Source organism: Rhinoraja longicauda, chromosome 11 (genome assembly GCF_053455715.1).
Source record: "Rhinoraja longicauda isolate Sanriku21f chromosome 11, sRhiLon1.1, whole genome shotgun sequence".
Lineage (NCBI taxonomy): Eukaryota > Metazoa > Chordata > Chondrichthyes > Rajiformes > Arhynchobatidae > Rhinoraja > Rhinoraja longicauda.
The window spans coordinates 17,550,357-17,838,714 of NC_135963.1; the positions used below are offsets into that span (position 1 = coordinate 17,550,357).

Here is a 288,358-nt window from a genome sequence, read left to right on the forward strand (position 1 = left end):
AATTAAAGTTTTCTACAGCTACCTGTTGATCCTGTCTTTGCCCCTTCAGAATTTAACCTTTTCCTCCAAGTTTGGGTCTGAAGAAGGCACCGCACTCAAAATGTCACTTATCCATTCCCTCCACAGATGCGGCACAGTGGCGCAGGAGCGGCACATTGGTGCAACTGGTAGAGATGCTGCCGCACATCGTCAGAGACCCAGGTTCGATCCTGACCTCAGGTGCTGTCTGTGTGAAGTTTGCACATTCTTCCTGTGATTGCATGGGTTTCCTCCGGGTGCTCTGGCTTGCTCCCACATCTCAAAGACGTGCGGGTTTGCAGGGTAATTGGCCTATGCAAAATGACCTCTAATGTGCAGGGAGTGAATGAGAAAGTGGGATAACTTTGGACTAGTGTGAAGGGGTGATTGGTGGTTGGTGTGGACTCAGTGGGCCAAAGGGCCTGTTTCCATGCTGTAACTCTAAACAAAACAAGATGCTGCCTGACCAGTTGAGTTCCTCCAGCACTTGTTTTGCTTTATATTCCTCTATCAGACCACCACTCAGCCTCTTTCACTTTAGTCATTGATCATTTCCACACCCGCTCAACTGAAGCCTCAGTGATGAACCTCTTAGTGACTTAATCTTTTAACTCCCAAACCAGCAGAAGCTTGGGAAATAAATACATAGGGTTTAACAATCAACAAAAAGCACATTGAGGATCAAATAAGCATTACAACGAGACTATTCTTGAATTTGTCAGTTCAATGAGAGGCACCTACCTGATCTTCCTGTGTGTACATCCATATAAAAAAATGAGGAAGCTTGCTTTTCACCATGAACAGAATTGCTATAATGTTTGCATTTCTTCTTCTGAGCATATTAGTACCAAACATGCAGGGGCGTATCTACGGAGAATAGCGCCTATGGCAAGCACTGAAATTGCTCCCCTGTCCAAACATCTGACACCCATCTTTTAGATAACTTTACCATAATATCAGCTCAAAAATACAAGTCAAGCTCGTTAGTTAACCAGAGGCACGATGTTTTTGAGTTTTTCCCTGCACTGTGTTGAACGAGAGAAAAACACGGAGAGAGCTTCGATGGTTCCAAAAAATGTAGAAACTACTCTGTGGCGCCCCCCTTCAAGTGGTGTCCAGGGCACGTGCCATACCTGCCATGCCCTAGATACGCCACTGCAAACATGTTTGTGCTGGAAAAAAATGACACAAAGTACAATGGGTCAGGCAGCATCTCTGGAGAGCATGGAGAAGTGACGTTTCGGGTCGGGACCCTTCTTCAGACTGAACTCCAATGTTTGCGCTGGGTTTGTCTTTCATTAAGGGCTGCTGTACACAGCCGACTTCTATCAATGCTGTACATTGTTGAAATGTATCGACTGAGTCATGCTGACAGCAGGATATGAGTGGGAAAGGAGAAAGGAAAGAAAAGTAAACATTTAGCCACTAAAATGCAATAATGGGTTCTTACTCCGTTATTATAACAACACATATATACTGTATAACCACAACACATAGCTTGTCAAAGATTTGGTTAGAAAACACACATGGCTAACAAACTTTGCTGGACAATGTACATTTCTTCTAAAAAAAAATTAAAAGACATATTATCTGGACATTGATAGACACAAAATGCTAGAGTTACTCAGTGGGTCAGGCAGCATCTCTGGAGAGAAGGAATGGGTGACATTTCGGGTCGAGACCCTTCTACAGACTGAACTATGCATTTACAATGTATCTGTACAATGTATGTGGACAATGCATTTGCTGGGCAGTGGCATGTAAAATACATTTTTTTCTCTCCAGTTGTTAGCTGAATGAGTTTCTATTTAAACTTATTTTCATATTTCAAATACAATAATCAAGGCTGGACTGCTGGATAATTCGATAATAGTTTGATGCTGACCCCGGGTGCTGTCTGTGTGAAGTTTGCACATTCTCCCTGTGACCGTGTGGGCTTCTTCCAGGTGCATTGGTTTCCTCCTATATCTCAAAAGCCCTGCAGTTTTGGAGGTTAATTGGCCTTTGTAAAGTGCCTCTCGTGTGTGTGTGTAAGTGGGTGAGAATGTGGGATAATATAGAACTAATGTGAGCTGATGACCGATGGTCAGCATGGATTTGGTGGGGCCGAATGGCCTGTTGCCATGATGTATCACAAAATAAAACCATTACCATAATACTGTTACCATTGTTTGTGTCTTTATTGTCTCATGACAGCTGAACCTTAAATATTTTTGCACATTCAAATATCTGTTTTTATCTCCAATATCAAATCGCCCATTTCAGTACCTTCATTTTTGCTGTATTCTTCCAACTCCCTTCTCTAATTTCTTGGCTAATTTGTCTATATATTGTTAAATCTCTAACTTCCTGGTTTGATAAACAATCATTCATTTTCACCGTTATCTCTTCTGCCTACCAATTTTTTTCGTTTTTTTGTTGTTGTAATTCTTATAATTCTTGTAATTCAACACAAAATTGTTTTTCTGTTTTAATTCTGTTCAAAACAATCTGAGAATATGTAATGGATACCAATAAGCTTTTAAATCAACCTAAAAATTCTCATTGATTTTCTTTAGGGAATTAAATTAGCCCTTTGTTAAACTTCAGTCTCACACTAATCAGATTGAATCTTACTTATTCTCTAAATAAATAGCAGACCGCCAGATCAGGAAATACATGCACGTCAGACTACAGCTCTGCTTTCAATGCCATTATCCCATTCATGTTAATGTGCAAACTTGGAGTGAGCAGTCACCTCTGTAACTGGATCCTCGACTTCCTGACCAACAGAACACATTCAGTGAGGATAGGCAACAAATCATCCTCTACGATAATCCTTGCAGGGCATAACTAGTGCCCTGTAAAGATGCATTCATATCCCCCTTCTTTACTCCTTGTACACCCACAACTCTGCAGCCAATTACAAATCGAACTTAATTTATAAATTCCACATCGCCGTAGTGTACTGGATATTAATTAATTACAAGATGGAGTACAGGAAGGAGATTGAAAATCTCGTAACCTGGTGCCAAGACAACAACCTTTCCCTGAACGTCAGCAAGACAAAGGAGACTGTGATCGACTTCAGGAAGTGAAACACATACATGGCAGCGCCAACGTAGAGATGCTTAAAAGCTTCAAGTACATTGCAGTAAATATCACCAGCAACTTGTCCTGTACCAGCCATATCAAAGCAATGGCTGAAAGCACACCAACAACTCTACTTCCTTAAAAGGCTTAGGAAGTTTGGCATATCTCCAACAACACTCACCAATTTCTGAAGATTTTATTAGGATGCTTCATAGCATGGTTTGGGAATAGATCCATCCAAGACCACAAATTGCAGAATGGTAGACACGTCCCAGACCACCACGCAAACCAACCTCCCTTCCATTTACACCATCTTCACTTCATGCTGCCTCAGCAAGGCCACCAGCATAATCGAGGTTGAGTCTCACTTGCTCTTCTCCCATCTCCCATCAAGCAAGAGGTACAGGTGTGAAAATGCATATTTGCAGATCAGTGAAAGTTGTTCCCAGCTGTTATCACGCAACTGAACAATCCTATCACCAACTAGAGAGCGGTCCTGACGTACCATCTACCTCATTGGAGCCTATTGCTCTATCTTTAATTGGACTTTAATAAACTTTATCGTGCGGTAAATGTTATTCCCTTTATCCTATATCTGTACACTGAACGGCTTGATTGTAATCATGTATGGTCTTTTCGCTGACTGGATAGCATATAATGAAAAAGAATTTCACTGTACCTCGGTACACATGATAATAAACTAAAATAAATTAAACTAAACTAAACTCAACTAAACTAAACCAAACTAAAATGAAAACCAAACGGATCACTCAGTTGCTGTCTGCGAATCAGGGCATAAGAACAGCATAGTCAGTCCTTCCAAGTCATCAGGAGATTGGTGTCAAAATAGAACGGCCCACATACTAGACAAGCAGCAGCCTGATGTCGTCATAGTCAAAGAATCATCCTATCAAACAGCTTCCCATACTCAACATCATATATTTTACCAGTAACAGGACAGACTGATCAGAGTTAAAGGAAGAGAGGCATAAACATGAAGAAATTCCAAAGGGAGTCCACACTATTGACTCTTGATTCCATGAAGTCTCATGGCTTTGGGTCAAACATAGCTTTGGAAATCACCTGCTTATTTTTGTTTATTATCTCTGTCAGCTGATGAATCAGGACTTGTTCATGTTGAACACAAAGGAAGCATGTACAATGAACATACAATGGGAGGGAAAATTCAAAGGAATTCACTAAGTGTAGCTGAATAGGAGCACCATTGACCAACTGGTTGAGTTCAGAGATATATAGATGCTCAACTGGATATGCAGCTCATGGGAGGATAATCAACCTAAGGGAAAGCTACCGTCAGCCACGTTGCGAGAGCCACAGAACATCAGCTTTAAGCTGGTAAGTGGCTAACTACATTCACACCTCAAAAATGGCAGCGAGTTACCACCTCACATTGGATCAGGCTTGACTATTTCTCCTTGTACCCCTAAATTTGTACTCCTAAATTGAATCCCCCAGTCTCCAAATCTCAGTGGGATTATGAGTGGAGGAGGGAATGTAAAGAGGCTTCATGAGGATATGGACAAGCTACGTGACTGGGCAGAAATATGACAGATGCAATATAATGTGGAAAAGGTTATGCAAGCAGAGTATTTTTAAACAGTGAAAGATTATGCAATGCTAATATTCAGAAAGATGTTGCCGTGCTCACATCACAAAAAGGCAATATGCAGGAGCAGGCAATTAAGAAGGCAAGTGGTACGTTGATTTACATTATGAGCGACAAGGAATAAACATGACTTACTGAAATTATATGTGGTCTTGGTGAGACTTCAGCTGCGAGTCACTAGAATGTGATGCCATTAGAGATGAGCAGACTATACCATAGCCTGAGCCATAACTAACAATCAGAACGAGGAAGAAAGTCAAGGAAAGGCTTTTTGAAGAAAAGCAACATCCTCATTGACTCCTGATCATTTTTGGACCATGACCATTCATTGAAAAAAGGGGTATTGAGAACCTTGAGTCATGCATAGGGAGCACGGACAGGCATTGGACTCGTGGCAGAAGGAGTGGACCACTCTTCCTAAAACTGACCGCCACCTTGTATACCACCTCCTGCTCCATCTGAGAAAGAACCTGTTGTCCAAAAATTGGCCTCATTAACCGTCTCCTTATCAATTTGAGTCATCCTTCATCCTTCATCCCAAAGGATTGCCTTAGAAGATTAGAAGCCAAATGGTTAAACCTTGCCGGTGGGATAGAAATATTTGCTCAAAAACATAATACTAAACATCTACTGTGAAGTCAGAACAGATTTCAAAAAGTAATGTCATTCTTGACGAGATTCTTGGAATTCATTGATTAAAGTGTATAAAGATAATTTAGTGGACGTAATATATTCTGAATGCCAAAAGCTTTCAACTGGTATAGCCCAGTATATACCGAGTAAAACATTTCCACTTCCAATAGACAATGAGAAATAAAAATCAAAGAATGGTTAGCATGTGGAATTTATTTACAGAAGGAGCAACTGCACTGATGAACACGGATAAACTAAAGAAACAAAAGATAAAAGTATATTCTGATCAGGTTAAAAGAAGAAAAAAGCTTTGAGGTTTGTGACCCTCATGACTCAATGTAGTTGAATGGAACACTTTCTGTGCTATAAGCATTATGTGGTAACTGAATTGATATTTAGCCATGGACTATTAATAGCCTGGTATTTAATACTTTTGTTCTCATTGTCAATTGAATGACTCTAATTTCAAAATGGGCAAAGTAATGGGAAATGTATTTGCACAAAGATAAAATGTTGTTCCTAAAAAGGTCAATGCTGATCATTTTGTGTCATTGTCAGTTTCCAAGAATACTAATTCCTGCTAAACAAATGAAAACTTTTGTAAAAGCCTGTTAAGACTCTCTATAGGGACTTTGCTTTACTGCTGTCAATCTTTTATCCTTTTTCTTTATCTATCCCTATGCCAGAGAAATCTTTGAGTTCTTGTGAAACATATTGCATAAAATAGGGAGAGAATGAAGTGAAAACCACTTGAGAATGAAGCAAAGTTAGGCTGGCATTTATTAAATGTTAGTCGCAATGTTGTCAATTAAATCTTGTCCTGTTAATCGGTCTCTGAAAAGTATGATTTATCTCTCTGATCTTAGATATGACATCACTATGGATCAACACAACTGAGTTAATGAGAGAGAAAATTGTGTTAAAAATTCACTCTCTCCCTGTATACACTGTATCCAAAACCTAATGAAAGTATGAAATAGTTCTGCAGTTTTTGGCACATGTGAATCTAAAATAGCTAAACTATTTAGGGCAGCACAGTGGTAAAGTTGCTGCCTTACAACACCAGAGACCCAGGTTCGATCCTGACTACAGGTGCCATCTGTACAGAGTTTGTACATTCTCCCTGTGACCACATGGGTTTTCCCCGGTGCTCTGGTTTCCTCCCACATTCCAAAAACATACAGGTTTGTCGGTTAATTGGCTTCGGTAAAGATTGTAAATTGTCCCGAGTGTGTAGGTTAGTGCTAGTGTACGATGATCACTAGTCGGTGTTAACTCGGTGGGCCGAAGGCCTGCTTCCACGTTGTATTTCTAAACTAAATGAAACAACAAGTTATCCCACTTTTTAAGAAAGGATGGAGAGAGAAAACGGAAAATTATAGACCAGTTAGCCTGACATCAGTGGTGGGGAAGATGCTGGAGTCAATTATAAAAGACGAAATTGCGGTGCATTTGGATAGCAGTAACGGGATCGTTCCGAGTCAGCATGGATTTACGAAGGGGAAATCATGCTTGACTAATCTTCTGGATTTTTTTGTGGATGTAACTAGGAAAATTGACAGGGCAGAGCCGGTGGATGTGGTGTACCTTGACTTTCAGAAAGCCTTCGACAAGGTTCCACATAGGAGATTAGTGGGGAAAATTAGAGCACATGGTATTGGGGGTAGGGTACTGACATGGATAGAAAATTGGTTGACAGACAGAAAGCAAAGAGTGGGGATAAATGGGTCCCTTTCAGAATGGCAGGCAGTGACTAGTGGGGTACCGCAAGGCTCGGTGCTGGGACCGCAGCTATTTACAATATACATTAATGACTTGGATGAAGGGATTAAAAGTACCATTAGCAAATTTGCAGATGACACAAAGCTGCGTGGTAGTGTGAACTGTGAGGGAGATGCTATGAGGTTGCAGGGTAACTTGGACAGGTTGTGTGAGTGGGTGGATGCATGGCAGATGCAGTTTAATGTGGATAAGTGTGAGATTATCTACTTTGGTGGTAGGAATAGGAAGGCAGATTATTATCTGAATGGTATCAAGTTACGAAAAGGGGACGTACAACGAGATCTGGGTGTCCTAGTGCATCAGTCACTGAAAGGAATCATGCAGGTACAGCAGGCAGTGAAGAAAGCCAATGGAATGTTGGCCTTCATAACAAGAGGAGTTGAGTATAGGAGCAAAGAGGTCCTTCTGCAGTTGTACAGGGCCCTAGTGAGACCGCACCTGGAGTACTGTGTGCAGTTTTGGTCTCCAAATTTAAGGAAGGATATTCTTGCTATTGAGGGCGTGCAGCGTAGGTTTACTAGGTTAATTCCAGGAATGGCGGGACTGTCATATGTTGAAAGACTGGAGCGACTAGGCTTGTATACACAGAAATTTAGAAGGATGAGAGGGGATCTTATCGAAACATATAGGATTATTAAGGGGTTGGACATGTTAGAGGCAGGAAACATGGTCCCAATGTTGGGGGAGTCCAGAACCAGGGGCCACAGTTTAAGAATAAGGGGTAGGCCATTTAGAACGGAGATGAGGAAAATGTTTTTCAGTCAGAGAGTTGTAAATCTGTGGAATTCTCTGCCTCAGAAGGCAGTGGAGGCCAATTCTCTGAATGCATTCAAGAGAGAGCTAGATAAATCTCTTAAGGATAGCGGAGTCAGGGGGTATGGGGAGAAGACAAGAACGGGGTACTGATTGAGAATGATCAGCCATGATCACATTGAATGCTGGTGCTGGCTCGAAGGGCCGAATGGCCTACTCCTATTGTCTATTGTCTAACAACTATACTATTTGTTGTACTGGGAAATGGGTCTGCCCAAGTAATTGGGGTTTCAGTGTGAGAGCATTTTGGGAACAGAGATTACAACTCCTTATGGTTTCAGATAGTTGTGGATAAGGATAAGCCTGCACTTCAGGGGAAAGTTTTAAATTGAGGGAAGGCAAATTACAACATGTAGGCAGGAGCTGGAGAGAAAAGACTGGGAGCAGCTGTTATTGGGTAAATCCACATCTGACCTGTGGGAGCAGTCAAAAACCAACTGATCAGAATTCAGCACCAGCAATTTCCAGTGAGGAAGAAAGACAAGAATAACAAGGTTCAGAAACTTAAATGATAAGAGATGTTGCAAATCTAGTCGAGAGCTGTCCAGTGTTCGAACCAGGCAGGGTAGTGATGCTTTTACGATGAATCCATTAACTGGCAACATTGTCTACTGTGAACCTGGTTAAACATGTTCATGTCCTTTATGGTTGCTGATACCTAGGGAACATTGTCACTGGGTCTTGAATAGCATCCTTGCAACACATGACATCAGCTGTCTATCTGGTGTTAAGTTGAATACATCTTATGTGGATACCCTGACTAATAGCATTAAATTAATGACCAACCATCAGGAAAAGGCCTCACAGCCAAAAGAGCAACTTACAAGAAAAATAACATAAACAAATAAGTATAATTACTGATATATGTGTCCATGAACCCTCCAGCAAAGACACAACACAAAAATAATTAAAACAATCTGTTATGCTTGGGATACCTTTTCAAAACATCCAACTAATTGGTCCTAAACCCTTGTCCTTTCCACAGAGACATGCAAATGTTCTGTCTATGAGTATCTTCAATTTCCTTTAAAATGCTTGAATCTGCTGTCACCTCTGTTTGAGGCAGTGGATTCCAAACTGCTGACTCAGAGACTCACTCCAGCATACCAACCGTTGAAATTATGCTGACGTTCCTTGGTCTAGACTTGCCTGACACTGTTAGGAATTCTGTCCAGCTTGTGTTGATCTTAAGAAGCCATTGGAAGGATTTACCAATGGGTCGACTTGGCCTCTATCCATTTTCCAATGGGAAACCACTCAAAGTCGTCATAGCTGACCATGTATGCACACAGAGTAAGTTAACTTGAGTGGATTCCACAAACAACTGTCTGTTTCACACCTTGCTTTTTGAAAATAGCCATGATGATCATGACCAAGAAAGAGACTTGCGTCTTTTTGCCAGCACTAAAACAATTAGCTGCTGTTCTTCAACGCCAGTGTATTCTCTCTGAGTAAGACCAACCGCATGAATTCACACCACAATCATTATTCTTCATTGTTGACTCAGACAGCTCTTCTTTCCAAATCTCCAGTAGCTTTTCACATTTCAAAGGCATAAATGTTTCGGAATATTAGCAGCAGCAATTTGAAATATTTGGAAAGGTAACCATACTTCAGGATTGGAAGACAGGAACTAATTTTTAGCCGTGTGTGGCAGACATAACTGGAAATGAGTTTCTGGTTATTTACCATGTCAGAAATTAATCATTTGAGTCAGAAGATTATGGATTCAAGCACCACTGCAATGCATAATTTGAGTTGAAACTTTGGATAGTAGCTCAGTTGGAAATGCAGTTTCTAGTAGAAGTAAGAACAAACAATCCAACTTTGAGCTGTTTCTTACATTCAACTGGAACAGAGGTGCTCTGTACCTCAACTCAATTTTGTCACTTTGACTCATATCTATTGGTGTCCTTACTTGATAGAGTGTAATGGAGGCAGTGGGACCCAAGCTTTAGATCACAGCCTTCTGAGCTGTGAGAGCTATTGAAATCCATGTTCATAAGTCATAAGAGCAGAATTGGGTAATTTGGCCCATCAGGTCTACTCTACCATTCAATCATGGCTGATCTATCTTTTGCTCTCAACCCCATTTTCCTGCCTTCTCGCCATAATCTTTGACAATAGACAATAGACAATAGAAAATAGGTGCAGGAGTCGGCCATTCGGCCCTTCGAGCCAGCACCGCCATTCAATGTGATCATGGCTGATCATTCACAATCAGTACCCCGTTCCTGCCTTCTCCCCATACCCCCTGACTCCGCTATCCTTAAGAGCTCTATCTAGCTCTCTCTTGAATATATTCAGAGAATTGGCCTCCACTGCCCTCTGAGGCAGAGAATTCCACAGATTCACAACTCTCTGACTAAAAAAGTTTTTCCTCATCTCTGTTCTAAATGGCCTACCCCTTATTCTTAAACTGTGGCCCCTGGTTCTGGACTCCCCCAACATTGGGAACATGTTTCCTGCCTCTAACGTGTCCAACCCCTTAATAATTTTATACATTTCGATAAGATCCCCTCTCATCCTTAGTAATCAAGAAAGAGGCCCCAAGACAAAAGGACAGTTATTTTGGAGCTGTCTAATTAATTAACGAATGAGTGACGATAAATAGAGAATAAATAAAAGATATCCACAATGATTGGCAGGATCCTAGGCAGTACCGAGGAACAGAGAGAACTTAGTATTTATGTCCGTCCCCGAAGGCAGCAATTCAGGTAGATAACGTATTTAGGATTGTACACGGGGTATTTGCTTCCTTTAGCCAGGTCGTAGAATATAAGGAAGAATATAAGACAATAAAATAAAGGGATATGTGCAATGATGTAAAACATTAGTTAGGCTATAGATGACATACTGTGTGCTGTTCTAATTGCCACATTGATTTTTAAAAAAAGACATGAGGAGGTACAGAGGACATTGCAAGGGATGGATTCAGTTATAAGGAGTATTCGGATGGACTGGGTTTTTCCTTGAAGCTGGGAAAACTGACAGAGGACCTAACCTTTGTATAAAAGGTATATAAAGTTATAAAATACTTTGTTGGTAGATAATAAGACATTTTTCTCCATAGCAAAGGGAGTAGTTTAAAGGTAAGGGGTAGAAGCAGAGGGAATTTGGGGAATAATGTCTTCAGTCAGTGAGCAGTTGGAATCTGAAGGAATCTGAAGGAGTGGTGGCGGCAGGTACTCTCACAGCTGTCAATGTATTTTGAGGATCCCTTAAACATGATGGCACAGAAGGCCATGTAACAAGAATTAGAAAATGGCATTAGTTTGATCGGTATTTTATGGGCAGCATGGACACGGAGGGCTCAAGGGTTAATGTCCGTGTTGTTCAAGAGCAGCAGCTGAAAATCTGAAACAAAAGAGAACACTGAACCTGTGAAGAAAGAAAAAACACGGGTTACATGTTTTGTCACAAACAAGGAAAACTGATGATCTGAAAATTTTCAACTTAATATTCAGCTCCAAAGGCTACATATCCAGATGTTGTTCTTCTTACTTTGGACTTCATTGGAACAGTTTAGCAGGTGAAAGACAGAGAGGCTGGAGGGGAAGTGGGGTGGAGAATTAAAGAGACTGGAAGCTCATGGTTATGCTTACAGACTAAGTAAAGATGTACTGCAAAGCTGTCACCCAACCTGTATTTGGTTTCTTTGACAGAGAGGAAACCACATCATGAGCAATACACTAGACGAGAACAAATGCAAGTGGATCGTGTGTTTCATTTGGGAGGACTGTTTTTGAGTCCCTGGATAGTGGGAAGGGATGAATCCAAAAAGACTGGTATTAGACCTCCTGGTGTTGTTTGCAAAGGTGCTGTGACAAAGCAGTGGTTGATGAGATGGAAGAGTAAACCACGTCATTGCAAAGAGCAATGTTTGGAATTTTGACAGAGGAGTGAAGGGGAATTGTATCAGGTTGTGAAATCTCTTTCTTGGTGGTGGAAATTATAGAGGATGATCCATTGACCAAGAAGCTGCTGAAGATGAAGATGACAAGGGGTCTGTCAAAAATAAATTGCAAAGCTTCAAGAGGATTTCTGCACAGAATTCTCTTTCATTCTCACATACAGATCAGGCCCTTGCAACGTTCTGAAGGGACAGGTTGCTATTCCCTCTTTTGGCATTAATGTAGCCAGAGAAGAACTCCCATGTGCTATTGTGTAGGCCTACTGGATAAACAGCCTCAGCTCCAGCCTAAGCTCATCCTTTGAATGGCATGTCCTGAGGTCCAGACAGTCCATAACAACTGACGAATGGTTCAATAAGTTTCCTTATCTAACTTTAGCTAACTTTACTTTAGCTAATTTTGTTTCTATGTTCTGGTTCTGCTACCCCTCCCCCTCCCATTTGGCCCCCACCATCTCCGTGCCTTCCCTCTCAAATTCCTACTCCTTGTTTAAGTTGCCTGAAAACCTACCTCCCTGATGAGGCAGGTCCAAGTTAATATCACTTCATTTTGGCCCCATTTTAATTTTGTCAGATTTCACATGTTAAATAATTTGTAGCTTTGTGTTATGCTTTATGACTTTATTAGCCCTAATTTTATTAGTTAACTGCTTTTCAAGATTTGGCTTAGTTCTTTTCGCTTTACCTATTTATTCTTTCATATTACCTGTTTTCACATTGTGGAATTTTTTTTCTACAAGATCTGTTTCAAAGTTTGAAGATGGACCATCTTTGAGCCATCCACCAAACTGCTCAATTTTCTGCACAATTGCTGTAGCCAGTTCTTTTCCAAAATTGACTTTTTATTTTCAGTCCAGCACCCTCATTTTTGCCCTATCCATATAATCAACTCATGTTATTGCTTTCTCCCATCTGTTCCACGTCCACATCAGCTATCTGCTCCAATACATATCCCAACAACAAATCATTCTAGACAGGAAACAAACTCATATAGTTAACAGACCTGGATGGAATCTGATAACACACACTTCCTCTGTTCCAGTCTGTCAGATGAAAATCAAACACTATTTTGGCCAATTAAAAGTCTCTCAGAACTCTCTATTGGACAAGCCTGTGTCCCATCTCCATTATTTGAAGTCAAGTCAAGTTTATTGTCTTATGCACAAGTTTGCTTGCCTTTAATGCATTTCAAAAAAAGATTCTATTACCCTTTCCATTTTCTAACTCCAAACTTACAGGTTCTGTTTTAACACAATCCCCACATTTTTTTTAGGAATGTGCAAGAATTAGCCCCTTACCCACCGATGATATTTTTCTTTTCTCTCTCTTTCTCTCCTGAAAATGTTAAAGCAAACACTACTACATTTTTGTGTCCAAATTAAAAATCAATTTTCTTGAATGTTTCTGCACTACATCCCTCCACATTTATTAATATTAAAATTCTCCAAATTTCTTTTGATTGCTTTGTGTAATCATATATAAAAAACTTGATTCCTGACTTTTTGAGCTATGGTCACCAATTTTATTGCCAAGTTCCATGCTTTTTTTGTTTCCTCTTGACTCCTCAGTACTAATGAATAAATGATAGTTTCCTATATTGACATTCTTATATATCATCATATATATACAGCCGGAAACAGGCCTTTTCGGCCCTCCAAGTCCGTGCCGCCCAGTGATCCCCGTACATTAACACTATCCTACACCCACTAGGGACAATTTTTACATTTACCCAGCCAATTAACCTACATACCTGTACGTCTTTGGAGTGTGGGAGGAAACCGAAGAAACCGAAGATCTCGGAGAAAACCCACGCAGGTCACGGGGAGAACGTACAAACTCCTTACAGTGCAGCACCCGTAGTCATATATATACCAGAAGGGAACAGGATAATGTACCAGTTATATAATTTATGGAATGATGGAGGCAAAATGGGCAAAATATTGTATGCAGTAACTGGAGCGAAAGTGGATGGAAATAGCAATAGTTCATTCTGTAGCCTCAAGTCATCTTCTCACGTGTTAAATAAGCAAGACATTGTGGTTGTAAGTGCATGATTTAGTATGTTTTTGCAGCAAATATGTGCAAACTCAGAAGCCAAGCACAAGAGAACGTGGTGTTCTGCCATGGCAGGACTTATTAAAGCAGCCATTCTCAATGCTGCAAGTAGATATCCTGATATTAACTGTGGTGGACACCCATCAGAATAGCCACCCAGCTTCTTCTGCACTTGATCAGACCTCATGACATTAGAGGGAGGCATGTGAGGAAGAAAATGAAGGATTTAGGTCAGGTATCCTCAGGAACAAGGAGAGATTTGTTCCATTTGTGCATTAGAGAATACATTGCTGGTTGGCATCACATTTGTACAAACAATGGTCTTTTTGCATTGGTGTGTCACATCTGCAGAAATGTGTAATTTAGTTTTCCCTTGCGCTCTATATAAAATTGGAATTGTTTATCAACTTTCCATCCTCATTCAGATGCGCACCATTTGATAGTATTTCTGGGACAGTAAGTTGAAGCTTCAGCATTATCATTTATGGAAACTGTTACAAAACCCAGAAATGAAAAAGCTAGTATGTTTAGCTTAGTTTAGAGATACAACATGGAAACGCAACCTTTGGCCCACCGTCCATACCAACCATCGATCATCAGTTCTATGTTATCCCACGTTCTCATTCACTCCCTATATACTAAGGGCAATTTATAAAAGCCAATCAACCTACAAACCCATACATCTTTGGGATGTGAGAGGAATCCAGAGCCCCAGAAGGAAACCCACGTAGTCACAAGAAGAAGATGCAAACTCCACATAAGCATGGAATGATTGAAATTGGCCATGTACCTATGCATTATTGTGGAAATAATTCATGTATGTCCCTCAGAGTTGAACACTTGCATTGCTTATTCACCCTGACCTTGAAAGCATGCATCATCAGACTTAGGAACAGCTTCTTCCCCTCTTTTATCAGTCTTCTGAACGGTGTTTCCATAAGCTGAGGTACTGTCCAATTCACCTCTGTCCTATAGCAGCCATTGGACTTTGTCTTGGGAACTATTGTGCTACAATGCTGAGAGCATTCTGTATCTTCCCTTTTGATCTACCTATTGTATTTGAGTATGACTTGATTCTATCTAGAAATAGTATTGTCAGATATGATTTGATAGCATGCAAAACAAAACCTTTCACTTCATCCCAGTACATGTGACAAGAATAAACCTACATATATCCTGATCCATATGTGATTTTTAGTCCAGCAAGCAATTTGATAATCCCAAACCAGTATCTTCCCTTCCCTGTCAGTCACATTATGGTGTAGGGAGTCAGTTTAAAAAGGACAGTTAAAATTCAAGTATTCACTGCAGATGAGTATTTATAATAGAATGTGTTTTAGTGTCTCAAGGTTAAACTGCAAGAATGCACACATCACTGCTTTATCATACTCCAGCAGTCTGTAACAAAGAATTGAACACAATGCCTAGCTACTGATGTTTCCTTTAAATATTTAGAGGATTAGCAAGATATAAAAGCGGAAAAGACAAGTTCATGTGACAATTGTTGGATTGAATAATGTGGTATTACTACTTTGAATAAGCTACTGAAAGAAAAGGCTACTGTAAATGTTCCATCAGCATTACCTCAATCCATCTATCTTGACACAGCTTTTTTTAAATATTCAGTCACACAATGCCTAAACAATATACATTTACCGAAAGAGGCAGATGAATCCATTGTCTCAAACCAATTATTTTTAGAAATGGATAATAGACTTTGAGATTGTCGTAGGTTTTATGCTGCAACGGGCCACAGATCATAATTTAACAATACATTCAGGACCGGAGTCATATATTAAGGAAAGAAGGGCTATAAATGGAGCTGCATACAATTTATTTTTGTATTTGTAGATCTGTTAAATTTCTAGGATAAATTAACTTTTGGTTTGAAAGGAAGACTTACAGGACTTCCAAAACGCACAAGACATGAACAAAAATCAACATATTCACCTAAGGCTTATGCACATTTGTGCGAAATTTCAACTTGGTTTACATAGTAATAAAAAATAAAGCTGACAAAGGGAGCAGGAAAAACAGAAAATTCCTGGCAAGGCCTGAGACTCCATCAGCAGATATTTAATTCAACCATTTCAAGACGCTTTATTCATTTTATTTAATTCCAACTCATTCCTCATGGCACATAAATTAAATAATCACAATGATATATGGATCATATAATAGCATTTGATAATAAAATTGGGGGAGAAGGCAGGAGAATGGGGTTAGGAGGGAAACGTAGATCAGTCATGATTGAATGACAGAGTAGATTTAATGGGCCAAATGGCCTAATTCTGCTCCTCTCGCTTATGACCTTATGACAAGAGGGAGTGTGCAAGAGGCAGTGAGAGGACGGAGGAAACAGAAAATTATAAAAATTTGAAATTAGAGCAGAAATGTTTGATTTATGTAGCAAGCCGATGAATAACTGCTACTTCTTCCTCTTTGCTTGTTTTGTTAATATAAATAAAAATAAACACCATTAAAGGATTTGCTTATCTTTCTTTTTCAGGGCAAACTTGAACAATCTGCAAAGTGTCCTGTATTTTCTATTTTCAGCATATTTAGACTTTGGGACTGAAAGAGAATCCTGATGCCAAGCCAATAACTAATGGTTAAAATATACTGTATCATTCTTATGGCATAACAAATTCGTACAGGAGATTATTAAACAGGGTAGAAGGAGAAAGGGGGCAGCTTTTCAATAAACTCATACGGTTTTTTTTCGGCTTTCCAGCAACTGCTTGTTTTTCAATCAATAGTCCTGTCAAAATTCTAAACTTCCACTTCCTATTTAACAGCAACGACACTTTAGAATGTACTGAATGGAAAAGCACTCAGTTCGTTCCGCTCCCTCTCTAATGCTTATTTATCTGACGAAAACAGACAAAAAAGATTACAATCTTAAAACAAATTAATTGAATCCTAATGCAACAAACCCTATCCTCTGCCCTGCAAGTTGTATGAAGTTCATCCAGCGAACATGAATACCACCCCCCATAAAATTCAGAAGCTCACTACTTCTCCCGTCCGTCCCCGGAAAATGAAATCCGGTATTGAAATTTGAAAGAAAAAGCAGATAATGTATCTGACAAAAAATATATAAACCGCAAGTCTTAAGAGCCGAAGATAGACACAAAGTGCTGGAGTAACTCAGCGGAGCAAAAGACAAAAGGTGCAGGAGTCGGCCATTCGGCCCTTCGAGCCAGCACCACCATTCAATGTGATCATGGCTGATCATTCTCAATCAGTACCCCGTTCCTGCCTTCTCCCCATACCCCCTGACTCTGCTATCCTGAAGAGATCTATCTAGCTCTCTCAGGGACTGGAGGAGACTCACTGTGATGGATGTTTCTTTTTGTTTGGTGTTAGTTTATGATTGTATGTGTTATTGCATTTTTATTGATTATTCTTATTGGTCTTATTGTTCAACTGCGGGTAATGTTTCATTTCACTACACATTTATGTGTATGTGACAAATAAACGACTATTGACTATATTGACTATTGACTTGAATGCATTCAGAGAATTGGCCTCTACTGCCTTCTGAGGCAGAGAATTCCAGGAGCAGGCAGCATTTCTGGAGAGAAGGAACGGACGTTTCGGGTCGAGACCCTTTTGAAGCCTGGTGTCAGGGGAAAGGGAGATACATAGATACCATTGTATAGTAAGGTGTGAAAACAGTCTTCAGCGCCTCCTTGCAGCAGTGACGAGATGTCTACTTCCAGCTCCTTGTATCTTTCACCCAATGTTGCAGCAGAACCCGCGGCCGAAACGTCACAATGGTAAACCGGCAGGCGCAAGTGCGATTGGTCAGAAATTTAAAGCGCCCTGCTTTGATTGGTGTAATTAGCACCGGCAAGTTTGAAATTGCAGCGGACTGCAAGATGCATGTTCACGCTGGAATAAGCTCACAGTTAAAGGAGTGAAAACACATTCTCCTTCATCTTCAATGCGCCAATACTTAATCGGCAAGAAAATATCTGCTGCTTGGGATCTGCTGGTTGCCGAGTAAAGTCGTTCCGGGGCAAATCTGGATACCTACATGAGAACGCGAGAGGCAAGAAGCTAGACACTCACAGTGAGTACAAACTCACGGGCTGCAGGTAAACTGGAAATAAGAGTAAAACCCGAGGATCTACCAAATTCAGGATATTTATTCACAAAATGCTGGAGTAACTCAGCAGGTCAGGCAGCATCTCAGGAGAGAAGGAATGGGCGACGTTTCGGGTCGAGACCCTTCTGACCCGAAACGTCGCCCATTCCTTCTCTCCTGAGATGCTGCCTGACCTGCTGAGTTACTCCAGCATTTTGTGAATAAATACCTTCGATTTGTACCAGCATCTGCAGTTATTTTCTTACACTACCAAATGCAGGAAGTACATTTCTGACGGTAAAATGCAGCCCTGAGATTCTTATCTGCCCATAAAGCTTGGAAATTTTGTCACGCTGTCTTTCACGTTAATTGCTCCATTCCCTTGCTCGCTTTGTCAACCATTTAGTGTGTTAACTTTACTCTAACAACACACTTTAAAAAAATCTTGTCTCTCTTTCTCCGCCACAACCCCCACCGCCCGCCTCCCTTATTGTAATAACATTGTTGTAATAGTTTCTGCTCTTACTAGGTTCAAACTACTCCAATAGTAAATATTACCGGCATAGCGGTGCCTCAAAGCACCCGAGACCCTGGTGCAGTCCTGACATCAGGTGCTTCCTGCGGATTTTGCATGTTCTCCCTGTGACTGCCTGGGTTTCCTCCCACATTTCAAAGAGGTGTGAATTGGTAACGTGATCTTAATTTCTTGTATTACGTTAATTTGATTGTATAGTGTTATTAGAAATCTTACAAAAATAAATGCAATACAATAAATTAAAATTGCATTAAGTTAAATGGCCTCTGTAAGTGCATTGAAGTAAGTGGGTTGGAGCAGGGAGTTGAAGGGAACATGGGGGAAAATAAAACGGGTTGGTGTGGGATTAGTGTTGTTGGTGGTGACTCAGTGGGCCAAAGAGCCTGATTCTGTCTATAACTTTCTATGACTCTGAGGACATCTGGTATCAGTCTGAACTTTAGACTGAGATACAGTGTTGAAACAGGCCCTTCGGCTCACTGAGTCTGCGCTCACCAGAACACCAGCACTATCTTATACAATAGGGGCAAATTACAATGCTTACCAAAGCCAGTTAACCTGCAAACCAGTTCATCTTTGGAATGTGGGAGGAAACTGGAACACCTGGAGCAAACCCACGCGGTCACAGGGAGAATATAGAAACTCCGCACAGACAGCACATGTGGTCAGGATTGCACCCAGATCTTTGGTGTTGCAAGACAGCAAATATGCTACTGCGCTGCCCCTGAAGAAGGGGCTTGACTGGAAATGTCACCTATCTATGTTCTCCAGAGTTGTTGCCTGACCTGCAGAGTTATTCCAGCACTTTGTGTCCATCTGGTAACTAAATTTTATTTCAAATCTCTGCAGCATCTTTCGCTTCTACTTGGTGTAGAATGTTCCCTGATTCTGGTGTGGCGGTCCAGTGCAGTGTTACAGTGGAATACCTCAACCAGGCTGGGCAAGCCACCAAACGCAAAAATAGCCGCAATGCCTCGGTAACACTTGGGCGCAACGAACTTCGAGAGATTCTTCTCCTTGTGCACGATGGGAAGCTGTCACAAAATTTTGTCTTGCGTGAAATCCAGCTATTTACTCGCTTCACTCGGGATGGGAAGGGTACCATCAAATTGATTCCCGAAAATATTCAGATCCTTATTTCAAACTGCCCACCGGACAAACTGAAAATACTTTTGAAAACACTATCCATTAAGTATGCTGCAGATAAAAAGATCAGCAAACCAGTCAGTGACCGAACACGCCTGGTCTCCACACTTCCACGGACCTTTGATACAATTAGTCCCGTGCAGGCCCAGGATGTGGAAAGAGCGAAGCTTCAGATGCAGAGAAATCTGCAGTCACCAACTTCTACGAAAGGATCAAGGAATCAAATGGGTAACAGAGGTCCAAACAAGCAGATCAAGAGATTTCGGACCACCTCATCAGACAACTGCCTGGTATGTAATCTTTTCGCTTTCGTTTTTGCTTCTGGACAAGGTTTGTATCAAAATGCCATTAGGAACATGTAAAGAAGTAGTTACTGGCCTCTGTCCTTTTGGCGTCTTTTAAACTATCTAGGAGCACCCTCAGACCATCCTCTCATGGCAGCATCTATTCATCAGGCACGAATACACCTTAGTGGCTACTTTGTAGAACTCCCCTTTTACAGTGGGCTGCTAAGGTTGAAACTGCTGGTTTAAATGCTGACAGCTGTGAGATGTTATAATGGGTCAAGGGGTAGCACTGCACTGAATTTGACAGTGGCTTCCTAAAAGAAAGCAAAGAGAGATAGTGGAAGTATGAAGGAAGGAACTGCAGATACTGGTTTAAACTGAAGATAGACAGAAAATGCAGGAGTAACTCATCGGGACCGGCAGCTTCTTTGGAGAGAAGGAATGGGTGGCGTATCGGGTCAAAACCCATCTTCAGATAGTGGAAGTTTTTTTTTCAGTCTGGAGACCTGTGACTAATGTGCCTCAGGGATTGGTGCTTGGCCCATTGCTGTTTGTGGTTTATATTGACGATTTGGATGAGAATGTACAAGGCATGATTAGTAAGTTTGCAATTGACACTAAAGTGGGTAGTACTGTAGATAACGATGATAGTTATCAGAAATTACAGCAGGATCTTGACCAGCTGAGCAAGTGGGCTGAGAAATGGTAAAGAGATAGTTTCTTGAATGTGGTGTCACAGGTAGATGAGGTGGACAAGAAGGCTTGTGGTACATTGGCCTTTATCGGTCATGGTGTTGAGTGTAGAATATTGGGTATAGTATAGTCTGAAGAAGGGTCCCGAAACATCTCTTGGAAGAATGTTGTTAGGCTGGAATGATTTCAGAGGCAATTTATGAGAATATTGCCAGGACATGAGGGGCTGCATTATAGGGAGAAGTTGGCTAGGCAAAGACTTTATTCCTTGGCACGCAGAAGGATGAGGGGTGATCTTTAGAGGTGTATTAGATCATGAAGGGAATAGACAGGGTGAACGCACAGTCTTTCACCCCGAGTTGGGGAATCACGAACCAGAGGACATAAGTTTTAGGTGAGGGGAAAAACTTAATAGGAACCTGAGGGACAACTTTTTCCACACAGAGTGGTGGGTACGTGGAATGAGCTGCCAGAGGAGGGGAGACTAGTGTAGAGGCTGCATCTTGTTCAGCATGGGCATGTTGGGCTGAAGGGCCTGTTTCCATGCTATATGATTCAGTCATTCTCGGGGAAACGCCAGTGTAATCCTGTGAACATTGGCCTTTATCGGTCAGGGTATTGAGTATAGAATGCATGATTTATTTTCACTTAAGGTATTGGGGGACTGACAATAATACTTTAGCACCATTTAAAGGAATTCTAGGCCTGCCAATTAGTTTTTTTTAAATGGGTAAAACATTGTACCCATTACTTAATTGCTTTTCCCATGTCATCTGCAAACATGCAAAATTGCTCCAGGAGTAGAATTTGGTCATTAAGATTAAATGTTTTGCCATTTTGAAAAGCAGAATTCTGTTTCCGTCATATTTCTGTTTCTGTCATATTTATCTACAAATTCTAGTAGATAAATATTTTACTTGATGTAAAATTTAAAATAAAACGGACCTCTAATCTTTCCTTGTTTGATGTGGAAGAGCTGAACACTGCTGTTGTAAGGAAAATATTTCATAATTTACCTCTTACAATGGTCCATTTTTTGTCAGCGTAGCATCTCTCTTATCAATGCAAAAAAAATGATGTGTCGATACCTGTATCTTGAGCTTATTAATATTTTCAGTGTGTGTAGAGAAGATGGAGCTAGAAAGGAATGAAAAGACTTTATGATTTTTGTGCACGTTTCTGTTGCAGAGTGCAGTGCTGAAAGTCTCCAAAAAGCCCACTTTGTCACTGCCAATGGGAAGGAAACTCTCCAAAGAACAGTCGCACGTTCTCGCCATGATCCTTAGAGGAAAGAATGTCTTCTTCACTGGAAGTGCTGGTAATGCAGTAGGTGTAGTTAGTATTGAAGAGGCAGATTTTGGAGACTTTACCTTTATAAAAACACTTGACTTGGGGATTATGGTATCTATGTTGGCAAGTCCAAATAAGTGAAAGTAACTTGAGAGTCTGGGCTGTTCAGTGTGAAAGTTATGAATTTATTCAGCGCAAATACGGGCATGGTGGCGCAGCGGTAGAGTTGTTGTCTTACAGCTCTTTCTGTGTCAGAGACCCGGGTTCAATCCTGACTACGGGTGCTGTCTGTATGGATTTTTTACGTTCTCCCTGTGACCACGTGGTTTTCTCCGAGATCTTCAGTCCAGACGTACAGATTTGTAGGTTGATTGGCTTGGTATAAATATAAATTGTCCCTAGTGTGTGTAGGATAGTGTTAGCGTGCGGGGATCGTTAGTCGGTGTGGAATCGGTGGGCTGAAGGGCCCGTTTCCGTGCTGGATCTCTAAACCAACCTAAGCAAAATATTGTCCAATGCATTCATAGGGAAATTTTAGATCAGATTATTCCCCTCTTATTCTCAACTCTTAACTTTTGCTCTAGTTGAATTAGCATTATTCTGAACGAATTCTGTCTCGTGAGGAATTGTGGGGGCTTGGCAGAGAGGCATTTGACTCCTCCTATGTGATTGGAAATTCAGACCAGACTTGTTCTTTCCCCGTGGGCTCTGAGGAAAGTATACAAGAGTAGTTGTAGATGAATCTTGTGGTATATTGTCTCACATTAGAAGTGGCCCTGTTTTCCTCATGACCACATTGATTTCCCTCGGGTGCTGCCATTTTCTCCCTCTTCACAAAGATGTATGCATTGAGACGTTGATCAGTCAGTATAAATTGTCCCTTGTAAGATACAAATAATTTATTAGCCAAGTATGTAAGAACATACAAGAAATCTGATTTGCCATACAGTCATACCAAAAAAGCAGAAAACACACAACTACATAAAAATTAACATAAACATCCACCACAGTGCACTGTGATTGAAGGCAATAACGTATTATCTTCTTCCCTCCTTTCCTCCCGCGGTTGGGGCAGTCGAACCATCTGCAGTCGGGGCGATCCATGCTCCTGCGTCGGGACGATTAAAGCTCGTGTGACCAGGGTGGCCGAAGCTTCTGCGGTTAGAGCTCCTGAAGTTGATCCCTGACAAAGGGATCGCAAGCTCCACGATGTTAAATCTGCAGGCTCCCGTGGTTGGAGCTCCCGAAGTCGATCCCCAGCAAAGGGACCGCCAGATCCATGATGTTAGGCCTCAGTGCGCTCAGAGATACGATACGGAAAAAATTGCATCTCCTTCGAGGAAAGAGATTAAAAAAAGTTTCCTCCACCCACCTCCCACATAATACAAAACTAAAGATACACTAAAACATACATGATTATAGTGAGATTGGGCCTTGGGCAGAATACCAGAACAGAAAAGGTATACCTGCATCCTGTTTCTTGGAACATTTGTTTACTGATGCTTTCCAAAGAATGTGTATGCATTTGTACTTTCCCAACCACAAATCTTTATTTTGCTTCAAGGAACTGGTAAGTCTTTCTTACTGAAGAGGATTGTCGGATCATTGCCACCAAAGAGTACGTACACCACCGCCAGTACTGGAGTGGCTGCCTGTCATATTGGAGGAACAACCCTGCATGCATTTGCAGGTCAGTTGTGTACAACGATGAGTGGCAGAAGATCAGGGCTGGGGGAAATATTATTTGTTGAAGATTTAGCCATTGGACTGCAAATTGTGGGGTGGGGAGGATGCATTAGGATAAATTATTTTAAACAGAAGAGGTCTGGAAACCCCTCTCATCAATGTGGCTTTTTTGTGAATATTTAAAATTTAATGATTTTATTTCACAAAATGCTGGAGTAACTCAGCAGGTCAGGCAGCATCTCAGGAGAGAAGGAATGGGTGACGTTTCGGGTGGAAACCCTTCTTCAGTCTGAGTTACTACAGCATTTTGTGAAATAAATACCTTCGATTTGTACCAGCATCTGCAGTTATTTTCTTACACTAAGATTTAATGATGATCATTAATCTCCTCCCTTATGCATGGTAATTCTTTTTTTGAAATAAGTTAACAATTGTGGTCTTTCCCTATTATATTTCAAAAGTAATAAATGACAGGCCTCTCATTGCATGTCAGAGAAGTAATTAAGATGGAAAGAGTGCAGAGAAGATTTACGAGAATATTGCCAGGACTTGTGGGCCTGAGCTATAGGGAGAGGTTGGGCAGGCTAGGATTTAGGAGGTTGAGGGGTGACCTTGTAAAGGTGTATAAAATCATGAGGGGAAGAGTAAGGTGAATCCACAGAACATGTAACACCTGGAGTATTGTGTGTAGTTTTGGTCTCCAAATTTGAGGACGGACATTCGTGCTATTGAGGGAGTGCAGCGTAGGTTCACGAGGTTAATTCCTGGGATGGCTGGACTGTCATATGTTGAGCGACTGGGCTTGTATACACTGGAATTTAGGATGAGAGGGGATCTTATTGAAACATATAAGATTATTAAGGGATTGGACACGCTAGAGGCAGGAAACATGTTCCTGATGTTGGGGGAGTGCTGAACCATGGGCCACAGTTTAAGAATAAAGGGTAGGCCATTTAGACCGGAGATGAGGAAAACTTTTTCAGTCAGAGAGTTGTGAATCGGTGGAATTTTCTGCCTCAGAAGGCAGTGGAGGCCGATTCTCTAGGTGCTTTCAAGAGAGAGTTAGATAGAGCTCTTAAAGATAGCGGAGTCAAGAGATATGGGAAGGCCAGAACAGGGTACTGATTGTGAATGATCAGCCATGATCACAGTGGATGGTGGTGCTGGCTCGACGGGCCTAATGGCCTACTCCTGCACCTATTGTCTATTATCATATATCATATATCATATATCATATATATACAGCCGGAAACACGCCTTTTCGGCCCTCCAAGTCCGTGCCGCCCAGCGATCCCCGTACATTAACACTATCCTACACCCACTAGGGACAATTTTTACATTTACCCAGCCAATTAACCTACATACCTGTACGTCTTTGGAGTGTGGGAGGAAACCGAAGATCTCGGAGAAAACCCACGCAGGTCACGGGGAGAACGTACAAACTCCTTACAGTGCAGCACCCGTAGTCAGGATCGAACCTGAGTCTCCGGCGCTGCATTCGCTGTAAAGCAGCAACTCTACCGCTGCGCTACCGTGCCGCCATTGTCTATTGTCCATTGTCTATTCTTTTACCTAGAATAAGGATTCAAAAATTGGACTATCTAGCTTTAAGGTGAGAGTGACAAAGATTTACTGGGGACCCATAGGGCAACTTTTTTCACATAGTGTGATGGGTATATGGGACAAACTATCAGAGGAGATAATTGAGACACGTATTATAACTGCATTTAAAAGGTACTTAGACAGGTACATGGATAGGGAATGTTTAGAGGGATAGGGCGACATGGCGGTGCAGCGATAGAGTTGCTGCCTTGCAGCGCCAGAGACCCAGGTTCAATCCTGACCATGGGTGCTGTCCCTACAGAGTTTGTACCTTCTCCCCGTGACCTTTGTCGGTTTTCTCTGGGAGCTCCGGTTTTCTCCCTCGCACTTCAAAGACGTACAGGTTTGTGGGTTAATTGGTTTAATAAAATTGTAAATTGACCCTGGTGTATGTAGGATAATGTTGGTGTGTCGGGATCGCTGGTCAGCGTGGACTCGGTGGGCTGAAGGGCCTGTTTCTGCACTGTATCTCTAAACTAAACTAAAGGGATAATGTAGGCAGATGGGAATAGCTGAGATAGGGTGGCTTGGTTGGCATGGACGGGTTGTGCTGAAAGACCTGATTCTGTGTTGTACGAGTGTTCTATGACAGTGCCAGGATAGCTGGCATGTGATTAATGAAATTTAAGAGTTAGATATAGCTCATAGGCCTAACGACATCAAGGGATATCAAGAGAAAGCAGGAACGGGACACTGAATTTGGATGGTCAACCATATTGAATGGTGGAGCTGGCTTGAAGGGCCGAATGGCCTACTCCTGCATCTATTTTCTATGTTAATGAAAGTATGAAGTGATTATGCTTCAACAAGGAAGAATAGACAGTCATCATAAACAATCTAGTACAATGCTAAAGGAGATGAAGGAAGGATGCTAATCTTTGAATGTGGCTGGACACGATGAGAATCCTGCTTGAAAGCATGAATGATTTTGGTAGACTAATTAAAATGAACTACTTTCACTGAAAAAAGTCAAAACAAAATGACACCAATTTAAGCTAATTGGCAAAAGAACCAAAGCCAGCACGAACATAATGTTTCTTCCACTCTGAACCCTTCACCGGTGTCTAGCAAAGGTAATAAAACAAATCGCACTGCACAGTCTGCATTTGTGCACGTCTTGCCCATCACAAAATTATATATGCTCCTGTATTACTTTTCATGTAAAGCAGAGGCTATAGTAAAGAGGTTGTCTTGCTCCTGCAGGTCCAATTAGCTAAGTATGCTATACCCTTATTGGCCTTCATTACGTTTTTTAACCTCCACACTTTATGATAAATTGTGCTTAATGGAACACGTTTTTGGAACACGACTTTTTCCGTGTCGTATCTCTGTAGGCAGCCTAACATTGTGGAGCTGGCAGCCTCTTACTGAGACCTTGGGAACTCCAATTGCGGGAACCTGCGGACTTAACATCGTGAGCTGGCGATCCCTTTGCCAGGGATCGACCTCGCAGCTCCAACCGCGGGGGCCTGCGGGCTTTAACAACGTGGAGCTCGCTGTCCCTGGTTAGGGACCAGCTTCGGGAGCTCCAAGCTGCAGGAATTTCGACCGCTGGCTGCGGGAGCTTCAATCGCCCCGACTGCGGATGGTTTGACTCCCCCGACCATGGGAGAAAAGGAGAAAAAAAGATAAGACTTTATTGCCTTCCATCACAGTGGGTAATTGGGAGGAGCCGCTGTGGTGGATGTTTATGTCAAATTTTATGTGGTTGTGTGTCGTGTTGCTTTTTTGGTATAACTGTATGGCAGACCAAATTCCTCATATATTGCAAAACATACTTGGCTAATAAATTACGTTTATGATTATGAAGTTTTGGTCTCATTTTTTTCCTTTTAATTAGTTACGTACGGCTAATGAAAGACCTGCCCTATTATGCTCACATTTTACTGATCACCATATTTCATGATAAAGTATTTTTTTGAGGCAATGGGAAATTTTATAAATGCTTCGACAAGCTGGCACAAAAAGAATCCCGATGAATCAAAATGGCAAAAAAATATGAAGGATTGACATATCATATCATATCATATATATACAGCCGGAAACAGGCCTTTTTGGCCCTCCAAGTCCGTGCCGCCCAGCGATCCCCATACATTAACACTATCCTACACCCACTAGGGACAATTTTTACATTTACCCAGCCAATTAACCTACATACCTGTACGTCTTTGGAGTGTGGGAGGAAACCGAAGATCTCGGAGAAAACCCACGCAGGTCACGGGGAGAACGTACAAACTCCTTACAGTGCAGCACCCGTAGTCAGGATCGAACCTGAGTCTCCGGCGCTGCATTCGCTGTAAAGCAGCAACTCTACCGCTACCTCTCATTAACACTCTCAATGGATTCTGTTTAATGCCAACGATCTCAAATATTTCTTGTTTAGATTTCAAAATGGTGCTGCCTTGCCAAAGTAAGAATGGTTTTTACCAATTTGAGATTTGGGTATTGAAAAGACAGCTGTCAATACTTTGCCCAAAGTATTTAAAAATTTTGGATTTATCTTTTCTGCAGGAATTGGATCAGGAAAAGCTCCTCTGCAGCAATGTGTAGAGCTGGCTCAAAGGTCTGGGATCCTCAGCCACTGGCTAAATTGCAGGCACCTTATCATAGATGAAATCTCTATGATAGAAGGAGAATTCTTCGACAAGCTTGAAACTGTGGCCAGGTACGTCATACTGTTAAAATGGAGCTACATCACTCTCTTCATTTTCCATATTTGTCATATCTCGACGGACATAAATAGATAGTGCTCTGTAATGGTTGAGTGAACATGTTTTTCACAGCTGATTTTTAGGAGGTTTGCAAAAATTAATTGGAGCATAAGGCTGATAAATACGGCCACTTTTCTAGTGAGAATTTATCCAATTTTAATTGGATACCTTCTCACTTTCATTGTACTTTCACAATAGCGCTGGAGATCAATTTTGTATATCCATTGTGTGTAGGCAACTAATGTTCCCAATTGCACTTGTTTGCACATCTCCTTGGTCATTCATCCCTGCATGGTACTTATTAAATGTGTAATTTGCTTGCTTTCTGAGTACCATTACGTATTTGTAATGACGCCTGTACTCTTAAACTTGTAAATGTTGCAGGAGTGTCTGCAAGTATAGCTACTGTTGTCCAGGTTAAAATATTCGTTTTTTATCTTGCTTTCTGTACAGTATGTGATGGTGATGCAAATTACCTACAAACATGATTTTTTTTAAAAAACGAATTTGGCATTATCAACCCAAATATGTGGTCAGTTTCCAAATGTACACTGGCAGTTTTAGACAATAGACAATAGGTGCAGGAGTAGGCCATTCGGCCCTTCGAGCCAGCACCGCCATTCAATGTGATCATGGCTGATCATTCTCAATCAGTACCCCGTTCCTGCTTTCTCCCCATACCCCTTGACTCCGCTATCCTTAAGAGCTCTATCCAGCTCTCTCTTGAATGTATTCAGAGAATTGGCCTCCACTGCCCTCTGAGGCAGAGAATTCCACAGATTCACAACTCTCTGACTAAAAAAGTTTTCCTCATCTCTGTTCTAAATGGCCTACCCCTTATTCTTAAACTGTGGCCCCTGGTTCTGGACTCCCCCAACATTGGGAACATGTTTCCTGCCTCTAACATGTCCAACCCCTTAATAATCTTATACGTTTCGATAAGATCCCCTCTCATCCTTCTAAATTCCAGTGTATACAAACCTAGTCGCTCTAGTCTTTCAACATATGACAGTCCCGCCATTCCGGGAATTAACCTAGTAAACCTACGCTGCATGCCCTCAATAGCAAGAATATCCTTCCTCAAATTTGGAGACCAAAACTGCACACAGTACTCCAGGTGCGGTCTCACTAGGGCCCTGTACAACTGCAGAAGGACCTCTTTGCTCCTATACTCAACTCCTCTTGTTATGAATGCCAACATTCCATTGGCTTTCTTCACTGCCTGCTGTACCTGCATGCTTCCTTTCAGTGACTGATGCACTAAGACACCCAGATCATGTTGTACGTCCCCTTTTCCTAACTTGACACCATTCAAATAATAATCTGCCATCCTATTCTTACCACCAAAGTGGATAACCTCACACTTATCCACATTAAACTGCATCTGCCATGCATCCGCCCACTCACACAACCTGTCCAAGTCACCCTGCAACCTCATAGCATCTTCCTCACAGTTCACACTGCCACCTAGCTTTGTATCATCGGCAAATTTGCTAATGGTACTTTTAATCCCTTCATCCAAGTCATTGATGTATATTGTAAATAGCTGCGGTCCCAACACCGAGCCTTGCGGTACCCCACTAGTCACTGCCTGCCATTCTGAAAGGGACCCATTTATCCCCACTCTTTGCTTTCTGTCTGTCAACCAATTTTCTATCCATGTCAGTACCCTACCCCCAATACCATGTGCTCTAATTTTGCCCACTAATCTCCTATGTGGGACCTTGTCGAAGGCTTTCTGAAAGTCGAGGTACACCACATCCACCGGCTCTCCCCTGTCAATTTTCCTAGTTACATCCTCAAAAAATTCCAGTAGATTAGTCAAGCACGATTTCCCCATCGTAAATCCATGCTGACTCGGAACGATCCTGTTACTGCGATCCAAATGCTCCGCAATTTCATCTTTTATAATTGACTCCAGCATCTTCCCCACCACTGATGTCAGACTAACTGGTCTATAATTTCCCGTTTTCTCTCTCCCTCCTTTCTTGAAAAGTGGGATAACATTAGCTACCCTCCAATCCACAGGAACTGACCCGGAATCTATAGAACATTGGAACATAATCACTAATGCGTCCACAATTTCTAGAGCCACCTCCTTAAGCACCCTGGGATGCAGACCATCAGGCCCTGGGGATTTATCAGCCTTGAGTCCCATTAGTCTACCCAAATTTTTTAATCAGCCATGGGTGCCTCTTACTCCCCTTAGAATCTTTCCTCCTCTTTGGGATAAATTGATCCTGCAACTTCTGCATTATTCCCAGGAATACCTGCCATTGCTGCCCCACAGTCTTCCCTGCTAGGGCCTCCTTCCAGTCAATTTTGGCCAATTCCTGCCTCGTGCCTCTGTAATCCCCTTTGCCATACTGTAATACTGACACCTCCGATTTTCCCTTCTCCCTCTCCATTTGTAGAGTAAAACTTATCATATTGTGGTCACTGCCTCCTAATGGCTCATTTACCTCGAGTCCCCTTATCAGGTCAGGTTCATTACATAACACTAACTCCAGAATTGCCTTCTCCCTGGTAGGCTCCACTACAAGCTGTTCTAAGAATCCATCTCGGAGGCACTCCACAAACTCTCTTTCCTGGGGTCCATTACCAACCTGATTTTTCCAGTCTACCTGCATGTTGAAATCTCCCATGACCACCACAGCATTACATTTGGGCACTAACTCAACAAAATCTGATAAGGGTCATATAAATAGTGGTGAATCTGTGGAATTCTTTGCCACAGAAGGCTGTGGAGGCCAAGTCAATGGATATTTTTAAGGCAGAAATGGATAGATTCTTGATTAGTACGGGTGTCAAGGGTTATGGGGAGATGGCAGGAGAATGAGGTTAGGAGGGAGAGATAGATTCGCCATGATTGAATGGCAGAGTAGACTTGATGGGCTGAATGGCTAAATTCTACTCCTATTCCTTATGACCTAAACATTCATTAGAATAGGTTTTGTTCAAAATCAGATCCAAAGGGTCCAATGGGATAGTATTTTGTCAGTGAGATTAGGTTGAGAATCCCAAATCCTCAGCATAAATGTTCATCTCCCCCCAGCTTGTCTGCTGTCAAAACTCCAGCACATGCAATTTACCTCTTCCAGTTTTGATTTCTTGCAATGTCCCCCTCCTTGATGGTTTCCTGCACCACACATTCTAGTTCTGTTTATTCAAATGTCCCTCACCATGCCCTCCACTGTCTACTTCATCAATCATTTTTGTGTTTGATAATGTGCATTGATTCCCAATTCTCTAACATTTCCAATCCAAAATTTTCGATCTTGCGTGACTTTACCCAGCCCAATCCCACCTTTCTCTGTAACCTATAACTCTATTCTACCCTTCAAGCATTCCGACTGGCTTCTGCTCTTTGGTCCGGCGTTGGTAGCTTCAGCCTCCTGGACTGTGACCTCCAAAATTCATTCTGTCTATTTCCCTGAATCCTTTTTTCTCCTTTGCCATTTATTCTGCCTTAATCAGCCCATTAATTTTTCTTTGTATGGTGCCATGTTTTTGCTATTGTCCTTGATTAACTGCATGTCGTTTATATACAAAATTACAATGGACGTGATTATCAATAATTTTATAAATGAATGGCAGATGCTTTTGTGAATACTTGTTGCTAATCGACTATAATTGCTTGTTGCTTAACATGAAGCTGACAGAAACTCAATTTTACTTGCAAACAACAGTGCTGAAAAATCTCGCATGAACGCGATGATCCTGACTTATGATGTGCTGTCAACCACATTTTTTTAATTGATTTTTGTATACCTACATAATTACAATCTATCCAGGTCTCAAAATTCCATGTTAATCTACTCTAATGTTTGTAGATTGCTGTAGTGATGATTAATCTCTCTGTAAAATATTTCAGATGGTTCTCCTATTCCCATGCAATCGCCCAATAACAAACTGTATCAGTGTTCCCCTTTGCTATTGCAGGATTGTTCGAAAATGCAATGAGCCTTTCGGTGGAATCCAGTTGATAGTTTGTGGAGATTTTCTACAGCTTCCTCCTGTGAGCAGGGCCAAAGAAAAGTATAAATTTTGCTTCCAGGTAAGGGGATGAAAAAGTTAAATATTTTTATTTTGGGGAAGCCCAATTTTTTGTTTTGGTGGGTGGGTGGGGGGGGGGGGGGGGGAGTGAAAGAAATTTACCTTTCATGTTTTCTCTCCAGCTCTCAAAATTAAATGTTTAATGTCGGGCATCAGTCACAGTATGTGTCCCTGATGCAAAATGCATAACAGTGCATGAGGAGATTAATCTCCTTGAATAGTTTGGGCCTAAAGTTACCAATGTGCAATGCAAAATAATTATTGCTCCTTTGCAGTTCTATTGAAAATGTGTCATTGACATTGACACACTCTGGTTAACCTTTAACAAGACAATATTTTTAAATTTGTCAAAGCTGTCAATAATTCGCCATCAATTTTCAACTAGACATCAGTTATTACTTTAACCCATTTGGGAGAGGGAGTTGGAGAGGATGGGGTTTGTGGGTTTCTTGTTTATTAAGATCATGAATGAGGTTGGATTGTTGAGTATGGCTACTCACAAACTGGGCCCGTCACAGATAACAATTCAAAAATATTTTGAATATATGTTTTCTATGGGGAGAGAACATGACGAAAAATAGAAGAAATTAATGGATCACAGAGAGTATGAAATAAAGGAGAAAGAAATGTAACAAAATCCAAGATAAATGAGGAAACTGCAACCATAGTAAATTATTTATTTAATACTCGGGGAAGAATTTGGATGAGAGAGTATTCTTAACTGTTTCATTCTTTGGGTGCTTGCATGTCATTGTTCAGTAAAGGAAATGTACCTTATGATTTGTTTAAGGCAAAGAGTTGGAGCAAGTGTATCCAGGTGAACATGGAACTAAAAGAGGTGCGAAGACAAACTGATAAAACATTCATTGCAATGTTGCAGGCTGTACGGCTTGGGAGGCAAGTATTATTTAACGTTATATTGCGATAATGTTGCACAAAAAACTGTCCTTTCATTTTCAGTGAAAAGCTGGTTTTAATGCATATGCGTGCATGTCAGTTTAATTGTCATATGTACCGACAGTGGGGCAATCAAATTCCTGTTGGCAGCACATAACTGGCCTGTTTTCTGATCTGAACTGGGAGAAGGGGATATTTCCTTCCATTGCCTTATTTCTTAGTGATTTGTGAACTTTTTAATTGCATTCTTTGGCTTGTGTTCTATTTGCTGCAAAAGGGGAATCTGCAACCTCATCAAATCAATGGGTCTGTTAATAAATTTGAGAAGCAATTGAGTATCTTTCTGGAGAGATGGAGGAAGAAGGGCAATGGATGCAATTGATCATGACAATCATTCTTTGCAACTAATGTACTTCACCTCCTCCCAAAATTTTCTATTCCTGTAGTTCTTGCTAAAGAATCCAATAAACGTTAACGTAGCATTGTAAGAAATAATGCCACTGAATTTGGCAAAGAAATTAAGTATCTGTTTCTTCCAGTCCAAGTAGAGAACAGCAGGCCATGATTTATTTATGTACATCATTAAAAGAGCAGTACCATGGTCAAATTTAAACTTCAGAAATAAGAGCAGGTGGAAGCAAACAGTCCTTAAACTTCCTCTGACATTCTCGAATACTCTAGCTGACTTTCTAGCCTTGTACCTTCCTATTCAACCCCCACATTCTTTTACTTCCTAAAAATCTACCGACACCAACTTTCAAACAAACAGAATCCACAGCCCTCTTCTGAGCGAAAAACATTTCCTTCATGGATGACAAAGACTAAGACTCTGCATATAGTTTAAATTCTCTGGCCAGAGATGATGATTTCCTGTTGTTATTTAAACCTGCAAATTATAGACCCTGTATAATTGGAAGCAGCTGTAATGGCATTGGATATGCAGAGAACACCCTTGCCTCATTGTCAGAAGGTGTGGGATTAAGAATCACTTTAATTTGTTGATAAAGGAATTACTCAAATTGGAAGTGTAAGAAAATAACTGCAGATGCTGGTACAAATTGAAGGTATTTATTCACAAAATGCTGGAGTAACTCAGCAGGTCAGGCAGCATCTCAGGAGAGAAGGAATGGGTGACGTTTCTGGTCGAGACCCTTCAGACAAATTGGAATGTACTTGCTGGTCACAAATGGTTGTGATAATTTCTTTGAAGAAATAATTATTTTGAAGACAATAGACAATAGACAATAGACAATAGGTGCAGGAGTAGGCCATTCAGCCCTTCGAGCCAGCACCGCCATTCAATGCGATCATGGCTGATCACTCTCAATCAGTACCCCGTTCCTGCCTTCTCTCCATACCCCCTCACTCCGCTATTATTTTTGAAGAAAAATCAAGTATTATGTATTTAGAATTCATTAATAATCTGGTGGTTAAGAGGCCTCCAAGAAAGAGTGCATAATGTGACAGAATTTCTATAAAAATAATGTGATTTTATTTGATTTGAAACAAATCTTAAATCTATACAAACCAAACTACAAGGCATAAATAATGTGCAGATTGTTTGTAGTTTGGGAGTTTGAGCAAAGGCTGTAAGATTTGAGAAGTTTTCCCTCATTCGGAAAGCAACACCAAAACCAAAGAGCTGCAGTTTGGACATTTTAAACGGGAGACTGGGGCTGATAGCGGAGAAAGGCTGCGGTCAGTTTACCAAGGGATGTCACAATCTGTGGGTCCTAAAATGGCCGCAGGACCTCGTGACCAGCCACAATAAGTAAAAACCTTACAACCCAGTCTCTAGGTTTCTGCAAAGCCACGGCCAGAACAATGGATGGGTATTGGCCATGCAGAAACCTGCGAAACCAGGTCGAAGCCCAGACACTGGGGCGCTGACATCAGCATACTCACAATGCCCCAAGCCGACCTAAACCGTTCATCTCGTTAAGGGGGCACAATAGCCCATAGAAAACTACCTGGTAGGTGATGGGAAACCAGTTAAACCCATCACCTCGCAACGAAATACCAATTAACACCGTCTGGCCATCCCCGGTACCCCCGAACATAAGCGCAGATCAGAGAGAGAACTCGTACATATCTTTTTGAACAAAGAGATCCCAAGATCTGGCGGGAGATAGGACGGGTCAGAATAGTATAACTGGCCACGACTTTTGGGTTTGAAACTCAAGAAGAAAACCTGCAAGAAGAAAACATGCAAGAAGAAATACCGCAAGAAGGAAGTCAAACGAATGCAGGAGGAAGAAAAGACAGGCAAGAAGAACGGATGCAAGAGAGAGGAACAGGCACGCAACTCGAGAAGAAATACTGCAAAACGAACAGCCAGTAACCCCAGTAATAGCCCCATGGTGAGCATGTACCCCGATCTTGCATATCCTGGACATAGTTTAGTGTAGAGGGGAGGGTGGTTTGAATAAACGTTGGGTGTGTAAAGAAATATGTGTTGGTCAATTTTGCGATGTGTCGTACGTTCCCCATCTTACAGTCGTGTATATGTCTTGTAGAACTGTGCGTTTTAGAATTCAGAGAAAAAGGTATTCGTGTATATGTCTTGTAGAACTGTGCGTTTTATGATTCATAAGTCAAAAGTATTCATGTGATTCGATATGTGTTTTATAGATATGTCGTATAGAACTGTATAGGTATTCATGGACAATAGTCCCAAGCGCTAAATAAAAGCCTTTTTCATTTAAACCCTGGCTTTCAAATCTGGTCTGGTTGAATTTTTCTGCACTATAAACGCTCCTGCATCTAAGTCCAGTGTCTAGAACCGTAGGGGGTGAGTGGGTCGAACCACTCACGGGGAACCAGTGTGCACGGCCTGGTCAAGGGATTAGAGCAAGGCACGGGGACCTTAGGTCGGGCGATAGCTCAGCGCAGAAAACCCTTACAAGGCTAACATTTAGACAATAAATGCATAGTTTACAACAAATATAAATCACTTCAAGGCACAACAACACAACCTAACAAGAAGTTAAATATGACATGAGATTAAAGAAAAAAATCTTCCAATATGGTTAGAAAGAGTATTGGATTAACCTACCTTTTTTTGCAAAAAAGGACCAAGTCATGGTTGCTCTGTTTGGGGAGGACCAGATGAAAAATGAGAGGATTAACCTGGCTATTGACAATGACTACTTTTGTTGTCGGTGGTGAAAACCTTTCCAATTTTGAGAGATTTTTTTCCACAATGCCCTTGATTTTCATCAGGTGTCCAGAAGAGGTTGCAAACCAATTGATCAACACTGCATCGCGGAAGATAGATCGAGATGGAATTCTAGCTACGCGGCTTTGCACGCATAAAGATGATGTGGAATTCACGAATGAAAAAAGGCTCCAACAATTACCAGGTAACAAGTAAAGGTCCAGTGTTGATTTCTATGATTAGTCAAGCGCATGTCTCTCGTGAATGTCCAAAACCTTTTTCTGGAAACCATCTATTCCAATTAGATTACCCTTTTAAAAAAAAAACCTATTCAACACTATTTGTAGAAACAAGGAACTGCAGATGCTAGTTTACAAAAAAAGGCACAGTACTGGAGTAACTAAGCAGGTCAGGCAGTATCTCTGGAGAACATTGAAAAGTGATGTTTTGGGTCTGGACCCTTCAGTCTGATTGTGTGGGAGGGGAGAAGAAAACTAAGATGAGTGGCAGGACAATGCGTGGCCGGTAATAGGTGAACACAGGCAAGGGGGGAGGATTTGATAGGCAGATGGTTGGACAAAGGCTAGAGATGAAAAACGGGTTTGAGACAAAGATTGAAAAGTTGCAAATTGTGAAGCCAGATGAAGAACAGAGGTGGTGGGAAGAAATGGGTGCGAGACTCCATGTACCCCACCTGGACCCCCCCACAGGGGAGGGGAGGGAGGTGACGAAAGGCAGGTGTGGGGAAGAAAATAGAGGGTTTGCTAGAGGTTACCTAAAATTGGAGAATTTAACGTTCATACTGTTGGCTTGTACGCCAGCCAAGCGGAATATGAGACCCTGTTCCTCCAATTTGCCTGTGGCCTCGCTCTGGCAATGGAGGAGGCACGGGACAGAAAGGTTAGTATGGGAATGGGATGGGGAGTTAAAGTGTTTAGCAGCCAGGAGATCCGGTGGACCCTGGCAGACTGTGCGCAAGTGTTCGGCGAAATGGTTGCAAAGTCTACACTTGGTCTCGCCAATGTACAGGAGGGCACATCAGGAACAGTGGATGCAGTGGAAGAGGTTAAGGGGAGCTGCCTGTGAACCTCTGTCTCTCCTGGAGGTGTCACTTCACCCTAGGTGGAGGTGAGGGAGGAGGAACAGGACAGGTGTTACGTCTCCTGCATTTGCAGGGGAAAGTACCTGGGTCAGGGGTGGTTTTGGTGGGAAGGGAATGAGTGAACCAAGGACTTGTGGAGGGAGCGGTCTCTGCAGAAGGTGGAAAGGGATGGAGATGGGAATATGTGACTGTTGGTAGGTGGTGGATGGTGATGGAAATGTTGGAGGATGATGTAGTGGATACAAAGGCTGGTGGGGTGAAAGGTGAAGACTAGAGGAACTATCCTTGTTCCATCTGTGGGCAGCGAGAACAGAACTATGGGGCACAGGAGACGCAGGTCAGGAATTCATCTTTGAAGGGATTGGGGGGGGGGGGGGGAGGGGCCCACATTTGCAGAGGAAATACAACAAGATAGAGTGGATGTGGAGAGGATGTTTCCCATGGTGGGCGAATCTAGGACCAGCGGGCACAGCCTCGGATAAAAGAACGTACCTTTAAAAATGAGATGAGTGATTTCTTCAGTGGGTGATGAATCTGTGGAATTTGTTGCTACAGACAGCTGTGGAGGCCAAGATATTGAGTTTTTAAAGCAGATATTGATAGGTGCTTGTTTTATAAGGTGTCAAAGGTCACGGGGGGGGGGGAGAGAAGAAGGCAGGAGAATGGGATTGAGAGGGAAATCGAATGGCAGAGCAGACACAATGGACCAAATGGCCTGATTCTCTGTGTCTTATGATCTTATGAAGACATCTCGGATGTCAATAGACAATAGACAATAGGTGCAGGAGTAGGCCATTCAGCCCTTCGAGCCAGCACCGCCATTCAATGCGATCATGGCTGATCACTCTCAATCAGTACCCCGTTCCTGCCTTCTCCCCATACCCCCTCACTCCGCTGTCCTAGAATGGAAAGCCTCATCTTGGGAGCAGATACGGCAAAGACAAAGGAATAGAGAGTAAGGGGTAGCGTTTTTGCAAGGGACAGATTGGGAGGAAGTGTAGTCCAGATAACTGTGGGAGTTGGTGGGTTTGTAGTAAACATAAATCGATACTCTATCCCCTGTGATGGAGACCAAGAGATCGGGGGGGGGGGGGGGGGAGAGAGAGAAGGTGTTGGAGATAGTCCAGGTGAATTTGAGGATGGGGTGAAAGATAGTGGTGAAGTTAATGACATCAACAAGGTCTGTGTGGGTGTAGTGGAGAAAGAGGTATAGGATGGTGCCAGTATATGCCGGGAACAAGGACTGTTTGTTGTAACCAACAAAAAGGCAGGCATAACTGGGGCCTATGAGAGTGCCCATGGCTACACCTTTAACTTGGAGAAAGTGAGAAGAGTCAAAAGAGAAGTTGTTGAGGGAGAGGACAAGTTCCTCCAGGTGGAGCAGAGTGTTAGTAGAGGGAATTATTTGTACTTTGTAGCATTTTCCTTTTCATAAAACAAGTTCACTTTTGGGCACCTCACCGGATCAATAATTTTTCACTTAATGGACCATTATGTTTGTATTTGACAAGGGTTAAATTATTCAGTGAAAATCCAATGTGGGTCCTGACATGTTTTCTCTTGCAGCTGGGTTTGTAAATTTGAAAAGGTTTTTTATGCTCAGGAAACCATTAGCAGTAAAGCTCAGAAAATTTCATCCCTGGATGATTTAACTGTGCGTTGTCCTGTGAACTGAGTTGTGCTCAATATGACGCAAGACTGTTCGGTTTTGTGAGATTTTTTTTATTTCATTCCTCTGGTCAGATTAAGAGACATTGTAAAATTCTGAAACTGTGGATAAGGCATGACTCGAAGTTCCAGTTCTTATTCTGAGGTTCTGGGTAAATTCTTAATGAAATTCAATTGTTTTCAAAATGCAGCCTCCATTTTGTCTTTCACCTTCGAGCGCAGGAATTTCATTGTTAATAAGTAGAGCATTAATTGTTGTCATCAAGTGGTCCCAGTGTGTAAAGCTTCCATTCATTCCTAACCCATAGCTTCAAGGTGGGCTCCACTTCAGTAGCATGATTTATGATTCTCCACTAAATTGGACATATTCAGGCACTCCACGACTTGTGTAACGGTTATGTTCGTGAACTCTTGTGTAAATCAGATTTTATGTAAGCTGGAATTGCCATCCCCGCCCCAAAATAACGCACTGAAAGTGATAACTGGTTCAGCGGCATCTGACTGATGCAACGAGGCTTAAACAGGATGAACATGGAAATTGAGGGTTCTTTAAATTGCCATAAAATGTAAGAAAGAGGCGCAGGAGTTGGCCATCCAGCCCTTCGAGGTAATTCTGACATTCATCAAGATTATAGCTTGTCTTCCATTACAGCATTGTATCTCTTCACTATCCCCTGTCCATTGATTTCCACCCCTCCCCCCCCCCCCCCCCCCCCCCCCCCCCCCCAAATACCCAGAAAATCTATCGCTCTCTTTTGAATGAATTCGACAATTGAGCCTCCACAACCCACTGGCAGAGAATTCCAAAGATTTGTCGGTGTCAGAATCAGGAGACGGATTCTAAATTCTTTGGGTAGAGAAAACATCTTTCTTGCATTCAGCTTGTCATGCTCTATAAGACCACCTCTCATTCTTCTAAACTCCAGAGCTCCCCTGATAAGTGTACCTAATTGCTCTTGTAAAGTATGCCTATTATCCCTGAAAGCAGTCTGGTGAATCTTTGATGCACTCTCATTATGGCAAGATTCTTGGGTTGGGAGAGCAAAACTGTACACAATACTCCAGATGTAGGAGGAAGGAACTACAGATGTTAGTTTACGCAGAAGACGGCCACAAAATGCTGGAGTAACTCAGCAGGTCAGGCAGAATCTCTGGTGAAAAGGAATAAGAGACATTTTGGGTCGAAACCTGAAGTCTGAAGAAGGATTTCGACCCAAAACGTCACCTATTCCTTTTCTCCAGAGATGCTGCCTGATTGAAATCATGCACCAGCATTTTGTGTCTAACTCCAGATGCAGTCTTGCCAATGGCATTGATTTATTACTGTCATGTATACCAAGATTTACTTTTTAGATGATCTTTCAAAATACGGTTTTTCATGGTGCATGATTTCAATTAAGCCATGCATATGTACAACAGGTATTGCGAGAAGAGAAAGGAAAGAGAATGCAGAATAGTGTTACAGCTATAAAGTACAGATAAAATAAGGGCAAGTGCTGTAATGAGGTAGGTTGGGGAATCAGGAATACATGAGTCCTTTCAAGAGTCAGATAACAGTGGGGAAGAAGTTATTCTTGACTCTGGTGCTACATGCCTTAAAGGATTTGCATCTTCTGCCTGAGGACAAAGGAGAGAGAAGGGGATGACAAATATGTGTGTGGTTCTTGATTATGTTGGCTTATTAAATAATTCAATTAAGTTGTTTGGATAAATTCTACCTTGAACAAATCCACTCTTTATTTAACCTGTACCTTTGCTCCTGATAATCCCTGATTGCAATTTCTAATGTTTGTTAAATATTTTGGAGCTTGCTTTAATTGTGCCGATTTAATCTTGTAAGATCTTTCTCTCCCTGCTTTCATTTTATTTATTTCCCTCCTATTCATCCATCGAAGGGCCGAATGGCCTCCTCCTGCACCTATTGTCTATTGTCTATCCTTTGTTTTTAACAAAACTGCTCTCCTAACATTTGCCATAAACATTTCTATGTTTTTAATTAATCATTCAGGGTGCATTTACTTTTTAGATGTTCTTTCAAAATGCCTGTTTTTTTTACCTGAACAATCTCTTCGCTTTATGTTATGTTGCTTTGCCATTTAGCCTGCAATTGACTTTTACTCTATTTGTGCAAGCTCCATTCTTAAATCACTGCCATTATCTTTTTTTCACAACAAGCACTTTTACCTTTTTCTATTTTCTGGTCTCTCCATAATTACTTTTAAACGCTGTTATGCACCAGTTAGGGAGATGTTCCCTCCACTCTTTGTCCTACTTCATTCCTCCGATCCAGGCCTATTTGTTCCTTATCACATTGAAAACGTATTTCTCAAAGACACTCTTCTGCAAATGCCTCGGTATGATGGTTCTTCTCATTTAAATCAGAGTAATCTTTCTCCTAATTGTCTTTTTGCATTTTTTTTTGTCTTTGCAATAAGCTGCTCTAACTTCTGCTTGCTCAAAAAAAGACTCTCAAAGATGTGACAGCCTCTTTGTTCCTCGACAAGAAAATTCAATATTAGAACCATGGGTATGTCCTCCATTTAGTTTAGATAAACAGCACACAAAAAGGCCCTTCAGCCCACCGAGTCTACGCCGACCAGCGATCCCCGCTCACCAACACCACCCTACACATACTAGGGACAATTTGCATTTATACCAAGCAATTAACCTACAAACCTGTGCATCTTTGGAGTGTGGGAGGAAACCGAAGATCTCGGAGAAAACCTATGCAGTCACGGAGGAAACGTACAAACTCCGTACAGCCAGCACCCGTACTCTGGATCAAACCTGGGTCTCTGGTGCTGAAAGAGCTGTAAGGTAGCAACTCTATCACTGCGCCACCGTGCTACCCATTCACTTAAAACACAATTAGGAGGAGAAATAGACGAGACAGCCCCTTGAGTTATAATAAATGGCAGATCTGATCTTGGCATTAGTTCCAATTTCCTATCTCACCCTAAAACTCCCAAAATCAGCCTATTCTAAGCTAGAATGTATTCAATGATGCCCTGACCTCCCCTCTTGGGTAGATAATTCTTCAAATTCATAACCTAAAGGAACTAGTTATTTTTGTCTTGACCATCCAAAATGTATGACCCTCTTTACTGGATTCCCAACAAGGGGAGATATCCTTGCCACGTTTGCCCTATCAAACCCTTGGGACCATGTTTCAACATCATCTCTCGTTCTGAAGTTCAATGACTATAGGCTATAACTGTTCTCCAAGATTTTTTTTCTGTTCCCATATTCCAAGTTCATTCCTGGTTTTGTTTCAGAAATATTTCCATTAGTTCAAGGACTGTCTAATCACACACAACAGTCTGTGCCCTTGAATCAGCAAACTTATTGTTGCTACTATAGATATTGACCTACTAATGTTTAAGGTTTCCTTTTTCATTTTTGCTACTTATTCAATCTGATCCCTGCACTTTTGGAGATCTTGTTAAAGTCAATTTTATTTAAAATGTTATTATTTTCCTCTGATCTCATTGTTCCTTTCTGCTGTTTTTAACTACTGAAATAGCTTAAATGCTCCCCACCAATTCTGTTTGGGTGTAACTGTGGCTTCAATTCTGTTTGGGTGTAACTGTGGTTACTACTTTAGGAGAGTCCTACTTTTATTTTCTCTTGGATCTCTAACTGGAAGTGTTAAGTTACATTTACTATCCATGTCATTGGATTAAGCATTGACCACAACTTCTATTTCTTCTCCTTGCCCTCACTGACGGCATTTGCCTGCCATCATGAAAGCCAAATACATGTTGGGAATCATTTAAAAGTGCTAAAATTACATCTCTACCCCCAACTGTTCAAAGCCCTTTGACGAATAAATCTCCTGTAACTATGTAATTTGTACTTTGCTTTTCCTGTGTGCCTCACTACTTGATTCTCACTTTTCGAGATGCCATAATGGGCTCTGTCCCCTTTGTTGGAGGGGAAGCCATGCTTTCATAAACTGGCTTTGTATTTAGATTACACAATCTGGTGATAACTCCTGAGAGATGTAACAAGAATAATTTTCCTCTTGTGTTGAAAATGTATCCTAAATTCCAAAGATTCTACCTTAATTTTATGTAATTTCTCCTAGTACCATCACCCCTAAGGGTCCAAGTATTATACGTAAATAAATCTGTGGTATATTTTCTTAGCTAATATGACTTTTTGAACAAGTGGTGTTTGGAACACTTCGCAATGTGGTCAAACCAGGGTTTTGTATATTTGTAATTATGTGCTGGAGATTTGTTGTTCTATTGCCCTTTTTCCTGCTGTTCAGCATTTGGGCATTTCAAACTGAGCTTTGACTCTGAAAGATCTACTGCCTTGAGCAATTGTGTTTTCTTGCTGATACATACATATCTGTCTTTACAGGGGAGATGCTCACGTTTCAAGCTGTTGACAACGATCCTATGATGGGAGAAATGTTAAACGCACAATGTCCGGCATGTCAAAAGCTACAATTGAAGAAAGGGGCACAGGTCAGTGGTGTTTCAGAATTGGATCTCGTTAGGTTTTTGTAATCTAATATTTTATCCCTTTTTTTACATTTCCCCTTTTCTCTCAGTCCCATGCTGGTGCTGATTCCTTCCTCTGGCCCTGTGGTCTTAAGACTGCTTAATCAAGCATGTGATTGCTCGGTCCAGAATATCAAATGGATGTTGCTTTCTGCACTGGCTATCACAAATCTCTAGTGAGCAGAGCCACACGTCCATTGTGTTGTATCTCGACCTTTGCAAACACTGAGCATCCAAAGTATTGGTCTTCTGTGTGCTATAGAGTACCCAAAGGAAAATGGATATGTGTGGTTCAAGGTCACAGACTGAGATGGGTGGGGGAGGAGGAGGAGGGCAAGGGCATAAGTTTAGTAGCAGGAGAGGTTGACACCTCAAAGCCTCTGGTCGGAGGTTATTGATGCTGGTATCAGCTGCCAGCAGCTGTACTGGGGAAAAACACAAAGTGCTGGAGTAACTCAGAGGGCCAGGTAGCATCCCTGGAGAACACGAACAGGTGATGTTTTGGGTCGGGCCACTTCTTTAGTTTCCTACTCAACATCACCTACCCACTGAGTTACTCAAGCATTTTGTGTTTTTCTTTTTTGGTAAACAAGCATCTGCAGTTCCTTGGTGAGCACCAGTGTGAGGGATTGAATACCTTGCATAAAAATTACTACCTGAAATGAGTTCCTCATGCCGGACCGGACAGCCTGGGACCTCCACAGACATGTCTCGTGATGAAGCAGGTTTTGTGTGTTGTGAATGTCTGGGCTACCTGCAGATCTCGCTGAAATCTTTGTCCAGGGACACTGCACTGGGCATTCCTGGGTCTTTTCACCATTCAAGCATTGTATGCAAAGAGAACCTGAAAATAAAATGGTGTATTTTACAACTCCGAAGATGAACCTGTTTATTTTCCTTTGCTGAAAACTTGTTTTACAGAGATGTTATTATTGTGAACTTGAACATGGTGCTACACAGATTTTCTCAGACAAAGATTTTATTTAACTTGATGTCTTAGTTCAAAATGCCAGGTGCATCCAGAGGAATATTTTAGGTGTTGGTGTCCAAACTGGGAGACTGTAACAGGCAATAATGTTGTGTGCAGGAATCCCCTGACCCCACACTTTTGTTTTGCAGGTGATGCTGACCAAAAACCTGGATGTACAACGAGGGATGGTAAATGGTGCTCGAGGTGTCGTCATTGGCTTTGAACCTGGAAACAAACGTAGGTGGTCATATACGTGCAATGAAACATGGATGTAAGGTGGCCAAATACGGCTAATTATTTCAGGAGTAGAGGAATGGGAATGTGTTTCTACCTAGCAAAATGGAGCAATAAGAAATTCATAATAGTTTGAAGGAAAAGGGGGCAGGTAGAAGAGAAGTGAAAATTGTTAAACATTGAGAATAGGGAAGATCTGAGGATGAACATATTGTACACACTCTTGAGAATTGTAAAGAGATTTACTTTTATGATCATTTTGTAAATGTCAACACAATTTTGAAGAAATTTTATTTTAGTTTTATTGTCCTCCACTTTCCTGTACATGTTACAACAAGCGCATCATGTGCATATTTAGACATTTTTGTTCTCCATAGTGTTGGGCATATTACATATAACGATCCCACCTTGATAACAAAAATATAATTCATTGAGATTTTTTTCATTCCTTCATAGCAATGCCCCAAGTCCGTTTTATGTGTGGTGTAACAGAGACAATAAAGCCAGAACGGTGGGTGGTGAAAGCCTTGGGCGGAAACTACTTGACAAGACAGCAGCTGCCTCTGAAGCTGGCCTGGGCCATCTCCATTCACAAGAGCCAGGTATGCAATCTCATTTGTTTGAGGGCATTGGCCTGAATTGTATTTGTTTTTTAATTACTCCATTGTCATTACATTGATATTGATAGGTGAAATCTTGTAATCAATTGTGCTTGATAAATCTTCAGTCAATGTGTGGGCACCGATCGGGTAGTTTAATTTCTATTTTACTAATTTATGTAATGTGTTTGTATATTAATTTATTCATTTAAAATCTATTTCAACTGTCTGATTATTGTGGAAGATTCTCCTCCACAGAGCCTGAACCACTTCTAAGGCAAGGGTGTTGCAAATTGAGGCACTTATTTGAGAAGAGACAATACTGGTGTAACTCAATGGGCCAGTAGAACATGGTGAGGTGACATTTTGGGGTCAGGACCCTTCTTCAGCACTTATTTGAGAATGCACTGAGAGCTAATTTGGAATTACGAAGCTTACCAAGATCTAATGATTCAAATAATTTCCTCAAATCCCTTTATTTTGGTGCTGAGATTTGCTGGCATTTCAAAGGTTAAAGCACTAGGCACCAACCCCCATCCACTCCCCAAAACTGAATGTAGAAGAATAGAGCTGGCATTATACAAACTTGTAACTGCTGCTATTTGCATTCTCAGGCTTTTAAAGCTCTCTGCCAAAACCTTTTGACACAGACTCTGACTATTTTTTGGTAGTGTTTTCACGCCTTGCCAATAAAGCTTGCATCTAAGTGAATGAAGATATTAATAAAGAGGAAAGCATTGGCTCCCTGAGCTGTTACTGCAGAGAGATAGTTATTTATTTTTTATTTAGAGATACAGCACGGAAACAGGCCCTTCGGCCCACCGAGTCCGCGCCGCCCAGTGATCCCCGCACATTAACATTACCCTGCACACACTAGGGACAATTTTTACATTTACCCAGTCAATTAACCTACAATGCTTCCACATTGCAATAACTTTATGCAATGGTTGATATGGAATTGATGGTCTGTTTGACATTTTCAATTTTAATATTTCTATTCTATGGGAATTTGCTTTAGTGTGTGCGTGTGTGTCTGTCTATAAGCTGATATAACTGACTAACATTTTATTCTCTCCTTCCCCCTCCTATCTCAGGGTATGACGTTGGACTGTGTGGAAATTTCACTGGCACGAGTGTTTGAAAGTGGTCAGGCATATGTGGCTCTATCTCGTGCACGAAGCCTGGAAGGACTCAGAGTGATGGACTTTGACAGGAAAGTCGTCCATGCCAATCACGACGTGTTGTGCTTTTACAGCAGATTAAAAAAAGAACAGATACTGATGCAGGTGATTGGAATGGGTGGGGTTTTACTTCGGGTCTTGACTACAATCATCTGAATTACATATTCCACTGCAGAAACCAGCAATCTGGGAGAGGACACGAGGAACTGCAGATTCTATTTTTACAAAGAAGGACACAAAGTGCTTGATTAATCCAGTGTGTCAGGCAGCATCTTTAGGTGACATGATTAGGTGACATTTTGGGTAGGAATCCTTCAGAATGATGTGGTGGGGGAAGGAAGGGGAAAGAGGAGGATACTGGAAGAGAGGTGGGGGCAGGACAAAGCCTGGCAAGTAATAGGTTGATACAGGTGTGGGAATTTTTGGTTTGTAGATGATTGGATAAAGGCAAGAGGTGAAAAGACAAAAAGTGCGAGATAAGGAGAAAAGGTTAGAAGTGAAAATTGTGACGCCAAATGCAGGGGGAAGGGAGAAATGGGTGCAAATCCAGATGGGGCACAGGGAAGAGAGGAGGGCAAAGGGTGGATTGTTTGTAGGCTAGTTACCTAAAGTTGAAGAATTCAATGTTCATAGCATTACAATGTAAGCTACCCAAGTGGAATATGAGGTGCTGTTCCTTACGTTTGTGTGTGGTCTCACACTGGTAAATGGAGGATGCCCAGCAGAGGTCAGAATGGGAGTTAAAATGGTTAGTAATTATGAGATCCAGTAGGCCTTGGCAGATTGGATGCAATTATTTGGCAAAATGGTCACCTAGTCTATACTTGGTCTCGTATATTAGGAGATGTATGGCCATGATATCACAGTGATAATGACCAATTTTGGCATTTTATTTGTTATAATTTACAAATTATTCCTGAAACTATGGTTTTGTGAAATCCTGCCATATTTTTCTTACACAACTAATTATTTTTCATGCCTGGAACCACAGGCCATGATTTTAACTCTTTAAAAAAACCCCAATGTCCATCAGCAAGGGGAATGCAAGGTGAAGGCCGAACAATTTTCTGCCATTGCAATCTTTAAACAACAATATCAGTGCAAAGGGAGTGGGAAATGGAGTGGTTCTGTTTTAAATTGATATTTGGTCCTTTTCCAACAATCAAGGAGATTATGATTTCCACATTTTATGATCTGTTACTAGGGTTAGTCACTATTGTTTGGCACTTGTTCAAATCGATCCACCTGATGAATTGAATCCAAACTTTACCTTATACTGTGCTGCCTTTGTGCACAATTGTCTTTCCATTTATACATTATTAAAAAACTACCGATGTGGGTGGTTCTTTCACTTCTATGGCTTCAATTCAAATCTATGCTATTATGCTGTAAGATAATGAATTGTACTGTAGGATAAAGAAAACCACAACCATCCTATCCTGTCTAAAGATTACTGTGTTCAATGTGCTACAAAGGGTTGGCAAGGAACCCAGAGGGAGCCAGTTCACAGGGTCAAATTGCCTAAAGTTTAAATTGGCACAAAGCTGGCTGCCGTAAGAAAGGGAAGAAAGTTTCCAGGCAGGCATTTTGGTTTTGGGGATTAAAATGAAGGCAGCAGAAAGCAGCATTGTGATTAATGTAACTTGATTTTTCTCTTTAGGAATGTTGATTGCTGGATTGCTGTAGACTATTGTGTAATTCTTGGCTTAATGATTGAAGTTTTGAGTATATCAAAAGGATTTTTAGCTGATATGTGGATAAACACTCCAGTGCAGTATTATTGGAGGCTGCTGATTTTGAGGGAAAGATTTAAAAAACTTTGATCCTACTTGTTCAGGTGGGCATTAATGATCTAGCACTGCAATTCAAATGGGGGAGCAGACTTTAAGACATCCAGGCTTGCATTCTGTCTCAGCGGCTTGACCCGATGATACTAACTGATTGCTGTTTGCAATACATTGCTGAATGCAAATAGCTTAAGAGTCAAGCGTGTTTTATTGTCACATGTCTCAGATAGAACAATGAAATTCTTACTTGCTGCAGCACAACAGAATATGTCTGCGTGACTGGTGTTCATTGTACACGAAGCACTAAAGACCTCCTGATAACTTGGTATTATATTAAGTCCTCTCCTTATACACTAATTCAGAAGCTCTTTTATCAATAGTAGAAAGAATCACGAGTTCAAGAATGAACTGTATCAACTGCACTTTATTAGTTCTTGCACATTTCTCAATGATCCTGCAACACGGCTATTTTTTAATGAAGTCTTGAAATGGACAGAACATTAATGAGACTTTGCTTAAATGGTAAAATGTTTAACAGCAAGGCATCTATTAATGTGTTTCTAGTAATTTGGTGATGTATTGAAACTGTGGCTGGTTACATGGTCTTCAACTGAGATGTGATACTTTCTAGAAGATCTGCAATAACGGCTTGCCAGAACATGCCAGCATTTTCATCATTTATTGCTAAAATGTATTTTATTAAATGTTCCTCATTTGTAAATTGTGTTCCAAGGACATTTAAACTTATACATTCCCCTTTGCCTTTGTTTCAGTCCTCATTGGATGGCTATGTTGAAATGGAAGATCAGGAAAACTAAAACAAAAGCAGAATTTCCAATGAAGATCTCTCCTTCATCATTGTCAATTTTAATACTGAATTCCTGTAAATTGTGTTAACTTTATATATCTATTTTAAATAGTTATCTTGACATTATTTTAATATTTGTGGATTGATAATGGGATGAAACTATATGGTACAACAGGAAATCAGTTGTCTTGGAAATAGAAAATTGAAAACAATCTTTTCTAATTCCAAACAATATCCTTCTTTGGGCTCTCAGATTAACCTCTACTAAATAATATAACTACAGTCTGTATGGTAATTAGAAATATCTTTTCACATGAAATGATAATCCTTTTACTGTCCATTTTTTTCGCTCTCCCTGTTGATGGTTTGCCAGTTATTGCTTTATAGCTTTAGAGTTAACCTTATTTGCTAATCTGTATATTTGACCCATCACTTGATTACACCGGTTTGTCCCACTGAATGGCAGTTCTGTTCCTTTGGATACAAACAGCCTTTATTACTTCCCTGCAGATAATTCTGCATTGGGATTGGACTCATCCTCTCTCGGGCATGGCTTATGTTACTTGATGGTTTCAGCAGCACTGTCAATGAATACTCTAAATACTTTGTTTTAATAGTTTTCTGCAGAAAGGAATTACATTAGATTCAAGAACTCAACTTGCAATAAATAAAATTAAATTGGATAAAGACTGAAAGTGTTAAACATTTAATTATGGTACCATATGTATCATAATTCGCCTCCAATGGAACCAAATTTGAGAATGGAAATGCATACAAGATGTCATTGCTTGGCACTTGTTGTGCACAGATGTTGTCATCAGCAATACAGAGAGCACCCACCTCCATTTGACATTAAATGTCCTTGCCTTCATCAAACCTCAACCCCTATCTCAAAGCATCAAATCCCCAATTTTCATTGACCAGAAGCTTAACCAGAAATGTAAATGTTGTGATTGCAAGTGCAAGTCAGAGACTGGGTATTCTTGGGTGAATAAAATATTTTTCTGATGCCCTAGTCTCTCCACTGACAGTCAATAAGGTAACTTTGGTTGTGCTTTCTGCACTAGCCTGGGTGAAGTCAGCTCCAACAACTTTTGAAGAATGGCACCACCCAATAAAAGATCACATAACTGTTAGCCATCATCATCCTGGTTATTTACTCTCTATTATCATGGCTACAGCATATATGTACCATCTGCAAATTTCTGCAAATGCACCCCTCAAACCTTTGACTTTACTATCTAAAAGGATGGTGGAGGCAGAGGTGTAATGATCTACTGGTTCCTCATCCACATTACACAGAAATACAGCAGAATTCCTTTGTTCTTGTGCGGTCTAAATAATGGAATTTCATATTTAACAGAAGTGTCTGGGACTACCCTCAAATGGTAAACTTCCTAAAACTGATCCAATACTTTCTCAAAGTTTATTAGAAATATGCAATCTTTGCCAGAAGCACATGCACTCTGTAAATTAATTAAAAATGTGATTTTTATCTGAGGGCATGAGATTTACTATTTTTATGCATGTTATTTCTTAAGTTTGTTTTTTAATCAGACTAATTTACAAATTGGTTATTTTTCAAACTAAACTCGGGTTCTTGAAGGCTGACTGTTGAGCAGATGTGACCACAGATGTGACAAATTCTTAAATAATGCAACTTGTTTGAATGTCACCAGTTCTATTTTCGCAGTTTCAGGGCATTAATTAAACTACAGGTTTATCACTTATTTCTCCATTTCATAGCAGATACTGTCTGCCATCTGCTGGTCAGAAAAAAAATTGGCACCTGACTAAACATAAGATACAAAGGGCACAAAACACTTCAGCTAAAGAATTGGAATTTGTGAGCTTGTCCAGCATAAAGTTCACGTGCAGAACATGATTGCATGCGTGCACCTGAGGATGAGGAAAACCGTGCCTCTGGACGTCACTTTGAGTGCCCAGTGAAGATCATGCCTATCCCCCACTGTCCCATTGCATTACCTGTTATATTTGTGTGTGGCCTGATGGTACTTGTATATAGAATGATCTGTTTTGATTGGATAGAACATAAACAAAAGCTTTCAACTGTACCTTGTGACAATAATGAAGCAATAATAACCAATTTGATTTAAAAAAAATACTCCTTCCATTTAAATGCTGGAATTGGTTGTTTAGCCCCAGCTGTTCACAATCTAAATCAATTATTCAGATGAGATCAGGTATAACATATCCTCAATGATACAAAGCTAGGTGGCAGAAGGCGGATGCAGCAAGGTTTTGGGGGTGCATAATAAAGCTAAGTTAATGGACAAAGACAAGACTGAGGAATGTAATATGGAAAATGTGAGACCATTCATGTTGGAAAAGAAAGGTGTAATAGTTTTTCAAAAATGTAAGATCAAAAAGTGCTGGTGTTTGCAGGGACTTTGTCCTTGTACACTTTACTGAAAGTTAATATGCCAGTTAACCAGGTGATTGGAACATAAGATAGTATGTTACCTTTTATTGTAAGAATGTAACAGGTAAGGGCGCCTTCCTCTGATTATTTAGACTCCTGGTGAGGCCATATCTGGAATAAGGTGTATAGCTCTTTTCTCCTTTTATAAGGAAGAACATACTTGTGATACAGGAAATGCAGCAGAGTTTCACCATTTTGATTTCTGGGATGGCTAGGAGAGGTTAAGCACACTACTTACTGAATGAAAAGTGAATTTATGAAAACATCCAAGATTCTCAGGGGCTAGGCTGGATCAATACAGGGTTTATGTTTCCTTGGGCTAGGGTATCCAGAAATGTGTCCAAATAAACGTTTGGCCATTTGGAGAAGAGAAGTGAATTTTTTTTTACTAAAAAGGCAAATCCCAGGTAGAAATTAAGGTTCAGTTGCTCAGTATATTCAAGACTGAGTGATAGATTTGTAGATATTAAAGGTGTATGCAATTAGTGCAGGTATGTAGAGATGATTAGGGGTACTTGGCATAGCTGTGTGAATGGGAAATCATGTCTCACAGATACAATAGAGATTTTGTAAGAGGTTAGCAAGAAGATAGGGTGGTGGATATTGTCTATAAGGGCTTTGACAGGGTCCAACAAGATAAGCTGGTCTGGAAGGTTAGATCACTTGGGATCCCGGGTGAGCTAGGTAATTGTATACATAATTGGCTCTCCGGTAGGAAATAGAGGGTCATAGTGGAAGGTTCTTTTTCAGACTGGAGGTGTGCCTCATGAATGGGTCCATTGTTGTTTGTCATCTTTACAAATGATTTGCATGAGAATGTAAAAGCCATGTAATACAAGTCTGTTAATGAAACCTAAATAAGTGATGTAGACAGCAAAAAAGGTTATCAAAGATAACAATGGGAACTTAAACTGCTCTAGGTAAGTGCACCAAGAAATGGCAAATGGTGTTCAATTTAGATAAGTTTGAGGTGTTGCATTTTGTAAAGGCAAACCAGGGTAGGACTTTCACAGTTAATGGTAGGACCTTGGAGTGTTGTAGAACAGAGGGACCAAGGAGTACAAGTATATGGTATCACAGGGAGACAGGATGGTGAAGAAGGCTCGGGAGTTGGTGTATTATTATTGGTGTACAGGTTATTGGCGAGGCTGCACATGTACAATTCTGGTTACTGTGATATAGGAAAGTTGTCATTGTTGGAAAGAGTGCAAAAATGAATTAAGAGACTTGAAGGTCTGAGTTATAGGGACAGGCTAGGTAGAGTTTTATTCCTGGAATTGAAAGAGACTGATGGGTGACCTTAGACCTATATATAATTATGAGGTTTTGATGAGGTGAATGCAGTCTTTTTGAGAAGGAAAGGGAATTAAAAACCAGAGGACATAGATTTAAGGTGAGAGGGGAGCGATTTGAAAGGGACCTCAGTGGCAACTAATTCACGCAGATGGTGGTGTATATATGGAACAAGCTGCCGGAGAATGTACAATAACAACATTTTAAAAGACATTTAGACAGGTGCATAGATAGGAAATGTGTAGCAGAATATACCCAAATGCAGGCAAATAAAACATGCTTGGATAGGCATCTTGATTGGCATGAATGAGGGCCTAAAGGGCCTGTGTTGGTGTTGTATTGTGTGTGTGTTGTGTGTTGGTTGGGGTTGTGTAATTTGCTTATTTTATTGCTTTTATTGTTGGACTGTGGGTGACTAAATTTTGTCCAAAAAACTTGTTTTTTGGATGACAAAGATATCTTGAGATCTCTCTTGAATCTCTATTAGTCTGTGGCTTTGAGGTAGAAGATCAAGTTTAAACCTTATTGAATGGTAAAGTAGGCAAAAACACTGTTTAGGCTGCTTCAAGTGGGAATATTTAACAATGTACCTGCTGCATCTTTTTGTGCAGAAGTATCAAGGTAACCTTTTGCCACGGATCTCTTCAGAACACTTTAACAATACACTTATTCCACTAATTACATCCTTTTCCTGACCTTTACAAAGTTCCTCGATGCCTTTTAATTGCTTCAGCTTTATTATTGTTTGGCTGAAGAAGGGTCCAGACCTGAAATGTGGTCAGCCGTGTCCCCTTGGAGATGCTGCCTGACCCACTGAGTTACTCCAGCCAGCACTTTGTGTCTCTCTTATTGTTTATTTCATTCATCAACATTTAAAGAAGTTGATTTTAGCTTGAATGAAAATAAAGTACGAATATCTATTTTTTCCTCTAATCACCCCCACATATTTTCTCTAAAACGGACCGTTTACATTCAATTTCACGTCTTCGATTCCAGTGGATCCACTGAGTGCCTGGATCTGAATAAAGACACAAGATGTGTAGGAACTGCTGATGCCGGTTTAAAGTGAAGATGGACACAAAATGCTGGAGTAACTCAGTGGGACAGGCAGCATCTCTGGAGGGGAAAGGGTGACGTTTCAGGTCGAGACCCTTCTTCAGAGTTTGATGAAGGGAAGGTTCTCGACCTGAAACGTCATCCATTCCTTCTCTCCAGAGATGCTGCCTGTACCGCTGAGTTACTCCAGCATTTTGTGTCTAAAGACACACGATGCTGGAGTAACTGGTCTAAAGACACACGATGCTGGAGTAACTGGTCTAATGACACACGATGCTGGAGTAACAGGTCTAAAGACACATGATGCTGGAGTAACTGGTCTAATGACACACGATGCTGGAGTAACTGGTCTAATGACACACGATGCTGGAGTAACTGGTCTAATGCCACATGATGCTGGAGTAACAGGTCTAAAGACACATGATGCTGGAGTAACTGGTCTAAAGACACACGATGCTGGAGTAACTGGTCTAAAGACAGGATGCTGGAGTAACTGGTCTAAAGACACACGATGCTGGAGTAACTGGTCTAATGACACACGATGCTGGAGTAACTGGTCTAAAGACACACGATGCTGGAGTAACTGGTCTAAAGACAGGATGCTGGAGTAAGTGGTCTAAAGACACATGATGCTGGAGTAACTGGTCTAATGACACACGATGCTGGAGTAAGTGGTCTAAAGACACATGATGCTGGAGTAAGTGGTCTCATGACACACGATGCTGGAGTAACTGGTCTAAAGACACATGATGCTGGAGTAACTGGTCGAATGCCACATGATGCTGGAGTAACTGGTCTAAAGACACACGATGCTGGAGTAACTGGTCTAAAGACACATGATGCTGGAGTAACTGGTCGAATGCCACATGATGCTGGAGTAACTGGTCTAAAGCCACATGATGCTGGAGTAACTGGTCTAATGCCACATGATGCTGGAGTAACTGGTCTAATGCCACATGATGCTGGAGTAACTGGTCTAATGCCACATGATGCTGGAGTAACTGGTCTGTCGAAACAACCGACAAACGCGGCCCGGCGCGACGCGCAAAGCCTCAGCGGCACCCGTAGACCCCATCGCGCAGGCGCGCCGCGGGGATCCGGCGACTGGGCGGCAAGTTTAAGCAGAGAAGGAACGGGGTGGGAGGGGGGAGTGAGGAGAGGACAGGACAGGAGTGGAGAGAGTGGGGAGAGGAGAGACGTTGGGGGAGAGGGTGACGGTTGGAGAGAAAAGGGAGGGGAGGGGAGGGGAGGGAGTGACGGTGAAGAGAGAGAGAGAGAGAGAGAGAGAGAGAGAGAGAGAGAGAGAGAGGGCAAAGAGGGTGACAGTGACACAGTGCAGTGGGAGGGAGAGTAAACAGGTGAGGGGGGGTGATGGTGAGAGAGGGTGAGAGGGAACGGGAGAGTGAAAGGGTGAGTGGGAGAATAAGAGCGAGGAGGTGATGGTGAGAGAGTGAGAGAAAGGGCAAAGAGTGAGATGACTGGAGGGAAAGAGTGATGGTGAGAGCGAGCGGGAGAGTGTCGGTGAGAGAGAAATACGTTGCATTAGAGAGATAACATTAGGCAAGTTGTGAGAGGGGAGGCTGATCAATCATCTGTCGAGCTGCAGAGGGAGACGGGACACAACTAAGTTGGACAGAGGAGGTGCACACATACTGTTTCAGGCATTCGACAGGTGAAAACGTTCAAATGTTTGAGTAGAACAGGCTGGTGAATATACTGGTCCTTATTTGACACACTATCGTTTAAGAAATGGGACAAGAACAGGAATAGGCCAGGGAATTGATCGAATTGTGGGTTTTAATCTAATGATTCTAATAGAAGTAATGTAGAAGAATGATTTACTGAAAAGTGAGGAGTTAGACTTGGAGGAAAAATATGTAGCAGAATTTATACAGTAAAGAATAACATAACGAGAGAGAAAATAAACTAGCACTAGATAACTTTGAAGAATTAAATTATGCAAAGATTTCAAAGGGCATGATAATTGTTTGGCAAGGTTTTAAGAAATCAACGAAGGCTTATCAGAAAATGTTAACATTATAACAAAAGAATTTAGCCCAAAAGGAGAAGCTGCACAAGTGGAAACTGAAAAATAATTGCAGGTTGATCATTACCATACAGTAAATTGAAGCTATTAAAACAGTTGTAAGGATGATCTATAATGAAATAAAGAAAGGAAGCTAAAGTGCCCCATCATTCGACAATTACGGATTAGGATTTGGAAGAGATAAAGGCATTCATTCTGTTCAAGAATATCATGGAACTTTGATACGGGAAGAAGACAAAGTTTAAAATTGGTTGAATTCTATTGAAATTCCAATTTAAAAAAATGGTGAGTAATGTGGAAGGGATATTGAATTAGTAGATTGTATTCATGTATAGTCTTTTCCTTGACTAGATAGCATACAATCAAAAGCATTTCACTGTACTTCAGTACATATGACAATAATAAACTAAACTAAAGAATATGTATTTGGGGTATGTAATTCAACTGTTGGTTTAATTGGTATTCTAACAGTAATAGCTGAGATGTTTTAGTGAAATATTTGGGAGTTCACTTTTTGAGCTCGAGAGTTGTGGCTTTGTAAAACAGGAGGATGACACATTTAATTTCTGGAGCACTATTAACAAAGTAAAACATCCCAAGATACTACACAGTAATATTATCAAACAAAATTTGACAAAGCTCGAAAGGAGACATTGAGGCAGAACTAGAAATAAAAAAAGGAACTTGTGGAATTCTCTGCCACAGAGGGCAGTGGAAGCCAAATCACTGGATAAATTTAAGAGAGGGTTAGATAGAGCTCTAGGGGCTAGTGGAATCAAGGGATATGGGGAGAAGGCAGGCACGGGTTATTGATTGGGGACGATCAGCTATGATCACAATGAATGGCGGTGCTGGCTCGAAGGGCCGAATGGGCTCCTCCTGCACCTATTTTCTATGTTTCTATGAACTGCAGTTGCTGGATTATAAGAAAAAGGACAAAAGTGTTGGAGTAACTCGGAGGGTCAGGCAGCATTTCTGAAGAACATGGATAGGTGACATTTTGGGTCAGGACCCTTCTTCAGTCTCTCACTTTGACACATTGGGTCAGGTCAGTACCAGTAGGGTAAATGAAAAATCTGCCATTAAATATTCAGAGTTTTAACTATTTCTCTCTGCAGAAGGGAAAGTGAGTGATGAGGCAGATAGGTTTAATTCGGTCTTGGTGGCTGAAGGCATGGCTGCTGTTCATAGAGAAATTAAAATTATCGTGTTCGTGCTTTGAGAATGGAAAGAGACCTCATGACTTTGAGAACTGACAAATTTGCAGCAATATAGGTTAGATTTAAAAAGTAGGTTGTTGCCTGTGGAAGGTTTGATGTCCTAAAGCTGGGAAAGTAGCCACAAATTTTATTTTATCTTTCTATCCATTTCCCTAAATTTCTTTTTTTTTCCATAGAGACGAAGTCTTGCACCAAGTCAGCTTGCTAAGCGAAAGCCAGGAGATTCATCTGACGAAGAGGATGTGGTAATGTAATCTAATGCAAATTGGAAATTCCTGATCTATTAATGACTTTTGTTTGTTCTTACATGTATTTTGAATCTATATTCTTCGGTTGGCTTTGTAAGAGATTTTATTTTACTTAATTGTTGCTGCACCTCAAGTCAATAACATTGTGATTTAACAGTTCAATGTTAGTTTTATAATCCATCAGGTTAATTCAAAAGGTCCATCGCAGCAAATGTAAAACTATAACTATCAGTCTATAAACATCAATGAAATGGTTTGTCAATTGAAATTATTGGTTTTCAAATGAACCATGGCCAAATTCTTTAGTTAACTCAACTTCAGAAGGAAGACTATGTCGTGTAATTGACTGTACTAAAGTTGCAATATAATGGACTTTACATTTAATAATTTCCTGTGTATTAACAGAACTGACTTTAATAGGCCAATGATAGACACAAAAAGCTGGAGTAATTCAGCGGGAAAGGTAGCATCTCTGGAGAGAAGGAATGGGTGACGTTTCGGGTCGAGACCCTTCTTCAGACTGGTTAGGGATAAGGGAAACGAGAGATATAGATGATGATGTGGAGAGATAAAGAGCAATTAATGAAAGAAATGCAAAAAAAGTAACGATGATAAAGAAAACAGGTAATTGTTAGCTGTTTGTAGGGTGAAAATGAGAAGCTGGTGCGACTTGGGTGAGGGAGGGATAGAGAGAGAGGGAACGCCGGAGCTACCTGAAGTGAGAGAAATCAATAGTCATACCACTGGGCTGTAAGCTGCCCAAGCGAAATATGAGATGCTGTTCTTCCAATTTGCGTTTAGCCTCACTCTGACAATGGAGGAGACTGAGGACAGAAAGGTCCATGTAGGAATGGGAAGGTGCCAATGCCTTTTTCTCATCTTCAAATTTCTTTTGTTTTTAGGAATATCTGTATACTGAAACTCTTGTTTGTTTGTTTGTTTGTTCCTGAACCTCAGCCAAAACGGTATATGATAACGCGACAATTTTAGGCCCACCTTACTCACCATTGTCCCTTTGGTGCTTATGGAAGATATTTCATTGAAATTGGTGTTATATTTTTAAAGTTATTCACATTTTAATGTTTAAATCTATCTCTTAAGGAGGGAGGAGGGAGGGAAGTGGAGGGCGGGGGGGTAGGGAGGGAGGGAGGATAAGGGGGGTTTCAGGGGGATGGAGTGGGGGGTAGGTGGTGGGGAGGGAGGGAGGGGAGGGAGGAGGAGGGAGGGGGGGAGGAGGGAGGAGAGCGTGCTGCACCAATGTAGGAGAGGTTTGGGCCCAACGGGTCCACTTGGTCTAGTCATAGATAAAAACCTGAGAACATAGCCAGAATTTCTAGAGTTTTTAGAATTTCTTTCTGAACCTTCAAAATAATCTTAAACATTGAAAATGTTTGATCATAAATTAAGGGGTGATTTCATAAATGAAGATTAAATACAATAGATCGTACAGAGTTTCGGATGTGGACTAATTCTTGTCTCATTTTGCCATCTGATATTTGGGTGACTGGGAACTGAAATTCATTTAATATTAATTCTGTAAATGTTGTGCTGTTTCCTTCTATAATCTCTTGTAGCTTGCTTATAGGAGTGGTTGGGAATTTATTTTGGAGACGTGAGGACACTAAATTAAAGAATCTGCATAAAATCTAAAAATAAGTTAACATTTAAATAAAATAGAATTTACCTTTTTTTACAGAAACCAAAAAGACGAAAGCTTGGATCTGAGCGCAACAACACTGAAAGTTTTATTTCTCCATTCCGGAAACCACTAGCACAGCTAACCAATAGGCCGGTCTGCCTTGACAGCAATCAGCATGTGAGTAAACGATCTTTTAAAAATAATTGATCATGTGGAAGGGACTTGGGAGCTCTGTATCCTGTGATTTAATTGAGTAGAGCAAAACAAGATTGAATTCTGTATTTAAATTGTAGTCGTGGCATACAGTCTGACCCACCTAGTTTTGATAAATGTTTAATTATGGTGTATTGAACCTATTACTTTCTATCCCATTAATAATAATACATGAAAATAGGCAAGCTGCGCTCCAGAATCTTGCTTGCATCCACTTACTATGAATTCTGGAGCAAATAAACAAGGAAAATATTTGATTTGTCCACTAGTCTAGAATTCTGTCGTGCAGACCAGCGATCACCCCGTACATTAACATTATCCTACGCACTCGGGACAATTTACAATTTTTACCGAAGCAAATGCGGTCACGAGGAATACATACAAACTACGTACAGACAGGACCCGTGGTCAGGATCGAACCCGAATTTCTTGTTTTTGAAGTGTACTGATTAATGCATGATGAATCTGCACAAAGTATTGTCCAATCTTCCCATTATGCTACACATGTATACCTTTCTGAAACTAATGAGAGGGGTTCTTATTGAAGCTTGTATGATTTTGAAGAAGCTTGATAACATAGAGGCTCGAAGGCTCTATCTCCTATTATGCGAAATGTAAAACTGCTGGACAAAGGATTGCCAATTTCTCCTCTTGAAGGCTTGGTGAATCTTGGGGACCTATCCTAGATAGTTATGGATGTGGGGTATATAAGTATTTTCAAGGCTGAGATTAATTAATTGTTTCAAGCATCGTGTGGGTCATGCAGGAAAATGGAGTTGGCGTCAATGATTGCATCAGTCGTGGTCTTAATCAATGACTGAGCAGGCTCAAAATGTTTCAAACATCTGTGTGTTTCAAAATAATTGGTATTGATTGTTTTAGTAAGATCAATGCATTGTTTTTTTTTTTTCCTGTCCCCCACAGGAGGCTTTAATTAAAAGTATCCTGGCCAAACCTTTCCGAGTGCCTATTCCAAACTACACGGGTGTGTACAAGTTTGTCTGCCAAATACTGCTCTTTAGAATATTATCAATGACTTCTGGTAGAATAGCTATGTGATAGTGTGACTAGATTAAAACTGAAATATAGCAACTGCTTTGATAGTTAGAACTTTTAGTTAATCTAGCTTTGAATATCTTAACTGAATTGTTTATAATTATGAGTATGCTGATTTGAATTCTGTGGAATTAGCATGTAGCTTTGATAATTATTGCAGTAATTCAAGTCAACAAAATTTAAAGAAAAGCAAAAATCAAACAATTCACTCATTTCTTAATAAATTGTAATTTTGCAATAATTGGCTTGTCTAATACTGTTTATAATGTTATGGTTATAGAACCATATAACACAGAAACAGGCTCTTCATCCCAACTTGCCCATGCCGGGGAAGATGCCTCATCTACACGTCCCATGTGCCCGTGTTGGCCCATATTACTCTAAACCATTCCTATCCACGAATCTGTCCAAATGTATTTTAAATGTTTTTAAGGTATTTTGCCTTGGCTATCTCCTCTGGCAGCTCATTTCGTATACCCACCACCCTCTGTGAATTTTTTTTTTTACTCAATACCCTGACTGAAAGCCGTCTTGAAAGCTGAAAGCTATCTACCTGCGGCACCACTTTCAAAGGATAATTGATCATATAAGATTATTTATATATAAATAATTGAATAATATTAAAATATAAAAGAAACAAATTAACCTCTTCACACTTTACTCTCCATAGCAATGTGTACAGTGGCTTTTCATTTGGTTTTGGCTTTATAATTCATTATAGTTCATTTTATTATTTTAAGCAGAATAATACTGGAGTCTATCAACATGTTGAAATTACAAAAAGATGAGAAGAAACATAAAACCAGTCAATGTAACTTTCTGAAAGGGAAGCCAATCTCAATCACACTAACATCACACAGCTTTTTTGAAGAAATAGTACAAATGTTATGTAAGACTTGTATTTTATAAACATTTGGCAAGGAAACATGACTATGTTGAAAGAATCAATAGATCTGATGTTCTATGTTGATCAGCTTTTGTTTATTATGTATTTCAATGATTTGGACGTTGATTGCAACATATTCTGGGTAACACTCAATCGAGTAAAATACTATGGGATCGAGGGAGAAGTGAGCTGGAGTCCTGTTCAAAGGTTTTGCAAGGAGACTATATATTACCCATTCCAGCCTCGATGGATAGCCTGTGTTTTCTGGTGAATTGTATTCTGGTGAATGCTATTGAGTACGGAATTCCTAGGTTTATCAAGATTTAACAAGAATTAAGGAATGGAGGAGCATGCAATAGATAATGTTTCAATTTGTTTGCTAACTGTCTTTCCTGTTGGTGAAGATTGCATATTTTTCAGATGCTATCAGAGTAGCTTAGGCAAGTAACTGCAATGCTTTTATATATAGTACGCACTGTGCAAATTAACGTTTCACAAATTAAGTAATGTAACCATATAACCATATAACCATATAACAACCACAGCACGGAAACAGGCCCGTTCGGCCCTACCAGTCCACGCCGACCACTCTCTCTGACCTAGTCTCATCTACCTGCTCTCAGACCATAACCCTCCAATCCCCTCTCATCTATTTACCTATCCAATTTACTCTTAAACAATAAAATTGAGCCTGCCTCCACCTCTTCCACCGGAAGCCCATTCCATACAGCCACCACCCTCTGAGTAAAGAAATTACCCCTCATGTTACCCCTAAACTTTTGTCCCTCAATTCTAAAGTTATGTCCCCTTGTTGGAATCTTCCCCACTCTCAAGGGGAAAAGCCTACCCACGTCAACTCTGTCCGTCCCTCTTAAAATTTAAAAAACCTCTATCAAGTCCCCCCTCAACCTTCTACGCTCCAAAGAATAAAGACCCAACCTGTTCAACCTCTCTGTGTAGCTTAAGTGCTGAAACCCAGGCAACATTCTTGTAAATCTCCTCTGTACCCTCTCCATTCTGTCGACATCCTTCCTATAATTTGGCGACCAGAACTGCACACCATACTCCAGATTCGGCCTCACCAATGCCCTGTACAATTTTAACATTACATCCCAACTTCTATACTCGATGCTCTGATTTATAAAGGCAAGATACTCAAAAACAAATGCATGGAATACTTAGTAGATTAGAGAGAGCCAGTGGAAAGAGAAATAATTCACAGTCAACCAACTTACTAGAACTTGATGTGTGATCTCTTAATATGAACATTTACGCAGGTGGTGTTTTGTATTAAGTCTATTAAGAAGTGGATGTCAGTATATTTCTAATAATCCCTGAACTTCACTACCTTCATAATAGTTCACACTTGAAACTTGATCCAAGATTAATGTTCTGTTGTGTCCAATTAACACCACAGTCCTCTTTATCACACTGGAGGGTGAATCTGCTCTGGGTACCATTTGTCAATGTCAGGGGATAAAAGAGCAAAATCCTGGATGTTCTGTACTTCAGCAATGACATGTGAACTCTATAAATAACTAACTCTTGCACACATGCTGCATTTAAGGGTCTCTTGGATTAAAGGCACTGGGGATTAAACGTGCAGGTGCCAGACGATCACTTCATGATCCATATGAAGAAGGTGCTTTGGTTCTCTTTGAACCTCCATCGCTTAGTGCACATGACCAACTAAAGGCTGATAAGTGAGTAAAAATATCAACTTTAAGGCATCACTTTTATTTTGCATTTAAATACCTGCACCAAATTATATGGAAACAAGGAACATAAAATGCTAATATTTTGTTAGATAGGTTTTTAAGTAGAATATACTTATTTGTTCAAAATATCTGATCTCAGTTTACTGTCAGTTAATTTGTGAGTTTAGTAATGAAAAATTTAGATTGGGGCGCACACACAATGAACAGATTTTTGGATAATAATGCATTGTTTTGGCAATTCAGCACAATAGGATTACATCAATTATCTGATTTTAAAAAGATGACATTGATTTTTTAAATGAGAATATGAAAAGAGGAATTTAAATAAAGGAAGGCAAAACATGATCAGATAACAGGCAATGCATTTCAATAGCGATTCATGCATTGAACGTATTTCTGTCATTGGGCGAGCATTAAGATTGCCTTGGAGACTTTTGGAAAATATAAACATCAATAAGCAGGTCATTAGGAAACATATTAAGAATAATCCCCAAAAAACAAAACCAGTAATGAGATGATGTTGGGATAAATTCGTAATAAATCCAGAGAGTAAACAGCATTTTCATGCAAAGGTAATCCGGCATCATTTGTGTGCTTCTGATTTTCAACATTTGTTCTTCTTTAGAGATAAACTTCCAGTACATGTCGTGGTGGATCCTATCTTGACTTCTGTTCTAAGACCACATCAAAGAGAGGTGGGTTTAGTTTTGTGTAAAGCTGTTCATGGAATTTGTGGCTGAGAAAATTATGACAGTTCACTGTGATACCCAATATAAATATTGCATTGCCTAAAGAAATATGGATAATTTCTCAAATCAGGCAAAACAGAATTGTAAGGTTGAACTGACCACCGGCTCTACCTGCTTCTCACCCCCTTCCCGATCTCTGATATTTTGGTGCAATGGTGGTGATGGGTATGGGAGGAGAAATGGTAAATGTTGTGGTGTCTTATTTTAAATTGGCAACTGGCCCAAATCTGGTGTAATGTGGAGCTTCTTCAAATTGAGTCCTTTATCCTAGATGCGCCACTATAGGCAGATGCAGAAAGGTACTTGCTTCTGTGTGGAGAGAGAAGAATAATTGAAGGACCTGCTGAAGGATAATCTTGGTTGTCTTAGAATCTGGTTATAAAATATAGAACAGTACAGCACAGAAAAGGTCCCTTCAGATGAATATATCTGTGCTGAATATGATTCTAAATTAAAATAATAGCTTTTAATTGCATGCAATCCATTCCCTGCATATCTACATCTATATACTAAAACTAGTTTGTTTGTTTGTTTGTTCCTGAACTTCAGCCAAAATGGTACACAACAGCGCGATAATTTTAGGCCCACCTAACTCACCGTCATCCCTTTGGTGCTAATGGAAGAGGTTTCATTGAAATCGGTGTTATATTTTTAAAGTTATTCACACTTTAAAGTTTAAATCTATCTCCTCGGGAGGGAGGATAAGGGGGGTTGAGGGGGATGGAGTGGGGGGGAGGGGGTGGAGGGGAGGGAGTAGAGGGGAGGGAGTAGAGGGGAGGGGGGAGGAGAGGGTGCGGCCCCAATGCAGTTGAGATTTGGGCCCAACGGGTCCACTTGGTCTAGTACCTATCTAAAAGTCGCTTAAACGCCACTATCGTATCTGCTTCCTCCAACATCCCCGGCAGTGCATTCCAGGCACAAACCACTCTGTTTAAAAAAAAAAAACCACAAAAAACTTGCCCTGAACATCTCCTTTAAAATTTGCCCTCCAGCATTTGACAATTTCACCTTGGGGAATAAGATTGACTGTTTACCCTGTCTATGTGCCTCAAAACATTATGGAACATGATACCAAAAACTAGCGCATGTGCCCAATCTTTCCACTTAGATTTAGGTTTATTATTGTCACATGTACTGAGGCACAGTGAAAAGGTTTTGTATGCTATCCAATCAAAGCAGATAATAAGATGTCAGAGCAGAATTGGTCCATCGAGTCTACTCCGCCATTCAATCGTGGCTAATCTATCATCCTCCCAGCTCAATTCTCTTGTCTGACCCCGTAACCTTTGACCCTCTTACAAATCAAGAATCTATCAATCTCCACTTTAAAAATACCCAAAGACTTGGCCTCTACCCGTCTGTGGTAATGAATTCTACTGATTCACCACCCTCTGGAAATAGAAATCCCTCCTCATCGCCTTTCTAAAGGTACGTCCTTGTATTCAGGTCCTAGATCCTCAGGTCTTAAACTGTCTCACTAATGAAAACATGCTGTCCGCGTTTATTTAATGCAGGCCTTTCATTATTTGTGTATCATAATACCATTCTTGAATGCAGTCAAGCCAAACACATGGACAGAAGGTAGAGCAAAGAGAAAAATATCAGAGTGCGTAAGTTTCTCAGCAATGTAACATAACGGTTCCAGAAGCAAAGTCCAATTTCTGCAAAGAGGTAGGTTGGAAAATTGGGTTAGTACCCAAGCTTATGGATGGACTGTTCAGAAGTCTAATAACAGAAGTTAGAAAACAGTTTCTAAGTCTGGTGGTACGCACTATCAAGCTTTAAATCTTCTGCCCGATGGGAACGGAGAGAGAAGGAATGATTGAGATGGGATAGGTTCTCGATTATGTTGGGTATTTTCCTGAAGTGTGGATGGCTTCAGAAGATTGGTTAGACATCAGATGACAAAAAGTTAAAGGGAACCTATCCAGTAAAAAACAACTCAACCATTTAAATCTGCATTCTCTTCTCTTACTCTATAATGTAAAACACATGCTCGGGGTAAGCTTCTCCTAAATTCATGTCAATACAATTTGTGACCTGGTATCAATGGGTCCAGAAAGTATAATGGGAAAGGCGCCATATATTTTCACTCCATATGGTTGAAGGACATGGCTTCTATTAGTAGACACAAAAAGCTGGAGTAACTCAGCAGGACAGGCAGCATGTCTGGAGTGAAGGAATCGGTGATGTTTTGGGTCGAGACCCTTCTTCAGGCCGATAAATGGTCTTGACCCGTAATGTCACCCATTCCTTCTCTCCAGAGATGCTACCTGTCCCGCTGTTACTCCAGCTTTTTGTGTCTATCTTCGGTCTAAACCAGCATCTGCAGTTCCTTCCTACACATGGCTTCTATTTGTGTTTCTAATTAAACATAATTAAGCTATGTTTAAAATCATGAATACATTCTTGTGCCTTTCCATTTGATCTCCCCATTTTTTCTCTACAGTAATCTGGAGGATAACTTTTATTTGTCTTTCAGGGTGTGAAGTTTATGTGGGACTGTGTGACAGGTCGGTGTATCACAGAAGGCTATGGCTGCATAATGGCAGATGAGATGGGATTGGGCAAGACTTTGCAGTGTATTTCCCTAATATGGACCCTCTTGCGACAAAGCCCAGAAGCTAAACCAGAGATTGAGAAAGTCATTGTTGTGACTCCTTCCAGTTTGGTGAAAAACTGGTATAATGAGGTGGAGAAGTGGCTGGCAGGAAGGTTGCAATCTCTGGCCATTGATGGAGGAACCAAGGCAGAGATTGACAAGAAACTGGGTAGGTAAATTAAAATTGGTTTGTAAGATTCTTTTCATTTGCATGGCATGTTGCATGCTCATCTGTGAGTCAGCATGCTTATAATTTTAAATACTTTCACATTGTTCAAACAGATAATCAGAGTTGACATTCATTCGGTACCGAGAGTTTGCTCTCTTGGATGTGAAATATGATGTTTCTGCCAGAATGTTGATGCATGTATTCTGCAATGGGAGGATAGTCTCGAAAATTGAGGTCAAAATGGCTATAATTGAAAATGTTATCTTAAATACCAACTTAATTGCAGGCTTGGCACAATTTCAAGATAAAAATAACAGAACTAAATGTGAAGTTCCTCAGTTACCCCAGGGAATAAATTTCGCCTACCCAGGGGGTAAATTTGTTGATTCTGGATTTGTACATATTGACTGACTGTGTTTGATTCTGGTATACCAGTATCTGTTCATCATTAGTTGTTCATAAATAAGTGAAATAACATTGTTATGTGCTATTATTATTGTTATTTGAACTTAAAATAATAATGTTAAAAAGAGTATTTTAAAATTTCCCCTTTGTCAGTTGCTTTATTATGGTAGAAGTGTAAACTCAAATTACTGAACAAAACAGGGTGGGGGTAAATTTACTTTCGAAAGGTTGCAAAGGGGTAAACGGGACGAAAAAGGTTGGGAACCCCTGGTTTAGAGACTTAGCTTGAGTATTTTAAAAAATATATATACAATGCCCTCCATAATGTTTGGGACAAAGACCCATCATTTATTTATTTGCCTCTGTACTCCACAATTTGAGATTTGTAATATAAAAAATCACATGCGGTTAAAGTGCACATTGTCAGATTTTAATAAAAGCCATTTTTATACAGTTTGGGTTTGCCATGTAGAAATTACAGCAGTGTTTCTACATAGTCCCCTCATTTCAGGGCACCACAATGTTTGGGACACAGCAATGTCATGTAAATGAAAGTAGTCATGTTTAGTATTTTGTCGCATATCCTTTGCATGCAATGATGGCTTGAAGTCTGCGATTCATGGACATCACCAGTTGCTGGGTGTCTTCTCTGGCGATGCTCTGCAAGGCCAGTATTGCAGCCATCTTTAGCTTATGCTTGTTTTGGGGGCTAGTCCAGTTTTCTCTTCAGCATAGAAAAATCATGCTCAATTGGGTTCAGATCAGGTGATTGACTTTGCCACACAAGAATTGACCATTTTTTAGCTTTGAAAAACTCCTTTGTTGCTTCAGCAGTATGGTGGGATCATTGTCTTGCTGTAGAATGAACCGCTGGCCAATGAGTTTTGAGGCATTTTTTTGAACTTGAGCAGATAGGATGTGTCTATACACTTCAGAATTCATGATGCTACTACCATTAGCAGTTGTATCATCAATGAAGATAAGTGAGCCAGTTCCTTCAGCAGCCATACATGCCCAGGCCATAACACTTCCACCACCGTGTTTCACAGATGAGGTGGTATGCTTTGCATCTTGGGCAGTTCCTTCTCTCCTCTTGCCATCACTCTGATATAAATCTTCGTCTCATCTGTCCACAAGACCTTTTTGCAGAACTGTGATTGCTCTTTTAAGTACTTCTAGGCAAACTCTAACCTGGCCATCCTATTTTTGCGGCAAACCAGTGGTTTGCATCTTGCAGTGTAGCCTCTGTATTTCTGTTCATGAAGTCCTCTGCGGGCAGTGGTCATTGACAAATCCACACCTGACTCCTGAAGAGTGTTTCTGATCTGTCGGACAGGTGTTTGGGGATTTTCCTTTATTTTAGAGAGAATTCTTCTGTCATCAGCTGTGGAGGTCTTCCTTGGCCTGCCAGTCCCTTTGCAATTAGTAAGCTCACCAGTGCTCTCTTTCATCTTAATGATGTTCCAAACAGTTGATTTTGGTAAGCCTAAGGTTTGGCTGATGTCTCTAACAGTTTTATTCTTGTTTCTCAGTCTCATAATGGCTTCTTTGACTTTCATTTGCACAACTTTGGTCCTCATGTTGCAAAATGGCAGTAAAAGTTTCCAAAGGTGATGGAAAGATGGAAAGAAAGGGGATACAAACACCTGTGAAGCCATGTGTCCCAAACATTATGGTGCCCTGAAATGGGGGGGGGGACTATGTATAAACACACCTGTAATTTCTACATGGTGAAACCAAAATGTATAAAAATGCCCTTTAATAAAATCTGACAATGTGCACTTTAACCACATGTGATTTTTTTCTATTACAAATCTCAAATTGTGGAGTACAGAGGCAAATAAATAAATGATGGACCTTTGTCCCAAACATTATGGAGGGCACAAAAGATATCAATTTACACTTGGAGGAGTAGGAAAATAATCTAATGCATGCTTCAATGCTGGTCAGCAGCATCTGAGAAAGGAATGCTATTGGTCTTGGCGTTTTTCACATTAAATGTGATATTGGGCCCTAATCTGTATTCTTGTGTGGAAGTTAAAGATCCGATGAATCTTTCTGAAGAGAGCAGGGGAATCTTCCTAATTGTCTGACTGTTATATAATGGTCAAAGGAAAAGAGTGGTCAGAATGACAGTTACCAACCGGAGAACCTGCAGAGATGGTAAGGAGAGAAGCCACTGAGTTAAATACTCCGATGCAAATGTTAAATTTGTGGTGCATGGAGAATCGAGAGCGAGCTACAGGTATTCAGACCTGACGGGGATGGAGTGCAGATATGTACACACTGAGGTTTATGACTGACAACAATGATCAAATATTTGAAGGACATAATATGTTGAAGGCAATTTAGTAATATATCACTTAGTTTTGATAATGCACATGAGTTCACAACCTTCTGTTGTAAATTGTTGCTTTAAATAGAAACTTCTGATACTGAGATTTGTTTCTTTTTTTCTCTCTTTATCCTCCCTACACAGCCACATTTATGAGCCAACATGGGTTACGGATTCCAACTCCAATCCTAATAATTTCTTATGAGACGTTTCGATTACATGCTGAGGTGCTTTGCAAAGGTTCTGTTGGTTTAGTCATCTGTGATGAGGTAGACAGCTTTGTATCTTGGTGTAATGTTCATGCACTTGAACCAGATTGCTATTCTGTGTGACCAACTTGCATCTGTTTCATACTTTGCTTTAAATAACTCTCAATACATTTGCCCGCCATAGCCAGACATAAAACAGCTTTTTTCACGAGCAGTAGCTCTATTCAACAGCCAAAAGTCTGTAGCCTCTTTTTTCTCTGGTACTTTATTTTCACATGTTTAAATTATAATGTTTTATTTTTAATTGCTGTATATTGTGTTTTTATCCCTTTGCGAGCAAAGCACCAGGGCAAATCCCTTGTATGTATACATACTTGGCTAATAACATTTTTATTCATTCATTCATTCAAATCTCCTCTTGAAACAAGATTACAAGATAATTAAAGTGCAGAGCTATTTATTTCTTTAAAATCCATCCATCTACAAAGCACTTTGTTAACATCTCTTCTCCTTCCCTTAGCATTGTTTCATGAATGTTTTCAGAGTTATAGTCTACATTGCTTGATCCGAATATAATTCCACATATTTTGGCCACTGACAGTTACACATAGCATATGCTCTTTTACATTGTGTGAAGCAAAAGCTAATGTTTCAATTAGATCTCATATACTACTGGTTGTGAATAATGTTTTGAATGAAAGATGTGTAGAATGTGTACTTAACATACCAGGAGGGCAGGTGTTTAAGAAAAAAATATATCCAATGGTGTTAAAGGTCCAAGGGATATGATATAATTGAAAATTATATATAACTAATGTACGGATTATCTGGGTACTTTGCAAAATTAATTTAGCAGCCTCTTTGCTGTATATCCGTTCGAAAGAAATATATCACCTTTAACCTGAATTGAATTATAATTTATATATTCTGCAAGTTTTCAAAATTTAAGGCATGTCTTGAATTTTGAAGTGAAAGCTTTCATAAGATATTCTGCCGCTCTTCTTTTATATCATAGGGTCATAGGTTAAAGAATTCAGACAATCAGACGTATCAGGCACTGAACAAACTGAATGCCAGGCGTCGTATATTGATCTCTGGGACTCCAATCCAAAATGATCTGCTTGAATATTTCAGCCTTGTCCATTTTGTTAATGCTGGAATACTTGGTACGTTTCTTTAATATTTGTCTTACGATTTTCACCGGCCTGACTACTTAAAATTCAACCCTTGCAGGCATTTGGCATATCTGCTGACTTCTTCCTATAACTGGTAGTTGGAAATGCATGATTGTTCTCTTTGTAATATTAATTTCCTTATCGTTAACATGGTGAGAGTTAAGAGTTGCAAAGATAATCTAGTATTAAATACTCAGCATTGAGTCTCAGCTTGCACAAAGGTTAATAATTGTTCAAATCTTCACAAGGGACTGTACAAGAATTTAAAAAGAGGTTTGAGTTACCCATCTTGAAGGGCCGTGATGCAGATGCAAATGAAAATGAAAGACTGCGTGGCGAGGAGAAACTGAAAGAATTGATCAGCGTTGTGAATAGGTAAAGCAACATGTATTTAAGACATTGGACCCTTGGCAAGGGAGTTCATGCTGGAAGATCACCTGCATCTTTTTTTTTTCATTTGGCCTCAGAGTGCAAGGCACGGGTAAATTCTATTTTTTATCCGTTCTACCATGTTCAGTGAAGGTGATGGGCAGCACTCGTGGTGAAAACAAATTCCAAACGTTTGTCTAATGGCGATGAGGTGACTGAATGTATCCAGATTTGAATGTTGTGCGTTTGAATGTTGTGAGGTCTTTGACATTTTGCCTGCCATAATTACAACTCTGATATCATATGGTGCAGAGTATTGCAGTAGTTAGTCCTGCTGTCCAGCGACCTGGGTTTGAACCTAACCTTGGTCGATGTCTGTGTTGAGTGACACCTTGGGTTTCCTTTATGTTTCAATTTTCTCCCATATGCCCAAAACATGCTGGTCGGCTATTGTACATTATCCTGAAGTGTATGTAGAGTCATAGAGTGATACAGTGTGGAAACAGGCCCTTTGGCCCAACTTGCCCACATGTCCCAGCTTCACTAGTCCCACCTGCCTGCGCTTGGTCCATATCCCTCCAAACGTCTTATCCATGTACCTGTCTAATGTTTCTTAAATGTTGGGATAGTCCCAGCCTCAACTACCTTCTCTGGCAACTTGTTCCATACACCTACCACCCTGTGTGTGAACAAATTTCCCCTCAGATTCCTATTAAATCTTTTCCCCTTCACCTTGAACCTATGTCCTCTGGTCCTCGATTCCCCTACTCTGGGCAAGAGATTCTGTACATCTACCCAATCTGTTCCTCTCATGATTTTATACACCTCTATATAAGATCACCCCTCATCCTCCTGCGATCTAACGAATAGAGACACAGCCTACTCAACCTCTCCCTATTGCTCAGACCCTCGTCCTGACAACATCCTCATAAATTTTCTCTGAACCTTTTCAAGCTTGACAATATCTTTCCTATAATATGGTAATGGAAGGAAAGAACCAAAAGGGTGTTGATGGATAGATACAACAGAAAATAAGTTGCACAGGTATAAGTAAATAAGAAGAAGGGAGGTGAGACTAATGGGATTGTTCCAAGGAACTGGCAGACCCAGTGGCTAACTGCTTTTCTCCTATATCATTAATGGGTCGCAGTTGAATTTCAGTTTATGTATGAAAAATATGCTGAACCATTACTTTGTACTTTTATATGTACTTAATCTTATTGTATTTACTTGTCATGGTAGAATTCTTTTTGTTGATTAAACAGAATGGCTTCTGTTATTGGCTGCTGTACCCATAACCTGCCCAGAGCTAGCAGAAATAAGATCACAATAAACTGCTGATTTCGAGAACTAAACTAAATTTATTTCAACTTTGTTGCTCAAAATTTCATAATGGATGGTATTTAATTTGATTTTATTAACTAAATCTTCATTTCAGGTGTTTGATTCGAAGAACATCAGATATTCTCTCAAAATACTTGCCAGTGAAGATAGAACAGATTGTCTGCTGCAGGTACTTTGTGTTTTTTAGTTTGTCTGACCTAAATCTTTAAATGGAATAGCTGCCAATGTATGCCGTGTAAGATTATCTCCTCGTTGATTCAGTAGGTCCTTAAATTATGGGAAATCAATAAGATAGCAGGTTAACGAATAGCATGTGGAGGGGAAAAAATGCTTAAACCACAGGGATACAAATAGATATTAAATCTCTGCCTTCGGTTCTGCCGCTCGTTCTCAGTAAAGATATGTTGGTTTTGCAAAGATGCAATCATGGATGGTGGAAAGTCACAACAGGGAAGGAGGCCATTTGGCCCATTGTGTTTACACTGGTAGGAAAAGTTATCTGATCTTCCATCGTGATCCAAAACCCACTGAAAATAAATGTCTAACTTTGATGATGGATTTCTGCCTGCAGCATTCATTTATGTTATCAAATAATATTAGACCTGTTTCTTTTCTGCAGACTCACTCCCCTGCAGTTAGAGTTGTACAAGCTGTTCTTAAAGCAAGCCAAACCAGCATTGGAAGTGGAGCAAGCTCACAATGGGAAGATGAGCTTTTCCTCACTATCTTCGATCACCTCACTAAAAAAGCTTTGTAACCGTGAGTAGTAAGATAATTGGAATTGGAGTCAATACTTTTCTGTTGTTACTATCTCACAAAATAGCAATTTTCATACTCTGGTGCTATACTAATAGGCAAAGCCTCAGTATACTTTACATTGAAGAACAAGGCATGGGAAAAGTCTGCATTAAAAATTGGTGGAATTCAATCAATGAGAGGGATGATAAATATAATGTAAAATTGTACAGAAATCCAGACACAATCTTTTAAAAACAATTAATGATTTAAATCAAAAATGAATAATTCTTTGAGAAAGACTGCTATTTCTGTTTCTCCTTATTTTCTTTTTTTGTCTAGACCCAGCACTAATCTATGAGAAGTGTGTGGAAGGTGAAGGAGGATTTTGGGGAGCACTTGATCTTTTTCCACCAGGATATAGTACGAAATCAGTGGAGCCTCAATTATCTGGTAAAGCCTTATGTTAATATAAGGTTATACTTGAAAATTCCTTATTCAAAATTAGTTTTCCTACTACTAATGCTTTATATTGACCTTGGTGTAAATTACATATGTTCAATTGGGCTCTACTGTCATTCCCACATGTGAGTGGCTGGTTATCACTTATTGTCTGGAAATATCACTAGGTTCAGCTGCTAAACTACATTCGTATAAGCTATCCATGTATTGTATATTTGTTCTATATGGTGTTTACTTTGGACAGCAGCATGCAAACCAATACTTACCAGTTGCATTTCACATTCTTTTAGCCCCCTCCAAGTTATTGACGTATTGTTTGTTATTAATTCCCCACCAAGATGTACTTTGCTAAACTCTTCATATATTTAAACAAATTTATTAAAAGTCCTTTAATTCCTTCAATTTTGTTTGCTCTAGTGTCTCAACTCAGAATCACTGTTGTGAGACGGTCTGCTTAGAGCATATTTGTCAGGTTAAAATTGGATTGACTTTCGGAAGGATGGCTTCACTTAATGAAGGGTTTCAACCTTGGTGCACTCTTTTGAGTCGGACCTGTACTAAACTCCTATACAAAACTGGTTGCAATAATACGCAAACAATTCCTTCTTATTACACCGTGGGAAGCCATTCGGCCCATTTCACCCAGGCTGGATTCAAGCAAAGCTGTAAATTTTGCCAGGATATACTTGATTGTCTGGCTTAAAGGGGCTGTCATAATTACTAGCATTATGTGCCTTTGAAGAAAATTTCCTCAGCTGTCTTTGGCATGGACGTACATCGTGTATTCCACCTTGTTTGTTCTCTGTTTGCACTCACCCTAGTCTACCACTGGCCACAAGGAAAGTTAGTTTAAGCTTTTACCATCAAGCATAAGGAATGATCTTATCTTTGTATCCAAATGAGAATATGATTTTTTTTTTAAATCATAACCCACCTCTGTTTTACTCCAGGCAAAATGCTTATCGTTGACTATATCTTGGCTATGACTCGAAGTACCAGTTCTGATAAGGTGGTTTTAGTATCAAACTACACGCAAACTTTGGATTTGTTTGAGAAGCTCTGCAGAGATAGGAGGTGAGTCAAGGCATTACAAGTAAACACATGATGTTTCAAACAGCTTACAGCAGCTAGATATTATGTAAAATATCTTCAATGAAAGTTTTATGACAATTCTACAAATTATTTTGGAAACAAGTAAAACTATGGATTTGATTATCATGTATCCTAAAATTGATTTGCTACTGTAAAGTAGCAGTCCTACGAGGCTGGTTCCTGAGTTGCTTGTAGCATTCACCTTTGTACTGGTGACCTCTATGTTATGGCCATTACAGGAAGTGGTGGCACTGCACAGCAGCTGCGTCTCACCTGCAGTCCGTTTGACTTTTGTGTTTTTTGTTTTTTGTCTTAATTGTAGTGTTTAGATGTGATGTAGTGTTTTTTGTGGTTGTGTACTGTGTGGGGAAACTAAAATTGTCTCTTCTGAACGGAGACCCGACCTTTTTGTTCTGGGTGGTGTCTCCGTTCCCGCTGCGGCCTACCATCGGCCAAACACTTGGAGCTGGCGGCCTCCAGCTGGGACCACCTGGGCTCTGGTTTGCAGAGCCCGCGGACCGGACTTACCATCTGCGGAGCTGGATGCCTTCGGAGGCTGTGGTGGCACTGCGAGTGCGGCTGCGACTCGCCTTCGGAGGCTCCCGAGGCTTCGGCCGCGGGCTGCGCGGATATCGGAAGCTCGCAGGCCCCTGGGTGGGAGCCGACATCGGGAGCTCCGGCAGCGGCAGCGTCTTCGCCCGCCCCGAATCGCGGGGCTTGGGTCGGCTCGCTGCGGACCTTTCACCGTCCGGCGCAGCCTGGAATAGGCAGCGGGATTTTCTCCGCCCGGCGGGGGCTTCAATGTCGGGAGCCCCGACCACCCCGACGTTAACTCCGGACACGAGCGCCTCACTGGACTGTTTTCACCTGAGACGGGCGGACAGAACAATGGAGAGTGGTAAGAGAAAAGGAGGAGGGCTGGCTGTGTTTGTAAATGATAGATGGTGTAACCTTGGGCACATCACTGTTAAAGAGCAGCTCTGCTGCAGGGACATTTAGCTGTTAGCATGAGGCCTGACTACCGAGGAATTCTCACATGTTGTCGTGATAGCAACATATATTTCCCCCTCTGCTAATGGCGACACGGCCTGTGATATACTGCACTCAGCTGTGAGCAGGTTGCAAACACATCATCCATATGCCCTCTTTCTAATCTCCAGGGACTTCAACCACACACCCCCATCATCCACTCTGCCCACATTCACCCAGTACGTCACCTGCCGCACCAGAGACAACAAAATACTGGACATTTTATGCCAACACCAAGCAGGCATATAACTCAGCACCACCACCACCACCCCCACCCCCCCCCCCCCCCCCCGGGGAGATCTGACCACAACATGGTCCATCTCCAGCCTGTGTACAAACCTCTCGTGCACAGGCAACCCGCACAGTTAGAGGGTGATCCGAGGAGACGGAGGAGGCTCTGAGAGACTGTTTCGAAACAACTGTGTGGGGGAAACTCTATGATCCCCATGGGGAGGACATTGACGGTCTAACCCAGTGCATCACGAACTATATTAACTTCTGTGTGGAGAACACTATACCCAACAGGACTGTACGGTGTTTCTCCAACAACAAACCCTGGGTCAACTCTGACATAAAGGATCTCCTTAAGGAGAAAAAGAGGGCCTTTAAGTTGGGAAATAAGGAGGAGCTGAAGGCTGTGCAAAAGGAGCTGAGAAGGAAGATCAGAGAGGGGAAGAACAGCTACAGGAAGAAGATGGATGACCAGCTGCAGAGGAACAACATCAGTGGAGTCTGGAGAGGCCTCAAAACCATCTCTGGGTACAAGGAACCAGACTCCCGGGCCATGGGGACCAGAAGTGGGTGAACGATCTGAACCTTTTCTTCAACAGGTTCGATCAGTCACCTACCCCTCCCCCAGTCCAGTCACCCCTGCTGCAGCCCCCCCTTGTCTGCTCGTCCAGTACACTGCCCCACCTCCCCTCCCACAGCACTTCGGTCACAGTCACCACCCACTGCTTCTGCTTCTCCTGCCCCAACCCCACCACCCCCACCCCACCCCCACACCCCCTCCTCCTCTCACACTCTTGAGCACCCAGCCCCTGTGCTCCAATCTGTCTTTCTCCACAGACCAGGTGAGAAATGCGCTCAGGAAGATGAATGCGAGGAATGCGGCTGGTCCGGACGGCCTCAGCTCGAGGCTCCTCGAGTCCTGTGCAGACCAGCTGTGTGGAATAGTGGAGCATGTCTTCAATCTGAGCCTGAAACTGGGGAGAGTTCCACAGCTGTGGAAAACATGCATGGTACCGGTACCAAAGACGCAGCACCCGAAGGAACTCAACAGCCACAGGCCGGTGGCACTGACATTACACCTGATGAAGACACTGAAGCGTCTGGTCCTCGCCCATCTCCACCCCCTGGTGAGACCATCAATGGATCCGCTGCAGTTCGCCTACCAGACTAACATCGGGGTGGAGGACACCAACATCTACCTACGGAACAGAGCTCTTTCACACCTGGAGAAGCCGGATAGCACTGTGAGAATCATGTTCTTTGATTTCTCCAGTGCATTCAACACCATCCACCGGGGCTTCTGGGGGGCAAGCTGGAGCGCACAGGAGTGGATCACCACCTCACATCCTGGATTCTGGACTAAACCTCACCAACCGACCACAGTATGTGAGGACAAAGGACCTGGTCTCGGACAGGGTGGTCTGCAGCACAGGGGTTCCGCAGGGAACAGTACTAGCTCCATTCTTGTTCACCCTGTACACTGTGGACTTCAGGCACAGCTCTGCAGACTCCTATCTGCAGAAGTTCTCTGATGACTCTGCCATCGTCGGCCTTACCCCGGGCGACAATGAAGGTCGTACAGAGAACTGATCAAGGAGTTTGTGGACTGGTGCCAGCGGAACTGCCTCGGGATCAACGCGGGGAAAACCAGGGAGATGGTGGTAGATTTCCGCAGGCGCAGCCAGGTCCCCCCAACAACGGTGAACATCCAGGGAATGGACATCGAGAGGGTGGATTCTTACAAGTACCTGGGTGTCTACCTCAACAATAAACTGGACTGGACTGAAAATACCGATGCGCTATACAGAAAGGGCCAGAGCAGACTTTATCTGCTAAGGAGACTCGGGTCCTTTGGAGTGTAGGGGGCACTCCTAAGGACCTTCTACAACACGCTGGTTGCATAGGCCATTTTCTATCGGCCATTGGTCTGCTGGAGCAGCAGCATATCAGCGGTGGACGGGAAGAGACTCGACAAGCTGGTCAGGAAGGCCAGCTCTGTCCTGGGTTGCCCCCTCGACTCAGTGCAGGTGGTGGGAGAGGGGAGGATGATGGCAAAGCTGCTGGACAACGACTCCCACCCCATGCAGGACACTCACTGCACTGAGTAGCTCCTTCAGTGACAGACTCCTTCACCCCAAGTGTGTGAAGGAGAGATATAGGATGTCCTTCCTTCCCGCTGCTGTGAGACTGCACAACCAGCACTGCTCCCAGCAGACGAGTCAACAATAACAGCTAAGAATACACGAAAAACTGATGACAATTTATGTATCTTTTATTTATAATGAATGATCTCTTGCTCTCTTGCTATTCACTTTGTGGCTGTAACACTGTAAATTTCCCCGGTGTGGGACGAATAAAGGAATATATTATTATTATTATTATTATTATTATTTATCAATAGCAACAATGAAACTGCAATCTGAGTGCTAAATTACATTGTAGACACAATGTTGGAGTAACTCAGCAGGACAGGCAGCATCTCTGAAGAGAAGGAATGGGTGACGTTTCAGGTCGAGACCCTTCTTCAGCCTGTCCCGCTGAGTTACTCCAGCATTTTGTGTCAATCATTGGTTTAAATCAGCATCTGCAGTTCCTTCCTACATATTTCTTCGGTAAAATTACATTAGTGACCATGTTTGTTTTGATGTTATGGGATTTGCCCTGAAGTTGAATGAGTGACTGATGGCTGCTGAAGTTGGCAGCAATGTAAAGATACTATTTGAATAATTTGTTTTGAGGGTTGCAATAAACATTGTACAAGTGGTGTGATGTAGAGAGAGCCAAAGATGCATGGATAATGTGAATCTATGCATCTTTTACTTTTTAATCATTGGTTTTATTGCTGCATTTCTTGTTGAATATCAAACATTTACATCCTTGAAAGGACAATATCTTTTAACTTTGTTTCCATCTACCAGATACCTATATGTTAGACTGGATGGCACAATGACAGTAAAAAAGAGGGCCAAGATTGTGGAACGTTTCAATAATCTATCAGTAAGTGACAAATGTATTGATATATATATATGTAGTGATTAGAAATAAGTTTGAGAGATAATTGAACTGCGAGTTATTTAGCTGTGGGTCTAACACATTTCACAAAACCAGAACATCTAAAGTCCTGCAGCATAACTCATGATAGGCTATAGTTAGATATAATTTCCAGCTACCATTTGGAGGGTCCAGCATGAACCATGTGATAAGAAGTGTTGTCACAAAAGCCCAACCTCTTAACTTGCAGTCCAGATTGTCTGAGCCTTGGTTTGATTCATTGCTGGCTGGCTGGATTTACTTTGGGTGTATTCTATTGGTAGTAGAACTGCCGGGAATCGATTGCAGTTTGGACCTGTAGCTGTGCACTGAAAAGGATCTTGTCTGCTGACTTGCCTCCTTCCAGTTACCCCAGAAACTGTCTGTGGTACTTCTCAGTCCAACTCAGTCACCCACAACTAGAGCATATGGCGAAAGATGGCCAGTCAGACCTGAACCTATCTGCACAGACTTCTTGTCTTGATTTCCCTCCCAATGTAATCCAAAATTCTATATGAACTGAGCAGTAAGCACAATGAGCTCTTTGATAATTGCCCAAATGGTATCTCATATTGCAATAAAAAAATCAGGAATTTGAAAGACAGATGAAGAGGCATTAGTGATTCGTGAGTGGAGGAGGTAGAAGTAAGATAGGGTCATTCTTAGGGAGTTGAGAATTTTAAATTGCATCATTTTGATGATAAAGTTCCAGCATTTACCATTGGCCCTTTCAAAAAATATTAGCACTTCATTGTTGTATTTTAACACCAAGATTAAAGTGATTAATCGGATATCTTTTTTGTGTGATGAATTACAATTATTTTTAACTTCTTGACAATACCTGAAGGTTTCCTCTTGATTCCTTTAATCCGTTTAAAATGGTGCAGATAGGAAATATTTAAAGGAATATGGGTCTAAAACATGCAGGTGGGACTAGTGTCAATGGGGCATCGTGGTCGGCATGGGCAAGTTTGGCCGAAGGGCTTGTTTCTGTGCTGTATTACTTTTGTAAATATATATTTGTATATCCATCTCATCAAAGTCATCTCAGACACAATGGAAATTAGACTACTCCATTTTCATAGTGTTTTTCTTGGTAATTGTTATAGTCATTAATTAAATGTAGCAATTTAAACCATACCAGACAATAAATAGCGATAATACTATGACTATATGTTAAATTATATATTAGGCAATTAATTTTGTTATATGTGGTTACATCTTTAATTTTGCTTATTCAAGTTTTTACCTGAAATTTTAATACATCCTGAACAGATCTGATCAGAGCAACTAGCCCTACCCTAGTGCTATTACAGTACATACCTTCATACCCAGAAGGCTATCGTTTTCACTAATCCCACAACTAGGGCAATTGGCTGAAGCCCTGTGCTGTTGAGAAGGTCTTCCAGCCTGGACGGCCTTTCCACAAACTAGGGTATAGTCCTGATTCTCCAACCTACCTCATTGCACATTGGACTTATTTTCTGGAACTGGTACACTACAATGCTGTAGTGGTCATTATACTGTATCTTTCTCTTCATTCTACCTATTGTATTTGAGTTTGGCTTGATTGTATTCATGTGTAATATCTGATTTGATCAGATGACATGCAAAACAATGCTTCTCACTGTACTTTGGTACACGTGGCAATAATAAGCCTAACCCTGCCTTAAACATTTTTTTTCTTGATTATTTTGGAAATCTCTTTATATTTATATAATGATAATTTTATAAATCTTCAAGATGGAGTGGGATTTTGCCTGGGTCTCATTATTTATTTATTTCCTCAGAATCCTGAATTTGTCTTCATGTTGAGCAGTAAAGCTGGCGGATGTGGCTTGAATTTAATTGGTGCAAACCGGTTGATCATGTTTGATCCAGACTGGAATCCAGCTAATGATGAGCAGGCGATGGCTCGTATATGGAGAGATGGACAGAAGAAGACATGCTACATTTACAGGCTTTTGTCGGTAAGGAGCTGATGATTTGTTATAGTTGCAGTTCTGATATTCTTAAAGTTTTAAATTGCTGCATCTAGATAATGAAGTTGTTGGATCAAATTGAAAGCAGTAATCAGACCAAGTCTCAGCAAAATCAGTTGAGGGATCTGAACAGCTGATGATGTATTTGAATAAAGTTCTTTATAATCTTTGTTGCTTTATAAATGACATTTCCAAGACCGCATGTGGGCAGATGAGATTAGAATAATTTGACAGCATGATTAGTCGTGGGCCGAAGGGATTATTCCTGTTCTATGGAACACTGAAAAATCCCAATCCATTTAAACAACATAATCAGAAAACAATAAATGCCAAATCTGGAACTGCAAAGGCATTAGATACAAAACCATGGTTTTTCAGGAGTAATTCAAAGGATTTTTGTGAAATCTATTATTGTTTTGGCGATGGGAAAAAAGTGGGATATGAAACATGTAGCCAATGTTTACATGCTCCACCTACGAAAATGTCTTTAAAATGAACAGTTTTGCATGTTACCATGTAGAATATCCTGGGGTTGCAGTGACATTTACCAAGGCAGTTCTCTCTCTCATTATTTTGCTCATCTCTTCAGGTTTCCATTCATCATTAGCCCCATGTTTGATGATTTAGATTGACTCTTGGTCCTGATTGCCTCGTCTCCTGATTGATAATTTTCCAATGTTCTATAGATTCAGGATCAGTTCCTGTGGATTGGAGGATAGCTAATGTTATCCCACTTTTTAAGAAAGGAGGGAGAGAAAAAACAGGAAATTATAGACCAGTTAGTCTGACATCAGTGGTGGGGAAGATGCTAGAGTCAATTATAAAAGACGAAATTGCGAAGCATTTGGACAGCAGTAACAGGATTGTTCCGAGTCAGCATGGATTTATGAAGGGGAAATCATGCTTGACTAATCTTCTGGAATTTTTTGAGGATGTAACTATGAAAATGGACAGGGGAAAACCGGTGGATGAAGTGTACCTTGACTTTCAGAAAGCCTTCGACAAGGTCCCACATAGCAGATTAGTGTGCAAAATTAGAGCACATGGCATTGGGGGTAGGGTACTGACATGGATAGAAAATTGGCTGGCAGACAGAAAGCAAAGAATGGGGATAAATGGGTCCCTTTCAGAATGGCAGGTAGTGACTAGTGCGGTACCACAAGGCTCGGTGCTGGGACCGCAGCTATTTACAATATACATTAATGACTTCGATGAAGGGATTAAAAGTAACATTAGCAAATTTGCAGATGACACAAAGCTGGGTGGCAGTGTGAACTGTAAGGAAGATGCTATGAGGTTGCAGGATGACTGGGGTACTGATTGAGAATGATCAGCCATGATCACATTGAATGGTGGTGCTGGCTCGAAGGGCCGAATGGCCTACTCCTGCACCTATTGTCTTTTGACTTGGACAGGCTGTGTGAATGGGCGGATGCATGGCAGATGCAGTTTAATGTGGATAACTGTGAGGTGATCCACTTTGGTGGTAAGAATAGGAAGGCAGATTATTATCTGAATGGTGTCAAGTTAGGAAAAGGGGACATACAACGAGATCTGGGTGTCCTAGTGCATCAGTCACTGAAAGGAAGCATGCAGGTACAGCAGGCAGTGACGAAAGCCAATGGAATGTTGGCCTTCATAACAAGAGGTGTTGAGTATAGGAGCAAAGAGGTCCTTCTACAGTTGTACAGGGCCCTTGTGAGACTGCACCTGGAATACTGTGCAGTTTTGGTCTCCAAATTTGAGGAAGGATATTCTTGCTATTGAGGGCGTGCAGCATAGGTTTACTAGGTTAATTCCCGGAATTCCCATATGTTGAAAGACTGGAGCGACTAGGCTTGTATACACTGGAATTTAAAAGGATGAGAGGGGATCTTATTGAAACATATAAGATTATTAAGGGGTTGTACATGTTAGAGGCAGGAAACATGTTCCCAATGTTGGGGGAGTCCAGAACCAGGGGCCACAGTTTAAGGAAAAGGGGTAGGCCATTTAGAACAGAGATGAGGAAAAACTTTTTCAGTCAGAGAGTTGTAAATCTGTGGAATTTTCTGCCTCAGAAGGCAGTGGAGGCCAGTTCTCTGAATGCTTTCAAGAGAGAGTTAGATAGAGCTCTTAAGGATAGCGGAGCTATCCCATTAATATGGGGAGAAGGCAGGAAGGGGGTACTGATTGAGAATGATCAGCCATGATCACATTGAATGGTGGTGCTGGCTCGAAGCGCCTACTCCTGCACCTATTGTCTATTGCTGTCTGTGTTTGAATCATTTTATGTTCTTGCAGTTTATTGCTAAAGGGCTTGGCCCTGCCATCTTATACTTTCCTGGTGTTACAGCTTTAATTCATTGTTATGGCATTAATGTCTTCTTGGAGAGATTTTGTATTTAGCTAAATATTTGGATGGGATGTTATTGAAATAATAGTACCCATAGGTAACAATGTCCTATAATGTTTCAGACAGGAACAATCGAGGAGAAGATTTTCCAGCGCCAAACTCACAAGAAGGCACTAAGTAGCTGTGTAGTTGATGAGGAACAAGATGTTGAACGGCACTTTTCTCTTGGAGAGCTCAAGGACCTCTTTACCCTAAATGAGAGTACAGCAAGTGATACACATGATAGGTAACAATTATAACTAGATCAATTTTGCACCCATTTTTAAGTCTAAGTTCACGGAAGCATGGTGTCTGGAGCTCACTGTGTTGTTGCCATCTCTTCCTTCTGCAGATTGAAATGTCATCGATGTGTGAATGGTCACCAGGTGCGCCCTCCTCCTGAAGACTCGGATTGTACATCGGATCTCTCTCGGTGGAATCACTGTGCAAATAAACGTGGACTGCGAGATACGGTCATTCAATCTGCCTGGGATGCTGCAGTCTCCTTTGTGTTTCATCACCATTCCCATGAGGAGCAGCGTGGAGTTATCTGAGATACCACAATGCTTATGCAAAATTTTGCAAAGACATTAGTTAACAGTACCTGAAGCAGATTATTTGCCTTTATGAAAAGTGACTGGATTCTCAGTTCAATAGTATGCCATCAATGGTGTCTCTGAACTTTGAGGGATCTGAGTAAGGATCAGCTCGCTACCTAGTCCACCGTGACTTCATTTATTTGAATATGACATTCTGCTGCCTTGTACACATGGTTATATATAATTCAACACTGTCCTTTAGAAGTGCTCGATTGGTGTGTAAATTATGACATTTCCTATCTATTGTCATGGGAGTGACAGCACAGCATATTATGCAAAGATATTTTTTATGATCTATTCTGTGAATAGGCAAGGGCTTGCTCAACTATATTTTGCAAAAGGTATTGGAGCGTTGTAAGTTGTGCGGATGAATCAGTACTGCTGAAGTGCTAATACAATATTTCATGTTCAAACTGAGGAATAACTGATTTAAAAATCATAACTTAGTGTATTAATACCATCTTCTCTTATTATCTTTGGTGTACTAAAAGTTTATACAATTTCAAGAATCCTGAGCATCATGGATCTGAGACACATTGTCAGCAAATATTTAAGTACTGCTTTACAATTATAGTTAACTCACCGATCATTGGTATTAACTATTTCCCACTCGATATTCTCTGAAGATGTAATATTGTATGTTTGGCTCCATTCAAACAACCATGTATCTGCTCTCAGCTGAAATACCACTGCTTGCTTAATAAATTACAGCTATAATAAATGGCTAATTTATGGAAGTCACTACTGTAACACCTAATGACTTCTGACCTCATCAACTGACTGCACTTTTAAGTTACCAGAAGAATCCCCTGGATGGAAATTCTCCCTAACCCAGGTTACTGTCCTCCATTAAATGCACAACGTGATCTATAATAGCAGGGACCAAATGTAACTCTATTTTTAAATGTAGCAGATGTACCATACTGAGACGTCAAAAAAAAAATATTTTTTTGTTTGAATGGAAATCATGGCTGAAACCAATTCTGTTTAAATTTGTTTTAAAGTTAGAAGGAACGGTGAATTTCAGAGTTCCTGCACTCTGCGATATATGTGGAATGAACATTGGCTTTTTAGCAAAATGGTAATTCTTTGCCACTGGACTTTATTATGAAACTTTATTACAATACATCATTTAATAATTCGTTGCTTCAAATTACATTATCTTTATAAAACCAGGTAATGTTAAGGCATGAAAAATTAAGTAACTCAAGATCAGATTTGGTACATTAAGATTTACTGTACCATCCTTTAACAAAACAAAATCCTACTTCTAAAAAAATATCACCAAGTACTCTGAAAGCTTGGAGGAAGAAAAAACCCCATAATTGTCTGTTGTCCAAAATATACCTCAAATCGGTTCAATAGTTACTTTGGAGTGACTTGGATTTCATGCCTGTTTTTTTTTAAAACAGTTTTCCAATTAAAAGTAGACAAATAACTTTGGTCATAAAACAAATCCATTTGAATAGGGGTACAGAAAAAATACAATATTGGAAGTATCTACATTACACTGGAATAATTAGCAAGTGCTTGTAATGGGTCAGTAAGAGACTGTACTGTGATTACATGACATTTGTTTTTGAAGAGTTCGATTGCCTCTTTGGTAAGTGCAGGATCTCTGAAGAATAGGTTCTCACTTACGTTCAGTTCTTTCAGCTTTAGCCGGCCAGACCGTTCCAAGTCAGCTTTCGTAAGGAACATTGCAAACTCAAGTAGTCCATCCCCACGAATACAATTAGCACTTAAAACAAAATTATATGCTATGAAATCTGATTTAAATTAAGATAGTACATTAAGTTGTTCATTACAACTGCAATGTATAAAACTGATGCATTGGTAATATTAAACATATTCACGTCAAACAAATTTGCATTTTTTTTCAATGTTATCTATTAGTTGCACTGTAACCATCTTATGATTTTTGCTGATTTTACAACTGTATTGCTACAGTGATGTATTGGATGTCTTCGTATGCCAAAAGGAGGATTTAATCCCCTTGGCCTAGTGAGGTGTATCCCTGGTGAATATGGGAGGCAGAGAGGTGATTGCTGGATCCCTGGCAGATTTTTAAATCTTTGCTGGCCACAGGTTAGGTGTAGAACAACTGGAGGACAGTAAATACGATACCTTTATTTAAGAAGGGCAGCAAGGAGAAGCCAGGTAATTACAGGCTAGTTAATCTAACAATAACAGTAGACAAGTTATTGGATAAAACGAGGGATAGGATTAATATATTCTTGGCAAGTCATGGATTGATCAGAGACATTCAGCATTGGTGAAAAAGCCTATCTGAGCAGTTTTAGTCATAATATGTTCAGTTAATGTAGTCTACAAGGACTTCAATGAAGGCTCATCCAGAGGGTTGAAGATTAAGGGCAAATTGGATATAAAATTATTTTAGTCAGTAGAGAGAGAGAGAGAAGGGTGGAGGGACACTTTTGTGGTTCAAAGCCTGGTAGACCACAAGGATCTGTGCTGGAATCCTTTCCCTTATATACATTAATGAATTCTGTGTGAATGTAAGTGGTATGATTAAAAATGCAGATGACATTAAAATTGGTGCAATATTGATGAGAAGGATAGTCTGGGCCACGGAGAAATATTGATCAGCTGGAAAATTGAACAAAGCAATGGCAGATGGAATATAATCCTAATTAAGAACAACGCAGGGCCCTAGGGTGTAGAGGATCAGAGGTACCTTAGTGTGTTAGTCTAGAGATCCCTAAAGATGGCAGCAGAGGCAAAATGATGCCTAATGCAAACATTCATTAGCCAAGGCATAGAATACAAGAAAATAAAAAATGTAAACTGCAGGTGAAGAAAATCTGAAATAAAGACAAATGTTAAAAAAGAAATGGGACTGGCGGCATCAATGAGAAGAGAAACCTAACATTTCAAGTCCAGAATATTTCATTATCTGGGAAAGAGAAGACAAGCGAGATCTAATAATGACCTGATATTCCTTTCTTCCACCCATCCACTTTCCTTACCTTTGCTACCTGAACTAACATGCTTTCTTGTGGAACCAAGGAAGTACAGATGGAGGTTTAACAAAAGGACACAAAATGGTGGAGTAACTCAGCGGGTCAGTCAGCATGTCTGGAGAACATGGATAGATGATGCTGCAAGTCAGGATCCTTCTTCAGACTGAAGAAGCGTCCCAACCTGAAATGTCACATTTCCATGCCATCTAGAGATGCTGCCTGACCCATTGAGTTACTCCAGCATTGATGTTTTCTTTCCAAGTTCTGATGAAGGATCACAGACCCAAAATGTTAAGTTTATTTTATCACATATGTCGCCTCACCTGTTGAGTGTTTCCAACATTTTCTGTTTTTATCATAGTGCAAGAGGGCAGGTGTAATGACACAACCTTAAAATGTCAGTATGGTGCACAACTGGAATATGTCATGCAGTTCTGATTGGCACACTACAAGGTGGATGTAATTGCTTTGGAGAGCATGCAGAGGAGATTTGACAAGACATTGCTTGGATTGAAATGTTTTATTTGAGGGGTGTGTGCATAGGGCATGTTTGTTTTCCTTTGAACAGAGGGAAAATAGGTATGCTACAGAGGGTACTGATAGCATGAATAGTAGGAATATTTTCATCATTACAGAAGCAACTATAACCAGAGGGCACAGCCTTATGGCAAGGTGCAAAATGTTTATGGGAATCTAAAGGTAGAATTTCTTTCTGAGAGGGAGGTTGCTAGTTTGAACACACAACTTGAGGCTGGTACTCAATTGTATTTTATCATGATACACCAAAATAGAACAATTAAATTCTCACTTCCAGCAGCACAATACAGTTGCAAACACAATACTCAATAGATAATATAAACATTTTTAAAAAGTTCAATAATTTAAAAAAACCAATATATAACCCCAAAAAGTAAAATAAAGCCTTAAGTCCCTAGTGCAACCAAGGCAGTTCATAGTGTTCAATAGCCCAATGGTCGTTGGGGCAGCACAGCATTAAAAAAAGTCCAGTCAAGCACTTGAATTTCGCAGGAACTGCTCCAGTACATCGAACAAGCGGGCTCACCAGACTTTGGATTTTGAATAATGGTGGCGCCTGCATGTGTAATATATACAAAAAGAGTTGCACGTGACAAATAAAGCACTATTGAACTAGTAATTGTCAATCTGGGGAAGCTGGATCTGGAATGAAATTTAAAAAATGATTACCTCACATTCAGGCAGGATATACAAGACAAAGAATCCTCAGTAAAGAGCTTTGCAAGCGACACCAGACCTTTGTTTCCTAATTACAAAAAGAATATGTTATACATTTAAGAATTGTTTCAACTTGTGCCCTTTAGATGATACATTTCTACATTGACGCAAGATATATATAGACTCGGAGAATAGGGAAAATATTGATAAAACGAGGTTATCCCACCAAAAAGTAAACAAAGCTCAATTGCATTTATTGATAGTTAAACATCTCAGTCATTGGGTTGGGAAGGTCTGAGCACTCCACTTCTGGAATGTAAAACCGTTTTCCCCAATAGCCGCCAGAGTAAAATAATGTACCAACCCAATCGATTTGCAGGCAGTGACAAGGATTTGAGGGACTGATTTTGTTTTAGAGCAGTGACAATTTCAGACACTGTTTCTATGTGGTTTTCAAACAGATGGCAGTTATCCAAAGTTAAACCTGTGAACAAGAAAATGAAAGATGTTTAGCTTTAGGCTTATCTTGAGGAATCATATTGCTTTGCAATTCTTGAAATAATTCATATATAAAGGAAAAAGACTTGCACCAATGTGCACCTATCATAATCTCAAGGTATCCCAAACTTTTAAAAGAGAGTATGCAGATAGAAAGGATGGGTTTGGAGAGGTATGGGGTCAAATTGAGGCAAGTGGAACAAGCCCAAAGTGCCAACTTGCTCGGCATGGACATGGATTTGAAATGCCTTACAGGCAGAGAATTTTTTTGAAATATGGGTCAAAGTAGAACATACAAACTACACAGACAGCACCTGAGGTCAGGATCGAACCTAGGTCTCTGGTGATGTGACGCAGCAGCTTTACCAGTTGCACCACCCTTATTCAGTATTCATAATTTCAGATTAGCATGACACTATTCTAAAATGTGTTCACTCGTTACTGATGCTAACATATTCTTTACACGATAAAAATGATACACCATTTTTAGTGAGGAATGTCAATACTATATCATTGCTTTTTCTCACCTTTGAGAGGTGCACTGCGCAGAAGATCTAGAACTTCCTTAAAGCAAACGGCAAGGTTAACATCTTGTATGGTGATCCATTCTAATGAAGGGAGAGAGACTAGGACCAAAATTATACATTATTAGGTTATATTGCTTTACAAATGAAGACAACATTTGACATGGGGTTTTACACTCACAGATCAGCAGAACTGCTCTTTTTGAATGTTTCTGGCAATAAAACAAGAACATACAGTGAGAACCTGGAAATCTGTTTGAGTTTCAAACAATTGATCATACCAGGTACGAGGAGTGTGAGATTAGCAAACTACACGTTCACACGTTTCAATGTCAATGTATAAACAGGGTTACATGCTGTAAAAGAGACTGATTGCTCCAGATAATGTTCTTTTATTTTCTCGGGGACAAATCGCAAATTTGTGATTGTGGTTCAGACACAAGAGTCTTGACCCAAACCATCATCTATGCCGCCTGACCTGATGAGTTACTCCAGCATTGTGTGTTCTAAGCGAATGAGTAATGTTTATTTCACAGTGAGATATACACATTCACTACATGCCGACAATAAAATATTCTTAAAAACACGTTTGACAAACTTCAAAGTATATTACCACGCACATGTAGCTGCATGCAGCAATTTGCCAAGTTCCTCAGGTGGATTAAATGATGCCTTGTGCAGATGTAGGCATTTAAGGACTTTCAATTCCTTTAAAACAGTCAGCAGCATGTCAACCTGTAGCGGCATGTTTGTACAACTCAGACTCAAATTCTCCAGGCAACTACCTGCAGTAACAGAAATTAACAATTAGAAAACATGTCAAAGAGAACATCCAAATCATTGTCTTTCTAATTAGAAGTTAAAGAATTGTTTGATAATGCTCATGGTCCAGTTAACTGAAGTTCTATCACCATTAAAGGAAACGATTATTAAAAAAATTAGGAGCTGGAATTGTTCAGTGCATAAGCGTGCTCCATTTTTCCATGACTGATCTAACCATGACCTGAACTCTACATTTCCACCTTCCTGAAGTATCATTTCCTCCTTTGCTTATCATGAATCTTCTTATCACTGCCTTAAAAATATTCAAAACCCTGTTTCAACCGCCCTTTGATAAAACATTTCAAAGACTCATCACCCTGAAAGATAAAACATTACTACATTTGTTTTAAATGGGAACCACTTCATTTTTCATATAGTCCTCTATTTCTAGATTCTCTCATAAGAGGAAAATCCTCCCTATATCTACTATTAAAGGATCAATTTAGGATTTGAGTGTTTCAATCAAGTCATCATTAACTCTTCTAAACTTCAGAGGGTATAAGCCAAATCTTATTAGTCTTTCTTCAAAATACAACCAGTCCATTCCAGGTCTGTTAATCTCTTCTGCCTTCATCCAATAGAGAGTTTTTTCTCCTTTTCTCCTCTGTAATTGATTACCACCGTATTCTAAATTAATCAAGAGATCAATTTCCTTCCCAGTTGACACTGTTGCTATGTTAGGCAATCTTCTGAACCCCAAATATAATTTCACATGGAGCTTTTGGGACAAACGGAAAGATCATTGTTTTCTACCAACCATTCTGATAACAATATGAAGTAAATGAATACAATGGAAATTTATTACCAACCTCTTATTTCTGGAGTACCCGTCAACAACTTGTTTTCTAATGATTCACTTTGGATTTCCAGCAGGAATCCCAAATGGAATGTTTGAAGGCGAGGGAAGATGCCAATTATGATTTTAATAAGTTTTACCAGGGGAAGGTGTAAGATATCATCTTTTAATACTAGAGTGGAAAGACAACTGCTGCGACAAGAAAGTACGTAGAGCCCCTTAAGGACCAGAAAAATGGCAGGACCCAGGCCTAGAAGAAAAGGAAACAACAAAATGTAGCTATGGAATCCTTTTAAGAGCTTGTAGTATGTATATAAACATAAATGTTATTCTAACATTTTTTTGTAAACCTGTGACTGAATCAACCCCAATCTGTCATAAGCTTACAAGGTTGATTGAGGCCTCCTTACAGATTAATTACTTGACTCATTAGAGGAATGGAGAAGAACAAAAATGTTGATGTCCATTCCTCAAATATACACTAGGTTTATTAAAACAGCAACATTACTTGATGAGATTACATGAAAATAAATATTGCTCTAAATTAAAGTGAAAAATAGACACAATGTTCAAACACTAATTTGATAGCATTTCTAACGAGAGAATAAGTACATAAGCACATGGCAAAACAAATGCTTTTTGTTGGTGAAACTTTCAGTGGTGTTCAAAACTTTAACTAAATACCTGATATTTCTGGAAGCAAGGGTTAGGGACAGAAGGTGATTAAAAAAAAAGTCTTTGGTGTAGTGAATATTGCACTTACAAACCAAAAATTAAAACTTTTATTGGTTTTCTCAGATGCATCATGCACCTAAATAAAGATGCTTAATCAGGTTCAAGTTTTCTGCTTCTCCCATCTGAAACGTAGGATTAACTGCAGTTCCAAATCATGTAATGTTTTTATTTCTTAATAAATCTTGCAAACTAACCATTGTACTCCAAGACCAGTTTCTGGAGGGAAACCCACGAACTGAGCAACTTGGATAGCATCACGGCAGATTTGTAGGACAATGCGACTGACGTAATTTCCAGCACCGACACACTCCTCACATACAGTTCAGGACAAGAAGAAAACGTTGTGTCAGCTTGCTCTTTCCCAGTAAGAGCATCGTCACTCAGTTCTTCTAATAGGCTATCATTGTTTTCATCAGTATCTGATGTATTTTGAACAGATTTTGTTTTACCTTTACCAATCATAAATATATAGTCGTAGATGTCCCCTTGTTTCTCAATCTCTTCAGATAACCTTTGATTTGTCTTTGATTTTTCTTCTGACTTGAAGTTACACACATCAGTGAGTCGTGGCTTCTTACACATTCTATTATTTGCATAGCATGGAGTCAAATCTTCTGATGAACAAGTGCTTGGATGGCAAACATACGATTCATCTAAAGTTCTGCTGTCTGCATTTGTTCCAAATTCACCAAACGCCATACTTGGAGATCCTAGCTCTTCTGAAAAGGCAACTTCTTCCACAATAGCAGAGTTGTGCTTCTGAAAACCATTTGCACATTTATGAGACAGCAGCTTTTCTGAAGTCCTTGTGGCAGCGTGGGGAGACCGTGGCTCTGTAAAGGTCCTGCTGCTAGCTTCATGGGAATAGCTTGCTGTTTCTTCAGAACTGTGATGTTGTTCAGAATACTCCATTTCTTTCATAACCCTGCCAGGTGCAGAATACAACTGCCCATTAATAATCTGCTGTTTGCTACAACAATTGCTTTCACAAGTCTTGTTGGAAAGATAAGTTGGTTCAAACAGATCATGGCTTGAATAAGAATGCGGTTCTGCCGAAACTCTGCCATTGCCTTCCGAAAAAAGCTTCACATCAAAAACAACACTGCGTGCATCACGACTTCTCAATGGATTCTGCATCCTGAGACAGGATTTGCACTTTTTTGGACGAATCTTACGTGTATTACAATTACTAGGCTCAGATACTATTCCAACTTCTCCACACGATATTTCTTCACAGGTTGCATGATATGTGCTGGGAGATATCAGATCATCAGAAGTCATGCCAATAGTTGCAGACTTAACTTTCTTAGCTGCATTGTCGTCAGCAGTGGTGAATCTCCTATCAGCCTCCTGCTGGCAACAATCCAATATATTTTTCTGAACTGTTGGAACCCTTGCTTTAATGTTCATCTTTAATCTATCCTCATTACAACATTCTTTGCACTGAGATTCCTTCTTTCTTACATGCCGAAGTCCTGCACTTGTCCTCAATAGGAGGGCCAATAATTCAGGGTGAGGCTCATTCCAATGTGACAGTGCCACCTCCTTCACAACTCCATGGTGAATGAGACCATGAAGCAACGTTAAGAGCGAATCTTGCAATGTTTGATCCACAGAACGTAGATGTTGAAACACCAGCTTATGCACAGTGCTCGTTAAACGGCTACAAATGGTTGGATTATCAGCCAGTTCTTGCACTCCTTGCAGCTTGTTGCGAATTACAAGTTTGCTAACATGTCGAGAAGCGAGAATTAATGCAGAAGAACGAGAATTATTTAGTTGCCTGTCGCTCAAAATATCCAATGTTCCCCAAAGAACACCATGAAAGAATGTTTGCAAAAACTTTTGCCTCCAGTTAATAGGTTCCTGTAGTAATGAAAGAAAGGCAGGTTAAAACATAGAAGCAATATCACACGGTGACATTTCCAAACTTATCTTATACATTTGTGAGAACCACCTTTAATATTACTTTCTGTATTCTCCACCAGCAACATGTGTAAATGTCCACAACAATCCTATTGAGAAATGCACAACAAAACATCCTTTCATCATCTGCGGGAGAACTAAATTTTTTGTCCACCAAGTGGATCTCAATCAAGGTTTTTACATTCCAAAGAAACAGCTCCAGTCAGCTAACTTTCAAAGCACCAGCACCATGAACACTGGAGCACAAACTATAAGATACAAGAAATCTATATGGACTCAGGTTAATGTTTGCCAATATTAACTTCAGGCCAAGATATACATTACCCAAAAGCAACTTAGTTTGCATCAAATTATTAATAGGTCCATAAGCACACTTTCAAATAAGATCAACTAGCAACAAATCTGGATCATATTTTTAATGTTTCTTTTGACCTGCAAATTTACCATTACACAGTTAGGTGAGGCCCAAGTAAAAAACAAAATTTTTTTTTTTTTAAATATTTAATTCTACAACTTCAAGTAACGTGATTTTGGTCTGATTCATGTAGCCATTTGTGACATCAGTTCAACTGGTCTGTCTTTTTCCCGCTTTTTTTTCCTTCCTCTGCAAGTGGAGGACATGCCCAACCTGACCTCCTGGGTACATCCCCCTTGCTCTGCATTTTGTCCATGTTCTCACTCTCTAACTGCTTCCATTCACTCACTAACCAGAAAACCTTATTTACAAGGTTTCCCTATAGTTGCCCTAGTATTACACTATGAGAGACATTCCCACCACCCCACTCCACCTCCCCCCCCCTCCCCCCCAGCCTAATAAGTTCTACTTGCCTCCTTTCCAGTTCCAACAAAATGTCTTCAACCCAAAATGTTAATTCTGTATTTCTTCCTACAGATGTGGTGTGATCTGCTGAGCGGAATATTTCAGTACTTTCTGTTTTTATTTCCTTTCTGCTTTAAACAATGTTTTGTTTCTTTACATTCTGGCAAAATAATACCCTGCTAGGGATTTTCATCAATAAAACAATTTGTACTGTAGCTGCTTTTAAAAATTTACAACAATAGCAACAATATTAGCTGCGTTGAATGTCCTATATTTGCTTCAAAAATATTAACATTTGTACAGAATTAGCATAAAAATTACAAAAGGGATCCAAGGTGGATAAACTTACTGTCTTAGCTTTAGGATTTGTTCCCATCACATCTTTCCAAATCTGATGCCAAAAAGCTTGAGTAGAAATACCTAGAACACACAGAAAATGAATGCAGTACAAAATATTAACATGGAAAGTTGTAGTATAACCACTAGTCCACAGTGGTTGATTGCAGGGCTAGAGCGCAGCAAAGAACTAGAAACCCAAAACGGAGGGGAAAAGAGTAGAAAACAGACATGCATATGGGTTGACAATATAGAAAATAGAAAGAATATTAGTATTTAATCAATTTTAAACCTTTAGTAGCATCAGAGTTGTACAACATGGAACCACCCACCCATTCCCCCAACCCCCTCTTCCTCACGTAGATTCACATTAAGTTCTCCCCTTCCCACTCTCCCTGTCCCCACCCACCTATATTTCTTCCTCTAGCTTCACAATTCACACCTCTTCTATCCTTATCTTACACTTTTCATCCCTTCATCCTTCTTCAACCTTCTACCTATCAAAAATGTCCCTCGCCCATGCACACACCTCACCACAATCAGTCTGAAGAAGGGTCCCAAACCCAAACGTCACCTATCAAAGTTCTCCAAAGATGCTACCTGACCCGCTGAATTAGTCCAGCGCTTTGTGTCCTTTAAAAAAAAAATGGAAACAGGCTCTTTGGAACAACTAATCCATGCCAACTAAGATGCCTATATATATCCCACATACCTACATTTGAGTCATTTCCCTCTAAACCTTTCCTATCCATGGACCCATCCAAATGCATTTTAAACATTCCAATTGTATCTACCTGAACCATCCTATCAACAACCAGAGAGCAGTCTTGAGCTACTATCTACCTCACTGGAGACCCTCGGACTATCTTTAATCGGACTTTACCTTGCACTAAACATGTTTCCATTTATCATGTATTTGTACACTGTGGATGGCTCGATTGTAATCATGTATAGTCTTTCCGCTAACTTGTTAGCATGCAACAAAAAGTTTTTCACTGTACCTCAGTATACGTCACATTAAACTAAACTAAATCTCTACGACCTCTTCTGGCAGCTATCTCCATATGCACTACACCCTCTGTGCGAACAATTTGCCTGTCAGATCCCCTTTAAATCTACGGTTCTAGTTTTAGGCTCCCCCACCCTGGGAAGGATTCTGAATATCTATCCCTAAGTATACTCCAATTTTGAGAATAATTCAATTATCAAAATTCTACAATTTCCCCAAAGGACGTTTTTTTAAACTTTAACTTTACCTTTCCTTACCGCGACCTCTTCGATCCTCTCCAGGTCATAAATGTTAAGAAATTGCAGTAGTTCTTGAAAGACCACTGCTGGCAAATCTATGTGAGAAATACAAGATTGAAAATGATTATGAATCTATCAAGGAAACAAATACTTCCCTTTTCCATGTGTTCACAGTTTCTTCTCCAGTCTCCCATGGAACTTTTTCAGTCAGAGAGTTGTGAATCTGTGGAATTCTCTGCCTCAGAAGGCAGTGGAGGCCAATTCTCTGAATGCATTCAAGAGAGAGCTGGATAGAGCTCTTAAGGATAGCGGAGTCAGGGGGTATGGGGAGAAGGCAGGAACGGGGTACTGATTGAGAATGATCAGCCATGATCACATTGAATGGCGGTGCTGGCTTGAAGGGCCGAACGGCCTCCTCCTGCACCTATTGTCTATTGATCTGTACTTGGTTCTCTACTGTTGCTAATTCTCATGTTTCTCCTCAGCATCATCCAAAAGCTACAAGTACACTGGCATCATCCACCTTTATCTCCTGCCACCTTCTGTATAAATTGCCAGAAATGTCCAAAAGAGGCAGAAACCGCTTCCAACTAAAGAATGGCAAGACAAAAGCTAATGTTTCCTATCCCCACCACAAAATATATTTCCTAATCACTGGCTACATTTCTCTGCAACAGGGAGAAGTTCAATCTCACATTTCCCACCAAGACGAGGATTCATGTTCATGGCATTGATAAGTGCACCCGACTCCTGGTCTCTCTCAGTCAGCTACCACTGAATCACTCATTCATACTTTTAATACTACTGGACCCAACTATTCCAATAGTCTCTCAATGGTCATATTATATTTTTCTAACCACCAGGAACATAAGCTATTCCAAAAACTTTGGAATCTGTATACTGAAATACTAACATTGATGAAATCCTATCGAGCTGTCACCTCCACTAAATTATACCAATGAACTAAGATTTGCTGACCAAGAGACAAAGTGTGGAATCGAATACCGTTTTGCTGAATATTTGCACTTTGTCTGCCAAGCCCTGTTGGATTTCCCAGTTGCTAATCATTTTATCTCCCCTTCTCATTACTATACTGAGCTTTCTGTCCTGGGCCTCAACCATTGCCATAGTGAAGTCACATGCAAACTGGAGGAACAGCACCTCATATTCTGCTTGGGTAGCCTACCATCAAACAGTATAAACATTGAAGGTAGCTAGTGAACTAGTGAACACACCTCACCCACATGGTTACTCTCTCATCCCTGTGGCCCATCTGGATGCACACCCATTTCTCCTGCCATCACACCCCCACCCTACCCTATCCTCTCCTCTCCATTTCATGACTCTTTTCTTATCTCACAGCCTTTTGTTTTATTTTCACCTCTTGCCTTTGGCCACTCATCTGCCAGTCAAAATCCTCACTTGTATCCATTTATTACTTACCAGGCCCCACCCCGCCTCTTTTCCAGCTTTCTCCCCCTTTCCACAATTAGTCTGAAAAAGGGTCCCAACCCAAAACATCACCTGCATATGGCTCTGGAGATGCTGCCTGATCCAGCACTTCTTTTGTAAACCAGCATTGTGTCAACTTTGATCTTCTCATCTTCATTATTAAATACTTTGATGCTCTCACTCATCATTGTCTCTGTAACACCCTCCACACATAAAATTATATTTATTCCTCAGTTTTGGCCTCAAATAGCATGTGTCAATCTACGACTCTGGCTCGTTTGGATTGTCCTGGGCCCAACACATTGATGCAATCACAAAGAGAGCTCATCAATGCCTCTACTTTCTAAGAAGATTGAGGAAATTCAGTATGTTATCAAATATCTACAGGTCTAAGGTAGAAAGTATTTTGATTGGTTACATCATAAAAGCATATTGACCTGGTTGAACGCCTAGCAACAATGGAGACTACACAGTGGTAGACATTGCCCAGTTGATCGCAGACATTAGAAACATAGAAACATAGAAAATAGGTGCAGGAGTAGGACATTCGGTCCTTCGAGCCCGCACCGCCATTCAATATGATCATGGCTGATCATCCAACTCAGTATCCCATACCTGCCTTCCCTCCATACCTCCTGATCCCTTTAGCCTCAAGGGCCACATCTAACTCCCTCTTAAATATAGCCAATGAACTGGCCTCAACTACCTTCTGTGGCAGAGAATTCCACAGATTCACCACTCTCTGTGTGAAAAAAAACGTTCTCATCTCGGTCCTAAAAGACTTCCCCCTTATCCTTAAACTGTGACCCCTTATTCTGGACTTCCCCAACATCGGGAACAATCTTCCTGCATCTAGCCTGTCCAACCCCTTAAGAATTTTGTAAGTTTCTATAAGATCCCCCCTCAATCTTCTAAATTCCAGCGAGTACAAGCCGAGTCTATCCAGTCTTTCTTCTTATGAAAGTCCTGCCATCCCAGGAATCAATCTGGTGAACCTTCTCTGTACTCCCTCTATGGCAAGAATGTCTTTCCTCAGGTTAGAAGACCAAAACTGTACGCAATACTCCAGGTGTGGTCTCACCAATGCCCTGTACAACTGCAGCAGAACCTCCCTGCTCCTATACTCAAATCCCCCCTCGCTATGAACATACCATTCGCTTTCTTCACTGCCTGCTGCACCTGCATGCCTACTTTCAATGACTGGTGTACCACGACACCCAGGTCTCGTTGCATCTCCCCTTCTCCTAATCGGCCACCATTCAGGTAATAGTCTGCTTTCCTGTTCTTGCCACCAAAGTGGATAACCTCACATTTATCCACGTTATACTGCATCTGCCATGCATTTGCCCACTCACCTAACCAATCCAAGTCACGTTGCAGCCTCCTAGCATCCTCCTCACAGGTGACACTGCCCCCCAGCTTCGTGTCATCCGCAAACTTGGAGATGTTGCATTCAATCCCCTCATCCAAATCATTAATATATATTGTAAATAGCTGGGGTCCCAGCACTGAGCCTTGCGGTACCCCACTAGTCACTGCCTGCCATTCTGAAAAGGACCCGTTTATTCCTACTCTTTGCTTCCTGTCTGCCAGCCAGTTCTCTATCCACATCAATACTGAACCCACAATACGTGTGCTTTAAGTTTGCATACTAATCTCTTAAGTTTGCATACTAATCCCTTATCCTTAAACTGTGACCCCTTGTTCTGGACTTCCCCAACATCGGGAACAATCTTCCTGCATCTAGCCTGTCCAACCCCTTAAGACCTCTCTATCATTGAAGAGATCTATAAAAGGTTCACCTCAAGAAGGCAACCAATATCAAAGACCCACGTCACCCTGGCCATGCTCTCATTTCACTACCAGCATCCAAAATAAAGTACAGGAGCTTGACAACTGTGATGTCCAGGTTCAAAAACAGCTTCGTCTCAGCACACATCAGGTTCTTGACTGCAATACAACACCAACCTCACCAAATATGATCTATGAACCAGGTCTTTGCTTGCACTACAAACTTCAGTTTTGTAGTATTATGGTTACCTAATATTAGTTATTCATTTATTGCATGATGATTATTATATAATTATCTGTGTTATTGAGTTTACGGATCTGTTAAGCTGCAGCAAGTAAGAATTTCACAGTTCCGTTGCTGACAATGACATATGACAATTAAATTATCTTGACACCCCTGACAATAGAAGAGGAAGTTCTCGTCAATGGCGGCAGTGCTTATAACCCTATCGTATTACAAGTTTGTTTTTAATATTGTGATTTAGATTTGAATGTTTCTCGGACCAAAGAAAAAAAGAAAGAATTAAGTCCACTTGCACCCCTTGTACCAAAGAAGTTGCGCGGGCTGCAGTAATTATGTCTCTTACCACATATCCCCTGCTCCAGCCGGGACACGTTCTCGCTGATGGTCCGAGCACAGAAGGTGAATAAAGAGAGCACCTCGCAACTCATCTCGCCAGAGCCACTCGACCCCATCATGTCTGCCTGTAACCGGGGCCGCCACCTTGGTGAGGTCAACGTCAGGCGCTGGGTCCACCACCTCAATTGGTTCCGTCTCTTGACATGGTATTAATTTATAAAAGCGTCGGCAACTAAATACAATGATCGGTGCAAATAAAAGTTATATTATACGGTCATTTGATCTAGCAAAATGATTTCAAAGGAACATTGATTCTCTATTGTTTTTCTACGCTCTAAGTTAGTGTTTGGGGCGGAACCCTTTCCCCGAGACGCTGCCTCTGTGGTGCCGCGTTATGTGCGCGGAGCCGGACAAGATGGCAGCGGCCATGGAGCTCTGGTCTTTCTCCAACAGGGTTATGGCTGTCAGAACCCGCTGCCATCTCCCTCTGGGGCTCGGTGTGGTCTCCAAACACCTACGCACTTTCTCCCTACCCGCTCATTTAAACCGGGCCGGGAAGGGGGAAGATTTGCAGGCGAATCCCTTTTATAACAAGTACCAGAGTCAGATCCAGCAGCTGCGGAGGTGAGAGAAGCATAAGAAAATAACTGCAGATGCTGGTACAAATCGAAGGCATTTATTCACAAAATGCTGGAGTAACTCAGCAGGTCGGGCAGCATCTCGGGAGAGAAGGAATGGGTGACGTTTCGGGTCGAGACCCTTCTTCAGACTGAAGAAGGGTCTCGACCCGAAACGTCACCCATTCCTTCTCTCCCGAGATGCTGCCATCTAGTTAGATAGAGTATTCCGCAACATGCCAAATCTCCTCAAATTTCAAACACAGCATGGAAGAAACCCATTCATTCCATCAAGTCCCTGCTGAGTCTGTCCAAAGATCCTTATCTCAGGGATCATTGCACCAAATCTCTTCTGTATGCTCTCTTAAAATGTTAAATTTGCTAAAATATGGTGCCCAGCCTAAAACTGGTACTCCCAGTTCAAGTTAAATCAGTGTCTGATCAAGATTCATTGTGACTTCCTTTCTCTTATACATTTTGTCTCTACTGATAAATACCATGATCCTGTAAGCTTTTAACTGCTTTCTTAATGTACTGTGCCACATTCAATGATGTATGTATATATACTTCTAACTCTCTTTATTCACATACTCATTTGAGAATTGTGCACTGGTTTGTATTCCCTTTCCTTCTTTCTACTGAAATGTGATACTTGGTTCTTTTTATCAAATTTTCTCCTGGAATGTGATTACGATCTCCAGCACAAGAATGTTGAGACATAAGAAAAATGAGCTGGAGTAGTTCAATCAGCTCCTTGAGTTTGCTCTGCCACTCAATAAAATCATGACTCATATTATACCGATAGCAACAACTTACATTTATATAGTTTATTGCCTCTTTAGAATACTTATGTTACTTTAGTATAATAACATTAGGTTGTTTTCTCACTTTTCCAGTTTTGATAGGTTATTGCATAGGTACACTGAGTTTATGATAGATAAAAGGTTCTTGACCAACTTTTGTTCAAACACTTTCAAGGCATTTTAATTTATCTTTCATTTACAGTCATAGAGCGATACAGTGGGAAAACAAACCTTCGGCCCAACTTACCCACATTTCCCAACATGTCCCAGCTACACTATTCCCACCTGCATGCGTTTGATCCATATCCCTCCAAACCTGTCCTATCCATGTACCTGTCTAACTGTTTCTTAAACGTTGGGATAGTCCCAGCCTCAAATACCTCCTCTGACAGCTTGTTCCATACCCCCACCACCCTTTGTGTGAAAAAGTTACCCCTCAGATTCCTATTAAATCTTTTCCCCTTCACCTTAAACCTATGTCTTTTGGTCCCTGATTCCCTTACTCTGGGGAAGAGACTGTGTGTGTCTATCCAATCTATTCCTCTCATGATTTTATACACCTGAATTTGTGTAGGGAAAGTTTTTTTTATACAGAGGATGGCGAGTGTCTAGAATGCTCTGCCAGGGCTAGTGCTAGAGGCAGATACAATGTTGGCATTTCAGAGGCACATAGATTAGCAGGAATTAGAGGGATATAGATCATGTGCGGGGAGAGGAGATTAGTTTAACCTGACATCATGTTTGGCACGGACATTGTTGTCTGAAGATCCAGTTCCTGTGCTGTGCTGTTCAATATTAAAATGTTTAGACCGCATCCTTTGCTTTTCATGGTGGAATTATCATGAAGGATACTTTACAATAGACAATAGGTGCAGGAGGAGGCCATTCGGCCCTTCGAGCCAGCACCGCCATTCAATGTGATCATGGCTGATCATTCTCAATCAGTACCCCGTTCCTGCCTTCTCCCCATACCCCCTGACTCCGCTATCCTTAAGAGCTCTATCTAGCTCTCTCTTGAATGCATTCAGAGAATTGGCCTCCACTGCCTTCTGAGGCAGAGAATTCCACAGATTCACAACATTAAACCTATGTCCGCTGGTCTTTATCTTTCTAGATACTTTAGTTTATCTATGGTAGGTGCCTTCCAATCTTTAGGCCTTTTACTTCCCATTTTCTTTGTGCAATTAGTTAAATCTTTTTTTAAATTCTAGCACAAAACCAGATGAATATGAGGCCCGTATGACAAAGAAAGAAGAAGTTAAGAGGCAGCCGCTGGGATGTTCAAATCAGGGCGAATTTGTCAAATTTATGGAAGAGAAGGTAAGCATTTGTATGGCAGTATTAACATGCAGGTTTAAGTATGTAGGCTATGGTATTTTGCTGAAATTTTATATGGGTTTGAAGAGGAAATATCTATAGTATTGAGTTGCAAGAATGATTATCAATATTTAGTTCATGTTGAGATTCACTATGAGAAGTCCTGTAGAATATATTTCTCACAGGAGTTCAGAAGAATGAGGTGCTTGGCTTCATTGTAGAATCCAATATCTTCCAATGCCAATCTGTCTTGAGAATCTGAATCACAACAGGCATTATTCCAGTATAAATGGTTGAGCTGTTAGCACTAGGCTGTTAGAACTATTCCCTAATAGTTCCTAACTGCAAATCTTCCTCTGAAATGCTCAGTTGTTGTGTACAAATGATACAGTCTGCAAAGGTAATTTTTAGAATATGTTGTGAGCTAGCCGTGATCTTATTGAATGGCATGACATACTTAAGGGAACAAATTTCTGTTTCTGTTCCTTCTGTTCTATACTGTTGTAGTTTTTTTGGCTTATTATGAGCACTAACCTATAGAAAAAAAAGATTATTTCTCTGCATTTTCTGGGAATTCTCATGACCGGGGCAAGAACTGATGAAATCTATATACTAAAACTCTCGTTTGTATGTTTATTTGTTCCTGAACTACAGCCAAAACGGTACACGATATCATGACAGTTTTAGGCCCACCTTACTCGCCGTCGTCCCTTCGGTGCTAATGGAAGAAGTTTCATTGAAATCGGTGTTATATTTTTCAAGTTATTCATATTTTAAAGTTTAAATCTATCTCCTAGGGAGGGAGGGGGTAGGGAGGAGGAGGAGGGAGGATAAGGGGGGTTGAGGGGGTGGAGTGGGGGGGAAGGGGAAGTGTGGGAGGGGAGGGAAGGGAAGGGGAGGTGGAGGGAGGGGGGAAGGAGGGGGGGAAGAGGGGAGGGGGGAGAGGGGAGGGGGGAGAGGGGAGGGGAGGGGGGAGAGGGGAGGGGAGGGGGGGAGAGGGGAGGGGAGGGGGGGAGAGGAGAGGGGAGGGGAGGGGAGGGGAGGGGAGGGGAGGGGGGAGAGGGGAGGGGGGGAGAGGGGAGAGGGGAGGGGAGGGGGGGCTGCACCAATGCAGGAGAGGTTTGGGCCCAACGGGTTTACTTGGTCTACTCATCTACAAAATCGGTTGGAATCATTGGTTTGGATTTTGCAGTTATAATGTTGTTGACACGCTGAGTGTCCATTGACGTTAAGCTGCAAAACTTTCAACAATTTCTGGAAAGTACAAATGCACAGTCCACTACATAAATCCAAAAATTGCTGTCAGTAATTTCCTTCCCTCCACAGCTTGCCTTGTTTCAGGGTGCGTAAGCTGAAGAGAAAGGGTATTTCTAAACTGCATTTCAAAAATGCACAGAAGCTGGTTCATACCAAAGATAGACACAAAGTGCTGGAGTAACTTCTTGAAGAAGGGTCCTGACCCGAAACGTTAACCATCCTGTTTCTCCAGAGATGCTGCCTGACCTGCTGAGTTACTCCAGCACTTGTGTAGGAAGGAACTGCAGATGCTGGTTTAAACCGAACATAGACACAAAATGCTGGAGTAACTCAGTGGGACAGGCAGCATTTCTGGAGAGAAGGAATGGGTGACATTTCGGGTCGAGACTCCAGCACTTTGAGTCTATCTTTTGTATTTCCAAACCATTCTCAACACTTAAGTAAGAAATCCTGAACATTTTGTTACAGAAGTTGAGAATGAACTTTTGAATGCACATTACAATATGTTTATACTTTTATGATCTCCAAATGTCCTCAAATTTTTTTTAACATTTGATGCTTTTAAAATGTTCATTAGTTTTTAAAATGCATTTATTATTTGAGTTTCTAACTTAATTTCATGTGTTTTTATTTTACACATTCCAAAATACTTATTTTTTTATTTTGCTCACCATGTTGGTATCCATTGCGATTGATTACTAAGCCAAACTGATGACATAATTGCCACCCGAGACCAGGGATCCCCAGAGCTGATGACAAGAACAGTGAACTCCACGCCCAGAGATTGCAAGGGTCATTGTACGCAGCAACCTTTAAGGTCTGGGCTAACTCCACACCTGCACTCCTGTCTGCTAAACCTAGGCCTATGTTTATACCTCTCACTTTCATTATTTGTCTGTCAATTTGAGCCCTCTGGTGGCTTCTTTTTGGATTTTGCATGTTCATTTTTTAAAATCTTTTTTAATAATAGCAAGTTTTTGGTGGGTTTTATGCTCAGCTTCCAGAAACACAGGACCTGATTAAAATTGTGTAGGAAGGAACTGCAGACACTGGTTTAAACAGAAGATAGACATAAAAAGCTGAAGTAACTCAGTGGGTCAGACTGCATCTCTGGAAAAAAGGGATAGTTGACATTTTGGGTCGAGTCAGGGAAAGGGAAACAAGAGATATAGATGGTGATATGAAGCGATAAACAACAAATGAATAAAAGATATGCAAAAAAGTAGCAGGAAGAATCACCGAGGGGGTGCAGTGAGAGAGGATGTTGCAGAACTCGTCGGAGAGAGGAGAACTTCTTCAAAGTAGGCATACCTTGAGATTTTGCAGTGGAGCTTACAGAATGTGTAGGAAGAAACTGCAGATGCTGTTTTAAACCGAAGATAGACACAAAAAGCTAGTGAATCTCAGCGGGTCAGTCAACATCTCCGTAGAAAAGGAATAGGTGACATTTCGGGTCGAGACACTCCCTCAAACTGAGAGTCAGGTTAAGGGTAACCATAGATATAAACAGTGATCTAGCAGGATATAGAACAAACGAATGAAAGATATGCAAAAAGTAGCAGGAGGATTCACAGAGGGGGTGCAGCGAGAGAGGATGTTGCAGAACTACCGTCGGAGAAAGGAGAACTTCTTCAAAGTAGGCATACCTTGAGGAGATTTTGCAGTGATTGGGCTGAGTCAACCACTCTCTGCAACCTTTTGTGTTGCAGTGCACTGGAATTGCTATACTAGACCATGATGCCACAAGTCAGGATAATGTTACCATCATCTCACAGTGGTATCCATTCAAGGCTTTAAAAATGCAATATGGGTTTCATTTATGAAATATATTTTTCAGAATAATGTTGTAATGTTGTATTCCTAGACCTTAAATCCCTTTTGTAGAATGAAAATTGCAAACAAAAGGTATTGGAAATATATCTAAAGTCCAATTAATTAGAATACCATTTGCTTGACTCGATATTTATGGGATCTTTGTAAATGTCTTCAAGACTTGAATGTTTAGTGGGTAAGTGATTCGGGACGGTAGAACCTCAAAATATATAAGGAATTTTTGTTGCATTTTATTTTTATTCAGTCAAAACAACTCGGTGAAAGAGCATCTGGGAACATAAATGGTTTCACTAAAGATAAGGTAGGAAATGTTTGACACACTGTTAAAATGTAGAATTGCAGATCATTGGCAATTGTAAATAAAGCTCGAGGTAATAGCTCAGCTACTACCGCCTTGTTGCTTCAACCATGAGATTAATTCGCACCATTTCAATCTGTTTGCAATTTAAACCATGATTGTTGCAATTTGCCCTTTAAGTAACTCACAACTGTTTTGATTTTGTTGTGAAATTATGCAAGATTTCATTAGTTGGTACGTTGGTGTGCACCTTGGAGTTTTAAAATTGAACTGGATTGCTGCTGTATTGATATTGAAAATGCAATTGTAAGTTTAAACCTCTCAAGCATTTGTATATGCTTGGTAACAATGTGGGGATTTAAATTTTCCTCATTCCATAATGAGTAGAAATGCATTGTTTTCCAAAGCAACACTGAAAAATTCTCTAGGCTCTTTCATAGATTAGTAGATATTTATGTTTAAGTCACAGATAAACAGCTTTCACATGTTTAAGTCACATAAAAACAGCTTTTTTCCACGAGTGATAGTTCTACTCAAAGTCTGCAGTCTCTTTTTTGCTCTGGTTTATTTTCACCCACATGTTTAGACCGTAATGGTGTATCATTATTGTTTTGATGTGTTTATGCTTTATTCTTAATTGTTAACTGCATGTTTGTGTTTTCATTTGTGAGCTTAGTACCAAGGCACATTCCTTGTATATGCACACTTGGCCAATAAACATTCATTCATTCATTCATTCATTCAGATACTACCTAGAAAATTGCAATTAAAAAGTGCCTTGTTAAATTTGAAAATTGATTTTTTGTTGCAGTTAGATTGTTTTTATATTGATTCTTCGTCCTAGATCTCCTTTACCAAATTATTCCAAAACATGTCAGCCCAAATTGCTCTTGATTACTGTGTGTGAATTTTGCTCAACATTTCCAGCTTCAGTAGTATCCTTTATTTTGCCTTTGATGAGCTGATTTGTCTGAGGTTTGTTGTTCTTTTCCTTTGTGCTTCAGGCGCTACAGTCAATAATTAATCTGGATATGGTGAAAGATAAAAATCCAGATGAAATCGCACAGGTGAGTATTTAAGCATGAAATCATTCGTTAAAATTAAAACTGCAATCACTTTCTTGTCTGCCAACCACTAATGAGCATTATTTCTTGTATTATTGAAACAAAAAACTATTTTTTAGCCAACTCCTATTACAGAATTCTGATCCTGGTACAGAATCCTGATGCAAAAGGGATGCATTTTCTAATGATTAAAAAGGATCAATTAATACAATCAATTTCTGTAAATTTAACATGAATGGAATCCAATGGTATCACCGTTTGTGATTTGGTGGGATAAGAATACAAGAAATAGGAGGAAGAGTAGGACATTCAACCCTCCATGCCTGCTCCACCTTTCATTCAGAGCATCTCACCACCATTTTTCTGAACTGTGCTTGTATCTCTCGATTCGTTTAATATCTAGAAATCAATTACTCTTGATTTGAATGAACCACAACTGAGCCTCCAGAGAATTTGAAAAAAGTCAAGAAACTTCTCTTCATTTCTGCCCTAATCAAGGAGTAAGGGGGTCACAATCAGGGGGATTGTTTTCTCTGTAACCAGTCTGCCAAGCTGAGTAAGATATGTATTAGTTTCAATAAGATCTAAATTTCACAGAAGATAAGGCCATCCTACTTGTTCTCTTATCATATGGTAGCACTCCAATCCTGGAACCAGACTAATGAATCTTTGCTGCACTCCCTTGATGCCAAGTGCATCCTTTCTTGGATAATGATACCAAAGATACAGACTGCAAGTGCAGTCTCCCCATGGTCCTACATAATTGCAGTTAGACTTCTTTACTCCTGTATTCAAATCCTCTCTTCATAAAGTCCAGCATACCATTTGCCTTCCAAATCTTTTATTGCACCTGAATGTTGACTGTATAAGCATAAATAGGTTACATTTGAACAGCAATACTGCCCTATCTCTTATCATTTAAAATTAAAACTTTACTTTTTTCTTTGTACAGGATTACCTCAATTTTTTCCACATTATATTTCACCGGTTAACTTTTATCTAATTTAATTATGCTGCAACATCAGCAGTGAATGATCTATTCAGGTTCATCTGAGAGGAATTGCTAGTCAAGAAAATAAAGGTCAATCTAACTTGCCTTTTGATGTTATAATAGTCCTGTGGTACAATAATAATGAATTTGTTAACCAGTTATACACCCTTACATAATTTGAGGGAAAATACTAATGGTGGATAACTTTGAGATTCAAGTTTAATGATCATAATAAAAGACACAAAGTGCTGGAGTAACTCAGCACATAATGCAGCATCACTGGAGAACATAGATAGATGATGTTTTGGGTCGGAGTTTTCATACTGTTGGTATAAACTAATGTGACTCAGAAGTAAGTATTTCCTCCCCCCCCCCCCCCACTATTCTCTTTTTACTTAATGGAATCATTTTTTATTTTTTTTTAAATTTTTAATTGAAAAGCATATGTACAGATAGAAATAAAAGACAAATTTGTTACAAAGTTCTTACATAGCTTCAATTAAAAAAATTTTAAAGAGAGAAAATAAAAATAAAGAAGAATGAAAAAAAAAAAAGTTATAACTATAAAAATTAAAGGGGGTAGAAATGGAATCATTTCTTGATGGCATAATTATGAGGCACTGATCTCATTCTGTGTTCATGTCTCATGGCTTATTCTCACATGCAAACTTAGCTAGTGTGTGTTTTGAGTTGTTTCATGAACAGTGAATTCATTCCTTGGCCTACATCTAACTTCATTATTTTCAGTGAGGATTAGTAGATAGCAATTGTATACTTTCTCACAGTTCAGAGTTAAAATGGCCAATTTAAAACAAATGTTTTCAATTGAGGTGACAGCAAAACTTTCTCTGCCTGTAAAATTTAATTTCTTTTTTTTTCACTTTAATCTTTATTGGTTTTATGCATACACAAATAAAACACGCATATAACAACGAAACGTACAACAGTGCAGTTTAGTTTACAATTAATGATGCAGTATACAGAACTATTTTCTTATTAAAACATTTTCCAATAACTTTATTGTCAATACAATTATACAGTGTTTATGTCTTCATTTCTATACCTAATCCATTTTTCCCATTTTCTGTTAAACGTCTTCTTTCACTCTTAGAGAATATGTAATTTTCTCCATCACAAATATTTCCTGTACTATGTCTAACCATTGTCTAAGTCTGGGTGTGTCTGCTACAAGCCAGTTTCTTGTAATGGCCTTTCTGCCAGCTGTAAGTAGGATTTTAACCAAGTAATGATCTTCCTTCAGCACCACTGTAGTTATATTACTCGGGTATAAAATGGAACACTTCTTGGAGACTATATATCCTAATACCTCCTTTAATACTGAATTCACTCTGTCCCAAAATAGTTCTATTTTTGGGCAACTCCAGAAGATATGTGCATGATTTGCGTCTGTATGGCCACATTGCCTCCAGCATGTTTGTTGCCTTTGAATTTGCTTGCTTTTTATGTTAGGCGTAATAAAGAAACAAATCAAAAATTTCCAATTAAATTCTCTCCATTTTTGTGAATTAGTGGATGTCTGTAGTGTTACACACATATGATGCCATTCTTGTTCTGAGATTGTGATGTTCAATTCCTTTTCAAACTTAAATTTTACATAAAATGTAGTTTTAGCTTGACATTCCATTAAACTATGATAAAGTTTAGAAATAATCCTTGATGTTTTTTGTTGATACGCATTGACTATCACTTCTACCACTGGATTATTTTCTTCTGGTGCCTCCCTTTTCACTTTTTTGTTGTAATATTCTCTCAGTTGGAGGTATCTAAACAAGTCTTGGTTTTGAAGTGCAAATGTGTCCTTCAAATCTTGAAAACTTCTTAGGTCTCCAGTTTCAGTAACATTACAAAATGCAGTCATTCCTTTTCTCATCCACTCTTTAAATGTCAAGTCATACATCCCTGGTTTAAATTCACTATCCAAAGCTATCCATCTTAACACTTTTTGTCCTTTATTCAATTTAAGTTGTCTGGTAAGAGCGAACCAGGTTTCTAAAGTAAATATCGTTATTGGATCGATTATACTCCTGATATGTCCAGGAAACGCTTTTTCTCCCAAGAGTGCTTGGATGTGGAAGTCAGGGATATATGTCTCAATCTCTTTCCACCTAGCTATGTAGCTATCCTCACACCAATTAATTAGTTGTTGAAGTTGGGCTGCATAGAAATATATCCTAAAATTTGGAAGTGCCATTCCACCTTTGTCCTTTGGCAACTGGAGTGTAGTGTACTGGTCTTTTTTCCTCCCCAAATATATCTAGATATTAATTTATCCCATTCTGTGAATTGTTTTAGTGGTACCTCTATTGGCAGAGATTGAAACAAGTACAATGGCCTTGGCAAAATATTTATTTTCACCACATTTATCTTACTACTAAAATCCATTGGGTAGGTGGATCATCTTTCTATATCCTTTCTTATGTTTTGGTTGATGTGATTATAATTGGCCCCATACAACATTGATATATTTTTCGTTATATATATCCCTAGGTATTTGATTGATTTTGAATCCCATTTAATATTATACTTTTGTTTGATTTCTTCTGGAGGAGCACAATTAAATAGGAGGATTTGAGTTTTTGAAATATTCAATTTCTATCCTGCATAGAAATTAAATTTCTCTATGATCCTCATCATCCTTGGAAAGGAGGTGTTTACATCCGTGAGATACATCATTACGTCATCTGCAAAAAGGCCAATTTTATGTTCTCTGTCTCTTATAGTTACTCCCCCCCAGTTCCCTATCTCGACAGATTGCTTGAGCCAATGGTTCAATATATATAGCAAACAGGGTAGGGCCAAGACAACATCCCTGTCTCGTTCCTCTTCCTAACACAAATCTCTCAGTTAAGGACCCATTCACCTTTACTCTTGCAGTAGGTTGCTGGTAAATTGCTTTAATAACTTGAATTGAATCTTCGGTAAAGCCAAATCTTTCTAGTGTTTGATATAAGAATTTCCAATTAACCCTATCGAAAGCCTTTTCCGCATCTAGGCTTATCAGGTCAGCGTGCATACTTTCCTTTTGAATCTTATGTATTATATGTAGGGTTCTTCTAATACTGTCCTGTGTTTGTCTACCTATTATAAAACCAGTCTGGTCTTCATCAATTAAATCTGGCATGAACTTTTCAAATCGTTTGGAGATAATTGGGGATTAATGTTATAATTGCCTCTTTCTACGACGGAGGTGTCTTGCCTTCTTTAATGATCCAGTTAAAGGTTCTCAGAAGAAGTGGGTTCAGCTCATTCCGAAATATTTTATACCATTCTATAGGGAAACCGTTGCTGCCTGGGGCCTTGTTTGTTTTCATCCTACCAATTGTCTTCTCTATCTCCTCCAGTGATATTTCTGCTGTGATTGTTTTATTTTGTGTCTCTCCAATATAGGGCAGATATATTGTACTTAAAAAAAGTTCTCATTGATTCCCCATCCACTGTAGAGGTTTGTGTATATAATTCTTTATAATATTCCTGGAAGATATGTTCTACTTCTTTTGGATCACTCTTCAATTTCTGTGTACAGGGGTCCTTAATTTTGTGTAGTCAGCCTGTGTAGTCGGGTGTTGTCAGCCTGTTGTTTGCGTAGCCTCCGGGCAAGTAATTTAGTGGATTTAGGGCCTAGCTCATAATGTGCCTGTTTTACAAATCTTGCTTTTTTCTCCACCTCTAGACTCAATATTCCATCCATTTGTCCCCTCAAATCTTCTATTTGTTTAAGTTCTCTGGTCCTTATTGTTTTTGTACTTCTGTTCTAAATCCTTCAGATCTAATATCAACTTATTATATGTTTTCATTTTGGCCTTTTTAATATGTGATGCCCTAGCTATTAACCTACCTCGTATTACAGCCTTCAATGAGTCCTATAGTATGGATGGGTCCACCTCCCCATTGTCATTCTCCTCAAGATATCTTTTGATTTCCATTTTAATGTCATTAACAGTTGTTTTATCATTCAGTATTCCAACATTTAATCGCCCCTCTGTGTTTTTCCTTCTACTGTCCATTTGAATTGTTAGGTATATGGCATTATGGTCTGATACATCTGCCACGCCAATTCTGCAATCCGTTACCCTAGAGCAGTCTTCTTTCTGCATTAAAAAATAGTCTTTTTTTTAAAGACTATTTTTTAAGACTAGACTATTTTTAAAAATTTAATGTTTCAAGGCCATTGCACGAGAAAGCATTGATAATCTGCAATATCTTGACCAGGCCGTGTATCTGGTTCCCCTTCTGCCATTTTAACTCTGAAAATTGAATCAATTGTGCAGGTAAGAGTATGCACATTGGACCAATTTATTACAAAGCGTGTGAATGTGTGTTGTCTGAAAAAAGTGTTGGAAAGTTGTGTGTATGTTGGTTTGAATGTTGAAGCAAGATTTTCTGCTCATTTCAAATGTTATTCAAACCTTGAGTTGTCCTTGATTTGCACCATTCACATTTATGTTTTCAGATCTGGAATATGTATTTTGCTTCAAAGAATACAATCTCAGCAGTGATTCCTGTGAGTATGGCTTTGATATAAGGATTAAGGAATAAATAATTAATGTTATCTTTTAAAATTACCATATTTTGTAAAATACTTTTTTTTTTCTTGAAAGGGTGCAAAGTTTGAGCTGATGCACAGCAGGTCACAGAAATGTCCTATGGTGAGTAAACACTGCAGTTCAATTACGGCTTTCAATTTTGCTATAAAATCTTTGAATTTTGCTATAAAATATAGCCAAGTATTTGAATTGTAGAAACATTATTTAACTCGCATATTCAGTTATGGTTTTATTAGAAGTCCTACTTTTTGTTTCTTGTGTTTAATTTGTAAAATTATCCCAAAAGTCAAAGAAATCGATGCCCAACACAAAGACCTGACAATTACATTTAAAGAGCTGGATTTGGCAAGAGAGAAGGAAAAAAACATACATTTGCATCTGAGTAAGAACAAATAAACAATATTTTAAACCAAACTCCATTTTAACGGTTTGGGAGAGTGATATTGGCTGGAAGGGAACAAGAGGGAGAAAAGGGAGTTGGGGGGAGGGGGAGGACTGTATTTTAAATGGGTGTCTGAGACCATATATCAAAGATTTCTTTTGTATCCCCACTACTTGTGCAGTAGTCATTTTAGCAGATTCTCATCTAATATGGGAATGTATTTAAGCCTAAGCAATATTGTGCTTTTTGATATCAACTAATGGAGCAGTTGGTGAGCCTAATTCATATTCAGAAGCAATCCTTTAATCAGGATGCACTTTTCCATTGGTCTCATTATCTAATGTTCTGTGATGCAGCCCATTTTCAAAGGTTTGTTCAGTCTGGGTCTACAGTTTAGTCTTGAACCCCAAACTCCTCGGCCCTTGAGAGCAAAATATGACAAAAAAATATGTAGCAAGGAATTACAGATTTACAGTTTACACTGAAGATGGACACAAAATACTGGAATAACTCGGCGGGTCAGGTAGCATCTCTGGACAAAAGCAATAGGTGACGTGGTTCTCCTGAAATGTCATCTATTCCTTTTCTCCAGAGATGCTGCCTGACCCGCTGAGTTACTCCATCATTGTCGGCTAACTCACAGAAGCAGTCTTGATGGCAAGAGTTGCCCTCTCAAATTATTCAGGCTAATTTTTTTGTGTTGAAATATGTTCCATGCCACAAAATAGATATCTGCTGAATATTTCTAATTTAGTTGCTATTTATAATCAAACTTATCTCGTTCCAGTTCCTTTATGCTTTGCCGAGAGAAATGGGGTACGAGTTCTTTGTGGGTCAGTGGTCTGCAACTGAGCTTCATTTTTCCTCATTAATAAATGTTCAGGTATGTGACTGAATGTTTGAGACACTTCAGAGTATTAAACTGAAGTTAGAGAAAGCATGTTATCATGCGCTGTTAGTGTGTTAACAATCTGTTAATGATAAAGCTTGCTTCCATGTAACATGGTCTATTAATGGTGGTCACAGTCCCCAGCAGCTTCCAAGAGGTGATGAGAGAGACTATAGGATCCAAGAATTTGTTGGCCCATGGTGTAGCTGCTGCCAGTCTCAGCAATGGTGCGCAATCTCCGCGCTGGCCTGGGTAGAGCCCTGAGACCCCGACTCAGCATTGAGCGGCTACCCCGCCCAGCATTAGCCCTCGCAGGCAGCCATTGCATGTTGCCTTTGTAGCTCGCTCCACACATGAGCGATGAAGTGATGAGATCTCTTTAATCGTTCCACTGTTGTAATGGCAGTTTCTATACCATCTTGAAATACCACTTCGATAGCCATTACTTCTCGGGGATGAAATGTAGTTATAGCTTACGCACACGTCGCACCCTGATATGACAAAACGAATCTTCAAAACTTCTTTCTTAATTAATTGGTTTTATTAAAGTAACACAAATCAACGAGTAATTCATCACTTTCCATACTTTATCAACTGTTTCTTCGTCAAACAATATCTTAGAAATCTTATGACAATAACTGAATTAAGCATAAATGGCTCCTACAACTGTTGTGGCAGCAACATTGGGGGGCTGAGTCCTCGACCAGGTTTCTGGCACAGCAGCAAAGCACTTCTCTTCCTTTTATAATGACTCCTTCTAGTGCCGATTACGTGCCCTGCATGAACCTTTTTGCACTTTACCTTGGTTCCTTTTTTCCCCCTCCTTTTGTTGTTTTTTGTTTTCGCCGTGTTTTTTTTATTTTATAGCATCGATATGGAAGTGGCATTCTTAATCTCGTTGTACTTGTACAATGACAATAAAGATATTGTATTGTACTAGCATTGTTACTGCTGGCAATGTATTCTAAAGCTACAAGAGGCACCGGTGTATTTTCTATTCATCTGTGACCTTTCTGTGTATAGATTGTGCTTCTATTGTTCAAGGTGTGAAAAGCCTCTTGGTTCTCTGTCCCATTATTGCCTTTTTGCTTTGCAGTCTTTGGGCGAGAATTCACCAAGCCAGCTTGTAATATATCATTACCCTGATCTTCAGAAGGAAAAGGGCATTGTGCTTCTTACCGCAGAAATTGACACAACCTTTCTGGTAAGATGTATGATTTTTTTTCCTCGGTGTTATTAAATATTTGGAATAAGTCTTTCTCCAACTTAGTGGTTGCTAAGGCAATTCTTTCATGAATTTCTGGTTGTGAGTGGAATTGAAGGTTATCTGGTTAAGACTAGATAGGGATAAAATTGTATAGAACTAATAATCCATGGGGTTTTCATTTGAGTGTGAGGGGAATTATCACATATGCGGTTTTACTATATAATGTGGAGCCTGGCACATGGGTAAATGTGTCTAAAAATGTGAGAATCAGATAGTGAACAATTAATTTGCAGAAAAATTAGGAACTATGGCTATGGGCCATAGAGAGATACAGACAAAATGCTGGAGTAACTCAGCGGGATAGGCAGCATCTCTGGAGAGAAGGAATGGGTGACGTTTCCGGTCCAGACCCTTTTCTCGACTTTAAACGTCACCCATGCCTTTTCTCCAGAGATGCTACCTGTCCCGCTGAGGTACTCCAGCATTTTGTGTCTATCTTCAATGTAAACCAGCATCTGCAGTTCCTTCGTACACATAGAGAGATGCAGCATGGAAACAAGCCCTTCAGTCCTTCAAGGCCGTGGCAACTAAATCCTAGATTAATCCCTTTTAAAAAAATGTTCATTACATTCTCATCAAACACTCCAATTCACCCACACACAGAGGGCAATTTACAGTGATCAGTTAACCAAATAACCCTCACACCTATGGGACGTGGGGGGAGATCTGAGCACCTGAGGGAAACCCAGGTGGTCACAAAAAAGAATGTGCAAAATCTGCACAGACAGCAACTGAGGTCAGGATTGAACCCGGACCTCTGGCACTGTGAGGCAGCCACTCTGTGAGCTGTGCCACTACAGGCATGAATTAATTAATAATCGGAAAGGAACAGAAATGGATTGAGGAAACATTCTTTTAAAACTGTTGAATTGCAGGTGTGTGGCACTCAACATGAATAACAGTGGAAGATAGTCTCATTGCATTGAAATGTACATTGATGAACTCCTGAGGTGCTGTAACTTGCAGGGATATGATGACACCTAGGTGGTGAGATTTGCCTGGCTTCCGTTTACTGGCCAGCATGGGTATGATGGGTTGAATTATATCCCTCTTGACTGTAAACTTCTATTTCTGTGATATTGCACGTGATGTGTTGGTGGAAAAAAGGCCTATTCTTGACCCATATGCATTAGTAATGAGCAGAGTTTTATTATTAAAAAATTGTATTCCTACTTCCATGTACTCGGTACATCTTCATGGTGCTAGTAAACAGATCCTAAGAAATGAGTAAATGTTCTTGCAGTAATCTCCCACAGATGGCGCTGCTGGATACTTTTCAGTCCTATTTAGTATCCAACCTAGTTTTCTTTTTACCCCCCCCCCAAAAAAAAGCTGCAAAGGACTGTCTTTCCAAAATGGGGATCAAATAAAAATAGCCACAAGAGCAACACTTTTGTTTGCAGTTTACTACAGCTGAGATTGGGTAGACTTTATACAAGTTGTGTGGAACAGACAGTATGCAAACTGTGCTGTTATACAGCAAATCAGCGCTTCAAAGAGAAATTGGACTTTGAAGGTAAACTAAAAAAAAATACTGATAAAAGGGATAATGTTGTATTGACATCTTTCTTTCGTATGTCAACTACAACAAACAAAAGTGGCAATTGGTGCTTCACAGTACTGTAGTTGACGCTCTGCTGGGAAAATTTTGTCAGTTCCGTAGAACTACCCAGGGTGGACGACGAGGACGTAAAGCAGCTCCCACCCCATTGACATCTAAATTATACTGTATCTTCAGAAGTTGCAAAGAATGCTATTTTTGAATGCTATACATTTTTTTGCCAATCTAAACAATGGTGTGGTTGGGAAAGAATATAAATGTTAATGTCCTAAGATTTATATTTAATTTATTTATTTTTAATTATGGTGGCATCATTGGCAAAGCAGCATTTATTGCCTCTGGCTGATTTCCCCAGGGAAGTTGATGGTGAGCTGTCTTTGTGATTTTTTAAAAATGTTGCTCCTCCATTGTGGTGAAGAGATTTTAGATCTACCATCACATCATGAGAAAGTGAGCATGAATTATAAATTTTATAAATATCACTCCGTGCCAAAATGTCATCGAGGTCTTGTTGCATGCAGAGCTTCATTTTGTAAGAATATCATCGCCACTAATGTTACAGATGAAGAAAGGTCATTAAAGCAGGTAAAGATGGAATGGCCCAGGCTACTGTCCTGAGAAACTTGTGCAATTATAGCCTGGGTAATATTCAAAGAATGGGAACTACATTATGATGCTTAAATAACACAATTTGCTCAACCTTGTATTTCTGACTTAGAGTGCACAAGACGCACAGTGTCTGGCCAATGAAGCACAGCTATTCTACGCCACAGACTGCCAAAGGACCTTCAATCTGGTGGAGGCATTCAACCATAAACCCAGCGATTTCAAACACATGTCGGTCATTGCCGAGATTGAGCAGCATGGAATTGGAGGCCAGTTGATGAGAGATGGGAGCAAACGGACCTAGACATGTATGAATGGCAAGAAGTTTATTAAATCAACCCAAGCGATCGTTCTTATGGAGCGAAACCATTGACATTTTTGAAAAAAAACATTGCATGTGATATTTTCTGATGGGCGTTTTCTGAGAAACACAGACAAAAACTCGGTTGGAATTTGTTCACCTTGGCTCAAAACTGGCACCCTTTCACTGGAGTAGGTACGGAGTTAATCTTTGATAAGTAAGATATTGCTTGAACAAGATAAAGCATCACTTCACGAGGCAGGGTTTCAGCTGCAGCTGGAGGACTGTTACGATGAGCGAGCCACTGGGTTTTGGGGATTTTTTTTCCCAAAGAGCCAGTGAAATCTTAGATGAGTAAACAATTTGCTACTGCTGATGTTCAGTGGAAATGTAACATTCTAAAACCAAGCCCAAATCACACAGTCTATTTACTGCACAGATGATCTATATCACCCTGTCCGAGGCAACTATTCTGTAATTTGATGCAAAGAAGTCTCAGACAGTAAGTGTAGGTGTGACACTTTTTACCCCATTATCTTCCAGAAGCAAAGCACCTCAATGAGGCAATGCAAGAATGATCTTCCATTCAGCCATTCCATGGCATCATGTGTTAACGTGCTGACTTATACATCCCTCTGTTTTCAGATAAACACAATATATATTCTATTCTCATGTGATGTTTTTAATGTGCATTTAACAATATTTAAACATGCACAAAATCAATGTAGTGGCAACTTTAGTCTTCCCAATAAAGTCCCAAAACTTACCGTTGACTAAGGAGGGGACCGATATTTCTTGACGCAAAAACAACAACAGAGAGATCTTCACGGTTGCAGTTTAGTTAGTCATTTATTGAAGTATAAATACAAACAGATTAGTATATCTCCCGTCGTTTACTTGTTTGATGGCTTGTTTGGTAAGATCTCACTGTCTCACCTCGCAATCTCACTGTCACTCCTTCGTATCCTATTTGAATGGCCCGCTAAACCCTATTAGCTAGCAGGCTCCTGGTGTCACTGAAGCATTACGTCAGTGCTGGGTGAACTATACTCATAATTCTGGTTCCTCCCATGGCTCCTCCCAGTCCATATACGTAAGCCTAGTATTATCTCATGACAACCCCCTGGTGTCCAAAATAATACAGCAGGATACAAAATAATATAATAATATACTAAGATAGCTAATAAACACAAAATTGCTCCTACAATCCATCTTACACTTGCAGTGATATTTAGAATTAAAATTTGTCGTTAGTGGAACACCATTTGACACCTGTTATTAAAGAAGTCTTGGTTGATGCACATTTGTGAAGTAATACAGGGAGATGGCTAAATATCTCATGCCTTGAAACTGAAAGGCAAATGTCACTAGCTGCATTTTTTCTTTGGCTTCAAAGAAAGAGGTCCTGGCCCATGCAATAATTATACTTCTTGTCTTTAAACATCAAAACCTAACAGGATGCATAGAAGTATTATCAAACAAATCTCAGCACCAATTCACTGGAGGAGGTATGGAGGCATCTACTTGATCAAAGGGAGAGATTTTAATGAGGATCTTAAATCAAGAAAGATTGGTAGAATTGGAAGAATTCTTAGAGCTTTTGAAAGATAAATGTGTGGCTCTTGATGGTGGATTGATTAAAATCAATAAAGCGGCCAGTATTGCAGCATAACCAAAATGACTCATTTCCACCTCTAACGTTGCTGACTTGGTGATGCAACAATGTGTGGTTTGAAATCTCTGTGATACTGAGTTTGCAAACAGTCTTGTTCAGTCACACTATGGTTACCTAGGAGAAGGATAGAGCTAGTGACTGCCGAGCAGTCTTTGGGTGTCTGTATTTAGTGGTTTCATGTTTCCAAAAAGAATAAAGCTACAGGTATTGGAAATCCAGAAAATGCTAGAAACATTCAACTGGTTGGGCAATTTTGCTTTCCAATATGTTGTCTGACCTGTAGTTTCCAGTATTATTTTTTATTTCAATTTTCATAATTGTAAATTGAATGTAAATTAGACAGAGGATCAGGTGACACTGCATAGTTTCTAAATGGAGACAAACTAAAATGAACATGATTGCTTGTAAAGATATATAATAAAGACATTTTGGTTAAATATAAATGCATGCAATCTTCCATGTTAGTACTTATATTTGACAACAGATTAAAAATATGTACAATTCATGGTAGATTATATGTGCAGACTAGGATGGTTAACTAAGAGTGACAGCATCTGACCTCTAGCTTGTTTCTCACTTTCTAGCTTTGAAATGCACTGGTATGGAAATGAGAAATGAGCTGACCTGCATCAGTATCTGACCTCCAGCTCAACTTACTTTGCACTGCACAGATACTGAAGCCAATCTACAGACTATAGTTAACCATTGTTCTTCTATGATGATGGTGATGATGCTTTATTATCACATGTACTTAGGATCAGTGAGATTCTTTGATTTTGCATCTATAGTACACAAAAGAGTCGCCACAAAGGCACCGACAAAATTACAAAATGTACTCATCTCTTCATTCTCCAACCCCCCCCCCCCCCCCCCTCCTCTTGCCGGGTCCCCCTTAGTTCTCAGTGGTGCGGCCCGTTCAACATGCCCCAATCTTGGCGCAACTCTGACCTCGCGGCTCCAACCTCAGCCCGACATGCTCTGACATTGCTAAATAGTGATCAGATTCAATATGAATATGTGTAAACTCACAACACTGACTCATTGCTTTTGCCTCGTTGCACTTATTTAGGTATGTTCGTTCACTTTCAGTGTCTCATGAAACCATCATGGAATTTTAATGCAAATATGTTTTTTCTAAATCAAGTTTGTGTTATCTTTGTTAATCTAAAGGGCTGGGAATGAGACATACTACGAACTGGAACTAAATGAATGGTGATTCCTGGGTATTTTTGCAAGCTGTGCTTTTTCGCATATCTGTGAGATACTTTCAGAAATTAACCTGGAACTTTTAGGGGAAAAAGAAACCAACCTGAATATTTTGCAAAGTTCTGAATGATTTTGTATTTAAATTATGGAGGAATTAAAAATCATACCACAATCGAACGAGAAAACTGTTTTATCTTTCAATGTCATTTGCAATAAATTAAATATTGGCATGTAAGATTGGTGACAGACGGCAGTGTGAAAGTCGGTAATACACCAAACTAGTGTATAACGGAAGACCTATGAATTATTTTTCGAGGTTGACTTCACAGAAGGCTTTGTGCAATACTTGAAGATGTTAGAATGGTACATGGCCTTCAGCTTTCACAGTGTTGTCATCCTTCTATGTCAATCTCCTTCATAAATGGCCAATGAAGCAAGCAACTTGGAATGTGGCTGTGCAATCTGTTCATTGCATAAGCAACCACTGTCACTGTGTACACAAGAGTAGCAAAGCTATTCATCAAGCAAAATATGAAACCAATGAAAGCCAACGAAAGACTGCCAAAGGGCGACGGGAGAAATTGCGTGCTGGAATCTTGAGCAAAACACTAAGTGCTGGAGGAACTCAGTGGTTCTGGCAGCATCTGGAGAGGAAATGGACAGCCAACCTGTCGGGTTGGGACCCTTCTCCAGTCTGAAGAAGAAAGCTGGATGGATAATATAGGTGAGTGGGGTTTGATGGGCAGAAGGGTGTGTAAGTGACAAAGGGTAGAGGTGAAATGGCGGAGTAGACTTGATGGGCCGAATGGCCTAATTTTACTCTTATTCCTTATGAAAAGATCAAAGGGTGTCCAATGTGGAGAGGAGGAGGGAAATGTAAAGCCACTGAAGGAAGTGGGTGGAAGGGGACAGAGGAGAGAAAAGGAGGGGGAGGGAATTGGAGTATTCAGGGATGGAATATGAGTGAGCAAAGGGAAAGAAGCAGGGTGATAGGAAGGGGGGGGTTGATGGTGGGAGAAATGGCAGTGCAACATGGTGGGAGTGGGGAGGAAAATGGGGTGTTTATTGATATTGAGGAATCTATAGGCAAATGTTACAACACTTGTTACTTCCTTTTCAAAGCTCATTAATATAAGTAAAACAACTTACATTGTTTTATTCAAATGTATAATGACAATTATTCAGTCAGTTTATTTCTGTGATAAAACTTATTTTCAATAGTATAATCAAACTAGCAAGGGCTGTGTCAAGATGTAACAAAAATTGAAGTTCAAAATATGGAAATTTTTGCTTTTTACAACCGATAAGCAACAGAGTTTGATTCACATGATCCCCCCCCACTCATTCCCCACCATAACTTCTTCAAATATTACAAATATTACAAATATTAAAGTTTTTCCAGCTTTAATTAAATAACTTTTTCCTCCTGATTAAAACTGATGTTGCCTGAGGTTCTTTTGTTCTGAAGGAGAGTGGATCTTATAACAATTCTTACTAATGATTGCTCCTCAAGAAATTTTGAGTGCTAGTATCTATTAAAGCCATGGCAGTTTGGGTTTACACTTATTTTCAATTAATTATAAATTTGTAAGGAGTATTTCAGTTTCAGTAGTCTACCCTGGTGAATATTTAATCAGATGCTTCCTCGATGGTCTACTTCCAGTAAGGCAATAAATCACCTAAAAGAATATGTAGATCATCTTTCCTCCCTTTAGCGATATTACTGTTGTGCTAGCTGCTAAAAGGTAGACAGTAATGGATTTGGAGTGACTTGTCTGTCAGTTATCCGTTCTCTGTCAGAGAAACATCTGTCAAGGAGCTGGGAGAAATGTATAGAAATGCATGAAAACTCATGTCAATTAAAGTCACGTTCATCTTTAGCAACCAGCAAGTGGCCAATCGCCGATGGAAAAATCATGTGTTTTATTATTAGTTAAAAAACCTATTATGAAAGTTTTTCAGTAAAAGACTATTAATGCCAGTTTGCTCTATATTCGTTTTGGCTAACTGCTGGCACTGAAGCCAAGGATGAAAGTGGCTGGTCAAATTAAAAGTCAAAATAATTTGAATACATTATCCTCACATCAGGTTTAAAAGAGTGACAGGTCCATAAAACATTCAAATGTGTTTCATTAGGAAACTCATATCTTGCAAAGATCATTTTAGGTAACATATAGAATTATACAGCACAGAAATGGGCCCTTTGGCCCACGGAATCCATGCAGGCCATTTTATACCTATCTATACTAATTCCGTCAGCACTCCACGTATCGCCTTCTATGTCACAGCATGTCAAGAGTTCATCTAAGTACTTGAACCTCACGTCTCACCTGCTTCCACCACTCCCTCAGATAGTGTGTTCCAGATTTCAAACACACTGGGTGAAAATAAATCCCTCTCAAAACCTCATTAAATCTTCTACCCTTTATCTTAAAGCTATGCCTCCTAGTTATATAATCTCACCGTCTACCCAATCCATATGGCTCAAAAGAGGTTAGCCCCTTGGCCTCATCTGAAGAAAAACAAACCAAGTCTTTCCAGTCTCTCTCTTCTGCTGAAATGCTCCATCCCAGGCAACATCCTGGTGGACCTTAACAACCTGAGGTGCTGTCTTCAAGGATGCTTCGACATGAATACCAAGGCTGTTCCATGCATTATGTATATCCTAGCACTGTTAGTCTCCCCCAAACATACATCATCTCAACATCTCTGAATTAAATTGCATGTGCCATTTCTCTGCCAATTTATCAATATAATTCTCCAGTTGGTGATTGCTCTCCCCTATTTAGATGAGGTATAATTTATATATTTTTGAAGTGTAGATGTTTCCAGATATTTTTGCAAAACAAAAACTACAGTATGGTCTGATGAAAAAAATGTTCACATTTTTAAACCAGTGGGGGGTGCAATTTTTCAAGCTAGAGATTTTTTTTAAAATGCACCGTATTTCCTGAAAGTAACTTATCTAACTTGCATCTTGTTTTTAGGATACAACAGGTACAGTTCTAACTGATCTCTGTGATATGGGCAAGTAAATTTGTACTGGATGCCACCAGGTGGGGGCGCAGTTGACCTCCACTGCATGTGTACAGGTTGTGACAATAATCAACATGTAGCGCCAATTTAATGCTGCTGCCTCAATTTTGAAATTTACCATTTCAGCCTTCTCTGAACCGCTCATAGCTGAATTTGTTCAATATCAGGAAAGACAAAAGACTAAAGAACCAACTTGACTTTAAGGTTTCTGCAAAAAACATTTATTTCTAGACAGTTTGTGGTAGTCCTTTTGGTTTGAATACAGCATAACTAGTATAATGAGCGGGCATGAGTAGGGCAAGCTGCTAGAGTGGTTAAAGGGGTATTTGGCCTTCAGTTCAAACAACTGTCCCATCCATCTGAATTGCAGAAGGTACTTTGGGTGAAATGACTTCGGTTCAATAAAAGCATCATCACTGAACTCTACCAATGTTCTAGCCCCAACTGCAACCTGAGAATAATGCAAGGACCACGTTATCAGTGGCTATCAAGGTTGCCATGAACTTTATAACATTGTGCTTCTTTCCAACTGAAGCTGAAGACTTCTTAATAGTATCCATGGATGCATATTGGGGTGGGAAAATCCATCAAGATTTGAGCCACTATGATAAAACAAAAGTAGCTATTGGCTACTGAAGGTTATCTGTTGACAATATGGCTGATATTCTAGTGGGTCAATATATGTGGGAAGAATGTATACAATGAATCTATGGATGGTGCCACTTGAAATGTTAATGAGCAAACCATTGCCAGGCATGGCCTGAATGACCTCTACAGTGGTCTGCTGGGGAGGTGGCCATATTTGTGGTGGGCTTAATGTTAAGCAACCTTGGTAGATGCGACATGGCATGCGAACTAACAGCAGGAGGAAAGGAGAAAGCAACCCGAATATACCACTACTGTTCATGTTTTTCATGAATAGCTCCTCCCAACAGCAATACCAATAAACTCAACCCCACTTCCCCATTCCCACATCAGACTCTCAGGCTGAGTGTCTCGTTACCACTTCCTTGCCAGGATCATCGATGTCCTTCAAGCTTTGTACAAGGTTGATGATTTACTCTTTTACACCACTTGATATTGCATGAAGCCTGACTGGTAGGCCCACTGATACACCAAGAATTCCCTGGGACTTGCATGGTTAATTTAAAACCTGAGAGTGATAGAGTTATTTGACAACCACTTATTACGACTTAGGGGAGAAATGTCACAAGATAAGTTACACCACTGATTTAATTGAATCAATGATCAGCCTCGAGAGGTGTAATAACTCACTCCGGTTTCTAGTGCTCATGTGCCTGAGCGTGAGCTGATCTCTTTTGTAAGCTCCAGAGAGGATCCAGAGTCTTATTTGAAATTTAGTAATAATATTTCTTCATTTTCAGTCTTTTCTTGCTCTTGTAATCACTTGACTTGTTGGCAACTCTTGGCTAATTGAAAAGAGAAATGCTTGGACTTATAATGACTGGTTGTTAGATGGAGAATGAAGAAATAGCTGCGTGTTTACATCAGGTTTGCATGTGAGGTGGGGGAAATTATGGGAGGACCGGGCTCTGAGCACTAGGAATGCATTTGAATTAGTCACAAAATGCTGGAGTAACTCAGCAGATCAGGCAGCATCTCAGGAGAGAAGGAATGTTTCAATTGTTTCACTATTGCCATTGTGTATGATGCCATGCAGCTGTGCCTTGAGCCCGTGAGTTGCTGCTGTCTCAGGGTTTCATATCACATTGTTCTGTGGTGATGAGGGAAGTGTGTATTGTGCAATGATTTTGAGCCATCTGCCTGTCGTAGTGAAATCATTGGCTGCCTGTACAAGCTGTGAACTGCGTGTGTGAAGAAATGCCAAGTGTGAAGATGAGGTAAAGTATCTGAATTGGGTATGAGTGCTGTTTTTGTGACTGAGAAAGATTAGTAGGCTGTGGTGAAGTGATTGAGAAGTGTGTGAGGAATGAGTGGTGCAGCTGCAGCATTGGGATTTGTAGATTCAGAATTGGCCATAGCATATTCTCCACCCTGATTCTCCGCACTGGTGCCCCTCAGGGTTGTGTGCCGAGTCCCTTGTTCTACTCTCTGTAGACGTGTGACTTTGTGGCCAAGTACAAAACCAGCTTGATCTTTAAGTTTGCCAATGATGTCACTGTAGCTTGTACAGACTGCCAAGGATTTCACTACGACAACGATGAAACAAAGTAAAGGCAAGAGATCAAGACCTAGTGTTGTGGTGTCAGGACAATAACCTAGCCCTGAACGTCAGTAAGACGAAAGAGTTGATTGACCTAAGGAAGCGAGAGGGTGAACACATCCTTGAGGTTAGGAGGCAAGGGAGGAGGTATAGGGACAGGTGTTACATCTCCTGCCCAGAGTTCAATGCCTAGGGAGAGGTGGTTTGGGTGGGTAGGGATGAGTGAACCAAGGAGTTGTGAAGAAGCGGTCTCTGTTGAAGGAGGAAAAGGGTGGAGATGGGAAGGTGTGACGTGGTGGGATCATGTGTCCTTTGTCCTGTCCCATACTATCACATACTCTTTCTCTTAATTCTATTCCATTGGATTATTCCAATGTTGTCCATTAATACTCTTACACTACTCAAATTTGGCACTACAATCTTGCACCATTCTGCTGTTTTGCACTTGTCATTGTATCTATTGTTGTGTTTGTCATTACTGTATGTATACTCTTTTCTCTGTAAGCATCTTGTGAACAGGGAATTTCATTGCATCTTGGTGTATATGAAATAAACTAATCTAATCTGAATTTGATGGCACGTGAGACAGTTGAGATTCTTGTAGCACTGCATCAGGACTGAGTTTGAACCTTGACATTGACCTCCATGGTCATCTCCTCCTATCACCTTTGAAGAGTTTCACATCCTGGCTTCCTGTGACTTGTGCAGTTCTCCCTTTTTCCCTATCTCCAGGATCAAGGCTTCCAATGGAAAGGAAAAACACATAATGAAAGGATCCTAACCCGAAACATCGACTGTCCATTTCCTCCACAGACGTTGCCCGAACTGCTGAGTTCCTCCAGCACTTTGTATTTCGCACAGAATTCCTTCTGCTGTGTTCTGCTATTCTTCAATGTTTACAGGTCACAATCAGTTGTTTAAAGTACCCCCAATAAAGAACTCCTGGCTCCTTTTAAGTAGTATTGTATGCTAAACACTCACTGGTGAGCCATACAATAACTGGACGGGTATAGTTAACACTGAATGCAAGGTGCAATCACATAAACTAGAAGAAATCCATCTGCCCTAGTTAATTGTAGGGTGCGATCTTTGTGTATCCCTTCATGAGCTGTCCAGTTTATCACCTTTATAATTTATTTGCCTGAAGATTTCTTGCGTGCTTGTTACAGATAAAAGGAAATGACCAGAGAGATTTAATGATGTTTTGATTAGTGTTTGCCATTTATATTAATTTATATTACCAGAATTTTCTGTTTTTTGTCTATGTGGACGATAGACAAAAAACAGAAAATTCTGGGAATATAAATTAGGGCAATCAGCATGGCAAGCACTAATCAAAACATCATTAAAGCTCTCTGGTATCTTAACAAGAGGATACAGATACCAGCTCGATGGAGAGAAGGTGAACAGATTCTTTAATGGTAAATATTGAAACTGATTCTTTAATGGTAAATATTGAAACAGATTGCCTGTGGAAACAGTGGGAAATGATAATATCTGCAGAGAATTGTACATCCATAAGACAGACAAAGTGATTGAGGGAAATTAGAAATAAAACAGCAAAGGGCTATATTTCAACTTTCCTGGGCTGAATATCATTCTGGTTTGGCATTTAATACTTAAATCTCCTTTTACGATGAAGAGTTCTCAAAGTGGTCATATGAATCGATCTAGTGATTCACTTTTAGAATTTATTTCCTAAATAAGGCAATGGTTTTAAAAACAACCTTTTAAAAACTTTCAAATCCAAGGATGAAAAGTAAGTAGAAACACAATATGATGCATTGCATTGAAATAATACATTTGGCCTAATGGAAACTTGCCAAATTTCATGCTGTGCAAAAGCCTGCTCCCACTTATCTTCACATGAGCCCAGAAACACTTTCTTCTATTAATTTACGCCTCATGTGCTCAACCTTCTGAGTGAATCAATGCTAATTGCCTCAGTTTATCAAAGAAAGTATTTGTTCTTGGAATATGGATGCCACTGATGAGGCCAGTGTTTGTTGCCCATCCCTAACTACTCACTGAACTGATTGACTTGCTGGGTCATTTCCAATAGCAATTATATGTAAACCATTGCTCTGTATCTGGATCTGCTTGTTGAATAGACCATTTTATGATGCCAGATTTCCTTACTTGGCGGATAGTAGTGAACCAGATGAAGTTTTACAACCATCCAGCAATTTCTTGGTCACTGACTTCTTCCAGTACTTGTTTTATGATTATTAAAGGCTTTTTTAGAATCCAAATATATTCGGTCTATTCCACCATTCTAGTCTATCTCTCCTGTTACGATTTCAGAAGATTCAGTTTGGGGCCAAGCATGTTCTCTTTCCTTTTTATATTCTCCTTTTTTTAATCCTTTCCTTTATGAAACTTTTTTTGCTGTATTTTCTGTTTCTGGATGTTTCTCTATTAAATATTTGATTTAGAATTACATTATCTTTCCTTTGCCTATCATGAAGCTAATTGGCCTCTAATTCTCTGAACTTGTTCTTTCCTCATTTTGTATAAAATAATTGTATTTTATGGTCTACAAAAACCCAAATGCTGTTTATTTCTCCAATTATTTTTTTGTATTTTTATTATGTCCTTGTTACCTTTTTAACTTTTTTACTGTGTATGGATCCATCCATTTAGACCACAAATTTTACTGTTCCTAATTTGCTTTATGAGTTATTTCATGCTACCCATTTTCAGTATATTTATATGCTTTCTTTGATTGCTGCTTCTATTGTCATAATCACCATGTTATTCACAGGTATAACATCAAGATTATCTATGTATATCATAAGCAACTGAGGTCCCAGTGCTGACCCATGCAGAACAACACTGGTCACAGACCTCCAGTCAGAGAACCAGTCTTCAACCTTCAACATTCTGTCCAACATGATCTGACATCCCATGTACTCTGTAATTTGTAATGGCTCTGAGCACAGAAATGCCACTGCATTAACTACTGAAAAGGGTCTCGACCTGAAATGTCATCTGTCCATTTTCTCCAGAGATGCTGCTGCCTGACTTGCTGAGTTACTCCAGCATTTTGTGTCTATATTTCGTAAAAAACATAATCTGCAGTTCCTTGTATGAAGTATAGGTTTGTCATATATATGTTCAAATATTTTCATGGTCTTATCCCCACTTTCTCTTACATTCTCCAGGCCTCCAGTCTTCCGTAAGTTTTACATTATTCCACATATGGCCTCTTGTCTATTGCCTATCACTATAGCCATATCTTCAGTGACAATGTCTTCAAGTAGCTAAGCCTTAAGCATCGGGAATTAGTTTGGAGAGTTTACTTTAGAAATACAGCATGGAAGCCGGCCCTTTGGCCCACCGAGTCCATGCCAATCATCGATCACCGTTTCAAACTAGTTCTATGTTATCTGACTTTCACGTCCACTCCCCGCACATGGGGCAATTTACAGAGGCCCATAACCCTACACACCTTTGGGATATGGGAAAAAATCAAAGCACCCGGTGCAAACCCCACACAGACAGATACCAGAATTGAAGGGGCAAAGAAAAACAATATTGCATCCGAGGTCAGGATCGAACCCGCGTCTCTGCTGCTGTGAGGCAGTAGCTTTGCCAGCTGTGCTGCCCCATTCTTTTCAGTATCATCTTATAACCTTTTTCTTTGACATATTTAATCACATGTGCTTTCTGTGGCTTTGGGGGAAAATGTCTAATTAAGCTCCTGTGGAGCATGTGGGACACTTCACAACGTTATAGGTGCCATATGAAAGCAGGTATTTGCTGTACCGCTGTAAGACTTGCATTTTTGTTTCCATTTTTATCCATATTGACATAGTCAGTTTGGCATTTACCACGTTAGCATGCAATGAGTTTGCAAAAACGTTTGGCAGAAATACATTTGTAATTTCAATGATTATTTGCGGTTCATAGTTTAGCTTAGATGCCAGGGTCACTGCATAATTCATATATCCTCAGGAAAGATTTTACAATTTGATTGTGAATTCATTCAAAGGTTCAAAAGAGCTGTGAATTGGTAAATGTGCAATTCTCAACCCAACACAGGAAGGAAACACATTGCAGCGGGAAGCATTCAAGATAAGCAATTTTAAATCAATGAAACAATCCATCTGAACATCTGGTCACAGTGTAATGCAAGCTATAATTAGTCTCAAATTGTCACAGAACTTTGCGCAAGCTACTGCGGAAACAGGTATTTCGTTATATTTGTATTAATTCTGGCCCTTGGTGCCTCATTGCCTCATTGAGGGTTTGACAGAAGCAGGTGCACAGCGAAGAAGCCTAAAAAATGAAGACTTTGCAGTGAAGCTTTTATTTAGGAGGGTGTCTGCATTGTTAAAGCAACAAATGATTATAACGAGTGGGGCGGCACAGTGGTATTACGGTATAGTTGCTGTCTTACAGCTCCAGCCACCCGGGTTCGAACCTGACCATGGTGCTGTCTGTACGGAGTTTGTGCGTTCACCCTGTGACCTGCATGGGTCACCTCCGGGAGCTCTGGTTTCCTCCCACACTACAAAGACATGCAGATTTGTAGGTTTATTGGCTTCAGCAAGTTGTAAAATTGTCCTTAGTGTGTGTAGGTTAGTGTTAGTGTACAGGGGGATCGCTGGTTGGTGCAGACTCAGTGGGCCGAAGGGCCTGTTTCCACACTGTATCTCTAAAGTAAAGTCTAATTTAGAAGGATGAGAGGAGATCTTATCGAAACATATAAGATTATTAAGGGGTTGGACACGTTAGAGGCAGAAAACATGTTCCCAATGTTGGGGGAGTCCAGAACAAGGGGCCACAGTTTAAGAATAAGGGGTAGGCCATTTAGAACTGAGATGAGGAAAAACCTTTTCAGTCAGAGAGTTGTGAATCTGTGGAATTCTCTTCCTCAGAAGGCAGTGGAGGCCAATTCTCTGAATGCATTCAAGAGAGAGCTAGATAGAGCTCTTAAGGATAGCGGAGTCAGGGGGTATGGGGAGAAGGCAGGAACGGGGTACCGATTGAGAATGATCAGCCATGATCACATTGAATGGCGGTGCTGGCTCGAAGGGCCAAATGGCCTCCTCCTGCACCTATTGTCTATTGTAAAGTATCCTTCATGATAATTCCACCATGAAAAGCAAAGGATGTGGTCTAAACATTTTAACATTGAACAGCACAGCACAGCACAGCACAGGAACTGGATCTTCAGACAACAATGTCCGTGCCAAACATGATGTCAGGTTAAACTAATCTCCTCTCCCCGCACATGATCTATATCCCTCTAATTCCTGCTAATCTATGTGCCTCTGAAATGCCAACATTGTATCTGCCTCTAGCACTAGCCCTGGCAGAGCATTCTAGACACTCACCATCCTCTGTGTAAAAACTTTCCCTACTCAAATTCAGGTGTATAAAATCATGAGAGGAATAGATTGGGTAGACACACACAGTCTCTTCCCCAGAGTAAGGGAATCAAGGACCAGAGGACATAGGTTTAAGGTGAAGGGGAAAAGATTTAATAGGAATCTGAGGGGTAACTTTTTCACACAAAGGGTGGTGGGTGTATGGAACAAGCTGCCAGAGGAGGTAGTTGAGACAGGGACTATCCCAATGTTTAAGAAACAGTTAGACAGGTACATGGATAGGACAGGTTTGGAGGGATATGAAGCAAACACAGGCAGGTGGGACTAGCGTAACTGGGACATGTTGGCCGGTGTGGACATGTTGGGCTGAAGGGCCTGTTTCTACGCTGTATCACTCTATGACTATGACAAATCCTTCAAATTTTGCCTCTCTCACCTTAAAGATATGATCTCTAGTCTTTGGCATTTTCATCCTGGAAAAAGGTTCTGAATGTCTACCCTATCTATGCCTCTCATAATTTTGGATACTTCTATCGGGTCTCCCCTCAGCCTCCGATGCTCCAGAGAAAACAATCCAAGTTTGTTCAGCCTTTCCTCATTCTAAACTAGGTAGCATTCTGATAATAGTAGAAGCAAGGAACTTCAGATGCAGGTTTAAAAAAAAGACACAAAGTGTTGGAGTAACTCAGTGAGTTGGGCAGCATCTCTGGAGAACATGGACTGGTGTCATTAAGGTTGGGACCTCTGAAATGCCACCATCATATCTCCACCACCACCCATGGCAGCGCATTCCAGGCACCCACCATCCTCTGGGTCCTGCCTGTAATATCACCTATCCATGTTCTCTGTGAATGCTGCCTGACCCACTGAGTTACTTCAACACTTTGTTTCTTTATTTAGCATTCTGGTAAAACACTTTTGCTCCCTCTCCAAAGCCCCCCCCATCCTTCCTGACTCTTATAATCAATGACCGACGAAGGCTGGCGTGCCATACGTCGCCTTTGCCATTCTTTCTGCTTGCTTTGCCGCAGTCAGGGATTTTCAAGCCATCTATTCTTAAAATAATATCACTCTATGACTATCAGGAATGTCAACTAAGATCTTAGATCTGGATAGTACGCTTTTTGGAATAGGATATAAGAAAATAACTGCAGATGCTGGTACAAATCGATTTATTCACAAAATGCTGGAGTAACTCAGCAGGTCAGGCAGCATCTCGGGAGAGAAGGAATGGGTGACGTTTCGGGTCGAGACCCTTCTTCAGACCCTTCATTTGGTTGTAAGGGTTTGATGAGCAGTGGGTGAAGAGCCACTCGGAGACTGGAACAGCCTTTAGTAGAAGATAGACAAAAACATGCTGGAGCAACTCAGCGGGTCAGGCAGCATTTCTGGAGGAAAGGATTAGGTGATGGAACCCTTCTCAGACTGAAAGATGGAGAAGGCCACAACAAAACAAAGTCGACAACAGATGATGTTTGGAAGGATGGAGTCCATAATGGCCCATTGCTGATTGGGGAAGATGTGCTGACGATAGGGATGCAAGGATGCGGACAGTGGAACTAGTAGGTCGACTATGGTGAGGGTGTGGGGTGGGTGGGGGGGGGGGAGAGAGACATGGGGGGGGGGGGAGGGAAAGGATTGCAGGAGTTACTTGAAATTAGGGAAATCAATATTCATACTGCTGGGTTGTAAGTTGCCGAAGTGAAATATGAGGTGCTGCTCCTTCAATTTGTTTGTGGCCTCACTCTGACAGTGGATGAGGCCCAGGACAGAAAGGACAGTTTGGGAATGGGAAGCCTTGGTTAGATTTCAATGTAAGCATGTACACAGGGAAGTTCATGCGGAAGGGTCTCCTCAAGAATCAGAATAAGTTTCAAACATATTGAATTCATTAACAAGGAGTGACAGCACATCAGATGTGGCCATGGCAATTTTGGTGAGGCAACGGAACATGAAGCTGCCTGCAACCTTCTGATGCCTTAAGCTTAAATTTGAAACCGGAGGCCCTTCTTGTTGCTTCCATATCACAATTATGCTCGGTATCTTGATTCATAAACATTTTTTGCCCATAGCGAAATTATCTTTCTTACATACAGTCCAGTGCAGTATTCCCATACCCAAGCACATCCTCAATTTGCAAGTGTACTGAAATAGTCTTTGCTTTTCATTGATTTTCATACACTGTCGCCTGTTACATTGCACAGTCACATGCAGTGCATTCATCTATTGTTCCCTGTATCCTTATCTCCTCAGTGTTTCCTGGCTTCAAGTTTTGAAGTGTTTTTGAAAGGTATTAATGTGGATTCTGTTACCTCAACCTTTCATTTCATTCACAGTTCTTTGTTTCTACATCTCATTCGTCTCACTGTGACCTTCAATGTTCCCTGTACATTTGGACAAGCATCCCAAAACAAATCATTGTCATGTCACAACTGATGTCTGAATACAGATGTACTGAATAGATATCTATATTCACATTGAACATTGAGACTGTTCCTGCAATAATTTCATTGTAATCTATCTGTATGGATTCTGCAGTTAGTTTCAAGGACTAATTATGTCAAGTGAGTGTAAACATCACAATTTCCATACAATCAATAGCGGCCTCTTTTGAAACAGATGTGTTGAATTACTAAATATTGCTTTTAATATCAATGAAATATTAGGGGCTCTGTGATATCAATACAGGATATCATAAAATAAATCAAAAATAGTGTTTGCTTGGAAACAAGGAGCTGCAGGGGCTGGTTTACAAAAAAAGACACAAAGTGCTGGAGTACTTCAGTGGGGTCAGGCAGCTTCTCTGGAAAACATGGTTAGGTGATATTTCGAGTTGGGCCCCTTCTTCAGTGTTTGCATGTTGTCATTAATTTCTGTTAACTATATCCCCCGATAAATGGTCTGTCTGTCTCTATCTGTCTTTTTCTATTTCTGTTACCCAGCAGGTGAAAATTAAAATTTATAAATGGAAAAGGAATAGAGCCATAGTACAGCATCTATATACTAAAACTCTCATTTGTTTGTTGGTTTGTTCCTGAACTACATCCAAAACAGTACACGATAGCGCGACAATTTTAGGCCCACCTTACTCACCGTTGTCCCTTTGGTGCTAATGGAAGACGTTTAATTGAAATCAGTGTTATATTTTTAAAGTTTTTCACATTTTAAAGTTTAAATCTATCTCCGAGGGAGGGAGGGGGGAGGGGGATGGAGTGAGGGGGATGGAGGGGGAGGGAAGGGGAGGGGAGGGGGGAGGGTGGGGGGAATTGGGGAGGGGAGAGGGGGGAGAGGGGTGGGGGAGACGAGAGGGTGCTGCACCAATGCAGGAGAGGTTTGGGCCCAACGGGTCCACTTAGTCTAGTAGAAACTAATCCCTTGGCCCAACTCGTCTATGCTAGACATTATGCCAATGTATACTAATCCCACTGCCTGCATTAATTTCATACCCTCTATGTCTTTCTCATTTATGTACCTACCCAGGTGCCTCTGAAATTTTGTTGTTCTTTTTCCAGCCTTGTACAGCATTCAAGCAAATCACGTTTGACTACCCAGATTGGGTTATTTGACAAAGTAACGGAGAAAATTAATGAGACTAGTACCTCAACAATGATGACCCTCCAGGTCTTGTGTCAGGACAATAACCTAGCCCTTAATGTCAGCAAGAAGAATAAATTAATTGCTGACTTAAGAAAGTCAGTGGGTGAACACAACACTGTCCCCATCAGCGGAGGTGCTGCAGAGATGGTTGGCAGCTTCAACTTCTTAGGCATCCATGTCACCAGCGACCCAACTTGATCCCTTCACACTGATGTGGTGATCAAGGATGCCCTTCATTTTATTTACTTCCTTAGGCGTCTGAGAGGATTCGGAATGTACCCTCAGATTTCTACAGACCCTCTATAGGAAGTATTCTGATGGGAGCTGTCTCAGCTTGGTATGGCAATTGCCCTGGTCTAGACTGTCTGACCCTGTGAAAAGTGATGAACACAGCCCAGTCCATCAGAGGCTCGTCACATTCTTCTATCCAGTTGAACTCTAATGGTATATAGTCTCAGGAAGGCCGGCAGAATCATTAAGATTGCCTTTCATCCTGGCTATTCTATTGTGTCCCATTTACTTGTTGTATTTATTGTTGCGATTATCATTACCATTTGTAAACTTTTGGTTTTTGAGCTTCAGGCGAACAAGGAATTGCATTGCACCTTGGCGTGTATGACAACAAGCTCATCTAACAAGGAAGGATGCCTTAACAAAAATCTGTGAATTGATAGATGAGATATATTCTGCATTTTAATGGTATCATCACACATACTGTTCCCCCACAACACTGATTACACTGCATGAGGCATAACGAACGGTGGGTTTTGCTTCCTAAAATGGCAGACATTCCGCTCCGTTGCGTACTGCACTTCAGTATACGCGATTTCGGCGGAGTGGTCTATCTTGCTCTATTATCTTTGATTATCATCCACACTATTTTTCTTAAACTAAAACTAAAGCTAAAGAAACGAGATTCTCTCTATTTGCCCTAGCAATTTAGTAAGCAATAAATTTGGCACTTTACACCATTATGAAGTCATCCAGACCTTGCAAAACAAAGTATAATTTTTTTGGAGTGTTTTACAATGAGATTAGTTTATAAGTGCAAGTGCCTGACATTTTTTTTTAATCTTCAAGAGATTTCCCTTGAAGGAAAATACTCCAGAACAGTGCAGCTTGTGGAGAAGTGCTAGATGACACGCAAAGTCTTATAAGTTCCTCATTAGGCTTTTCATTGGCAGAGTTCCATCCCAAAGTGACTGTCAGTTCCACAAGTGATCGTCAATGGTTTCTGGGCCAGTTATTATTGCAAAATAGATCATTTTAGACTTTTTATATGTTATTTAAATCTTTCATTTGAATAACTAAGTGGACACAATTGTCTTAGAAAAGAATTTGCATGATTGCATTCAAAATAGTAGTCAGTCACTGTGATCTCATCGATGAGCATACAAGGGCAAAATCTGCTATGGACATTTGGAGGGAACGAAACAGTCGCTTAGGGACTGCTCAGTGGCGCAACTGGTAAAGCCGCTGCCTCACCATGCCAGAGACCCAGGTTCAATCCTGACTTCGGGTGCTGTCCGTGAGGAGTTTGCACATTCTCGCTGTGACCGCATGCGTTTCCTCCGGATGCTCCGGATTCCTCCCACATCCTAAAGAAGTGTAGGTTTGTCAGTTAATTGGTCTCTGTAAAGAAAGTTCCTTTAATGTGTAGGCAGTATGATAACTTAGAACTAATCTGAATGCATGATTGAAGATCGGTGCAGACTCAGTGGACTGGAGGGTCTGTTTCTTTACTTCTGTAAATCAATCCCCTTAATGTGTCCCCTTAATTAGGGTAATTTAGGAAGATTCCTCTAAAATTCCCCTTAGTGTGATAACATAGAACTTGTCTGAATGCGTGATTGAAGGTTGCATGCTGTATCTCTAAACTAAACTAAAGCGTTCCATTTGTCACTGTAGTTTCTGACAGATTGATCGGTTTAGCATCTGATTATGTGAGTTGTTCCAAGTGCTGACTACTCCCTACAACAAATGAGAAAACTAGACTTGCAATGGGTGTGGTTCCTGACCTACCATGGCCCTGACATGCCTGTTTGGACACATTGCATTTAAAGTGGATGGAAATAACTTTAATTTTAAGAACAGTTGTTATTTCAAATATAAAATATTTAGGCTGACATACTTAATGAAACAACACGGTTCCTCCTAATTCTTTGACATTCGTTTCCTTTCAACGGAAACGTGCAAAACCAGGAAACAATCCTTTTAAAGATTTTTTTTTTTTCACCCAAGAAAAGAAAGTTCATGAAAAAAAGATCAACAGATGTGAAGAGGGGCTGTCTCAGGATGTGACATCACAGACAGGAAAACAGGAGAGTAACCAAGCCTCTCCTGTCCCGGCACTGTGTAAAATAGCAGAGGCTGCAGAGGGGGAAAGCACCAGACTGTGTGGCTGTGTTTTAAATCGACTTCTTAACAATGTGAATCCCCCACATCTGTACATTCCTACAGCAACCGTGAAGACCTACCTGTGTGCAGCAGAGAGCAACAAAATACTCCTTTAAGTGTTTGAGGGTGAGTTCAAAAAGTTACAATTCTTTTCAGAAACATCTCATGGTGAGCTTTCATTCTCTACTTTTCAAAAAATTAAAACTTTAACAAATAACCTGTGTTCTTTTCCCAACAATTGCTCTGCAGATTGCTGTTCGCTGAACGTCAGCTGCTGGGAATCAACTGTCCAGTGACTTGTGGAATGTAAAGACTGAATGCAAAGGCAGCTGTTTCAGTAAGTTTCCTGACTGCAGTGGAATTTTAACGACTTTTTGTTTTTCCATGCAAAGAGAATAGGGGAAAAATTATAATCGGATTTAAACAATGCCAAGCAGAATACTGTTTCATTCGGGTTTATTTTTAAATTGTGGAACATTTTTCCAGGATAACACAAACTATTAAAATTGGCTTTCCTCCCAAGGGCAACTCATAGACAAAACACACTGGGGAAAATTGAATAGATAGGATGTAGTTTAACATAAAACAATCCCTGACCTTCTATTACAGCTAGGTACTGTGATGATATTGCAAATGCTTTTAAAAATATTTAACAAGTTTCTTGCCAAGGAATTTCACTGCACCCTAAAGAATTGTCGGGAATGACGTGGGAACTGTGGGATGATTACTATGATGGGTTATTGACTGACTGCATCAAATTCAGCTGTGTAGGTTGCAAGGGACCCAGTGTTGCAGTTTTTTGCACGTTGAAAACATCCTGCCTGTTCCTTCTCTTCCAAGATAGACATAAAACGCTACATATTTGATGTAAACTAGCACCTGCAGCACCTTCCAATACGCCTTCTTTCCAAGACCTGGTTCAGGAGATCAGGCCTTTATGTAACAGAGTCAGGGGGTGGGTAAGGCCTTGGATCAGGGCAAGCTCAGGCACAGGCTGGCATGCAGAATTTGGTGCTTGGAAATAGCTGCAAAGCTGGTGAGATCAGTGGCTCATGCAGGTGAGGATCATGAGAAGCCAGGGTTGGGAAGCTTTGCAGGGGGATTGGTCTGGTGTGAGGGAGAAAAGGAATACTAAAGATGTAAATAATTTACGTAGTAAGCCTTGAAGATTGTCACTGAATTTTGTAAGATCACTATATCTCACGAGTACCCAATGTTAGTCCAAATTTCCCTACAATGCTCGGAAAAGCAGGATATGGGATACTCAAAGGGCTGAATGGCATACTCCTGCACCTATTTTCTATGTTTCTATCACGTGTGCCTCTGATATGAAAATACCATTGTGCTCACTAAGGTGTCTCATGACAGGGCCCCACTGAATTTTCTGTGTATTGCAAAATGGCCATGGTCTTGTTCATGCATGAAAAATCATTTAAAATTGTATAATCTTGAAATAAATATCATTATGCCACTGAATCTCTTGACATCTGTCAAGTTGTTGAAGACATAGGGCGGCATGGTTGTGCAGCGGCAAAGTGCTGCTTTACAGCGCCAGAGACCCGGGTTCGATCTTGACTGAAGGTCGTTGAGGGGTTAAGGGGAGAAGGCAGGAGAATGGAGTTGAGAATGAAAGATAAATCGGCCATGAATGAATAGCGGAGTAGACTTGATGGCCCAATTCTGCTCCAACAACTTATTTACTTACATTCACTGAGTTACTCCAGCAGTTTGTGTCTACCTTTAACCATGAGAAATCTTTGTGCTGTGAAAATTAAAAATAGTAAACTTCCAGAATATATTTTGTCTTTATTATGACTATTTGCGGACTGATATTCCTCCCCAAAGGTATCCTTCTAGAGTCCAAGGGCAAATGTGCCAAAACTAAACATTTAAAATCTTTCATAATCACCCATGTCCAAAAAATGCAAAAGTTGAAAATCTGAAATATGAACAAATGATGCTGGAAACACTCAGCAGCTCACAGTGTATCTGTACAAAAAGAAAACTGCTTGTCAGTATGTCCAAGCAACACGGCTGCATATAGAGGGCAAAATATCCTAAGACACACCACAAAAGGTCACATATGTTAGATGCTCTTCAAAAGTTAGCTCGCAGCCAAGGGCATGGCCAAAGAGAAGTCTGAAGAAGGGTTCCGACCCCAAAAAGTTTTTTTTGTTCGGTGATGCTGCCTGACCCACTGAGTTACTCCAGAACTTAGAGTCATTGAGTGATGCAGTGTGAAAGCAGGCCCTTTGGCCCAACCTGCCCACGCTGGCCAACATGTCCCAGCTACGCTAGTCCCACCTGCCCGCATTTGGTCCATATCCCCTCAAACCTGTCCTATCCGTGTACCTGCCTAACTGTTTCTTAGATGTTGGGATAGTCCCTACCTCAACTACTTCCAATGGCAGCTTCTTCCATACACCCACCACACTTTGTGTGAACTTTGTGTCTATCTTCAGATTTGAAGAGATCTTTTAGGGCAGTGGAGGGCAGGAGACCTGGGAAAGAAGGGTGGCACGGTGGCGCAGCGGTAGAGTTGCTGCCTTACAGTGCCAAGCCCGAGTTTTGATCCTGAATGCGAGTTTGTACGTTCTCCCCGTGACCTGTGTGGGTTTTCTCCGGGATCTTCGGTTTCCTCTCACACACCAAAGACGTATAGGTTTGTAGGTTAATTGGCTTGATTTTTTTTTAAATGTCCCTAGTTGTGTGTAGGATAGTGTTAATGTGCGGGGATTGCTGGTGGGTGCGGACTCAGTGGGCCGAAGAGCCTGTTTCTGTGCTTTATCTCTAAACTAAACTAAACTAAAGATGTCCAAAGTGAGTATTAAGGATTATGATGCCTAAAAATGCATGATGAACACCTCCGTGCCTTAGAATTTACTTGTCCTCTTACATGGCAGAAAATCCTGTGAAGTCAGTTTGCTCCTTGTTGACACAAAGTGCTGGAATAACTCAGCGGGACAGGCAGCAACTCTGGAGGGAAGGAATGGGTGACATTTCGATTTGAGACCCTTCTTCAGACTCTTTGCTCCTTGTTGATTTTGATTAATATTTGAGGGAAGATCAAATCACTCAATTTAACATTGTTAATGAAATATAACTGTTAAAACAAATTTTTCTCCAATTCAACTAATCTGTTAGGTCATAGATTATTGACAGTTAATGTACCAGAAAGACTATACGTAAATATATAATTCACACAAGATAATCCTCCTAAGAATGCTCAATCTTCAAACACAGACCACAAAAACAATTTGGTTTATTTTAGAATCAAGGAGCTGCAGATGCTGGTTTACAAAAAAGAGCACCAAGTGCTGGAGTAATTCATTTGTCAGGCAGCAGCTCTGGAGTGCTGCATAGATTGGTGACTTTTTGGGTCGGGACTCTTTATTTTGTTAGATTTAAATCTATTAGGTGTTGTACAGAGAGATTTCCAAACTCTGTTCACTTAAAGCAGATGTGTAGGTTTATATTTTATATTTAATGGATTTATAACTCAAAATCATGATGGCCCTGAGGATTCAAAATACTTTTGTAAAGTTGATTTTGATGCCTTGAGAAGAGCCTTCTGAGACTCTGTCCCAGCCAGTAAGCCCCATGTGGATCAGAGCAGACCAAACTGATAATAATGAGAATGGAGTCATGCTCTGAACACTGCAACTCGGAGAAACCAAGGAACAAAGTGCCAAGAAACTAATGTTCAACAGGCTGAGTTGATCGCCTCTCTGCTGGCACAGAGCGGTGCTGAATATGTGTTCCATAACAGTATCATTGTACTGGGAATAATCAAGGAATTAATTCTACCTGAAGGTGAATGAAGTCGTCACACTGTTGAATGACAGTCATTGCCGCAATTCTGGATGGGCACCATTCAACCCAGAAGTGGTCGTAATTGTTTTCCACTCTGAAAGTAAACTATTTTAAGACACTTTAAACTATTTTAAGGACGGCAAGGGACGCAGCGGTAAAGTTGCTGCCTCACAATGGCAGAGACCCAGGTTCGATCCTGACTACGGGTGCTGTCTTTACGGAATTTGTATGTTCTCCCCGTGGCCGCTTGGGTTTTCTCCTGGTGCTCCGGTTTCCTCCCACACTCCAAAGACATACAGGTTTGTAGGTTAATTTGGCTTAGGTAAAAATTGTAAATTGCCCCTAATGTGTCGGATAGTGCTAGTTTCGGGAATCGCTGGTCGCCGCTGACTCGTTGGGCCGTCGGGCCTGTTTCCGCGCTGTATCTCTAAACTAAACTAAATTAAACTAAACACTCAACGCTGAGGACAATTTCTGGATAGCTATTTCCTTCTTTGGGGGGGTGGGGGGGGGGGGGGGGGGGTGGAGGGGGTCTTTTGACAGTCTTAGAATCAGTTTCTTTGTGTTTACAACATAACCTCAATCCCCTCATTCCTGCATAACTCCAGTAGGGGAGTGTGATTAGTTATCCAACCAATTAGGAAAATATTTCTGATTTTCAAATTGTTTTTACCTTGTGCATGTTCATACTGTGCTTTGTGTCATGGAGAATATGTTGCACTTAGAAGATAGGCAGGGGCTTATTTTTGTTTAAAAAGTGGAGTGAATCGGCTTGCTATACTTTTACACCTGTGACCTGGATCCTGGATCCTTGATGCAGTTCTCCTGTATATGTGTAAGATTAAATTAGAATATTTGTTCAAATCAGCTTCGAGATGAGTGGAAGCCAACAATTCTTATTTATATTGAAAAAGGTTCTCCCCTGAAATTGTTAAATCGCACTCTTCTGAGGGACAACTGGATTCTCTTGTTAGAGCTATTTGATTATTATCTTTGTGTCAGTTCTTGGCCAATATTCTGGCTTTGTAAATATTCAATGGAATGTAAAATGAAGCTACCTCTCTCTCCCTGCGTAAAAACCAAAGGGTGTTGGCTTTGATTCAGCTAGGTTGTTTACAGGCTATGCAAGTGATGTCTTGATTGTAAAGGAACAAGCTCATTTTTTGCGGTAATTATGACTGTGATTTTCAGGATGAAGAGTGGGGTGGGATGTTGAAGGGTGGAGTTCAGTGTAAAAGCAAACTAAAGGATACACATTTTTCATTTTCATGAAGGATAGGGGATTGGATTTTGCTTGCTCTCATGGGACTCATTCCAAAATGTTGTAATGCCTCATTGAATTGAAAATCCTACAACTGCTGATGCTGGAGATCTGAAATAAAAACAAAATTGCTGGGAACTCTCAGCCGGTAAAGCAATGATAGCGGAAAGAGAAACCAAGTTAATGTTAATGTTTCAGGTTGAAACCCCTTCATCAGTGTTTCCATGTCCTTCGTTAATTTGAAGTACAATGGGCCGTGGTACATTCAGTGTGTTTACTTGCTTTTCTCATGTCTTAAATGCTGCAGAATTTGGGGTTTTATTTTTATTTCCCTCAATTATTTGGCTACCTTGAGTTTTCCTGGTTGGTCCATATGATACCCATTTATCATATACACATTATCCCCCTTCGACTGCTGACCTTCTTGTTTCTGTATGATTTTTTTCCCCCTTTAGTTTTCAGTCTTTATGAATTATTTTAACAAAGAATTGAACTATTAGCAACAATCATTATATAGGAGGAACTTTAATGTAAGGTGGATTGACATTTAGTTGGTTCTTTTAATAAAAAAACTCCAATTGACTAATAACTTTCACTTTATTACAGAAAATTTAGTTTGCCACATCAAGCTGTGGAGAATGAACTAAGTGGGCTATCTATGCATCTACCTGCCACGCTATCAGGACCAGTAAATTGCTTTTATGGTGAATTGTTTTTAAGAGGGAAACGTTCCTTTCTATACCTCGTTGAAGATGGCTCTTTGCCTGAAACAAGTCTTCAATAAAGATAGGACATTTCGACCACGGAAGAGGTTCGAGCCAGGAACACAACGGTTTGAGTTGTATAAGAAAGCTCAGGCTTCACTTAAATCTGGTGTTGATCTCAAGACTGTAGTGCAGCTTCCTGCAGGGGAAAACTTCAATGATTGGATTGCAGTGAACACTGTAGACTTCTTCAATCGAATCAACCTCATCTATGGTACTATTTGTGACTTTTGCACAGCAAGGAGCTGTCCCATCATGTCTGGCGGGCTGAAATACGAATACAGGTGGCAGGACGAACACAAGTATAAGCGGCCAACCAAAGTGACTGCTCCACAGTACATGCATTTGCTCATGGACTGGATTGAGACCCTGATCAATGATGAGGAGAACTTCCCCACCAGAGTTGGTAAGATTTCTGACAGTAAAAACTAAGAGTTTGAACACGTTAAAGCTTTAAATTAATATTGGCAGAATCAGATAAGTGCTGAATGTAAATATTTTAAGGCAATTGAAACAGTCATCCGACTTTGCAACTTCAAAGGATGAAAAAATGATGTGCATTGGCCTAAGATTTGGTTGGTGGTTGCCTGTAGTTCAATCAAAAATCAATCTTTAGACACAGATAAAGAATTGCAAATTCTGGCAACAGTTGGTGAGTTTTATTTTGCTTATAAACTTTTTTGAGGCGTAAGGAGCAGAAAATAATGTCAGAAAGTTGTTTCTGGCCTTCTATTAAGCAGCCCAAGTTAAATAAATCTGAATATTTTATTATTGATGTGCTTTAAAATGCATGAAAACATCCAAAACTGTGGAATTGCACATTGGGGGATTTGTGCCGTAACTTTCTGGTGTGCCTATACTTTTTTTCCTTGAGTATTAATTACTTTTTTATAATACTTCTTACTGAAGGAGTGGCACATATTTCAACCATTTATAAATGTAAAACTAATTATTATAACTTTGTAGAATTCACACATGAGGGTACTTTGGAATATTGCACACCAATTTTGGATATCAATCCACTTTCAGGCAGTCTTGAAGTAAATCTGGGATTAAATTGGGGCAGCACATTTACCAGGCAACCTAAATCATTTATTTCAAGGAGAAATGGTGAAGCATGTGGAGAGCATGAAAAAACTCACCAGAAATTCTTAAGGGATGACTGGTAGCCTCTTCCCAAAATGTACATTTTAAAAAGGCTGCATTGTTATCCGGAAAAAAGGGTGTACAAAATCATGAGAGGAATAGATAGGGTAAATGCACAGAGCAGGGGAATCGAGAACCAGAGGACATAGGTTTAAGGTGAGGAGCAAAAGATTTAATAGGAACCAACCTACTCAAAGATTGGTGGGTGCATGTAACGAGCTGCCAGAGAAGGTAGTTGAGGCAGGTACTATCGCGACGTTTAAGAAACATTAAAACAGGTACATGGATAGGATAGTTTTAGAGGGATATGGACCAAATGAGGGCAGGTGGGACAAGTGTAGATGGGGCATGGTGTGGGCAAGTTGGACCAAAGGGCCTGTTTCCACAGTGTATGACTCTGACTATGACTAAAAGCAAAATTGTGGCCAAAAAGAAACATGAGATTCCCCAAAAAAGTTTTAGTTAGATACCAAACTATACTTGTTCCCTGGCGTTTGCTTGACCTTAGGTCCCTATGAACTCTTACAGAACCCAGATGATTGTCCTCAGCAGACCAGCAAGCTGTTATGGACATCTGTTTGATATCTCCAACTTGAAGAGAAGATATTAATGAGCTTATACCTGGAAGCAGTTTGGCTGTCCAACTGCCATGTTGGGCAGGCTAACAGACAAAGTCTTTCCCATTGGCAAAGTCAACTTGAAGCGCAGTCGTGCTGAATAATATTGATTCTACATATGAGATATTAATGTATTCGAATTTTGCTTACACATTAGTTTTAGCTTAGTTTAGAGATACAACGTGAAAACAGGCCCTTCGACCCATTATACTCGCGCTGACCAAGAACCACGAGCTCTATGTTATCTCAGTTTTGCATCCGACACACTAGTGGCAACTTACAGAAGCCAATTAACCTACAAACCTGCACGTGTTTGGAATGTGGGAGGAAACCAGAACACATGGAGTAAAACCCACGCGGTCACAGGGAGAATGTGCAATCTCCATACAGACAGCACCCGTAGTCGGGATCGAACCCCGGTCTCTGGTGTTGTGAGGTAGCAGCTCTACCAGTGCGTCATTGTGATGTCCCACATTCTTTGGACAGAATTGAAGCTTTACCTCTGATTGTTCAAATGCTTAAATCATTCTATGCATTCGTTTCTTGGGTGAAAGAGCGTGTTACCTGAATTGCCTTTGTTTGTTCTATACTTAATGTTTAGATCTAAACTGAACAACTACAAACAAGATCAAATGAAATAATGCAAAACCACTATTGCTAGACTTGCCTCTTATTTTCCAGTAGATCATCTTAACTCTTTCTGTGTGTAAAACTGTGGGTGCAACTTTGCAACCAGAGCACTCGTTAAAAAGGAGACTGCAGATGCTGAATCTGGGGGCAAAAACAAACAGCCAGACAGACTCAGTGAGTCAAGCAGCATTTGTGGACGCAACATGTTGATATTTCATGTGGAGACCTGATGTAGGGTCTTGTCCTGAAACCTTGACCATCTCTTTGCCTTTGTAGATGCTGGTCAACCCACAAAGTTCTCCCAGCAGGTTTTTTTTCCACTCCTTTGAAAGAGTTGCTGCAAAGTAGGCTAGATGCAGGTAATTGGTGAGCTGACTTTATTCTGCTGTGTAAGTATTCCCAGATTTCGTTTAATACTGACCTTTGACAAGCTGATGTCACAAAGCCAGGTGCAGCCCTAAAGCAAATTTCTGGATTGGCTAATAGCCAAGGCTAGAGAAAATAACATAGAAATGCCAGTACAGCAGAATTAACCAGCTGGTTTCCGCAGAATCGCAGAAAAAGGTTGAATGTGAAAAAATTGTTATCTGGAAAATGGCATCGTTAATAGATTTCCAGCATTATCGCACGGTTTAAAATCTTCAGTTTATGCAGAAGTCAAACAATTCAATTTACTTGGTGATGGATTTAGAAAAATAATCTAGAGTTTGATGATAGGAAATAGCTGTACTCATTGTTTGAGGGACCACAGAAATTGCTTGCTGGAACAGAATTTGTTGAGGAAAATGTTAGCTGATTGTTTTTTGAGAGGAAGAGACTGAGTCTCAGATGTTGAGCATCTAGAACTGAGCTATATCAGATTTGTTTTCTGTTGACAGATTTTTAGTAGCTAAAAATCTTATCCCCTAAAAACATTGTCCAACTGTTGATTAAATTCACGGCAGTTTAACAGGGAAACAATTGATCTACGTTTAATCCTGTGAGGATTACCAAACAACAATCAGCCAACTAAGAAGGTTTGAGAACATAATTAAGAAAATAATAAATCTTCTACTTAAAAGAAATGGCCGAAGCAATGGTCTGGCATCATTGGTGGATAAGTTATTGGAAAGACTTGGAGAGACAGGAGATAACCAAAGAAAGTCAATGTGGATAGGAAGTTCAAAAATTCAAAAGTTATAGGAGCAGAATTAGGCCATTCAGCCCAGCATCTACTCCAGCATTCAATCATGGCGATTCTATCTTTCCCTCTCAACCCTCTCAAGGAAGGTGATTGGCTTTCCACTACAGAACGATGTTCCTGAGTTTGTAAGGCAGGCAGTGAAATAGCAGATGGAATTTAATCCAAAGAAATGTGGAGTGGTGCGTTTTGAGAAGATTAATAAGGCTCGGATATATTTAATGAATGGTTGGATCCTAGGAAATACTGAGGAATAAAAGGACATTGATGTCCACGCTCAAAGTTTCCTGAAGACAGCAACACAGATTAGGTGCCGAAATGGGTATGGTGAATACTTAATTAGCCAGGGCATAGAATTTATAAGAATTTATAAGATTGTAGTACAATTAAATAAAGCATTCTTATTTATCTAACTTGCAAATAAAATGGCACTCCTTCTGAGAGAGAATTTAGTTTCAATAGCATGTGCTTTCTGGTGTGATACTGTAAGTGATAGAATTCCAGGAGCCTGGCAGAATTCATTTTCAGTGCCTCATTCCATTATTGCATGACAACCATGAACATTTCCTCTCATAACTAGATTTATAAAGCCACGCCAATCAACATTAGTGACTGTCACAGAGATTTGAACCATTTTTTTGTGTGACTGAAAATGGCATCTGTAATTTTGTTCCAGATGTTCCAGAATTCTGAATTCAGCAAGGAATTAAATAAAATCCAACTCTTGAACCCATTTGAATTTTTTAATTACTAATTTTACCCGTGAAATTTTAATAAATTAGGAAGATTCTGTGATGATACAAACTGAACATTTTTCCTTAGGAGAGCATCTAGATATCCCGAATGGACTTTTTCAGTCAGGGAGTTGTGAATCTGTGGGATTCTCTGCCTCAGAAGGCAGTGGAGGCCAATTCTCTGAATGCATTCAAGAGAGAGCTGGATAGAGCTCTTAAGGATAGCGGAGTCAGGGGGTATGGGGAGAAGGCAGGAACGGGGTACTGATTGAGAATGATCAGCCATGATCACATTGAATGGCGGTGCTGGCTCGAAGGGCCGAATGGCCTCCTCCTGCACCTATTGTCTATTTTGACTTGGCATATTTTGTTGGATTTTAATTCCTTGCTATGTGAGAATTAGTCAAGGGTGCACATTTCAGGATGTATAAAGCTAACACCCAACGTAGGTTTCTCTCTTTGCTTTTATATCTGGTCCTCTTCTGCGAAAGGTCAAGAACTTGTCACTGCTTTTGCAATTTTATTCTTATCCCTTATTGAACCATTTATTAACTTAACTAAACTACACTTAACTATTTGCTCTTTACTGCTACTGACTCACAGATGCTGTTATGTGAACATATCTGATTGCTATCTGATTGCTATCCTTTTTCAAAGCAAATTAATACCCCTGGTATTAATCTAATCATGCAACTTCATTTTTAAAAAAGTCCTAAAGGGTAGGGAACTAACCAAAGCACGGTTTGAGGGATGATGCAAGCTTATCTTGTTTTCTCAGATATAAATTATTAGTGTCCACAGAAGCTATAATTTTATTGAATGCAGATGGGACATCCCAAAGATATGTAGATTTGTAGGTTCATTGGCATCTGTAAATTGTTCCTGATGTGTAGGGAGTGAAAGTCAAAGTGGGATAACATAGAACTAGAATGAACGGGTAATCGATGATTGGCATGGACTCGATGGGCTGTAGAGACCCTGTTTCCATGCTGTATCTTAAAAACAAAAGCTCAGCGGAAGGAGGACTGATCCACAAGCTAATCTCGCTGACAAAATACTATCCCAATGGACCCTTTGGATCTGATTTTGAACAAAACCCATTCTGGCGAATGTTTAGGTCATAAGGTCATAAGGAATAAGAGTAGAATTAGGCCATTCGGCCCATCAAGTCTACTCAGCAATTCAATCATGGCAGATCTATCTCTCCCTCCTAACCCCATTCTCCTGCCTTCTCCCCATAAACTCTGACACCTGTACTAATCAAGAATCTATGTATCTCTGCCTTAAAAATATCGATTGACGACTTCTACAGCTTTCTGTGGCAAAGAATTCCAGATTCACCACCCTCTGACTAAAGAAATGTCTCTTCATCTCCTTCCTAAAAGAACGCCCTTTAATTCTGAGGCTATGACCTCTAGCTCTAGACTCTCCCACTAATGGAAACATCCTCTCCACATCCACTCTATCCAAGCCTTTCACTATTCTGTGTGTTTCAATGAGGCCCCCCCTATCATTCTTCCAAGTACAGACCCAGTGCTCATCATAGGTTAACCTACTTATTCCTGGGATCATTCTTGTAAACCTCCTGTGGACCATCTCCAGTGCCACCACATCCTTCCTCAGATAGAGTGCCTATGGTTCCACAGATATGGTTTAAAGCCTCCCCACTCACTGCAAGGTCACCATTCATTCAAGTTCCCATCTGATACAGAGCTGAAGGCAGGCTTCCAACAATGTGATTGTATTTATTACAGAATAAATTTGCAATTGAAGATTTATTCTGATTCCGTTTCAGTGTTAAAAAATGTTGGCCTGGTGAGCATCTTTCCACATATAGGACGAGCCAAGATCCTCTTTGTTGTTATTAATCCTGTGTAGTCTGTGACTGAAGAGTAAAGTGTAACTTTCCTTGTGATGAAATGGGGATATTCCAGGGTAAAATTAGTACAGAAACCTTCCAAGGACTGAATGATTACACACCACTGTGATTTGTTCATGTTGAGATCATACTATACACATCACTGCGGAAGCAGAACTGATGCACATGGTGCTGACATACATAAAATTCTGACCACTCCACAATATGAATGACCAGTAAATGTGTGAATTTCCTTCACTTTATAGAATGCTTCAGCACATAAATTTGAATCTATGTCCCCAGTTAATGACCTTGAATTATTCATAATAGATATCACTGTTTAGGCCTCTCAGCATTTTTGATAGGCATCAAGTCTCTCTGCCTTCAGCCTTCTGCACTGATGAGTGTTGTTGGGGTACACAGATGATGTTAAGCACAAGGCTTGAGGAGTCCACAGGACATGTTCTTTGTACCTCCATCTAGCCTCTCATACCGATTGCGATCTTCTTTCCCACACCACCACCAATCTCCTGCCCACACTTCACTCGATTGTTGTTATTGCCATTCTTTAATCCCATGACTTCTCTACCCCATCTCCAACCTCTTCTAATCTGATAGACCTGTCATCTCCTTCATCCAATCTTTTCCAGTTCAATCTCCAATACCCCGGTCTCTCCAACCTCCCACCCTCTTCCTCCATTATCCATCTTCTGAAACCCATTTTGGACCTCCAAGCTCCTGCCACCACTCCCCTTCCTAAATAATCTGCAAGCTGATATAAAATGGCTGAGAGGGGGTTTGATGGATGTGCAGCCACAAGCAAGAGAGATTCAGGGGTTTGCGGTGAGGCAAGCCCTGCACAAGGAGATTTGCATCTAAGGAACGTGCTTCCTATTTATGACAGAGTTGATCTGCTGAGTGGCCAGGGATGTAAACCATGTCTCTTCTGAGTCTCTTCCTGGATAATTACAACATATTAACTTCCCTTATCAATACTAATCAGTGCAGTTATGGGAAGTCAATCAGTCAGCAGCAAGAAGAATAAAGCACAATGCAGAAAAAATCTCTGTGCTGTTAACAGGACAGATAACGTCTTGCAACTGGATGGGTGAAGTTCTTGGAGCAGTCAATAGAGTTGATAGCAAGAGATAGAAGTTTCCATAAACAATGCACATTTCACTGGTTCTTGGGTAGGAAAAAAGCAATGGAGCGGCAAAATGTGCAGGAAAATGGTGTTCGCTGAACACCTCCGCTCAGTCCGTCTTAACCAACCTGATTTCCCGGTGGCACAGCATTTCAACTCCCCCTCCCATTCCCAATCTGACCTTTCTGTCCTGGGCCTCATCCATTGTCAGAGTGAAGCCGAGCGCAAATTGGAGGAACAGCACCTCATATTTCGCTTGGGTAGTTTACACCCCAGTGGTATGAACATTTGACTTCTCTAACTTCAGATAGTCCCTGCTTTCCCTCTCTATCCCCTCCTCCTTCCCAGTTCTCCCACTAGTCTTCCTGTCTCCAACTACATTCTATCTTTGTCCCGCCCCCTCCCCTGACATCAGTCTGAAGAAGGGTCTCGACCCGAAACGTCACCCATTCCTTCTCTCCCGAGATGCTGCCTGACCTGCTGAGTTACTCCAGCATTTTGTGTCGACTTTCACTGGTTCTTTATCCATTCCCTCTGTCACTGGCACACAACAACCGTGCTACGTATCTGATGGATACAGTGCAGCCACTCACTTTCTTCAATAACTCTTCATTCTTGTTTCATAAGGGATCCAACTTAAAATAAAACTTTGTTAGAGCAAGTAACCTATATGAGAAGATGATGAGATTCTGTACGTCTCCAGCTTGAAAGTAATATTCTTCTTTTTTTTTTTCCAACAGCAGTGTGTAATGAATTTGCTAGCTATGAAAGAAAATATCTTGTTGAACACTTAGAAATCACTGCAGGCAGTAATATTGAATGGATGCAGAACACATTGTTTCATATTGCTTTCTATGAGTTGGTGATGGACTGTTCATTGGTTTTAACTTATTTAAATACACAACACATCTTTTTCTGGTTAAAATACCTGTAATCCATCCAGGAGAGATTAAATATTTGACTTTCAAGATGGTATTTCAGCAGAATCCAAACTGGTGGAAAATGGACAGAGTAAAGAACTTGAAAATGAAAACCTGCTTGGTCTGTCCTCAGATCTCTGTTCTTGCCAATCCTCTGTATTTCACACTCTTAGTCAGAATCTTAGTAGCTAGTAAAGCTGCTGCCTCACAGCACCAGAGACCTGCGTTCAATCCTGCCCTCGGGTGCTGTCTATGTGGAATTTGCACATTCTCCATGTCACCGCATGGGTTTCCTCCAGGTGCTCCGGTTTCTTCCCACATCCCAAAGACGTGTGGGTTTGTAGGTTAATTGGCTATAGGCTATTAGGTGTGGGTTTGTAGGTTAATTGGCTATTGACTATAGAGATACAGCGTGGGACAGGCCCTTCAGCCCACCAAGTCCGCGCTGACCAGCAATCATCCCAAACACTAGCATTATCCTTCACACTAGAAACAATTTCCAATTAACCTACAAACAAGCCAATTAACCTACAAACCTCTACGTCTTTGGAGTGTGGGAGGAAACTCGAGCATGTGGAAAAAACCCATGTGGTCACAGGGAGAACGTACAAACTCTGTAGATACAGCATCCGTGGTCAGGATCGAACCCGGGTCTCTGGCGCTGTAGGGCAGCAACTCTACCCCTGCACGACTGCGACTATTGGCCTCAACCTAACTTGCCTGCCTCATTGCCATAAACCTTGATTGTATAACCAAAGAAATGGATGTTAGAGAATGGTCTATTTAAAAAAAATCCAAATGCTAATTTAATTTTCCTCTTATATTAGATTTGTTAATGTAAAGAACAAAAAGCACTTATATTTAAGCTGAAGCCATTAATTTGAAAGTATGCATTAAAATTCCCACTTGACAATTAAGGTGTTAATGGATTATCTCTGCCATGCTTTGATTGAGAATTAATAAAATACACACATGCTGTTCAAGATTCAAGATAGCTTTATTTGTCATCCAATATTGGACGAAATTCAGTCACCCACAGTCCAACAATAAAAGCATTAAATAGGCATTAAAATTACACAACCCCAAAAACCCCCAAAACACAGTCCAACAATAAAAGCATTAAATAGGCATTAAAATTACACAACCCCAAAAACACACAAAAAAAGAAACATCCATCAAAGAAACATCCATCACAGTGAGTCTCCTCCAGTCCTCTCCTCACTGTGATGGAAGGCCACAATGTCTTTCCCTTCTCCTGCCGTCTTCTCCCGCAGTCAGGTTGTTGTGGTTGCAGGCCGCGCCGGACGGTCCGCAGCGGCCGGAGCCTAAGGCGAGTCCCAGCCGCTCCCGCAGCCTCCGAAGATGGCCGGCTCTGCCGATGATAAGTCCGATCCGGGGCGGGCGAATACGCTGCTGCTGCCGCTGTTGCTGCACGTCGGGGCGGTCGTGGCCCCCGACATTGAAGCCCCCGCCCAGCAGAATTTCCATGTGAATATCAGTTGTACTATAAATAACCTGAATTCACATTCATAATATTAAGCATATTTAATTTGAGAGTTAAAGCATTTGTAAACGTACAGCTCTCCAAAAGTACAGCTCTCCATCACCTCTATATAAGTGCTTATTTTACAAAGCAGATGATTGACGATTTTATGACATTTTGGCTGAGTGAGGATTTGGTTTCATTGACTTTGCAAAGTGATGTAAAGTGACCAGTGGATATTGTTCATCATCAACTTCTGCTTCTGCCTTCTTGTCACAACACTTATAGCTCTCATTTTGTCCTGAGTATTTCAGATTAATCTTCCAATTCCTATCCCTCTTTAAACCTGACAATTTTCATCTTGTGATGAGATATTTGTCCTGTCAGTCACATACTCTCACCCAGTCTCTTTCAGCTCTTTACTCACACATCAAATTGTCGTGGACTCTCAAAATATCACCTTCTCCTTCAATCTCTCCAGAACATGTCCATTCTTTTGATAAACAAGGTGATTGGTTCTTGAGCAGAGTCATTCACCATGTACCTCCAGTCAGAGCACCAACATTGTTCATTTTAGTTTAGTTTATTGTCACATGTACCGAGGTACAGTGAAAAGCTTTTGTTGTGTGATAACCAGTCAGTAAAAAGACATTACATGATTATAATCGAGCCATCCACAGTGTACAGATTCATGATAAAGGGAATAATGTTTAGTGCAAAATAAAGTCCGATTAAAGATAGTCTGAGGATCTCCAGTGAGATAGATAGTATTTCAGGATTGTTCTCTAGTTACAGATAGGATGGTTCCCTTGCCTGGTAACAGCTGGGAAGAAGCTGGCCCTGAATCTGGAAGAGTGTATTTTCACATTTCTGTACCTCTTGAGGGAGAGGGGAGAAAAGGGAGTGACTGGGGTGAGACTCGTCCTTGATAATGCTAGTGGCCTTGCCAATGCATCGTGAAGTGTAAAATGAGCAAATAAAAGGGAGGTTGGTTTGTGTGATGGCTAGGCTGCGTCCACAATTCTCTGAAATTTCTTGTAGTCGTGGATAGAGCTGTTCCCAAACCATGCTGTGATGCATCCCGATAAAATGCTTTCTATGGTGGTGGTAGAAGTTGGTGAGAGTTGTTGAGGACATGTCGAACTTCCTGAGCCTTCATTGTCTCACTTCTATTCAGTACTTGGGTGAACTGGCATACAAGAAGGAAATGTCAACATAGATCAACACAGCTATTCCCTGCCTACGTGACATGTTCTACTGTGCTTGGTAGAAGCGAAGCCTTGATCCAAAGAGTTCATCAGTAAAAAAGTTAATTCTAACATTTGCTAAGTGAGAATCAACAACTATCCTCTTCATTGGAAGTAACAACCACCAAGATCCTTAAAGCTATTAACATGTTGAGTCCTTAGATGCAGATTGAATGATTGTGACAATGCTACTTTGTTGTATAGAAGGTACATCACATGGTGATTATGTCCAGTAGGATGACAATATGGATACAGAGGGAAGATCATGTCTTGCTTAAAGATTCAATAAAGCTAGTTCTGCTATAATCCAATAGTTGTATTCCTAAGAAACTTTGTGTTGTGAAAAATTGTGTTATAAAATCAATTGTAGCGCAGCGGTAGAGTTGCTGCTTTACAGCGAATGCAGCGCCGGAGACTCAGGTTCGATCCTGACTACGGGTGCTGCACTGTAAGGAGTTTGTACGTTCTCCCCGTGACCTGCGTGGGTTTTCTCCGAGATCTTCGGTTTCCTCCCACACTCCAAAGACGTACAGGTATGTAGGTTAATTGGCTGGGTAAATGTAAAAATTGTCCCTAGTGGGTGTAGGATAGTGTTAATGTACGGGGATCGCTGGGCGGCACGGACTTGGTGGGCCGAAAAGGCCTGTTTCCGGCTGTATATATATGATGATGATGATGATGAATGGTGAAAAGGGAGTTAGGTGCTAGAGAATTTTAGGTTCGGAATAACAAAGTTATTTCTCCCACAGGATTTTGAAAAATAAAAGTATTTTTAAAAGTTATGTTTATTTACTCACCGGGTGGCGCCACCAGCAATGGCTGCCTCGCCAACAGTCTGTCTGTCCTTCTGTTTTTGTTATTTTAAGTATGTTTTAGTGTTCCTTGGTTTGTTTTATGTGGGTAGTTGGGGGAAACTTTTTTCAAACTCTTACCTCGACAGATGCGATTTTTTTTTTCCGTATCATATCTCCGTCCCCACTGCGGCCTAACATCGAGGAGTTGGCGGCCTTTCCTGGAGACCAGCCTGGCGCTTCATGCCGTGGGCACGGCGCGGACTTTAACATCGCGGAGCTTTGCAATCCCTTTGCCAGAGATCGACTGTGGAGAGCTCCAACCGTGGGGCCTGCGGTCTTTGGTAAGAAGAGGCCTACCTGCAACGTCCATGCCACGGAGAGTTTCAACCGTCCCGACGCGGGAGTTTCGATCATCCTGACTGCGGATGGTTCAACAGCCCCGATCGCGGGAGAACAAAGAGGAAGATGTTTGAACTTTATTACCTTCCATCACAGAGGAATGTGGAATCCGCTGTGGTGGATGTTTATGTTAAACTTTATTTTATGTGGCTATGTCTCTTGTTGCTTTTCACTTAGTATGGCTGTATGGTAACTCAAATTTCACTGTATCTTGGTACATGTGACAAATCTTGAAATCTTGATCTATTTTTATTAGTGCAAATAATAAATATTAAAGGCTGCATGTTACTTTGTTTAATAGTATCATTGTACAAGTGTCAATAGAAGCGATTCCTGTCAATGGCCACCTGTGGAAAACTGCTCTTAAGAGACTATTGTGTTAAATTATTACAGGCAGGTTTCTCGGAGACAGTTTATTTACCCTAGGCAGTTTTTTCTAAGGCAGATCTTTTTCATTGCTTGTCTTTTTTCAAAGTAACTTCTAAGTGGTTCTCTATTTCCTGATAGAATAATGCAAAAGGTGTTCCCTATTTCATCGATCGTGTTGTATCCAAATCGAGTTGTGAAAACATGCTGAACTGCCTGAATGATAATTTATAGATGCATGTTAACTTTTTGGATTACATCCAGTAGAACTACGGTGAATGAAGAGAATACTGGTTCATTTGAATTTTAGATTTTTAACATGCCGGAACCAAATTGTGTATCATCTGCGTAACTTGCTGTTATTGGTGACTTGGCCTCAGCTGGCAAATTCTGGGATTTGCCCTGATGGTTTTTCAAAGGCCCACTTAATTGGTTCTCAATGTCTCTGCTGATCAGAGCCAATTAAAACCGATTTTAACCATTTAAATAATATCAAAAGTCAAAGTCAAAGTCAATTTTATTGTCAATCCTCAGCCAGTTTACACAGACAGAAAATCGAAATACCGTTTCCCACAATCCCGAGGAACAAAGTGCATAAAACAAAAGGCACAGCAAACAACAATCAACATAAAATATAAAATATAAAATATAGTCACTTCAAATTTTTTTTAAAAAAGTGTCTGGTGCTGGATGTGCGTGTGTGTGGGGTGTTAAAGTCCAGGTCCCATAGGGGCAGGGGAGAGAGGAGGAAGGGAGGGGAGAGAGTTCAGCATCCTGACAGCCTGGTGGAAAAAACTGTTCTTTAGTCGGGTGGTGCTTGACCTCAGGCTGCGAAACCTTCTCCCTGAAGGCAGGAGGGTGAAGAGGCTGTTGGAGGGGTGGGAGGGGTCACCCACAATGCTCAATGCTTTGCGGGTGAGGCGGGTGGTGTAAAGGACCAGGAGTGTTGGGAGTGAGGCGCCAGTGATCCTCTCAGCAGTGTTCACTATGCGCTGCAGGGTCTTACGGCTGGAGGCTGTGCAGTTTCCGAACCACACAGTGATGCAGCTGCTGAGGATGCTCTCGATGGCACCTCGGTAAAAAGTGTACATGATGGGTGTGGGGGCTCCCGCTCTCTTCAGTTTGCGGAGGAAGTAGAGGCGCTGCTGGGCTTTCTTGGCGATGGACGTGATGTTGTTGCTCCAGGAGAGATCCTCGGTGATGTTCACCCCCAGAAATTTGGTGCTGCTCACCTGCTCCACAGCAGCACCATTGATGGTCAGTGGGTGGGGGTGTTGGGTGTGCGTTCTCCTGAAGTCGACAACAATCTCCTTTGTTTTCTCCACATTCAGGAAGAGATTGTTGTCTGTGCACCACGCGGCCAGCTGGTCCACCTCCTTCCTGTAGTGGGTCTCGTCGTTGTTGCTGATGAGACCCACCACTGTTGTGTCATCCGCAAACTTGACGAAGTGGTTGGAGCTGTAGGTGGGTGTGCAGTCGTGGGTCAGCAAGGTGAAGAGCAGGGGGCTTAGCACACATCCTTGTGGGGCACCCGTACTCAGCGTGATGGTGTCCGATGTGTTGCTGCCGACCCGTACGGACTGGGGTCTGGCAGTGAGGAAGTCCAGCAGCCAGTTGCAGAGAAGGGGGCTGAGGCCCAGATTTGTTAGTTTACAAACCAGCTGCTGGGGGATGATGGTGTTAAATGCTGAGCTAAAGTCTATGAACAGCATCCTAACATATGAGTTTTTAGTGTCCAAGTGGGTGAGGGCTGGGTGTAGAGCAGAGGAGATGGCATCCTCAGTGGACCGCTTAGCTCGATATGCAAACTGAAACGGGTCCAGGGAGGGGGGGAGGTTGGATCTGATCTGCTTCATGACCAGCCTCTCGAAGCACTTCATGATGGTTGAAGTCAGCGCTACAGGGCGGTAGTCGTTGAAGCAGGATGGAGAAGACTTCTTGGGCACAGGTATGATGGTGGTTTCTTTGAAGCACAAGGGAACAACAGCCTGGCTCAGGGAGATGTTGAAGATGTCTGTGAGGACATCTGTGAGCTCAGCTGCGCAGTCTTTTAGCACACGACCAGGAATGTTGTCAGGTCCAGAAGCTTTCCGGGTGTTAATCCTTAACAGTGTGCTCCTCACACTGCCTGGAGACAGACAAATAGCCTGGTCGTTGGGGGGGGGAGTTGTTTTCTGCGCAGGTGTGTTGCTCTGTGCTTCAAAGCGTGCGAAGAAGCCGTTGAGGTCGTTCAAGAGAGAGGTGTCACTGTCACAGGTCTGTGGTAAGGGTTTGTAGTCCGTGATAGTCCTAATACCCTTCCACAGGCTCCGTGTGTCTCTGCTGTCACTGAAGTGGGCTGTGATGCGCCGGGTGTAGTGTTGTTTGGCTTTCCTGATGCCACTGGAAAGGTTGGCCCTGGCTGCTCTGAGACCGGCTGGATTGCCCTCTCTGAAGGCAGCGTTGCGGACCCTCAGCAGCCCATGGACCTCCCCTGTCAGCCATGGCTTCTGGTTAGCCCGGATGGTGATGGCTCTGGTGTGGGTCACATCGTCAATGCATTTGGTGATGTAGCCTGTAACTGTCTCTGTGTATTCCTGAATGTTGGTTGTGTTGTTGTATGTTGCTGCCTGCTTGAACATGTCCCAGTCTGTAGTCTCAAAGCAGTTTTGGAGTGCAGCTGTGCTGTCCTCTGACCACACACGTACCTCTTTTGAAACCGGTTTGGTGACTTTCACCCGGGGTCTGTATGCCGGTTTCAGCAGAACGGTGAGGTGATCAGAGAGGCCGATGTGGGGGAGGGGGGAAGCCTTGTATGCTCCTTTGATGGTCGTGTAGACAAGGTCCAAGGTGTTGTTTTCTCGTGTTGGGAAATCAACATGCTGGTATACTTTGGGCATGACAGTTTTTAGGTTAGCATGGTTGAAGTCCCCAGCTACGATGAGAAAGCCATCTGGGTGTGCTGTCTGCTGCTCAGAGATGGCCCGGTACAGTTCGCAGAGTGCCTCCTCTCTGTCCTTGTTGTTGGAACTGGGAGGGATGTAAACAGCGACTAACAGGATAGCTGTTAGCTCCCTCGGGAGGTAGAAAGGTCGGCACTTCACAACCATAAACTCCGCCAGCGGTGAACAGTGTTTGTAGACCAACACAGCGTCCCGACACCAAGCATCACTGATGTAAACAATCACACCGCCGCCGCGAGTCTTCCCCCCGCTAACCGTAGCTCTGTCCGATCGGTAGCATGTTAGCCGGTCGAGCTGAACAGCGGAGTCCGGGATGTTGTCATTAAGCCATGTTTCCGTAAAAACGTAAACACAGCATTCCCTCACCTCACGCTGGGTCGACCGGAGAAGTCTTATAGTGTCCATTTTATTGTCCAGTGAGCGTACATTAGCCATTAGCATGCTCGGAATAGCCGGTCTGTGTGGGCTAGCCGCTAGCCTAGCCCGGATGCCTCCGTGCTTACCCCTCTTCTGCTTCCTCTCACACCGCCTGCGGTGTCTCCTTTCCAGCCGGGGGGCAGCACTCGAGGCCAAGGTCGAGGTCAGGCAGAGTATTCTGAGGCCGCTAAGTTCCTCTGCAAGCATAGCGTCCAGTGTTGATGATGTTGTTTTCTTGTCCAGCAAGAACTCACGACTATACTGTCTACTGCTGACTGTCCAGAGTTGTTGAAGTGACAAACATGACGAACTTGATAAAACATTAAAAACACTCGAAAAATCGGGAGAGTGTGGGGCCGCTGCGTCTGCACGCGCTGCCATAAACAGATAACACCATTCAAAATACTTAGAACTAGCAGTGGGAACTAGATATCAACTAACAACACTTGAGACTGAGTAAACTAAAAACTACCAACTTGGAGGGGTCTTTTAATTAGTTCAATTAGATGGAGCTGCACTCCATACGTCAGCCATGCTAAGCTGAAAGGACCAGAAATTCTGCATTGATTGTGCACGACTGATCGTGTACTCCTGTACTAGTACCAAGTACAGAGTTGGACTTGAAGGTGAGAAAGGCTTAGCGACCTCCCGAATGTTCCAGACTTCCATGTTGCAACGTGCATGTGTGGATAGAAGAAACAGGTTGCCTTGCACATTACAACCAGCTATCTGTATGGGAAGAAACTGCAGATGCTGGTTTAGACAATAAACAATAGACAAAAGGTGCAGGAGTAGGCCATTCGGCCCTTTGAGCCAGCACCGCCATTCAATGTGATCATGGCTGATCATTCTCAATCAGTACCCCGTTCCTGCCTTCTTCCCATACCCCCTGACTCCGCTATCCTTAAGAGCTCTATCTAGTTCTCTCTTGAATGCATTCAGAGAATTGGCCTCCACTACCTTCTGAGGCAGAGAATTCCACAGATTCACAACTCTCTGACTGAAAAAGTTTTTCCTCATCTCCGTTCTAAATGGCTTACCCCTTATTCTTAAACTGTGGCCCCTGGTTCTGGACTCCCCCAACATTGGGAACATGTTTCCTGCCTCTAACGTGTCCAACCCCTTAATAATCTTATATGTTTCCATAAGATCCCCTCTCATCCTTCTAAATTCCAGTGTATACAAGCCTAGTCGCTCCAGTCTTTCAACATACGACAGTTCCGCCATTCCGGGAATTAACCTAGTAAACCTACGCTGCACGCCATCAATAGCAAGAATATTTACACTGAAGATAGACACAAAAAGCTGGAGAAACTCAGCGGATCAGGCAACATCTCTAGAGAAAAAGAATAGGTGACATTTTGTGTCTGAAGAAGGTGTCTCAAAACGTCACCTATTCCTTTTCTCCAGAGATGTTGCCTGACCTGCTGAGTTACTCCAGCTTTTTATGTCTGCAACCAGCTATCTGTTCCTCACAGAAGTGCCAGCTCGCAATTAGCACAATCTCCCCCATATCTTAATATTCCTTAGAAAACTGAGAAATCTAGATTTTGTTTAGAAAACAGGGCTGTAAAGAAAGTTGAAAATATGAATTAACTGCTCATTTACTATTATTACATTTATTGGCATTTAGGGTTTTTTTATTACTCAAGATTTTGTCTTACAAATAAAACCCAAAATATCCTGTTTCTTTTTTTTGGGGGGAAACAACAAAATAAGTGGAATTTATCTGGCAGTTCGAAGGCATAGGCTCAGATTTTAAAATCACATGATGTCTCCCAATAAAATGGAGAAACAAGGAACTGCAGATGCTGAACTGCAGATGCTGGTTTAAAAAAAAAGACAAAGTGCTGGAGTAACTCAACGGGTCAGGCAGCATTGCTGGAGAAAATGGATACATGATCTTTTGGGTTGGGATCCTTCAGACTGAGGTAGGTGACATTTCAGGTCAGGACCCTTATTCAGACTGGTGGAGTCAGAAGAAGGGTCTCGACCCAAAATCTCACCTATCCGTGTTCTACAGATATGCCGAGCTACTCTAGCACAATCCAGCACTCCAACCGTGTCAAGGGTTATGGGGAGAAGGCAGGAAAATGGGATTAGGAGGCAGAGATCAGCCATGATTGAATGGCAGAGTAGACTTGATGGGTTGAATGGCCCAATTCTACTCCTATAACCTGTGAGTTTTGTGTCTTTTTAAAATGTTTTCCAGTGTGGTTTTGGGTGTCTGGCTCATTAGATCTTCTGGTAGACACAAAATGCTGGAGTAACTCAGCGGGACAGGCAGCATCTCTGGAAAGAAGGAATGGGTGACGTTTCGGGTCGAGACCCTTCTTCACACTGATGTCAGGGACAGGGATAAATTGTAGTCAGAGACAGTTAGATTGGTGGGAGAACTGGGGGGATGGGGGGGGGGATTGAAGAGAGAGGGAAAGCAAGGGCTACTTGAAGTTTGAGAAGTCAATGTTCATACCGCTGGGGTGTAAGATACCCAAGCAACATATGAGGTGCTGTTTCTCCAATTTGGGCTGGGCCTCGCTCTGACAATGGAGGAGGCCCAGAGATTAGATCTTTTCTTATTCTTTTCTCCTTCCCGGCTTCTTGGCTGTCCTGTTGGAGGATGCCTCTCCTACAACATGCATTTGTGTAACTCATGATTCAGGGATAACAAGTGGGTTAAAGGTCCACTCCAGAGTACATAAACTGGCAACCTCAAGCAGTCAAGTCAAGTCAAGTCAATTTTATTTGTATAGCACATTTAAAAACAACCCACGTTGACCAAAGTGCTGCACATCTGATTAGGAAAAAAAAGAAACATACAGTGGCAGGCAGCCAAACACAACGGCGCGGCCATCTTGAACAAAATGTTTAACTAAAGCAGAATGGTGTCGAGATTCGACTCCTGGAGGTGGTTGCATTTAATTGAAATGTTGAACCAAGGTTCTGTCTACTTTCTCGGGTGGACTTAAAAGATACCATGTGCTGGCTGGTTTGTTACTTTGTGTTACTTTGTGTTACTTTGTGTTACTTTGTGTTACTTTGGTGAGCTAGACAATAGTTATTCCTCAACCAATCTTACTAGAACAGATTATCTGTTGTTTGGAAACATTTTTAAATGGATGTTTAGCTTGTGCATTTAACACAAGATAAAGAACATGGCAAAATTCCAACAAATGGTTTGACAGAGCTGGACACAAAATACTGGAGTAACTCAGTGGGTCAGGCAGCAACCCTGGAGAACATGGATAGGCAACATTTCAGTTCACCTATTCATGGTCTCCAGGGTTGCTGCCTAACTCACTGAGTTACTTCAACAATTTGTTCGACCTTTGGTATAATCCCTGCATCTGCAATTCCGTGTTATTACTAAAGTTTGACCGATCAGTTTGATTTGACTCTATGGGTTGAAAGGCTTCCTTTTCAGCCATATAAAATCTACAATTCTACTGTTTGAAACAATTCTGCAAAATGTAGCATTAGGGCAGCTGTCTGGCTATTATTGCAGAATTAATAGTGGGAGAACTGTATATTATTTTGGTTTATTCGACACACATCTTATTCCTTAAATGTTAACTTTGAGGAACCATTGGCAATAGACTGTATGATTTTCTGTTCTATAGTTGTAGCAAATAATACTGCATTTCCTGTTGCAATTTTGAAGAACATGAAAGGTCTTTGTAACTTGAAAGATGTGGATCCAGATGAGGTTGAGGAGCCAAGCAGATTAGTTGGGTCATAAATATGTCAAAGAATAAAACAGGATTGTTGTTCAAGAGGGAATGGAAATATAAGGAAATCAATAGACAATAGGTGCAGGAGTAGGCCATTCGGCCCTTTGAGCCAGCACCACCATTCAATGTGATCATGGCTGATCGTTCTCAATCAGTATCCCGTTCCTGCCTTCTCCCCATACCCCCTGACTCCACTATCCTTATCTTGCTCTCTCTTGAAAGCATTCAGAGAATTGGCCTCCACTGCCTTCTGAGGCAGAGAATTCCACAGATTCACAACTCTCTGACTGAAAAGGTTTTTCCTCATCTCCGTTCTAAATGGCCTACCTCTTATTCTTAAACTGTGGCCCCTGGTTCTGGACTCCCCCAACATTGGGAACATGTTTCCTGCCTCTAATGTGTCCAATCCCTTAATAATCTTATATGTTTCAATAAGCTACCTCTCATCCTTCTAAATTCCAGTGTATACAAGCCTAGCCGCTCCAGTCTTTCAATATACGACAGTCCCGCCATTCCGGGTATTAACCTAGTGAACCTATGCTGCACGCCCTCAATAGCAAGAATATCCTTCCTTCATGCTAAATCTGCATCAAACCTTGGATAGATCTCTTGATGTACGTCATTTGCGATGCCTTATTATAAAAACGATGCGGAGGCACGGAGATGGTGCAGAGAATTGTACCAAAAATTGCTTGTCTACTATCAGCAAAGGATAAACAATCTGAGCTTTTATCTCTTTAGAAAAGGCCAACAGATGACTTAATGGAGTCCTTCAAAATGATGAAGGACTTTGATAGAGTGGATTCGGGGAGAATGTTTTCACTTGTGGGAAAGAACAAAACGAGAGGCTTCAAAATAAGATAGTGTCTGCGAAATCCAAAAGGAAATTCTGAAAAAATGTTTCTACTGCCTCAGAGGAGGAATAAAATAACTCTTAAAATATTGGAGGATGTCTTGTATGTATGAGGGTTTCTTTTTCCTAAATCTTACTATTTTAAATTTTCCCGTGTCCTTTTTGTTAGGTGTTCCTTTTCCAAGAAACTTCATGCAGATCTGTAAGAAAATACTCACTCGGCTTTTCCGAGTCTTTGTTCATGTTTACATCCACCACTTTGATCGGATTACCACGATGGGAGCCGAAGCCCACGTCAACACGTGCTACAAACATTACTACTACTTTGTGACTGAGTTTGACCTGATTGATGAGCGGGAGCTGGAGCCTCTGGTATGTTTATTTACATTTATTGTTGGGAGAACGTAAAAACTGTACAGCCAGCCCCTGTAGTCAGGATCAAACCTGTGTCTCTAACGCTGAAAGGCAGCAACTCTACAACTGCGCCACTCTGCTGCCCTTAATGAGAACGTACAAACTATGTACAGACAACATCCATAGTCAGGATAGAACCGGAATAAGAATATGAGTATTTTTCTGTCAAAGATAGGCACCAAATGCTGCAGTAACTCAACGGGTCAGGCAGCACCTCTGGAAAAAATGGATAGGCAATATGTCGGGTTGGGGCCCTGCTTCAGACTGATTGCAGGGGGAGTGCGGGAAAAATAAACTGGGAGAGAAGAGGGGGCCGGACAAATCACGGCTGGCAACAAATGACCTCATCCGAGGGAGTTTGTCCCGCCCTTTGTTCTCTCCCTGTATTTTTTTCCTGCTCCCCCTGCATTCAATCTGAAGGAGGGTCCTGACATGAATCGTCACCTAACCATTTTCTTTACTCCAGTTATTCCAGAATTTTGCATCTATCTTTGGTATAAACCAGCATCTGCAGTTCCTTGTTATTATATTATTTTCCTATTATCGGTATTAAGTTCATTAGTACAGTATATAAATATTTAGATGTGTTTCATCTTCTTAACTGCAGGTACTACCTTAGCCACCAACCCTGTCTGCTGGCACAACACCATTTTCTAACAAATAATTTAACAATTGGTCCTTTGCGTTTTAATTGATTTGATGTACTAAGAGCTCTATGGATGTTAGAATATGGGAGATGGGAGAATGAAATACTGTGATAAAACTGTGATAAACAATTTTATTTATGGAATGACTGATTAATAAAAGTCAAGTGTGGCTGGTGTTAGGAATAGTGCAGCACAGAACAGACCTTTCGGCCCACAACATCTGTGCCAAACATAATATCAAGTTAAACTAACCCCTCTGCCTACACATGATCCATATTCCTCCATTCACATGGCTATCTAAAAGCCTCCTAAATGCCACTGTTGCTTTTGCCTCCAGCAACACCTTTGGCAATGCGTTCCAGGCACCCACCCTTCTCTGTGTGTAAAAATAAAATGCCCTGCACATCTCCTTTAAAGTTTGTTCCTCTCCCCTTAAACCTATGCCCTCTAGCTTTTGACTTTTCCACCCTGGATAAAAGGTTCTGATTGTCTACCCCAGCTATGCATTTCATATTAAGATTATAATCCATTGGGCTCCTGCCTGTTGCATAATGTTAAAACAGTGTCTTGCTTTTTAAATCCTGGATTAATTTTTGTTTTGTGCAAATGCACAGCAAAACCTTTGCAGTGTGGTATATTTTCTGTTGCACATGACCTATTATTGATCATCAATCCCCCGTTATTGCAGAATAATAACATTATTAGGCCATTCTCTTTGTTGTCTTCTGGTTTGGTTTGATGCCATCTTCCATTCATCTGAAGGCCTTGTGTCTTCTAACTATAATGGCTCCTGGTTAAGAAAACCAATATCTCCTAATTTAACAAATATAACAACTGCTCTTGTGCGGCACATTGGGCGTTTTGTTACATTGCAGGTTCTTCATGATGAACATTATTTTCACTTTCTTCATTTGTTGGGCATTTTCTTGGTGGAAATAAACATTCTTAAATTTGCAACATTGGAGCCAATGGAAATATTTTATTTTGGGTTGGAGAACATGAGAAGGGACCTCAGCAAAAGCACAGGTCTTAATTAACAAGAAGATAAATTGCAAGATGATTGCTCTATCATTGTAGTTGTCATATTTGAAAGGTCAGATTTCTGGGAGCAGAATGTTATAATGCATTTTAGGGAATTTTTTAATCAATAAAAGAATAATACTGCAAATTAACATGGGGGCTACTTCAGGATATATAGTTCTGTAAGTGAGTATTTTTTACCATGAAATTCTACATTGTGTGTGGGGCTTTCTCTTTGCTAAAATAATGGATAAGCTGAACATGGCTCCTCTTTGAGATTGATTTCAAAGCTATGGTGAGATCCAAAAAAAAGAAAATGATTGAAAAAAACTACAGCATCATTGTTCAAATATTTATTTTCCCTTGAATTCCTTTATAGCCCTGAATTTCACAACAACCAACAACTGGCTTTATTTCTGGAATGGAAATAACCCTTGATAATAAAATACTTTTAACTTCAATATCTCTCCAACAATAGGCTTATTAATGTTCAGATGGTGTCAATTGCTTTCTAGATTTTACCACAATTTTAAATTACCCCAAGGAATGGCTTGGGTAAAGTTCTCTCATTAGGCATAGACTGTATGAATAGATGTAAAAATAAAATAATCAGCTTGATTAATTGATGACTCTCACATATTTATTTTTATTTTTATTTTTTTAATATTTTATTTAAGTTTTAACAGAACCCATACGTTATACATTTTACATTCCTTAGTAAACAATAGTCACTGACCTATAACTTCGATTATACCCGTATTGTTCTGTATTTTCTCCCCTCCCCCCCACCCCCCCACCCCCCAGTTCAAAAGAAGGAAAAAGAAAAAGCAGAAGAAAGAAAGAAAAAGAAAAACCTGGAGTCCCGAGGGAGTCACTTCCGAGTAATTTCTTTTTAAATTCTTGTTAGGTATCAAAGCAATCCTGAATTTAACTACTTCCTATTCTTAATCCTAGCTTTGCCATGAATGGGTTCCACACCTTCAAAAAGAAGTCATATCCATTTCTCAGATTATACGTTGCTTTTTCTAATGGGATACAACTCCGCATTTCTGCATGCCATCTTTCAAATCTTATTTCATTTTGTTCTTTCCATGTGACCGCAACACATTTTTTTGCTACTGCTAATGATATTTTGAGAAATCTTTCCTGATGTTTATCCAAACTTAGCTTTGGTATTATTCCTTTTGTATCTCCTAGCAAAAACAACCTTGAATCCATTGGTATGATCTTATTCATCAATTGATCTAAAAACTTTTTTAGGTCTTGCCAAAAAGGAATTACCTTCTGACATGCCCATGTAGAGTGTATAAAAGTGCCCACGTCTTGGTTGCATCTAAAACACCTTTTAGATGAGTTTGGTTTAAATTTATTTAATTTTTCCGGGGTTAAATATAGTTGCTGCAAAAAATTATACTGTACTAAGCTGTATCTCACATTAATAGTATTTTTCATACTATCTAAACACAGTCTTTCCCAACTTGGTTCATCAATAATAATATTAAGATCTGTTTCCCATATTTGTCTTGCTTTATGAATTCCTATCTTTGGACTAGATATCTGTAGTAGTTTATACATTGATGATATAATTTTTTTCATTCCCTTGCCCTGAATCAAGGATTCGATTCCTTTAATCTGAAATAGAGACATTGAATTACCTAACTTTTCCCTTAAAAAAGATTGTAATTGATAATAGAAAAAAATACTATTCCCTGGAATTTGATATTTATTTCTCAATTGCGAAAATGTCAAAAAGATATTCCCTTCATAGCAGTCTCCTATATTTTTAATACCCTTCTGTTCCCAGAGTTGTAGTATTTGATTATTCCAAGCAAACGGCAGTAATCCATTTTTTACTAATGGAGTTTTAGCTGTTAAGAAAAATCTTTTATCCTTAACTTTAACTGTTTTCAACAATGTATTAATTAAATGTTTTAGCAAAGGTTACTCTTTATCCTTAACTAATAGCTTCGCTTCCCATTTATATATAAATTCTTCTGGACAAGATTCTTTTATTTTATCCATTTCAATTTTAACCCATGCTGTTTTTCCACCCTCTTGATAAAAGGATGAAATAAAACTAATTTGTGCTGCCAGATAGTAATTTTTAAAATTTGGTAATTGCAATCCACCTAATTCAAATTTCCATGTTAAATTTTCCAGAGACACTCTTGGCATTTTACCTTTCCAAAGAAAATTCCTCACAGTTTTGTTCAATTCTTGAAAAAATTTATTTGGCAAAGGTATAGGCAGTGTTGAAAATAAATACTGTATCCTCCGAAAAATATTCATCTTAATACAATTCACTCTCCCTATCAATGTAATTGGAAGATTCATCCATTTCTTCAGGTCCTCGTCTATTTTTTTTATTAGTGGTTTATAATTTAATTTATACAAATTATTTAACTTATTATCTACATTAACTCCTAAAAACTTAATGCCTTCTTTTTGCCATTTAAACTGACTTTCTCTTTTACATTGATCATAATTGCCTTCAACAAGAGGCATTATTTCAGTTTTATCTTTATTAATTTTATATCCTGATACTTTCCCATATTCTTCCAGTCTGAAATATAATTTTCTTAAGGACTCTCACATTAAAACTGTGTGGGTGTTGTTTAATCAGTAGGAAAAAAATTTGAACTGTGGTCACCATTCTGGCAGGCATTTGGAGAACATCAGTAGAAACTGCACAGCCATTAAAATCAGTGGTGCTCCAAGTTATAAAGTTACAGCAGGCGATTAACAGTGGGAAATTCACAGAGTTGGCATATCAAGGTCACATTTTTCAATTTTTAATATTCCATCTGTTTTACCTTGTGGCTCTAATTGTCAGCAGCTTGGGAATAAATCAGTTCTGCAGGGTTCCAAGACACTGGATATTTCCTCTGTTGTCCATAAAATGTTCTGTAATACGGAACTAAAGCAGTGCAGACATTATTAAATTCTCTTAATGCATATGTGAACTCAATGTGCACTGAAGCAGTCCCTCACATAATATTCTGCTTTTTTTTGCTTAATTTGTCATTTGAAGAAGAGACAATAAAAATGCAGCTGTTGGAATCTTGGGCAAAAAGCAATGGGTCAGGCAGAATCTGTGGTAGGAATGGACAGATCTATTTCAGACCCGGCCTGACCTACTGAACTCCTCCAGCAGTTTGTTCCTTTTTAAGGAGGCCAGTCTCTCTTGGTAGGTAGTGGAAAGGATGCTTTGTTGTTTTATCTGTTCTGTTCTAAACAGAAAAAAGACGTCAACCTGTAAAACACAACAAAATAAGATTCTGAATATGTAACTATTATAGGAAATCATTGATGTAAAAATACAACTGGTGACTCACAGATGACTGATGATGCCACTGGCAGAATAATATATCCATATACTAAAACTCTCGTCTGTTTGCTTGTTCCTGAACTACAGCCAAAACAGTACATGATAGCGCAACAATTGTAGGCCCACCTTACTCACCGTCGTCCCGTGGTCCTATGGAAGAGGTTTCATTGAAATCGGTGTTATATTTTTAAAGTTATTCACATTTTAAAGTTTTGAAAACCGCGCATGTGCAGTTGGGGCTCCGTTGATATGGTACTTGCGTAAGATGGCCGCCGCATCCGCGCATGCTCGGCCACCTGTCTCTTGGGGGCGGGAGAGCCAGGCCTGGTGCAGGGGGAAGCAGCCGAATCCTGGGCCTGGGCCTGGACGTGACCAGATAACTGTGAACCTCAGGTGGGCCAAAGGGAAGGCGGCAGTAGCAGCAGCGGCGGCGGTGAGGCTGGGTGTTAGTGGAGGGTGCTACACCAATGCAGGAGTGGTTTGGGCTCAACGGGTCCACTTGGTCTAGTTAAACTTAAAATTGCTTAGATCAACATCGCTCAACTAGATGCAATCCTCTTGCAATTTTACAACAACAAATTTGAGCTACTCCATACTCTGTTTCCTTAATATTATATGAATGAATGGAAAAATAAATCTATCCCTCTGTTCAGCCTCTGTTGGCTAATTGATGACCCAAACAAGTAAATTTTATGTTTCTGATTCATTAAAACCGTATGGCATATGTCTGGTATTGGTTGATGGAATATATCAAGAAATATCAATTGAGCTGTCCTTTATATTTCACTTCCAATCAATGTTTCCTCTTTAACGGTGTCAACAAAATTAACTCTATTGACGCAGATCTTAATTGTTTATTTTTCTTTATGAATGTCCAGTTGAGGATGGCTAGTCAAATTTACATTCAGAAATCTTTCTAATGCTCAATCATTATCGTAATGAAAAATAAAAAAAGGTCAGAACATTTCAAAGCACCAGTGAAGTCTTTAGAGTGTGCTACCCACTTTCTGCTATCACTTACTCGTATTGAGTAGGTGTGCCAAAATGAACTAGGAGAGAACACAATAACAGGAAATTGGAGCAGAAGTAGGCCACTAGGCCCCTCAAACCTGCCTCACCATTCAATTTGGTCTATGTTGGCCTCAACTTCTCTTCTGTTCCATTCCCCATAACTCTCAATTCCTCAATCTTCCAAATATTTATCTCTCCGCCTTAACTATATCAAATGATCACCCTTGTGGACAGAGAATCCCAGAGATCTGCTACCTTTGGAGAAGAGACATTTCTATACATTTCAACTTTAAATGACTGACCCCTTCTGTTGGAGCCATTTGTGTTTAGACTGGCCACTGTCAGCATATTATTTTATTTTGTTTAGATATATCTTGCCGTATTATTTTGGACACTTGGGGGCACTCGTTTGACTTATAAGGTGGTATATATATATGGATACAGGGACTGGGAGGAGTTAGATACGGGGAAGGAGAGGAGTATACAGTTCTTATCAGACCTGCGACCAGAGTTGTGAGCAGACGGGGGAACAGAGCAGCCAGCTACGACTTGTATGCAAAATAAGTACAGCCTGGTATGTTCATCTCTTTGTTTGTACAACTACTTCAATAAACAACTAATTAAACTGGTAAAACGACTCGAAGATCTGGTCTGGTGGGGTTTGCGTAAAGATCACTGTGGCTCCCTGTAGAGTACTGGCAATTAGAAAAGAGTTTACTGGAAAAGACTGAAAGTTGCCATTACACTTTAAGTAAGAACTGTCTCTATGAGTGATACGGGAGCTTGTGAATCAACTAGATGGAACAACGGTTGTTTTTATTTCACAAGCCTGACACCGAATCCCACAGACTGGACAAGGTCGCCACCTGCGCTAATCTGACTAACGGAGATTGGAAACTTCGAAAGCCAACACACAGGGAAAGTGAGTTCGGCTACTATTCAGCTTGATTGGAAAAGCTATATGCCAGAAGCTGTATTGGAAAATGGCTGCTGTAATGGAGAATGGAGAGCAAAGAGTGACGATATCAGTTGTTTTGAATACTTGTGCTGATACGACTTTCCGTCAACACATCTTAAAGGGATAGTGTTCAAGTATGTCTGTGGTTAGATCTGATGTTCAGCCACAAGATGGCGATATCAGAAAGGATTCAGAAAAGGAAACGATTATCAAACCCACTGCCAAGGGTTTGGAATCGCTCATTGAGAAGCACCAGAAGAGAAAACAACTTGAGATATAAACAAGCTGTCGTTAATAGAAATGCTGAAAGACCTCATGGAATCAAGTGAAAATGTAAAAATTAAGTACAATCTAACCTGATTCAATTAAGCAAGCTCTGAGATGAAATCAAAGAAAATTACGAGGCATTGGTAAAGTTACCACTACCTGAAGATGAACTCGAAAAGCAAAATCTGTGGATTAACCAAACAGTGGAAACTTTTATCGGGTTTACACAAGATATGAGGGTGTAGTTATCTAAGGTTGGTCAGCAAACTACACACTCCATTGCTGGGAGTGCCACACAACAGAGTGATGTAAACTCAGATGACATTGGACCTGATGACAGTGTTTCAAATGTCTTAAAACCTAAATTGAGCCACAAATCTCGTTCTTCATCATGTGCATCTTCAATGCTCTCTGAGTGCATGAAAGCTGCCGCCATGAACGGCTGGCATGAGATTGAGATACTAGAGAAACAGCTGAGAAGAAAGAAAGAACAACTGGAACTAGATGCAGAACTGGCAGCAACCAATGCAAGAATCAATGCACTTGAGGCCATGAGATCAAGAAGCAGCTCTAGAGTATCTGATGGGATGAACTCATGTCAGAAAAGGAACTGCTCAAAAGGAAACATCAGCTAAATTAGAGCCACATGCAGCTGAATACTTGCCTGATCAAGTGCAACAGTTTGTTAGACCAAAACAAACAACTCAGGAACCATCTGCTAGAGCTTGTGATAGGACCCATCTAACTCGACACTCTCTTCAAAGGCAAAAGGTAAAGACTCATGAACAAAAGGGTGTGCAGGAGCATGTTCGCACTACTCCCCCTGTACTGTATGATGGAAACCAAGTTGATATCCATAACCTAATTCAGAAGCAAAATGATATCACTGTTCTTCTGGCAGAACAAATCTTTTCTTCTATTCTACCACTAAGAGACATTCCTGTTTATGATGGTGATCCTTTGCAGCATGAAGTTTTCATCATGGCATTTGAGAGAGGCATGGAATGAGTAATGATAACAGTAACCGCTTACATTTTCTAGAGCAATATACAAGAGGTCAAGCAAAAGACTTAGTCCGCAGCTGTCAACACTTATCTCCAGCCCAAGGCTATCCTAAGGCAAAAAATCTGCTTAAAGAGCATTTTGGTAATGAACATAAGATTGCCACTGCATATATGGTCAAAGCCTTGGCCTGGTCAGTGATCAGATCAGAAGATGTGAAAACATTGCAAGCGTTCTCAATGTTCGTTAGAGGTTGTTGTAATGCAATGCAACATCTCACCTATATGGAGGAAATGAATGTCGCTTCCAATATGAAGATTATCCTTCTAAAACTGCCTGACAAGCTCAGAGACAAGTGGAGGGATAAGGCATGTAAGCTACAGGGGAAGCTTGGACATCGGACTAGATTTTCTGACCTGGTAGACTTCATAGAGAAACAACTGAAGATACCATGAGATCCACTTTTTGGAAACATCCAGGATGCTAAGCCAGTTGCAACTGTCAAAAGCTCTACTTTTGCTAAGGCAAGAGAAAGGCAGCGACGAAGAGGAAACAGTTTTGCAACAACTGCAAAAACCTGTAGAAGCACAGGTGCAAGAAAACCTGACAACAACGGGAATGAAAAGAGACGTATCTACTGCCAAGCCACAGGGTTCTTGTTTGATCTATAACAAAACTGGTCACACATTAGGGTGGTGTCCACAGATCAAGAAGAAGGGGCACCAAGAAAAGATAGACTTCGTAAAGGAGAAGGAGTCTGTTTTGGATGTTTGAAAATAGGTCACATGAGCGAAGACTGCAAGAGTCATTTGACTTGTGATGTGTGCAACCAAAATCGTCCTGAAATACTTCACATTGAACAAAAGGACAAAGAAAAGAAACCAGAACATACAGAAAAGAATGAAAAACCAATTGTGAGTGATGCTGTTCTCTCATCTCAAATATGTGGGCATATTGGGGCTGGTGATGAAACCTGCATCTTCTCCATTGTACCAGTGAAGCCTGTGATCAGTCGTCTTATCTCAGGTTTGGAAATATCTAGTCTGGACAAAGACGATTTTATTCAACTATCTGACGTGTTTACACACAAGACCATGCCTGTTTCTCAGCTAAACATTCCCAGACAAGAAGACCTGAAACAATGGCCTTACTTGAAGGATGTCAAGATTCCTGAAATAGACTCTGGGGCATTGACCTACTCATCGGGACAAATGCTTCAAAGGTATTGGAGCCTTGGGAGCTGGTCAACAGCCAATGGGATGGACCACGCTGTGAGAACCCTACTGGGATGGGTCATTTATGGTCTCCTGAGAAGAGACAACGACAGCAGTGATGTAAGTGGCTGCCTTGTTGCTGCTCTCAATCGAATATCCATTGCAAACCTAGAGGAGCTACTGATCAAACAATACAATCACAACTTCAGTGAAAGAACCAGTAAGGAAACAGAAGAAATGTCCAGAGAAGACAAAGTTCTTGGATATTCTGACTCGCTCAGCGAGGATGACAGATGGACACTATTGTCTAGACTTGCCTTTCAAACAAGAAAACGGCAGCATGCTAAATAACCGTTGCATTCCTGTGTAACGCATCCATAGCCTGAAACGCAAGTTTGGCAAGAATGAGAAATGTCTGGTCACAATATGCCCTTCCATTTATTTTCATTTAGTCGGCAAACTTGGGCCATCTTTCATTTTGTTCCCATGATCAGGTCCTTAATGTTGATAGTACACAAATGAGGAACTGGAACAAATTCCTGGGGCACACCACTAGTTATGTCCCTCCAGTCTGAAAATAATCCATTTATTCCAATGTTTCCCATATGAAGGCCAGTTTTTCAATCCATGCTAACACTATTCCTCCAACACCTCGGGCTCTTAATTTATGCACCAGTCCTTTCTATGATACCTTGTCAAATCCCATTTGCAATAGGAGTGGATATAAACCAGAACACTACATCATAATTGACAAAGTGAAATCCTCATCTCTAATCCTATTATAATGATTTGAGAGTGGGACAATTATGGCAATTACTTTGGTAGTGGTTGCCAGAGGAACAGAATAAGACAGGCTTAGCAATACAGAAAATGTAAGGGAAACCATGTATCAAAGGAAAGCAAGTTTAAATATATTACTCTTGAGAATTATTATCAACTAGACCAAGTGGACCCGTTGGGCCCAACCTCTCCTGCATTGGTGCAGCACCCTCTTCTCCCCCCCTCTCCCGTTCCTCTCCCCCCACCCCCTCCCCTCCCCTCCAATCCCTCCACCCCCCCCCCTCCATTGATTGCAAAGAAAACAGTCATTCCATTTTTAATGAGCAATTCCATACCTTGCAATATGCAGGTAAGATATCTTACGGAAAAAGAAGACTTGTATCTTATAACTGAAACAGAAATGAACTGTATCCACTTTTAAAAATTAATTTGTGCCAATGACACCGATTTGAAATATAAAACTAATTTACAATAAAATATGCAAAATTATCACTAGATTGGTGTAGACTCAAATAAGCTTCATGATTAATTATTTTTCTTCATTCTGTTTCTGTTTTCTACTGCACAACCGCCAACAGCTGGGCTATCTCGTGCAGGTTTCGCTCACGTGGGTACTGGTGCAAAAAGGTTATTTAGATTTTTATGTGGGCAAGTTTGGTGAGATTATCCATGTCCAAGTTGTCAAGTTGTGACTTGAAGAGTGACAAGGTTGGTGCACATCTGGTGGTGTCGGGAAGGACGTTCCACTCTGGGATAGTCCTTGGATATAGAGACTGTATCTTTGGGTGGTGTGATTTTCTTAAGCTTGTGTCATCCAATGTCATCTAAGCATGGTTACTAGGACTTTTGATTAATTCATCTTATTGTGATGGGGACAATAATATGAGACAATGCAGAACAGCCTTTTTGTTTTTTGTTTCTTTTGCAAAGCTTTGAATGGTTCTATGCACATTGTAACACTTTGTTCTTTTTCTTTCTGATAGAAAATCATGACAGAGAAAATTTGCCACTAATTCCAGCCACCCTCTCCCATGACTTCTAACCCAGAATTTGAACTCATACGTTATCCATGACAAAAGAGATTATCAGAAAATGACCATCTACAATTTGGATCCCTGCAAATCCTGAGCAAGCAGATCCGTTTAAAGTCATGTCAAGAATCAGGCTAATGGTTATTCAATCTTCAAGTTTTCTCTTGCCAACAGAGTGGCAGTGATAAATAGTGTATGCTGATCAATTGGCACTGACTTCAGATCAAGTGCCATTGGAAACCCTACTTCACGTTCTCTAAACTGATTTAATTCAGTCATCTGACATCATTTCAGAATTCCTGTGATTCTTAATTAGGTTCATGAAAGAAAATACAATCATTTTAAACTTGTCGCCTAAAAGCCTCCACCCTGATTACGTAGTCGGTAAACTGAAATATTTGGTTCAACTAATGCTATTTGTTCACAAGAAGAACTGCGACAAATTTTGAACTCCAATGAGAACCATAATCTACTGACCAAAGATTGTGCATCTGAAACACTGGCAGTGGATGCAGTACATTCATTACAACACCTTCCATTCCACAGTTATAATAATGCAACTCAGCAGCAGATTCAGACAGAACCTACACCAACATCAGCCAAGAATTGTCAGACATGTATTATGCCAAAAAGGATCAGATTTTGTGGACTAGAAATTGTGGAGGAATGCCAGCAATTCTCTGCCAATATGCTAGAAATATTTAAAATGTCACCACGTTCCAGATCCCTGCAAGATCACAGAAGTCCTGGACAGAAGTTGCCAACTGCTCTTCCCTTGTGGTCTGACGTTGGCTTTCCCATGGCGTTCAGTGACAGAGTGTGAATCAACACTAACACTGGGACTAGCAAATCTACTCACTGAACCTGAACCAGGTTAAATACCTGCTCAGGAATACTATGTCATTTTATTTTAATGGAGACAGATAAATATGAGGGAACTCAGTAAGAATTTGGTCATTTGCATTCTTTTAAATTTGCAATTATAATTGCAATTGTACATATTTGAATGTTTTGTTTAAAATTGTTCTTGAGTGTTTTGAAATGTGCTTAAGTTTTTTTTAGTTGCTTTGAATATTTTTAAAGATGCATGCATAATCCTTGACAGGTTTGGCTTCTGGCTAACATTAAGGGTGTCAGACTTAGCTACCTAAAGCTTATGATTTAGTACAGGGCTGGTATTTCTCCCAAGTTTATACCATGACATTGGTCAGTGCCAAAGGCAGGTACTTTGCCACTTGGTGATAGTTCTACTTCAATATCAATTTCCACATGTAGATTGATAACATCCAGGTCTATCTCAGCACCACCTCTTGACTCATCCAGTATCTCTAAATGATGAAACAGACTGTGTGACATCCAGGACTGGACGATCAGAAATGTCTCCAACTAAATATTAGACAAACTGTAGCTATTGTATTTCAATGTCTGCCACAGATCTATTTCCTAGCAACTATTTGAGATTAAACCCCAGATAGTTTGCAATCCTCATGTTATATTTGATCACGAGATGAGCTTCAGATAACGTATTCACTGTAAAAGTTTAATCATCCATTTCTATCTGTGTAAAATTGTCCAACCACATTTACTCTGTTGAGGTTTGATTCAATGTCTGTGCTGAACATGATACCAAGATAATTAATGTCATCTGCCTGCACATGAACGACATCCCTCCATTTCCTGCATATTCATGTGCCCCTCCAAAAGCCACTTACACCCCACTATCGTATCTGCCTCTATCACCACCACTCCTGGCAACACACTCCAGGCGCCCACCACTCTCTCTGTAAAAAAGAAACTTGCCCCAAACATCTCCTTTAAAATTTGTCCCTCTCACCTGAAATCTATGCTCTATAGTCTTTGAATTTCATTAACTGGATCTCTTTTCCAACATTCCCAGCTGGACTCCCTCATCTCACTCTCTGTAAACATCAAGTCACACAAAACTTGGCTGTCTGTGTTATAACTCCCACCCGTCCAGTTTTTCTATCATTGTGAGTGGCTGCTTGCCATCATTAACTCCTAGTTAAGCAATGCCTCAGTTTTTAAATTCCCATCCTTGTTTTCAAATCCCCCAATAATCTTAGCTATACTAAGATTTACCCACTTTTCTAATTATCATTTATTATCAAACCTGAAGCTTCAACTAACAGTCATGCCTTCAGTTCCTAAAGACCTTAATTCATGAATTCCTTCCCTAAGCCTCTCCATCTTCCTACTTCACTTTCCCCCATTAAGGAGCTCCTTAGAACATAGCACTTTGATGATGAAGGTTGACACTAGCTGCTCTAAGATAATAGCTTATCTTTATGGCTCAATATCGAAACTCATTCGGTCAAATTACTTGGCATTTTGCCACATTGTAAATATTATATGTTGTGGTTGTTGATTAAACATGTAGCATCATTCCATTTGGATTAGACCTTGATCATGCCACCACTTGACCAGGAAGTGTGAGATCTAGACAACCCCAACCATGAGACCTTCAAGGACCTGTTATATTCCATCCCAACAATGCATGAAAAGAGATCAACCTCAGCCATTAACAGGCACATATATATCCATCTACCCCAGTGATAGAACACCAGTGGTCACATATGACATGAGAAGACTATGATGTCAGTGATTGAGTCAGTTTTTATCTCTGTGATAATTTTAAAAATGTGATAATTCAAAAAATATTGAATTTGTTCAGATTATTAATTAATTCTGCTAATCTCTCAAGCAACGAACAGGCTAATGCAATAACATCACAAATAGCATGGTGACTGTTCCATGACCTTGTTTTAAAAAAAAGAACTAGCACATAGGAAAGGGACAAATCGGCTTTGCAATGTTCAATCAAGGAGGAAAAATACTCATTTCTGACACATTATGGACAGCGTGATGTATGCAAAAGCAATAAGACAACAGAAATGAATTGTTTGTCTTTATTCAGAATGTACTGTTCTTTTACAGGATTTTAAATTGGAACTAATTTAGATGACAATTTGGATGCGAGTCAGATTTTGCATTTTCTAAATCTAGCAATCACTCAGTCAAAAAATAAAAATACTGATGTAATCTGTCATTTATCAATGTCTGAATTAGATGGAATTGTGTTTTTAAAAACCCTTATTTTAAATTAATGCATCTTATTGGGCTATATAGCGCCTCGAATCCTTCACTTAATTTAACTACAGGACCTGCATTGTCTCAGAATCATACCGTTAGGTAGCTGTCAACCAACACAATCCAACATTTTAAAGTACTAAATAATGTTATTTTGGAATTGTACACAAGTAGGAAATCAAACAATTTGAGAATTTCAGTCATCTTAGAATGATATAACCATATAACCATATAACAATTACAGCACGGAAACAGGCCCGTTCGGCCCTACCAGTCCACGCCGACCACTTTCATCTTACCTAGTCTCATCTACCTGCTCTCAGACCATAACCCTCCAATCCCCTCCCATCCATATACCTATCCAATTTACTCTTAAATAATAAAATCGAGCCTGCCTCCACCACTTCCACCGGAAGCTCATTCCACACAGCCACCACCCTCTGAGTAAAGAAGTTACCCCTCATGTTACCCCTAAACTTTTGTCCCTTAATTCTGAAGTTATGTCCCCTTGTTGGAATCTTCCCCACTCTCAAAGGGTCACGTCAACTCTGTCCGTCCCTCTTAAAATTTAAAAAACCTCTATCAAGTCCCCCCTCAACCTTCTACGCTCCAAAGAATAAAGACCCAACCTGTTCAACCTCTCTCTGTAGCTTAAGTGCTGAAACCCAGGCAACATTGTGATATTTAATCAAATTGTTAAATCTATTGGAAAGATTTTCAATGCAGTTCAATTAATTCTCAATTCATATCAAATGGACAAGCAACTGTTTATAACGAAATTTGTACACAAAATATAACGCAAAATGTTATTGCAATTAAATTCAAAGTTATTACATTCAAAGTAGTATAAATACTACACCATCGATCAATTGGCTTGTTCACCTTGAATTCCATATGATTTAACCTTTTGGATAGCATATTATGTGGGACCTTGCCAAAGGCCTTGCTAAAGTTAATGCTGACAATGTCACCACCCTGCCCTCATCAATCCTCTTGTTGACCTCCTCAAAAAAACTATTAAATCTGTGGACCGTGATTTCCAATGCACAAAACCATGCTGACCATACCTATTCAGTCCTTCCCTGTCCAAATGCTGGTTAATCCTGTCCTTCAGAATCCCCTCCAATGGCCTAACCACTACTGATGTCGGGCTCATTAGCCTGTAGTTCCCTATCTTGTCTTTGCAACCTGTCTTTAAGATGGTAAAACATTGGCCATTTCCCAAACCTCTGGTATCATTCCCTTGACTAAAATAATAGTTCTACCAGCGCCCTGACAATTTCTTCCCTAATGTCTGAGGATACACTTGGTCAGGCAATGGCGATTAATCCATCTTAACATTCTTTAAATCTGCTGCCACTTCCTCTTTTGTAATGAGTCCAATACAATTCCATCAATTCCTTTATTCCATGACCTTCTCAGTAAATGTAGATGAGAAGTATTCATAGCCCATCTCCTGTGGCTCGACAAATAGATGACCACATTGATCCTTAAGGGAGCCTATTTTCTCCATTGCTGCCCTTTTGTTTCTATTGTATCTGTAGAACCTCTTATTAATATCCTTTATCTTTGATGGCTAGACTTATCTCATGTCCTCTTTTTGCTCTCCAGACAGCAAGCACAGAATGCCTTCAAATTACCTTTTGCAAACAGTTTGGTGGAGAATCCATCCAATAACTGCTTTCATTTTAAAAGATAACTGAGTAGAATCCTAACGGCCTAACACCAACCGTCCTACAATAAATACAATGATTCACAATGGTGGGAGTTTACATGTAGTTGAAATGTCAGTTGCTCAGTTAGTTTATAAAGTTTAACCTTAATAGCCACTTACAGTTTGAGAACTGTATAAACTGAATACCACTTTCCATCTTAGATATATTGAGCCTGAGAAAGAGTCTGATTCATGATCATCTGAATGAGTACCATCATTCAGTTCATATCTAATCTAATGACTGAGCCATAGTGGTTGAGTAAATATTATTGTAAAGAAAAATAATTTATCTTGCATCTTTGTGTAGTATTAAAAAAAAATCATTTTCACATCTTAGACATTTATACGAATAAATACTTTGTAATAATTTCCTACTTCTCAACTATTAATAGTTGCTTGATTTAATGTATTAGTCCAAGTCAGTTGTTGATTTTGTATACTATTGTTATAATAAAACATGTATCCTTCATTTTTGACATTTTTGAATACGTCTCACAAATTTGATGGATGACAGGTGTCTTCTGAAAACGTACAGACATGCAAGGACTGTCATTGAATATCAGCAGGTTATTCAACCAGGTACCAATAACCAGGTACTCAGAGCAGAAATCATGATCTGCTTGCAGAATAGGGAACCTGTCAGAAATCAACATCAGTTGGCATAACAAACTGGGAACTTCATTGGTGTGAATAGCTCAAATATCTACAGGATGAACTTACTGAAATATTGAGATGATCCCTCTACCTCAATATTAAATTACCAATTCAAGATAAGTCAGATGGATTATTTGAATTAACTGCAAGATTATTACTTTGTCCAATCTTATACAGTGGAAGAAAATAAAGGATACAAATCTTTGTATGACTCCAATATACAGCATCATGTGAAGTCTGAAGAAGGGTCTCGACCTGACCCGAAACGTCACCCATTTGTTTGCTCCAGAGATGCTGCCTGTCCCGCTGAGTTACTCCAGCACTTTGTGTCTACGTTCGATTTAAACCAGCATCTGCAGTTCTTTCCTACACATCACGTGAAGTGGTGTCTGTTTGATTTGATTGAATGGAATATGCAGAGAATTTTACGTTCATTAAAAGGCTGCTAATCATGACATTGTTTTTGACATCTGGTGAGCTGAAATTGGGAACCTTGACTCAGTCATAAATGTCTTTTTGAATGAACAATGACCTTGAGAGCTTCAGAGTCACTCTTCTACAAGAATTTGTGCAGGAGTGAAAACAATTGGAGTTTGTGATAAATAATTGCAAGGAACTGAAATGCGCAAAGGCACAAATCAAATAAAACACCTACAGCTAGAGTATTGAAGTTGATTACATTCTTTCTGTTAGATTTACTATGAACTTTTTCTGCTTTTGGTCTTTTTTATACTATTTGCGAGGAAATAAAATTATTAGTTACGTTTGTTTGCAAGTCATTTGGTTGTGTGAATTTCATTCTGATGAGAATTGCTGAGTTCAGTATAATAGTTAAAAATGTTCTGAGGAGTAATTGTGTTTGTGTTCTTCCTTTATAGGTTAAAGTTTTCAAATACTAGGAATCATGTATGCTTTCAATAATTATATTTAAATTGTCATTAGAGCAGATGGGATTAGAAATTATGAAACTGAAACACTTACATTGAATTGTCCAACCACTGCAATGACCATCAATTGTCCAACCACATCAAAATGACCAAGATGGTTGAATTGCAATGGCAGAAAAAAAATCCAAGGAAGAAATGATCAAACTGTATTTGTTTCTGATTGTACCACACGTCTAATGAAAACATAAAAGGACATAAGAGATTTCAGGAAAAAATGATACATCTAAGTCAACTTTGATCGGTCCTAACTATGAGGAAGATCTGCTAGTCTGTAGCAATAAAGAACATGGCATTTGACACTGGGCTTGGGCCATCAATACTGAGCAGGATCAACTGTGGCTCTTTTGTTTGATTCAGAATGCTTTGGGTTCACAATCCAGCACAGGTTTGATGGTTCTCTGAGCAATATCAAAGAGTGCTACAATGTCAGTGGTGCGGTTTCGTTGCTGAAATGTTAAATCTCGGTCCCGTTCACCCATTTAGGTTATTGTAAAATATCCTGTGGCTCTTTCTCAGCAGACAGCTGTGCAGTTTCCTGGGACCAAAATGTATCTCTCAGTAAATATCTGCAATAGATTATCTAATGGTTATGATGTTGCCCTTAATGGAAGCATGCCCTGCACATGTGGCCATAAAGTATTTTTAAATATATCTACAGTGCCCTCCATAATGTTTGGGACAAAGACCCATCATTTATTTATTTGCCTCTGTACTCCACAATTTGAGATTTGGTATAGAAAAAATCACATGTGGTTAAAGTGCACATTGTCAGATTTTAATAAAGGCCATTTTTATACATTTTGGTTTCACCATGTAGAAATTACAGCAGTGTTTATACATAGTCCCCCCATTTCAGGGCACCATAATGTTTGGGATACAGCAATGTAATGTAAATGAAAGTAGTTATGTTTAGTATTTTGTTGCATACCTTTTACTTGCAATGACTGCTTGAAGTCTGCGAATCATGGACACCACCAGTTGCTGGGTGTCTTCTCTGGTGATAGTCTGCCTGTATTGCAGCTATCTTTAGCTTATGCTTGTTTTGGGGGCTAGTACCCCTCAGTTTTCTCTTCAGCACATAAAAGGCATGATTGACTTGGGTGATTGACTTGGCCACTCAAGAATTGACCATTTTCTAGCTTTGAAAAACTCCTATGTTGCTTCAGCAGTATGTTTGGGATCATTGTCTTGCTGTAGAATGAACTGCCGGCCAATGAGTTTTGAGGCATTTGTTTGAACTTGAGCAGATAGGATGTGTCTATACATTTCAGAATTCATGATGCTACTACCATCAGCAGTTGTTTCATCAATGAAGATAAGTGAGCCAGTTCCTTCAGTAGCTATACATGCCCAGGCTATAAAACCCCCACCACCGTGTTTCACAGATGAGGTGGTATGCTTTGGATCTTGGGCAGTTCCTTCTCTCCTCCATACTTTACTCGAACGACTTCTGGCCGGCTCGATTCAATCGTTGACTCTCAACTACCCGCTGAACAAGCCGGATTTTGGCGTGGACGCGGCACCACCCACCAAATAGTCAAGCTGACCAATGACATCGAAGACAGTTTCGAAAAGGGTCACAAGGCGGGCATCACATTGGGGGACCTCACCGCCGCTTATGATACTGTGTGGCACCAGGGCTTGATCTTGAAGCTCCTCTGAACCATCCCTGACTGTCATTTAGTGCGGCTCCTTGCCAACATCCTTGCCAACCGCAGTTATGTACTCAAGACCAGCGACGGACAATCTAGCCGACTGCGACGCCTAAGAAACGGTGTCCCCCAAGGCTCGGTACTGGCCCCCATGCTCTTCAATCTCTATATCAGCGATCTGCCACGCACGACCTCGCACCAGTATGGATATGCAGATGACTTGGCCCTACTGCACTCGGACAAGAGCTGGTCAAATGTTGAGGATGTGCTCTCGGCGGATATGGAACTTGTCGAGGGCTACCTTGAGACCTGGAGACTAAAACTGAGTATGGCAAAAACCACAACGGCCTTTCACCTGAACAACAAGGAAGCTCAACGCAAGGCCCCATCGGATGTTAAACATCCTTTGCACCACCTCGCCCAAGGTTCACAGCAACTGGGACCTCAACGCCTGTCATCTCGTCACCCTTTCTCCCGTCATGCAGCCACCCTCTGTGGCTCCGGTTTCAACATACTAGGAGCATGGAGAACCAGCTGGGAACAGACATCGCGACCTCCTCAATTCGCTGTCGCACCGAACACCACAGCCCCACCGGGCTTGGGCATGCCCCGCAAAGAGGGGGTCGCCCTGAACTGGCTCCGCACAGGGGTCAGCCGGTTCAATGCCAACATGCATCGTTGGGGGTTGCGTCCATCAGCAGCCTGCATGTATGGAGCAGACCAGCAAACAGCGCAGCATGTCATTTTCAACTGCATTGTCCTCCGTCCCCCTGATGGAGGGGTAGACCTCACGGCCCTTGACAACAGCACATTGCACTGGCTACAGCGCCTGGAGGGCGTTACATAATTTCTGCTGCCACAAACTCAAGAAGAAGTCCATACTTTACTCTTGCCATCACTCTGCTATAAGTTAATCTTCGTCTCATCTGTCCACAAGCCCTTTTTTTCCAGAAATATGGGTTGCTCTTTTAAGTACTTCTTGGCAAACTGTAACCTGGCCATCCTATTTTTGCGGCTAACCAGTGGTTTGCATCTTGCAGTGTAGCCTCTGTATTTCTGTTCATGAAGTCTTCTGTGGACAGTGGTCATTGACAAATCCACACCTGACTCTTGAAGAGTGTTCTTAATCTGTCGGACAGGTGTTTGGGGATTTTTCTTTATTATAGAATTCTTCTATCATCAGCTGTGGAGGTCTTCCTTGGCCTGCCAGTCCCTTTGCAATTAGTAAGCTCACCAGTGCTCTTTTTCTTTTTAATGATGTTCCAAACAGTTTATTTTGGCAAGCCTAAGGTTTGGCTGATGTCTTAACAGTTTTATTCTTGTTTCTCAGTCTCATAATGGCTTCTTTGACTAAATTGGCACAACTTTGGTCCTCATGTTAATAAACAGAAATAAAAGTTTCCAAAGGTGATGGAAAGATTGGAGGAAAGACTAGGTGCTGAGAGTTCTCTTATACCTGCATTAAGGAGACAATCAAACACACCTGAGCAATTACAAACACTCGTGAAGCCATGTGTTCCAAACATTATGGTGCCCTGAAATGGGGGGACGATGTTTAAACACAGCAGTAATTTCTACACGGTGAAACCAAAATGTATAAAAATGGCCTTTAATAAAATCTGACAGTGTGCAATTTATCCACATGTGATTTTTTTCTATTACAAATCTCAAATTGTGGAGTACAGAGGCAAATAAATAAATGATGGGTCTTTGTCCAAAACATTATGGAGGGCGCTGTAATTGGCTCTAAAGCACTTGGTACATTCAGAAAGAAGAATGTTAGATGATACTGAAATGCATTCCCTTTTCTTCCGATGGGGACCACAATAGAATGCATTATAGGCACAGTGAATCATAATATGTTTCCCTTGGTTCTATGTATCATTTGGATTCTATTATTTATATATATATATTTTTAAATGGGATAACTTTATAATTTGATTTTTGATTGCTGATATCTGGGTCATATAAATTGGCAAATCAGAATTGTACAAAACAAAAGTCAAAGCATGGATTGGCTCACATCATTCATCACATCACGCAACAGCTAGTTAAAGTGAAATATTGATCTTTTGGATGTGATATTGGTACCAAAGAGCCGTTGAAGTTCACAGTGTGCACCCACAATTTGTGAAAGCAATCCAAAAACTAATCGTGTTGGCCATAGTTTTGGAGTATGATGGTGGCCAGGGTTCCTTGGATCAGTAACTCATCAGTAATGGCCATAAACTCAAACACAAGTAGGTTGGGGGAGGGGAGATGAAGAAGAATTGGAAAATTGCCAAATCACAAACGTATCTGTGTTCAACAAGGCTGGCAACTAAATGTCTCATTTAACTCCAATGTTTAAATTTTACAGTGAGGCAGAATAAACCTCTTTCAGGTTTTACTAGGCTGGCTGGGTTTAGCTCAGAAAATCGGGCTACTCAGATGATGTGAAGACTCTCTTGTGTGCGTTACAACAGGCAGTAGAGGCTGAGAAGATACCTTAATGAGATGTATGAAATCACGAGGGACATAGATAAGGGTGGTCACAGAATTTTCTCAGGGTAGAATGATCTAAAAATAGAGGGCATAGATTTAAAGTGAGGAGGAAACATTTAAATCTCGTAGCAATCTTGTCACACAAAGAACTGTAGGTAGATGGAACAAGTTGCCAACGTAAGCTGCACAAAAAAAACCATTTGGACAGGTTTATGGACAGACTTTCTAAATTGAAGAAATGTGCATTAGGTGAAGACATCCAATTGGCACTTGAGTGAAGACACAGCCAATTTATAACAATGTCTCATGATTTAGTTTTATTTCTGTAAAACATAAGGCAGATTTAATTACTGAGCTACCTGTCTATCTTTGGTGTAAACAAGCATATGCAGTTCCTTCCTGCATGTATCTCTAGTTTCCGTTGTTTGGACTGCCGACTTAGTTAAATAAGTGCAACTGAGGATTTCTTAGAACTTTTTTCCACAATGTCAAGATCCTGTCGACCTTCTCAACATGGCGGCTTCAGGCAGTCTGTTGCCCGCTTGACCTCTCCGTTATGGCGGCGCTGTGGAGGCTTGTGGGTGATGCCTATGCTCCTGAGCCCAGAAGTGGGAAGTGGAAGATGGCGGAAGCTCTGAAAGCGGAATTTGCCCCTTGCAGTCGGAGTTTACAGGTATTTTAAAAAGTGGCGCTACTAGTTTTCTGCCCATGTCGTTGGACTGTTCAGCGGGGCAGGTCTGTGCTGAGTGTTGTGCGGGGCATGGCAGGCCAGGCCAGGGAGGAGTTCATGTGCCCTCGGGGACCGGCTCCATGACAACCGCCTGCCGACTCGTCTCAGCTCCGCTCCGCACTGCGTGGCAAATGGTTTTGTTGTACATGTGTGAAACTTCGTGCTTTCTCGGCGAGCCCGAGTTGTTGGAAAGATGTACATTTTGCAGACACTTTTTAAAAAATGTTGCTGGATTGTGCCGAGTCAATCTCCAACTCAAAAGGCCGTGAGTTCAGGCACACCCACTGGGGCCTTCACTGCAAACCATGACACCTAACCTTTGATCTGCATTTATTGCTATAGTTTGTCGGTGGGAGGAACTGTACTCCTCCCATCACTGACTGACGTGGCAAGATCATCTGTGTTCTTTTACCCTTTTTTTATTTTAAAGCAATAGGCCGGCTGTAATACTGAGTGACGCCAACAGTCGGATCTGTTATAGGAATACCTGTAGTTAATTCAATATCAGTGTTGTCAATGGGAAAAGGTGAACGTATTTTAGCCTCTTGACTTTAGCCTCTTGCATCAGTCTGACAAGTTGCATTTTTTAGGCCTTGACATCCAGTAAATAAAATGTGCATTTGATCACGGCCGGTGGAACTACTATTCAAAAAAACAAAGTTATCATCGGTTGCAACTTTCAAAGTTTCAATCACTGTTTTTGAAACTGTAACCAAAGTTTCTTGGTAGTAAAGCTGCCAGTTATTCGAATCTGCAGCTCTAATTTAAATTATAATTTTCATGCCCTTTATATTAGTTTTATTACTGCTTTTGCTGCTGTGTTCCAAAGTGCCTGGGCTGACGGAAAAAGGCAAGGTAATTGAAGATGATTTCAAGGTATGATAAAAACTGAAGTAAAATCTATTTAGGGTCTGCTGTTTGTCTTGAATTTGTGTAACTGGGCTGTATTGAAATAAAAGATCAGATCCATCAAAAACCACTGAAAGAATATAAACATTTTTTTAATCAACAGTAACTCGTACAGTGTTAAAGGGAGAAAAAAAGTGTTCATGCAAGGTGCCGAACATGGGGAGATTCAAATGTGAATTGCACTTTGGGAGGACAAATGTAAGGGGAAATTGTACAATTAAAGGCATAACCCTTATGAACCGAGGGATCTTGGGATCCAAGTCCATAATTCCCTGAAAGTGGCAACACAAGTAGATTGTTTTCACTTGAACAGTGGAGGTTGTTGGGAGATCTGATAGAAGGAAATAAAATGAGAATCAAAGATAGGGTGTCAGATCCTTTTTCGCAGGATGTAAATAGCTAATACTAGAGGGCATTGCTTTCAGGTGAGATTGGCAAAGTTTAAAGGAGATTTACACTTTTTCACAGAGGTTGGTGAGTGCCTGGGAAATACTGCTGGCAGTGGTTGTTGAGGCAGATATGCTAGTGGCATTTAAGAGACTTTTGGATAAGCATATGGATATGCAGGGATTGGAGGGATTATGTGTTGGCAGATAAGAGTCAATCTTGGCAATATGTTCAGCACAGACATTGTGGGCCGAAGGGCTTGTCCTTGTGCTGTACTGTTCTATGTTCTATGACTCTAAGTGTATTTGACTCCACTTAATTGCAGAGTCCAGATTGAGGCTTGACAGCTGATTTCCTTGCAGATGTCTAACATTTCGCAGGGCAATTTACTGATATAAAACTTTAATTATTTGGAGTTTAGGTTTGGAGGTTAGTTTCCAAGACTCAAATTGCATAGTTTTAAAAGTTTTATGACTTTAATGTTATTTGGGATTTGCATATTTCTGAATATATTAAATCTGTATATATCATCTTTTTCCTACTTGAGGTCTGAAGAAGGGTCTCGACCCGAAACGTCACCCATTCCTTCTCTCCCGAGATGCTGCCTGACCTGCTGAGTTACTCCAGCATTTTGTGAATAAATCCCATTCTGATTGATTGCGTTCATGTCTGTTGTATCCAGTTGTCTGTTATATCCAGTTGCCTATTACTGATACCATCTAATCCGACAGCATTATTGAAACGACTGTCTGTGCCCTTTGGTGGAAGTGAAGGTACAGTGGAGGAAACCAGATTTCTTCTCGCTTTGTTCCCAACCATCACCCAAATCCTCAGTGGCAACATTTTCTATTTTGCTGAAAAAGAGAATTTAAAACAACTTAGATAATCCAGCACCCTTGGGACCCTTGCTCGTCGCCCAAAGACCGGAGAGGTTGGAGTTGCCATTGCTGCCGATTATGAGGAGCAAGGCCGGTAGGAATGCTGCAGGAAGCGCTCCGGGGCACAAAGACAGCAGGGCGAGAAATGGGACTTTGGTTCGCTGAGCGATCCAAACGAAGGTAACTGCTGGAGGCCCTGCAGCGGGATGGGGCTCAACTGGAACGGGCATTGCTCCATAAGACCTAGCATGCGGACTGATCTATGGAAATGGCTCCAAAGCTGGCAACTCAAAAAATAATTTCACTGTGTTTTTGCACATGTGATAATAAAGCACCAGTATTGTCAGAACAACAGATTTACTCCTAATTCTGAATTTGACATATATTTCTGAGGGCCTTTTTAGTTTTTCCTTGAAGAAAGGCCTACCTTGTGCCATTCCAACACCACCCTTCTTCACCATTTATAATCTGACCTCTATCTTTCACCTCTTATACTGTTCCATCTGAGGTCAAAGAATATTCTTTGTTTACACTGTATTTTTGCATACAGTTCAGTGACATTTGTTCGGCACAATCATACTAAGTACAAACATGTTAGACAGTAGTCCAAACTGGGTCAATGCACAAGTCATATTTTAGGTGATATCTTGTACCCTTCAAGTTCAAATTTATTAAAAATATTAGAGTCTTAACGTTGCCATAAAGGTTCATTGTCATGGTGGTGGCACTGGGTCGGAGTTGCAGGAGTCTTCCTGGCTTGGTGATGTCTCAATGTCCTCTACCGCTGTTCTGTGTCGCTGCAGGCTACATCTGTACCACACACTTGGCATTTGGAGAAGCAGCTGATCTATTTAAGCAGGAAAGAACTGCAGATGCTGGTTTAAATCAAAGGTAGACACAAAATGTTGGAGTAATTCAGCCGGTCAGGCAGCATCTCTGGAGAGAAGGAAATGGGTGACGTTTCGAGTCGAGACCCTTCTTCAGTGATTTGAGCCCCAGGCTGCTACAGGGCCTCCAGCGGCCCATTCCACTGACTTGACCCGTCTCCTCAACATTGGCCCGATAACGTGCCGTCCCTCACCTCCAACGGTTGTGGTTCAGTCTCCCTGTCCAGCCAACTCCCAAAGTCGACCCAGAGCTTTTACGAGGGTGTGGGAGGTAAGCCCCCAGCCCGCTCACTGGCATCGATCTTTCCTTCTGTCCGTTGCTGCCTCCATCTTTCGCTGTAAAATGTAGAAATAGTCTCGTTGAAGGGTTGGCTATTTACATTTGTTTTCATTGAGGCTTGTGAGTGTTAACATTCTGATTCTCAGTAGGCTTGGGATGGCCAGCTACTGAGTATAATTAAGGTAGAGGTTGATAGTAATGTGGATAGATTTTAGATTTAGAGATACAGCGCGGAAACAGGCCCTTCGGCCCACCGTGTCCGTGCCGCCCAGCGATCCACGCACACTAACACTAGCCTACACACCCGAGGGACAATTTAAAAAAATAAAAAAAAATTACATTTGCCCAGCCAATTAACCTACATACCTGTACGTCTTTCGAGTGTGGGAGGAAACCGAAGATCTCGGAGAAAACCCACGCAGGTCACGGGGAGAATGAACAAACTCCATACACACGGCGCCCATAGTCAGGATCGAACCTGAGTCTCCGCCGCTGCATTCACTGTAAGGCAGCAACGGAGGGGGCGTGGCTGCGCCCTGCAGCTGCGGCTCACCGGCAGTCTCTCTGTCTTTTTTGTCTTCGTTATCGTTTAAATGTATGTTTTGATTTATTTTTAGCTCTGTATATGTGTGGGGGGGGGGGGTGGGGGAAACCTTTTTTTCTAATCTCCTCCTCAACGGAAATGCGACCTTTACCGTGTCGTATCTCCATTCGCGCTACGGCCTAACACTGTGGAGTCGGCGACCTCCAGCTGGGATCGACCTTGAAGACTCCGGTCGCAGGGCCTGAACTTACCATCTCGGAGGCTTCGGCCGTGGGCCCTGCAGACCGCAACATCGGGAGCTCGCAGGTCCCTGGCTAGCGACCGGCTTTCAGGAGCTCCAGCCGTAGCAGCTTCGACCGCCCCGAAGCGCGAGGTTTGATCGACCCGCTCGCAGGACCTCCATCGCCCTGCGTGGCTCGACCGTGGCACTTTCCATCGCCCGGTGGGGGCTTAGGACCTTCATCGGCCTGCTCGGCTCAGCCCTGGGGCCTTTCATCGCCCGGCGGGGGTTTCAAAAGTCGGGAGCCTCGATCGCCTCGAGGCAGCAGTTTGACTGCCCGACCACGGGAGAAGATTGAGGAGGAGATAAGACTTTTCTTTGCCTTCCATCACAGTGAGGGTGTGCCTGGAGCAATCACTGTGATGGTTGTTTGTGTTAAATTGTAATTGTGTGTCTTGTGTTCTTTATTGTTTACTGCCGGACCCTGACGTGAGAGGACGCTGGCGCTATTTGTTCGCCGCTTCTCCATCAGGACAAATCTTTTGTTTGTTTGTTTGCTTTTATGTCTTGTTTGCTTTGTAAAGCGTCTTTGAGTATCTTGAAAAGCACTATATAAAATAAATGTATTATTATTATTATTATTATTAACTCTACCGCTGCGCCACTGAGAGCACTGAGCAGGAAGGAGCACTTGAAATGCAGGACCAATTATTGAACTGCCTGCCAAGCAGGTTTCAGCTGCAATATGACCCCATCCCACTTTATGTTCTCCGTTGTTAGAACACTTAATGCTATAATTTAGTACTATTTTGTGCTTGAGTAATTGATGGCTGTTTTGTTACAGAGCGCACGATTTACCCCAATCCCTGTAGGTGAGTTGGAGAACACCGGCTGCTCTATTCAACTAATAACAGACTGTTCTGATGTAATGACACAGAATCTTCAGAAAAGACCAGGTATCAAAAACATACACTACTTATTTTCTTCTTTAGAAGTATTTTCAGATTTGAATGGAAACAAAGCATGGCATTCACTGGAAATCTGAAATAAAACTGAGGAAATCTGGCAACATAATGTGGGTCATGCAGCAACCATGCACAGAGCTAACGGAGGAAACTAATTTTTAGCTCCATGTGAATTTAAAAGTAGGTGTGCAGGGTTAAATCTGACAGCATGACGAGAAAATGCCCTGCACAGCAACTTGTATTTGTTACTGAGGTGGGACGAATGAGTAGGCAGTAAGAGGTTGACATTTTAAGTTGGTTAACAGGACATAAATTCATGCAGGTAGACACAAAATGCTGGAGAAGGTCAGTGGGACAGGCAGCATCCCTGGAGAGAAGGAATGGTTGACTTTTCGGGTCAAGACCCTTCTCCAGACTTTTCATGCAGCGTGGAAACCGGCCCATCTGCCTGCTGAGTGTGCACCTGACTATCACGCACCATTTTACACTGGTCACGTATATTCTTCCCACATCAATTTTCCTTAGATTCCACTACTTGGACACTAAGAGATGTTTTTACAGATATCAAATATCCTACCAATCTGCAATCTTTGGGGTGTGTGGATAGACATGGATAGGTGAAGTTTTGTGTCGATACCCTTCTTCAGACTGATGTGGGGGTGAGTGGAAAGAAAGCTAGAAATGTGGAGGTGCAGTACAAAGCATTGCAGGTCACGGTTGAACACGGGTGGGGGGGGGGGGGGTATGATCGGCAGATGGTCGCATAAAGGCCAGAGAAGAAAAAAACAGGAGGTGTGAGACAAAAGGATTGAAACGTGAATTGTGAAGCCGAAAGAAGGAATGAAGGGGGGATAGAAATAGACAGAGGAGGTGCTGGTGAGGGATCCATCCATCTGTGAGGAACCACATTTACTAAAGAAAGAGGGCATCTCGTATGTTCTACAATGAAAGGCCTCATCTTGGGAGCAGATGCGGCGGAGACGGAAGAATTGAGAGTCGGGGATAATATGTAGTCCAGATAACTGGGAGTCCGTAGATTTGTTGTATACGTATACAAGTAGACGTGGTGTCTGTCTCTTGTGATGGAGACAGAGAGATAAAGAAAGGGGAGAGAGGTGTCAGAGATAGTCCAGGTTAAGTTGAGGGCAAATTTCCAAATTTCCCACATTGAAACTGTTCAGATTTTACAGTGGACAACCAACATTTTCTTGGTCTTGGAAAATGCAGAAGAAAGTAATTACCTGTGAAATGCCCATTCTATTAAAAGTTACTGCCCAATATCATTTGTTTTCTCTTCCTTTCCTGCTGAGCTAAGGTGACTGTATTCATCTGAGGAGACAAACGGAAATAGACATAAAGTGGTAGAGTAACTCAGTGGGTCAGGCAGCATCGCTGGAGAAATAAAAATGGTGACTTCAGGTTAAAAGTAGGGGGTGGGTGGGGTAAGGGGATAAACTGGAGGCAAGGAAGGACCATGCCAAAACAGGGTCAGCAACAGATGAGGACCAGGCCAAATCAGGGTCAGCAACAGGGTGGTGCCCTGATAGGCCAATTGTTGGCCAAACATTGTTGGGATACATTGTGACAAACTGCGAAACTGGTTAAACAACAAGGGTGGAGGAAGGGGGGAAGGGAGGGGATGTTAGTAAAAGTTTCTTAAAATTTGAGAATTCAATGTTCATACCACTGGGTTGTAAGCTACCCAAGAGAAATATGACATGCTGTTTCTCCAGTTTGCGTGTGGCCTCCCCAATGGAGGAAGCCTAGTACAGAAAGGTCAGTGTGGGTATGGGAATGGGAGCTAAAATGGTTTTCAACCGGGAGTCCCATCGTCCTCAGCAGACTGAGCAAGTGTTCAGCGAAAAGGTCGCCAAGGCTACGTTCGGTCTTGCCAATGTACAGGAGTCCATATCGGGAACACCGGATGCAGTAGATGAAGTTAGATGTACATGTGAACCTCTTTCTCACCTGAAAGGATAGTTGGGGTCCCTGGATGGAGTCGCGGGAGGAGGTAGAAGGACCCCTGTTGCATCTCCTGCGGTTGCAGAGGAAAGTACCTGGGGAGGCATTGGTTTGGGTGGGAATGGATGAGTGCATCAAAGAGTTGCGGAGGGAGCTGTCTCCGCAGAAGGCGGTAAAGGCTGGAGATGGGAAGATGTGATTAGTAGTGGGATCACGCAGGAGGTGACGGAAATGTTTGATAATATGTTGGATGCGGAGGCTGGTGGGGTGAAAGGGGAGGATCAGGGGAATTCTGCGCTAGTTGCATCTGGGGGAGAGACAGAGCCAGAGCAGAACTATGGGGCACAAAGGATACGTGTGAGGGCCCCATCTATGACAGGATGGGGGAACCCATGTTCCCTGAAAAATGAGGAACATCTCGGATGCCCTAGTATGGAAAATGGAGACTTGGTTTAATGTCTTATCTGAAAGACTGCTTTTCACATAATGAAGCAATCATTCAGTACTGCATTGAAATATTGGCGTAGTACTTTTCTGCCAAATGGGTTATTCTCTATTTCTGTACCCTCACCTGTCCGCCTTACTGCGAGGTCATGTGTGATTTGTGAACTCCTGGTTTGAACTGTTTCTGCATTTTTTGTTCCCCACCATCTGATATGAAAATTTGCTTCATCCTCAGGTGCTGCTCTATCTTCAATGCTATTCCACTCTGTTGATGTTCCTTTCTTTGATTCATGGACATTGTGCTTTTTTTCTCCAGTGCACCCCACTCGCCCACTACACGCCCACTATTTTTCTGTTTAAAAAGAAAATAGCATCTGCACTTTTTGGTTGACAAGATTTATTTTGTATTTTGTATTATAATAGAAATGATGTCAAGTCAGCCAGTCAATATTGTTGATAGTGGCAAACGCAACAAGAAAAAGAGAAGAACCAGAGCACTGGACAGTTTCACTGGGAGGTTTGAAGGTTAGTGACTTTGAATTCTAATATTTGATCTGCAGAGATGGTATTGCATGCCTTTTGGATGTTCAGAATATAGTTGAGAATAACACAACAACCCAGTTTTGGATTTCAGGTGACTTGTTACTTTTTAAAAAAAAGATCACGAGGTAAATACAATGAATTAATTTGGCCATTTTGCCCTTATTCGTGTCTAACATGTCTGCTTAGAAAGTATGGTTTTCTATCCACATTTGATTGCATTACCACAACTGTTACTGTAACTGTATGTAAGAAAAAGTCAAAGATAATTTTTGAAATTCCATACTGGCAATAAATGTGCTTTATTTAAGCATGATCTAAGCTATTTCTTTAATATACAATTGCCTGTGTAGATTTGCCCTGACTTTGGTTTCCTTTGATGGTGAACTGAAAATATTGTTACACTTTGGAAATAATTGCTTACTGAATCTCTCCGTGCTTCGGAAGATTTATACAGATTAACTGATGAACGATTAGGAGAAGGAACCTCTGCAAAGGTCCAAGGATGTGTTAACCTGCACAGTGGAAAAGAATGCGCTGTAAAGGTAAGAAGAATGCTTCATTGCGTGAGTGTCAATGGAGGACATTGCTCCAGAAAATTCTCATATTAGAAAGAATTGAGAGTTAGATCTTGCTACAAAATATGTTATTATTTGTTAATTATTTTGAGTAGTTATATCATTATGAATCCACAAAGGCCATATATCCTTTATTTATAGTATGAGATGCTTATCCTGTAGTTTAGGGATTTTATCCTGGATTCTTCTGACATTAAGGGTGATGGTACAGATTCTGAATACAGTTCTGAGGAAATCAAGAGGGGAAAAATGGAAACATTGCCCAAAGATGTCAACAGTATTAACTGAGTTCAGGCAAACAAATTCAACTCACCTGATGCGTTGTATGAAAAGAAGAAGGGTAACCAGTTAAAACTGATATAATTGGAAAGTTAGAGGAAAGATAATGAATTGGAAGTCTGTTTTATTTTACTGTGCTTATTTACTGATTGATCTCTTTGATCTGGGATAGATATCAAATGTTGAGGTATAGTAGCATAGTAAAGCTACTGCAGAGGCTATGACTGATCTAGACCTTTAAGTTCAAGTTCCAGCATGACAGCTGAGGCGTTTATACTCAGTTAATAGAATAAATCTGAAATTACTAAATTAGAATACTGATTTATCTAGGGAGGGAAATATGTCAGACCTGCCTCATCTAGCTTAAATATGACATTAATTCTTAACTGATCCCTGAAATTCAGTTTAGGGGTGTCCTGTAAGTGCTGATCTTGTCAATGATGCCCACCTCGTTTGAATAAGTGTTTCCAAAGACACCAAAACCCATGAGTGTCAAAATTGCTTTGTAATTTTAGTCCAACAACAAATCTTCCCCTTTTTATGTGCTTTGTGGTCCTTTGCATGGCTAACTTCCCAGGGTATTGTAGCTATTTGGAAATGTCTGTGTGAAAGATTAGAATGTGATACTGATAACAAGGAACTGTTGATGTATAAAAAATTAGTTTGGCCTCTCTGATTTTGTGAAGCATGTTGATTTTCTGTCCTTCTGATTTTTTGTATTTGACTTTATAATTGTACTGCCATCTATATATTGCTAAAACTCATCTTGTTTGTGTGTGTGTGTGTGTATTTATGTATTTATGTATTTGTTCTTGTACTGGAAATACAGCCAAAATGGTACATGATAGCATGACAATTTTAGACCCACCTTGCTCACCATTGTCCTGGGGTTCAAATAAATGTTATATTTAATTATTTTTTTCACTTTTTAATCTTTAAAAATCACTTTTTAAAGTTAAAAAGTCACTTTTCCATCTCCCGTGGCCCTCACCCGTGTATGACATCACAATGCGAACCCAACGGGTCCGCGTGTTTGACATCACAATGGAAACTCAACGCGTCCGTCGCCTGCCCCATGGCCCCAGGGGACACTCCCCGCCCAGCAATGGGCTTCGTCAGTTGGAGAGGGTTGCCGGGCCCGCAGGATCGTCAGTTGGGGGTGGGTTGCCCCAGGAGAGGCCTGCATGAGAGATTTGGACCCAACGGGTCCACAGTCTAGTATTCATCTAATTAAGTGTTAAGTCATTTTAATATAAACATTACAAACAAAACCTCATCAATTTAATGCTTTACTTTTGAATATGTTTAATCTTCCATGCGCAGGGTCAAATTATGTTGTGCTTTGTCAGTTACAGTCATGATGGCTGTGTTAACAATTATCACTTGGCCCAGTTAAAGTCTGTAAATGTAATATATGTGATCTATTTTAATGGTGGAGTATACTCAAGGGGTCAAGTAGCCTATTTTGTTTCTTAATGTGTATGTTCATATGTATATACTAGGATTCTAATGTCAGAAGAAGGGTCTCGACCCGAAACGTCACCCATTCCTTCTCTCCTGAGATGCTGCCTGACCTGCTGAGTTACTCCAGCATTTTGTGAAATAAATACCAAGGATTCTAATGTCAGTCAGATTACTCCCTGAGCACTCTCCTGCTTCATAGTGTTTTGTATTTTTTTTGTAATTTAGGTGAATGTCAACATTTGTATTTCTAACATGTTTAAAAATATATATTTACTTACCTGATGATTGACAAATAGATATTGTATCTTTAGTTGGTTTGATTTTCTTAAGCTTGTATCATCCAATGTCATCTAGGACTTTTGATCAATTCAACATCTTATTGTGATGGGGATCTTCACAAACTGGGAGGATTGGTTTTGTCCCAACATGAGAAAATGCAGAACAGCCATTTTTTTTGTTTCTTTCGCAAAGCTTGGAAAGGTTCAAAGCACATTGTGTTCTTCCCTGCAGGTCATTGAGAAGAAGTCCGATTTGAGCCGAAGTAGGGTGTTCCGTGAAGTTGAGACTTTATATCAATGTCAGGGAAACCAGTAAGTTTCCGGTCTTCCCATATGGGACTAATGGCCATCTCTTATGAGACTGGTATAGTATACAGACAGTTGTAACCACAATCTTAAATAATATTGGCAGATTGCTTTGTTTCAGCTGAAAGTTTTTTTTAAAAACAAAAGGGGAATGAAGAATCATTTTAAGGAGGTATTCTGTTACTTATGAGCTGCTGTGGGAATCAATGCTGGGCCCTCTGTAATTATGAATCTAAATTAATGCCTTTGCGTGAAGGGAGAGTCGGTAGTACATCTGCTGATATCTCAAGGAAGGGCTAATAATGAGCAGTGTGGAAGTCGCAAAAGAAAAAAATCTGTTAACGATGGGCTTGGGATTCCCACAGGTCAATGGGAACATTATTATTATGCAGGGACCCTTTGAGAACCATTTGAATCGTTTCCTGTTCTGCCATGCAACTTTAGCTGTGACAGAGATTGGAAGAGATTGGCTCCTTAGGAAGTCGGGTGTGTGACTCGTTAATGATATGGCATGATTGAATGCACTTCAATTTTTACTTATGACAGTTTTCTTAGACTTTAGTGAGATCGAGACATAAGAAACCACAGATGCTGGAATATTGAGCATAAAATTTGCTGGAGGAACACAGCAGGCCAGGTAGCATTTTTGGACAGATGACATTTCGGGTCAGAAAATTTAAATTTATTTCCCATTTTTTTAATAGGAACATTTTAGAGTTGATTGAATTTTTTGAGGACGAAGCAAAGTTTTACCTGGTGTTTGAAAAAATGCATGGAGGTAGGTACCCTATTTCTCCAAAACATGGTGTATGATGAAATGTTATACTTTTTTGCTTGGTAGCAATGTGAGAGAATTAGTAGGACTCTTAATGGAGCAAATCCTTATTTTGTGACCTTATCCATAGGCTCGGTTTTAGCTTTGATTCGTGGGCTTCTTTGGAAGGAATGGTTAAACATAAAGTAGTGATTGGCGCTCTTTTACAGGAATGAATGGGGAGAGCCATTTATTCTGCTCTAGTCCCATTTACTTGTTCGGTGATATTGTGATTGCAAGGCAATAACATAAGAAGAGTTAGAATTTTTTTTGATCTAATGTCTTTCCTTGGGCAAAACTAAAAATGTCTTGTTTATGAAATTTTCTGCATCAATTAATTGTATGTCAAGACTTTTACAACACTTTTGACATAACAGGGAACTGCTCACAATGTGTAAGATAAAATATTTGTCTTTTTGATTGTTTTCTGTATCTGCCTATCTTTAGTAATTGAGGCACCTAAGTTTTATATTCCTCTTTTTTTTTAACCATTTAGAGAATACTTTGGTCTATCATTGAAATTCACTTGGCACATTCATACTTTTGCTTGTCACTTTGTCATTTATTGCTTTTTCTTCACTTATTATGCTGCTGGTTTTATGTCACCGACAAAATAGAATCTGTGGCTTTTTGTCTCATCATTTATCTTTAATAAATAGGGTGAATATTTGTAGTTCCAAAACTGATTCTTATAGGACATTACTTGCCATCTGTTCAATGGAAAGTTGGTTTATAATCTGTTGAAATCTATTTCTGTTTATTTAATCACATCTTCATAATAATCAGTCAGGTTTATCAGGCAAGATCTATTCTTTCAAACTTGAGCAGCTGAAAATTATCTTCTGTCCCTCCCTCCTTGTCAGCAAACTGCATGAATTTCCTGATTAAATTACTTATAATTTTCGTGTTTTCCACTTACTTAGTGAAGCTTTTTTTAAAAGAGCAGACAGTCTGACCCACTTCCCAAATTAAATGAAATTATGAAATGATCAATTGATGAATTTTAGAAAATTATCATTGTGATATTTGCAATGTTCTCACTACTTTGAAATCCTGGGGTTGAAACTTTGTGATCCCAGAAATTTTATCGCACAAGTTCATACTTCAAATGTTTTTTTTCTCCTGGCTCCATCCTAGTTTTTGTATTAATTTTTTCCTTTAGTTTTTGCATTCACAATTAGAATTATGATAGGATACCATTCATCCCATTAGTAAATCAAAGCACATAACCATGCACAGTAGACAGTTAAGCAGATAACAGATGAAGCTGCAAGAACTTCCACAGCCTCAACAGTCCTTGTATGTGAGTATTAAAGACAAGGCATGTTCAGGCAGAATGCCCAAGTGGGTGATCACTGATCACCATCACTGAATCCTATTTTCGGCCAATTCAATTCACTCAGTGTAATGTCTGGAATAATCTAATCCTGGTCAAAAAATGACCAAAGACAGAGTTCCAGAGGTGAGACAACTAAGTGCCCTTGATATCAATGTAGCATTTCATGGACTGTGAGATCAAGAGGCCAGAGTAAAACTGAAGTTAATAGACATCGTGGGGAAAAACAATGCTTGGAGTTGTATCATGTTTGGAGGGAGGATAGAAACATAGAAAATAAATGCAGGAGTAGGCCATTCTGCCCTTTGAGGCAGCACCGCCATTCAATATGATCATGGCTGATCATCCGAAATCAGTGGCCCATTCCTGCTTTCTCCCCATATCCCTTGATTCCATGCCCTTGATTCCGTTGGTTGTTGGAAGTCCATCATTCCTGCCCAGCGATACCACTTAATCACTCTCCTTCATAAATCTTAGAAGTGGAAATCTTTGCTGACAACTGCACAATATTCAATGTTAGTTGTAATTCCTCAGCTCGTGAATAAAACTACATTTGCAGGCAGCAAGTTCAAGGGCAACATTGAAGCAAGGGGATGGGCTATTAAGTGAAATTCATGTCACGAATGTGTCAGTCAATGACCATTTGCCATGGGAAAGAATCTAAAGAGTTCCCTTGATATTCAACTGCAATATAACACTGTCCCCCTCCCATTAGCGTCCGGGGTGGGGGGGGGGGGGGAGGGGTCACAAGAAATTCAACTAGATGAAACATGTAAATACTGGGTTATTAGAGACTTGACTCCTGGCAGTCCAAGACTTTTCCACCATTTCCAAAGTTCCAATCAGGAACATGATGGAATATTCTCCACTTGTCTGGGTGATTATAATTCCAAAAACTCTCAAGAAACTCGACACTACCCAGGTCAAAACATCTTACCCATTGGTATCCAATATGTTTGTTACTTCCACCACTGTGGCTGTAGTATGTACCATCTACAAAATGAACTTCTGTTAGTTCCCTTGACCACTCCGTTGGAACCTCTCAAACCTGTAAAAGAGGAAAGATGAGGGCTGCATACATATGGGAATACCGCCATCTGCTGGTTTTGCTCCAGGTTGCATACGATCCTGGGTTAGTGTCATTCTTTCATTGTTGACCCCAATCATAGAACTGGCTACCCAACATCGTGATGGAAATACCTACACTAGAAGGACTGAAGGGATTCAAAATGCTGGCTTTTCAACAACTTCTTAGTTGTTTTCTTTATTTCCCCATCCAACACATCAAGAATTTGCACATTTCTCCCTAATAGTCTCTGCCTCATTGAGAATAACCTCAGGATCTCCAGACCATTGTGTTTAGTTTAGTTAAGAGATGCAATGTGGAAACAAGCCTTTCGACGCATCAAACCCATGCTGACCAGTGCTCACCCATCCACTAGTTCTAACCTACACACGAGGGACAATTTACAAAAGCCAACTAATCGACAAAACTGCACGCCTTTAGAAGGTGGGAGGAAATAAGCACTCTGTGAAAACCCACGCCTTCACAGGGAAAATGTACAACCTCTGTACAGACAGCACCCGTAGTCAGGTTCGAACCCGGATCCTGGTGCTGTAAGGCAGCATCTCTACTACTGCACCACTATGCCGCCCTGCGTTCTTCATTGCAAAGTTGAGCTAGTAATGGCTCCCATCAACTCAGAGTGTTGCTGTTAGAAGCCAGAGCAGAGGCAGGTGTGCAAATGGAGCATGTCGGGAATGGGGCCTTGTGTGTGAATGTAGCATGGCCTTCAAAAGGACCACATGTGCAGATGGGAGCTGGGAAGGACTGGGCAGGTTGCAGTAAACAGGGCAGACACAAGACATACACTTCCTCTGGTCTGCAATTCTGAGCTTCATAGAGTGATAGTGTGGAAGCAGGCTGTTCAGCCCAACTTGCCCAACATGTCCCAGCTACACAGGTCCCACCTGCCCGCATTTGGCCTGTATCTCTCCAAACCTGTCCTATCCATGTACCTGTCTAACTGTTTCTTAAATGTTGTGATAGTCCCTGCCTTAACTACCTCCTTTGGTGCTTGTTCCATACCCCCACCGCACTGTGTGAAAAAGGTACCCCTCAGATTCCTATTAAATCCTTTCCCTTTCACCTTAAACCTATGTCCTCGATTCGCCTTCTCTAAGAGACTGTGTGCATCTACCCAATCTATTCCTCTCATGATTTTATACACCTTTATACACCTCACCCTCCTGCTCTCCAAGGAATAAGAGTCCCAGCCTACTCAACCTCTCCCTATAGCTCATACCTTCTAGTCCTGGCAATATCCTCATAAATCTTCTCTGTACCCTTTCTAGCTTGACAACATCTTATAACATGGTGACCAGAAACTAAACTTAATACTAAATGCGGACTCACCAACGTCTTATACAACTACAACATAACCTCCCAACTTCTATACTCGATACCCTCACTGATGAAGGCAAATGTGCCAAATGCCTTTATGACCACCTTACCTACCTGCGACTCCACCTTCAAGGAACCATGCACTTGCACTTCTAGATCCCCCTTCTCTACAACACTTCCCAGAGCCCTACCATTCACTGTGTAGGTCCTGCCCTTGTTAGACTTCCTAAAATGCAACACCTCACATTTCTCTCTATTAAATCCCATCAACTATTCCCCATATGTGGCCAATCGATCAAGATCCTGCTGCAATTTTTCACAACCATCTTCGCTGTCTGCAAAAAGCACCATGGCTTGCAATCCCACCGTCTCTTTTCTCCCACATTTTCCTTTAGTCCACAATGCTTCCTCAGTGTTTCTTCAAACTGCATGGCACCCCTTCTCCCTTGTTTCTCCCCCGCACACTCCCCCTAAGCACCACAGACACACATCTCCTTGTTTTTAAATCTACAATCTTTGGGCCTCACAATATTGATCCTTGCCTGATCTGTATTGGTGGCGTTTTCTTAACTTTTCTTAGACCTCTGCTTTAAATACTTCTTTTGCGCTGGATTCCACAATTTTCTTGGGCAGGGAATTCCTAGGATTCACCACCCACCGTTAGAAAAAAAACCCGATAAGTGGGAAGGAGTAAAAGTATCCTGCTGGATACTGACTTTGCAGCATGGTCTAGTGGGCAATTCCAATGCATAAGAATGCAAGAGCCTCAGAGTGGTGGACTCCACCTGGTCCACCACACGCACAGCCCTCCCTTCCATCGAAAACATCCACATGAAGCGCTGTCTCAAGAAGGCAGCAGCATCAAGGATCCCTACCATCTGGCCCATGGCCCCTTCTCCCTTCTACCACCAGGATACTGGGCCACATCTGCAACTCTGTAATTTCTAGTGCTTTTGCAGAGGTGTTGCCAAACTAAGCAGTGACGCATGCTGATAAAGAGGATGTTATGAAGAATGTGAGGGGGGTGGTTCAGCTTCTGGGCATTGGGGGCTGACGTTTGGGCTGGGAAGTTAGTGATACACAAATGAAAACTGAAGTGCAATCCATTGCTTTTTGGAAAAGCGCATTCATGCAAAATTAATCTTTAAAAATTAACTCTGGCTCCTAGGTTCCATCCTGACTCATATTCAGAGAATAAAGCACTTCAATGAGAGAGAAGCAAGTATTGTAGTGAAAGACATTGCATCTGCCTTAAATTTTCTACATACCAAAGGTAAGAACTGTTAGCACCAAAATAAATAATCCTATAGTTCTGAGATCAAAGTGCTTTGGCAGGGAAGGTGTTTTTGTGCTGGTATTGGAGTTGTACAGTTGAGATCTGTAATTTAAAACTTGGGGCTAATAATTACCACTTATACTTTCACTTCATACTGTGAAATATTGGAATTTTAATATTAAGGCTCACTTCATTGATGCAAAACTAACTTCTGCCCAAACCCAGTCGGAATGTTCTAAATACCAGTAGACGAAGGTAGATTTTGGATGACTGGAAGATTCTGCTGGTAACACTAAGGAAAAGTTTCTAATGCCAATGTTACTGGTGAGCAGAGGTGTCCAAAGACAACCACAAATGGAAGATGTATGGGACAGGGGCAAGGATTCACTATGAAATGTATAGGGGTATTCCTACTCTTTCTGGCACTCAAGGAAACTTTAATTAAAAAACTAGACCAAGTGGACCCGTTGGGCCCAAACCACTCCTGCATTGGTGCAGCACCCTCTCCTCCCCCCTCTCCTCCCCCCCTCCCCCCCCCCCCCCCCCTCTTCATTTTAAAATGAATGTTTCAGGAGTTCAGAGTGTTGTGTGTGATTTGTATTTTAACAAGCCTCCTGAACAGTTTCTACTTATAGGCAGAATTATTCACCATATGGATCATCTATTTGTTCTGAGTATTTTGGAAATGCTTCATAGTTTCCTTGACATTGACAGGATTCTGAACAAAGACTGTGTCCTAAATAACTATAATTGCTCTTTTAATTTTGCCTTGTGAAGGGAAATGGGAAATAATTGTAATTAAATTTGTTGAACATTGAGCATGGATCAGAATTATGCAAAAGACAAGTTTTGAGCATAAAATATGAGGTTTAAATTAATGACTTGGGGAAAACAGCTCATGTATTGATCCTTATGATTGCTAAGGGGCAGCAGCATTTGCTGTTAATTTGCAGTGTAACAAGTATATTTGAAGTGGCCCTTATCTAGCTGGGAAAGTTTTCAACTTTTAAATTAAGTTGGTTGAAGTTTGTGGTCATTAACACAATGACCACAGTGCATGCTCCTTCAAATTGTGTACAATATTTGCCTGAGAATTGTTATGTTTAGTTTCTAGTAGAATTGTTAAAAACCTGTTCACCATCAGGGGATGTGAAAGAAAATGCAGCAAAATCAGTGAGCAAAACTGGTTCACAGTGAGGAGTGATAAATGCATGCATGCCAAATGTCCCCCCCTGAGGTACAAACAAGCCTACTTGGCAGATGGAGAATACAGCCTAATCGGTTTCCTGGCTTATTTGCAGGTATAAGCCTAGTTTGTCTGGGTACTACAGACTGGTTGTGAGTAGGTTGTCAGTGTAATTGCTGAATCTCTTGAGATCCTGCATGACTGTATCATAGTCAAAGCTTTAGCAAGCAGTATTCCTATGTTGGCGGTGGAGACAGCTAGTCCAGAGGCATGCAGAGGCATGTCTGCCTCAGTTAACGAACCATAGTTTGTTGACAAGTGAGCTGGTAAAAGTTGAGATAGTGAACGTGATTCACATTGTTTGATGCTTTATCAAAAATGCAGATATTGGGGAAAGATGCTGTTGCCTTGTGAAGTGTAAACTTTTATTCGTACTGATTGCAATACCAAACAATGTTTGTAAAGGAGAACTTGTTCATCAAAGCGTCTTTGAGTGTTTGAAAAGCGCTATATAAATGTAATGCATTATTATTATTATTATTATCTTCAGTTTATATGGTGAGTTGGAGGATGTCATCTGGAAAAGAAAACTGAGCTGGAATAGGGAGATGTGTGACATGACTTTTGCTCTGAAGCCATTTGATGTTGATACTGCTTTCATCGTCTCTTTGACATCAGATTGACTGTTTTGAAAAAAGTACTTGAGAAAAAAAAAATGTTAACACATATGCAAAAGCCAAATTAGACAGTAAGATGTGGATGCAAAGAACTGCAGATGCTGGTTTACAAAACAAGACTCGAAGTGCTGGAGTAATTCAGCTGGTCAGGCAGCATCCCTAGAGAACATGGATAGGTGATGTTTCAGATCAGGACCCTTCAGACTGGGTAGACACAAAATGCTGGAGTAACTCAGCGGGTCAGGCAGCATCTCTGGAGAGAAGGAATGGGTGACGTTTCGGGTCGAGACCCTTCTTCAGCTTTGATTGACCCGCTGAGTTACTCCAGCATTTTGTGTCTACCTTCGATTTTAACCAGCATCTGGAGTTTTTTTCCCCCTTCAGACTGATTGTGTGTGGGGGGCAGGGAGGAGTGGTTGGTGAGAAAGAAAACAATACTGGATGGGGGTGGGGGGGGGGGGGGGGGGGGGGGGGGGAAGGTTGAAAGGCATATGGTGAAAAATCCCAGAGGTGTGTAACAAAAGGTTTGAAGAGTTCTGAATTGTGAAGCAAGTGGAAGGAATCTAGGTGGAAGGGGAGGGTAGACTATGACTTACACTGAACTACTTACTGCCTTAGTTCATCGGCATATAGGAAGGGGCAATAAATGTTGTCTTGTCAGTAGTATCCACATCCCATAAATAAATAAATATAAATACCCTCTCGTATTGTGCCCGATGTTCTCTCCTCTTCTGGTTCTGGTGACCATTCTTGGGTCAAGTACCCTACTGTTTTTCCAAACAGTTTGTTTTATCTGCCCACCCCCATTCCTTTATTGTTCACACCAGGTTTTGGTGATGCCTGTAACTAAACATATTCATTGCTTTGTTTTTCCACAGCACACAGAATTATTTTAAATTATACAATACTGGAGGTAAATCCAAAATATTGATGAATTTAATTGTAATCATGCAGATTGGTAGCGAGTTGCAAGGTTATAGCCAGATCAGTGTAAAATTTAAGATTTCTTAACTGGGTTCCTGAGGTCCTATTTGTCTTATATCATCTACTTTTTGTTTATTCTTGTGAAGGTATAGCGCACAGAGATCTGAAGCCAGAGAACATCCTGTGTGAATTTGCAGAACAGGTAAAATGTCTGTTGTACCTATTTTAAATGTGTGACATGGATTCATACTGGATGCATTTCAAAAAGGTCCATGCTGCACGTTTGTTTGCACCACTGAAAGCTGCTAGAAAGCTGAGCCAGCTGCTTGTGCAGTATTCTCAAATTCATCAATATTCTGCTCCTTGTGGCTCATTTTCACAACTGATGTATGCAGAAGATATGGTTAGCTCCTTTAATCAATAAAGCAAACTGCTTGAGCCATTGAGTATCTCCATCCATTTGAGTTTTGCATGTACAGAATATGTTTTGGTGATGTATTCTGTGGTCTCTTCATTTTTGTCAACCTTGTTTGCTCTGAAGCCAGAGGTAGGAATATGTAAACTTCGATTGATTCACTTCTTTTTTTATAATGTGACTGAAAGATCTTCAACAATAGATTTTCATTTGCACTGTGGGGATCCAAGATCACTCTTTTTCTAATCGAGTGAGTACTTGGCCTAATTCTGCTTCTATGTCTTATGGTCTTAAACTCTCTGCCTGGCCACATGGCTCTATGGTAACAAGCTCATTCCAGGGATCATTCTTGTAAACCTCTTCTGGACCCTCTCCAGAGCCAGCACATCCTTCCTCAGATATGGTGCCCAAAATTGCATACAATATTCCAAATGCAGCCTGATCAGTGCCCTATAGTGCCTCAGCATTACATAGTTGTTTTTGTACACAAGCCCTCTCAAAATAAATACTAGCATTGCATTTGCTTTCTTTACTACCAATTCGACTTGCAGATTAACTTTTTGGGAATCATGCACCAACACTCCCAAGTCCCTTTGCACATCTGATTTCTGGATTCTCTCTCCCCATTTAGAAAATAATCTACGCTTTTATTCCTACTACCAAAATGCTTGACTCCACACTTGGCTACGCTATATTCTATCTGCCACTTTTCTGCCCACTCTCCCAACTTATCTAAGTTCTTCTGCAGAGTCCCTGCTTTCTCTACACTACCTGCCCCTCCACCTATTTTCGTATCATCCGCAAACATTGCCACAAAGCCTCCAAATCATTAATGTACAACGCGAAAAGCAGCGACCCCAGCACCGAGGCCTGCGGAACTCCGCTCGTCACTGGCAGCCAACCAGAAAACGTCCCCTTTATAGCCGCTCTTTGCCTTCTGCCATTGAGCCAACCTGCTATCCATGCTAGTATCTGCCCTTTGACACCATGGACTCTCATCTTCCTTTGCCTCCCATGTGGCACCTTATCAAAGGTTTTCTCTTAAACAATGGAGTAACATTTGGGATTTTCCTGTCCTTTGGACCCATTCCTGACCATAATAATTTTTAAAGATCATTATTAATGCCTCTACAATCTCTACAGCTACCTCTTTCAAAACCTTGGGGTGTAATCCACCTGGTCCAGGTGACTCATCCACCCTCAAACCCTTCAGCTTCCTTGCTTCTATCACTAATTACAACACCAATAGGATTCAACCATCTGCAAACATGTGGCAGCCATCTGAAGTCCTCACGAATGCCTGTACTCACTGTGCCGGCCAGGATGCAGCCTGATCCGCATGTACAATTGATGACTGTTCCCACTGTTTGCCCCAGACCACCTAAGACCAACCCTCGCAGACAGCCAATAAACAATACCTTGGTGATGCACTCTACAAGGAGCCATGCGATGATGAGATCAGTTTAACCATTTCATGGTTGTGGGAGCATCAGTGGAGGGGTGAGACCTCAACCAGGTTCCTGTTGCAGAGTGGGGAGGGCAGGAATTGGAGCCAGATTTCTGGCCCAGGAACATGTATGACCCATTTGTAGAATTGGTTTCTTTCCTACTAACTCATCTTGAGCATTAATAGTGGAACTGGTGTGAGATCTCCCATTTCAGTAGGCTGCCTTTGATCTGAGCTGAAATTTGCATCATTCCTGCCTTTGGGTGGTGCTGCTTGAATTTAAAAACAAGTAATTCTCAATTCCTTCTAAGAGCTATGCCAATTTGACAATTTGATTTTAAGCAGTAAACTGAAACTCTCCTTTTCTCTGCACATTCACAGATATCCCCGGTGAAGATTTGTGACTTTGATCTTGGTAGTGGTGTGAAGTTAAGCAGTGCATGTACTCCTATAACCACTCCTGAGTTGATGACTCCGGTATGTAAATATGATTACACTTTCTGCTTATAATCTAAGCAGTATTTTCCCTAATTATTTTCTGGCCCTCGGTGTAGAGAATTTATTGTTATTTCTGCAGTCATAGTGGCACATTCTCCATAATCTTATAAAGGATTGCAGCATTTTTAAAATAATGTCAAATATTTCCTTGTAAAAGCACTCAAGACTCATTCACATTTGAAACTGGAGAAATGTGTAACATGTAGATTAACAATTTCGATGAGCATATTAATGGTTAGTCAGTTTATAAATTACACTAAAATAGGTGGTATCGTAGACAGCGAAGAAGGTTATCAAGAATTGGAGTGGGATCTTGATCAGCAAGGTAGATGGGCCGAGGAATGGCAAATGAGGTTCAATTCGGATAAGTGCAAGATATGGCATTTTGTCAAAACGAGCGTAAGAATTTCACATGGGTGGGCCTTTGGGAGTGCTGTAGAAAAGAGTGACTTTGGGGAACAAGTACATAAATCCCTGAAAATGGTGCCACAGATGAACAGCTTTTGGCATGCTAAACTTCAACAGTGAGGGCATTGAGTAGAGAAGTTTGGATGTTATGTTGCAAGACATTGGTGTGGCTGCACCTGGAGTACTGTGTTCAGTTTTGGTCACCCTGCTATAGGAAAGATGCCTTTAAACTGGAAAGAGTGCAGAAAAGATTTATGACCATGTTTTTCCGGAACTGGAGTAACTAAGCTAGAGGGAGAGGTTGGGAAGGCTGGGACTTTATTTTTGGGGGTGTAGGAGGTGGTGGTGATCTTATAAGGTGTATAAAATCACGAGGGGCATCGGGTGAATGCACACTGCTTTTTTCCCAGGTTGGGGAATTGAGAAGGTGCTGGGGAATTAAGGAGAAAGGTTGAATAGGAACGTCCAACAACTTTTTCCATTCCGAGGGTGGTCCATATAAGGAACAAACTGGCAAAAGTGGTGATTGAGGCTGGTACAATAACACAATTTAAAAGACATTTGAACAAATGTGTCAATGGGATAGATATTGGTCACATCCAGGCAAATGGGACTTGCATAGATGAATGTCTTAATCAGCAGGGATGAGCTGGGCTGACGAGCCTGTTTCCATGATGTCTGACTGACTCTGATGGTGTGTTTAAATGATGTCTAGTGACGAAGACGAATGATTCTACCACCACACAGAATGTTACTATACTCGCTGTCAGAAATGAGATGTGTTCAAGACTTGATAGTAAAAAAAATGGTGTCTGTGGCCTCATAGTGAAAAGTAAATGAGACAGGAACTTTCAGCAGGGATATACGTATGTGGAATTGTTATCTGACTGCCCATCACTGAGAGAAACTTTGCTAGAACAGTATATCAACAAGCGAGTTGCCCTTGAATCATGTTGGAATAGTGTGAAATTGCTATCCTAACCAATAAATATGCCAAATATTTGATGCTTGTTCCTTTGAATACAAATTAAATTTCAATATACTGATTGTTAATTAGTTCCAAACAGTTGGTCTTGCTCTGTATGTTTTACATACTTGGCATCTCTTTCCTTCACACATAATTAAGAGATTTTTAGAATTGCCTAGAGTCCTCAAAACCTATTTCTACTCCCTAGCGTTTGAGGCTCATTGAGGAGGCGCTGTGAACTGTTTGCGTGCTACTGTATGTTTCATTTTTTTTCCCCATTGGAACCTAATCAGATGTACAGCACTTTGGTCAACGTGGGTTGTTTTTAAATGTGCTATACAAATAAAATTGACTTGACTTGACTTGACTTTACTTTTCTGTTCACCTTAAACTTTTTAAATCAGCAGTTTCTCTCTCTCTTTTTAACTTTCCATACATATTTTAGCATTAAATTAACTATTTTAGTTTGCAATTTCTTCTTAGTGTCTGGTGAGGATTCTTCAGTTTAATCGATTAAGTCCAATCATCACTGTTCATGTGGATCTTAGATTCTCTTTTGAGAAAATAAATCTGTTTTGGGTCTTTCACAATCTCCACCTGAAACGCTCATAGGATGTGTCTAGGTGGAGGTGTGATGAACAAGTAACACCTTTCATTCACCCACTGATGACAAAACTTAGTTAGGTATCTTTTCCTCAGCTCCTAATCTAAGGGCTTCCAGAATCAGCTTTTTGCCTTGCAGTGGTATTTGGTAAATAGTTATAAAGTTCATTGAAACAAGGCTATATTTATGCTGTTTTCTTTTGAATGCAAAACTAATTTTTCTCTCTGAATCCATTCTGTCAAAATGCCCTGCGGTGCTGATTCATGCATGATTGAATTATATGTTCCAAATCTGGGAGAAATTGTGTTCTTTTGATAAATTAAATATAGCTCTGTTAAGATATTGATTTTGCAAACTTTGTTTACAAGATATTTTGTAAAATATTAAACAACTTTATATATTATCCTACTTATCCATATGACAAGTGTTTTGCTTTCTTTTTTAAAGAGTATATAGTTTCAAGCACCCAAAATACTAATGTAGTTTGATTACTCAAGCCCTGATATTATAAAAATTGTTGCTTAATTATTTTGGTGTTTAACTTTTAATGACTACTAATATGTCCCTAGTGTGGTTCTGTGGAATACATGGCTCCTGAAGTGGTTGAGACATTTACAGAGGAAGCGTCATTTTATGATAAGCGTTGCGATTTGTGGAGTCTTGGGGTAATTTTGTACATCATGCTGAGTGGGAACCCACCCTTCGTGGGGAATTGTGGAACCGACTGCGGTTGGGACAGAGGAGAGGCCTGCAGGGCTTGTCGGGTAAGCAATAAATTAGATCTGCAGGTGATCGTTTGTCAAGTTTGTTAAGAGCAAGGTTTATTTATTTAAAAAAATGTTAATGAAGATTGAACCAGGTCATTATTACAGAAAGGGGCTGTAACTGATATCAATGTTTTGATTTGGGTTGAATGGTACAGATATCGCTGTATTTCCAGTAAACAATCCCAATGATGGTAATTAGATTAATACCACCATTTAATTATAGTATTTTGTGTTCCAGGAGTTGACCATGAATGAGCTGCATGATGGCAGGATATTGTGGCAAATGTATTTCATTCCCTACGTCTCCTCATCTTTAATTAATTCAACAACAACTCTGTACACTCTACGGCTTTTCCTCACACCTTCACCTTGTTGGACACCTCAAAACTATCTTCCTCTCTCCATTTTCTGTTGGCTTGGTTAGAGCTTCTTTCTTCTAATGATATTAGTCCTTGTCTTAACAACACAAAGTTCACAATAGGCTATATTTCCTACCATGTTCTTCACTAGTTTGGAACCTGAGATCCTTGAACAGAGCTCATGTGCAAAGACCAAATATTTCTTGGTATAAATTCATTGGATTGCCCCTTTGATTTTCACTGACTTTGCTCACTCAAAGTTTAACCTATCAGCGCTTCCGTTTATTCTGTTTTTAAATTTTGGATGTTTAAGCAAAGAAAAAAATAAAAACAATATGCTAAGAAAGCAAATAAGAAAATATATTGAACAGATTCTCTGAAATTATGAAAATTACAGCAACAATATCAGAAGTAGTAACAGTTTTAGTGAAATTAAAAATTGAAATCAAACTGAAATTGAATTCTTCGGAGGTAGATTCTTGGGTGTTCAAACTTTAAATTATAGTTAGTAGTATGTATTGTATAATACCGAGATCATAATGATGTTCCTTCCCACCAGAACATATTATTTGAGCGTATACAGGAAGGTAAATATGACTTCCCAGAAAAGGACTGGGCACACATTTCTAATGACGCCAAGGATTTGATTTGCAAGTTGTTGGTCCGTGATGCGAAGGATAGACTCGGTGCAGCACAAGTTCTTCAACATTCATGGGTGCAGGGGGTAAGTACAAAGGAAACAAAATTGCGTTGAAAAGGTTTGCTGACACTGCCTTTAACTTTTGCAATCTGGTCCGTAAAATATGCATCGTAGGATTGCATAGTGATTGATTTCATTGTGATTTTTGGATGTGTGGGCTGGTGGTGGTGGCATTAGGTCCGGCCTTGAAGCAGCTGGGGAGGTGGACAACTGAAAGGCTAGTAAGTTAACTATAACCAATATTTAATGTTTGCTATTTCACAAAATGCAAAATCTTGCATTATTTTAATATGTGGGCGATTGTTTGGTGCCGAATGTACATAACACACTGATCTCGCAAAGAAACCACACTTTTCTATAACTTGTAATTTGACATTTAAGAAAGTATGAGTGGTGAGATAATGGTTATAAAAGCATTGCATTATTTCAAAGCAAATAAAAGATTCCCAGTCTTTGGACTAATAATATCCCTCTGTCAACATTACTAGGACAGATGATATGCTGTTTCTGAGACTCGCTATGCATTTTGGTTGTCGACTGTTCTACAGCACTGCAGTAATTAATGGTGGCAAATCACTTTGGCATGTCCTGAGGTTGTGGCAGCTAATACATAAATTCTAGTCTTTTCCTCTTTTAGCCATTCCTGTGGTGAAACAAAAAGTCAGTTGCCATTAAATAGCATTTAATTTGTGTTTTTAATACAAATCATTTAGTCGTTTTACAACTAAAAAAATGTATGTCAAGAAAATATTAATGATCACGTGACTACTTTTGATTGCAGTGATCATTAATTAATTACTATATTTGTGTTCTACTGTACTTACCCATAAGCTTAACAGAATTTGAGAAATCTGAGTTTTTGTAAGTGTATCTTTTTCATTATTCAGTAGAAAAATATGCCAAATCTAATATATTTTACTTGTCCGATACTAAAATTCTGCACTCATGAGTTTGTCTTATTTGTTTTTAAGCTAGTTTGAAGAATGCTTTTGTAAGGAAAACAAATTATTCATCCTCGTATTATGTCTTTCATTGTAGAATGCCCCAGAAAGACGCCTACCCACACCAGAACTTCTGCAGAGGCAAGTAGTGATCTATTCTCTCATTATCTCAGACAGGGATAATCCTCATAGTGCTTTGCACCGCTTCTATCACTTGAACCTATATCCATGGATTCAAAATGAGACTATCATTCGTGTGAAATGGCCAGCACGCCATAAAGTTTCATATAATGTTCTCTGTCCCAGAGGTTATATAGTTCTATATTGTTAGAAGATATGGAATTAAACTACTATTTCATTGCAAACCATCCATAAATGCAGCATTCAATCTACTATTTGAGAAAGATGGAAGCACGAAAGAGGTTACCCTGCAGATGGAGTATTATATCGTAGGCATCGTGCATCGAGCATTCTTGACGGTGTCTTTAACTATACTAATTCCATTCATGTATATGTTTGTCCTACATTTTTACTTGCATGCTTTACTTTATTTATTTATGTATTTAATCAAGTGGTTTTGCATTTTCTCAGCCCTCTTATTTAAATGTATCTACATATTTCACGTAGCATGTAAGCAAAGCAGTTGTAGTTGCTTGTGGTAATTTTGTCAGCCTTTACCTTTTTTATGTAAACTGGCATCTAAAGTTCTTTGTGTTTACATCCTGCATGGTTGCTCATTTTCACAAAGTGCTGAAGTAACTCAGCGGTTTAGGCAGCATCTCTGAAGACCATGAATAGGTGACGATTCAGGTTGGGACCCTTCTTCAGATCTGACTCGAAATGTCGCCTATCCATGTTTTCCAGGGATGTTGCCTGACTCACTGAGTTACTCCAGCACTTTGTCTCATTTTTGGTAAACCACCATCCATAGTTCCTTGTGTCTACATTTCACTGCTCCACTGCAAAATTTTCTAAAGATATGCCTACTTTGAAGAAGTTCTCTTCCTTTTTCCAACAGGAGTTCTGTGAGAGCCTCTCACACTACTCCCTCTCTGTAATTCCTGCTGCTCTCTTCCTCTTCAACCTTATTCTGACCTGCACTTTGCTACCACAGCCACGTGTGTTTACTCAGTTCAGTTTCAGTTCAATTTAGTTTATTGTGATTTGTACATTGAAAAGCTTTTTGTTGTGTGCTAACCAGTCATCAGAAAGACAATACATGTGTAGGAGCCATTTTGTGTTTATTAGCTATCTTAGCATATTTTGTATCCTGCTGTATTATTTTTGGACACCAGGGGGTTGTCGTTAGATAATACTCGGCTTAGTTATATGGACTGGGAGGAGCCATGGGAGGGGCCAGAATTATGAGTATAATTCACCCAGCACTGATGTAATGCTTCAGTGACACCAGGAGCCTGCTAGATAATAGGGTCTTGGTAGCCATACAAGCCAAGCCTACTAAACATAGGGTTTTAGTAAGTCAGTAACAGGATACGAAAGAGTGACGGTGAGATACTAAGTTCTTACCAAACAAACAGAGACGTCAGTTTGAAGAAGGCACCTAACCCAAACCGACGCTTATCCATGTTCTCCAGAGATGCTACCTGACCCGCTGAGTTATACCAGCACTTTGTATCTTTTTTGACAACCGTTTAGGCATGTTTCTAATTTACTGGAACTTCCAGGTGTTTACACTTCTTTTTTGAAAAATAGCTTGTTTAGTTTGAAGATTTTTTGATGTTGAGAGCTTTTTTAATCAATCTAAATCTTATATTTAATTCAACTTGGTGTTTAATTCTGCTTGCTTTATCTATGTACAGCAAGAGGATGTTTTTCATGTCTTGCCTTCATAGGGCACACCAGCACAATGGCTAAATTGTATTAGCAATCAAAGGCCTGGGTTGTTGGTCTAGCGACATGGGTTTGAATCACCAGAATGGCTGAGAATTTGAATAAATTTGGAATGAATAGCTTGCCAATATTGGGTTGTTAAAAAAATTGTATCCGGTTCATCAGTACCCTTCAAAGTAGACATTCGTAGCAGCTTATATGTAATTGACTGCAAACGTACTGGTCTGGTTGACTAAGAACTGCCTCAGGGACATTAGGAATAGATAATAAGGGTAGTATTTTCCAGCATCATTTGCATCGCCTGAATGAATATTAAAAAAGTAACTGTTTGAAATACCAATGATCTTTTTGGTTTTGCATCATCTTTACCTCAATCTTTCTTGCATCTTTTATGGAACATGTATCTTCTCTGACTCCACACTCATTGAAGCAGATTTCTGGTTTTCTGATTGCATAAATGAAAATTGACAGGACCTTGTAAAAATATTTTATGATAGGACAATATTCCAAACTTGTCATTTGTGCAGTAATATCCTTTAATCAATAAAGCTTTTACTTGCCTATGTCAAGATCACATAGTGCAACTGAAACAGTATTGTGCATCAATGTATGGGCAGTTTTAAATGACTGGATTGTTCCTTCCCTAGGAATAACAGCACAAAGGACCTGACTCATTTTGCTGCAGAAGCCATTGCCTTCAACACGCAACTCTCACAGCAGGATGAGGAGATGCAAGGAGAGCCCGTCATCATCAAGACTGTTTGTTCCATGCGACTTTCTCCACCCTCCAGTTCCAGACTTGCTAAACGCAGGGCCAAGACAGAGGCTGCAAAATCTCCCCCATAAGTTACCACACCAGGAATAAGTGTCAGTGATGGTGCTTCTTAACAGATATGAATTATTTTTAATCTAATATAGAGCTGGCATATATTTGCGTACCTCGTACAGGAATCAAAATCATGCTTGTGTTAGAATGGGATTTCATACATGGATTGTTGTACTTCATTTTGTGAAAATGTTTATTTAAGCAAAACAATAATGCACAGTCTGTAACACTTCAGTTAATTTTAATATTTTTATACGAGGTACCCTTGTGTGATTCTATTTTTAAACTGCATGCAAAGTCTTACAAAAGAGGATTATAATATATTTATTTTTATCTTGATATTTGCATCACTTTGAAATATTTTGTATTTTAAGTTTGTGTAATATATATATATATACATGTCAATTCAGAAAGAAGGAGATAATGCTTCAAGTTGGAGTGATGTATGTACATTATCACTAAGAAGAAGTCAACTCCTCAGGTTTGTGTGAGGTACACACTTGCATTATTGAAGCTCATCATATTTAACTGAACAAAAGACTGCAGGTTAATAGATCCAATAATGTGATTACAACCTAATAAAATCCTTGTTGTAAGGGATTGGAAGTATTGCTGAGATAGCACAAGGATTTTATGATACTTTATTTTGATTTAAATGTGCAGTTCTGGTTTGTAAAGGTTGCACAGGCCTTTTTGATGCTGTAGATTTGCAAGGTTGATTTTCATGATGAGCGGATTGACCTATAAAAATCGGTTTAGATAAGAAAGCCCTATATACACAAAGGATTTAGAAGAATGGGAGATGGCCTCAGTTAAGACATGCTAGTTCATGAGAGAGATTGGGATGCCGAGAGAATGTTTACTTCAGCAGTAGGATTCAAAACAAGGGTGCAGAATCTCTGGCTAATTGGTCTGCCTTCAATGGATGGAAAATTAATTTTGGTCAGATGGTCGTGAATCTTTAAAATTCTCCACCTCATGGAGTTTTGCATGCTTAGTCACGTGAATATTTTCAAGACTGAGATCAATAAAAGTTTAGACTAAGGATATTATTGTTATGGAGAACGAGTAGCAAAGTAGATGGAAGCATGTAATCTTATTGAACATTACATTGAACAAGCTGTATCTTGTATTCTCAGGAATTCTTCATACCTTTCATCCCATCCCTAATAAAATAAATAACAGCATGGCTGAAATCACAATTTGGGTGTAGAAGCCAATGAGTAACTATTTTGCAGCAACCCTCTCATACTTGATTGATCTGATGAACAAAAGAGTAAGGATTGCTACAAAATGCTGGAGTAACTCAGCATGTCAGGCAGCAACTCTAGAGAAAAGGTCTGGGGAAAGGTCTCGACTCGAAATGTCAACTATTTCTTTTCTCCAGAGATGTTGCCTGACCTGTTAACCTCCAGCATTTTGTGTCTATCTTCAATGGAAACAGCATCTGCAGTTCCTTCCTACACAAGAGAGGAATTATGACCTGATTTCAGCCATCACTATTATCTACAACCATCTCAATGGCTTAGCCTATTGAGACTAAAGACATAAAGCATATTTTTTTGTATTAAAATGCTTTTCTAATAAAATATAAATTCAAACTTTTTTTAAATAGAGAAATTAATTCATTAATATTAGAAGAATAGCTCTTAGTCCTGCATTTAGGGTTATTTTTGTTTCTAAACACTAAGAGATATGGGATGACTGAGCTCTTGTCAACTGAGAAGATTTGGAGAATAGGTCCTTTAACATATCTTGTACCTACAGCAGGACATTTTCCTATAGATATTCCTGTAGAAATGTACCCTACAAATCTTACTTTAAGGCAGACATACTGACTGGAAGTGCTTGGACAAATTTCCTGAACTAAATGATTGTGAAAGGAAACCTGCATTTTTTCAATTTAATCTAAGAAACATAATTCTCCATTGTAAACTTCCAAACAGGGGAATATTGCATAATCCAATTTCTCAACATTCAGTGTGGGAAAGAACTGCAGATGCTGGTTTAAATCAAAGAAGGTGTGAAAAAGGGTCTTGACCCGAAATCTCACCCATTCCTTCTCTCCAGAGATGCTGCCTGTCCCGCTGAGTTACTCCAGCATTTTGTGTCTATCTTCTCAACATTCATACCTTCAAAAGCCAAAGTTAATTTCCTATAAAAGCAGCATCAAAATTCTTATTTTACTCTGTTATGGTTGCACGTTTAGGCTTCACAATTCCTAATTTCCCTCTCCATAAAATTATAGTCCATATCTAACTTTCTGTTGAAGCCTCACATAGTTCAGTGCCAAGGGATGACTTTTACAGCACATGCTTCACCAAAGTAGTGTGAGGAGATCCTCCAGGAATGCAGGGAAGGATGCCTTTCATTGATATTTTACATTGATCATCTAGGTGCTGGATGATTTACATAACCCTCTTCACACTTCCATCTCATTCAAGTTGTTGATGGGAAACCTGCCTTAATATTTCGCAACTAATCAAATCAAAGATTTAATTACATGGCCTGATTGCTTTCAAGTATATTCAACAAATAAAACGGAAATAAAGATTCCAGAAAAGAGATTTCATCTAATAAAACCTTCCCAGTCATTTCAATTCAAATTTTCATGGAAAGCTACCTTCTGTATTTATGTCTGTATTGATGTCCAAGGGGTGTGATTGTTCCAGTTGAGGCAGTGTTAGAAAAAAAGGTAGAGTTACAAGTGTTCCAATCATAATTAATTTGTCGACCCAAGGAACTGCGGTACTACAGGAACTTAACGGGGCAGGCAGCATCTCTGGAGGACATGGATGGGTGACATTTGAGTCAGGACCCTTCTTCAGACTGATTGTAGTACGAGAGAGAAAGCTGGAAAAGATGGGGGTAATACAAAGTAGAACATAAAGTGATGGAGTATTTTTCCTCATCTGTATCCACCTTGCCAGGCTCTGCTCAGTACCCATCTCTTTACCAGCATTTTCTCCCCCACGACAATCAGTCTGAGAAAAGGTCCCGACCCAAAACGAATTACTACACTTTTCTAGGTACAGGGTGAGCTCACTGATGAACAGAGTTCATCTGATACCTGTAAATGTGTTGTCTGCCTTTGGTGACTTCCTAGTAGCTTCTGGCTCAGAGGGCATGCTTTCTCTGCTCCACTGATCTAGAAGGACAACCTGTCACGGTTATTGAAATGGGTACATGCGCCCTATTCACTGCCTCTCTTCTGGCCATTTGAATGTAGTTTAGTCAATAGCACCAATACTGGCAGCAGTTCTATGGTTTAGCCCTGTAAAAGGCCGGTGTCTTTACATGAACTGATACTAGAGAGTGTGGAGATTTCACTAAATTAAAGGAGTAATTGGGATGTGCTCAGTTTTCCACTAAAGGAATCATTGGGCAATGTATATGAGCCTAGACTTTCATCACAATTGCAATTCAAAACCTTATCTGAACTGCACTGACATGAATGGTTCTGGGTTAACCAGACTGAGATTTGTGCTCCCATTTAAGATCAATCCAATATCTAGGCAGTCTTTAAGTTGTTCAAGAAAATTGCTTGTGTTTTCATATGTTTCCATGGTGTCCAATTTCGTGCCTCTTCCATCGTCGAGTCTTTCTGTTTGGTACTTCACTGTTCTATAGATCTCTCCTATTTGTACCACATATCATATCATATCATATCATATATATATACAGCCGGAAACAGGCCTTTTCGGCCCACCAAGTCCGTGCCGCCCAGCGATCCCCGCACATTAACACTATCCTACACCCACTAGGGACAATTTTTACATTTACCCAGCCAATTAACCTACATACCTGTACGTCTTTGGAGTGTGGGAGGAAACCAAAGATCTCGGAGAAAACCCACGCAGGTCACGGGGAGAACGTACAAACTCCTTACAGTGCAGCACCCGTAGTCAGGATCGAACCTGAGTCTCCGGCGCTGCATTCGCTGTAAAGCAGCAACTCTACCGCTGCGCTACCGTGCCGCCCACATAGTCCTTGCACCACTGAGCAAATTTCTTTTGCTTTGTAAAATTTGCAGATGTTCCCACCTTGAGCTGTTCACATTTGTCAGATCCTTTACTTCTCATTTTCTTTGATTTTATTGAGTTTGTTTAAATGTTAATGTCTTAAAACTTGGCATCCTCACAGCCATTCTTCTCCAACGAATTGCTCCTGAAGCATGCCCTTTAATGTAGCTTCCTCAGAGTTGGGGAGCTTGCTGCAGCTTTGTTTATTATAACAGGCAGTCCTGTTGCGAGAGAGAGAGAGTGGGAGAGAGACTGAATCGCCATTATAGTGCAATACAATTAAAGAATCAAACCAGTACTTGCGCACTTTTTTCTGTCCTCGCCTGTTGTTCCAAAGCTGGAGAAAGAAAGTATTGTCATTTTCAAAAGGAGGAAGTTTTATATTATGACGATACCACCAGCCCCCACTTATCTCACATCTTTAACATAAAAGGAATCACAAGTGGCATATTTTTAAACTTTCAGAATTGGGAGAACTACTGATGAAGTGTCTTAGTAAAGGCCAAGAGACAAAGCTCATATATTCATTTAGGCCTTGATGCCTAATGCGATTGGTTTGCTGAGAGGTAAGTAGTTGTGGCTGAAGTTTCACCTCTTCATTGCTACAACCTGTTTGATGAGGTGTTACAGGTAACCAAATCATATTCAGCCAGATGATAGAACTGAGCTAACATTCAGTGAAGAATTACTCTGCTCAAATGGCAATTATCTGCTTTTCAGGGATCCTGTTTATAAAGTCATAGAGCACAGCAACAGGCCCTTTGACCAACCATCTCCTTGCTGACCATGAAGTGCCTATCTATACCAGTCCCATTTAACAGCACTCAGTTTGTAAGATTGCAGTTGAACTTTACCTTTCACCTCAGGGTCCAACCTGTAGATGTTTAAAGTGTTTCAGACTGCTCGTCACTCTGGGCAAGAATAACAAGAATGGGTAGTAGCATGAATAGGAAGGTGGGCTTAGAAGAGGTCCAGTTAAGGGATTCCGAAACTGGACCATTGATTTAGCATCTGTCCTTAGAGATGGTTTTAAAAAGATTCCGATTTTCTTATACCCTCAGCAATATATTATTTATCAAGCTGTGGTGGGACATCTTATTGTAACAAGTGGGAATATATGGCTCATTTTCAGGTTGACAGATTGAGCTATGGGGTAAAACAGATTGGCGTTTGGGACCCATCTATTCCCAATCTATAATAACAATTTAGTTGAAGAACACGTTATATTTGCAAATTTGACGATGAAACAAAACTAGGCAAGATTGTGAGTATGGAGGAGGAGGAGGTAGGGAGGCTTCATGGTAGCCAGTTTGATTTGGCTCAATAAGGCCTCCAGTAACTAAATTAACTACAAGAAAATTGCAGGAATTCACTAAACCAATTAATTGAAGTCACGAAATGATATTTATAAACCCCTCATGGCATCAGATGAACGATAAAGCTACTAAGATAATTAATCCGCCCCCATTTCAATGTGTGCCATTTAGCATTCTCCATTTATCCATTCCATAATTCTGATTTATCTTTAGAAAAATGCTTTTTAATTCAGTTTAGCTTTGAGGGATGTGTGCCCTGCCACATGAGAGCAGACACAAACAACAGTATCAGCTGACCTCAATGTGTTATTGAAAGGCTTTGAGAGAATTTGTCAATCTTTTGAAAACTCAGTTTTGAAACTGACTCAGAACTATGAAATTTAGAATGTACAGATCAAAGGCAGATGAAGCCATTTTTCTGTAGAGTGTCCAGTTATATATGCAGATCTCCTGTAAGCAAAAGGTGACATTATAAAGTGTAAGCCTGGATAGAAACTGTTGCATCCTTATAATATCCCGTTCTTCCCCCACGTTTGAACGTCTTAGTGGTGGCACAGTGGCGTAGCAGTAGAGCTACTGCCTTGCAGCGCCAGATACCCGGATTCGATCCTGACATTGACTGGCATGTACATAGTTTGTACGTTCTGCCTGTGACTGCGTGGGTTTTCACCGGGTGCTCCGGTTTCCTCCCACACTCCAAAGATGTACAGGTTAATTCGCTTTGGTAAATTGTCCCTAGTGTGTAGGATAGTGCTAGTGTACGGGCTGAATAGTCAACTCTGGATTCCCCAAGAGGCTGTCCTTAGCTGTGTGTTAGTTATCTTGTTTATATACAAACAGGCCGTTTGAGACACCTTTTGTAGATGTGAAAAATTTCACAGATATGGGACCAGTCATAGTTAACTTCTGAGCCTAAACAAACATTGTCAGCATAACATATAAAAATTTCACTTGATAAACTTCGACATATATAAGTCATATATACAGTACAAAACAATATACCTGTAATGCTTTCAGAATTAAAAGAGATGTATTCCACAATTCTTCACATTTTGGTCACCCATATGTGTAATTCTGTGCTTCTACCTCTATTAACTCCTATACAGTCTTTGGGTCAGCAGATGGCTTGTTCAATATCCACACTGAATGATCTGGAATATCTTTCAATTAAACATTAAGATAACAAAAGCCAATCATAGAATTTTAGAAATTCGTGTCATAGAAGGAGGCCATTCAGGATATAATCCATACCAAGCAAAAACAAACCTGATTAATTCTACTCCTCAGCTCTTGATCCATTGCCCTGCAGGTCATGGCTCCATATGTTCATTCAAGTACAATTTAATGTGGCGAGAGCCTCCATTGTGCTTTTAGGCAGTGAGTCGTGGAACAGCCCCCAAACATTCCACCAATTCATTCAATTTTAGCTCCCTCTAATCCTACCAATTAATTTAAAGCTATGCCCACAGTTACTGACCTCTGCGAAAGGAAGTAGATTTTCTGTTTATCCTGTCTCAGACTCTCATGATTTATACAGCTTAGATAAATCTCTAGTCAGTTTCCATTTTTCCTGAGAATGCTATCCCAGCCTATCCTCTCTTTTTCTAACTACAATTCTCCAAATCTATCTAATCTCATAAGTGTCCTCTGCAATCACAATATCCTTGCCATAACGTGGTGACAAGAGCCATACACAGTATTAGGCCATGGCCAGAGTACTATCACATACAGTTCTTGCATGACATCCCTGCTCTTGTATTCCAAGCCTTGGCCAATAAAGGCATGTATCCAGCTAGCCTTAACCAATTTTTCTGCCGCCAATTATCTTTGCTGTCAGATCCCTCTATTCATCTATACTTAATGTCTTGCCACTTACTGTGTATCCATGGCACTGCAAAAGGAAATAATCTATACTGTCCCATAAAATTCATCGGAACAATTAGTGAATCATTACCAGTCTCGTACTGATGGCTCTCATTTGCCACTTTCTGGGCCAATTGTTCCATCCCACCATACCTGCTTTCTTAGTCTGAACCAGACTATTCACAACCTAAACATACTGGTTGTGACATTCAATGTGCTGTTTTGCAGCACTGGGCAATTTAAAATTACTCTTCATATAATGCCATGAGATATTTCCTTACCTTACCACGATGTGAGTAGAACATTCTGAAAGGTAAGTTGAAGCAGCCCCTATTTGGTATAGAGAGAATCGTTAAAGTCAGTGGAATGGAATTCACACCCAAGCAGTGGACTTGGAGACAGCTGTCTCCGAGCACAAAAGATGAAAAGTTAGTGTTCAACTCTATGTAGTGTACTTTGGTGAGCAAGGCAAAGTATAGGACATATTAGCAGTAAGTGTAGAGTATTTCAGATTTTTAGTGACATATTTAATTTTATTTATTCATCTTTCTGCATCACAGTGAAGCCAGGATTTATTGTCCACCTTTAATTGTCGTCAGGAAGTGGTTGTGAACTGTATTCTTGAATATCAGCTGTCCTTTTGAAACTGGTTGTGCAGGGAATTCAGGATTTGAACATGATGACAAAGAAGGAAAGCAATATATATTCCAAGCTAGGGCATTGTGTGACTTGGAGCGGAAGATCCATATGGTGGTGCTGCTTAAAAGAACCCGTGCCTCCACTGATGCTACTTGACCCACTGAGTTCAAGCAGTTTTTTTTCTTGCTCCAGATTCCAGCATTGGCAGTCTCTTGTGTTTCCATGAATATGATGATGTTGCCATGTGCTAGAATCCCGTGTGTCTCTCAGTGATAGAGGTTGTGGGTTTGGGAGGGAGCCTGGGGAAGTAGTTGGAGTACATTTTTGTAGATGATGCACCTTGCAGCCATGCTGTGCCAGTGGGGGAGAGAATGAATCTTTAAGATAGTGGATAAGGTGCCTCTCAAGCAAACCACTTTGTCCTGATTGATATAAAGATTTTTGATTGTTGATGGAATTACACTAATTTGGCAAAATGGGGAGAATTTTAATGCTCTTGATTTGTACCTTATAGTTACTGGAAAGGCTTCAGGGTGTTAAGAAGTGAGTGGCTTGCCACAGAATACCCAACCTCTTATCTCTCTGTTGCCATGTTATTTCATCAAATGTTGAAGATGTGTGGTTGAACTCTAGTGGGACTTTTATGGTTCAAATGTTACCCACCATTTGTCAGGCTATGCTTGAATGTGTCTAGATCTTACTGCTTCATTTGCTGAGGAGTTGTAAGTGGGATCAAATGTGTTACAATTGCAGCAAACATTTCCACTTGTGAACCTTATGATGGAAGGAAGGTAACTGATGAAGTAGCTGAAAGTGATTGGGTCAATCACTCCTGGAGTTTATATCCTAATGTTGGGATGATTGACCTCCAAAGTCCACAGCCATTTGTTTTGTCCAATTTAAGACTTCAACCATTGGTATGGTTTGCTTGTGATGCACATTGGCCTTCATTTTACCAGGACTTCTTAATACCACATTTGGTATGTTCAGAGAAAAAGATTAGTAAAGACAAATGTGGGTCACTTGAAGGCAGAAACGGGTGAAATTATTATGGGTAACAAGGAAATGGCGGAAGAGTTGAACAGGTACTTCGGATCTGTCCTCACTAAGGAAGATACAAACAATCTCCCAGATGTACTAGAGGACAAAGGACCTAGGGAGACAGAGGAACTGAAAGAAATTTGCATTAGGCGAGAAATAGTATTGGGTAGACTGATAGGACTGAAGGCTGATAAATCCCCAGGGCCTGATGGTCTGCATCCCAGGGTACTCATGGAGGTAGCTCTAGAAATCGTGGACGCATTGGTGATCATTTTCCAATATTCAATAGAGTCAGGATCAGTTCTTGTGGATTGGAGAGGAGCTAATGTTATCCCACTTTTCAAGAAAGGAGCGAGAGAGAAAACGGGGAATTATAGACCAGTTAGCCTGACATCGGTGGTGGGGAAGATGCTGGAGTCAATTATTAAAGAGGTAATAATGGCGCATTTGGATAGCAATAAAAGGATTGGTCCAAGTCAGCATGGATTTATGAAGGGAAAATCCTTCTTGACTAACCTTCTGGAATTTTTTGAGGATGTGACAAGTAAAATGGATGAAGGAGAACCAGTGGATGTAGTGTATCTAGATTTTCAGAAAGCCTTTGATAAGGTCCCACACGGGAGGTTGGTGAGCAAAATTAGAGCACATGGTATTGGGGGTAGGGTATTGACATGGATAGAGAATTGGTTGGCAGACAGGAAGCAAAGAGTAGGAATAAACGGGTCCTTTTCAGAATGGCAGGCAGTGGCGAGTGGAGTGCCGCAAGGCTCGGTGCTGGGGCCGCAACTATTTCCAATATATATTAATGATATGGATGATGGAAGATGATGATAGAAGTAATACTAGCAAGTTTGCAGATCACACAAAGCTGGGTGGCAGTGTGAACTGCGAAGAGTATGTTAGGAGGTTGCAGGGTAACTTGGACAGGTTGAGTGAGATGGCAGATGCAGTATAATGTAGATAAATGTGAGATTATCCACTTAGGCGGCAAAAACAAGGAGGCAGATTATTATCTCACTTGTGTCAGAATAGATACAGGGGAAGTGCAACAAGACCTTGTACACCAGTCATTGAAAGTAAGCGTGCAGGTACAGCAGGCAGTGAAGAAAGATAATGGCATGTTGGCCTTCATAACAAGAGGATTTGAGTATAGGAGCAAAGCGGTCCTTCTGCAATTCTACAGGGCCCTGGTGAGACCACATCTGGCGCAGTTTTGGTCTCCTTATTTGAGGAAGGACGTCCTTGCTATTGAGGCAGTGCAGCGTAGGTTCATGAGGTTAATCCCTAGGATGGAGGGACTGTCATATGAAGAAAGATTGGAAAGACTGGGCTTGTATTCACTGGAGTTTACAAGGATGAGAGGTGATCTTATAGAGACGTATTCAAATATAAAATGACTGGGCAAGCTAGATGCAGGAAAAAAATTCCCAATGTTGGGGGAGTCCAGAACCATGGGCCGCAGTCTAAGAATAAAGGGGAAGCCATTTAAAACTGAGGTGAGAAGAAACTTTTCACCCAGAGAGTTGTGAATTTGTGGAATTCTCTGTCACAGAAGGCAGTGGAAGCCAATTCACTGGATGAATTTAAAAGAGAGTTAGATAGAGCTCGAGGGGCTAGTGGAATCAAGGGATATGGGGAGAAGGCAGGCACAGGTTACTGATGGTGGATGATCAGCCATGATCACAATGAATGGCGGTGCTGGCTCGAAGGGCCAAATGGCCTCCTGCACCTATTTTCTATGTTTCTATGGTCCAAATCTGCCTTGATTCAAACAGTCAATCTCACCTTGGCTCTGGAATCCATCTCTTTGGTTGATGTTTGCAGCAAGGCTGTGATGAGGGCTGGATCTGAGTGGTTCTGATGAAATATAAACTGAACTGCAGTGATCAGATTACCAGTGAGTTTGTTGCTTCATAGCACTGTTAATGATGACTTCCATTTTATTGATGATTGAGGGTAGAATGATTGCATGGTAATTAGGTGGATTGGGTTCATCTGCCTTTTGTGGACAATATTCCATACTGTCAGGATGATGCAGAAATTGTAACTGCATTGCAGCTGCTTGACAAGAAGTGCAGCTGTTACTGGAGCGTATTTCTATAATTGCATAAACTTTTCAACATGGAAGTCAACAGGTTTGTTTTTAACGAGCAATGATAAATGTGTGGTCAGTTCTTGAACAGAGCATACATGTTTAACCCAACGACTTTAGCAATATCAGTGATTAACCATTTTTAATGGCAAAAGCAGGGTAGAATGATTGATTTTATTCATGCCGTTTCTCATATGGATAATATTATAAATTAGTGGAATTGAATTTATTTTTCTCTTTTTCCCCTTGGATATTTGGGGGAGATTGGTAAAATGTTCCAAAAGGCATGCCACTGTTTATTTGCAGGACAATACCATCTTCCTGATGGGCTGCTATGTTGATTGCCATGGTAACCTATTGTCATGGTAACCAATTGCAGTAACTGTCTTCTATTAGCACACTGCAAATCGCACAATATATGGCACTGGAGTTATTATTTGTGCCATTTGGAAGCTTAAAAAAAAAATGTATATATATATCTATATATATAAATATATAGAGAGTTTAAACATTGTGGCTAAAGATTAATTTAAAAATAAAACAATAGAAGTGGTTTCAGAAATTCAATCAAAATAGGGAAGTGCTTAATTATTCCGTGCTCATCCCCTCCGCTGTTTGATTTAAATTTGTAAGATGGAGAAATAATTATTTTCCAGAAAAAGTGTTTTTGTTGATGCTTTTAATTGAAATAAATTAGCGATATGGAGTTTAGGAATTGAGGCAGGTGTATCACACAGCAAGGTTTTACTACATCTATATATCTTCTCGATACAGTTTATTGCTCAATGCATTGAGAATTCCATTTATCCACTGACTGCTGTAAAATTGCTGGGAAAATGTGTCGGCATTGGGGTATGGGGAGAAGGCAGGAACGGGGTACTGATTGAGAATGATCAGCCATGATCACATTGAATGGCGGTGCTGGCTCAAAGGGCCAAATGGCCTCCTCCTGCACCTATTGTCTATTGTCTATTGTCATTAGAGATTAAAACGCAACAGAGGAACTGATAGGACTTCTGGTTATACTCTACAAATCTATTAGTTGCTGGATGTTTTGATGCATTAAAAATGGTAAAAAAATAATTGAGAAGAGTTATAAATAATGTTTGAGATATATTATAAAGTCAGACAGATATCAGGAAATAGGTTTCCAATATTTCCTCTATTAGTCACTTGGTGACCAGGACAGATGAACATAAATTTGAAATAAAGATGAAATAAAGATGGATATAAATTTTATAAAGAACATATGAAATAGAAGCAAGAGAAGACCATGTGATTACGATTGCATCTATGTGCTGGGCCAAAGAGGGGTCATCTGAGATGTTCGCACCCAGGAATTTGAAGCTGCTAACTCTCTCCACCACTCACCCACCAATGAAATTGTTGCGTGGTCTCCCAACAGCCTGTTTCTGAAGTCAACAATTAGTTCCTTGAATAGACACAAAAAGCTGGAGTAACTCAGTGGGACAGGCAGCATCTCTGGAGAGAAGGAATAGGTAACTTTTTGGGTCGAGACCCTTCTTCAGACTGAAGTTTGAAGAAGGGTCTTAACACAAAACATCGCCCATTTCTTCTCTCCAGAGATGCTGCCTGTCCTGCTGAGTTACTCCAGCTTCTTGTACCTATCTTCAGTTTAAACCAGCATCTGCAGTTCCTTCCAACACGGTTAGTTCCTTAGTTTTGCTGAAGTTGAGCAAGAGGTTATTGCTACTGCATTCATTGCCACAGACGGCAATGGAGGCAAGTCATTGGGTATTTCTAAGGCGGAGATTGACAGATGCTTGATAAGTAAGGGTGTCAATGGTTGTGGGAGAAGGCAGGAGAATGGGGTTGGGACGGAAAGATAGATCAGCCATGATTGAATGGTGGAGTGGACTCGATGGGCTGAATGAGTTACTTCTGCTCCGATAAGAAATTAACATGTACCACGCAATCAGGTATTCTATCACTCTTTTGTACATTGAATCATCACCACCAGTGATTCAGTCAACCACAGTGGTGTCATCGACAAATTTATAAATGAATGAATGAATGAATAAGTTTATTCCCAGGCCCCCACTCCCTCATCTTCACCATGGATGTCCAGTCACTCTACACTTCCATCCCGCATAAGGATGGTCTCGAAGCCCTCCGTTTCTTCCTCGACCGTAGAACCAGCCAATCCCCATCTACCAACGCTCTCCTCTGCCTAGCAGAGCTGGTTCTTACCCTCAACAACTTCTCCTTTGACTCCTCCCACTTCCTCCAAACCAGAGGCGTAGCTATGGGCACTCGCATGGGCCCTAGCTACGCCTGCCTCTTTGTCGGGTACGTCGAACAATCCCTGTTCCGGGCGTACACCGGCCCCATCCCCGAACTCTACCTCCACTACATCGACGACTGCATTGGTGCTACCTCTTGTACCCATGCAGAACTCACTGACTTCATACACTTCACTTCCAATTTCCATCCTGCCCTTAAATATAGCTGGACTATCTCCGACATCTCCCTCCCGTTTCTGGACCTCACCATCTCCATCACAGGAGACAGACTAGTGACAGACATTTACTATAAACCCACTGACTCGCACAGCTATCTGGACTACACTTCTTCCCACCCGGTCCCCTGCAAAAAGTCTATCCCCTACTCCCAATTCCTCCGTCTACGCCGCATCTGCGCCCGGGATGAAGTGTTTCACACTAGGGCGTCAGAGATGTCCTCATTCTTCAGGAAACGGGTCTTCCCCTCTTCCATTATAGACGAGGCTCTCACTAGGGTCTCTTCTACATCCCGCAGCTCCGCTCTTGCTCCCCCTACCCCCACTCGCAACAAGGACAGAATCCCCCCCGTTCTCACCTTCCATCCCACCAGCCAGCGGATTCAACATATCATCCGCCAACATTTCCGTCACCTACAACGGGACCCCACCACTGGCCATATCTTCCCATCCCCTCCCCTCTCTGCGTTCCGCAGAGACCGTTCCCTCCGTAACTCCCTGGTCCACTCGTCTCTTCCTACCCAAACCACCCCATCCCCGGGCACTTTCCCCTGCAACCGCACGAGATGCAACACCTGTCCCTTTACCTCCCCCCTCAACTCCATCCAAGGACCCAAACAGTCTTTCCAGGTGAGACAAAGGTTCACCTGCACCTCCTCCAACCTCATCTATTGCATCCGCTACTCTAGATGTCAACTTATTTACATCGGCGAAACCAAACGCAGGCTCGGCGATCACTTCGCTCAACACCTGCGCTCGGTCCGCATTGACCAAACTGATCTCCCGGTGGGCGAGCACTTCAACTCCCCCTCCCATTCCCAATCTGACCTTTCTGTCGTGGGCCTCCTCCAGTGCCATAGTGAGGCCCACCGGAAATTGGAGGAACAGCACCTCATATTTCGCCTGGGCAGCTTGCAGCCCAGTGGTATGAACATCGACTTCTCCAACTTTAGATAGTTCCTCTGTCCCTCTCTTCCCCTCCTCCTTCCCAGATCTCCCTCTATCTTCCTGTCTCCACCTATATCCTTCCTTTGTCCCGCCCCCCTGACATCAGTCTGGAGAAGGGTCTCGACCCGAAACGTCACCCATTCCTTCTCTCCCGAGATGCTGCCTGACCTGCTGAGTTACTCCAGCATTTTGTGAATAAATACCTTCACATGTGAATTTGTACCAGCATCTGCAGTTATTTTCTTATACTATATATATAAGTTTATTGGCCAAGTATGTGCATATACAAGGAATGTGCCTTGGTGCTCCGCTGACAATGGAGCTATGCATAACCACACTGTCATGGTTGTATATAGAGTCGATCAGAGCTAAACATGTAGTCTTGAGGTGCACTTGTGTTGATGGTCAGTGAGGAGGAGATGTTGTTCTGATCCACGCTGATTGAGGTCTGTCAATGAGTAAGTCAAGGATCCAGTTGCAAAGGGAGGTACTGATAAGTCAATTATATTGAATAAAAATTAGGTAGAATATTAACATGACTCTCCACAGTGCATATCTGCCACTCACTGGGAGTGTAATTGTTCAGGATTGATCATTGCATTGTTGACATTAGAAACTCATAGTTTTAGTGTGGCAACAATTGTAAACAAAAAGCTTTTATATGTTCTCTGCACTCTGAATAGTTTTGCAATTAGCAAAATGTAGTGAGTATTAAGGTTTAAAAAAAACCAGATCAAAGTGCAAAAAGTTCCACAAACATAATTGAAATAAATGACCAAGTTGACTCAGTGATGTTCAAAGGAAAAATTCAAACAGTAATTATATTGCAGGAAGAAACTGCAGATGCTGGTTTACACCGAAGATAGACACAAAATGCTGGAGTAACTCAGCAGGACAGGCAGCATCACTGGAGAGAAGGGATGGGTGACATTTTGGGCTGAGATCCTTCTTCAGACATCAGTAATTATATTGTAATGTACTCTGAAAATACCTGAATATAGTTTACCACAGTGCTGACTTCAGTAGGTGTACTCTGGGAGGACTGGAAAGGGAGGCCAGGCTTCAAATTGCCCAAACATTGTGCATGAAATTACCTTTTCTAGGTGTAACGTGATAGGAGTGAATTCTGACTTTCTGCTAACCCATGACACTGCCATTTCTTGTTGGTAAAATGGCCTTTACACAGTGAGTATGGACAGAGTCAGTGGTCTGGAAGTTAAAGATTAGGTACCTTTATCCTGCAAAGTACAAATCCAGCAGTTTCATGTCGCATGAATTCATTGGATATGCTTTGTACGTGTTCATTGGATGGTCTGGCTACCTCCACCCCAATATCGGCAAACTAATTTTATCAATAATTAATTTCATTCCTATGCTTCCTTCATATAATCTTTATAAGGCAACCATTGGCTCGCCATTCTGCTGAGGTCAGTGAACAAAGTTCTTTGATGCTGGAATCCTTTCTCCATTTTTTAAATGTTATTACTTTGGGAACTTAATATCTTCGCAATGCAGCTTGACTTGGGTATAAAATAAGATGATTTTCTTTTGCTCCAAGCTAAGTGTAAGGGCGGCACGGTAGCGCAGCGGTAGAGTTGCTGCTTTACAGCGAATGCAGCGCCGGAGACTCAGGTTCGATCCTGACTACGGGTGCTGCACTGTAAGGAGTTTGTACGTTCTCCCCGTGACCTGCGTGGGTTTACTCCGAGATCTTCGGTTTCCTCCCACACTCCAAAGACGTACAGGTATGTAGGTTAATTGGCTGGGTAAATGTAAAAAATAAATAAATAAATAAATAAAATAAAAAATAAAAATAAAATTGTCCCTAGTGGGTGTAGGATAGTGTTAATGTACGGGGATCACTGGGCGGCACGGACTTGGAGGGCCGAAAAGGCCTGTTTCCGGCTGTATGTATATGATATGATATATGATATGATATGATGTGCTTGCTGTTGCTGATGCAAAGCTAACTATTGGCATTAAAAGAGTGGAAGGGAGATTGTGTAAGAAGTGAGCGGTGAGGCATATGATTGATGGATCTCGGTCAAGAGGGATGATTTAAATTGGAAGAAAGGCAAGCGAATCACTGGCTCACCTGGGGGGACTGTTTGGATCCCCGGATGATGGGAGGAGTGAGACTACATGTCAAGTGTTGCATATTTTGCAGATGCATAGGAAAATGACTTGAGAAGGCAAGTGGATGGTTTATTACAGAATAGCAAGCCTGGGAGTCACAGAGTAGTGGTTCCTCTGCTAAAAGGTGAGTGAGGGAAATGTGCCTCATTCAATGTGGCAAAAATGATGGTTGTTTAAAGAGGCTCCTGGGGATGGTAGTCTAGCCTTGATCTGACTAGGAGGATAAGAGCAGAGATATGGATTAGAGGAGATGAACCCTGCCAGCTATGGCAGAGGGAAAACCACAGATAAGGAATAAGAAATACATTATTCATTTGTTTTCTCACTTCTGACGGAGGGCCATTGACCTGAAAGGTCGACTGTTTCTCTCTCGATAGATTGGCTTCTGCTGTTGAGTGTTTCCAGCATTTTCTGCTTTTGTTTCAGATTTCTAGCATCTGCATTTTTTTTGCTCCATTCGGTGTTAGCATCATCCATTTCCTTTATCCACACTCCAGAATAAGCTGCACTTTCAGTTTTAAATCCGCCAGTCTGAAGAAGAGTCCCGACCTGTAGCCTGTCCATTTCCTTGCACAGATGCTGCATGACTCACTGAGTTCCTCCAGCAGTTTGACTTTTGCTCAGGATTACAGTATCTACATTTTCTGCAGTTGATTTGCTTTCAGTTGAGCCTTTCCAAAACATTACAACTTTAAATCTACCTGAAGACCAGTAAGTTATGTTGACAAAAACAAAGACAATTTGAATTAGATTAATTACAAATGATCATGGTGTTTTTGGGTAGGGGGCTGGGGGGGGGGGGGGGGGGGGGGGGAGATAGGGTAGCATTCAAAGAATATTGTCTATAGAATGATTTTCCATAATGACAAGTCACATCATCAGTACATACGTCAGGACTTGAACATTGAGAAAATGCTTTTTATTTATTGGCTATTCCTATAAAAATTTCACTCTATCTGAATTTTACTCTGTATCTCAAATATTTTGGGAGGTGATATATGAATTTTGCAACGGTGAATTTCTGATAACTAAGCAGTCATCTGTACTGCCTAACCCCATCTATTTCCTCTCAATTATTGGCAGTGATGGAGAGGATCATCTAGAATGCAATCAAATGGCACTATCTACCAAAAATCTGGTTACCAACTAGTTCTGGCAGGATCATATACATTTTGTCCAAATATTGATCAAACAGCTGGATTCCAAAAGAGGGATGAAATTGATCATCCTTAACATCAAAGCAGAACTGGATTTAGTGTAGCATCAGAGAGCCTTTGTGCAATGGGAATCAAGGGAAAAACTCCCCACTGGCTGGAGTCATATCAGATACAAAGAAAGATGTTTGTTGGAGCACAAGCATCCGAGTCCCAGAATATCATTGCTGTAGTATCTCAGAGCAGTATCCTCGGCCAAACCATCTTCAGCTGCTTCATCAGTGACATTTTCCTTGTCATATGGTCAGATGTGGGAGGTTCATTAGCTCTTAAGTTAAAGAAGCAATTCATGTCTGCATTTATGTAGACATAGACATAAAAAGCTGGAGTAACGCAACGGGTCAGGCAGCATCTCAGGGGAAAAGGAATAGGTGACGTTTCGGGTTGAGACCCTTTATTCTGAGAGTCATGGAAGGGAAATGAAAAGGTGCAAAGAACAAATGAATAAAAGGTATGCAAAAGGACAAAACAAAGCCAGCAAAGATGATAATCTGGGTTGAGTCCAAATTGTCTAGAACCAGAGTTGGAATCCCCGAGACAGAAGATGGAGGCGCAGGCAAGCATCGAGAAAACACACGTTGTGTAGCGAGTCTGGGTTAATACGTGGTCATAGAGCCAGAGAGCATCAGGAATCACAGAGGGGGTTCAGCAAGAGAGGGTGTGACAGAGGCTCCGGATCTGTGACCACGTTTTACCCAGACTCGAATGACAAGGATGAAAATAGTCCTTGAATACATTGGCTGCTTTCCAGAAGCAGCATAAAGTGTAGATAGAGTTGAAGGGGAGGAGGCTGGTTTGTATGATGTACTGGACTACATCCACGACTCTGTAATTCCTTGCATTCTTTGGCAGAGTTGTTACCAAACCAAGCTGTGATGCATCCCAATAGAATCCTTAATACGATGCACCTTCGGAAGTTGCTAATAGTCATTGGAGACATGCCAAATGTCTGAGGAATTAGAGTAATTGGTGTGCTTTCTTGGCCTTAGCTTCAATGTTGTTGTTCCAGGCCAAATTGTTGTTGATCAGTATGCAACTGAATAATTTATCAGAGATGTTAGAAGTACACATGGCTTGTCATGACATATTGTTTTTTTTATGAAGACTTGTTCATCTGTGATTGGAATGAAGAATGGTCTGGCTATTTCCATTGATTAATGGTTCTTCCCTCACTGGAAAGTCAAGATATGAGACACAACACCACTGTCTACTTAAAAAAATAAACACGTTAACACTCCCATTGAAAGCAGACAGAGAGAAATCTTGCAAATACATTAAGCGTTCATCTGCTAAAATAACTGGCTGCATTCCAGGCTTCAATAGTTATGCAGCCTGAGACAAATTTTCAGTGAACAGTAAAATGTTCATTGATTGCTTGGATGCAACTGTTAATTCATACTAAAAACAAATTCTATAAAGAATGGAAATTGGATTCCATCATTCATTGGATGGCACAGTGATGTTACAATAGAGCTGCTGCCTCACAACGCCAGAAACCTGGGTTCGATCCTGACAACAGATGCTGTCTGTGCAGAGTTTGGACCTTCTACCTGTGACCGCATGGGTTTTCCCCTGCTGCTCCAGTTTCTTCCCACATTCCAAAGATGTGGAGGTTAATTGGCCTGTGTAAATTGCCCCTAGTGTGTAGGATATGGTGTAAGGGTGATCAATAGTCAGCATGTATTTGGTGAGCCTATTTCCATTCAATAACTCAACTAAATCTAATCCCAGCAAGTACTATTTTCAACATCAAAGTTATTGCAGCTGTTTTAAAGGACAAAGTGAGAGTGCAAACCAACTCTAAAGAGTGACTTACCTTGAGTTATGCCAGCATTTTGTGTCTAAATAGTGACTACAAATATTACTCTGGTGCAAACTGTTGCACTCTCATTAATGGGAATTGTTCTGAAATGTTACGAATGGGCATAGTTAGTTGATTTAATAGTGTATATTTTTATTCCTCTTTGGAACGAGGGCATTGCCCAGAAGGCTAGCATTTATTTCCGACTCTTGTCACCCCTCAGCTGGAGGTGGTAATGTTGCCCCTTGGACTCCTGCCACATGATTTGAAATTGCTCCTAAAATGTGATGATGTTGATGCAAGTCCGAATTACAAAGATGTTTAATCGTAGTTTGTCAAAACTGTTGACCTTGTGCTTCTGGGTTTTGAGGTTGTGAGCTTGTGTAGTATTCTTAAAAAAGATTGATGGAATTGCTACAGTACACCTGCATTGAGTTCATACTGCACCCAAGGTGTAGCTGGCTGTGGTTGAAAAACACTGCCTGTCCATGCAGTAGAGAAGATTCCAACTAAGTATGTTATTTTGCCCTGGATGATGTCAACTGTCTTCAATGTTTTGCCACTTCACCGATCCAGAGAAATGTAGATAATGACATTATGCTCTTAGATTTGTACCTTACAGCTGGTGGTACTGAAGTCTGAAGAAGGGTCTCGACCCGAAACGTCACACATTCCTTCTCTCCCGAGATGCTGCCTGACCTGCTGAGTTACTCCAGCATTTTGTGAATAAATACCTTCGATTTGTACCAGCATCTGCAGTTATTTTCTTATTTTACAGCTGGTGGAGAGTCTTCAGAAAGAACTCATTGCAAAATGCCCAGTATCTGAATTGTCAATTAGTCATGATGTTTTATGGCTGTCCAGTCATGTTTACAGTCAATTGTGACCAATTTGCGTTATTAAAGAGTTAATGCCAGTTTCAAGTCCTGTGCAATTAAGATTTCTGTCAAGCAATCAGGCCCGAGTGCATAGTTACATTGTTCTTATGTTGCTGGCTAATAATCCATGGCACGAACTAATAATGTAAAGAAATAGCCAAATCCCACAGCAACTGTAGGGAAATATAAATTATTAATTAAATAGTTATGAGGTATTATTTATGAAGTGGTTAGATTTTTACAAATGCGTCTTTGTCACATGGAGAGTGAAGCTGAATATAGGTCTTCATCAACACAGGCAGATATTCAGGACATTGTGAAGATTCCCCAGGGAAAATCTCTTGGCAGTATCTCTCTGCACTCAAAGTACTCTGAGATTTTCTATTCTTTAAGAATCAAGGTAGCAGCAGGTGATTTAATATAATTTCAATATTTGCAGTTGCAGAGTTTACTTTGGTATTTTGGGTCGAGACAAATGATTCAATTGAATTGCCTATTTACAAAAGGAGCACATCTTTACTGACAAGAGCATCAAACACCTTTGTTAGGACAAAATTGTTTATATTAATAATCTAAAAGCTGCTGAAGCCAGAAACCCCAGAGACTCAAAACTAGTGTTTTGTGGGCTTGACTCTCTGAGTATACTAATTCCCCAGTTAGTGATTAGGAGAACAAGTGTGCCTTATGACTACCCTTGATGTTTTAAATGAAAATTTACCAATCAGGAACGCTCCTTGATCTCTGTCACAAATATGTTCGCAGAAGATGCCTGGTTTGATGTAGGCCAATTAACATAGCCGTATTGTCTGAAGTAGAAACAGGGATCTGCAGATGCTGGCTTACAAAAACAGACACAAAGTGCTGGAGTAACTCAGCAGGTCAGGCAGCATCTCTGGAGAACATGAATAGGTGACGTTTTGGGTTGGGACCTTTTCAGTTTGATGGAAGAATCTCTTGATTGAATCTCTGAACTCAAAATACTCCGAGGTTTTCTGCTCATTAAGAATGAAGATAACAGCAGGTGATTTAATCTAATTTCAATATTTGCAGTCGCAAGAAGAGTCAGTTTGAAGAAGTGTCCCAACCCAAGACATCACCTATCCACGATCTCCATAAACGCTGCCTGAGACGCTGAGTTACTCCAGCACTTTGTGTCTCCCATTCTTTGAACATTTGGCCAATGTTGAGTAGATTCCTGCTATGAACCAGTCTAAAGAAGGGTTCTAACTTGAAATGTCATCCGTTTATTCCCTCCGTAGATGCTGCCTGACCCGCTGAGTTCCACCAGAACTTTGTGTTGTGCTCGGGATTCTAGCATCTGCAGTTTTGAGATGCAACATGGAAATAGGCCCTTTGGCCACAGAATCCGTGCGACCATCTATCACCTGTTCACTCGAGTTCCATGTTATTCCACTTTCACATACACTCTCTACACACGAAGGGTAATTTACACGTCAATTAATCTACAGATCCATATGTCTATGGGATGTGGTGGGAAACCGGAGCATCCTCCCTGGATCTCTTGTGGCAATAGGCAAATTGCATTGGCTTGAGGTTCTTGTTGAGGTAGCAGTTGATATGCGCCATAACCAACCTCTCAAAGCACTTCATTAGCATGGACGTTAGGAGCAATAAGTAATGATCAGTTTGAATTAAGCAACCTGCCATTACAAAGACTTTGAAATGATTTCCTGGGAGTCAGTTGCCACTGGCTACGTGAATGCAATGTTCCTGATAGCGCAGAATTGACAGGAATTGACAGGCTTACAGAAAAATAAGAGCCATTTAATAATTAGTGCAACTACTTTGCTGCAGCCTTTTTCAATATGAGATTGGATCAAGCTGTTGTCCTCCTGTTTGTAAGATATTTTGCACCTATCATCTCCCATGTTATTCTGCTCACACATTCATACACGTTTCACAGAAATGTTGTACGTAGATTACCCTCATTACATAAGCCTTTACCGTCTCCAATTACACATTGGAAGACAGTTGACTGCCAAAACCAAGAACTAGAATTAACTTTATGAAACTGAAGGAATATCTAGATATTACCAAAACAACCAAAAATTTTCAAGATAAAAGCATAGGTGTGGAAATTGCTTCAGTGACTGAAGTGCCTGGCCTTGTCACACGTTTTTGTACAATATTGTTTTAATCAATTGCTAATTTATTTGCGACAAAGCGATTAACACCTTCTGTACAGTGTGGTTAACAGAATAGATGCAATTCCACTGAGTGTTTCTCTGTGGATGTCAATAGCAGATGGCTGTTTAAAATCTTAGTGAGACATTTGAACAATACAAAACTTTCAGTTTCATGAAGTATTGAAAAAAATTATGGGCAGAAGACTCTGACAAAATTATGGGCATAAACAGATGCATGCTGCGCTGAGTTACTCCGCTGAGTTACTCCAGCATTTTGTGTCTACATTCGATTTAAGCCAGCATCTGCAGGTTTTTTTTCCAACAGGTTTGTAGGTTAATTGGCTTGGTATAAAATGTAAAATTGTGCTTTGTGTCACTGGCGCCTCCCTTCAAGTGGCACCCAGGGCACGTGCCATACCTGCCATACCCTTGATACGCCACTACATAGACCATTCCACCTAGCATTGAAAAACCCAAATGCATGAGAATATAGCAAGAGCCAAGTGAAGGCACAGTGACTGAATACCTTACATGACATTCACTGTTAGAACATAGTCCAGTGACTCATTGTCCTTCTATAATGTTCCATAGGAATAAAATTGAAGCAATTTACATGCTTGACAAGATGATTTATAGCATATGGATTAAGACAGAACCTAGTTTCTGCTATGCCCTACCATGGTTGAACGCCAGCCGCTCCTACAAGTTATATTTATTTTTACGATCAAACCTGCAATTTATTTGACTGCACAGGAGCATGTGTGTATCTCTCACACTCCATCTCTCACAAACCATTTCAGTCTCCTTCTCCCATCCCCCCATCCCTAAAATTTCTTCTTAAACCTCACTTTTCTCTGACCTAATTTCTCTTTACAATCTCATCCTTTGCCTTGACTTTACCATCTTTGATCCTCCATTTTGTTCAACAATCCATCAATGGGTCCAGCACCCCTCCATTTGCCTCAATAAACTCATTTTTGTTTAGGTACCTCCACTTAATCTCTCCTTAGCAATCACGCAAACACCTAAACATCAGTCTAATGCCTTATTTGATTTTTTGGCAAACCCGGATGATACAAAAGAATTAGAAAAACATCAGAACACAAAAACAGCATCAAAGAGAACAAATCATCTGTAATCAAGATACACCGTGATCTTAGGAATTATAGTAGAAAAACAGAAGGTCAAAGAGAAACAGCATCAAATAATGAAGTATCTCTATTCAAGGTAAAGGCCTAATTTTATTCATTTAATTGAACTGCGAAGCAGCCTAGTTTACTAACCACTGAACTTAACCATGATCATCTTTCACCACTTTGTGGTTTCTTTAGACTATGTATAAATATTTAATTGGTTGCAATCCACGTAACTGAACATGATCATCTACCTTTCATTAATGAGTTCAGCAGCTTATGTTAATTTTGAAATTTAATACTGCAATTTTCACCTTTGCTTTTGGAATAATATGTAAACAAGCTTTCAAAAAGTGCTGTTGATAAACAATAGGAAAAAAAAGATCGAAACAACTTTGTGAGAATGGTGCAGTTTATTCATACTGTAAAAGTGACATTGCTTTGAAAATCATGGGTTGTTCCTGCATTTTGTAGACCTGCAGTGAATTTCTGATCCTGAATTTAATTGTTTTAGTGATATTACAAAATAACTTACTTCCAGGGTGCACTGCCAACCAGTCCTTGAAAATATGTTTGCCCGGGGAGTAGTTTCTATGAAAATTAAAACGGGCAAAGAAAGCTATACAATATCCATGGCTTTATCCCAATGACTTGTACATTACACATGCACCCTTTTCCTACTCTAGTCTTCTGCATTATAATGCCACCTGATGAAATAGAGACATTTTTCATCAACGTTTTATTGAAAAATAATGCTCAAGAGAGTGTGAGGGTAGCAATTTTTGGTCAAAGGAACAGTTTTCCTTTTTTGCCACCAAGATTTAACATCCAAATATGGATAGACAGGGTTTATGTAAAATATTGCAAAAAATCTTGAACACGTCTGGTTCTAATGGAAGTGGAATGAAGGACAGGCAATCAACCAATTCGCTTGGAATGAACTGGATATTTAAATGTGAAAGGAAGGCTTCAGAAGCGACCTACCACAGATATTGGAAAAAATTAAATGCAAATGAGAAAATTAAGAAACATTTTAACAGGTCAAACAGCAATTTTATTTCAGATCAATGACCTTTTTTTTTAATCAGAATTGAACTTTAACTCTGTTTCTCTCTCCACAGACGTTGCTTTACCTGTTGATTGTTTCTGGCCTTTCCTGTTATTTTTTAATAATTAAATTATGTTCCCTGGTGCATTTTAAGGCTGGGTTTATATTTACTTACAGCCAGTAGATTTTTACAGGCAGCAGAAAGTAGAGGGGAATGATTTGAGTCCTTGAGATGGGAACCAGTAGGTCAACAGGTGTACTCCCTCTGAGCCAACAAACATATCAATAAACTTTGTTCCATTATATCTCTGTTTTCCTTTCTGACCATCAGAGCCTCCAAACACTACCTGCTCTCACCCGATTACTACCTGCTAACCACTTCTCTTGATATTATCAAGTCAAATGCCAGCAATGAGAGACTTTTTGCCTTTCCCAGTTCACCTCCCTACTCTGCACGGAAATCCCTGATTACCACGAGATCCCATCTATCCATGATCTGAACCTCTGACATTCCAACTCTACCTTGTGTTCAGGGCCACCCCTTTTCTTTGCTCCCTCCATTATCTTTCTGCCTTAAAAAAAACTATTCATCTGAAAGCCCATCAGGCATAATGCGTATCCTGGGCAAAATACCACTTTAAAAGGCCCGACAATTCAATTCTGCAAGACTTTAGGAAAACTACTGAATTTACAACCTTTCATCTGTCCTCCATATTATAATTCAAGCTATAGTGTTCACGTTGAGTATTCTGTTCATTATGTATGTTACGGAGTTGATTTAGAGGGAAGTTTCCTCTTAAAGAATTTAGATGCAATACTTGCAAAATGTCCTCTAATTAAAATTGTATCTAGTGGCAAGAATATAATGAATCATGAAGAGACATGCCTAAGCTTGTGCATCTTGTTCATTGCGTTCTGTGGTGTATCCTGGACATGGGCATCTTGTTCTATCTGTATCCGTGTGATCTTCATATTGTAATCCTGAATGGATAGGAGATTCATCTGGTGTGCCTCTGTACAGCAATATAACATAATTGTAGATATTTAGTTTTTAGTTTGATGCCTCAACATGTAAATAATTTAGAGACCCAAGGAACTGCAGATGCTGGTTACAAAAAAAGAAACAAAGTGCTGGAGTAACCCAGTGGGTCAGGCAGCGCCTCTGGCTATCATGGATAGGTGACATTTCAGATCAGGAACCTTCTTCGGACTGCTTGTGGTGGGGAGGAAAAAGTTGAAAGAGAGGTGGGGGCAGGACGAAGCCTGGCAAGTAATAGGTGGATACAGGTGAGGGAGGTTTCTGATAGGCAGATGGTTGGATAAAGGCCAGAGATGAAAATAGAAAAAGTGTGTGAGACAAGGATATAAATGTGAATTGTAAAGCCAGAGGAAGAAATATAGTTGGAAGGGGATGGTGGCACACTTAAATATGCTCCCTTGAAAAGAAACCTATAACTGTGGATAGATATATTATGTAACTTAATGCTTCTGTGATGACATAACAAACTGGCAGCAAGGATGGTGTTTCTCTTCAGGACTGTTAAAGAATATTAATAATTTTGGCTTGACAAATTTTAGATGGCTTTGTAACACAAGTTATATTTTTGCAGTCTTTTTCCAAGACCACTCTTAAGGAATCTTAATTGTCTAAGGTTCCTGTGTGAACTGGTGAGTGTGCAAACATAGAAACATAGAAAATGGGTGCAGAAGTAGGCCATTTGGCCATTCGAGCCAGCACCGCCATTTAATATCATGGCTGATCATCCAGAATCAGTACCCTGTTCCTGCCTTTTCTCCTTATCCCTTGATTCAGTTACCCTTAAGAGCTATATCTCAACTGTAGAGGGATATGGGCCAAGCATGGGTAAATGGGACTAACTAAGATGGGGCATCTGGTTGACATGGTTAGGTTGGGCCGAAGGGCCTATTTCCATGCAAACATCTGCGGTTAGAGATGACTCTATAACAGCTCAAATATTTTACTTAGAAAGGATGAACATCCTTCCAGCTTGTACTTCACATCAACGGCTAATACAGATTTGAATAAAACCATTATTAGGCTAACAATGTGATATATAATGTGACAGAGCACATGTTATTGTATGCAGAATGTTGCACGCTGTGAATTATAAGTGAATGGGGCAATGTGTGAGAGGCTGAATATAATGTGCAAGGGCAATTAAGTCAATTTATGTCAATTCACAGCCCTCCTCACAATGCAATTAGGCCACACGAGTAAAAGATATTCCATGATCATCTATAATACGTGCAACACATGTAAATGCTATGGATCATGAACATTTTCCTGCTTCACAGTTATCTAATTTGAAAAGTCTAATTTCCTTATTGCTGTACTCACCTTTGCTTGACTTCTAAAGATTGTTCTTGTGAAGAATTATTGCTGTCAGCACCATTTATGTTGTACACCACTGCAACAATAAGGCCTAGCACCTGCTGCTTTGGCAGCACTGTGAAACCTTTCAGTGATCTACGTCACATTATCAGAGTATAACTGCCAGACTCCGTTCACCTTTGACCACATCTTTTAAGGCACACAGGGGATCTACCAAGATCACATCAACTACCCTTTTCATGTTTACGAAAAAAGTCGATTGGTTGGGGATAGACACAAAAAGCTGGATTAACTCAGCGGGTCAGACAGCATCGCTGGAGAAAAGGAATAGGTGACGTTCTGGGTTGAGACCCTTCTTCAGACCAGAGCTCTGAGTGTTTGCAGTCCCTTCCTGCACATTTAGTTGCGTTGGGGAACAGGTACCAAAACTTCATGCATCTTTGTTGAGGGTGAATTATTGGAAAAAAAATGCTCCTGCCTTTCTGGCACAGGCACCTAGGCTTCTCTTGGTTTATCTAGTCCATTCTCCTAACCATGATTTGGTTTCCAGCTTTGGAACAATCAAATTATCTCATCTGGGGAAAGTGATAAAACAGAGCTCAGAATATCTAAAATGATAACGTACTCTTTAATCATTCTACCTTTTGGATCGTTACTTTAGGCTGTGGAACACCCCAGTACAACAATGCAGTGAAACAAGCTTGGAAAATGCATTGGAAAATAAGAGACCAGTAATCAGGAAAATATTTTGGTAAAGTGACTGCAATTTCTCTTTATCCGGCTTCATAATGAGAAAGCTGAATGTGACATGGCTTGCGTGAGTAGGTATTTTATAGGAATGATATATCACATTTTAAATAAGATAAGCCTTTAAATACAAAACCTTGACATAGGGCGGATCAATTTCCATCTTAAGCATGGGTATAAATATGACCCGTAAACAAGAAGCTGGATGAATCCTTGAGTGGTAAGGTAATACTCAAAGTAAAACTTTTATAAGGACTGGCCTTCTACAATGCAGGAGTGTTGTTGTCCTAAACCAAATGGGCAACGTGCAACTGAAGACATTTGAATGAAATTTCAGCGCTTGAATTGGGGACGGCATGGAATTGAATTGAGAAGTGGATGAACGGAGTGAGTCTCAACCAGTTCTACTGCCTACGGGTGTCGTGCTCAGCCATTTCAATCGTGGCGGGCTGCATCATTTTAGGAGTCTCCAGTTATTGTGGGGCTGATGCAGTGGGTGGTGTCTTTCTCGGTGCAGGTGCATTAGGTAGGTGCAATAATTTTCATTCTGGTTATGTTAGAATCAATTCTTCAACTCTCTTCTGAGGCAAGATCTACTGTAGGATCAATATTAATAAGTTTTAGGATAGCTTACCCTATCTACCTGTCGCAACACTTCCAGGGAACTGTGTATATGTATAAGAAAATAACTGCAGATGCTGGTACAAATCGATTTATATGTACTCCCAGATCCCTCTGCTCTGCAACATTCCACAATTCAAGTTGATGATTCTGCCCAGGTTTGATTTCCCAAATGCAATGCCTCACGCTTATCTGAATTAAACCCCATTTGTCATTCCTCGGGCCATTTGCCCAGCTGATTAAGATCCCACTGTAATTCGTGATAAACCTCTTCACTATCTATCATAACACCTATTTTTTGTATCATCTGCAAATCATTGAGAAAGGGGACAAACAGCAATTGGCCCAGCACTGACCCCTGAGGCACACCACTAGTCAAGGCCTCCAGTTTGAAAAACAACCTTCTACCATCATCCTCCTACCATCAAGTTATGTCTGTATCCATAGCTCATGCAATCTAACCTTCCAGAGCAGTTTATCATGTGGAACTTTATCAAAGGCCTTGATAAAGTTCATATATTCTATGTCAATGGCCCTGCCCTCATCGACCTTCTTGGCTAATTCTTCAAAAATCTTAATCAAAATCATGCGATTATCCCTACAACCTCTGTCTTTCCAAATACATAGATATCTTATCACTCAAAATCCTCTCCAGTAACTTGTCCACCACAGATGTTAGGCTGACTGGTCTATAGTTTAGTTCAGTTTAGAGATAAAGCACGGAAACAGGCCCTTCAGCCCACCTTGTCCGCGCCGACCAGCGATCCCCGCACATTAACACTACCCTACACACATTAGGGACAATTTACACTTATACCAAGCCAATTAACCTACATATCTGTACGTCTTTGGAGTATGGGAGGAGACCGAAGAGCTCGGAGAAAATCCACGCAATCCTGGGGAGAACGTACAAACTCTGTACAGACAGCACCCGTAGTCAGGATCGAACCCAGGTCTCCGGCGCTGTAAGGCAGCAACTCTACCGCTGTGCCGCCAGCTTTAGTTCCCAGCTTTTTCCTTGCAACCTTTCTAAAATATTTGTCACAATGAAATTAAACACAGTAGAACACAGTATGGAATAAAATCAATAAAGGTTTTGGCAGAAAACTATTAATGAGAAATTCTAACAATTTCTTCCTCCACATTTGCTGGTTGACCTACCAAGCATTTCAAAGTTTTCTGTTTATAATTAATAGAATAACTTTTGCTTCTTTTAACATGTTAATTGTGAACTATTCATGAAAGGAAAATCTGATATGAGCAATTTACACAAGCTAAGCAATCCCCTGAGTTTAAGGATTTAAATTTCACATTCGATCAGCAAAAAATTGAAAAAGAAATGCTGCTTTTGTTTGCATAAATAAATGTGTATTCATATGTAATGCTCCCCAACGAATCAGGTTCTCGTGTTTCGTTATGTAACTCTAAAGCTGTCAAGCATGCCTTGCTTACTATTTGGAGTAGTAAATTGAATAAAATTGGGATTTGTTCATTAGTGATTTTACAAGTTCATATATTAAGCAATTTTGCCTATTAATTCTGCACCTTGTTTTATGCTCCTCTGGGTAAGTGCAATAGATTGCCTCAAAGATATTTTGCTTAATAGTCGCTTGCAATTTAAATGATCTGCATGGGAATTGGATTCAAAGCCAGTTCATCGTTTACTGAATAAGTGGATAGATGGCTTTTCTCTGGCAAATAGGTCAGTAACCAAAAGCCAAAGATTTAAAATAATTGCGAACTCGAGGGAAAAAAAAAGGATTCAATAGTTCATTAATTAAAGTCAGATATGGAATATCTGAATAGGTTGAGGTGTCCAATTACACAGGAAGGCAATTGCACATGCATTTGAAAGTGAATTTGAGAATTTGTAGCATAGTTTAAATTACTGGACTCATAATCAAAGACCTAGAATCCTACCATGGTTTCTGGAATTTAAACTCAATGATTTTGTTTTTTTTTAAGAAGTCTCAGTAAAAGTAAATATGAAACTTCTTTGGCATTAATTTGATATTTGTTATTATTGTCAAATGTTCAGAGATATCAAGGCAAATCATATTATACTTGTTCAAGATGCAAAACAAGAGTTGTGTGCAAAGAAGAAAATAATCAGTACAGAATATAGTGAAACAGCTACAGAGAATGTGCAGATAAAAAAGTGCAAGATCAGCAACGAGGTAGATTGGAAGATCAGGAATTTATAGTACGGATAGTATTCTAGTACGGAATACTATTCACTGATAGTACGGAATAAGTTTTTCTCAAATTTGGTGATGCATGCTTTCAAGCTTTAGTATATTCTGCCCAATTTCAACATCACTTGAACTAATAAATAAAATAAAAATATTCAGGGTTTTGGGATAATATGTTGACACTTGGATTTCTGAATTTCTGATCAACGTTCCAGAGGTGAGCAGGAAAGTCTATGGCAGTGAACATTTTTTTAATGTTTACACAGCAGCGTTTCAGCTTTCCATAAAACTTGAGACGTGAAAGGACTCAAAGTGCTGGAGTAAATCAGCAAGTCAGGCAGCATCTCTGGAGAATGTGGATATGTGACGTTTTGGATCTGAGTTACTTCAGCACTTTGTATCCTTTTGCATATTAACCAGCATCTGGAGTTTCTTGTTTCTAAACTTGAGATCGAATCAGAGTGCAAAAACAATGCTCACCCTTCCTGACCTGAAGCCAAACTTGCCAATGGTAACCTCTCACTCCAGAATGCAATATTTAAATAACATGTACAATTTCAAGATACTGCCGTAACATTAGGATCTCTCAAAATATGTTAAGAGCAGAAGTAATAGAAGAACTTGACATGCTTATTTTGTCATTTAAGAAGATCATGACTGATATTTCACTTCACCGTCACTTTCCTGAAACAACCCCATCGACTCAATGTAGAAACAAAGAACTTCAGATCCTGGTTAATACACAAAAGAACACAAGTGCTGGAGTAACTCAGTGGGTCAGGCAGCATCTCTGGAGAACATGGATAGATGATGTTTCAGGTTGGGACCAATATGGATAGGTGACACTTCAGGTCGGGACCCTTCTTCAGACTGAAGAAGAGTCCTGATTCGAAACATCATTCATCCATGCTCACCCTAGATGCTGTCTGACCTACTGAATTACTCTAGCAATTTACGTCCCATGGAATCAATGGTTTGAACCTCCTTTTATTTATTTGTATTAAAAATATCCTTAACTCCCTATAACAGGTATAACAGGTATAACAGAGCTTTATTTGTCGTTCGGTACCGAAGTACCGAACGAAACTACATAGCAGTCATAGAAAAAAAAAAAGAACACAAGACACATAACCCCAACACAAACGTCCATCACAGTGACTCCAAACACCCCCTCACTGTGATGGAGGCAACAAAACTTCCCCTCTCTTCCCCACGCCCACGGACAGACAGCTCGTCCCCGACCGACCCGCACAGTCCCCGCACCGGGCGCTGAAACGTCTCGCGGCCGAACCGGGCGATGAAAGGCCCGCGACCAAGCCTTGCGCAGCTAAGTCCCGTGGTCGAGCCGCACCAGCGGTGAAAAGTCCCGCAGCCGAGCCGCACCAGCGGTGAAAAGTCCCGCAGCCGAGCCGCACCGGGCGGTGTTAAGTCCCGCAGCCGAGTTGCACCGGGCGGTGTTAAGCCCCGCAGCCGAGCTGCACCAGGCGATGTAAAGTCCCGCAGCCGAGTTGCACCGGGCGGTGTTAAGCCCCGCAGCCGAGCTGCACCGGGCGATGTAAGTCCAGCGGCCAAGCCGCACCGGGATGTAAAGTCCAGCGGCCAAGCCGCACCGGGATGTAAAGTCCAGCGGTCAAGCCGCACCGGGGGATGTTAGGCCCCGCAGCCGAGCCGCACCCCGCGCCGTGAGGAAGAGAAAAGTTCCCCACACCCACCCACCCACACCCACCCCCACCCCCCACACACCACCACCCCCTCCCACACATACACAACCAAAAAAATATATATAAAAATCATCCCAACACCGACACTCAACAAAAAAAAGACGGACAGACTGCTAGTCAGCCGCTGCCGTGTAGGAAGGAACTGCAAATGCTGCTTTACACTAAAGACAGACACAAAATGCTGGAGTAACTCAGCGGGACAGGCAGCATCTCTGTAAAGAAGGAATGGGTAACGTTTCGGATCACGATTGAAGTAAGGTCTCGACCTAAAACGTTACCCATTCCTTCTATCCAGGGATGCTGTCTATCCCGCTGAGTTATTACAGCACTTTGTGTCTATCGTCCTTAACTCCCTAAATAGTTTTTTTTATTCGTGTCATCACACAACTGTTTGCCAATAGCGAGTAAACTTTAGTGCCACGTCGTTGGCTTCTGCAAGATCCTTCACAGTGCATGTGTCATGCAGCATGGCACAGCTCAGGAGATGTTCCACAGTCTGGAGGCCCCGTCCGCACTCGCAGTCTGCCGCATCTTCAGTATATCCCCACTTCAGCATGTTCGATTTGCTCCTCCCCATGCCTGTCCGCACTTTGTTGAGACTGCGCCAGGTTATCCACAGTTGGTCGGAACCTGGTGAGGGTTTCTCAGAGGGATCGATTGGCATGTGAGTGTCTTCCAAAGATTTCTCTAGTCTCTCTTCCCAGAGTTTGAGCCTTCTGCACGATGCACCGCAGTCCAGGGGATGGACAGAAGAGAGGAAACTTCTGCATGATTTAAAAACGCTGGTAGCAAAGGGTGGTCATAGCAGAAGCGTTCTCGTCGCAGTCCCTGTCTGATTCTACAAGTATCTGCGAATCTTGCTACCACACCACACACATTTATCCTAAATAGCTGAAACCTATTGTTTTGTGTTGTGAATATAGTCAGCAATTCATATCATCATATCATATATATACAGCCGGAAACAGGCCTTTTCGGCCCTCCAAGTCCGTGCCGCCCAGTGATCCCCGTACATTAACACTATCCTACACCCACTAGGGACAATTTTTACATTTCCCCAGCCAATTAACCTACATACCTGTACGTCTTTGGAGTGTGGGAGGAAACCGAAGATCTCGGAGAAAACCCACGCAGGTCACGGGGAGAACGTACAAACTCCTTACAGTGCAGCACCCGTAGTCAGGATCGAACCTGAGTCTCCGGCGCTGCATTCGCTGTAAAGCAGCAACTCTACCGCTGCGCTACCGTGCCGCCTCTTTTGGAGGGAATTCCAAAAGATTCACTGCTTGGAAGGTGGAGGTGAAGAAATGTAATCTCATCACAGCCCTGAATGGCCCAGCTAATGTTACAGCCAATTAGTTACTTTTTAAATGTAGGCTCTGTTAAGTGGAAGAATTGTAATGTGCTGATGTGCACAAAGAGCCCATGAATTAGATCAGTGCTTCTTAAACTGGTGAATGGTTCACCCAAAGGTGAATGAAATTATTTTTGTGGTGAATGAAACTAGAGGGGTGAATGAAGGGTCAATTATTTCATTTATTCAGATATTTATATATATATTTTCTATACTTAAAAAAGGCATTGCCATTAAAGTGGTTAGTATGCTCTTACTGATTTTAATGGCAGTGGAGCTGGAAATTTGAAATGTTTTTTTCTCTCTACCTATGGTTTTCTCATTTCAAAGTTGCAGGATATTTCCCAATTTACTGTAATATAACCTTTTAGGGAAGGCCAGACGAGCTAGTGGGATCATAAATTTATAAATGGCAACACTGGAGGATCGCCATAGGCAACTATTGAACTGTAACTTTACTTTGTGTTGCCAATTTAACTACTTTTCTGCTAGAACTAGAATTATATATATATATTTACTGTACTTCAATCTACCAGTACTTATTTGCATTAAGCAACATGAATTCTAGCTATATTAAGGAGATTTAAGCCCCATTTTTAGGCAATCTAAAGTTAGATTGTGCCATTTTCTTGTGGTGATATTCTGCAATTTCTATTCTAGCGACTTCAGTATTTTGTGAGTTTGATTTGCAGATTAAGATACTATATCTTTATTGAAGTACCTAAAGAAACCAGCTCTAGAGGAAGAGTGTGCAGGAGGGAGTCGTTCATTTCTGAAAGAAAGTGAACGAACAGGACTCGAGGAGGTATGTTCAGGAGATAAGTCACTTGTGAAGGGTGACAAGGAAACTGAGGATAACAAACTTTAAAATGCAGTTACGTATGTTACAGATGATGACTCTGTTAATGATATGGGCAAGGAAAAACTTAATCTCAAGAGAAAATACCAGGACCAAAGTACCCTCTCCTTAAAACTCACGAAAAGAAAGTGGAACGAAGAATATATCAAGTGTTGGGACACATGGATTAGCGGGGGGGTCTCGAACCCTCGGTTGGGCTATCGAGTCGCGGGAGCGCGAGGTATAGTTGTGTCTGGCGCCAAACTCAAAAGATTAGATCAGATTATGTAAGCAGTTAAGTAGTGGTGTCCAAAGTAAGTGCGCAGCTTGTTACGGTTTTTGCTATGAATAAAGACCTTTGGATAATAACGCTCGTTTTGGACTCACTACATTGGTGACCCGAACGTAAGAACACGCAGAATGTCGCAAGTGGGAGCGAGCGCGGGCGAGGTTCACCTACCGCCGTTCTGGGCCCATCAGCCGCACCTGTGGTTTGTACAGGCGGAGTCGCAGTTCCATATAAAAAAGGTGGAGAGCGAACAGGAGAAGTACCACCACCTGGTGAGCTGTCTGCAGGTGGAGGTGGCTGCGAGGGTCAGTCAATATCTGACCAGTCCACCCCAAACGGAGCAGTACGTGGGGCTCAAGAGGCTCCTACTGAAGAAATTCGGCTGGAGCCAGAACCAGCGGGCTCTGAAGCTGCTCCATCTACCAGCGTTGGGGCAGCGGCTGCCGTCCGAGTTGATGACGGAAATGCTGACCTTGGTGGGCGACCATCAGCCGTGCATGGTTTTCGAAGCGGCATTTCGAGAGAAGCTACCCCAGGACTTCAGGCTGGTGTTGGCCGACGTCTCGTTTGACGACCCGGGAACGTTCGCCGAGAAAGCCGACGTGCTCGTCAGGGAGCGGAACACCCGGGACGACTCGGTCAATCGTGTCTCGAGGCCCAGCGGCAGTCGGGGGAGCGGCCGGGAGAGCGACGGCTCGGCCGCTATTTCGCAGTCTGCCAGGCAAGAAGGGGCTGCAGAACATGTTTATTGGTTGCGGGCACGACCAGCACGGCAGAATAAAAGCGGCTGGTGTTTCTTCCAATGGCGGTGGGGCAGTGATGCCCGAAGTTGCAGAGCCCCGTGTACGTTTCCGGGAAATGCATGGGCCGATCGAACGTAGAGGCAGTTTCGATTGGCCGTAATCGCCGCCTCTACGTGATGGACCAAGAGACCGGGATCGTGTTTCTGGTGGATACGGGAGCGGTGGTGAGTATTGTACCCCACTACGGCTGTGAAGTTCAAGCGGGGGGGAAGGGGCCGCCCCATATTGCAGTGAACGGTAGCGCCATCCGCACTTACGGTAAGAGGACTATGTCCCTGTCCTTTGGGTCTAGGACCTACCGTTGGAATTTCATCGTGGCGGATGTGGGCCAGGCCATTTTGGGTGCGGACTTCCTATGGGCGTTTTCGTTGGTAGTAGACGTCCACGGTAGCGGCCTGCAGCCCTCGGCTGACGAACGGCCCCGAAGTACAGGGCCTGCGGCCCCTCCAAGCGCCGCCCCACCCAGTTCAGTGATCCAGGCCATCACGGCCCCCGGTTCGATGTGGTCCTAGCGGAGTTCCCGCAGCTCCTCGTTCAGCGGTTCGATGCACCTTCCGAGAAGCATAGGGTGGTGCATTTCATTCCGACCGAGGGCCCGCCGGTTTTTGCCCGGGCACGGCGCCTCCCACCCGAAAAGTTGGCCATGGCTCGAGAGGAGTTCTTGAACTTGGAGAGGCTGGGAATTGTGCGGCCTTCAAGTAGTCCGTGGGCCTCCCCCTTGCATATGGTTTCCAAGGCATCTGGGGGGTGGAGACCATGTGGGGATTTCCGATGACTTAACGCGGCAACACGGCCGGACCGCTACCCGATTCCGCACATACAGGACTTCTCAGCTAGCCTAGAGGGGGCTACAATTTTTTCAAAGATCGATCTGGTGCAGGGATATCATCAGATCCCGGTCCATCCGCCGGACATCCCAAAGACGGCTACCATTACTCCGTTCGGGTTGTTTGAGTGGTTGCGCATGCCTTTCGGCCTTAAAAACGCAGCTCAGGCATTTCAGCGTCTCATGGACCGTGTGGGTCGAGGTTTGCCGTTCGTGTTCATTTACCTCGATGACATTTTGATTGCCAGCTGTTCGGTCCAGGAGCACTTAGTCCACCTCCGCACTATATTCCAGAGGCTGCAGGACCACGGCCTGATTCTGCACCCGGACAAATGCCAATTCGGCCTGTCGGTGGTAGATTTTTTGGGTCACCGGGTTACATCAGCCGGAGCCACCCCTTTGCCAGCTAAGGTGGAGGCGGTCCGCTCTTTTCCACGTCCTACTACCATCAAGGGATTGCAGGAATTCGTGGGCATGGTGAACTTTTATCACCGGTTCGTGCCTGCAGCAGCTCGGGTCATGCGCCCCCTTTTTCTATGCGTCGCGGGTAACCCCGCCGAGTTGGTATGGTCCGCATCTGCAGAGACGGCTTTTGTCGCAGTCAAACAGGCCCTCGCCAACGCCACCATGCTGGTGCACCCGCGCTCCTCCGCCCCCACGGCGCTGATGGTGGACGCCTCAGACGTGGCGGTGGGTGGGGTTTTGGAGCAGCAGGTCGAAGGTCAATGGCAGCCCCTGGCGTTTTTCAGCCGGCAGCTCTCGCGAGCCGAGCTCAAATATTGTGCGCTTGATAGGGAGCTTCTGGCCCTCTATTTAGCAGTCCGCCACTTCCGCTATTTTTTGGAAGGCCGTTCTTTCGTGGCCTACACGGATCACAAACCTCTGACATTCGCTGTTGCTAAGGTTTCTGATCCGTGGTCAGCTCGCCAGCAGCGGCACCTCACCCTAATTTCGGAGTTTACCACCGATGTCCGTCATATTGCGGGTAGGCTTAATACGGTTGCTGATGCCCTGTCCCGGCCGGCCATTCCCTCCGTTGCCGTGGTAGGCGGACAGGTGGACTTCCAGGAGCTAGCGGAGGCTCAGCGCCTGGAAAAAACGGCCGAGGTGTACTCCTCCACAGCCTCGGGACTGCGTTTGGAGCAGGTGACGTATGGCCCCACAGGTACCAAGTTGTGGTGTGACGTTTCCCTTTCACGCCCCCGCCCGGTGGTGCCTGCCGCCCTGCGGCGTAAGGTTTTTGAGGCCATTCACGGCCTGGCACATCCGTCCATCAGGGCGACTTCGGCCATGGTGGCCGCCCGGTTTGTCTGGCACGGCCTGCGGAAGCAGGTGGCAGCCTGGGCACGCGCCTGTATTCCGTGCCAAACCTCCAAAGTTCATCGCCATGTCCAGCCCCCATACCAGAGATTCGAGGTTCCCCCAGTCCATTTTTTCCACATCCACGTGGATTTGGTGGGTCCATTGCCTTATTCCAGGGGTGATATTCATCTCCTGACGGTGGTGGATCGGTTTACACGTTGGCCGGAGGCGCTCCTATTGTCGGACACCTCGGCGGCCTCCTGTGCACGGGCCCTGGCGTTGCATTGGGTGGCCCGTTTCGGCGTACCGGCTATCATCACCACAGATCGGGGAGCCCAGTTCACCTCCTCCCTCTGGGCCATGCTGGCACAGTTGTATGGGTCTCGTTTACAGCAGACCACCGCCTACCATCCCCAATCCAACGGGATGGTTGAGCGCTTCCATTGGCAGCTGAAGGCGTCCCTCTGTGCCCGACTGACCGGCCACGATTGGGCTGACCAGCTGCCTTGGGTCCTCCTCGGCATTCGTACAGCCCCAAAGGCCGAGCTAGGCACGTCCTCGGCCGAGCTCGTCTACGGTTCGCCCCTGCGGGTACCAGGTGACATTCTCCCTTCCGCCCCCACCTTGCCGCCGCCCGTTACGTCGGTGTTGGGTTCCCTCCGGGCACGGGTCGGTTCTCTGGCTCCAGTCCCGACCTCCTGGCACGGAAGCACGGCGGTCCACGTCCTGTCAGACTTGCGGGACTGTGATTACGGTTTTTGCTATGAATAAAGACCTTTGGATAATAACGCTCGTTTTGGACTCACTACACAAGTATGACTTTTTCCTTCCCCAAGATGAACTAACAAGCCCTACTCCCTCAGCTCAGTGCATGTTTTGCAGTGTAAAATATATCATCCAGTGCCTGGCTCCTTCAAAATTAAAGACTCATTTAAGAACAAAGCATAGCATTCATCAAAGCAAGTCCATACAGCTTTTCAAAAACACTCGTGAGTATTTGTGGAAGCAGCAGAATTTCTTCCAGTCAATGGTAAAGAATGACACAGCGACTAAAAAACCTCTTCTTCGTGCCTCTCTTCAAATAGCACATGTGTTCATGAAAGAAAAAAAAGCCATGCACAGAGGCTGAGGGATTTAAGTAATTAAACTTTTTTTTTCACTCCTAGTTTTCTTTACATATTTTTCAGATGTTCAAAAAGTTGAATAAAATAAACACATAAGAAACGAGTTGATTTATGTTTTTTCCTCTTGTGACAAAATAATTTATATATAAAATTATACACAAGGGAGAATAAGACGAGAATTACCAAAAACCATAAGAAAATTTTATGATAAAGACTCAAGGGTGAATGACACTGAAATAGTTTAAGAGGCATTGAATTAGATTATGTTCTGGGAATCTGCTCTTTGGATAGGGATTCAAGATGTCAGCATAGTTTTTTAATTAAGACAGTCCACTTGTGTTTTCTTCAATTAATCAAACTTGTTGAGCACCTGAACAACAAATGAAACACTTGTTTTTTTTCCACTTGAGACAGGTGATATTTTTCACACAATCCAGTTGCATAATTTGAGGTAGGGTGATACTGTTCGGACCAGCAACCTTTTTGTCGACCTGTCTCCACCTCATAAACTTGAACATAATTGTACATATTAACGTTGTTGAAGGTGGGCAGGTTTCGCGTTCTTGCAGAGAGAGTGGTGGAAATTACTCTGTAGGTCTGGCAGCACCTGCGGCAAAAGAAACTGGGTTAACATGTTGGATCAGTGACCTCTCATTGGAGTTACAGAATTGAGACAGAAGAGACTGCAGTTGCTGAAAGCGACAAAATAAAATGCTGGAAGAACTCAATTGGTCAAGCAGCATCAGTGGAGGCAAAGGGATAGTCACTGATTCTGGTGAAGACCCTGCATCAGGGCAGAGAGTACAATGGGGAGATTGCCAGGAAAGAGAAGTGAGGGAAAGCTTAGACAGAGGATGGCAGGGAATAAGTGGAACCAGATGAGGGGGAGTGCGTGAAATGATGGGCAAAAGGAGGAAGATGATGGGGGCTGGAGAGGGGGAAGTGTTGATTCAGAGACCAATAGGTGATAAGTGGAACTAAACAAGGGAGGGTTGGTGAGGCAGATGAAACCAGTATGGGAAGGGGAACAGGAGAGGTAAAGTAAACCAAGGGGCAAGAAACGCAGGTATATTGGCGTGTAGGTGATGGGGAGATGGAACCAGGTGGGATAGGGTGAGGAGTCTCAATAATGAGGGTGGGAGGGGGATGGAAAAACTGAATGAAGGGAAAGAGACTCTGGGTGGAGTATGAAAGGAACACAGAGGGTGTGGGCTACCTGAAATTGGAAACTTCAATATCCACAACATTGTGTTGTCGCTTACCCATGTGGAGGAGTGTAGGTTGTAGATAAGAACAAGAACTTATAGAGCCATAAGGATATTGGAAGGGATGAAATGATATGCAACCAACAGCTGCTGTGAACAGATCGCAGGTGCTCTGCATAACAGTTGCCCAGTCTATGCTTAGTCCAAGAATCACCTGTCTAGAAATGCAAGCTTTATATTATGCCTTATTCTTGATATATATTTGAATATGCTTTCAAGAGGCATGAAGAAAAAGTGAATTGTACTTATAACATTCTTCGGGCTGTCATCTTTATAAAGCCATTGACTCACTAAATACAGAGAACATTCATATGCACTGGATAACTGCATGTACAGTCCTCTCTGCAACCAACTGTGTGACATTAATTCTATGACTGGTATTCAAAAGATCCGGTTTACTAATTGCAGCACCATTGAAATAACTGAGTAGGGATGTTGTTTTGCATGACAAGAGGACTGGAGCTATTAATTACTGGAGGTTGGCACTACAGTTTGCAGATTAGTGTAGATTAGATGGAATTGCTAAATAATATATGTTGGTCCTGGATTTCCAATTGGAGTGGCTGACTGAGAGGGTGATACAGTGTGATAGCTGATTAGAGTGGTGAGGCATGGGCTCCACAGGTTAGATTGGTGGGTGGGTGGGTGGGGCTGTATTGTTAATTGGTAGTAGTAAAAATTCAGTGGAAAAGTCTCTTTGGTAAAAATGTGGCATTATTTAAAAGGTACAGATTAAATAGTTCTGCCATTTTTTTCAATGAAACAAACACGTGCTGTAACACTAGCTATGCTTAACGTGAATACATTTCCCCAGGAATAAATTTGCTCCAACTTTTTCAATCTTTAAGAATATTGAAGTGATTCATTCAGTATCCATTCGTTTCCCAGAGTTTAGTTTAGTTTAGAGATACAGCGCGGAAACAGGCCCTTTGGCTCGCCGAGTCCGCACCGACCTGCCATCCCTGCTCACTTACACTATCCTACACACACTAGGGACAATTTACTATTTTACCAACGCCAATTCACCTACAAACCTGTACATCTTTCGAGTGTGGGATAAAACAAAAAATCTCGGTGAAAACCTACGCAGGTCACGGGGAAACATACAAACTCCGTACAGACAACACCGGTAGTCATGATCGAACCGGGGTCTAATGGCGCTGTAAGCTCTGTAAGGCTGTAGCTCTACTGCTGCACCACCGTGCTGCCCAGAGGAGGAAGCATTCTAATTGATTGCTTTACAAAGGAAAAAGAAAATTGGGTATTTTTATAGCATTTTTAACAAGCATGGAGCAACCAAAATCACTTTAGAGCCGGCAACACTTTTTGAAGTAAAGTCACTGTTCTAAAGAATGAAGCTTGTATAGCAAATTCCCATTAATAGGTTTGCGACAATGAACAGATAAGCTTTTATAAGCGAGGTCACAGGGGTTAACTCTTCTGCTGCTTGTCTTTGTTACAGTGCCTTGGAATCTTTTATTGCCACCTTGATAAAGCAGACATGCTCCATTGGCTGTCTAGTCAGTTCAAAAAGATCTTTGGTGACTGAAAATGGTCAAAATACCATGGATTCTGCAGGGATCCCACATTTTGTGGAGGAAGGAACTGCCGATACTCGTTTATACCGAAGATAGACGCAAAGGGCTGGAGTAACTCAATGGGCCAGGCAGCATTCTGGGTCAGAACCCTTCTTCAGACTTTGTCTTAGGCAGACCCTCAGGTTGCGGGAGTACTATTGCTTCCACTCCATTGATTGTAGGTGACTGATGTAGTTAACCTGCATTAACCGCGGGAGGGGCAGGAAGTGCCCGATGTGGATCGGGAAAGCGGGTATTTTGTGAGGTGGTGCACGCCTTCCACTTGTTATGCAAGATTTCCACGTGCTCCCGATGCATGGACTCAAAGTTCATCCTGAATTCTCATTCTCTGTTTTGCGAAGTCATGAGCCAACTATTCGCAAGAAACGGTGGGCTTGTCAAGTGTTTGGCAAGGGGGTTTGAACATTTTATCTTGAATCTGTTCCTCTGTCCACCTGGCAATCCCTCTCCATGACAGAGCTTGGTAGTCTGGTATCAGTCCTGTAAATTATGTGGTCTGCACAATGGAGCTGACTGCATGTAACTGCGGTCTCAATACTGGGGATTTTGGACTGAGGGATACACTGACATTGGTTTGCTTGTTCTTCCAGAGAGTTTGAAAAAATGCTGCAAAGACAGATTTGGTGGTATCTATCCAGTTCCCTTGAGATCTAGTCCACTGCGGATAGCCCAGATCAAAGAACCATATACAAGGGTAGGGATAACTGTTGCCCTGACGACCATGGGTTTTGTACCAGCTCTGGGATCTTGTTTTTCAGATATCTATTACTCTATCGACACAAAGGCCGTGTGGATGCATTGTAGGTAAATTTTAGGAACCACATCTTAGAACAAAGAACATAAAACAGTACAGCATAGAAATGGAACCTTCGGACCACAATGTTTGAACCGAACATGATACCAAGTTAAACTGATCTCATCTGCCTGCACATGAATGCTGCCACAGAAGGCTGTGGGGGCCGTCAATGGCCACAGAAGGCTGTGGAGGCCAAGTCAGTGGATATTTTTAAAGCAGAGATCAATAGATTCTTGATTAGTATGGGTGTCAGGTATTATGGGGAGAAGGGAGAAGAATGGGGTTAGGAAGGAGAGTTAGATCACCCATGATTGAATGGCGGAGTAGACTTGATAGGCCGAATGGCCTAATTCTGCTCTTATTACTTATGACCTTATGATCCATATCCCTCTATTCCCTGCACTTCCATGTGCCTATCTAAAAGCTGAAACGCCAAGACAAGGTAAATGACTTGTCAAACTTGTCAAAGGCAGATTTTGCATTTAATGTATTCAAGAGAGAGCTGGATAGAGCTCTTAAGGATAGCGGAGTCAGGGGGTATGGGGAGAAGGCAGGAACGGGGTACTGATTGAGAATGATCAGCCATGATCACATTGAATGGCGGTGCTGGCTCGAAGGGCCGAATGGCCTCCTCCTGCACCTATTGTCTACTGTCTAACTCCAGTAAATTGTCTGATCTAACTGTTTCAAAAAGAAATCCAAGCATATATTCCACGAGAAAATAAATGGCAACATTGATGTGGCAGAGAGGTTGAGGGAACAAGAGACCAGAGTCAAAGAGAGGGAAAATGGATCCTGCATAGATTCGCTCAGTCCGCCTAGACCTAGCTGATCTCCCAGTTGCTAAACACTTTAATTCTCCCTCCCATTCCCACACTGACCTTTATGTCCTAGGTCTCCTCCATTGTCAGAGTGAGGCGAAATGCAAATTGGAGGAATAGCATCTCATATTTCGCTTGGGCAGCTTAGAGCCCAGTGGTATGAGTGTACATTTCTCTAACTTCAAGTAACCCCGGCATTCCCTCTCCATTCCTCCCCCACCCAAGTTGCACCAGCCTCTCGTTTTCACCCAAACAGCTAACAAAGGCCTGTTTCCTTTATCATCATTACTTTTTTGCAAATCTTTCATTCATTGTTATTTATCTCTCTACATCATCATCTATATCTCTCGTTTCCCTCTTCGATGACTAATCTGAAGAAGGGTCTCGACACAAAACGTCACACATACCTTCTCTCCAGAGATGCTGCCTGTACCGCTGAGTTACTCCAGATTTTTGAGCTAGATATAACGGAAGAGTTAGATACAGCTTTTAGGGCCAATGGAAGAGTTAGATATAGCTCTTAGGGCCAATGGAAGAGTTAGATATAGGGCTAACGGAAGAGTTAGATATAGCTCTTAGGGCTGACGGAAGAGTTAGAAAAGCTCTTAGGGCCAATGGAAGAGTTAGAAAAGCTCTTAGAGTCAATGGAAGAGTTAGATATAGCTCTGAGGGCTAACGGAATCAAGGGGTATGCGGAGAAAGCAGGAACAGGGTACTGATTTTGGATGATCAGCCATGATCATATTGAATGGCAGTGCTGGCTCGAAGGGCCAAATTGCCTACTCCTGCACCTATTTTCTATAATTCTATGTTTTTGTGTCTATCTTAGGATTCATCTGTTCCTGCAGTTATATAAAATGCTATTCTCTGCAATGCTCTTCACCATTTTAGTTCCAAATTAAGTAAAATTCAAAGGCAATCCTGTGGCGCAGGGAACACCTATGAACAAAAGGCAATGTATCAAGGACATGTGTTAGACTGACAAGACTTGCTCAAGCTAATTACAAGCTCACGCTTTTTATAGTCACTAACTCAATCTAACAATGTCTTTATTCTCCAGGTCTGATCATTTCTACATTTCCCTTTATACGAACATGGCTGGAATACAATCGTGTTCTACCGTTTCTAGGTAAGAACTGTCAAACAGCTGCAACATAATATTCTCATGTTGCCATTCATGATCATTCTTTGTTTGTGGAAACCCCACTTGCATTGTAGAAAAGGCATTCAATGAAACTTTTTAAATAGATTCAACGTCAAAGGAACAACAGCACGTTAAAAATCAAAATTACAGTCATCTTTATTTTTTGGAAAATCTTTGAAGCAAAGGAAATCATATGAGATGTTAAATATTTGTAGGTCAGACATAATTCAGCACATTTTATGTGCTTTTTAATAAACTATCAGAATGCAGCACAGCTTGGTATGGCAACTACTCTGCACAAGACCACAATAAATTGCAGAGAGTTGTGAACACAGCCCCGGTCCATCAAACAAACCAGCCTCTCCACCCCCGCCTCCCACATCAAATCGTATAAGAAAATAACTGCAGATGCTGGTACAAATCGATTTATTCACAAAATGCTGGAGTAACTCAGCAGGTCAGGCAGCATCTCGGGAGAGAAGGAATGGGTGACGTTTCGGGTCGAGACCCTTCTTCAGAAGAAGAAGGGTCTGAAGAAGGGTCTCGACCTGAAACGTCACCCATTCCTTCTCTCCCGAGATGCTGCCTGACCTGCTGAGTTACTCCAGCATTTTGTGAATTAATCCCACATCAAATCCATCTATACCACACATTCTCGGAAAAGCAGCCAACATAATCAAGGACAACTCACATCCCAGTCATTCTCTCTTATTCCCCTTCCCTTCAGGCAGAAAATACAGACATGCTGGCTGGTTAATTTGCTGCTGCAACTTACAGACCTGTGGGACCATTCAGGTCTGTGGGAACATTGAAATCACAGGCCACCAGTTATAAGGAGAGGCTAGATAAGTTGGAACTATTTTCACTGGAGCATAGGAGATTGATGATTGGCTTTATAGAGGTATATGGTCACACTCTTTTTCCTAGGGATGGTGTGTGTAAAACTAGGAGATATAGGTTTAACATGGAAATGTTTAAACGGGACCTGAGTGGCAGGCACATGATGTAGGTACATGTAGGAGCTGTCAGAGGAAATTGTAAAGGTGGGTACAATTCCTGCATTTATAAGACGTTTAGGCATGTGTTCGGATCGGAAAGGTTTGGAGGGACTGGTGGCAAATGCAGGCAAATAAGACCAGCTCAGATAGACATCTTGGTCAGCATAGACAAGTTGGGCCAAAGGGCTTATTTCTGTGCTATACGACTCTATGATTACTTATTCCGTCAATGGAAACCATTCAGGTCTGTGGGTCCATGCCAACTTCCACAGAACGAACCATCAATCTGACTTCCCTTATTTCCCTATGGACTTGTAGCTTCTCACAGCTCAACATCCATTTTACCACATACCTACACCATGGAGTAAGTTGCAGCAGCAAATTAACCAGCCAACATGTTTTTTGAATGTGGAATGAAACCACAGGACCTGACGGAAACCTACACACTCCAAACAGACAGTACTCAAGATCTGAATCCAGCCTTGGTTTGTGGAGCAGCAGCTCAAGAATGCACACTTGAGAACTACATTGTCAAACTGTCTTTTGGCATGAAGGCATGACCTTTATCATCTATTCACATCTACTCACTAACCATCCTGGAAACCTCAATGAATCTTCTACACTGAGAGGATGAAGGCAGCACTGAAATTGCCCCCAAATCAGAACTTGCATAATTCATCCAATACCCAACATTTATAATTCACTTTCTATTATACCTCGTCATAGGTTAATCCGTGCAAGACCAGAGATGAGCAATGTCCTGTAACTTTTATCTCTTTTTTCAGTCGTGGTACAAGTGCCAATAGTTTGTCACCTTGTTGCAACCCTCATCTGTATCAAGCTTTGTCCCACCCCCCTCGCCTCTTTTCCAACTTCCTTCCCCCCCCCCACCTAAAATCAGTGTGAAAAATTGTCCCAATCTGAAATGTCGCCTATCCATTCCCTCCACAGATACTGCCTGTCCTGCTGTGTTCCTCCAGCACTTTGTGTGTTACTCAAGATTCCAGCATCTGCGGTTCCATGTCTCCCCATGGTTTTTGTTCATTGTTAAATGGCTCATCCTACACATTTGGAAACTAGGGACAATTGCAACTGTCAAGAAATCTAACCCTAAATACCATTCCTTTCTTTAATTCAAATACAAGAATAAAGATAACACGATTCCACAAAGTCCATTGCTAATATGTATTCTGCCAAAGATTATTAAAAGTAATTAGAATCTGACAAAATTGTAAGAATTATTTATTAAATGGGGAACCAGAGAATACGAGATAACAGATTTCATGCCTGTTTTCCTTTCTATATTTGCATGGACAGGTAATTCATGAATGCTAAACCTTGCAATAGGTGAGGTTAGAAACAGCCTATTTATTGAATATATTTCTAAGCCCATGTATCCTTCCAGGTGGATAAATAACAGTGAAAATCAACTGAGTGCAGAAACAACATTTTAAATTGTAACAACATTATTTTTGTGGTTATATCTTTTTATAACTCAATGCGCTTCCAAATATGGACAATCCATATATTTGTTCTCAGAAAATAGTAGTTCAATTTGCTGGTACTTCCAAGGACAAATGCATTGCTGATTTGTAAAATATCCTGGGTCCACCTAAATTCTTCCAATGAGTGTTTTTGATACATTAATAACTGCATGTACAGGAATTCAAACTTCAAAATTCTGGATGTATTAGGTGTAGTTATGAGTTTTATTTACAATCACTTTTCAAAACATGCATTCACTTTCAGAATTCAATCCCTCGGCCTTAAGTTACATTCTGGAGTCTTATCTATCTGGCCACATGATGCCAGAAGTTTCAGATACCTTTTGTGTAATTGAAGTTGTGACCTGAGCTCTAAACATGTTTTATTATTGTAGGAAACCTGAGAATCCATCCACAGCAAACCAGCAATAATCCAGAGTTGGCATCTGTTGCTTATGCAAGAGAAGGTGATGTTCCTTTCATAAATCTTAGTAGACCTTTTTAATCTCTGTGTGGCTGCTGTTAACAATGCTCGAGAACATACATTTTTGTAAACGGAACAATTCTTTGCCTTGGTTTTTGCAAAGGGTTTCATCAATCTATGCGTTGAAGATTTCTTTTGTTCACTGTTTTTAATATTACTTTTGAACATATTTATTTTCATTAGGCATAATGCTTAAGGGACACATTTACAAATTGTCGCATTTATCACTGATAGGAAGTTAAGTGGTGCATGAAATATTGTGAAGTTTAGGATGTTACTTTGTTTGGTGAAGTGAAGCTAGACAGCTGACACAAAACGTCTTGCAATTAATAAAGGCAGAAGGTTTCATGTCTACTGAATGTAAACCATTTACATCTGACAGTGAGGTTCTTCAAACAAAACGTGCCAAATAATACAATTTGGAGGAGGTTAATAAATGGAGGACCTGATTGTCCTTCACACGAGTCCCTAAATGGAGGGGTAATTTAACAAAGTGGGTAATAAAGCATACTTTTATCCCATATAAATAAAGGGCATTCAAAAGTGAAGCAGTTATGTTCAATCTTTTAAGAAATACTGGATTGACTCCAGATAGAATAATATATCCACACTTGCCACCACCCTTTCAGAAGGACACAGGGGGTTGAGGGGAGAATGAATGAGGTTTACCAAATGATGAGGGGCATATACAAAGTAGTTAGTAGGAAACTACACCCTCGATAGAGGTATCGAAAACAAAACTAGAGGAATTATTTGCCACGGAAAGCTGTGGAGGCTGTCAGTGGATATTTTTAAGGCAGAGATAAATAGATTCTTGATTAGTACAGGTGTCAGAGGTTATGGGGAGAAGGCAGGAGAATAAGGTTAGGAGGGAGAGATAGATCAGCCATGATTGAATGGCGGGGTAGACCTGATGGCTTAATTCTACTCCTATTCCTTATTACCTTAAAAGGCACAGGTTTAGGGTAAGGGATAAGACGTTTATAGAATCTAAAGAAGATGTTGTTGGAAACTGAAGGCACTGACAGCAGGGGTTATGGAGACAGGTACTCTCAAGGCATTGCAGTTCAGGTTTACTGGGTAGTATGGCATGGGCCGCACAGAGGGTGGCCCTAGTAGAGCTACTGCCTTAGATCGCTGGAGACCCAGATCACAGGCACATAGATTCGGGCAAACACACAATACAAATCCGTTAACTAGCTCACAGTTCAAAGTCTGACTTCAAGGGAAAATGGGCAGTTCGAAGTTCGTACAGTAACACAGCAGTAGAGTTGCTTCCTTCGAGAGTCGGAGAACTGGGTTCAATCGTGACGATGAGTGCTGTCTGTACAGAGATTGTATGTTCTCCCTGTGACCATGTGGGTTTCCCCTGGGTGCTCTGGTTTCCTCCCACACTCCAGAGATGTAGGTTGATTGGCTTTAGTAAAAATTGTAAATTGTCCCTAGTGTGTAGGATAATGCTAGCGACCAGGGTATTCGCAGATCAGTGTGCCAAAGGGCCTGTTTCCACGCTGTATTTCTAAACTCTAAGCTTCTCAGCGAGTTTTCTTCAGTCAGTTCATAGAAATATGTTAGATGGCTCCACACTGTATTCCATAAGGGGTTAGTTAGAAAGTTACAGTGGAATGGAAAACATTGTACACTACCATTGCACCTCTCTGGGTCACTTCCACAGAACATCTGACATCCAGAAGTGACTTTTGATGCCTTCACACAGTTAAAATCTCAAGGTAACAAAAGGACATTCTAATGGCAGCAAAGGCCAATTTTGGATACAACACAGTGTTTGAAGAAGGGTCTCAACCCAACACGTCACTCATTCGTTCTCTCCTGAGATGCTGTCTGGCCTGCTGAGTTACTCCAGCATTTTGTGTCTCCCTTCGATTTAAACCAGCATCTGCAGTTTTTTTTCCCATACAGTGAACTATGCTAGTAGAGAGAAACAACAGGAAAACAGCAGACATGAAAGTTTCATGTTCAGCTCTGAAACTCAGCTCATGTTCAGCTCATTTTCAGCAATGAATGTGAACACTGCCTTCATGATCTTCCAAATATGCAGAAGAATGTTTATTAATCTTAATCTTATTAATCTTATTAATTTTTTGAGGGTGTAACTAGGAAAATGGACAAGGGAGAGCCAATGGATGCAGTGTACCTGGACTTTCAGAAAGCCTTTGATAACATAGAAAAACATAGAAACATAGAAAATAGGTGCAGGAGTAGGCCATTCGGCCCTTCGAGCCTGCACCGCCATTCAATGTGATCATGGCTGATCATCCAGCTCGGTAACCCGTACCTGCCTTCTCTCCATACCCCCTGATCCCTTTAGCCACAAGGGCCACATCTAACGCCCTCTTAAATATAGCCAAAGAACTGGCCTCAACTACCTTCTGTGGCAGAGAATTCCACAGACTCACCACTCTCTGTGTGAGGTCCCACATAGGAGATTAGTGGGCAAGATTAGAGCACATGGTATTGAGGGTAGGGTGCTGACATGGATAGAAAATTGGTTGGCAGACAGGAAACAAAGAGTAGGGATTAACGGGTCCCTTTCAGAATGGCAGGCAGTGACTAGGGGGTACCGCAAGGCTCGTTGCTGGGACCGCAGCTATTTACAATATACATCAATGACTTAGATGAAGGGATTAAAAGTAAGATTAGCAAATTTGCGGATGACACAAAGCCAGGTGGCAGTATGAAATGTGAGGAGGATGCTATGAGGATGCAGGGTGACTTGGACAGGTTGTGTGAGTGGGCGGATGCATGGCAGATGCAGTTTAATGTGGATAAATGTGAGGTTATCTACTTTGGGGGAAAGTCGGGAAAGCAGATTATTATCTGAATGGTGTCAAGTTAGGAAATGGGGAAGTACAAAAAGATCTGGGTGTCCTTGTTCATCAGTCATTTAAAGTTAGCATGCAGGTACAACAGGCAGCGAAGAAAGCTAATGGCATGTTGGCCTTTATGACAAGAGGAGTTGAGTATCGGAGCAAAGAGGTCCTTCTGCAGTTGTACAGGGCCCTAGTGAGACCGCACCTGGAGTACTGTGTGCAGTTTTGGTCTCCAAATTTGAGAAAAGATATTCTTGCTATTGAGGGCGTGCAGCGTAGTTTCACTAGGTTAATTCCCGGAATGGCGGGACTGTCGTATGTTGAAAGACTGGAGCGACTAGGCTTGTATACGCTGGAATTTAGAAGGATGAGAGGGGATCTTATTGAAACATATAAGATTATTAAGGGATTGGACATGTTAGAGGCAGGAAACGTTCCCAATGTTGGGGGAGTCCAGAACCAGGGGCCACAGTTTAAGAATAAGGGGTAGGCCATTTAGGATGGAGATGAGGGAAAACCTTTTTCAGTCAGAGAGTTGCAAATCTGTGGAATTCTCTGCCTCAGAAGGCAGTGAAGGCCAATTCTCTGGATGCTTTCAAGAGAGAGCTAGATAGAGCTCTTAAAGATAGCGGAGTCAGGGGGTATGGGGAGAAGGCAGGAACGGGGTACTGCTTGTGAATGATCATACTTGATAACATTGAATGGCGGTGCTGGCTCGATGGGCCAAATGGCCTACTCCTGCACCTATTGTTTATTGTCTATTGTCTGATCTGCAGAGGATAAGCAGGCTTAACTTTGAAGAAATTAGTGTGAAATTCTGTGGCAATGATACGAGCAAACTTTATAAAGTCAATGGCAAATGGGATTCCTGGGACCATTCACTGACGATGTTAGTAAATTTATTTGACTGAGATCCATGCATTTTGTGTTCTCAGATACTTCGAAACAAAACTTGTCAAAAAAAATCAAGCATCCAGAGAAGAAGATGGCTGATCCCAATTCTCCGCATGAAGGGTAATCAAGGATTTGCCTTTTTAATGTGAGAACATTAGAATATTTTAGGTATCAGCGCCATCAGTCCATTGTGGTTATGCTTCCAGGCACCCAGTCTGGTTCTGTTTTGCGATTCAACACCAGTGGGGAAGAATTTTTCTTTCCATGTGTCAAACAGCTGGCAGTGCAACTGGAAAGTACCCCCTAACCTTAATAGCCAGGCCTCACTAGCATGCTGCAGACTAACCTCCTGGGGTTGAAGGTAGATGAATGTTTATTACAGACAATGCCGTCTGACCTGAAAATACTTCCAGAGGTGGCGGAGGAAGAGGCGAAGGTGCTCACGAGAAATTCAGTGTTTGGGAGGAGAGAGCAGGAGGATATGACAATTTTGTTCCAGCCAAAACTGGTGCTTTGCATGTGTACAGCCAGAGGAAGCATTTCTCTTCTGCTGCCGACCATATACTGACAATGTAAGCAGATTCATTTGCCTGATATCCAGGCATTTTGTCTAAAATAGATCCAATTCTACCCTATTCCTGCTCTGAGCCCTCTATGTTAATAAAGTTCAAGGAACAACAGTCTCCCTTTCAATTTGGGGCTTTTCACCCATCAGGGCTAAACATTAAATTCAACAATTTCAGAATGTCATAAATTCTCCCTTTTTTTTCTGAGAGAAGGTGTTGATAATGTTATTGTTGTCATTTACACCTACTCAAATCCCATCTAGGTTTCCCTTTTATCCCAATTACTGCTATTTTTGCCTTGCATGCTCAAAGCCTTTTATCGTACGATATAATCTTGCTTTCTTCAGGTCACGGTCATACTTTTCATTCTTTTTTCCCCTTGAAACACATTATATCTCTACCTTTTCTCTCTCCATAAATGCTACGTGAACTACTATCTCCATCAATTTATTTGCTTAAATGTGAATTAAGGGTGAATGCACAGTCTGTTACCAAGGGTAGAGAAATAAACAAGCAGATGACATAGAGAGCAAGATTTAATAGGAACCTCAGGAGCAATATTTCACTCGTGTGGCGATGGATATCTGGGACAAACTGCCAGAGGAGATAGTTGAGGCAGCTACTATAACAGCATTTATGAGAACAACAGATGAGGAGGGTGGCGCGGCTGAGGCCAGTCGCCATCGTGGTAGCTCCGCGGAGACTGTGCTTTTTAAAAAACTTGTATGTTCATTTAACATTTATTTTTAAGTACTAACACACTAGCACTAATAACGTACGACCGGAAAACTCTCGTTAAACTAAACTTTAGCGTAAATGGATTTAAGAGAGAGTTAGATAGAGCTCTAGGGGCTAGTGGAATCAAGGGATATGGGGAGAAGGCAGGCACAGGTTATTGATTAGGGATGATCAGCCATGATCACAATGAATGGCGGTGCTGGCTCAAAGGGCTGAATGGCCTCCCCTTGCACCTATTTTCTATGTTTCTATGTATTTATGATAGCAGAATGTTGTTGGTGAGGTTGCGATGGATGATTTGTGTTTTATTTTGGTCAGCATGTGATAGGAAAGGTGCCATTAGCTGGATGGAGTACAGAAAACAGCTATAAGGCTGTTGCTAGGTTGTAGGGAGAGTTATAGGGCAGACTTTAATCCCCGGAGTGTAGGAGACAGAGGGGTGATAATATAGTGATGTATAAAATTATGAGGAGCATAGATAGGGTCTGTTTTCCAGGGTTGGGGAATCAAGAACCAGAAGCATAGGTTTAAAGTGAGGGGGTTAAGATTTAATAGAAATCTGAAGGGGCAAACTTTTCATACATGGTACGTATTTGGAACGAGTTGCGAGGAAGTGATGGAGCCAGGTACAAAACAACATTTAAAGGACATCTGGACAGGTACGTCAATCGGAAAGATTTGGAGAAGATATTAGTCAAACACAGGCAATTGGGACCAGCCTAGATGCACATCTTGGTCAGCATGGACAAGTTTGGTTGAAGGCTCTGTGTCCATGCTGTATCCATGTCTACGGCTCTAATGTCTCAGATAGCTTTGATCCTTTATGATTAGGAATATTTTAATCCGTCGTTGTGTAATATTTCTACTCCGGGTTTGTTTAGTTTTGGGACTGATATTCCTTCTGAAGATGCTAGTGCTGGGGTACGAATCCACGTTGCAGCAAATGCTCATCTGGACATCTTTCAGTAAGTGAGTCTTGGCAGATTATTTGAGAGTATGGCAGCACAGAAAAAGAGTGATTCACTTTCAGTAGCTGCCCTTGGTGACAGGGAATGTATAGTACAGGAATACTACTTGGAACATGCCTCCATTTGATCCAGGATACAAAGTTTATATGTATTGTCCTATGCATGATGTAGTTGTACCCTGTGCATGAAAAAGGAGTCGGTCCTCTTGTGATTATTCAGGTCCCTGATTATGATCAGTGGAGTATCAGTCATTTTGTTTGAAATTTGGGCATGGTCCAGATAATCACTTAAGTTGCACACAACATTCTCTGATGTTGTGAGACATCAATATGTCTGGATGGATGTTGCATTCAAAGCTAAGTTTAAACCAGGTCAGATTTCCACCCTCATCATCTGAGAATGCCTTTTCTTTACGGAACCTGCCTAGTTTAAAGACATATGTCAACAGGTCACCACCTGGGATGAAATGGAAATCTTAATCGACAATGATTGAGCGTTGGAATTTGTAAGCAGTGTACTTTAACCGTGGGCTAATTTAGAGCGTAACTGTTGTTTCAGTGCCAAGTGATCTGAATCTTGTGGAGAAAATCTAAATCACTTCAGAGTTAGCTCAAGCTTGCAGACAGAATTTGCACTTCATTACAGCTGCGTGAACCTGAAAACGGTTTGCCATTACGCTAATCTTATGGAGTGTGAATACACCATTTAATGTCTATTATAATAAGGAAAAGGATATTAAACAAATTGTAAATGGCAGCAAGAAGAATTGAAAAGAAAATTTTAGCTCCCTATTCAATCCAGCAACAGAGGATGTATTTGCAGTCTGAACGCATTATCATGTGGATAAATCATCAGAGGCTAACCACGTGCATCCTCAGACATTGTGGATAGCTAGAGAAGGAATTGCCAGGGCTCTTGCAGAGATAGTTCATGTTATAGGAGTGGAATTAGGTCATTCGGCCCATCAAGTTGACTCAGCCATTCAATCATGGCTGATCTATCTTTCCCTCTCAACCCCATTATCCAACCTTCTTCCCATTATCCCTGACACCCATACTAATTAAGAATCTGTCAATATCCACCTTAAAAATATCCATTGACTTGGCCTCCACCGCCTTCTGTTGTAGATAGTTGCGTCTTCATTAGCTACAGGTGAAGGTCCAGAAAACTGGAGGGTGGCTAACGTTGTACCTTAATTTAAGCATGACAGTAAGGACAACCAGGGAACTATAGGCTTGTGAGCCTGAAATCAGTGATGGGCAAGTTATTGACAGGGTATTCCGATGGAAAGGATCTATCACATTTGGATAGACAAGGAGTGATTAGGGATTCCTTTCTGCAAAGGAAATCATGTCTCACAATATGTTAACTTTTTAGAACAAGAGACTAAGACTGAGGTAGTATGGTGGATGTTGACTATATGGACTTTAGCAAGACCTTTAATAAGATGCTACTGGAAGGTTACATTGCATGGGATCCTGCGAGAACTAGCTAATTGGATACATAACTGGCTTGATAGTAGGATGCAGAGTGATGGAGGAACAGACTGGAGGACCGGAGGCCTGTAACTAGTGGTGTGCCACGTGGATCAGTGAAGGGCCATTGTGGTTCATCATTTATATAAATGATCTGCATGAGAAAGGTCAATATGTGTGCAGATTTGCAGACACTAAAAGAGATGGTATTATATACAATGAAGAAGGTTATCAACAATTCTAATGCAATCTTAATTAGTGAGAAATGGGCCAAGGAATGGCATTTAATTCAAATAAGAGCGAGGATTTGTAGGTTGGGAAGTCAAACTAGGATAGGACTTTCACAGTGAATGGTAGTTTCACTGGAGAGTGTTGGAGAACAGAGGGATCTAAGGGAACAAGTAGATTGTTCCCTGAAAGTGGCAACACAGTGGACAGGGTGGTGAAGACGGTGTTTGGCATGCTGGCCTTCTCCAGGCCATTATACAAAGGAGTTGGGACGTTATGATGCAGTTGTATAATATGGTGGTGAAGTCGCACTTGGAGTATTGTGTACAGTTTTGATCACCCTGCTATAGGAAAATGTTCTTAAGCTGGAAAGAGTGCAGAAAAATGTAAGCAAATGTTTCCAGAACATGAGGCCTGGGTTAAAGGGTGAGGTTGGACAGTCTAATCAGTCCGAATCAACTCTAACCTGTTGCAGATATAGGAATATGTCTATGGAACTAGTCCACTATCATGCTGAGAATTGTACTCTACCTTCTTCTTGCTCTATCTTGTGCTTGAGTTTGCCTTGATTGCATTCATTTATTGTATCATCTGATTTGATTGGATAGTATGCAAAGCAATGCTTTTCACTGTACCTCAGTACAGGTGACAATAATAAATCGAAACATAAACTGAAACCTAAACACATGGAAATGGGACCAGCTCAGGTGGGTATCTTAGTCATCAAGGAGGAGTCGTGACAAAGGTTGTTTCTGTACTGTATTACTCTATGACTCTAATTCGTCAGGGTACAATCGATATATGAAAACATTGGGAATAATGTGTGTGTTGAACTTGTTCATCGTACTTTACATTGTCTCTGTATCTCTTTTGTTTTCTTGCAGCACTTCAGCTGAGGATCAACAACCAGATGTACTTCGGAAAACAAAATTCACCCAACCATCTGCAGAGTAGACAGAATCCAGTGTACAGGGAGAAATACGCACAAATTGTGTCTGCGTGTGTGTGTTAGTGTGTGTGTGTGTCTGTCTGTTTGTGTGTGTGTGTGTGTCTGTTAGTGCGTGTGTGTCTGTTAGCGTGTGTATGTCTGTTAGTGTGTGTGTTTGTCTGTTAGTGTGTGTGTGTCTGTATGTTAGTGTGCGTGTGTGTCTGTTTGTGCAGAGACACACTTCTCTTTGTATGTATGCAAGTGTAAATGTCTAAAATGCACAATTTTCTACCAATGTAAGTCTGTAAATGGGACTAAGCTTTCTGAATTTTAGAAAAATCAAAGGTGAACTCTGAAATATGTATATTTCAGAGGATTGGGTAGCGTAGAGATGTTGAGGCTTTTACTCTTAGCTTTAGAACTTCGAACAAGAGGTTATAGAATAAGAGGTCAGCCATTCATAGTCAAGGTAAGGAGAAATGTCTTCTCTTAGTGGGTTGTAAGGTATTAGAGTTCACAGTCCTAGGTGACTAATGTTCTGGATTGCAGCTGATCAATTTTGTTTCTGGTCTATATAGAAATGGGGATAGTACTGGGAAGTGAGACAATATAAAAGTTTAACTGTGGTTTTATTAAATGGGGAAGCCAGCTTGAGGGTTACTCCTACTTATATTTTTTGTATGTTCTTACATCTATTGAGGAGACATTATTTTCTGTTGGTATTTTATCTTAAATTTTTATATCAGGCCTATTAGACCTATAGAGATGTGTGTGATGTGAGGACTATATTTGAAGTGCAAAGTCTGAGACCCATTTCTGAAATACAATTTTAGTCAGGTTGACATGCTTTACCTTGTCAGGGTATGGAAAAACATAAATAAAAGCACAAAACATTACAACGTTTGGGGCTGCACTGTGGCACAGCAGTAAAGTTGCTGCCTTACAGCGCCAGGGACCCAGGTTCAATGCTGACTATGGGTGCTTGTCTGTACAGAGTTTGTACCTTCTCCCCGTGACGTGCATGGGTTTTTTCCGGGATCTTCGGGTTTCTCTCACACTGCAAAGAAGTACAGATTTGTAGGTAAATTGGCTCGGAATAAATGTAAATTGTTCCCAGTGTGTGTAGGATAGGGTTAATGTGCAGGGATCGCTGATCGGTTGGGACTCGGTGGGCTAAAGGGCCTGTTTCCGCGCTGTATCTCTAAACTAAACTAAACTACATTTAACCTTGCACTGCTTCCACGCCAGGCTGCTTGCATGCCCTATGATAATGTCCTGAGGCTACCCTCATGATCAAAGATAACTTGCTTCCATTCCAGTTTTGTAGTTTGTGAGGTGAATGGTGACGTCAGCATGGGAACCACAGACTTGAAGCAGTCGTAGAGCAGTGATTCCAAGCAGTTAGTGGGGATGTTCCATTTCTTCAAGGATGCAGTGAGCATATCCTTGAATCTTTTCATATGTCCATTTGGGAATCCCTTCATATGAAAGAGTTTGGAGTGAAGTGTTTTTTTGCAATAGTTTGGTGTCAGGCATGTGAATGTGTGAATAATTTGTCCTGTCCAATGTATCCAAATGAATGGAACTAGGGTCTCATTGCTGGGAATGTTGAACAGGGGGAAGACACTACCACTGATTTGCTAATGCTATCAGTGGATTTAAAGGATTTTGCAGAGACCCAACCCAGCATTGGTGTTACCTTTACTGTGCATTAAGGGACTTGTATGTTTTCCAGCTCTTGGAAGTACATAGGAATGCCACCCAGCAGACCATGTCTTGTCACAGATTTGAGATCTTGATTTTCGAAAATCTATTTCCTCAATTGATAAAAGGTTTTGCTGGCACCTTGAAGTTGGTGGTGAATTTCAACATTGATGTTTGTCCTTGCCAAGAGATGGCTTCCGAGATAGTTGGTGATCCATATTTTCCAAGATCTCAGCATGAACCTTTATTGTTGGAGAACAGTGTTTGGTTTGTGACCTTTTTGTATAGGTACATCCTCTCATAAACCCTAGTGAATGAATTGACAATGACTTGTAGCTAGTCTCTGAGCACCGGCAAACACAATCGTTATCTCCCAGCTGCGGGGCAGCACTATATTTGGGGGGGATCCTGGTCACCATGGGTGGATTAGGTTTACAGGTTTCCATGAATTATGAAGATTAGCTTCTGTACCCACAGGAAGGTGTTCAGAGGTGAGATGCAACCTTGAAGCAAGAATGTGGGGAAAATATGTCAGTACACAGAATTTTACAATGGCCTTTACTGAGATTTGCTCCGTTGAAGATCCACTTGTTGGGATCATGGCTTGCATGGAACAAACTTTGACACCTTGAGTAAGGAAAATGGGATCACTCTCATCAGATTCAACTACCCTTCCATTCTCACCTCCATCTTTACAATCTGTGCTGCATTTTATGTGTCGCGACTAATTGCAATGTTTGACGTGTGTTGTGACCATATTGAAATTGCAAGCGAAAACACTGAAATACTTGGGCCTTTGGCAATGCTGAAAAGGCATATGTGTACAGGGGTTATGCTGAACATTCCTATCTTCATCAAACAGTTAAAGTAAAATGAATACAAAGATACTATTCTCAGAATTTCTCCTGATTATATTTAGCTGGAAATGAAACTAATGTTGTCTGTAATATTTAAGCCCTCTGTACATACTTAAAACATCGGCTGAGTAAAGATTCTCAAATTGTTACTTCATTGTCTTTCTTATACATATAAATTTAGATGGCAGGAATCTTAACCTGTAACTCTTCAATCTGTTAAAAAATCTGAATACTATCCAAATTACAAAAAGCATAAACGAATTATGTTGCTGTCATGTTGCGTAATGTCTGTTAACGAGCAGCTCATTAAAAAACATCATCATTTTCTACTGAATACATTTGTAAAAATAAAATATAATCATAGAAATGTTATACTGTATTAAATTGGTGGTGCATGGTGGGCCTTTTTGTAGCCCACCATAGCTACACAATGCATGCTGATAACCCAAGACGTTGTGGACGATCTTTCCAACCATTAACAGGTGTGTGGAAGAGGTCTAGTGGGTAGGGAGATGGGCTCCTGGAGACAGGAGTGGACAAAGAAAATAAGAAATAAAAGCAGAAGTAGGCCATTTAAGCCGTCAAGTCTGTTCCACCAATAGGTAAGATAAAGCCTGGTCTTTTACTTCAGACCCGCTTTCCTGCTCTGTTCTCACATCCGTTGATACCTTTAGTTGAGGAAAAAGGTTAGAAGGAGGCAAGAGCGAAGGGTGAGATCAGAACTGAGGGTCAAGTTGAATCATGGGTGACACTACGGTGGTGTTTTCAGGTTCATGTTTGGGTGAGGGTAGAGGGTTAGGTTTGAGTTGGAAGTGCAGGCTGTTGCAACCTGGCTGGTGGTTGGAGTGCCCTTGGGAGAACTGTGCAAAGGGCTTGGTGTGTACTTTAAAGAGGTACCAACTCAAAGAGGGTTCCCAGTGTCAGACACCACTGCCTTTAACCTGCTCAGCTGAGTCCCTCTTTCATCACAAATGAAACAGGCCTCATGTGCTGTAGTAGTCTACTCATGCATCATTACTAATAGGGCACACTTGGTTGAGGGAAAGTCAGGGAAGTAGATCCATGAATTAATGAACTACGTGATTTTCAGTTATCTCTATCGACCATTAAGTTACAGAATACACTTTTTAATTGTAAATGAAATGGTGAATGGGAATTTATATTCCCAGGAATTCAGAGAATAAAATGTGTTATCTGTTCATTTGGTTGTAATATTTGGAAATAATATTTAGAAGTATGTGATCTCTTCTTGTGGATTCAGACTCTGGATAGGAATAGAAAATATTTTCTTCATTCAGGTTTTCTTTCCTGGAACTTATTAGCTGAGCTATTTGAACCCTGCCCCATACCCACCCTATACCCCTTTACCTTATCCTTAAAGTGACTCAACACTCCCTCTGCTGGCCTACAGTAGCAAAACCTCCCTGGCCAAAACCTATTCCTATTTACGAATTAGTGTGTATCTATAACACAGGCCACAGGATTCTAATGGAAAAAATACTAGTGGTTTATAGCTTGGGGAATTTGCTGCTCGTTGGCAATTTCTTTGCAGCATCCCTTGCCTGTTATAAATGAATTTGTTCTTATTAGTGCACTCTTCTTGCTTTAAATGTGATGCTCTTCATAAAACATTCATTGAACTGATAACTGTCGAAGGGTACTGATGTCTCGGTTATGCCTATGGGCAACTTTTAAAATTCTGGGATGCGTTAATGTTTTGGACGCTGCTGTTTCTGACTGTTCTGTTTCTGGATTCAGTATTAAAGTCTGCTGATGGAGCAGTGTTTCACTAAAGATGGAATCCAGATGCAGGGTAAGCTGGCATACAAAGAACAATCCCATTTAGTTGCTCAGCCTTGGGAAATAAATAAATGTTTTAATGTTTTAATTTACTTGTTAGAGTTTTAATGTGTATTAACTGTGTATTTTCCAAGGGCTTATTGTGGAGCTTCCTTCTTGGAGTCATAGATTCATACAGCATGGAAACAGGCCCTTCGGCCCAACTTGCCCATGCTGACAAAGATGACTCATCTACACGAGTTCCACCTGCCTGAATTTGGACCATATCTCTCTAAACCTTTCCCATTCATGCGCCTGTTCAAATTAATCTTAAATGATGGCGGTGTTGTACAATTGGAGAGCATGATAGTAGAGGACTCTTTCTGTTGTGGATGTTGATGGTTTGGGTTCATCCACTTGTTTGCTTCGGTGAATGAGTCAACAGTGCCTTGAAGCCAGGCCTGTACAATCATGGAGTTTCAAGGAACTGCCGATGTTAGATTCCAAAATAACCCCAAAAAGTGCTGGAGTAACTCAACGGATCAGGCTGTGTCTCTGCAGGACGTGGACAGGCAAAGTTTCACTCGGGGTCTGAAGAATGGTCCTGACCTGAAGTTTTGCCTATCTGTGTCCTCCAGAGATGCTGCCTGGCCCATTGAGTTACTCCTGCACTTTGTGTTTTCGTTCCTGTGCAAACATCATCTGTGTACTACAGCTCAGTTATTGAGGTTGGGAAGACCTTGAATCTGAAATGGACATAAAGATCAAAGAGTTTTCCGTTAGTCATGTGTATTTGTTTGGCTCCAGTGAGGAAATTTGTTGGAGATGTGCGGCATTGAAACAGGAAAAATAAAAAAATTGTCAGGGGAAGATTGGACTGGATAGTGTGCTGTGGGATATAGTCAAGGGCATTCACGTTAAGGACAGAGTTAAGTTTGATGAGGTCTTTGAAGTCTTTCCAGGGGATTACAATTGCCTCATGTCTTTGGTTACCCTTCCTCCCATTTGGTCCTCAGTGAAGTAGGCCTTTGGTGTGTGGCTATAAGTGGCCTTGACAGTGATGTCGAGGGTGATAGTGAGTTGCCAAACCTCCTTTTCTCCTTCCATCCATGATCTTGATCATTGTTACTTTTTGCATATCTTTCCTTCATTTGTTCTATATCTCTCTATATCACCATCCACATCTCTCGCAGTCAGCCGCTTAAGTCTAAGAATAGGAGTAATTTACTTTTCAACAGGTAATCGAGTTTTGGACTTTTTACCCTGGTGAGATGCAGATGTAGTGGTTGAGGACAATAAACTTTTTGACTGCAGTGAACATAAGGTCATTGAGATCTGGCAAGAAAGTAAATTTAAAGCCAAATATTAAATCAGCCATAAATGTATTTAATGGCAGAGCAGGCTCTAATGGCTGCATGACCTACTGCTGCTTATGTTATGTTTGAAAATCTTCTGGATACACAAACTCAAAGAAATTTTAAATGGCAAAACAAAACTGTTTAAGAACCTTAGAATAATACCTGCTACATGGCTTCAGCGTGACAAACATTTCATAATCATAATCATACTTTATTAGCCAAGTATGTTTTGCAACATATGAGGAATTTGATTTGCCATGCAGCCATACCAATAAAAAGCAACAAAACACACAAAATGCATTTTAACATAAACATCCACCACAGTGACTCCTCCATATTCCTCATTGTCATGGAAGGCGGAAAAAAAAAGTTTAATCTCTTCCCTTCTTTGTTCTCCCGCAGTCGGGGGCCTCGAGCCTTCCGTTGTCGGGACGATTTTGGCTCCCGTAGCTGGCGGTCGCGCCCTCCGCGTCGGGGCAATCAAGCTCCCACATCGGGGGGGGATCTCAGCTCCCCATGCCAGGCGATCGGACCCCGGGTCGGGGGCAAGTCGAACTTCCTGTGACTCTGGAGCTTCCCAACATCAGCCTCTACCCGAGACTGCGAGCTCCTCTATGGTGAAATTCGCAGGCCGCGGTTGGAGCGTCGATCCCAGGCAAGGGATCGCAGGCTCCGATGGTAAGTCCACGGCCCCACGGTGGGGCTCAAAGTCAGTCTCGAGCAAGGCTGCCAGCTCCATGATGTTAGGCCGCAGAGCGACCGGAGATACGATCTGGAAAACAATCGCATCTCCGGCAAGGTAAGAGATTGAAAAAAAGTTTCCCCCAACCCCCTCCCCCATCCCCCACATGAAACAAACCAGAGAACATTAACACATACTTTTAAAACTCACTAAAAGTAACAAAAAAGATGAAAAGACAGACAGACCGTTGGTGAGGCTGCTATCGCTGACGGTGTCACCCGGTGGAACTTATAAAGTAATAACAGCAACAGCCTTCAAACTTATTTGACAGCTCATCAGTAGACCATCTAACCATCTTTGCACTGTATCTCTCAATAAATACAGGGTGCGGACATGTCATTTCAATTATCTTTTAAGTGGAAAACACGTATCCTGATTTTACTCCCTTAAACTTCATATCCATAAGATTTGGAGATCATTAGATCTGGCCCCTTATTCTCAATTCGTTCAATGGAATTTATCTGTATTTTGTCTGTATTTTCCTTTCGTCATTCTAAGTATCCAGAAAAGCCTAACCGAGTTACTGAAGAAAACAACAATATAACTGGAAGAAAGAAATGCAGTCTTTTTCCATCCCATGACATCTAAAAAGTCATCTGACTATGGTGCGTAACATTCAGTATATACTGTATCAGCCACTTGTAATTCAGCACAAAATAGTAATGCCAGAAGCACTTTACAACGCATTTTAAATAACACCATTGACACAAAACAAAACGACTGATGGAAAGCAGTGGGTTTTATTCAGCAGTAGTTTCTTGCCCAGGTGTGACCTGAAATAATTTTTCTTCAGTGGGCTTAGTTACACCATATTATGTCACATTCACTGAACTGTGTAATTCATAATATTACTTTTTACATTGAAGCTGATGCGTGACTGGATGTACTGGTAACGTAACTGGATTGCAAAGTGAAAAATTGCAAAGTGAATGATTGCATGGTAAGTACACACAATTGCTACATGGTTACAATCAAAATATGCTTAATAACTGGAGCGAGCAAAACCTGCTTTTGATGTTAAATTAAAAACTTCAATATTCCTGCAACTTTTTAATGTCAATATCATGTTCTTAAATGTTTTATTAAATTGAAATTTGTATTCATTGAAATATTTGTAAAATCGATATAATGGAAGTTTAAATACAGCACAGGGAAGGTATTAGACTAAATTAAACCAATATTCAAGTATCATTTTTTGATTGCTTTTGCAATACTACGGGCTCCGTTTGTTTTATAGTTGTTGAAATTCATCCAATAGTTTGAAGCAATGAAAATACAGTATCCATATGCGAAGCAATTGAGCGTTATCTAACAAGGATACCAATATATTCATCTGTATTTTGGTAGCCCTAAATCTGAGACATTATCACCATCTGGGAAGAGGAGTATGTTAAAGAGTCGATTGTCCATTTGGGCACTATTTGATTCGGAATGCCACAACATAGGAGATAATGTTGATTATTCTTTGCAGAGATATTCCTATCTCCAATTTACAATGTGCAGGCATCATCTAACGAGGGCAAACTCACATATACACAGGAGGTTGCCCGAGGGACTGCTTGCACATCTGAGATAAATTCTAAAACAGAGCAGGAGTTATTTACAGTGTATGGGAAGATGCATTATTCCTGGGTTGTTATTAAACTTTTCCCATTTCCAGGCGTCTGCTCTTGATATGGGAGTTCTGAAACATCTGATATAAAGAAGCTGTAGGGTGAATATTCCAACAGCAGCCAGAATTATGATTCCAAGATAGTTGCAAAATCCACACAATATCACAATTTCCTACGCTGACCAACTGCCTCAAATGTGCACATGAAATAGATTCCTTCATGTTCTGGCTGTCCCAGCTCAGTTAATCTTAGAATTCTTTAAATGTGTACTGCACTGCAGCACAGCTGCAATCTAGAAGTGAACAGTTGTGCCAGTGTCTTAAAATGGAGCCACACACCAACACCCAGGGCCGTTTTTACAGCATTATGGGCCCCCGGGCAAAGCAGTGTACTGGGGCCCCTACCGTTACTCTCCCCCACCCCCCTTTCCCTACCAGCCCTCCCCTGTCGTGCCGGCGAAAAGCACTTACCGAAAAGCACTTAGCGATGGACTTAGGGTGCTACATTGTTGCGAAAAGCACTTACAGATCGCTGTGAGAAGCACCTAGTGACCGAAAATGTTGCGAAAAAAGCACTTATTGAACCTACATTTTTAAAGTAGTATTTATTTATTGCAAGTCACTTAACATACACAGATCAGCATGGGGCCCCTATGCTCATGGGCCCCCGGGCAAGTGCCCATCAGGCCCATGCGTTAAGACGGCCTTGCCAACACCTACAAGCCTAACTTAGTTTAAGGGTCTTTGCTGATAGACTCGCATACTATATGGCCTGCAGAATCGGCATCAGGTTTTCCTATGCAACTCGATGAAGTTCTCAGGGTTACTTATTATTTATTTAAAAGGCAAAATACTACAAACCAAATTGTGCCACAAAATCTAGAGTTTTTGACAACACCAAGAATTTTTTTTTTTAATCAAAATTTATTCAGAATAAAAAACCTAGGCAGCTATATGAAAGCAGTGTGCAAGGAAGTATGAAGAGTATTCTGCTCTGATTACATCCCGTTTCCTTCAAGGATTCTCATGTACATTTACAGCAGACACCGACACACATGAACCACTCACACTCTCACTCACTCCCTCTCTCGCTCTCACTCTCTCTCACACACACACGCTCTTGGACAAATACATATTTAGTAACATTCTTTGAAAGGGTGTCTTACAGCTGGCATTATAAGAGACTTTCTTATCTGTTCATCTGCAGCAAGCAACCCCAGACACCCTTTATATCATCACACTCTGTGTCATACTGAATCATAACATTCGCCAGCACAGACATCTTCATCCTGCAAGATATAGTCATATTGAGGAGGTAGCACTGGTGAGTCACCGCCATGAGGATATTAAATAGTTACGTCAATGATAGAGCCAGATGGCCAACTTATTTGATTCTTTAAATACTGCCCCACAGACACTGTTTTTTTTAAATACTACCCCCCAGAATACCATCTGAGAACATTATCTGCATGACCAGGCCAAGAGTAAGTGAAATAAAAAGAAGTAGGTGTAGTCTAAACAATCCTACAAACAATAAGAAAATGGCAGATCCTTGTGGTATATATCAATGATTGTAGTTGAATGTAGGGGGCATCATTAAGTTGTCTTTAGATTATACCAATATTGGCAGTAATAATACTGGGGGAAATGGTTTTAGGCTATGGCAAAATATTGATGGAATGAAATCTTAATAAGTGTCTCAACCTGACACATTGTCTGGCCATTCATCCCCTCCACAGATGCTGCCCGACCCACTGAGCTCCTCCACCACTTTGTGTTTTGTTATTGATGTGCAGGTCAGTTAAGCAAAAATGTGGCAAACATAATTCACAACCCAGAGAAGGTGTGAAGGGGCATCTGGGGAGGGCAGTAAGGAAAGAAAGAGAAAATTAACCAATTTGGAAATATTTGCACTCTAATGGAAAAATGGTTTAGGAGTGTGGTTTACAATAACCTCAATCAAAAAGATGCCACAGATACCATGGGTCAAATGGTCTCCGTTAGTGTTCATCCATTCTCACTTAATTCTCTTCATGACTGAAGTGTTTAAGATCTTCATATGTTCTCTCATAACTCTATCCTTCAATACCAGCAATCAATTTTGGAAGTCGTTTCTGCACTTGTGCTCCAAAGAACTGGAACCGAATGCAGTCCTCAGTGATAAAGCCTAAACAGTTTTAGGGTAAATTTATAAGCTTCCATTGCGCTCAGTTGGGAGGGGGATAGTTCATCAGGAAATAGATCCTGCAGGCTTCAGTATTCTAGTCACAACGTTCATAATGGTACTGACCTCTCGGCTAATTCCCCTTTCTCCGGGGACTAATGCAGAATGAAATTACTGCACATGTCATTTTGAACTCCGCTATAAAAATCTATTGTTGAAACTGATGTACATTATATGGGAACTCTCACTGGATGTATCGAATGGAAAATCAGTTTTAAAGGTCACAAGCTCACTGATAACTTCTGTTCTGATAGCCATCCCAACGGGGTGATAAACCCTGGTACATGCAATGCACGAAGTGCCTCACTTCAGCAAATTCCAGCTCCACCTCACAAAATCCCTGCATCCTTGCGCTCAGTCTTTAAATTCATTAGTTTTAATTTTACAACCTTCCACCCAAAGTGGACTTCACATATGAGGGGAAATGCTACGTGGAGAATTGGAGATGTTATTGATATTAAAATACCATTTAGGCTATGGCAAAATATTGATGGAATGAAAGAGCGGCCACGGTGGCGCAGCGGTAGAGTTGCTGCTTTGCAGCGCCGGAGATCCAGGTTCGATCCCGACTATGGGTGCTGTCTGTATGGAGTTTGTACGTTTTCTCTGCGACCGCTTGGGATTTCTCCGATGTTTTCGGTTTCCTCCCACACAGGTATGTAGGTTAATCGGCTTGGTAAATGTAAAAATTGTCCCTAGTGTGTGTAGGATAGTGTTAATGTGCGGGGATTGCTGGTCGGCGCGGACTCAGTGGGCCGAAGGGTCTCTTTCCGCGCTGTATCTCTAACCAAATTATCTGCAACGCTATGTGCATTGGAAAGAATGGGATGATTAATTCAGTACTAAGCAGTATGTGATACTGGGATCAATGATGGCCTTGCCACCAGGAACGATCCCATAGCAAGGGACTAGGAAAATTACGTATTTAGGATGGAGGAAACGACATTTATTAATGTTTCAGCTCAACGGCTCAGCAGCAGCGGCAGCTCGTTGGCTCTGCAGCCCCCCCTCATTGGCCACCACTCCCATCACTCTGACGGGTCCCGCTCCCGGTAGTGGCCATCATGCCCCCCCCTCCCTCATTGGCCGCCACTCCAGTCACTCGGGTGAGTCCCATTGTGACGTTGAACGCAGTTGATGGCCAGGAAAAGTGATTTTTTAAACTTTAAAATGTCAATAACTAAAGATATAAGACCAATTTGAATGAAACTTCCTCCAGCCCACCCCAGGACAATGGTGTGTAAGGCGGACCTAAAATTGTTGTGCTATCATGTACCGTTTTGGCTGTATTTCCCAATCAACGGACACAATCAAACGGCACAAACAAACAAGATGAGAGTTTTAGTAATATATAATATATAAATAGATGGTAGAGGGACTTCTAAGATTATCTGCCCCTGCTCCTTCCAATGACAACAGGATCAAAATAGCTGGGACTAACTCAAAGCAAGTCAAGTGTCTGAATTTATGAGGTTTCCTGCCAATGTAAACCAAATTACAATGGTTTCAATGCTTACTTTTTTCTCTTGCATGAAATGACGTACCCCAATCTGTAGGTGGCACAGTGGTGCAGCAATGGAGTTGCTGCCTTACGGCACTTGCAGCGCCAGAGACCCGGATTTGATCCCGACTACGGGTGCTGTCTGTATGAAGTTTGTACGTTCTCCCTGTGACCACGTGGGTTTTCTCCGAGATCTTCAGTTTCCTCCCACACTCCAAAGACATACAGGTTTGTAGGTTAATTGGTTGGTATAAGTGTAAATTGTCCTAAGTGTGTGTAGGATAGTGTTAATATGCTAGGATCGCTGGTTTGTGTTGGCCGAAGGTCTGTTTCCACACTGCATCTCTAAACTAAACTAAAAGCTTGAGTTCCCATTATTTGTTTTAGTTAAAGTTGTGTTACAGGCATGATCCCAGGGCCAGAATGTGGAGTTTTAGTAAAAGACATTACACTCTGTTGTCAACAATTTGGTGCATGGTTGTATTACCGATGTTGCAGTTGGGCCCATTCTTTTCGGAGTCATTGGTGGCAGCAGTGGCATATTTCAGGGATGGTCCACCTGAAGGCATGTGTGTTCCTATACTCTCAGCTTTGGAAAGATTGTGAGATTGACCAGACCAGGAGCTTCAGATGTTGGTGTTCTAATGTTTACTCAGCTGCAAACTAGTAGGAGTGCTGATCCATACCCATAGTGCAAGGGAAATCATGCAAAAGCAATGGCAACTACTGCTCCCACTGGATCTCTGTCATAACCTCAATCAATGCCTGTTCTTGTGCCAGTGAAAGACATATACCAGTCTATCTCATGCAGATGAATTTCGCCAGTACATCATGGGCCAGTAAGTGTAACACGTGGGCTTACACCAACTTACAATTATTAGGAGAGACATTTTTACTTATCAGTAAAATGACAGATTTTATGAAATCTTTGTGTGTAGGGAATGTTCTCAGCAGCTGATACCCCTGACATGCTATGCTATGTGAAAGATAATGTTAATATTTGGGCAAAGGTTGGAAGAAATGTTGTGTATGGTTATTAAGATATTGGGACAGGAATTGTCTAGTAGCCTGTTTCAAAGACGTTGTGACTAGGCTATGGTGGCAAGCAGGTGTGGGAGGCCTACTGTTTCTCATGGGGAAGATGGTAAACCATTGAATGATACCAGATTGCTGACAAAAGTTGACAAAATGTACTAACTTAATACCTGTGAAAAAGTAAAAGTGATTCAGAGTGAGGAGCTTACACAGATGGAGAAGCAGAAATAAAGGTTAGATTTCAATCTTCGCAACCTCGTTTGATGTTATGGATTGGGAGTTAGGTACGATCTATAAAAGGATGACAATCCATTCTGCTAGAACTGGCGTAACCATGAAGATGAATTCCCAGCTTTCAATATATTCCTTCATGCATATGTGGCTTAAAATGGTATAATGTAGGTTGAATTTTGAAAATAAAAAAGCCTCTGATGAAATTGAGAAGTGAGCTTGAAATGAGAGGTTAAGGGAAGCACATCAAAATAATCTTTAGCCTCTTGGCAATCATTACTGTGAGAGTGAAAGGAAAGGTAAGGAAATACATTGCAGAAAGGTAAGCACCAGCAATCTCGTGTCTCCAAGGTAAGGAAATTAGATGGATAGTAAAACTGATATTAGTTAAGTCAGATAGAGAGACAGGATACAGAGGTGTTTAGGCTGATTTCAGAGGGGAACACGTGAGATTGGTAAGACGATGAACAGCTAATGGAAGCATGCAAAAGCATGAGGTGGCTGTGGGATTAGATTCTCCTTCCAACTGCTCGTTTCAAATTGTTCCATGTCTTTGCTATGTCCTACCACTAAAACTGTAACTATCCAGCAGCCAAATAAAACATAAAGCATAGAACTATACAGCACAAGAACAGGCTCTTCAGCCCAGAATGTCTATGCTGAACATGATGCCAAGCCCATCACTTATCTATCTGCACCAAAACCATATCCTTCCATTTGTAGAAAGGAACTGCAGATACCAAGATAGACAAAGTGCTGGAGTAACTCTGCAGGTCAGGCAGCATCTCTGGAGAAAAAGAATGGGTGACGTTTCAGGTCAAACCTTCATCCATCCTTTTCCTCCTGAGATGCTGCCTGACCCGCTGAATTTCTCCAGCACTTTGTACCATTTCCTTCCATGTCCATATTCCTATCCCAAAATCTTTGAAATGCCATTCACCTATCTGCTAACATATCTACTGATAATGACAATAGTTTTTAATCAAAAATCTAAAGCCATCAGCTGCTGAATAAAAACTGAAAGCTGATGAAAGTTTATTGATCTGAAAGATTAACTCAATTTCCGTCCTCACTGATTTGCTGATATTCTCACTGATTTTGTTAACAACCAATTTGTGTTGAGAGACTGGAAATGCTGCAGGTTAATGCCACCTGGTCAATGAGTCAGGAATGAAGTAAATTTGGACAAATTAGGCAGGCACCCAGCAGAAACTGTGATTTGAGGTACTGGAGTTCAGTTCCTGTTTCCAGTCTGATTTAGACCAAGGCTCTCGTCAGCATTCTGTATCCATCTTAATCTGGTGTTGTCATCTAATTTATGCAAATCAATTACACTAAAACAGACTGTATTTATATGGCATCTTTGATGTGAAAATACATCCTATGGTGCTTCAGAAGAGGCATTATGAAACTAAATTTGACACCAAGCCAGATAAGGAAATAAAAATGTAAATGCGCAAAAGATTGATCAAAGAGGTGGATTTAAGGAGAGTTTTAATTAAGTGAGTTATGGGAAATGTAGAGAGAAAGCTCCAAAGCCTTGAAACTCGCCAGGGGAAGTCACAACTCTCATTCATGAGGCAATTAAATTCAGGGATCATCAAAAGGACACAGTTAGAGGAATACAGATATGGCAGAGGGAAGGAGAAGATTACAGAAAAATGTCACAAAGGATTTTGAAAATCTAAAGTGAGAATTTTATATAAACATAAAAATAAAAGATTCTAGTAGTTCTCAGTGGGTAAGGCAGCGCCTTTTAAGAGGGAATTGGAACTTCCAGGCTGTTAAATTTCCATTGGAACGAGGAAAATGTAATATAGTAATGATTAAATGGTCAAGAAAGGGGAGGAGCAGAGAAAACATTAGGTAAGGTTTGTGATCAGATAGAGACTGAATGACCGAATTGGTGGTGGTGCCCATCCATACAAGACAGTGATGGCATAAAGTTTGTCTGGAGAAATGGGGGAGATTGAATGAAATCGAAAACTGCAGGCTGAAAAGGTTAGCCACAAGGATGGAAAAGTTAATCATGTGAACTCTTTGAATTCAGTTTTGAGTCCAGAAGGCAGCTCTGTGTTCAGTTCAGAAGATACAATGCTGTCCCTTCAGCTTTGCTGCAACAGTGTAAGAAGCTAATATCAGAGAGATCAGAGTGGGGGTGGGGGGAAGAGGGAGAGGACAAATTAAGTGAAAAGTTACTGGAAGCAGAGGATTTTCTCGTTGGCTAAGTGGAGAATTTCTGTAAAGCTGTCATCCAATCTGCAGTAAGTTTCCCCAACATAGAGGGGGCCACATTGTGGGAACTGGGTGGAAATACTAAACTGAAAGCAGTACAAGTAAATTATTACTTCACTTGGATAGAACGACTAGCTCTTTGTGCAGTTGAAGTAGATTTCTGGGCAGGAGTGCATCTCCTGAAGTTGTAAGGAAGTTGCTGTGTGTGGGAGAATGGGTATTGGTGAAGATGGAAGAGGGGGCCAGCGCATTCCAAGGAGAATTGTACTTGTGAAATATTGAAGGGAAGGGGAAGATATTTAGTTGATCCTGCTGCAGGTTTCAGAAATTTCAGAAATGATCCATTGAATGTGGAGTGGAAGGTGGGGACAGAGGGACCCTCTCCTTGTTTTACCTGCAAGAGAGGGGATGAGAGCAGGTAAGGGAAATTTTTTAAAGCCTCAGTTGGAAAACCTGTCAACCACACTGGAGAAAAACTGTGGCAGAAGAAAATGAAAGAAATATCAGACGACCAGGTGTGGGAGATGGCAATGTCAGAATTAATATGTCAGCAACATTAAACTATGAGAAAGGAATGCAGTCCTCATCAAAAGCAGGGTCAAGTAAGTTTAGTTTAGTTTAGTTTAGTTTAGAGATACAGCGCGGAAGCAGGCCCTTCGGCCCACCGGGTCCGCACCGACCAGCGATCCCCGCACATTTACACTCCTACACCCACTAGGGACAATTTTTACATTTACCAAGACAATTTGGACTCCAAGTACGTCTTTGGAGTGTGGGAGGAAACCGAAGATCTTGGAGAAAACCCACCCAGATCACGGGGAGAATGTACATGCTCCGTACAGACAGGACCCGTAGTCGGGATCGAACCCGAGTCTCCGGCGCTGCACTCGCTGTAAGACGGCAACTCTACCGCTGCGTCCCCTTGACCGCCGTACCTATAGTCAAGGTACACAAAGGAATCCATGGGATGTTGGACTATTCCCTGAAATGCGAAAAGGGTAGAGAAGAGATGGAACAGCTGAAAGGGGGAGCAAGGTGGAAAATAGTAGCAATAGACAATAGGTGCAGGAGCAGGCCATTCGGCCCTTTGGGCCAGCACCGCCATTCACTGTGATCATGGCTGATCATCCACAATCAGTACCCCGTTCCTGCCTTCTCCCTATATCCCTTGACTCTGCTATCATTAAGAGCTCTAACTAAATCTGTCTTGAAAGCATCCAGGGAATTGGCCTCCACTGCCTTCTGAGGCAGAGAGTTCCACAGCTTCACAACTCTCTGAGTGAAAAAGTTTTTTCTCATCTCCGTTCTAAATGGCCTACCCCTTATTCCTAAACTGTGGCCCCTGGTTCGGGACTCCCCCAACATCGGGAACATGTTTCCTGCCTCTAGCGTGTCCAATCCCTTAATAATCTTATATGTTTCAATAAGATCCCCTCTCCTCCTTCTAACTTCCAGAGTATAAGAACCCAGTCGCTCCGGTCTTTCAACATACGACAGTCCCGCCATTCTGGGAATTAACCTCACGAACCCATGTTGCACTCCCTCAATAGTAAGAATGTCCTTCCTCAAATTTGGAGACCAAAACTGCACTCCAGGTGTGGTCTCACTAGGGCCCTGTACAACTGCAGAAGAACCTCTTTGCTCCTATACTCAACTCCTCTTGTTATGAAGGCCAACATTCCATTGGCTTTCTTCACTGCCTGCTGTACCTGCATGCTTACTTTCAGTGACTAATGAACTCAGACACCCAGATCTTGTTGTACTTCCCCTTTTCCTAACAACAGCATTCAGATTATATTCTGCCTTTCTGTTCTTACCACCAAACTGGA

The 288,358-nt window shown here is 41.0% G+C and overlaps 6 protein-coding genes across 9 annotated transcripts; 5 read left to right on the forward strand and 1 right to left on the reverse strand.

The window, feature by feature from the left end:
- Positions 1-19,416: 19,416 nt before the first annotated feature.
- On the forward strand, positions 19,417-48,936 carry pif1 (PIF1 5'-to-3' DNA helicase homolog (S. cerevisiae)). The gene is made up of 12 exons (XM_078407930.1): positions 19,417-19,977; positions 21,856-21,985; positions 23,522-23,647; positions 27,757-27,910; positions 31,899-32,013; positions 32,803-32,909; positions 36,132-36,271; positions 43,205-43,311; positions 44,467-44,554; positions 45,008-45,153; positions 46,245-46,436; positions 48,892-48,936. Exons 1-12 carry the CDS (start codon positions 19,417-19,419, stop codon positions 48,934-48,936), a joined length of 1,911 nt encoding a protein of 636 aa, XP_078264056.1.
- Positions 48,937-55,202: 6,266 nt separating this feature from the next.
- On the forward strand, positions 55,203-84,559 carry rad54l (RAD54 like). Its single transcript, XM_078407931.1, has 18 exons — positions 55,203-56,050; positions 57,162-57,230; positions 58,930-59,049; positions 60,010-60,070; positions 62,595-62,730; positions 63,371-63,440; positions 65,977-66,265; positions 69,150-69,274; positions 70,230-70,380; positions 70,638-70,764; positions 72,197-72,271; positions 72,722-72,861; positions 73,180-73,290; positions 74,250-74,373; positions 78,570-78,648; positions 80,472-80,651; positions 83,121-83,284; positions 83,390-84,559. Exons 1-18 carry the CDS (start codon positions 56,048-56,050, stop codon positions 83,589-83,591), a joined length of 2,226 nt encoding a protein of 741 aa, XP_078264057.1. The 5' UTR covers positions 55,203-56,047; the 3' UTR covers positions 83,592-84,559.
- Positions 84,560-84,784: 225 nt separating this feature from the next.
- On the reverse strand, positions 84,785-99,665 carry lrrc41 (leucine rich repeat containing 41). Its single transcript, XM_078408357.1, has 10 exons — positions 99,350-99,665; positions 95,528-95,614; positions 94,285-94,355; positions 91,384-93,055; positions 90,468-90,704; positions 89,457-89,621; positions 88,840-88,938; positions 88,179-88,298; positions 87,827-87,902; positions 84,785-85,377 (listed from the first exon to the last, which is right to left on the reverse strand). The coding sequence occupies exons 1-10, from the start codon at positions 99,459-99,461 to the stop codon at positions 85,137-85,139; spliced, it is 2,880 nt and encodes a 959-aa protein (XP_078264483.1). The 5' UTR covers positions 99,462-99,665; the 3' UTR covers positions 84,785-85,136.
- A 71-nt stretch (positions 99,666-99,736) lies between these two features.
- Positions 99,737-119,624, forward strand: atpaf1 (ATP synthase mitochondrial F1 complex assembly factor 1). 2 transcript variants are annotated; one of them, XM_078408358.1, is made up of 10 exons: positions 99,749-99,966; positions 101,974-102,082; positions 105,414-105,470; positions 106,472-106,534; positions 109,836-109,928; positions 111,994-112,044; positions 112,142-112,189; positions 113,257-113,352; positions 114,455-114,562; positions 116,905-119,624. In XM_078408358.1, exons 1-10 carry the CDS (start codon positions 99,758-99,760, stop codon positions 117,094-117,096), a joined length of 1,026 nt encoding a protein of 341 aa, XP_078264484.1. In that variant the 5' UTR covers positions 99,749-99,757; the 3' UTR covers positions 117,097-119,624. The 2 variants fall into 2 exon arrangements, with proteins under 2 accessions (XP_078264485.1, XP_078264484.1); XM_078408359.1 differs by lacking the exon at positions 109,836-109,928 and having other exon boundaries at positions 99,737-99,966.
- A 5,205-nt stretch (positions 119,625-124,829) lies between these two features.
- Positions 124,830-180,709, forward strand: LOC144598329 (MOB kinase activator 3C-like). 2 transcript variants are annotated; one of them, XM_078408360.1, is made up of 6 exons: positions 124,830-124,872; positions 136,589-136,651; positions 136,775-136,862; positions 142,206-142,769; positions 162,994-163,196; positions 174,449-180,709. In XM_078408360.1, the coding sequence occupies exons 4-6, from the start codon at positions 142,352-142,354 to the stop codon at positions 174,476-174,478; spliced, it is 651 nt and encodes a 216-aa protein (XP_078264486.1). In that variant the 5' UTR covers positions 124,830-124,872; positions 136,589-136,651; positions 136,775-136,862; positions 142,206-142,351; the 3' UTR covers positions 174,479-180,709. The 2 variants fall into 2 exon arrangements, with proteins under 2 accessions (XP_078264486.1, XP_078264487.1); XM_078408361.1 differs by lacking the exon at positions 124,830-124,872 and adding an exon at positions 135,725-135,736.
- A 4,929-nt stretch (positions 180,710-185,638) lies between these two features.
- On the forward strand, positions 185,639-216,605 carry LOC144598052 (MAP kinase-interacting serine/threonine-protein kinase 1-like). Of its 2 annotated transcripts, none has more exons than XM_078407933.1 (13): positions 185,639-185,728; positions 190,735-190,846; positions 193,685-193,786; positions 194,249-194,346; positions 196,633-196,712; positions 197,411-197,484; positions 202,429-202,533; positions 205,470-205,525; positions 207,567-207,662; positions 210,232-210,426; positions 211,348-211,512; positions 212,527-212,570; positions 214,928-216,605. In XM_078407933.1, exons 1-13 carry the CDS (start codon positions 185,678-185,680, stop codon positions 215,124-215,126), a joined length of 1,377 nt encoding a protein of 458 aa, XP_078264059.1. In that variant the 5' UTR covers positions 185,639-185,677; the 3' UTR covers positions 215,127-216,605. The 2 variants fall into 2 exon arrangements, with proteins under 2 accessions (XP_078264059.1, XP_078264060.1); XM_078407934.1 differs by lacking the exon at positions 185,639-185,728 and adding an exon at positions 186,616-186,661.
- The last annotated feature ends 71,753 nt before the right edge of the window (positions 216,606-288,358 follow it).

Coding starts and splice junctions, on each gene's coding strand:
- pif1 (XM_078407930.1), top strand. CDS start 19,417: ATGTTCCCTGATTCTGGTGTGGCGGTCCAGTGCAGTGTTACAGTGGAA. Junction 23,648..27,756: donor AACCCTGCATGCATTTGCAG/GTCAGTTGTGTA, acceptor TCTTTTCTGCAG/GAATTGGATCAGGAAAAGCT. Junction 43,312..44,466: donor AATTGAAGAAAGGGGCACAG/GTCAGTGGTGTT, acceptor TTTGTTTTGCAG/GTGATGCTGACCAAAAACCT.
- LOC144598329 (XM_078408360.1), top strand. CDS start 142,352: ATGGCTCTTTGCCTGAAACAAGTCTTCAATAAAGATAGGACATTTCGA. Junction 142,770..162,993: donor GAACTTCCCCACCAGAGTTG/GTAAGATTTCTG, acceptor CCTTTTTGTTAG/GTGTTCCTTTTCCAAGAAAC. Junction 163,197..174,448: donor AGCGGGAGCTGGAGCCTCTG/GTATGTTTATTT, acceptor TCTTTCTGATAG/AAAATCATGACAGAGAAAAT.
- lrrc41 (XM_078408357.1), bottom strand. CDS start 99,461: ATGATGGGGTCGAGTGGCTCTGGCGAGATGAGTTGCGAGGTGCTCTCT. Junction 95,615..99,349: donor GCTGGAGCAGGGGATATGTG/GTAAGAGACATA, acceptor TTTCTCACATAG/ATTTGCCAGCAGTGGTCTTT. Junction 87,903..88,178: donor ACTGCCTGCAAATCGATTGG/GTTGGTACATTA, acceptor TTTTGTAATTAG/GAAACAAAGGTCTGGTGTCG.
- LOC144598052 (XM_078407933.1), top strand. CDS start 185,678: ATGGCGGAAGCTCTGAAAGCGGAATTTGCCCCTTGCAGTCGGAGTTTA. Junction 194,347..196,632: donor GAAAAGAATGCGCTGTAAAG/GTAAGAAGAATG, acceptor TCTTCCCTGCAG/GTCATTGAGAAGAAGTCCGA. Junction 202,534..205,469: donor AAATTTTCTACATACCAAAG/GTAAGAACTGTT, acceptor ATTCTTGTGAAG/GTATAGCGCACAGAGATCTG.
- atpaf1 (XM_078408358.1), top strand. CDS start 99,758: ATGGCAGCGGCCATGGAGCTCTGGTCTTTCTCCAACAGGGTTATGGCT. Junction 105,471..106,471: donor ATGGTTTCACTAAAGATAAG/GTAGGAAATGTT, acceptor TTTGTGCTTCAG/GCGCTACAGTCAATAATTAA. Junction 109,929..111,993: donor TTACTACTAAAATCCATTGG/GTAGGTGGATCA, acceptor TTATGTTTTCAG/ATCTGGAATATGTATTTTGC.
- rad54l (XM_078407931.1), top strand. Junction 59,050..60,009: donor GCCTTGACAGCAATCAGCAT/GTGAGTAAACGA, acceptor TGTCCCCCACAG/GAGGCTTTAATTAAAAGTAT. Junction 74,374..78,569: donor AAGCTCTGCAGAGATAGGAG/GTGAGTCAAGGC, acceptor TCCATCTACCAG/ATACCTATATGTTAGACTGG.